General features: G+C 45.8%; 4 protein-coding genes across 8 annotated transcripts in view; 3 read left to right on the forward strand and 1 right to left on the reverse strand.

Annotated features, from left to right (window-relative positions):
• Positions 1 to 6,111: 6,111 nt before the first annotated feature.
• On the forward strand, positions 6,112 to 8,727 carry LOC119456184 (apoptosis-inducing factor 1, mitochondrial). The gene has a single exon (XM_037717808.2). It carries the CDS (start codon positions 6,203 to 6,205, stop codon positions 8,042 to 8,044), a length of 1,842 nt encoding a protein of 613 aa, XP_037573736.1. The 5' UTR covers positions 6,112 to 6,202; the 3' UTR covers positions 8,045 to 8,727.
• Positions 8,728 to 26,840: 18,113 nt separating this feature from the next.
• LOC119456185 (ras-related protein Rab-27A) lies at positions 26,841 to 159,393 on the forward strand. 2 transcript variants are annotated; one of them, XM_037717810.2, is made up of 5 exons: positions 26,841 to 27,008; positions 135,165 to 135,340; positions 151,791 to 151,954; positions 154,086 to 154,472; positions 156,088 to 159,393. In XM_037717810.2, the coding sequence occupies exons 2-4, from the start codon at positions 135,173 to 135,175 to the stop codon at positions 154,456 to 154,458; spliced, it is 705 nt and encodes a 234-aa protein (XP_037573738.1). In that variant the 5' UTR covers positions 26,841 to 27,008; positions 135,165 to 135,172; the 3' UTR covers positions 154,459 to 154,472; positions 156,088 to 159,393. The 2 variants fall into 2 exon arrangements, with proteins under 2 accessions (XP_037573738.1, XP_037573737.1); XM_037717809.2 differs by lacking the exon at positions 26,841 to 27,008 and adding an exon at positions 38,131 to 38,278.
• A 5,591-nt stretch (positions 159,394 to 164,984) lies between these two features.
• Positions 164,985 to 198,010, forward strand: LOC119456186 (major facilitator superfamily domain-containing protein 6-A). 4 transcript variants are annotated; one of them, XM_049669593.1, is made up of 6 exons: positions 164,985 to 165,206; positions 178,612 to 178,756; positions 182,596 to 183,756; positions 185,807 to 186,037; positions 188,137 to 188,295; positions 192,676 to 198,010. In XM_049669593.1, exons 2-6 carry the CDS (start codon positions 178,651 to 178,653, stop codon positions 192,771 to 192,773), a joined length of 1,755 nt encoding a protein of 584 aa, XP_049525550.1. In that variant the 5' UTR covers positions 164,985 to 165,206; positions 178,612 to 178,650; the 3' UTR covers positions 192,774 to 198,010. The 4 variants fall into 4 exon arrangements, with proteins under 4 accessions (XP_049525550.1, XP_049525549.1, XP_037573740.1 ...); XM_049669592.1 differs by lacking the exon at positions 164,985 to 165,206 and adding an exon at positions 170,425 to 170,755 and having other exon boundaries at positions 178,614 to 178,756; XM_037717812.2 differs by lacking the exon at positions 164,985 to 165,206 and adding an exon at positions 170,425 to 170,751.
• Positions 198,011 to 218,986: 20,976 nt separating this feature from the next.
• The window catches only part of LOC119456187 (cytoplasmic polyadenylation element-binding protein 1), a 42,720-nt gene continuing 39,585 nt past the window's right edge, over positions 218,987 to 222,121 (reverse strand). The window contains exons 8-9 of the mRNA XM_049669594.1: positions 220,878 to 220,972; positions 218,987 to 220,553 (exon numbers count right to left, since the gene is read on the reverse strand). Coding sequence (XP_049525551.1) covers positions 220,395 to 220,553; positions 220,878 to 220,972 — 254 coding nt within the window. The 3' untranslated portion in view covers positions 218,987 to 220,394. The remainder of the gene's footprint in view (positions 220,554 to 220,877; positions 220,973 to 222,121) is intronic.

The following is a 222,121-nucleotide window of genomic DNA, read 5'->3' on the forward strand; positions in this document are numbered from 1 at the left end:
ACGCAGGCCCTTTGCGTGGCACATAGGCATTACTGAACTATAATTGAATTTCTCAATGTAAAATGAGTTAGAAAATTCGTAAAGTACAATTTACACACAACCTACAGACACAATAGCATCAGATTGTAATTTGAATATATGAGAAAACGTAATTCTTTAAACAAAACTCACACACAAACCCCTTTATGTTTGCGATGAGTCACTGCTTGTAGCCTTCGCCATACGGTGGTATGAGCCATTGCTCTGCCCTGCACTGCCACCGGAATCGGCTCACCATTGTTTTTTGTCGACGTTACGCCATGAAGAAATCCCGGGATCTTAGCCATAGACAGCTCACTGTAAAAATAAATGAAGCTGGGCAGGCCATGTAATACGTAGGCCAGTGGACCATTAGAGTTACAGAATGAATGCCAAGGAAAGGGAAGCACAGTCGAGGACAGCAGAAAGTTAGGTGGGGTGATTACATGAGGTAATTTGCAGGCTCAAGTTGGAATCAGCTAGGGCAAGGCTGTCACGTTCCACTCTTAAAGGCAAAGCTTAAACATCCTCCAAGTTTTTTTGTCAGAATCTCACAGCAGGAGTCTATCAGCTGGAACTGTGCTGCCAGAGAGACCATTTTAAGATTTCACGGAAATTAAGGCTACTAATTGGGAAACCAGGAACTACGTTTGAGGCCTTTCTGTGATCGAATGAGACTGAAAGCAAAACTCAGTGAGGCCCTTATCACAGAACATCTACACTGGTCAGATATTTTTCTAGCTCCTCAGGCCCACAACTGTGCAATGGAAGACAAAATGAAACTATAGGCTAATGTGTTTCCCTCGACAACAAAGGAGTGAAAGTACAAAACAGCTATAGAAAAACACTGTACAATTTCGTCAACGCATGTGTGCTTTACACTCCATGAAATCAAGGGCTAACTTTGCGCCAGCCAGACCAAGCATAGGGAGAGAAGGCAAGGCGTCCAACTGAACACGTGAAGGAAGGTTTCGCTAACTCTCAGTGAATGCAGACATTACCAGTAATGCCCTTCTGATACCTGCTGAATGTTTTCCTTTGCCCTTGCTGTCACTTTTCATCTGCGAAAGGTTGGATGTTTTATGACAAGCGATGTTATGACGAGCTTGCTGATTGGAGGAACAAACTTCACAAACAGTGCGTACCACTTGACATAAAAAATATGACATTAACAAGACAAAATAATCAATAATCAAAAACATTGACTCGTCATCCCGGACCAGCGAAAGTGAATGTCCCTGCAAAGCTATTTAAAACCACCATTACAACTGCTGAGGAGGGTATGCAATGCTTTATGGCTTTAGAGTAATGGTAGTAATGCCATTTTAGAGTAATGGTAGTAATGGGAATAATGGTAATTTTAAAGCACGCCGCCGCCCATAGCGGTGCTGCAACAACATTGAAATCAGTTGCTAGGCTGGTTATTTTATATGCAAAAGGCTAGGGACATCACTATGCACATCGCAAGCTTCCGCTACCACGGCAGCTTGCGCAGCAGTAATCTTTACCAGGAAACGTATGCAGGGTGCGCTACGTGCTTCGCATTGTTATCAGGAGCACCTTATCTTCAATTATGTGGTTCGGATGCTTGTTTTGAGCTTGTTCTTTATTGAAACATATGCTGTCCTGTATGCGGTATGCGTGACTGCAAAGAATGTCTGCACTATTCGCTTCACTTTGCTGAGTGCTTGTTGCCTCTGCCTTACAGAAGTATGAGCTATTGCATTTTTGCTTGCTTACGGGGGCATGAGCCATTGATGGGTCTCTGCTTGTAGCCTCTGCCTTACGGGGGTCATTGCTCTGCCCTGCACTGCCGCCAGGATCAGCCCACCATTATTTTCTGTCCACATTACACCACGAAGAAATCCCGAGATCCTAGCCATAGGTACGTAGAAGCTTTGCTGAGAAACAAGACAAAATAAAGTGTGGCATGAACATTTATACTTGCGAAGTTACATATCAGTTACATACGATATACATCAATGAAATTGAGGTAGCCCACAAGCCAGTTCCTCCTCTAAAGTACTAATCAATACCAAGAGACGATCCATCTAAGGAAAGAGTGCAAGGTATCACCTACTAGATCCTGTGTGCAGAGGGCAGCACATCTTACGTTGGGAATACCGCAAGCGTCCTCGAAAGGCTGAGCAACAAAAGAACAATGCGAGGAAGCTTGACTGCTTTGACTGCTAGTGAGGTGTGCTCTCCAAACACAGAGAGGTGCAAGACCACTGCACTTCCTCTGGCAATTCCCGAATTGTCGACTTCGAGGCAAACCACTGCAAGCGACATTTTGTGAAATCGTGGGACATTCAGGCAACCCGGAAACATCAACCATTTGGTTGAAGCATTGCCCATTTTATATTACAATAGCCTTTATCATGCCACATGAAGCAAGCACTGCCAAAACCATGACTGCAAGAAATAGCAAGTGGCTTAAAAACGTGCTGTCCCATGCACCACCGGTGTGTCCTTTGAAGAAGGGCTCAAGTTGGTCCGAAATGTTACTGGAGTTCAGTAAATGTTATTGCTTTTTACTCGAAGTTTTAGTAGGTGGTTAAATATTTCTAGTCAGTTTATTTCTTTGCAAGAAGCCAGATTTCTGTCAAACTTCAGGAACAAAAAACAGTGCACACAAAAATGGGGACAGAGGCAGAGGCAACACCACAGTGCTGAGTAGAGACTTGGGCTTGTTAATGCCTATTTTAGGGGGAAAAGCAAAAGCAAAATGAGGATACGAAAATGGGTACAGAGGAAGAGAGGACACCACAGTGCAATGGTGTCATCTCTGCCTCTGTCCCCATTTCGCTGTTTTTAATTGCTTAAATATGCAGTAACAAGCCTAAGTTTCAACTTTGCTGACAAATGTTTATGTTTAGGCAACATTATACTAGATAAATTTTGACTCTGTCTTTCTTCACCCCCCCCCCAATCTTCCTGTCCGCATTTTGTATGCTCAGGGAAACGATGAAACAAAGCTGGTTCGTTTTCCTGAACATTCGCATCTTCACTCGTAGCACTATCATTGATGTAATATTCTCTAAAAACAGCACACAGGCTGCTTAGAGCACTTTCACTTACTCTATTCACACCACAGACTTCAGCTAAGTTTTGCTATTTACTTGAGTTACTGGAGAAAGGTATTTAGAGACCAGAAGCTCACAATTATAATAGATAGCCTACAGTGACATCACAGACGTAGCTCCTCACTGTGACGATCCTGCAACATTGTGGCTAGGGCGACGTCAGTTTAGCATACTTACTGCTACGGGTAACCTGCTTCATTCTCATAGAGATATGGTTGCAATGTTCCTGGCGTCTATGCCAGAGGCACGGCAGTGCCACCACGCAAGATGCCACGGACGCAGGTTCTCGCTGTACTGGTCATTCAGCATGGTGGCTAGGATGACATCAGTGCAAGCCATCTATTAACAGTGACCATGTACACGTGCTGATTAAACATAATGTTAAAGGCCATAATAAAAGACAGTGAACATAGAGGAGGCACATGACCTGCCATTCGATAAACTGCGAGAACACTATTGGGTCATATTTAAAAACTGATTTGTGATGCACTACAGAGTCTTGAGCAGGAAAACAAGGATTTTGTATGCTCTCTACAACTTCTATAGGATGCAGTAGCACACCCGGGATCTCTGCCAGGGGGGGGGTTGAAAGTTTGCCTTAGTTTGCCAATACCATCTAGGCAGCACTAACTTTAATTTCTTCACAGGAATTGTCAAAAAAAGCGCTTATTGCGCAAGTTCGCGAGTGTGCAGACGATTGCATGTCTGACATCTTAGTTGCAATACTCAAAGGCGCAAGGAAATAAAAGGGGTTAAACAAAAGGGGGGGTTAACTCGGCCTTAGGGGGGGGGGGGGGGGTTACCACCCCCGAAACCCCCCGTCGGTGCGCCACTGATAGGATGTTTCCTATTTTTACATGGCAATTGGACACTTCATCCATGTAGTCTTAAGCTCTTTGGCTCCAAGATATTCCGTGATACTGTCTTGCCACATTTTTTAGCTCTATCTTGTTTCCTCCTTTAACAGATACCAATCCTTATTGCTCCAAGGACCATTAAAGGTACGACTTGTGGCAACAGTTGAACGAGGCTGCTTGACAAATCTCGGTTTGTGCACTAAGTTTTGCACACTCAACGACAGGAATGCTCTTCAGTAACTTCACTGGCCAATCTGTTTGAGAAATTAGCCTGAAAAACAATTAAAATTGTGTCATATATCGTTTGCCAAGCATTAAAACACAATATCTGCGGAATTTTTCTCACAGAATTACAGCTGGGGTAATACTAAAAGTGACATGTTCATTACTGAACTGCATCAAAAGCTGAGCTTTCTGAACCTAAAACCGATACTTTTCGATGTTACATAACCTGTAGTTTCTCCACGGAACAAGTCAACTTATGAAAACAGTCAATGAACTTCTTTGTTAGTCAATGAACTTCTTTAAATGGTCAAATTGATCTTTCATTAAGAGAAAGGAAATTTGCTGGAAAACGAATGCAAAGCTGCAAAGTGCATTGGACAGACACTGGGAATCCTGACTCGTATAGCTTCAACTAGTGCTTTGTGTCGGGAGCACAAACGAAAACAGTTTAGGTAACTGAGCGTATCTAAACGCCGCTGGCCTTCATCTGGCATTGATTATGTATTGTTTCCTTCTTTTCTAACTTGTGGCTGATAACTGCTATGGGAAACTGGCCAAGACTCGGGTGGAGGAACTAGAAAGCAAAGGAAGAGAGAAGAAGAAAAAAAAAGAGAAAAAAAGATTCCTTTGCTGGAAGAATGGAGTAAGGAATGGTGGAATCCTTGAAACTCCCTCCATATTCACAAAAACGACATTCACCGAGTTTTACGGTATATCCTGTAATTCAAGAGAACAAATAAACAAACATTACGAGGTCGCACTAGCTGCTTCTCACCTGCCCGCACATTGTTCTTTTCTCCCTCTCCATGGTTCAAATCCTCGCCCTTTGGAATTAAAATGCGGATCTTAAAGGCTAGGTTTTGCTGGTTGAATGCAACGGAAGCGATTGTGGGAGCCGAGAACACCTCAGGGGCAATTATCAGAGCATCCTTGAGTATCAGATCGATGGCGTCTGCCGCGAGCTAAATAAAGCTACCAAGAAATTATGAACAAACATGGTAAGTATGGTTTATTGTAAAATATAAAACAGATGATAAAATTATGGCGGCCATGACGAATTTTTTAGAGTCAAGGCTCCAGCGGTAGTTTCCTCCGAGATGCCTTCAAGCTACAAAAGTAAATCTCAAAGGCTATGCCTAAAGTGCTTTCAAGAGTGCACAAAGCATGAACTTTGAGACAATTTTTTTAGAGCATGACGACGCTGAGGAAGGAATGCGATATGAACGTTACTTATTTTTTGGAACAAACTTTTAGAAGCCAGCAAATGCATGTATCACATACACGAACCAAAACTAGGTGGTATCGATGCTGGTATCCAAATCTACTACTAGCCACTGTACTAGAGTGTACTAGACACACTGTACTACACTGTACCACATCCACGCCTTAGGGAGCCTACATGCAACGCCATTTTAAAAACGGTGTTGCATGTAAAAACGGTGTTGCATGTAGGCCATGTAGGCCATTTTTTACCTCCATGATGTAGCTCCCTATGAAGTTTAAAGGCGCATCTTAAAGACTATGCTTTTGTTAAAGATTATGCTTTTGCTTGAGGAACGCAGCGGAAGCAATTTTGCTAACCAAAAATACGTCATAGACGTCAGGTTTTGGACACCATCTATTCCGCAAGGAACCGCTCCCGCCCTAGTGCGAAATTCGCCAAATCGCTTCAACCGCATGCAGCCATAAATAGCGTGGCCTTTGAGATCTGTATTTTTTCCCCAATAAAGAGGCAGGGAGGGTCGTCATCGCCGGGGCATTTGGATATTATTTATTATATATTCAATTTAATACACAACGCAAATAAAATTTCTTTAATATTGAGCGCTTAATTAGTATATATGAGTGTTTTAGCATTAATGAGCATAATTAAAATAGTAGGGGTATGCCAAGGTCAGCCCGAAATTGAAACACAGTCAAGCAACGCTACCGCTACTTTAAAAACAAGATGGCGGCAACGGTAGGCGCGTGAGTGTGCGAAGCACGCCTTCTGTGTTTTCAGCGTGTCTTACGAAAATGTTGTCGAGGCAGTTCATTTCTGATCCCCGAAAGTATTCGCACATTCTACGAGCACTCGCCGGTGCGCGCACAGCTAGGAACAGCTGTTTGAAGCAGCCAGGTTGCCGACGCTATGGTGGCGGGTCGCACGGCGATGGCAACAAGTCGGTCGTACACAAGCAGATCACAATGGATGATTTACCCGGGTTCATCGGACCATGGCAGGAGAAGTTCGCGGAGACGCAGCAGAGGTTCAACCGGCGACTATTCGTAGGAATCGCGTTTTTTACGAGCACGGCCGTGTACGCCTGGTATTCGGGCGCGCTCGATTATGTCGATGCACCGCCCATGAAAAACCGGGACGACAAGGAGACTGCCGCCACCGCGAAAACGAAATCGTTCGGTCTTGGTGGCGCGAAAGTACAACCAGCGTCGTATACGAAGCTGCCGGAGTCTGTCCCATATCTCCTCGTCGGTGCCGGCACGGCGTCTTTCTCCGCTTTCCGAGCGATCCGCTCCGCCGACCCAACGGCAAAAGTGCTCGTGATCGGTGAAGAGCCTTACAAGCCGTACATGAGGCCGCCGCTCTCGAAGGAACTATGGCTCTCCGAGGACGCGCACAAGACACTCAGCTTCAAGCAGTGGAACGGCCGTGAGCGGAGCATCTTCTTCGAGCACGAGGACTTCTACTGCCGTCCTGACCAGTTAATGGAGCGGGAGACTGGAGGCATCGCGGTCGTAAACAACTGCCGTGTGGCTCGCATCGACTCCGAGGCGCAGAAGGCGATCCTGGAGGACGGCCGCGAGATCCGTTACGGCAAGTGCCTTATCGCCACCGGCGGCCAGCCCAAGAACCTGCCCGTGTTCGAGAAGCCCGAGTTAGCCGGGAAGGTGGTGCTGTACCGCAACGTGGATGACTTCAAGGCGTTGGACGAAGCGTCACGCCGCGCCAAGTCGGTGGTGATCGTTGGCGGAGGCTTCCTGGGCAGTGAACTTGCCTGTGCTCTTGGTAGGCGCGGCACCAAGACGGGTCTCACCGTTTACCAGGTGTTCTCCGAGAAAGGCTGCATGGGCCGCCTGCTCCCAGAGTACCTGTCTCGCTGGACGACGGAGAAGGTGCGCGCCGAAGGTGTTAAGGTGATTAGCAGCACGCGCGTTACCGACGCCCGACCAGGCCCGCGCGGTCAAGTGCTGTTAAAGCTTAGTTCCGGCGAAGAGATCGCCGCCGACCATGTTGTGGTGGCCGCCGGTTTGGAGCCCAGCACTGAGCTGGCGAAGGCGTCGGGCCTCGAGGTCGACGACCGGATCGGAGGATTCAAGGCCAACGCCGAGCTCGAGGCCCGCTCGAACCTATGGGTTGCGGGTGACGCCCTTTCTTTCTACGACACCAAGCTGGGCCGGCGACGCGTCGAGCACCACGACCATGCTGTGGTGACGGGCCGGCTCGCTGGAGAGAACATGACAGGCGCGCGCAAGCCGTACAAGCACCAATCCATGTTCTGGTCGGACTTGGGACCCGACGTGGGCTACGAGGCAATCGGCATCGTCGAGTCGCACCTGCAGACGGTCGGCGTATTTGCGCGCGCTACAGAGGAACAGACACAGGAGGCCGCGGAAGCAGCGCCAGTCGCGAGTCCCGTGAGCGCCAAGCGCGACGACTTGCCCCGGGCGCCGGGCGAGAACGACGATTATGAGAAGGGAGTCCTGTTCTACCTCCGAGACGATGGCGTTGTCGTAGGCATCGTCCTGTGGAATATCTTCAACAGGATGGCGGTGGCGCGCAAGATCATAAATGAGCACAAAGCGTACGAGGACTTCAGTGACCTCGCGAAACTGTTTGACATTTACAGCGAGGATTGAAACCTTGCTGTGCAATCTGGGAGCTCCGGTGTAGTGCCTAGACTGCATACCAGCATGGTGTTCATGCAAGCAGATTTATTATCTAGGTTGTTGTATTCTTTCTCTTTCAAGCAAGAAGTTGTGCAGCATAGGAATGACGTGCAGTGTAGCTATGCTGAGCTTTTGTTGTTTATAGCTTATCGTTTTGCCAATTTAATATTTTGAATTCATTGTACAACCAACGTTGCCGTGCTATATCAGTACTCATAAGCAATTTGGTGGTGTATGATTGTGCGTGAAACTAATTTTGTTGTTTAGTTGTGCACCAATACTATGCAGGCAACATTCCGCACATTTGAAATATCTACTATGGTTTTAGTTTTGTGACCCTTGACCTGCATGAATAGAAAAAATGTGCCACAGTCATGCACTTACCATTACATCTGTTGTGCTTAGCCCGGTGGGAGGCAGAGGGCGTACAAGTCATTGCCAGTCCAAGCCATGATCAGCGAATTGAGGGAACAGAACATTTGCAGAGCTTATCAGTTTTCTTACTTTGGCTAAGTCGCATTTTGTTATACTGTTCTTTCATTTGAGAATTTGGCACACAGACCTGCTTGTATAAGTATGCATTGCTGTACAGTTAAGTTTCAAAGACTACACTGTAGGCACGTTGTGAAAAGTAAATTAAGTACTAAAGATGCTCATCCTCAGCAAATGACCTCAGACCATTCTGGAACAGTCTACATAATGCCACTTTCTGAATATATAATTTGATGAAGTAGTGTATATAACAACATTGTGTATTGTTTTTATTCATCTTTGAAGTATGGTTGCATTATTGACGAACCTCACCCATTTTGTAATTATCCGTCTGACAAAGAATATGGGCAGATCTTGAAGGCAGTTAACTCAGCGTCTTGAAGCGCTAGCTTTCACAAGGGAAGAATGCAAGAAACTGGCCCGTGACCGACATTTCAGAGAGTGACCTTGGCACGAGAGAAGCATGCATGCTATCGTGGCCTAATGGTTGGAACATTGGGCTGCTGTGCTGGAAGATAGGTTCGAACCCACTATCAGTCATGCATTTCATTGTAGAATCATAGGCAAGCTTTATCCACTTTGTTAGTATTTAACAGTAAAATCAAGGTCTGTTGAGCATACAGAAGCACTTCACAGTGTGACTTCGATAAAAGAGTGTGCAAAGTCGCCTCAGATGCGCACACACAGCTGTCGAGACATTACGATCATCACATTGTAGGTACAGGGATGTGCATATTTCACCTAAAATGTTCAAAAAAAGATTTTGCACCTACTGCAGCACTGTCCTTTCTCAAATTTTGACAAAAAAGACTGCATTTTGGAGTCTACGTCGTTCAGTGTAACACTTGGCACTGCTAATTGCCTGGCTTTATTAAGGAAAAAAATTTAAATGTTGCCTTCATTTATGGGTTGCAAGCTGCTGCTGTGACAGCACAAGCAAAAGCTTGTGTTGCCGCCTGCTGACAGCTGCAGAAAGCAGCCGGCCAGGGAGGGTTGCCACATCTTGCCTGCTCCTTTGGAACACGTGACAACCCTCCTTGAGCAGCTGCTTTCTGCAGCTGCCGGCAGGCCATTGCGGCAGCAGTTTACATCCACGTAAACGAAGGCCACTTTACATTTTTGCCTAAAAACCACACAATTAACTGTGCCAAGTGTTACACACTCAACGACGTAGACACCAAAATGCTATCTTTCTGCAAAATTTGAGCAAGAACAATGCAGCGGTAAGCACAAATTTTAATTTTTTTTTTCAGACTTATAAAGGGAAATGCGCACGAGCCTGTATGTTATTGCGCACTTTTAAAGTGTTAGTGGTGACAAGTTCTGGCCTCGTTTTTCACTATTGCATATGGCATGTTGGTCTATGGGTAAATGCAATGAATTCATGCAGCTATACTGAGGATGTTAGCATTGGTAGAGCCCTTTAATAGTGTCTTTTTTTTTCTTGTCGCAAAGCTTTGAGAGAAAGCTCGGTATGCCATCTAAAGTAGCTGCAAGGCCGCGACATGGTGCAACGTAGTTTAGAGGGCATTTAGCCATTGGTAATGACATGGTGCAGCTATAGTGAGGCTGTTAGTATTGGCAGAGTTCTTTGATAGTGCTTTTTGTTCTGGCCACAAGGATTCTATGGGAAAGCTTGGTACGCCAGGCAGAGAGTAGCTGTGGCGTGTTGCGGCGGCATTTAGAGGGCACATAGCCGTCGACTAGGGAGCTACTTTGCATATATATTCCAGCGAAACATGCAACTCTTCTTACTGTAGTGTTGCAGAGGGCAAGAGAGGTGCATTCATGCAAATAGCACAAACTTCACCATTCTTTAAAATAATAATTGCTAGAAGCACAGTAAAGGCATAAAGGTTTTATTAATTTAGTAAACTATAGCACCGGTGTTGTGTTAGAGAATATTTCACTGTCCGCAACGACTGTCTCTGTTAAAGGCCAACTGTAACAAAATTTTGGACTGCATAAGAAGCCTAGTTTAAGATAGTGTAGATGTAGAGAAACCTGCATGAAAAAATTTATATTTAAAATACAACCGGAAGCATCACAATAGGCTTGTAAAAGTGGCAGTTGTTGATACCGAAACTGAAAAAAATGGCACCATTATCGCTCGGGGGGGGGGCATGAGTGATGTATGACTTGGAAGGCGCGGCTCAGAGATAAGCCCTGACCACACAAATTCTTGCTGGTGATTGCACTTCAAAATGTGCAATCTGGATTGCCTACTATCCATTGGTCAAGTTGGTGCAAGACAAAAGCAGTCCGCACCACGCAGCATGGCCATGCACATAGCAAATGTTGCATGTCGTTGTGTACTGTAGATACTGCGGGGTGCTGCGACAAGCCCTCGTTGTCGCGATGGTCGGACAACTGCGTGCTCTGATTGGTCTCTGTAAAGAAAAAGGTATTAATGGATTTTGGTATACTATTATAGGTAAATTGTTTGAGGTGCAGGACATCGTGTTAGGCAGGACCTCAGCCTTGTGAAATGCAGCCATTATTGCACTAGATTTTTTTATACTATCACATACAGTTCATAGGATTTATATGGGACTACGAAGGATGATGAAACAAAACTGTTTATTTGGGCAGACTTTTGCCTCTGAAAACGGCACAACTCAACTTCATTGCGAGTAAACAGCCCTATCATAGAACTGACGAATACAGCTTGCCATTGACCCATATTTATAGTGCCTCGTCAGGTATACAAGATCTTCCAGCAGTCACTGTGAAAATTCTGGAACTTATGTGTGTACATATAATCTTCTAAGAAAGACCTACCTTTGTGTTAGGTGCACCTTGTGCTAACACAGAAGTATAATGACACTGTTACTGGAAAACAGTGTGACAGTTGAACAAACACGGAAAGTATGGGCTGTACATTGGTTTGTCGATTTCATACCTGCTTGAGTGCTCTGTTGCTTTTCGATAATGAACCTACACCAGTTAGGTGGACTGTAGGGGTGTGCAAATATAGCAGTAAAATTTGAGACCTAATTGAATATGAGTGGAATAGTGTAAAACAAAGGAGTCTTCGCAGTAGAAGAGCGGGAAAGGGCAAGTTTATTGCCTGAAGGACAGTAGCAACGTGTCGATACTGGCTATTCGAATCAGTCCAGAAGCGCGCGATCCCGAGTGAGCTGCTTGCGCTGAGCGCGCTAGTCGCCAGTCGTCGTCCTCTTTCTCTAATATTTAACATACTCCGAAGCCTGAGGTGGCGAGTTCTAAAGGGCACAATTTCTGCACAGGTCGGATCATCTGTGATTTTAACTTTACATGCACGGACGTTGCCATCCTTACTTTGGATACAGTCACTTACTACACCAGTCTTCCAGAACATTCTAGGAGCTTTGTCTTCGTGAATAATCACATCGCCTTTACTGATTCTATAAGCTTTTGATGCTTTCCTCAAGTGAATGCTTCGAAGTGTCAGTAGATATTCACGAAGCCATCGCTTCCACAGTTGTTCTATTATTAACTGCCTGTGGACCCACAAACTGAGCAGCTCAGCATTTCTTTCTCCCCGTTCATCCGCCGTTTTAGGATTAGACAGGAGACGGCTACCTAACAAAAAATTAGACGGGGTTAGAATGTCTGGCTCTTCAGGAGAAGAGTAAATGAAAGTTATGGGTTTGGAATTCACAACGGCTTCTGTTTCAGTCAGCAAAGTGCTCAGTTGCTGTAGGTCAACAGACGCCCTTCCCAATGACTTGCGAAGGCACATCTTCACAATCCTAACTAACCGCTCCCAAAAACCACCCCACCAAGGAGCTCTCTCTGCAATAAATTTCCAAGTTATGCCGTGGGTAGAACAATACTGGCTGACTTCGTCTTCCCTCAACAACTGGTGCATGGAAGCTAGCTTGCGTGCAGCTTTCTTAAATGTAGTAGCGTTGTCTGAGTATACTATTCGCGGTGTCCCACGTTTTGCACAAAATCTTTTGAAGGCCATGAGGAAAGCGTTTGTAGTAAGTCCAACCACATGCTCATAACATGCTGCACACGTGAAGAGCACTATGTACACTTTAACGCCACTGCAGTCTTTCACAAAAACTGGCCCTGCAAAGTCAACTCCTGTAACCTAAAAAGGGCGCGAATTTCACACACAATCTTAGGGAAGAGGGGCTGCCGGTGCACTCGCAGCCCTGAGTCGGAAACGAGCACAAATCGCACATTTTCGAAGCACTCTCTTCACTGCTTGTCGCACTCTGGGCACCCAGAACCAGGCGCAAGTTCATTTAAGGTGTCACCGACATTGCCATGGAGCACAGTGTTGTGCGCTTGCAAAATGAGTCGCGTGACCGGGTGGTTGCACGGCAGCAGCACAGGCGTCTTTTCGGTGTATGTGACACTGGCGTTCTGAAGGCGAGTTCTAATCCCCATGACGCCATTTTCTTCTATAAAGGGATGCAGGTCCCTTATAGCTGACGTCTTGTTGAGGTCTTGTCCCACTTCAAGTTGGGCTCTCTCTTTGGCCTAGGTATCTGTCTGCATTTGCTTGAACCAGATGTTCTCAGCTTCTTGAACTTCAGTAGCTGTAAGTGATCCTTCTGTATGCGACGTTGGCGATCGACAGTTGTCCACGAAGCATTTACCCATGCAGTCACTCTTGCCATTCATAACCAGAACTAAATCATTCGGCACTGAAAAGTGGTTCTCTTATCACGCTCACCAGTACAGGAACGTTGTTTGTAACTCGGACGCAACTTGTTTGTCTTCCGGTCCACAATCTTGAACGTCAAATTTCGTTGGCCAACTATTTGCCACACGTAGAAGCCAGTTAGGTCCTTTCCACCACAGCTGGCTATTTCGAAGGTTTGTAAGCGAAAGCCCACACAGCAACAGATCAGCCGGGTTCTGTGTTCCCAGGCAGTGATGCCACTGGTATGGATCTGTTACTTTACGTCTTTCGTTAACTCTGTTATAAACGAATTGCTTCCACTCGGTTGCCGAGCTTTGTATCCAACAAAGCGCTGCAGTTGAGTCGTCCATAGGTGCTCTTCTATTTTCCAGTGCCTCGACTCTAGAGCCTCCCACAAGAACTTTAGGACTCTAAAAGCCAGAAACGCTGCTATCAATTCCAAACGTGGTAACGTGATCCGTTTGATTGGAGCTACTCTACACTTCGAAAATAGAAGCTGAACATCGGACGTTACTGCATTGATCTTCCATTCTCAGATAAGCTACGGCACTATAAGCAATAGAACTGGCATCAGCAAATACGTGAAGCTGAGAGCTTGTAGGTTTGTGAGTGAGTGACTGAAACAACTTTATTGAGACCAGCGGATTGAGGCCTGGGCCGGCCGCGCCAGGGGCGGTAGCGAGACACCGTCTCCCGGCCGCCTCTCGAGCTCGCTGGATGGCCCATAGTTGATCTTGCAGATCTGAGCTGATCAGCGCGGCTTTCCACCGCGCCCCAAGCTGTTCTGGGGAGACTGCATTTTTATCTTGTACATTCGTGTCTAAGTTCCTCAGGCATAACTTCTTCCAACCCTGTGCCGTGCTCCCACAATCTTTGAAAGAGGACTTTCATCCTAACGACGAACGATGATAGCCACCCTAATGGATCGAAAATCCGTGCGGTCGTCTGAAGGACACATCTCTTGGTGTCTTTCTTTTTTTCGAGAACAGAGATTCCATGTTTAGAATAAGTTTGTCAGCAGCTAGTGTACCATAGCAAACCAAGAACTTTCGTAGGAGTCATTGCTGAGACACAGTCCAATCCATCATTGATGTACTGTCTTAGCTTATCATCATTGGTGGACCATTTTTGCAGCTTCATGCCCGCTTTGCTCAGGGTGAGATTCGCTTCATTATATACCGTTTTCGCGGAGCAGTTTGCTCTAGAGGAACGAGATGGAGCTTTCGGCGGCTGCGCCATACGTTGCCTCAGCGAATGCGCACGAATACGAAACCACTACTGCTTCTGCCCTGCTACTGTGTGATCAGCTGTCGGAAATGCAAGTGGGTTGTCGCTAATGCATTGTGCCCAATTCATGCTGCAAAATGTGTAACGATAAAGGAAGACGTGAGCGGTAGTTAGCTGCAAAATAGTGATTTGCATATTAAGGAATGGAATCAACCTGTGTCGCCACTGCTACATAAGGACTGTGTGTTGCCGGCCCTTCGCGATGCACGGCTTTCCTCGAGGATAAAAAAAGATAATTCATCCGCCAGCGCTGTATAGCTAACCTCCAAAGAAAGGGCTTCCAACTCCGCAACGTCGGCACTTAAGAGTGAGTACCGATCGTTACAAAAGGAAGTAACGCCACTTACTGGCATAGTAAGTATCTAGCACGTTATTTACTCACATCTACCCCTACTTGCATGCAAACTTACACCCACCCTATCGTCAACGTATCAATAATAAGTGAATGGGCGCACACTTGAATCAATGTGCCGAAGCATGTGTAACGGCGACTGCACTGACAAGACACGAATGTTGGAAGCTGAACCTTTCGTGACGGTCCACAGAGTAAGCGAGGGACTAGCGATAATACGACTCTGCTAAAGCTACCACAAAATACAGAACATTTACATTCCAAGCTTTGTGCGCCGCAAGAGCAAATCTATCGCAGCAGAGCACAGCCGCGAGCGATTAGACTGAAAATAAGCTATCAAATAGCGACCGCACCGAGGGACTTTACTGAGTCAGAAACATGACAAGCCGCTGCTTGAAAATGTTTGCCAAATAAAGAACGAGCACAGTTATCCTGATTTAATTCATAAGGGGAAAGTTTGGACAGCTTGGAATACATTTCTAGCCCCGCTTTTAGTACAAGCGCCGTATACGCTGCTCGCGCCGTTTGGACAAGGCGTACTGAGCTCTGAAAGCACTTAGATGTCCTCTAAAGCTGTGGCCAAAGCTTCGTGTCGTCCACACAGTCACCGTCTACGATATATACGTCGAAACGGAGGTTTGCTGCGCCGCACCAACGTCACGCGCTTGCATTGTAAACATGGAGGCAGCTGAGGCAAGTAATGGACGCGTCACCACGTGATCAAATATGGCAGCGACCATGGGAGAGCCGGGAAAAGGGTCAATAAAGACGGAAAGCTTCTTTTGAAGAAGGAACTCCTGTGACAAGATCGTCAACGTAGAAATTCTCGGCAAGTTGCATGGCAGTTGATCTCAGCGCAGGATCGATGTGCTTGAAATGATACGGGAGCGTCGCTTTTAAGAGGAATGGACTTGCTGTAGTTCCAAATGGCACTCGTGTCATCCTATACTCCACTATTTTCGGCATGCTTGAACATGTACCAGAAGGGCTGCCACTGTTGCACTGTTCCATTGAAGGGAACCAAGTCGAGCTTCGGAAGTCGAGAAGCACCGACAACCGGTCTTGATGTATCACCGAGGGCACGGTGACCTGAGATCTTACCTGAAGCTGAGGCGTCGTTGGGTGTTGGTAGGCCTCGATCCGCGGTCGTTTGAGACTGAAGCTGTTCGATGTGGTGACAGAGAAGGGACAACGTTGCTGCCGCGTTGTCTTTATAATCCGCGACCGATATGTGGTCTTCGGATGCTTGCTCTTCCGTGAGGTAACCCTCCATCTTTTCGTTGAGCACCCGTAGTTCGTCGTTGCAGTTCTTCAGTCTGTCATGCAGCAGAGTTTGTACACTCTATGAACATGGAATACGTGTAAGGGGAGGAACTCCTCTCCGAAGACTTCTTAGAAGATTCTGGTTGGCATTTTGTTGGTCAGAGACGTCCTTCGCTCAAATCGTCGAAAGCTATAGCAAGATAGCGCCGACGCCGGAGCTAACCCTAAACCTAGGCCTAACGTTTAGCCAAAGTAGAATCTTTTCTCGAGAATGTGGTGGCACCGGCTCTTCCACCGGTCCCATCTATATGCTCTACTCATATCGCCGCTAGCTCTTTAGCCACGCTCCTCATAGGCGTATCCACTGGGGGGGGGGGGGGGGGGGCACTTGTCCTCCCCCCCCCCTCTTTCGAAAGCGGCCACTTTCGGCTATACATGCTGGAAAGTCCAACAAAACTACAGCTGAAGCTAACCTTTCTTAATAGAGTCACCACGTTAGTAATGGTTTTCTTTACTACGTATTCCCGGTTTGGGCAGCGAGTATTGTGCCTCCTCGTGACGCGCTGTAGCAGGCGACGCGCGGGATTCGCCATACACGCTTGCATTGTGCAGAAGTCCTGGCGCTTGACAGTTCCCGCCGTAACAAATTAGCGCCCTAACCATATTCGAAAAAACAAACCAATCGGCTTGATATATTTACCCTCGGGTGAAGGGAGAGGTCCGGATAAAGTATTATTATCAGCCGCGCCCAACGATTGGTGTGCCTTACTGCATGAAATCGTTGGATTATCAAATGCTGGAACTATTGAATTTCCGTCCATAGATAGTCTACGTAGCGTTGCAGCCTAAATATCTTATCACCATCAAAAATCTAAGCAAACCACTTACAGGTCTAACAGCCGAATTTCTTTATGTAATCAAGACTTATCGTATATATGTTCGTGAAAGTGACCTCGGTCGAACGTGCAGAGCCATCTTCTTCTTCTTCTTCTTTCTGAGGTTTTACGTGCCAAAACCAGTTCTGATTATGAGGCACGCCGTAGTGGAGGACTCCGGATTAATTTTGACCACCTGGGGTTCTTTAACGTGCACTACAACGCAAGCACACGGGCGTTTCTGCATTTCGCCTCCATCGAAATGCGGCCGCCGGGGCCGGGAGTGTTAGTTGCTTACGTGCTCGAAAAACCGCTACTGAATACTCGCGAGTTTTTATGCTTTATACCCCAGCTTTTATGCTTTATACACGGCATTTAGTTGTTGATACCGGTATCCCCGGTAAACTATGCGGGGCACGGTGTTTATATTTATTCGAAGTACGAAGCAATGTCCTGAGTGACGAGCGATAAGTGTTTTTTCTATGTAAGTTCATTACAGCTATTGTAGAAAGTTACATATTGAAGTGTTCCAGGGTGCCATACCGCCGCTTTTCCGGACTCCTAAAACAACTGCACGAGATACAGACTTGAAATTCCATGAAAATAAGGAGAACTTTCAGCGCAATGCGTTGCGAAAATTTCACTTTCCTGCTTTAAATGCAAGTGCTGCAGATAATTACTACAGTTGACAGTTGACAAAAACTTTATTGAAAGGTCCTGAGGAAAAATATTGGGGGAGCCGAAGGCACCCCAATCAAGTTGGTGGCTCTGCCCATGACGGAACCGGGAGCTGGTGGCTCTCGGCGACGTCGCGGGCCCTCTGGACGGCCTGTCGTTGATGCGTAAAGTCCGCGCTTTGCAGTAGGGCGTCCCACTTGGACTTGTCGTAAACATCAGAGCCCGCGCTGAACGGGCACAGCCAGAGCATATGATCGAAAGAGCAGTACTCGTGCCCACATTTGGAGCACGATTGCGGGAAGTTGGAATCTATCCGATTGAGCGCTCTGGGGGTGAGGTACGATCTCGTCTGTAAGAGCCTGAGCGTGACAGACTGAGCCCTGTTTAATTTTGGGTGAGGGGGAGGGAATTTCCTCCTGCTCAGTCTGTAGTGGGATGTGATCTCGTTAAAGGTGGTAAGAGGGTCTTTAGGGGAGCAATTCTGAAAGTGAGAGAGCTGGACCGTTAGCCCGGGCGCGGTTCGTGAATTCACGCGCTAGGCAGTGGGCCTGCTCGTTGGGGTTGCAACCCGCTTGATTAACTACTCCTTTAACGTGGGCCGGGAACCAGGCGATGTGGTGACCTCCTGTCTCGTTGTCCGCAGTATTTTGAAGAGATTTGTTTACTAGGCTAGCCGTGTGCTTAGACACTAGGGCGGACGAGAAGGCCCTGACGGCAGTGCGCGAGTCGGAGAAAACAGTCGTTGGACCTTTGGCAGCGTTAAAGGCCAAAGCTATTGTGGTTTCCTCCGCCTCGTTTGCTTGCTTAGTGCAAACGGACGCAGCGCTAATCAGCGTTCTGCGCGCGTCTACGACCGAGATTGCAAACCTGTTTTCGCTGCCGTATTTGGCCGCGTCAACGAAGAGTGCATCTGCCCCGTACGGATTAACTCTTTGAAGGATGGCTTTAGCCCGTGCGATTCTTCGGCCCTCGTTATATACCGGATGAATGTTTCTCGGTACGGGATCGACCGTTATACCTTCCTTGGCTTCTTTGGACAGGGGGTATCTGTTGAGCGGCGGTTGGTTGTATGGATGATATACCTGCTTCGGTAAGGATTTTGTTACCCGGCTTAGTTAACAAAAGCCTGGAGATCTGTGCAGTGAAATGTACCTCGATTAATTCGTCGATAGTATTGTGAACACCAAGCTCCAATAGTTTCTCCGTGCTAGCACATTGTGGCATGCGGAGTAGTCTTTTGATAGCGGACCTAATGAGCGTGTCGAGTTTGTTCCTTTCTGCTTTGCTCCATTTGAGGAAAGGCGCCGTGTAGGTAACTTGACCGTTGAAGAAGGCCTGAAAGACCCTGAGTAGGCTGTCCTCCTTGAGTCCCCCCTTTCTATTGTAACTCTGGCAAGTAGCCCGAGTATATTGTGCGCCAGTGGCGCACCGACGGGGGGGGGGGGGGGGGGTTCGGGGGTTGTAACCCCCCCCCCCCCCTGAGGCCGACTTAACCCCCCTCTTTTGCTTAACCCTTTTTCTTTCCTTGCGCATTTGAGTACTGCAACTAAGATGTAAAACGCGCAATCGTCTGCACACTCACAAAAAGCGCATTCTTTGACAATTTCCCGTGAAGAAATTGAAATTAGCGCTATTTAGATGGTATTGGCAAACTGTCAACACCCCCCTGGCGGAGATCCTGGGTACGCTACTGTTGTGCGCCTGTGCTCCGAGCTTTTTTAGAGCTTCTGCATTACATCCTTTGGTGTTGTTGCGAATTTACCGCTGTCACCACTGTTACGAAAGTCGACGGTCCGAGCGGCCGCGAAGGTTCCATGTATTGTGCCGTGCCAGGTGCCGAGAGGAGGAGTTATCTAGGGAGATTACAAAACTGTTTTATATACACTGTACATGGTATTTTACAAGATGGGCTCCATGATATTGGAGCCGTCTACGTGCTAACATCTTTGCATGTGGTAGCGTTTACATCTCCGAGCGTTCTACATGGTCGAGCGTCTCTACATGGTCAAGCCTCCCTCACAACACTCAAGTCCCCTGTTTTATCCCTTTCGTTTCCCTCTTTCACTCGACGAGGGAATGTAGTTCTGTAGTTCTGAACTGTAGTTCTTTTAGCCAATCAGCATCTTGGATCACGTGGCCATATCCCGCACGTGATGTACGTGTGAGCGTTTCCCGCCGGGCTCCGCCTCCAATCTTGCTAGGTCGCCCCCGAACACAGGCAGCGGTTGACACCTTGGAAACCGAACGTTGATGTCGTTTTCCCGGATTTGCCAGACACTGGCCCCTTTCAAGATTCGTCTCTCCATAGCGGTCAGTTCGCGGAACCAGGGAGAGCGGTGGCTGTCTCGAAAGGGCGCCAGGTTACGTCGCAGTCGGCGCCGGGCCTCGGTGTGGTTCGAGCGGCGCTGGTAATTCACGGAACCGCATCAAAGGGCGACGCCGCCCTTTAGCGACGCATGGGGTAGCCCGGAGACCAACTGCTAATCCCTCAGCCCCAGGTGACAATTCTCGGCCGCGAGAAAGGGGCGCCAGGATGGCGCGTCTGAGTCGGCGCCGGCCTCCTTTGTCCCGAAGGACCACCAGACACAACAGTGTTGATTAAAAGTCGTAAAATTTTGATGGAGTTCACCCTCGGAATGGGGTGTCCTTCTCTAGTCGTAATTTTGACTGGCAGTGTTTCCAGAGGCTCAAGGTTCCTAACGCCTTGCCTAGCCTGCCTGTGGAGTAAGAGTTCGGATTTGCTCGGCGATAGCTTTAGTCCTGTGTCTGCGAGGAACTCCTCCGTCACCTCTATGACCTCCTGTAAGGATTGCTCTGGTTCGGCCACAGATCCCCCCGGAGACCAGATTGTAATGTCGTCCGCATAAATTGCGTGGCCCACTTTTGGGAGTTCTAATTACTAAAATTTAACCCTTGTTTTCCGGTTTGTTCCCGTGCGCCATACGGGATGCGTATAGGTTGTTTATCCGGTGTCCTCGGTGAGCTGAACGAGGCTTCTTGTTTATATCTGGGTAAAGTTAGGGGCATGGTATGGGCAATATATAGGCAATGTTCCAAGTAACTGAGTCAAGTTCGCCTTTTCCAATAGAATAGACGGCTGCGTTGTGATAGTTACAAATACAATTGAGGTCAAATTTTGAGAACATACGGGGAACAATATTCCAAGTTTATGCGTGATGGTAAATGCGTGTTGATCAAATGAAGCTTTAAAAAAACTGTAAGCAAGTGTTCGAAAGTATCACACTGTTGTTAGCTAGGTTTCCCAATGTTCGAAGATAACTGTGTGCTTCAGATATTTTATAATTTGATAGACTAGGCGCATTTTAAGTACAATGTGCCGCGAAGTTCTGGAATTTTGGGTTATTTAGAAGCGTTACGAATAATTATTGAACCGTCATAGTTTTTTTTTCTTTTTAATATATCATGCCTGATATATTGGGTTCGCCTGGTGTTCTCACTGAACTAAAGGAATCAGCTTCATGTTTTGTGACTCTGAGGATGTGTAGGTAAAGTTCAAAATAGATGGTAATTAAGGCGTTCGCAATAAATTACGTATGCAAGCACTCTAGAGTGTTATGTTCCTGTCTAACGAGCGGGGTAGAATTGAGGCCACTGCCCTGACAGAACTATAAGCACCACCAAGACCAAATTTACCGAAAATTAGCGGTACGCTATGAAAACTCTCTTTGTGAAGTTCAAGCGGTTGGATCAAACACGGTCCTTCTAAAAAAAATTCTTATTGAAGTGTTAGAGCGTGTGATATGACGGCTTTCATGCTTCCCATCGTTCCGACATGGCTGTTGGTTACAACAAACTTATATTTCGTGGAAAGGGGAGACGGGTCATGGCAAGTACGATGTGCGACAAAATTTTTACGTTCCTGGTGGAGTTGTAAGCGTTGCAAATAATTACTGAGCCATCGTTTTCTCCCCCTACTTTCATGCATCATAAGGCGTTCCTAGTTGCTTTCAACCTCGGTGAACTAAACAAAACGCTGTTTATATTTGGAGAAAATAAAGGGCGACGTATGGGTACAATGTAAGTAAACTTCAATGACAGAAGACTAATTATCATATCGTAGTAAATTACGCAAGCAAGCGATCTGGAGCTTTATGAATGTGTTTTACGAACACAGCAGAATTTATCCGGCTGCCCTGGGAAAACTGTGAACTCAACAGATATCAAATCTAGCGAAAATTGAGTGGGGGAGAGAGAGGGAGGACATCATGAAATTTTTTGGCGAAGTAAGATGTGTATTGGTGAATTACTGTTTCTTTCTTTTAATTTCCAACAAGAAGTGCTTTGATCAAAGCATTACACGGGGACAATTAAGGTTTCAAACAGAACAGTGATATACGGGTAACTGTTTGAAGTATGCGATGTAATTACAGGAAACTGAAACATTTAGTGCAGCTGTTCGAAAAAAAAAAAAAAAAAAACAGCTGCCCTGGAAATCGGGTTGTAATTCACCAAGTTCGCACACCTCTGCCGTCTCTCTTTTGAGTACATAGAGTAATTTATGTTGATTGTGCTTCGTTCTGTATAACCTCCACAGTACTATTACTTTAACTAGCGATACATTTATGATGCAGACTTGAACACCAAGTAAATTTTTTTGTTTAATTAGACAAATTGTCTGCAACAAATGTGAATTTTATTTTTATTTTTTTGTGTGTGTGCGCTGCACTGCTGCTACTAGGTTGGGCCGGTATTTTGTAGCGATGCGTTGTGCTTTATTCTATACTAGTCTTATCATCCACCGCTCACGGCCGGCTGATCCCGTTGATAACGTGAGCGGACCGTTGCTCTGGCCACTGACCTAGCGCGAAAAGCGCGAAAAGGCATTAGCATCGGAAAGGCATCGCTCAATATACCGGCCTTGGATCAGGGACCTCTGGGCACTCGATGTCATTTGTTCCTGCATCACATATAGATTTTATAGCCTCAAGAAATAAATGCGATTTCAAATAATGTGTCGGGCCTCGATGGTTCACCATGTGTGATTGAGAAATAGATCTATATGTCTGTTAAAAATACCTGACAGATGAATTTCCAGGCCTATTCAGCTATTGTAATAGTAGTTCGAAATGCACACACACACACACACACACACACACACACACACACACACACACACACACACACACACACACACACACACACACACACATCCATATATATATATATATATATATATATATATATATATATATATATATATATATATAGAGAGAGAGAGAGAGAGAGAGAGAGTCAGATTGCCTGCGGTTTTCCCCCCTACTCGAGAAATAGTTGGTACGCCTCTGACGCTCCTTACTCCATCTAGGAGCATTCCGCAGCCCAAACATGATGGCATCGCCCCTTGATACATTTCGTATTTGGCAATGGAACTGCAGAGACTTCTCTAAGAAGAAAGCTCCTCTGCAGCAATATTTCATCATCATCATCATCATCATCATCATCATCATCATCATCATCATCATCATCATCAGCCCATATTTTATGTCCACTGCAGGACTCCAATTACCCCTGTCTTGCGCTAGCGCATTCCAACTTGCGCCTGCAAATTTCCTAACTTCATCATCCCATCTGGTTTTCTGCCGACCTCGACTGCGCTTCCCTTCTCTTGGTATCCATTCTGTAACCCTAATGGTCCACCGGTTATCCATCCTACGCATTACATGGCCTGCCCAGCTCCATTTCTTCCGCTTAATGTCAACTAGAATATCGGCTATCCCCGTTTGTTCTCTGATCCACACCGCTCTCTTCCTGTCTCTTAACGTTAGTCCTAAGATTTTTCGTTCCATCGCTCTTTGTGCGGTCCTTAACTTGTTCTCGAGCTTCTTTGTTAACCTCCAAGTTTCTGCCCCATATGTTAGCACCGGTAGAATGCAATGATTGTACACTTTTCTTTTCAACGATAGTGGTAAGCTCCCAGTCAGGATTTGGTAATGCCTGCCGTATGCACTCCAACCCAATTTTATTCTTCTGTAAATTTCTTTCTCATGATCAGGGTCCCCTGTGAGTAATTGACCTAGATAAACGTACTCCTTTACAGACTCTAGAGGCTGACTGGCGATCCTGAATTCTTGTTCCCTTGCCAGGCTATTGAACATTATCTTTGTCTTCTGCATATTCATCTTCAACCCAATTCTTACACTTTCTCGATTAAGGTCCTCAATCATTTGTTGTAATTCGTCTCTATTGTTGCTGAATAGGACAATGTCATCTGCAAACCGAAGGTTGCTGAGATATTCGCCGTTGATCCTCACTCCTAAGCCTTCCCAATCTAAGAGCTTGAATACTTCTTCTAAGCATGCAGTGAATAGCATTGGAGAGATTGTGTCTCCTTGCCTGACCCCTTTCTTGATAGGTAACTTTCTACTTTTCTTGTGGAGAACCAAGGTAGCTGTGGAATCCTTGTAGATGTTTGCTAAGATATTCACGTATGCCTCCTGTACTCCTTAATTACGCAATGCCTCTATGACTGCTGGTATTTCTACTGAATCAAATGCCTTTTCATAATCTATGAAAGCCATGTAGAGAGGTTGATTGTACTCCGCAGATTTCTCGATTACCTGATTTATGGCATGGATATGATCCATCGTAGAATATCCCTTCCTGAAGCCAGCCTGTTCTCTTGGTTGGCTGAAGTCAAGTGTTGCCCTGATTCTATTGGAAATTATTTTGGTGAATATTTTATACAATACTGAAAGCAAGCTAATGGGTCTATAATTCTTCAGTTCTTTAACGTCTCCCTTCTTATGGATTAGTATAATGTTGGCGTTCTTCCAGCTCTCTGGTACACATGAAGTTGTGAGGCATTGCGTATAAAGGGCCGCAAGCTTTTCAAGCATGATATCTCCTCCATCTTTGATTAAATCTACTGTTATTCCATCTTCTCCAGCAGCTTTCCCCCTGGTCATGTCTTTCAAGGCCCTTCTAACTTCAGCGCTAGTTATAGAGGGAGCCTCTGTATCCGGTTCATCACTATTTTGAATGAAAGTAGCTTGGCTGTTTTGGGCACTGTACAAGTCAGTATAGAATTCTTCCGCTGCTTTTACTATGTCATCGAAATTGCTGATGATATTACCATGTTTATCTTTCAGTGCATACATCTTGCCTTGTCTTATGCCAAGCTTTCTTCTTACTGATTTAATGCTGCGTCCATATTTTACGGCTTCCTCAATCTTTCCCACGTTATAATTTCTAATATCCCTTACTTTTTTCTTGTTGATTAGTTTTGACAGTTCAGCGAATTCTATCTGATCTCTTGAGCTGGACATTTTCATCTTCTGTCGTTTCTTTATTAGGTCCTTTGTTTCTTGGGAGAGCTTACCTACTGGTTGCCTTGGTGCCCTACCTCCCACTTCAATGGCTGCTTCTGAAATCAACCTAGTTACGGTTTCATTCATTACCTCTATGTTCTCTTTATATTCGTAAGTTCGAATCCTACTCCAGTCCACCACATTTTCAGGCATGGAGTGGTGCCTGACACGGGCAAGAAAAAAAAATATATCGCCGAGAGCTTGTGGGGCTATACTAGTGCAGGTGCAACCAAACTAGGAAGGCCCACTAAGCTTCATCAAAGTCACTCCCTCACCAGAACAGGAATTGGCCTCCCTGGTGCAGTATTCGGCCACTACCTCCCTCATGACTCCGACAATTCACCCATGGCCCTCAGTTCCCAGTAGCTGCGGAGCACCTGACCAAGGCGGCGGTCAGACCTGCTACGCGGCAGAGGGTGCTAAGAATCTCTGGGTCAAGACAGGCCGCCAATGGAAACTGAACAGCAATATTTAGGTAGCTGTAAAAAGCGACTTCACGTCATCCTCCCACAGGAAACCCTCTCACCTAGCATCTCCCTAACCGGGTTTCGCCCGGCTGCTACTCAGACTGGGGGTAGGGGGGTTTGCACCTTCTTCCGCAATAAGTTCACTCACATAACTGATGAACTCAATATGACCACTTGCAATATTGAATACGTCAAGATAGAGATTATTCCTGGCCGCATCACCCGATGCAGCTTACATATTCGAAATATTTACAGTAGCCCAAATGATAAGAGAGAGCGATTCAGGCGCTACTTCGTAAAGCCGCGAACCTAGCAGGTTCCAACCCCCGCATTGTTGCCGGGGACTTTACCGTTTCACACCTGGGGCTATATATACGACACCAATAAGGGCAAGGAGCTCTGGCAGAATGCTACGGATCTCGATCTGGCACTGATCACTGATTAACTTTCCTACCAGAATCGGTACGTCCTCGTGTAGCGACTCTACCCCTGATCTCACTTTCGTCAAAAACATTTCCGAAGCTAAATGGAATAACTTAGCTGAGGACTTTGGCAGCGATCATTATATCAATGCGACCCAGTTTCCTGTCAAGCGAAGAAAACAGCGCGAATTCTTTTACACAGATTGGGACAAATTTCGTAAACTCCGGGACTAGAGACCTCTCTCCGACTCCAGGCCCACCCTAGAACAATGGTTGTGCCAGGTTCGGGAGGACGTCAAATGCGCTACTTTAAAGTATGCACCGATCTCCCCGTAGAAAAAAAATGTACAGTCATAAGTGCCCCAGCAGCATATCTGAGCAGATCTACTGATAGCATACTGCTCCAATGATTCGTGCAAATAAGAAAAAAAAGAAAGAAAAACATTTCTAGCAGTTAAGATGTGCACTAAAGTTAACTTAAATGTTTACGAAAAGTGTTCATGAAAAGTGTCTGTCGTACAACCTTTGCCGAAAGGGCACAAGGCAATTATCTGACAAGAAATGCCGTTAGGTGATGAAGGGCTCCTGCCACTTATAAGGACTCCAGCTCCATGTGCTAAGAACAAGGGCTCTACTGTCGGTAGCTCTAGAACCCCGACACGCAACAGACGCCCCGCAAAATACGTAGTCTGCAGAATGGGTTGGTCACCGAGGTGTGGCCTGTAACAAAAGGTGCGCACAATGTGTTGCGTATTGAACAGTGTCGTTAAGCCATCCTGCTGTCTCACTGGAAACACCTGCCCTCGTATCTCACACACCACCAAATCTAGTATGAACGCAAACTCCGCGCCTTCGGGGCGGTGTCGCGCCACTAGGGCTCCGACCTCGCCTCAGATGGCGCCACGCTCGCCCACGGAGGGCTTCGGCCGCGGTCGCTGCGGCGGGCTGATAACGCGCGCGGCGCTGGCGTCGTCGTCACTACCGGTGTGTCTGGCGGCGACCGGTTCGGTTGCGGTGGTGGCGGTGACAGGCTCGGACCCGATCTGCGCGCCCAACTCTCGGAGCACCTGCGGATCCAGCTATAGCGTGGAACAGCAACAGCAGCACCAGCCCTACCAAGCACCCTAGGTAAGAGACCCCCCACCGTCAGCGGGGCGTGGGCCCAGCTCGAAATCCGGGCGCGTGGCCGGAAACGGCGCCGCGTCTGCTGCCAGGTTTTGAGCAGACGAAAGAGGAGTCCTAGCGCCACCGATGCCGCGTAGGCACGGAGCTGTTCGCTTCCTGTGGTGGATGTTTTTTGTTTCGTTCTTCCCGCCTTCCAGATTGGTCGTGCCTTGTGGGGACATACGACCGCACGCTCTCAAACTGTGTACTTATAACGGTCGTACGAGGCGCCCAGTGCTGGAAATTAGCGCACGGGAGCGCGCACTTTGTGGGTATATAATATGCGAGCGAGAGCGCTTTTTTTTTTTTTTTTTTGCGCGCAGCGTACACTATAAGGGAGAGAGAGAAAGAGAGAAGGGGATGTAAAAATGAAATTGCAAGCAGCAGCGGTAAGCTCTCTACGCGCGGCGCGCATTCTATCCAACAGGTGACTCCTCCGAAGGACCAGCTGTGGTTTTTGGAGCAGTGTGACGGGAAAGAAGCGACGATCAAAGAAAACGAAAACATGAGCGTGAAAGTGGAACGAAACGCGCGTCGTCGAGCGTGATTGTAGCGGTTATACTATACATAAGGTACAAGCGTATGTTTTTCTTTTCTTTTCAATTTTTTTTTCTTCCGCGCATGGGGAGTGGGGTGAATTAGGTGTTCTTATAACGAAACGCAAGGCTGAGCTGCTGCCACAGCTCGTCAGGAGCTGGCGGTCGCCTTGTTAAGCTCGACAATGCAACACTCCGTGCAAACGCGTGTTACTTGCTTGGAGTTGCGTATTACGCGTGGGCATGCGCTGTCGCGATGCTTTCGCCCTTAAGCCAGAGCCGCACTAATTAGCGGCCGATGACTCTTTTTGTCTTTATATATATTTCGCCTTGCCGAAGGGCTGTTAGCCGCATCATTTTTTTTCATCTATCTTTCTTTTTTGTCGGATTTTCTACAACGTGGGCTAGGAGACTCCGATTAGACACGCAGCATAGTCGATTGGACACCTTGTGTAATACACAGCGAAACCAGTGTAGCACATGGTGCAGCGCGCTTTATTCTTCCGTTGATTTGGACTTGCTGGTGTACTGCATTTCAATATTTCGTCGCCCTCTGGTCAAGCGATCCTGAATGATGGATCGACTTTCAGAGCGACGTCTTGCATATTTTCTGTCTTAAACGTCGCCGACAAGTACTATGCCGATGATGGCATCGTGAATTTTAAACAAGATTGACGCTGTATCCACTCTTGCATGTTCAGTTTGCATAGAGTACGTAATTTCAGCGCGTATGGTTGAGGGGCAATCGTTTTGTTCAAAGCTAGCTGACGCTTGCTCGCATAAATCAACAAATAAAACAATATGACTCGCGCTGAAACTAAAGCAACTCTCCCGTCGCTGTTTATCAGATATCAAAGATACCTGGCGATGTAGTAATAGCAAAAATTGTTGTCCACTGTTTGAAGACGTTGAACCCCACAATTTGAACTATATCAATCATCGAGCCTACAAGTTAGCGTGGCATTCTTTTTCGGTTTCTATTTTCCTCTTTCCATTCGCCCTTTTCCTTACCCCCAGTGTAGGGTAGCAAACCGGACACTCGTGTGGTTGACCTCCCCGATTTTCCTCTTTTTGCTTTCTCTCTCTCTCACAACCTTCCTGACAATTTATTTCGCTTCCCTAAATTTAAAACACGCTTCAAAAACCAGAATAACATATTAAAAAATATGATATATATATATATATATATATATATATATATATATATATATATATATATCGCAGAAGTATGCAAATCCGAGCAACTCAAGCTGTACGAGGGAGTTCTCGCGTCCTTCGTAAGTTCCATAGTAGGGTCTGATCTGCCACTTCCCGAAATCTACCCAATACTTTTCAAATTATATGCTGTATCCGGTGCAAATGTTTCGCTATATACCGAGTCTTTTCTAACGCTTCGCTGTATCCGAGCACAGAACTTTTATAGTATCCGCTATATCCGATGCATGTTCCTGCATGCCGCACCAATCTCACTCTGTACAATGCGCATGTGCCTCCTCGATACCGACCACGCTGACACACATGCATGGTCGCCGCCCCTAACATAACTAGCTATTGAGATCTATATATTTTCTGACGAGTTTATATATAAGCTTTCCATAGAAAAGCTATAGAATTCCACTTTACGCTTTTGTAAGAAGCCGCACAAAGCTTTTGTAGAGCTTCGCTGTAAAAAAATGACACGCTAATAGTGAAATAAACGAATCGTCCGAGTGCCGATTATTGTGAATGTTCCCTCGCTCTCGGTTACCACGGGAATATCTCTGATCATTCGCCACTGCCGATGTTCCAGCGCGCTTATACGCTGGCACATCGTTCGCTCAGCGCTGAGTGGCATAATGGTTTCCGGCAACGTAAATTGGTTGCCAGAGGTAACCGGTGCGTTTCGAGCGATACAACCAGCAGATCGTCCCCTGAAGCTCCCGCGCGGCCGCTTTCAGGCGTAGGTTAATTTAGCTCGATGCTCTGTCGGTTAATCGTGAAAAGCGACAACATATAGGACAGGAACTATAAACAAACATCCTAGTCGTCGCATGATAACTTGCACGAAACACTTGCGCTAGCGTATGATATATATATATATATATATATATATATATATATATATATATATAGCTGCAGTAACCACAATGATCGAACGTGAAAGCTGTTCACATTCTGGACTGGCGCCCTCTGTACAGGTATGCAGTTAAAACACGATTTTGTCAACTTTCTTGATCTCCGAGAAATGGGGATGTTACGAATTTCTCGATTTCGCGAACGAAGCCCCATTTCCCCGACGATGATGTGCAGGGTTTAATGTACTACACATTTAGGAACGCGATTTCCGAAAATCGATTCGACCGTCGAACTCGGTTTTACGAAAGATTTCCCTGAAAACAGGCAAGATAAATATGAAGTGGCACACACACAAAGGTCACATATACAGGGTGTCCCAGTTATCACGCAGCACGATTTAAAAAAAGAGGAACGGCGTTACGCGAAGCAAACCTAGTGTGTATTGTTTCCAGTACAGTGGAGTTGCTGCCAGTAATTTTTTTCGTTACTGAGATTTAATTAGGTAATTGTAATTAATTATCTAACTCGAGAAGTACTGTCCTAATTATCAGAGTGTCAATGAGAAAGTTGTAGAGCAACATGAAAAACTACCGATACAGCTCTCTGTTACTCAATACGTGCTATACATAAAAGTGTTTTTCCGAACGTGAAAGAAGACCGCAAATGCACGCAAAGTGCCTCGAGCGGCCAGTCGCGCGGCAGTTCTGCGTGTATTCGCGGTCTTCTTTCACACTCGGAAAAACGTCTTTCTTTCTTTCTTTCTTTCTTTCTTTCTTTCTTTCTTTCTTTCTTTCTTTCTTTCTTTCTTTCTTTCTTTCTTTCTTTCTTTCCTTTCTTTCTTTCTTTCTTTCTTTCTTTCTTTCTTTCTTTCTTTCTTTCTTTCTTTCTTTCTTTCTTTCTTTCCTTCTTCCTTTCTTTTGGTGTCCATCTGCTCTGGGCTTGGATATCTTTCCTGACTCCGCATTTTGCGTGCTGGTATCCAGAAGGCTGTGCGTGCGGCTCAACCAGAGAAATTCACTGTCGGTAGCTTTATAGACCATAGGTCCCGGCGAAACATCAGGTTGAATGACTATGCAAGCAAGCCTTACATAAGTGCAGATGTCAGCGCGTCTGCGACAGGAATTCCGGTCCATAGTATATGGTCGTGAAAATATTTGCCAGCGAAGCAGCCGAGGATACGACGATATAGATGTTTCAGCAGATCGACTTTATGTAATTCCTGAAATGAAAGTAACTATATCAAACATTTATTCGTCATTTGTCGTCATTTGTCAATTCGAAGAAAAGGACTCCCCCTCACTCTATTCTACTCCCTCGCACCTCAGATGCTATAATTGGTCACACATTTTCGCCGTGCTTTAGCGCGGCTTGTTATGCCGGGGTTGTCAAAGACCGTGGAGATTTGTAATGCAAAGTGGTTTGTACAAAAGTTGCGGAGTGGAGCCTTCCGTTCCATTCCAACTGCATTCCGAAGAGTGGGGATCTCCGTAATTCCATTCCTTTTTGAACTCCTCAGAATGGTGAGAGTAGGGCCATACCCACTCCTCGAGCGGCCGAGCTGGTCTATTCTATTTCTCGAATTCCAGTAAATGAAACGCTTTCTATATATTATTTTACTACTCGCGATTGCATGCCTAGTGAGAAATGTCTGAGCAATGTAACAAATAATGTTACAGTTTTTCACTCAAGAACAAACACGCTTTGTGGCTTATCTCTTCAGGGCATTGTTGCCTGTGATCTCTCTAATTATTAATCGTTCGAGTAAAGCAAAATACAAATAGTCTTACACCGTGTCACCGTAGTGGGTGAGCGCAATTATTGGAGGAAGAAGCAGGTAAGCAAAATTAATATGGTGGTCTTCGAGGATAATGCTGCTGCAGTAAAATGAGCTCGAATCCAAAGGAATCGCTCAAGTCTGATGCACATTTAATGGCATATTAACGGGCACCATTTTCCAGATCACCTCGCTAACCGCCTGTTATAGCGCCTTCTGGCTAGTCGAGAGTGTGCGAAAAAAAAAAAAAAGAACGTGGCACGATTTCCAAATCAGCGTAGACTCGTGTATAGGGGGCAACAGTTTATCAGGTGGTCGTTTTTTTTTTTTTTTTTTTTTTGCCTACATCCCTTTGTAGTAGGGTCAAGCATGTTCTTGCTAAATAGAATAATTATTGGCAACTCAACTAATGTTAAGCAGTTCCCTAAAACAAAGCAGTTAACTAGCTTAACTCCTTCCCAAAAAGTTAGAGAGTTAACTCTAACTAAAAGTTGCTGTCTTTAAATGCTGTTCAACATTGCAAGGAAGAAATGCTTCCGTCATAAGTGTAAAATTTGTGGAAAGCCGTGTTGTGTTTACTGCAGAAGTAGTCATCAGTGTTTACTGATGTTTACAGTGTTTACAGTGTTTACAGTGTTTACAGATGTTTACAGTGTTTACAGTGTTTACTGCAGAAGAAGTAGATCACTGCAGAAGTAGTCATTCAGTATCATCGTATAATATATCTACCTATAGAGTAGATGCTGAAAGAGTCGTATTGAATAAAAATTTAGGAATATAATGAATTGCTCAAGCCTAGTTTAGTCTAATCGACAAGCTTGCCGGTTTCGTAGTCTCGTTTAATATCAACATTTAGCGCCCCGCAACTGTGGGCCCCTTCTATTGCAACTCCATTCCGGAATCTCGGGCTCCCATTCCATTCTTATTCCATGTGCCAGACTGGTGCTATTATCCCACTTCCATTCCATTTCGGGTGTTTGAAAATGTGGAATGATTCCGGAATCATTGTTGCCACTCCGCGATCCTGGTTTGTACTATACGTCTGTCTCTAAGAATCGACGTTGTAGTTAAGCCGCAATTATTTTATTTCGGAGGCAAAACAATTCAGACCTGCATCGGAGACTCACGAGAGCACAATTTGGCCAGTCACCTCTTGCGCAGACAAGCATGTGCGTGCTAACGGGGGATAGAAGTAGAAGAACCAGTTTTATGCGATAGTCCCCAATGAAATACAATGAGACGTTGAATGCAGACGTATTGTCTATTCATCTATTGTCCTGGAACCTTCTGATGATATTAACAATGGCTATGGACTTGTGTTCGCACAGCCAGCATTAAGGTAGAAGCCTTGAGGTCGTAAACTGAAAAGACGAGAACATTACCACGTCAGCTCAGGCCGTACAAAATCCTTGATTGGTGTGCGCCGAAACGTCAATGCAGACACGTAAGGCACACTCTTAAAGGGCACACTTTACTATGGTTTAGTACTCAAACAATTTTTTTTCCAGGGCAGGGTGAATAAATAAATAAATAAATAATTAAATAAATAAATAAAATCGAGAAGAAAGGAAACCGAGGGGCCCGATTTTTATTAGTCATATCATAAGGAGCTGTTTGTTGGGTCCTGATGATTTGACTATATATATATTATATATATATATATATATATATATATATATATATATATATATATATATATATATAAACTGGATCTGTTCATGGGCCAAGCGTATTTAGACAGATGAACAGTACAACTTCGTGGTTATCTTTCGTTTATTTACCCAACAGTTTCGATTGGTCCACCGACCGACCGACACTGTTGGGTAAGTAAACCAAGGATAGCCGCGAAGTTGAGCTTCTCACCTTTCTATACATATATATTTCGGACGTGCTAGTAGAAAACACAATTATGACCTATAATTCAAAGATCTGCTCTAAACAGTCGCTTGATTCCTGATTTTTATTTTTATTTTTTTTTGCTTGCAGCAAACATAATACAAACATTAGTTTCATCGATCTCGAGTAAGGCGACTTCTCCCCTCCCATGAATTTATCGAGGAGCTCCCAAAGAGGTTTCTCTTAACTTGAACTGCTCGCAGACAGTCTACAGCGCGTCTTTTTTTTTTTTTTTCTAGCCGATCGTTTGTGCTGTTGACCAGGAAGTCGCGGGGTTCGACATCCGGCTGACGACGAACAGTTTCGCTCTCGGGTCGGAGGGATGCGCGACAAGCATGCCCGCAAGGCAGGATTCTGTCTAGAGAGTTCTCGAAAAAAAGCTGTCTCGCAGGTGCCGTTGCCGACAGCTATAAGAGTAATGGTTGTTTGACGTGGTGCGCAATTTCGCAGAGCGGGTATAGACTGTCCTGCTGACGACAGGGACACCGTGGTGTTTGCGCTGATGTCATCAGTCGAACCCCTGGAGTTAATTGAGATCGAGTTAACCAAGGTAACTAGACATTCTTACTTATACACAGCCCACATCTCGCTTGGCGTCGCGAGCATTCGACGTCCTACATTACTATTTCACAGAACCAGGTTCCACTGCACGAGGTAACGTAAATCTCCCCGTTTCGGACAACATATGTATAATGGAGAGATGGAATTCTGAGCTCCGCGTTAGCAGAAGAGGCAAATTGAAAAGTCGGTGTTACATACGCAAGGAGAAACAGATGTGTCATGGATCCAACGAGTCGATAGTGTTAGTAACGGTATCAGTTGAAGATGGCAAGTGTAGGGATGTTCACAGTCACGGCACCCACAAGTGAACGGTGGAGCAATTACCTACTGGCGAGGACATCCGAACTGGCCCAAGGACACGTGATCTATAGGGATTTGACAGCAGCACTCGGTATTGCATTGTGGTCACTCTCCATCAAGAAGTTACCCATCCCATTGCTGCTTAACCTTGGTGGCCTAACAAGGGAACCGCTCTATTCAACGGGAGTCGCATTTCCGAGCAAGAACAGATATTAAACGTTCAGCAGTTCAACAAACTGGGTTAGTTGGTACACGTACATGCTTGTCTTGTGCTTCGTTTTACGTGAAAAACGAAATAAGCGAAGGTACGAAAGCGCTTTCGTACCTTATATATATATATATATATATATATATATATATATATATATATATATATATATATATATATATATATATATATATATATATATAAAGTTTGCGTCGTACCTTTCATTTGGTTCTCCGTGTAAAACGCAGCAGTATGAGACACTAAACATGAACGTACGGCATTGTGTAGTGGCATTATAACTGCCGATAGGAGACGCTGGTACTTTTCACTGCGTTTCATTCAGCTCGTCGTAATACAATGCCAAGACATTCACCCAGCAAGAACCGTAGTGAACGTTCCCTTTCCAGGAGCAATGGGATTCAAAGCGGACGGAAGCATTAACGGGTCAGCGGTCGAGATAAGCATGAAGCGTTTAGAGTATTGGTGGGAAATTGTTAGAGCCGGGGTCGTTAGAGGCGTAGGTATAACTGCAACAATAATAAGGGTAGAGATTTTAAGCAAGAGAGGAGAGATCAAGGAGAGACATGCAAAATGGTAGACTGCAACAGATCTAGTAGAACCTGATTTAGCTCGAGCAGGCTGGGTGACTATTTGTCGCCGCCCCGTTTCGAAGGGGATGCCGATAGAAATCATCATCATCAGCGTGCACTGCGCCACCGCGCACACGAAGTCTGGTCCTTAGACGACGGCATTTCTGCGCGGCCTACGCAAAGGACCGTTTTCGGTAGTGGCGCCTGGAACACAACTCTGGCGTCGTTTGTGCCCGTATGGTGCACCAGGATGTCTGTTCGACTTCCGCTCTCTCGCGCGTTGTGAAGGCCATTCATCACCGGAAGGGACTGCCAGAGTGTGTTTTCCTGCACTCCACGTGGCCCAAATTATCTCCCAACATTATATATATATATATATATATATATATATATATATATATATATATATATATATATATATAAATGAGGTTACCACCATAAACACGACGACCTACTGCAATAGGAACAGCTGTTGTACCAGCACAGTTAGAAAATTAGCTTGTCACGTGATCCAGTCATAGAGCAGCGATGCGTACACGACGGTGAGACAGGAAACGGTTGATCGTGCCCTATTTGCACACAAATTCGACGGAGTTCTTAGGTCGCGTTGCTGCTGCTTGTTTTTAGGAAAGCCAAAGGTGGGAAGTGGCTTGTAAAAAAACGACGTTTCACAATGCTATCACCTCGCTGGTCGAAAGACTTGGGCCTATATTCACAATATAGCTCTTACGCTCGAATTGTTCGTAAGAGCAAGTGCCAGCCAATCATGATGCTGGAGATGCAATTAGGGAAGCGGCGGTCGGCCAATCGCAGAGAACTTTCGAACGGAGAGCTTTGCGAATTCGAATCCTGGAACGAATCTTGGCGGTGATTTGGCATCAACGCTTTGTTTCTAAGCGTCTTAGGATCGTAGTTTCTTCAGATTTCGCGGGTGTGCCATACAACTGTCACGTGATCTTTATCAACGGGGATTGAACTGTAACGACACCTGGTCTGTGCGGGTGCTTTTGTATTAATGGCAAACGGCCAGGTGCGTGCGAAAAACTCGAATTAATTTCATTTATTTATTATTTATTCTCAGCTATTATTTTTAATGAATTAATTATTTTTGATTAATTAATTATTTCTTATTTTTTATTTTTTATTTCTTAGGTCATCCAGAATAAACCAACATTTTATGTGATAGCGAGTGACTCAAGGTAATTTCGTTAGAGACGAATTTTAATTACCTTAGACTTTTTAAAATTATTTCTTACTATGCGATTTAAGAACACATGCTTATTTTTGTGATATATATTTGAAGCAGCAAGAGCTCTATGTTTGGCGAGTTTTCCAGTTGGCGTTGATTAATGGCAAGCAGCACAACAGGTATGACGCCGTGGTGGAAAGGCACGAAGGCGCTTGACGCTTTTTTTTTTTTTTTTTTTGATTCTTTCTGTTCCGGTGTTTACAACGCTGCTTTCCTGTAATACATTTCAAGGCGATGTTTTAAGATAATCAACAGAAGGTGGCGCCTGCCTCTTACTTTTTGGCTCTTTCATGCTCGTTGTCACGATTTATTTAGTTTGAAGTTTGATTTATTTAGTCCGTTATCATTGCCTTACCGCGTTGCATTGATTTGAGACGTCTTCTCACTCACTCACTCACTCACTCACTCACTCACTCACTCACTCACTCACTCACTCACTCACTCACTCACTCACTCACTCACTCACTCACTCACTCACTCACTCACTCACTCACTCACTCACTCACTCACTCACTCACTCACTCACTCACTCACTCACTCACTCCTCACTCACTCACTCACTCACTCACTCACTCACTCACTCACTCACTCACTAAATATTCAAAGTCACTCGGCTAACTTCATGCAGTGCGTACGCTTGCGATGTACAACAATGTCCACGTCAGAGGCTCCACAGAGAGCCTGGCGGTATCCTGTCTCCGATAGCATGCTTCGCCTGCTGGACAAAAGACAGGCACTTTAATTGCCGAGAGCAGATCTCGGGGTGGCCACAACTGTATACGCCGCGTGTTCCCGCGTGACAGAAGCCAAGGGAAAGCGGTCTCGGTAACTATGCGTTGCTCGCGATACGCGCCTATCTAGGTGTTGAGCAATACGCGGGTAGACCGAGCAGCAAGTTTGTGCACTTCCGCTTTTTTCGCCCTCGGTCCTGACAACACACAAACCGCAGTGACGTCGAAAGCTCGGTTTAGAGCTAGGCTGTCCCATTTCTATATACGAGCATTGGAAGCTCGGCATCGACGCCCGGCAGTTTCAGCTGACAGCGTTGTTTTCTTCGTCTTTCTGGCATAATTGGCGTATCCGCCAAATAAGCAAGCTCGGCACACGAATATTTCCGCTGAGAAAAAGCCTGCGGCACACGTCTCTTCAAGCGCTACGACAGGCAATAGATAGATAGATAAATAAATAAATAAATAAATAAATAAATAAATAATAAATAAATACATACATACATACGTACTACATACATACATACATACATACATACATACATACATACATACATACATACATACATACATACATACATACATACATACATACATACATACATACATACATACATACATACATACATACATACATACATACATACATACATACATACATACATACATACATACATACATACATACATACATACATACATACATACATACATACATACATACATACATACATACATACATACATAACAGAACGAGGCAGTGAGATCTCGTATATCCAAGCCGTTTTTCTAGTCCCTCGTGTCCCCTACATCCCAAACAGAACGGCACGTGCCCGTTTCACCTCTCAGTGCTATGCGGTGCCCGCGAGTAGGCAAACACTACGAAAAAAAAAAAAAGATAGAGAGAAAAAAAAAGGATAAATAGTTCCTTCTCGAGAGCGGCGCAGGGATCGAGCCAACAGCTGGACCATCTCCCAGCCGATGCTCTCTGCGGCGCAACCTCCTCCACACACACTCCCCTTTCCGCTTCTTCGCCTCTTGACAGGCCCTGCTATTGCGTTCCATTATCATTATCTCTCGGGCCTATCGAGGGACCGGTGCTCGTGCAGCTGTGTGTATCCGAGGCCGTGCCAAGCCCGCTGTAGAACACGCTCGGACGCCGGCGCAACTTGGACGAAGCCAACCGAAGGAAGAGGAGGAGAAGAACAGAGCGAGAGAAAATTGTGCCTTGGTCGCGCTATGCCCTTCGCCCATCGGAGAACCGCAGCGCATGCCGAGGGAAAAGGTGAACCATCTCCGGCCGAATGCAGTATCAACGGCGCACGTGGGAAGAATCGGGTACGTCTCTTTCGGTATCACTGAAGCGAAACGCGGACTGATCAGTTCCTCGGTTATTGGAGTCTCGCGCCAGGAGATCGAGGAACGGTAGTTCTTCGAGCGCACTGTCTGTGCACTTGAAATGGGCGAAGCGTCTCGTATGATCTCTACCAGTTTCTGTCCGTTTCCAACAACCGGCCACAGCTTGTACGGTTCGGCCGTACTGTTACAACCCGTCTTTCGCTACGCAACATTTTCCAACTGCCTAACCGCGACCAGCGTCGCGTTTTCGTAAATGTAACGCTGAGCGGAATCCTTCGTTGCACAAATCTAAGAACGAACATAGACAGAAAAGAATATTTATAAGAAGAAAGGACTGTACGAAAGGACGCCCTGTGGCGCGTCTGTCTTTGAAGGCTGTTAACGATTTTTCGATTCGGTGGAGCTGGTTTAACGGCCGACGCGTCGCGATGAAACTCATTGAAAGCGGCGTGAGAAATGAAGAGAAGACCGGTCATTTCTCTTCTTTTCAATCAGTGCTTGGGTCGCGAGCGAAGACTGATTATTGTCAAACAGAAGAAGTAGGGTATTCGGGAAAGTGCTTTCTGCAGAGTACCGGAACTCAGACGGAAAGGCGAAGAATCGATGTCCCAGTATCCTGAGCAAACGAAGCATCCAGCATGACCTAATTGAGTAAAGTACGCGCGAGCTTTAACGTCAACGTTGCTGCTTCTATCTATCTATCTATCTATCTATCTATCTATCTATCTATCTATCTATCTATCTATCTATCTATCTATCTATCTATCTATCTATCTATCTATCTATCTATCTATCTATCCATCTATCCATCTATCCATCTATCCATCTATCCATCCATCTATCTATCTATCTATCTATCTATCTATCTATCTATCTATCTATCTATCTATCTATCTATCTATCTATCTATCTATCTATCTATCTATCTATCTATCTATCTATCTATCTATCTATCTATCTATCTATCTATCTATCTATCTATCTATCTATCTATCTACTTTCATTATACTATTCTCTTGCCCCCTTCTTTCTTTTACCATGAATACAGAAAACGGCGCCCCTTCCTCTCCTCAATGACGCTCACTCTCGTCGTTGTCTATTTCCCCTACGGCTTCCATACGCTGGCTTCACCTCGCTGGTACCCTTAATGCGGCAAAGCAAGCCGCCTGCAGAGTTGGTTTTCGTTGTTGCGTGCTTACTTCCTGCGTACCTGAAGTGTTGTTTAGTGAACAAGGCATCGCGTACCACTACCTTCGTTCGCGTTTCAGGTGCTCTCTTACGTTCTCGCAGTGTCTGCGCGAGTTGCCGTTGTTGTTGACTGAGCGGATTAATCTTGAAGAGTCACTGGTTACTTTTTTTTTTCTTTCCGCGCGTTTTATCTCCGAATTGCGTTTCGAAGCGCATTCTAAATGCTCTTCTACTGCGCCGCCGCTTCTCTAGCGCGCCGGAAGCAACGGCATTGTGTCTTGATCTCGCGTCCTGCAAAGCTCGTCAGAGTTCGCCGTTGGCTAATATCGATCGAAATGATGTCTCACGTAGAGCTTCTTCGAGGGTCCTCGATGGCGGATGCTATGCGCGCGTCTTTTGCATGTTTATAGAAACTTAAGAAAACAGAGCGGCTGAGAAGGGAGACCCGAGCTGTGCTACTTGAACTAAGCTCTTCACGTCGGACGAGATTACACCTGGAGGGAAGAAAGCAAATAAGCCGTAGCAAGAACCGTGATAAGGAATGAAAGCTGGATAAATAAACAGAGAATATCGTACACGTGAAGTGCCTAAGCCTGTCAACAATGAAAACGAAATATAAAGGGCATTTGGGAGTTTAGTCGTCGCTTCAACGGGCCTAATATTTCCGCATCTGTGACCTAATAGAATGGCTGAGCCGAGGTTGATCGCATCGTTGCCCTCTCAGTCACGACGTCGTTTCGCAGCTGCCTGGGGACATAGAGCAAAGCAACGACGCATTTAGCACGTGCTCTGTGTCTTTAGGTGTTATCCCTGTAATTCCTGGCGTACTTTACGGGGTCTGCTTCATTTCCAGCTTAAGGCAAGCTCATGAATCGACGCTGTAGAGAACTGTAAAGAATGCACGCGTCGAGGCTTTTCAAGTACGATTTTTTGTTACCACCTGGAATATTCGCTTTGAGTGAAAGTTTAAAAAAATAATGTTAAGTTTAGAGAATGGCGGATAGCGCCTGATACGAGACACATTACAGGGTTTAAGACATAAGTAACACCGTGCAATGCAGTCATTCCAGCTGCTCGCCCCCGCCGATGTGGTTCAGCCGACGTTCTAGCGTTCTCCTGTTGGGCACTATAGGTCGTGGGTTTGAGTTTCGGCCTCTGCGGCTGCATTTCTGCCGAGGGGGAAGAGTGACACTAACAAGTTTGCTTTGTTATGGCTACGCGTCAAGGAGCGCCAGGCGGCGAAAATGAATCGGGAACCCTTAATTGTGGCGTCTTTCGTAACCAACCTGTGTGTTTAAGGCGTAAAACTGCATCTTTGATTTCCCAACCAGTTCAGTTTTGTACGGCAAGACGTTCACTCGGCCAAAATTCCTAGGCATTTTAAGCGTTTCAACATCCTCCCGTCGTTTTTGTTCCTTTGATGATGATGCAAGCTTAGCTCGCACCTTATAACGACGTTGCGGGAAGCGAACTGGGCCTCTAACGCAACTTGCGTAAAGTTTGAAGAAAAACACGGCACCATAAGCGGATGAGGCCAGCGGCATATTGCTAGCAGTCGTGTTTCGCAAGACGGAGTACTCTTGTCTTGCTCTGAGCAAGCTGTTGAGTTATGCAAATCAATCTGAATAAACAATTATGCAAATTTTAACTATCCAATAAAGGACGCAGGCGTTGCTTGAAAAGTTGCCTGCGTTCAGAAAAGCACCCGATGCAGCCTCTTTTACATCAAGCTACCCTTATTCTTTTCTTCGAGGCTCAGAACTGAGTTCGCGAAAAAGAAAAAGAACGGCGTCAGTATATCCGCACGGCCTATATAGCGTGCCTGAAACGAAGTGCTCTCAAGCATGTTTTCAACGAACGAAGCCAGCATGTTTCAATCGATTTCAATCTGCTTTCATCGCCAGCCTATCGCGTATCAGTTGAAAGCGCGCACGCGTTCCATCTTCGAGACGAAGTTGCCGACGTGGGCTTGCCTGGCCGACGCTAAGTGCGGTGTCCTGTCACTCCTTTTCAATAAGTTCGTGGGCTTCGTACTTTGACTACATGCGTGAGGGCGCTTCAATCTAGGCGCGGCAATGCGCAGTGACGTAACCTTTCTTGGGCTTTCTTAAGATTACAGAGGAAAACTCACGTAAGACGTATAGCTCGTTTTGAGGAAGAACGCCGGTTGTTTGTGAAGAAGGAAAGGACAAACGTGCAAACATTTCCACGTTGTGAAGATAAACGCAGCAAGTATCAAGGCGTCGATAGCGGCCGTAATATGTGATTCTTTGAGGGTTGGTACGATATCGAAGCTATAGGCCTAAGAAGAACATGCTACGAGTGTAAGTTATGTGCGACGGAGATTAAGAAGCATTTCAAGATTAAATACTAAAAGCTTTCTTGGTCTACTTGTTCTTCTCTCTCTCTCTCTCTCTCTCTCTCTCTCTCTCTCTCTATATATATATATATATATATATATATATATATAGAGAGAGAGAGAGAGAGAGAGGAGAGAGAGAACCTCTCGTGGTGAGAGGCCGAATTCACTAAGCTTCCTCGTTAGTAATTGACCGGCAACCATTGCTAATATCATGTTCAGCTCCAGGATTGGCTGTAATTTGCTCTTTCGAACCATTCTATCGTAAAAGATTTTTGTGAATATGGTTCCAGATGTTCTTTGAAATGGTTAGATATGGGTGGTGTTCACATCGCACACCCTTGGCGACGGCTCTTTCGGTGAAATTAAAGCTAATCTCGAAAGCTGGGCATTTGTCGTACACCGGTTGCCGCATGCAACCGCTGACGTCGTGGACGCCATTTCTTGCACATTGTCTATTGAGTACGAGCAAAGCGAAGTGAAGCCGCGTGGAGACCCGAATGGCTGCCGCGCAACTTATAGTCGCCCTGTACGGCATTCTGCGTCTAGGTTTGTTCTTTGGCCGCCTCAGCAGTTTTTCGCGTTCGTATATATATATATATATATATATATATATATATATATATATATATATATATATATATATATATATATATATATATACCGCTTACGGGCAACGTTTCACCGCAGAGTCTGTGTACTTTGACAAGCACTCGCTACTTAAGGATGTGCCATTGCACAGGTGTGAAGGAATTACGAGAGTTTCAACACCTAGCACCAAGCGACCCATTCAAACAAGCGAATTCAATCAACCAGCTGACTATTGATTATTAAAAAAAAACCGAAAAAGTTTCTAACCATTTCAAAGCACTGGCGTTTGAGTCCTTGTAGCATAGCCAAAAGCGTAATTAAACAGGCGGTGTACGCGAGTTGAGCTTTCTGGTTCATTATGCTTCCTTACTAAAAGCAAGCGCCTCGCTTCGCTGGACCAAATCTGAGCCGCTTAATCGGCGCTGTCTCTTGCTCGGGCCAAGCGAAGCGCGAAGGATTCTGCGTCTCTCACCCCTTTATCAATTAGGTAGTACGCGATAAAAGATCGATTCTTCGCTAAGTAACGTTGATGACAGTTTAAAAGCAGGAGAGAGTGGGGGGGAGGGGAAATGAGGGGGGGGGGGGTGCGTGCGCGCACATGACACGTTGTTATAATGCTTTGCCCGAGCGCGCTGAAATTTCATTTTGTACGCCCGTCTCGCCGGTGAGTTTCGCAAAACTCCAGTATCGGCTGGAAAAAGTGTTTTCTTGTGCATACATTTGCTTTTTCGCGTAACGTTTCGACGGCTCTGTCTTAAGGTATGCGCTTCGAAAGCGCCCTGATTCCTTCAGCAAATATTGTGCAGGGTGATTTTTTTTTCTTTTTTTTTCTGCACCATGTTAAAAAAGATGCCTATGGCAGATAGCACAATTCTAACCCTTGACATAAATTACTCGATGAGGCTATTACTTCTACGAGAAATCAATATACTTAATTGTACAATTAACACAATTACGGTAATTAACGTATTAATTAATTACTTTACGGCACATATTTCAAGCTACGAATTGTAGCCAGTGATGCAAGGCATACCCACTTGGGACGAATTCTCAGGACTACACCAGTTTATAGATAATAATTTTCAAAGTGTCCGACGAAATGCATTGGCGTTACAGTTACTTTTGCATCTTCAATCTATAAAACAGCGTTTGCTTAAAAAAGGAAGTGGAACAACAGCGCATTTTTGCCGCTAGTTTGACGGCGCATATCTGGAAACCGGTGCCCGCCTCAGAATTCGTTCAAAGTCAATATGCGCCTTGCGTACGTACTAGCTACAATTCGTAGATTACAATATGTGTCGTAGGGTAATTAATTAAGAAGTTAGTTAGCGTAATTATGTTAATTATTCAGTTAAGCATTATGACTTCTCGTTGAAGTAATAATCGTCTCATCGAGTAATATAGATCAAGGGTTAGAATTGTGCTATCTGCCACAGGCAATTTATTTTTTTTTTAAATTTTGGTGCAGCTAAAAAAGAACACCCTATACTGTATATAAACCGCGCTGACTAAAGTGAAAATGCAGAACTTGATATCAAAGTTGCATGCATCTTCAATAACACTGCGACTTGGGCGAGTTGGTAATGCTTCATCTTGAAATAAGACAGCACGCAAAAACGAAGACGGATAAAACAAGCGACACACACCACAGCGCCTGTGGCGTGTGTCCCTTATTCTTTCCGTCCTCGTTTTTTGCGTGATGTTTTATTTCAAGATGAAGCATACATCTCGACATAACGAACAACGCGATAGAGTGCGCAAGATATGCTATTGTATGAACAGGATAGACTCACTGTGTTTTGATGCTACCGTGGCGTTACTGAGCCACAGTGCTGTTCTCTTGCGGGTTTTTACCCCCTGTTTTTTTTCTGTTTTTTTTTAACGTTTTAAGAGGCGGTTTGGTGAAGTTAGGCGATGGGTAGCGGGGTCGCGAAGTAATGGTTTCTGCGTAGTGTATGAACAACCGCGGGCAGTGTAACGCGGTAAGGAGGAGGGTAGGGAGGCTAACGAGCGAAAGGAAAGAAAGGGGAGAGGAGGCAAGCGCGCGTACGCGGGGATGGCGAGGCGCGGTACAGTAGCTGTTGTGCGACGCACGATTTCGCTAGCCTGAGCTTTGGCAAAGGAATGGGCACGCGCCGTGACATTAGGCGATAAGGACGAGCAAGTGCAGCTGGAGCCGTTCTCAACTCTCACAGTCTCGCGTTCCGGGAATCGCTGCAGCGGAAAGTGTCGGGACGAACAGACAAGGTGTGCGCGTCAGCAGAAGGGGCCGCATACGAATGACCGCGCGAAAGATTAACGGATAGCCTGCTGAGCAGAATAATAATAATATGGTGAGAGAGAGAGAGAGAGAGAGAGAGGGGGGGATAGCTTAATAAAAGATCATGATGTCAGCCCTGCTACTGCAATTACATGAAGAGGACAATAACAATTATTTTTAAACGTTATTAGGTTCAATTAAAAAATAAAGTGTATAACAGTGTGCTGACATGCGGCTTTCCCCGCTAAAAATGGTTTGGCCCTTCTCTAAATATATCATCATCAGCCTATATCTATCTCCACTGCAGGACGAATTTGGCGCTGAGCCGTGCTCCCTCAGGGGCTGCAGAAGATAGCGCCAACCTTTCCTTTCCCAAATGAACCACTTAGTAGTGCAGGACGAAGGCCTGTCGAAGGCCGAAGGACGAAGGCCTCTCCCTGTGATCTCCAATTACCCCTGTTTTGCGCTAGCTGATTCCAACTTGCGCCTGCAAATTTCCTAACTTCATCACCCCACCTAGTTTTCTGCCGCCCTCGACTGCGCTTCCCTTCTCTTGGTATCTATTCTGTAAATCCAATGGTCCACCGGTTATCCATCCTACGCATTACATGGCCTACCCAGCTCCATTTTTTCCGCTTAATGTCAACTAGAATATCGGCTATCCCCGTTTGTTCTCTGATCCACACCGCTCTCTTCCCGTCTCTTAACGTCACCCTAACATTGTTCGTTCCATCGCTCTTTGTGCGGTCCTTAACTTGTTCTCGAGCTTCTTTGTTAACCTCCAAGTTTCTACCCCACATGTTAGTACCAGTAGAATGCAATGATTGTACGCTTTTCTTTTCAACGACAGTGGTAAGGTCCCAGTCAGGATTTGGCAATGCCTGCCGTATGCACTCCAACCCAATTTTATTCTTATGTAAATTTTTTTTCTCATGATCAGGATCCCCTGTGAGTAATTGACCTATATATAAACGTACTCCTTTACAGACTCTAGAGGCTGACTGGCCATCCTGAATTCTTGTTCTTTTGCCAGGCTATTGAACATTATCTTTGTCTTCTGACTATTCATCTTCGACCCCACTCTTACACTTTCTTGTTTAAGGTCCTCAATCATTTGCTGTAATTCGTCGCCATTGTTGCTGAATAGGACAATGTCATCTGCAAACCCAAGGTTGCTGAGATATTTGCCGTTGATCCACACTCCTAAGCCTTCCCAGTCTAAGAGCTTGAATACTTCTTCTAAGCATGCAGTGAAAAGCATTCGAGAGATTGTGTCTCCTTGCCTGACCCCTTTCTTGATAGGTAACTTTCTACTTTTCTTGTAGATAACCAAGGTTGATGTGCAATCATTGTAGATATTTGCTAAGGTATTCACGTATGCCTCCTGTACTCCTTGGTTACGCGATGCCTCTACGACATGCTGGTATCTCTACTGAATCAAATGCTTTTTTCCTAATCTATGAAAGCCATATAGAGGGGTTGATTGTACTCCGCAGATTTCTCTATTACCTGATTGATGACACGGATATGATCCTTCGTAGAATATTCCTTCCTGAAGCCATGCCTATTCTCTTGGTTGGCTGAAGTCAAGTGTTGCCCTGATTCTATTGGAAATTATCTTGGAGAATATTTTATACAATACTGAAAGCAAGCTAATAGGTTGCAGAATATATATATATATATATATATATATATATATATATATATATATATATATATATATATATAGTAAGGGTTACATTTCTTTTTTTGCCGAGATACAGGAAGAAATATAGTGCGAACGACGCGGAGAAGAGATGGTTACCGCGTGTAGTTACAGAAAAGTACACTGTCACAGTTTCCCCGCTCGCTAGTTGCACCTCGGAGTGCCTCACTGCATAAACTCCCAGGAGTGTTGTAGTCTCATTAAAAGGGCCCCACACTACATACACTTCCCCGATATGCGCAGTTCGATTAAATTCGCTCTGCAATGCGCGGCAGTATAAGAGCAGTATAGAAGAAATACTGGGCTTGTTGCCGGGATGTGTTGCGGCTGAACCATGCGTTGTTCTTTAAACGTTAGGAGCAGCGGTTTTATCGAGCGCTAAGCAGAGCGCGCGCATAAACAATGTTAGTTAAGGTATGATTCTCGCTATCACTAGTAGTTTAGTCGCACGATACCACGACGAAGGTGCTACGCTCCGTTATTTCGGGCTTGTTTATTGCACCGAAGGACGACGTCGTTAGTGCAGCCTCCAACTGTTGTACGATGCAGGGAGAACGGTGGGCTATGCTTCCTGCTTTCGCCGCAGACGCGGCGCCCACTGTTTCCGACAGGCTTTGCGCACTGTTGTGCGCGTTTTTTTTTGTGTGTGTTTTGTTTTGTTTCCTTGTCTTTCCACGCCTCTTTCCCATTAGCCGCAGCAGCGCTTTAATAACACGTCGCAGTTGCCAACCGCGAACGAAAAAAGTAAAAATAATAAAGGAACCTCGAGAACTGAGTAAACGAAGAAATGAGAAATGCGGCGTTGAATGACGGGTCGAAATAAATACGGAATGAGCGTAACGCCGTATTCTCATTTCGAGCCGTCTTTAGCATTGTTTTTCATTTTATTTTCGATGGCCTTAGTTTCCAACGCTATTATTATTATTATTATTATTATTATTATTATTATTATTATTATTATTATTATTATTATTATTATTATTATTATTATTATTATTATTATTTTATTTTTACTTTGTACTTTGTTGTAGGCGCTCTTTTCTTTTCATAAATGTTATTTATATTAATTTATTTTTAATGGTATTGCCCTACAGTGTTCTTGTTTTTGGTTTTTAATGTATGCGTGTGCCAGCACTCAGACCTTAGGGTTGTTCCTGGGCACGTTAAGTAAACATGATTGATTGATTGATTGATCGAGTTACCACTTTCCTTCATTCCTTATATTTTCTTAGTTTAGGATTGACAGGTACTTGCTGCGTTTCAGGCAGCCGTATTTCTCAGAGACCGCATTGTTCGTTAAATCGATCCATGTTCGCCGGTGTAACGGGTGCGTAGCGCGGCCCAATTTTTAGGCGGTCCTCTTCTCAAAAAATGTGGATTATCGGACCGTGCCACTGCTTTAGAATTCTCAGAAGGCGAAGTAGCATTTCGCTTTGCTAGAGAGAGAGAGAGAGAGAGATGGAGAAAAGTCGAAGACCGGACCAGAATTCCCTGCAGGAATGTGCCCGTGGAAAATCCTATGAGTGTTGCAACGAAAACACGAGAGAATTACGTATGCGCTTAACATATGCATGCAACAAAATTACTGCTGTCACGCTCCTTTCTGGCACGGATTTTAAATGGACGAAAGCAGAGAGATATGTATTTCTTAATGCATGATCGATACTGAAACTGATCGAAACCGTACGAGTCTTACTGCATCAATAATGCATAAACGGCCGCTGCAATTGCTTTGAACTTTGGGCTAAACTGACAAACCTTGTGATCTTCGTTGCTTTGGGCTATTTCCTGGCTCTGTATGTTGCTGAACTCCACACATTTTCTAAAAAGAAAAAGAAAAAAAAAAGAAAAGGAACCTGATTAATGCGGACTACACGGGAATGACCTTGCTGACGCAACAGCAAGAATGGACCTTCAGGACAGCGTACTTAATTGTCCACACTCATTATCAAGGTCAGACTGCAATTCTTTTCTTGCCGAGGCTACCCTAAAAGCGACAGTAAGATATTGGACGCAACAAGAAAATTGCAACCAATGTATTCACAAGTGAAATGAAGGAGTGTGCTGGGCCGGTATTTTGTAGCGATGCCTTTCCGATGCTAATGCCTTTTCGCGCTTTGCGCGCTTGGTCAGTGGTCAGAGCGATGGTCCGCTCACGTTATCAAAGGTATCAGCCGGCCGTGAGCGGTGGATGATAAGACTGTATAGAATAAGGCATAAGGCATCGCTACAAAATACCGGCCCTGGTCTGGGCTGGTTGGTACATCATCGGGACGGGAAGAAACAGCGCTTGGACGGGCCGAAGTGAGTACGACGAACAAGGCGCTGAAATAACAACCACTGGTTTATTGGGAATGCAATATACTATACAATACACACGCTCAGCGCAGATGGCTAGAAAAAAACGCGGTTTTTGCGCCGGGGAGGGAATGAAATCATCACATCACGTGCGTAGTCATAGCAGGCTATCACGCTTTAACAAGTAGTTAATCTCGCAGCTATGCAAAGAAACAGAGGGTACGCTGACGCAGGAGTTTCCGTGCTGTTGAATTCTAAACGCTTCCCAAATCTCGCGTGCCCTTTGCTCTGTATATCTGTACCTAGTATTGTGCAATCTTTAAAGAGAGGCTTGTACGTAGCCGCATTCTTTGTAGTGCTGGCCGAAATGACTGGGTACAGACCCTTTCATTGCACTGAAAGGGTCTGAGCACAAAGGTAAGAGCACAAAAATGCAGCGCGCGGAGTGAAATGCCCGAGACGTGGCATGCAGAAGTTGTTCCCCTACACCTGCACGTTCATTCATTTTGCCTCGGCACCGCGGTATTACGAAGGAAGGGAGGCAGCAGCTAAATGAATTGCCTCTCGCTAAACGACCCTCTCGGTGCAGAGGCCGATAAGCGCACGCTGCTGTAGATATCGCGGTCGTTGGACGTATATAAGCGGTACACACATAGCATAGCCCAGTATATACGCAAAACAACAACCCTCATCTCTCCCTCAGAACTTGTCGATTTCGCTAACTCGTCCGGCAGCACCGCGCGCGCGCGTTTATGCATGGAAGTGGTGGCCGAGAAGAACGAACCCGTAACTTCGCTCTGTTCGTGAATATAGCGTCCAAAAGATAAAGAAAGAAGGAAGAAAGAAACACTGTTATACAGGCGGTCGTTGCGCAGAGTGCGTTCCCGTTGTTGGCGCGCACGCAGCCTCATGCCTTCCCACAAACCAGGCCCCGCCCTACGCGCGTGTTTGCCACGGCGCCGCAACGTGCATCCCTGGGAAGCGCAATTTCTTCGGCGCCGAGTGCGCCGGCCACTCTTCAACCAGCGCGCTTGTTTCGCGCTAATAGTCGCACCGTGGACCGACCGCGCCCCCTTCGGGTGGCTGTGTGTGTGTGTGTGTGTGTGTGTGTGTGTGTGTGTGTGTGTGTGTGTGTGTGCATTCGCGTGGCGCGCTCTGTCGAATGAGTGGCCCGCCGCAGCGACGGCTTCTTCTGCTGCTGCTGCTGCTGCTTTTGTACGCTCAGGCTTACGTAGCAACCTGCTGCTGCGCACAGGCATGGTGCAGCAGGTGCGCGCGAGCTTCGTACAAAACACTGCCCGCCGGGGCACACGCGGCAGGGCGCATTTGGCGTGTTGTGTTGTTTGGCGTGTCTGCGAGTGACACGGGAGTTGTGTGTAGATGGAAACTATGCATTTCAGCAGGAGGCAGGGAGGGGTGAGTGGGGAATGTTTGGCTATGTTAGGTTGGCGGAGGGAGTGGATGAGTTGTGTCACTGGGCGGCCACAAGCTGCCGATCCATGCCCGTCTGCATGCGCGCAACGATAGGGAAACGCCGCGCTTTGTTTCGGCGAATTCGTTGCTCTTGCAAACCCGGTCAGCGTGTTATACTCCTCTGCGCCAGGTTGTAAGCTGCGGCATTCGTATGCCCGGTCGACAGCTTATTGAGGACCTGGGGCGGCTTTGAGTATGCGTGAATGGTAGGCACCTGTTTCCCCTTTCGCGAAGGGGACTCAAAGTAGCCCTGTGCTGTTGTAACACAAAAGCTGCCTCCCAGTAAGCAGCGTTAGGAAACTAATAGAGGCTGGGAGCGCTAGGTTACCTCGGCTCGGTAAACTCACGTTCTGCATTTTCACATCTACTGTCCCTGGCTTTTGGGCGCACCAATATTGTCTGCTGAAAATGATTAAGTTTAGTGAGTGAGTGAGTGAGTGAGTGAGTGAGTGAGTGAGTGAGTGAGTGAGCGAGCGAGCGAGCGAAGCGAGCGAACGAACGAACGAACGAACGAACGAACGAACGAACGAACGAACGAACGAACGAACGAACGAACGAACGAACGAACGAACGAACGAACGAACGAACAAACAAACAAAGAAACAAAGAAACAAAACAAACACAAAAGAGTCGATCGGTCGGTCGGTGAGTGAGTGAGGGAGTCAACATGTGAGCAAGTAAGCGAGCAATTCAGTAAATCACGTAATTGAGCTATCGTACAATGTACGCGCGATTTCGGCGCGCGTTCGTTCCACACTGCAGCCCCCTCCCACTCTGAGCAACCGCGCGAGTGAGGAAAAAAAAATGTGGTTGATCCCTCTTATATAGGAATCGGTATAGAACACGAAAGTGAAACGTGTCTTCACAGAAGTAGTGTAATGTTTATTGCACATTGATATATAATGTATATTGGTGTTTTGTGGCTAAAGCGCCCTTAGGCGTTGATGCACCCACGCTGACGCCTGGTGGCACGTCTCCTCCATCACGACTACCAACGTCGATGACCATGAGCAACCGTCGTGCATATGGAAGCTGCACTACGCTGCACACGCTAGCACAACGCGAAAGACGAAGCACGTAACTGACACACTAATACAACGCGCAAGACAAAGCACGTAACTGAATCGTCACCGAGTCAAATCAGCGCGTACAGCGCGTCGTAATTGCAGCCTCCGCGATCAACTTCAGAAACATTTTCAGAGCTAATTGCGGAGACCACGCTCCGCTGTGCTGAGTACGGTGAACGCCACCTAGGTGGCGTTGGTAGTGCTTCTTGATGCCAGCGTCCCTTCGAATGCTGGCATCGAGGCGTCGTAGTGCTGAGACCACCGAAGCGTTCACTGTCGGTGCGCGTTAGTGTCATAATGCAGTACTTCTCTTTTCTGCTCGTAGGCGGCGGCACCGCCCCGAGCAAGAGCGCGGGTACACGGAGGAGTGTTAGATATATAAGGCGCGTCTGTGTAGCTCTCTGCAAATGCGTTTGTGGCGCAATGGGTTAAACGCTCGGCGATCTATCGTCGCGGACCGAGAGGTCGTGGGTTCGATTTCCAAATTTTGCATGTTTGTGGAACTTTTTCTTCTGGTTTCTTTCTTTGTATTATGTTCGTGTATGTTCGTGTGACGTATTTCCGTGACGGAAATACGTCAGTGAAGTCTTGGTGGACCCCGGCATAAAACACTTTCGTGTTAAAAAGAGGAAATTTGGTGGCTGCTGTATTCGAGCACTTTCCGCGCTCCCGTTGCGATTTTATAGCGGAAGCGTGCACAGCTGCCTATAATTTACTTGTGCTATGATAGTGTGAATTCGTTTTCCAAACAGCTGTGTCTCATTTTTACGCTGGGCTTCCATCTTCCTTTACCTTATACTTTTTTTTTACACACGCCATCTTAAACATTTAACTTTTTAAAGCGAATCTTTATTTGCCTATACTACCCTATGGTGTCGCCTGAGTCGGTCGCTCGGGTCAGTCGCTGGTCGGGTTCTCGCCGAATAAATTCAATCTCACTAGTAAAAAAAGAAAAAAAAAACAGAACAAAAAGGAAGCGCGTTCGGTGGCGGGATTATAACCTCAGCCCGCCAGCGCAGCAGCACGATGCTTTAACCTTTACCCGCAAACGCTTTCTTTTTTTCTTCTTCTTTACGGCTGGTTTTGACAAGATCACGTATATTCATCTCGTGCCAACACCGACTATCTCTTTCAGCCTCGCCACGTGTTGATTATGATGATGATTTCCATTCTATGATACATACCCACAACGGGGGACTGGCCAAGAGAGGTACATTTATTATGTATAAAAGCTGAGAGGTCGGCCTGAATCAAAGTTATGCATCTCAGCATGGGGGAAGGATGATGGGACTAAAGAGAGAGAGAGAGAGGGAGAGCTGTTGAGGATGAGGGTGCTGATGGTGGTGAGTGAACTCGTACAGCGATGACTCTTCAAAGTCTCAAATCTAGACCACTCTCGTGCAAGAATTCGATGAGAGTCCTTTACAACGTCAGGCCGACGAGAATCCGGCCATGGTCCCCACACCGAACCTTTTAAGACAACGGTTGATTGGTAGACTTGAGCAAATGTTCTACCAATGATTGTATTTGCACAGCATATCGCGGGCAAATTCACAAGACGTGTTCTGTTGTCTCGGGTACCTCGCACTCCTGACTGTCTGCACGGCCAATAAAGTGCGGGCGGTACAAAATCGTCGCAACGACAACTATCTATTTGGGATGATCGTCACGGCCACACCGGAAGATCGGCTAAGAAGCGTTTCCGCGTGTTGAACCTGATGACGATTTCCGTAACTATGGCACATACCTACAAAAGGGGATCGGTCGACAAATGTGTCCGCGTCTTGATTACGCGTGGTTTTCATATGTTGGCACATAACCACAACGGGGTATCTGCCATAATATGGCCAAGAAGCGGGCGGTACACGATGATGATGAAGCCTTAATTATTGGCACAAACACACTGTGGCGGGTAGGCCTCGAACTGGGTGGCAATATGATTGAACATTAGAATGAATTAGTTAATAAATAAATTAGTAATAAAAAGCAAAAGAAATTAACAATTGAAGATTAGGAATGAACCGATTATAAAAGAAATAAAGTAGTCTATACTAAGGTAGTCAGCCTTGCCTAGATAGGAATAGTAATATGAACTTAATACATAAATACAGTAAAGGATAGACGTAAAATTGTGTAAGTAAAATTTTGAATAATAATATTAATAATATTATAACTCTGAACTTGTGTTATTACTTCTTGAATTTTCTAAATTTATAATTTATTGAAAGAGAAATAAATAAATCATGCGAAATGGGAAAATATCAATAAGGCAATCTTTTTGTGTCACAGAGAAAATTATAAATGGCTCAGCAAACGTTCCTGTGGCTCTATCCTAATACCGTTGCTCCAAGTGTGAGTATAACAGAACTGCATAAGGGCAGTCCTAGATTTCGAAGTGAAATTTCCAAACATCGTCTTCGATAATTAAAAAAAACCGCCGACACGATAATAAAAATTGATCGATGGATTCAGGCTCATTGCAGAGGCAGCATATATAAAGGGGATGTCGCCAGACCACATTTGTGCAAGTAAAAATTTAGTTGTGGAATACGGCAACGCAGGCTTCTAAATGATAGTTCGAATTACCGCTTAGGACACCACTGTCGGTTCCAAGAACGATTTAGATGTATAAAGTCTGAAGGTTTTGCTAATGAGAAGCTTTTTTTGTCTTCGGTCAAATGAAACTGCCTATATCTTGCTGCAGTGATATGCGCAGTTGCCGGCAGCACATTTATCACCAGACCTTTTAAAGAAGCTCGTGCTAAAGAATCGGCTATTTCATTAAGATGAATGTCTCGGTGGCCTGGTACCCATACTAAATGGACTAACCTTAAGTGGGGCGGAGCTAAGATATAAAACGTGCTCAAAGCTGTCGAATTTGCCGACGCGTTAAGATCGCTGCATACAGAAAGTGAATCTGTGGCGATAACAACTTTTGTGACATGAATGGGGTAACTTTCGCAAAGCTAGAACTATTGCCAGAAGTTCGGTACATATCGTGCCACGAACTAGCTATTGTAGGTGATCGCGACGTGTTGATTATGATTTCCTAGTATGGCCACATACCCACAAGGGGCGACCGGCCAAGAAGTGACCCGGTACATTTAAAATAAATAAGCAGAAATCAAGAAATACAAGCCAATATAAAATGTGTCACATTGCGAGCATGGGTGCGCCAGAAAACATGCGCGCGCCATTTGCCTTTGCATCAAAGACACAGGAATGAAATTGGCAAATTTATAGCACTTTATTAACCGCTTCGCGAAAGCTTCGCTTCACATACATATTTTAACCTGTGTGTTGGATCTGCATATATATATATTCTCCTCTCATTCCTATTATTTCTGAAAGTCTTCTGCGTATCTTCGCGTTAAACAGAGCGGAAAGAAAGCGTTTACGAACGTACTCTTCGCCGTGAAATTATGCAGTTCTCCGTCAACGTTCCCTCTTAGCATCGCTTCCTGGGCGAAACTTGCGCAAAGAGTCCGAAAAATGGGATTTGTTCTCGAGAAAAGCGCCCCCTCGAGGCAAAGCGAGAATTCTCACCGCACGTCTGACGCGCTCCGGAAAGCGGTCGAGAGGAAGCGTATATACACACAAGCCTTGCGACGCTCCGAGCTCAAGAAGGGCCTTGTTATGCGTGTCACTGAGTGCGAAATACAAACGCATGCACAACCCAGAATGCCACTCTGTCGGTATATAGTCGCATTCACCGCGCCACTCTCGTTGCTTTCCCTCCAACGAGCCTCTCGACAGTGCGCGTTCTAGACAGCGCGAGCGCTCGCCGAATGCCCGCGTTACCTGGCCGGGTGCTCCGCGGTCTGTTTTGCCGTCGAAAGAAAAAAAAAAACCCCGCCTTCGTTTACTTGACTTGTTTTTCACGCTTTGCTGTCTGTTTGCTCACTCCGAAATTCCAGAACCCTACCCAAGCAGAAGGGAAGAAGCATGTGCAAGCGGTTCCAAGCGCTCAATATTGGCGCTGCGTGTCGTGTTCAAGGAACACTCGTCTCCCTCGCATGTGTGCGTTTTTCCGTTTGTGAGTGCGCGCTTGTCATACCTCGTATACCTTGTTGTGTGCTTCTGTTTGCCTTTCTGTGCATTGACGTTGATAGCCTGTTCCCTACGCGTCCCGGCCGAGCTGTCATTTTATTAAGAGGAAGATTCGCTGCGTCCCTACAACTGCCGTTTGCGGCACAACCAGCCGCAACTTCTTTTTTCTTTGTATATTTGCCAACCATTTCTCAGTCTTCTCCAACCTCGCATCTTTTACTGGTTTGGTTTAAGTTTCTCTATATTCTTTTTATTTCTCGAGCATGCGTCTCCTCCCCCTTGTTCTGTACCGTCACTGCACCATTTTAGTTTAGATTTTCCCTTTTGAAAACACACACACACATGCGCTGAATTAAGAAAATGTGACAGTCATAAGCATGTACTACAGACACATATACACACATTCAAAAACACGGGTATATACGTGCACAAGCATGTGCAATACACGCATGCAACTCACGCATAAATTCACGCAAAACAGGCACACATGCTGCACAAGTACAGAGAAACACACGCAAGCGCACGCGTACACCTACCGCTTTTCCACATCCCCCCCCCCCCCCCACACACACACACACTTTCTCTTTTCATTTCTTTTTATTTTTTTACAGCGAATCTGTGCAGCTCTACCTCCCAATGGGTATGTCGTATCCGTATGGGCAAACACTCGGGAGGCGCGCGCCTCGTTCGCCGCTGGGTTCCTTGCTGCACCAGCAGATGGCGCCCGCCTCCACGCTTCCGCGGCAGCGGCGGCGCCGGCCGTGCGGGGAAAAAAGAAGAAGGAAGCTCGCTTTCGCGCATAGCGTTCACTGCAAGCGTTTCCCGGTAAAGATTACGGTTGCATAAGCTGCAGTTGCCGGGAAGCGGCAACTGTAGCATACGAAGCAGGGAGTGTCGTAATTGCACTTTCGTATGTAAAAGAAGGACCCGTCTGGCAACTGATTTGTGTTGTGACAGTGCTATGGGAAGGCCGCGTACTGTGAGGACTCCTGAACACCCGCAGCGTGCATACGAGGCGCGACGAATGTGTGGTTAAGTGCATTCTCTTCACTCTGGTCCACTCTTTGTAGGTGCACGAAGTAGCGGCGGCGCAAGCCAAGTCGCAGGCCGTTGAACCATCTTAGGCTAATAATTAGGTAAAGTGGATGTGAATGTCGCCACGTGAATAATTTCAACCTACGTCGCAATGGGTAATCGTTCTAGTTGTCGTTTACAGCTTCTTTGTCCATCCACCTTCACAGCGTGTATTGGAAACGTCCTGAGAGTACGTAGTATTTCCAAAGCATGACGAACACAGCGGGACCGGTTGCGCGGGGCAAACTCGGCCGCTCTAGTGGTGCACCCTATTTGGTGTCGCTCTTCTCCTCGCGTCAGGGAAGAGAAAGCGTATTTCGCTCCCTCCCTCTCTCGCAACCGCAAAACTCATTTTTCTTTTCTCGCTACTCGATCCGGAGCGAAAGCCGTTTGTTTGACTTGAGAAGAAGGAACACACTGGGCTCGATAAGAGGCCCACAAAAGCCCTTCTTCGAGGTTTGCGTAAGCCGCTCCTTTTAGGGCCTCCAGTGCTCAACCTACGCTTTTGGGTACGCTACACTCTTCTTGCTCCTTTCTGCGGAATGCGTGTGCGTGTGCGTGTGTGTGTAGAGGGGGAGGAGGTTTGTTACTTCTCTTCATCCCTTCGTCGCGTCTTCACCGCTTTGCTCTCTTCACGTCAATACCTTCGCCTCGTCCGATGGAATATGATGTGCCTGCCTTGCATGTTCTCAAGGCGCGACGCGCCAGCCCTCTTCTGTCGCTTGCTTAAAATAAACAACGAAGAAAAACCGACACACGCGCCCGCGATAGGAGAGTCGTTTTATTTAAAAGTCAAACAATCTATAGTGAAAGAGTAAACTCACGGCGGAACTGGTTTGATTCAGCCAGCAGCTGTCTTTTATAACTTCGAGAAAAGAAAAAGAAGACGTGAACGCCGGAAGGGTATTAGAGTTTGCTCGCGATGACCACACGAAATAGAGCAGCTTTCTGTCATCCCACCTCAGACATTTTTTTTTTCATCAACTTGAAGGATTGCGAGGTACACAGTAGACACGGTTCCTTGTGGTTGACGGAGTCGTAATCTTTTTTTTGTAATATATGTTCTGTCTATTTAATTACACGAATTTCAGGGAGTTGTCGGCGCTTGTAGGTCCGTAAAGTGTCGCTGGCTGCTCCTCCGCCCACAGCCGGTGCATGCACGGCAAAGATGGGTCAACAGTAGCAATAATCAAGACTTACGGTAATGTTCTGACACGCACGCACCAGTGGGCGAGACCTTTCAGAATGTGGGAAATCCAATAATTTCGAATACTTGGCGAGCGAAGCATCTACGCTGGAGTTTGAGGGAAAGAGTTCGATGCTGGAGATGTTAGTCTAGTGAAATGCCTGGCACGAAATTCCAGATGAGGAGGTTAAAAGACGAAATCGAAAACATAAATTTGAGTAAGTTTTATCAGTTTTGTTTTTATTTATTACAGGAGTTAAGGGGCGCACTGCACATGACCCATCTACAAATGTGAAGTGCAATAAACAATCGCAGATTGTGCGCTTACGTTCCTAACAATGATTGATCCCGCGCGAGGATTTTAAGTGTATCTAGTTAGTTACCGTTCAACATGGTGAACAGAATAGACGCCAGAACAAGTGATACGAGTATAGACAGATGTGCTGTACTGTTCACAGCGCATATGTTCTATTCTATCACTTGTACCGTTGTCTGCGCTGTTCGCCGTATTTGATCGTGTTTACAGATTCTGAATTTTGGGTTGGGTGCTTTTGCAAGCAAATACACCATTTCACATAAAAGTTGTACTACAAACCTTGTTTGAAAACCCACAGATTTAGGGTCACTATGATAGTGAGTGTGAGAGTGTCGCAATAAGTAGTTTTACCTCGGCGATCAGAATCAGCTATTGCTTCGTTTACATTCATTCATTCATTCATTCATTCATTCATTCATTCATTCATTCATTCATTCATTCATTCATTCATTCATTCATTCATTCATTCATTCATTTCTCCCGTCAAACAGCATGGGACGGGCACTAAAAGCCGCAGCAGCTAGTTGACAAAGTTCCCGACTCGCTATTCGACGGCTGTTCAGCAGTTGCGAAGTGCGAACTTTGCTTCTAGATAGCAAATACGTGGAACGTTTATCACAACCAATATGCATACAAGCACGTGGGTATACAATGCGTAGACAAATAAGAAAGCAGTAAAATAAATTGACGCGCGAACAACCCAATTAGAGAAACACTTCAATTCTTGGACAGTGTCTATTTATATCGAAACATTGCCTATTTCTTATATTGCAACTTTCGAAGGGGAAACAGTTGCTCATTGCACGAGCTGGGGTTTGAAGCGCGCCATTTTTCGATGCAGCTTGGCCTGCAACAGGATCAGCATGAGCCCCTTTTCCGCATTAAACTATTTAGTTTCGCCACCGAAGGCATTTGTATCTTCATTTTAGGAATCTGAAGTTGTATCACCAGTCGCGGCTAAACGCTGTGGAAGTCACGAGCGCTTCCTTCGAAATACCGCGTCTTCGCTCGCATAACCCACGCACGCCTCCAGATTCAACTGTCGGGAGCACGGGATAAAGACGACACGCTTAGGCTGAAGCGCACAATCTGTGCACATCAGTGATGACGCGGTCGTTATAACCGCGGCTGCATGTGCCCTACATTTGCATTTTTATTTCATATGCACCCACATGTTTCCGGATGACGGAAAGAAATTACGGAAATAGAAAGATGCGTGCAATTGTGCTCAACACTGAGAAGATGACACTGACGTCAATACATTGTCAAGACTGCGAAGACGACACTCTGACGTGGAGTGACGCGCAGCATGGGGTCATCTATACATTGTCACCATCACACTCCAAGAAAGAAGAGCAATGCAATAGTGCGCTTTAATAGCAATAAACAAATTTCTGGAAGTCAGCAGCATTGTTGGCCGTGCAGGAAAAAAAGAAAGATTTTTGTTTATCGGAGCATTCTTTATTTTCACTGTCAAGGAGTATATGTTATAATATCGTGGTTGGCATCGTTGCTTGAGTGTTTCTTTGTTATGTGATACCGTTACTTAGTACCCTAAGAATGCTAGCGCATTAAAACTAGCAGATCCAGCGCAATGTTAGAACCTAAATGTCGCGAAGCTTGTTCGAGTTAGTCGAGGTAGCAGCATTGGCGGATGACACGAGCACAGCCTCGTCGCAGCTATAGTTCTCAGCTAGCTGCATCACGAAGACAAAGGTGGCGTTATTATGCTTTCAGAAGGAGGAATGTTTATGAAATGTGCCTGCACGGAGAGGTGTGACATTTAAAGCTTCTAAACCTTCTGTGTCTCATACCCATTCTGATGTATTAACCAAGAATGGCTCAGTATACGGCGCATGCTCACTTACATGCCCTATGGCCCATGTTGTTTATCCAGGCTCATACCCAGTGACCCAAGTTGTTGTCTGCTCAGCAAGACAGCACCTGAAAATTAGGGGAAGAGGCAAAGAGAGCTTCGCTTTAAAAGCGAGGCATAACACGATGGTGCCCGTGCGACCAGAATTTACAGGGCGTCCCAACTAACAAGCACCAAGATTTAAAGATATGCAAGTGCCACGTAGCTGAACAGAACCAAGGTAATGTTGTTTGCCGTCGCTTGGAGATACTCAGATTATATTTTCTTGCATTCCGCCTAATTACATAATTAGTCTTAATTAATTAATCACATTCTCCAATATTATAATTAGATTAAAAGTGTCAATGAGAAAAGTGTAGAGCAGCATGACAAACTCCCGATGCAGCTTTCGGTTGCTCAATACGTGCTACGTAAAAGTGTTTTTTTCCGAGCGTGAAAGAAGCCCGCGAATACATTGCAAAGTGCCTCGAGCAGTCGCGCGGCAATTTTGCGTGTATTCTCGGGCTTCTTTCACGCTCGGAAAAAGACTTTTACGTATCACGTATTGAGCAACAGAAAGCTGTATCGGGAGCTTTTCATGCTGCTCTACAATTGTCTCATTTACACTTTTCATCTAAATATAATATTTTAGAATTTGATTAATTAATCAAGACTAATTATGTAATTAGGCGGAATGCAAATATATATATATATATATATATATATATATATATATATATATATATAATCTGAGTATCTCCAAGCTACGGCAAACAACATTACATTGGTTCTGTCCAGCTACGTGGCATTTGCATATTTTTTAATCTTGGTGCACGATAGTTGGGACACTGTATATCAACGTCCCTATATATGCTTTCTGCGCTCTCCATGGCTGTAAGCTATATAGAGAAGTATTAGCCAGCGCTATTCCAATCCCCCTTCCTGTTTGATCTTCCTTCGGTCTCCTGAACAAGCAGCCTCACGGCCACCGCATTCCCTCCCGCCAAGCACTCCCGTCGCCAAACCAGAGCGCTTGCGTGTGAAGCCAGCGCGCGTAACCCAATTACGATCTGGCGCCTCGCTTTTTGCCATCTCCTCTCAAGGAGACTTCCGCAGGAAACAGTCGTGCACTGTTCCTTCCTGCTGCTTGCTGTGCAGCCACTCCCCCCCTCCACTTCTTTTCCTGCGTCTCCGTGTGTGTGTGTGCTGGCCCGAGGCTCTCTGCCTGCGGCGTTCCGCCAGGGTCTGCGCTCTTCTCATCCATCCAGTGTTCCCGGCCGTGGTGTGACGAAGCCACGTGGCGTTTAACCTGCAGTAGAGGAAGCACTTCTTTTTCTCTCTCTCTTTCTCTCTATTGTCTTTTCGGCGCGCGCTTCGTAATTTGGTTGTCCTGCTCTTTTCTCCATCGTCGCGTCATTCACCCTGCGCTTAACGTCCTAGCGGCCTTCCTTTATTATCTGGCTGCCGGAGTCTCCTTCTCGCCTCATATAGCTCGAAGCGTCGTTTGGCGCGCCATTCAGCGCACGTGCGTTCTTGGCAGTCATGAGCGCAGCTCAAGTGCCGAAAACTTGAATGTGTACGCAAACTGCGGAACGTTGCCTCACTAAGACCGCGGTAGTGCTCTTTTTGTCAATTGTAGGGCGTCTCGAAAATTTTTTTCTTTGTCAAAGCTGGTGACATACACACGGCTAACGTGGCCCAGACGGGCGGGAAGTCTGAGGCGTCGCAGTTTGGAAAGCCGTAAGTGGCGCGAAGACGCGTTTTGGTGGCTTAACGTGTCGTCTTTTGCGTTATACCTTATCAGCTCGCCGGCAGTTTTTTTTTTTTTTTTACAGCGAAGCTGTTTGAGACTAGGCTTCTGTGCATTTTTCGTGTGCGTGTGCAACAATGTGGGCCGATCCTGGTGATAGTGCAGGAAGGGTCTAAGCCTAATGGCACATACCCCTGTGGACGGTGGGCTAGCTCCGGGACCTGTAACGCGCCCTTGCACTACCCTGGTCACACTTGCGACCCAAAGGCCGATCCGCGTCGGCCATGTCTACGTTCGCACCACCCTCTCTTTGTCGGCGTTCCAACCGCTTGCGTGCCTAGTTTCCTGCAGCTCTCCCGGGGACGGCGGCACCGTCGTTTTTTTTTTTTTTACAGCGAAGCTGTTTGAGACTAGGCTTCTGTGCATTTTTCGTGTGCGTGTGCAAAAATGTGGGCCGATCCTGGTGATAGTGCAGGAAGGGTCTAAGCCCAATGGCACATACCCCTGTGGACGGTGGGCTAGCTCCGGGACCTGTAACGCCCCCTTGCACTACCCTGGTCACACTTGCGACCCAAAGGCCGATCCGCGTCGGCCATGTCTACGTTCGCACCACCCTCTCTTTGTCGGCGTTCCAACCGCTTGCGTGCCTAGTTTCCTGCAGCTCTCCCGGGACGGCGGCACCGTCGCGCGTGTATATAAGACAAGGTGCCGTTCTCCATTTTGAATTTCACTTCTCTCGTCGTATGAGGAAGCCGCGTGTACTGCGCACTCTCGCCGACGATTGCATTCTCGTCTCTGTTCCTGTTGTCACTCTCTTCGTAGGCACGTTTCTCCTCGGGAGTCCGGACTATACGCGGCCTCCCCATTCTGTGTCACCTCTGTGTCATGTGCAGCTTCGCTGGCCATCCACTTTCACCGAGTGAAATGGATCGTGCATTTTTTTTTCTTGATTTTGGCTAGACGATGTGGTTAGAGCACCCTAGCTCCGCAACCAAACGTGCGACAAGATGACGTGAGTCGGTTTAAAGGTTGTCGCCAGCCTCGGCGGTGCGCTGGCATCGAGGCACCGTATTTCATCGTTGAAAAGGCAGAAAGAGAGAGAGAGAAAGATGGCCATCTCAGTTGTGTGACCTGCGCAAGTTGTCTTGGTGTGCGCAAATGGCTCAAGTACGACAAAGCGTGCTAGCATTGCTTTTCTCGAAGTACAAGTGTAGTACCCGCGAGTACTAGTTCTCAAGAGCTTTCTGCCGAAGATTACTGTTCGCAAAAGCGCATTAAAAAAAAAGGGGGGGGGGGAGGAAAAGAAGAAATAAGAGCCTGCATTTATGTTGGGAGGAGGCATTTCTGTCTGCACACCATGGCAGGCGTTTTTCAGCAATGCTAACAACGACAACAATGAAACAACAACAGCAACCAGTGTTTGTTTCTTTCTGTAGTTTACAATTAAGCGCAACGTTACACGTTGACATATTCTTCTATCCCAACTATCCATTCTTATGCGTTACACGTTGAAACTCTGAAAACCGCTCCAACGCCGTTTTCACCGCGCCAGCATTCGTGCCTTCAAAAGAGAGAGAGAGAGTGAGAGAGAGGTTTAAGCTTGGTACCACCGATTTACCAAAGAATTTACACGAGAATTCTCACCAGGCGCAAGTTCGGTTCCTGGGTATTGAGCGATTCTGGAGTCAAATAATTTCGGCTTAGATCATGTTCTATACCACATTCTCAGCTTAAAATGTGGGCTTCAACGCTGGTAATTAAGTACTACAGATTTGGAAAGGCATTAAGTGTATAACACCGTATATTTTTCTCGTGGCTCCAGCGCAATAACAGCGATTCGGAATTCTATATTAATTTTAAGTTGACAATGCCCTCTATCTGCATAGGTAGAATTTTCAACTATTACTCGATTAAAGGGTGCTTTGAGTAGCCGTGACAGCTTTTGGCGACAGACGACGACCACAGCTGGTTTTCCATCGTCTATAGAAGGATATTCCCGTTGGCTCCTCGTTAATTTCAGCTTTCAAAGAAAGAAAGAAAGAAAGAAAGAAAGAAAGAAAGAAAGAAAGAAAGAAAGAAAGAAAGAAAGAAAGAAAGAAAGAAAGAAAGAAAGAGAGAAAGAAAGAAAGAAAGATGAACAGAAGGAAAAAGCATTCACAAAAAGGGTGGCAGGATGTAAAAGGTGTATTGTGCAATGGGACGCCTAGTGGGTGCTCGATGAATGATGACAGCACATGAGCGAGTAGGAACCTTACCGCATGGTGCTTTCCGATTATAAGGTTGAAGGATGCTCTCCGTGGCGGCACCATTTCAATGTCAGCTTTAAAAAATGTATAGAAAGTCCTGCTAAATCATGTGTTCGCTTTCATACTGGTGTCTCGTTTGCATTATGCGAGTGTAATTAAAGCTCACAATTATCCGGTTCCTGAGTGGTTGTCGTTCTATTATTGACTAGGCAGTCAGGGCGCTGTCAATTAACCACGGGTCGTTATTTAGCGTGAAGCGCAGCTTACGGTGAATTGCTTCTTGTTGCGCAGTTTCGGTGTCCTAGATATGAACAGTTTGTGTTTGTTTTTGTTTTTGCTTAACACTCAAAAGGTTGTAAATGATTCACAGGAGACATGACAAGTGATTGTTCTGCACCCGCTGTGTTAGTTTTTGTCTTTTGTGGCACTGAAAAAAAATGACACGAATATTATGCTGAAATATGCATCCGCCTATAGTTAATTGACACCCACGAAGCCGCTTGCATTAAGTAAGAAGCTGCATGGAATATTCAGTTCAGTTGGTCGGTACAACGTTAGATTACGTAAAACAACGACGGGAACGGCCACACGCCACAAGAAAAGCTCGGAGAGTACGGCTACTAGACAAAGCACATTTTCATGACCGCCACCGGACATATCTTGTAACTATCGCCAACCAATGGTCCAGAAACTTAAGAAGATGACCCAAGGCTATAAAATTAACCGCCCCTTCTTTTCTCGCTATGATAGGCTTCTATAGTTTCTGGGTCATATGCACATGCATATGCTTTGAATTTTTTTTTTCGTCGAAATGTTATTATCCATGAAAAATGGCTCGCACTTTGAGGGAGCACAGTGGGCTTTTAAATTAGCCGCCTGATTGTTCTGTCCGTCGTGTTCATTTTTTTTAATTTTTTCGTTATTATTACTTTTATGCAAGGCAAGGGGGTGGGGGAGGCAGGATTTTTCTCTTTTAAACAAAAGAACAGAAAAAAAAAAGAAACGCCATCTTCATTGTCTCATTTCTTTTTTGCCCATCTGCAACGCAAGGGCGGCCGAAATTAGATTAAATGCGATATCCACCGCCCACGTCCGTGTTTTTCAAGAGTTAACGGGCTATTCTCAATTCAGCGTATGCTTATTTATTTTGAGGTGGCGCAAGTTTCACGTCATCGCCTTGGTCAGAGCTTCAGTGCAATGCCGTGGAATGAAATGTAATAAAGCCGTGGGTGTTGAAAAAATATAAAAGTAAATACTATATTGCACTTGAGAAACAACATGCTGGCGTTTGACCTTAATATCGGCGCGCGTGCTATACAATGTTATACAGAAACGCTGTGGGACTAAGTGGTCCCAGCAGATGTTTCACCGCTCCTACTTCATTTGATGCCGATGGTAATTAACTCCAAAGCTATAGAGCTGCGCTGGTTCTAGCGGTAAATTTTAATTGTCAGATTACTAAAGAGAATTCCAACGCTGCAATAGGTCAGTCACATCTCAGTTTCTTTCTTTCTAAACCGAAACGTTTCTTGCCTCCCTCCCCTTCTTTATCCATTGCGTTACTTCTTCGAGGTAGCAATCGAATAGCTTGTAGCGTTCATTCGCCGGAGCTCCTGCAGTAGAGTAAATAAGTATTCGTGCCATCGCCCGTCGCCGTCCTGGCCGTCAGGATATCCTTGTCGCTGTCCTCGTCGTCGTGTTGCTGCTTTCGTCAAACACACGCTCGCTTCACACGCACACACAATTGATTGTCTTACACGGACAAGTGGCGCCACCTGGTAACACTTTGCGCCATTCCAAACGATGCTATAGATAACCGCTGATACCTGATAAATGCTTCTGATAACCTTCATTCTCACAGTGCATGGCATTTTCATTATTTTTTTTTCTCGCTACTACGGCGCTCTAAGCCGATCCTGACAATTTCATTTCCAGTCTCGAATGCACCCGTTTGTTTCCGCGAGACGTTCTCAAATAATAATAATAATAATAATAATAATAATAATAATAATAATAATAATAATAATAATAATAATAATAATAATAATAATAGTAATAATAATAATAATAATAATAATAATAATAATAATAATAATAATAATAATAATAATAATAATAATAATAATAATTGTTAAGCGCCGGAAGCGCTTTTTTTAAGTGAATGCGAACATACTAGGCAAGAACCTGACCAGCGACCAAGCGACCCAGGCGAAACCATAGAATGGTAGGCGAAGGATGCTTCGCTTTATTAAGGATCCCGTTCCGCCGGCGTGTCTTCAGATACATGAGGTCATTCAGCAATATCGATCTCCTACAATTTATAAACATAGGCGAAACCCTGCGTATGCAGCAATTGGAACGGCACCAATGTTATGCTTTGAAATCCCGAGGAAGCAAAGTACGTTTGTTTACAAGAGCTCTGTTCCGGATTGCGGTGAAGGTGTATCGAACACCTGAAACCTGCATTTTTATTCATTTTAGTTCTCTTACAAGGAGCCTTTGACGCCCTGTGAGTGACAGGCGCTATTCTTCAATTTGCATGTCGATCGCGGGACGGCGTTATGACGATCGCAGATGACACGAGACCAGCGAAGACAGGAAACGGACACCGTAGCAACATTGTATACGTCACTTTGTTTTGTTTCTCTTAAATGTTTTGTTTTTTTTTTACTTCTTCTCCTTTTTCTCCCTTGCCTAAATTTTCTAAAGAAAGCGTCGTAAACAGGATGTCTTAGAAAACACACTTGTACACATGTTGTCTGTCATATTCGCTTTTTTTTTCTTTTTTTTAGCTCCTAAATTTCTTTCTCTAGATGTCCTTTATGACGCAAATGTAGCTCGTCTCATCCTCCATGTTGTTAACCCTACGAGGAAAAACGAATGTGTGCGTATGCAGTCACACTCAGCGCTAGTTGAAAAGGCCAGTCTGTTCGTTCTTTTCGGTGGGCTTGTATCTCCGGCATACTGCATGCTTATGCAAAGCAAAGCACAAAGTAAATAAATAAAATACGTTTTCTTTCTTTCATACATTTTTTGCCGGGGTATTGTGGGACTATACCCAGCACGGCGATTATATTTTGGAATTACTTACCCTATGCACTTAAATCATCATCTTTGCATGCATTCAAATATGAACTTAAAAAATTTCATTTTGTATAACTAGTTGTCCTGTTTAATTTACTTTGTATATAAAGTGTGTACGTCATTTGTTAAGTATATAGGTTCGTACAATTTACATTGATAATGTGCGTAATTTTTTATTTACATGCATGACGCCTTGTATAGAATCGAATGTATTCCTTTCTACTACTACGTTCACTATTTATTTACTTGTAGATTACATAATTTTCTACTGCTGTATCAATTAATCATTTTGTACCAATCTTGTTAACCGAGGGTCCCGCTGCTATCGTTTGACTTTGGGACCGTCGCCTGTATACTACTAACAACCGACTATCTTGAATGAATAACATAAAACCAAGCACACAAGAAATTAAGAAAGGATGTACTTCTCTTTTTCATTCTTTTTCATAATTGAACGCAAGCACATTGTAAGACTCCTTCATACATTGTATCATGCGCTGACATGACAGATGGTTACAGTTAGCGAGTCAAAAGAGAAGGCTGGAAGTTCACGAAGATCGCAGCTATTTGACATTCGAGAAAAAAAAAACAGCATAAGTGAAACGGGGAAACGACAGAGAGCGAGTGTGTGTGCTGCAGGCACGTGACGGTTCCCATTATGTTCGTTCACAGGAGGTCGCAAAGTCACGCAAGAGCACAACAGATGTCAAGGTTAGCATTACAAAACAAGGATGAGCTTCGATATACGCTCCTTTTTTTTTTTTAAGTTGGGCCATATGGAACAATCAGTTACGCCTACGAAAATGGCTGCTATTACTACTTTTGTTCTCAAATATGCAATTTCAAACTCGGTAATCTCGTAACGTTCTTCGTCGCGTATGCAAGATGGAGCCACAAAGTCGGGTCTTGAATTGCCACACAGTGTGTGTGTGTGTGTGTGTGTGTGCGTGTGCGTGTGCGTGTGTGTGTGCGTGTGCGTGTGCGTGTGCGTGTGCGGTGTGTGTGTGTGTGTGTGTGTGTGTGTGTGTGTGTGTGTGTGTGTGTGTGTGTGTGTGTGTGTGTGTGTGTGTGTGTGTGTGTGTGTGTGTGTGTGTGTGTGTGTGTGTGTGTGTGTGTGTGTGTGTGTGTGTTTTTACAACGCAAAGAACGATGCATTCGCGAGCTAGGGTCAAAGTACGAGATCTTGCATCAGAGTACACCGGTATAAGCATGCATGTTCCCGCTTCTTTCCAATTTTTTTTTCTTGCTTCAAAAAGTGTGCAGCCCTCACCTCTTCAACAGTACCCCATAGCCAGCGCATATTTCCTCATAGCACAGTCTTTACAGTTTCCTCAGATGTCACGCAAGTAAACGCATTGCGAAGATTACAAAAAAGAAAGAGAGAGAGAGAAGAGCTGAGAGTTGTTTCGAAGTCGGTCACCGTTGTGAAAAAGTGAGTGAAACTTTCGAAACTTATATTACGTTGACGTCCCTTGAGTAATAGTAGAAATGTCCTATAATTTTTTTCTCGTTTTCCTAAGTCAAATTCTTATCCTAACCACGATCTTAGTCTCCGCGGCTCATCTAGTATTTACACCAGTTGCGGAATGCGGTGGCTCTTCTATACCCGGTACAAGCCTAGACGCCTCCAAGTGTGCGCTCAAGTAGCGTCTGCGCTCTCGCTATAGTGACCGCATAATTGCTGCTTCATGAATATTACTTATGGAGCATACCCGCATACCCAGCGTTGTGAAAGCACCGTGCTATCCATGCATACTTATCAGCCACAGCACGCACGGAGTATTGCTGCTTCGTTAAACGCTTGAAAAGATTAAAAAAAGAAAAGAAAAAACATACAAGAACTTTGTGCTCAGGTTTCGGTCAAAGGCTGTGCGGATACTTAACTCGCCAACAAGCCACTATCGCGAAACTGCCGCGCAGTTCATGAAACACTTGTCCGCAAAAAATAGATGCGCCACACCACACGCGGTCATCGGCGTCTGGGATATTTCGAAACGGTAATAGCCTGTTATGACATGTACTCCTCCGCATTCCGTTTCTATTTTTTTTTTAGTTAATTGCAAGCGCACGGCTCCGAGTTGGTTGTTTGTGCTAAAGGTCAGCTCGATGACGAACGTTAAAGCGGTCGAAATGCACAAGGCCTGCGCCGTCGAGTGCTAACTGCCATTTCAAATCCCCCCCTGTTCATACATTGAGAGGCGAGATTAAAAGCTCAAAAGGTCGCCGAGAATTTTCTGCACGGATTTTGGTAAGAATCGACGGTGTAGGGTGGCACGTCGCCTATAATGACTGCCTCCATCCTTTAATCCTCTCCACCCCCCCCCCCTCTCCCCTCCCACGGATTTAGAAATTTGCGTAACTGCTCAAACCCGTGTTGCATTTCGTCATATGCATTTGATTTTTTTGTGTGTGTGTGTGTTTCTGTCGTTCATCTCAAGAGTGGGCAGAAAGCAGAATGGTGGGGGAGGGGGGGGGGGGGGGGAGGCGTGAATTGGTTGGCGCGTCGCAGCTCACTTAGTTTAATCGTTACTGCGCCCATGGCTGCGCGAACTTTAGCGCTGTTTGCCGTAGAGCTCACACTTTTAGTTTAATGAGGTGTGCTTCTCTTGTTGTTCTCCTTATGCAATTTATTTTAGAATGTTTTCTAGCTTAATACGCTGTTGGCGCGTGGAATAAATGGATTTCTTGGCGTGTGCCGCGTGTGTCCTTGCTCGTAGCCTCGAGCTATACACTTTAGCGCGTGACGCTTTTGTTCGTTTTCATCGTAGCTCGGCGTGCTCAGCAATTAACTTTGATTGCGCAAACTCTTTTAGGCGCTGACGGCAAACGTCGCCGCTATATTTCTATGAACGAATGAAACGGCGCGATCTGATTTTCATGGGCCAGAGCGACGACCTTATATAAGTGGCCTGACATCCGTCTTTCTTTCCATAAATTCTGTTCCTCGCTCCCGTTTTTGCGCAGCCGTCTGACTGCTACTTCAGTCGCACGACGTGTATGATTTATTCATTGGCTCGAGCTCCGATCAGCAGCAAGAAGCGTGAAATATTGCCGGGGCGCACCGGTGAGCAGCTACGCTATAAATGTTGTAAACGTCGCTTCCAAAGGTTAGGAAGATCCAGACTGCATTGCTGGACGCTCCGAGCACGTGATACTCATTGTTGATTAATATTTATTATTATTACTATGATATGAAAACACGCATACAATGTACGGAGAAGGAAATAGGGAAGGAGCAAGCTGACAACTGCCCCCGAGAGGGGCACAAAACCTGCCTATAGCTTACTGCTTAGGAAGGAGGGGATGGAAAAACAAGTTGAAGATAAGGATAAGGGAAGTGAAGAAGCATTAGTGATCGCATGCAGCGGAACCAAACAATCACACCAGAGAAAGCACGCGGAAAAAGGACTGCACAATCGCTGTTTGCTTTGCGATCGACAATTAATAATTACCAACTATAGCTCAAATTAACACACTTGCTATACACATCTAACATCTATTTCGAATCTTTCGGCCACGCAAGTTGGGTGACCCACTCAAGATACTCATGCTTCTCATCTATGTACCCCCCCCCCCCCCTTCCACTTTAGTTCTCTTTTTATCCCCCTTGCAGTGTAGCCAACCGCAACAACCTCTCGTAATCTCCTTGCCTTTCTATGCATTATTTCTCTCCCACTTTTCTCAGTATATATATATATATATATATATATATATATATATATATATATATATATATATATACCGCTCACGGATAAACGATTGCGCTTTTGCGGCTTCATTGGAAATAGTAGGATATATACCTATAGCAGGACTCTGGTGCGAGTTAGTTGGTTCATGATCTTGAAGCAAGCTAAGCTTTAAACATCGCTAAACACCATCTGAAATTTTTATGTGGTTTCCTTTAGCCTATGTCACGTTGCAACATCGCAGCGATTGTATGCCTGTGAACTTTTGTTTGAATTTTTTCTAAAGCTAGGGTATAAATATTGCTTGGACGCTCAAAGTCAGCGCTCGTCTGTGTTACTTCGTGTTGCTCATCTTTCGTCTCCCTTTCTTCGCACTTGTCAAAGTTTGCTTTAGGATATATATATATATATATATATATATATATATATATATATATAGAATTTCCCGCGATGGCATTGTGAATACAAAATAATAAGTAAAAGCTGTCACATAGCTTACATCCATGCCACGTCTTGCTCGCTCCCCTTTCTTCCCTTCGTTCCGGTTAACCCTTTTTAGGCTGCAAAATATAAATAGGTTCCAATTTTTGTGATCCATGTGATTTCGTGGTCGGTCCTTTGATTCCCCAATTTGATGTGTCCTGAAATATACATATATATTTCTTTCTAGAGATTCCGAACAGCCCGTCACGCGCCTTCCCATACGCCGTAAACGCGCATGCCTGTATGTGGTTCACGTTCATAAATCGCGTATTTGCCAGCTTTTGTGTCTGGCTAATAACCATGGTTGCACCGCAGGTGTCGCCGCGGTCAACGTCAACTGAGAATAGCCCAATCACATTTCCCCCTCGGGTATTATACATTCTTATGTACGAAACTGCAGCGAGAGTCGCGGGAACATAGATCGGAACAAGAAACAAAGAAAAAAGAAAGAGATGAAACAAAAAAATTGGCGGTCGAAGCAAAAGACGAAAACCGCCAACTTTCGAGGGTGCTAAGAAGTTCTCGGGGCCAGAGCGTCACGCTCGCTTTCGGTGGCAGGCGAGACCATTAAAACCGAGCCTCCGGCGTTCGGCCTGCTGATGGACGTGGCAAGCGAGCGGGGGGACGCACCATCCCTGAGAGGGAGCGCTCTCTCAATTTGTTGCCGTCCTTTCAGCGAAACGGCGATGAGCACGAAGCAAACGATGGGGATAATAGTAAACGAAATGCATGCCCACAGTGACGGTTGTGCAAGAAGCATCTTTTTCTTTAGAACATAAGCAAACGTAGATTAAAAAAAAAAAAAAGAAGTGCCACCGCTTTAGGTGATGTGCATATGCATGACCCCGGGGGCACGAATGCGTTTTCGGCGCAATTTTCGGTCCTGTGTAAGAGGGAAGAGGGGGATATACCACTGTTCCTTTTCTTTTTCTCTTTTTTCTTCTTTCTTATGCGAGCGCATAGTGAAATGACTGGACTTGTAGAGATGGCAGCGCGCAGGACGACTTATTCCCTGGGCGCTCGTGCCGTTGCTCTGTCCTCTGACCGTGCTTATAGCGTGACCCTGCAGCTCGCTCACGCCAACGTCTCTTTTGTACAGTTACAGCGCATGACACGTTTGCAGTGCTGTATTTCTTGTATATTGTTGTGTATCGTACATACGTAGGTTTATATTTTTATGCATTCGAAAAAAAAAAAAGAGCGCTTTCTGCTTAGCAAGCAGATGCTAACTGCACGCTTAAACTTGTTTGGGGATGGTGTTCTTGTTCTCTTTCGACTTTTCTTAGTGACATTTGAATAATTTGGCACTCTCTTTCCAGACATAAAATAGAAGTAGCCGGCGCCAAAATTTCTGCTTAAAAATAATAAATGAATATTTTCGGAATTATGATAGCGCAGCACGATACTGCTTTTGCACACGTATGCTCAAGTCCTTGCAAAGTTTGCAAGCCTGCCGCATAATTGCGGTCGCGGGCGGCCTATCGAGAGCAGTGACATAGCGATGACCTTTTTGCGAGTGGGAAAGCCGAGAAGTTATCTGAGGGCTGCTATCAATTTCAGGTTCTCTTCGCAGCCTCCTAGTAACCTGTTATTTTTCTCGAGAGAGTGTTCTCACGGTAATCAGTGAAGTGTCGGCGGGGTGCTCTGACACTTAAGACACCCCCTGCTCCCGTGTTTATGCATATCGCCTGGAAGCACGGTACGTCGTTAGGGTCATACACCTACGTCGCATGAAGTCGCCACGATCGTGCAGTTATGGTACACGAAGTATCGACTGACTGGTGAGGGTTAACGTGCCGAAGAAGCACGGGTACTATATCGGAGACGCCGTACATTGGAGAGCTCCGAGTCAAGTTTGGCGGCTTGGTACGTTCTTCAACGTGCACCGAAATGTAGGTACACAAGACCCTTTGTACTCAGCCGCCATCAGGAAAGAGATAAGAGAGGAATGAAAGACGGGAAGGTCAACAAGACGCGCGTCTTGTTTGCTACTCTACGCACGGCGAAGATGATTAAGGGGGTCTAAAAGAAAGAAGAAAGTGAGCACTGAAGGTGCCGCTTCAAACGGAGCTGTACGTCAAGACTACAGAAAGCGAAACTGGGCATTGCTGCAGTTCGTGAAGTCGACACACACGATTGGACTCCATCGGAATGGCCCACTATATGTCCACAGGGGGCACGATGGCTGCACTGTGACACTTCCTTCTGTCGACGAGCTTAAACGGTGTCGCGCACACTATGTTTTGCACGCTGCTACCGCAGCCTTTGCGTTCATGCATGCACTCGCGTGCTTGCGGTCCGTTAGGCGCGTTCGTATTTACCGGGTGTTTCTCCACAAAGTTCGGTAATTAATATCTCGAAACTGGTTTGATCCTGAGAATTCGTTCCAAGTGGATCCGCCTTGCGAACTCCACTGCTAAAATTTGTAAATTGATAATTTACAAATTACCATAAGATAATTAGTTAAAAACCTAATTAGTGATTTTTGTTAATTCGTCGATTATGCATTTTAATATTTTGTGCAAGTGATGTCCGCCTCTTGGAGTAGACCAGCTCATGAACTAGAATTGTGCTATCTGCCACAGGCAATCTTTAAAAATGTTTTGAAAGTGTTCGCTGAAACACCCTGTATATGCGGCGACCTCGAGGCTCTCTGGCATGGCTGCCTGCCTGCCTGCTGCCGAGCAGGATCAAAGCGCTCATGTAAGGTCGAAATGCCGCTGTTTGAACGCCACCTGCACTGCGGATAACCCTCGCACGTGGCAATTTCGCGAGCATGCAACGGGCGAAAGTACCGGAAACGCAATCCACGTACGTCTGTAGAGAAAAAAAAATAGAGAAAAAAAGGGAGAAGAAAAAAAAAGAAACCTACTATATAGCTTTCAAACATCACTGACTGCACGCGCATAAGAGGGCAAACTGGGTACGATGTGACAAAGAAAGTAAAACATACAAACAACAACAAAAACAACGATGACAACGACAATGACATCAAGAACAACGCATTTTTCTTACCATTCTGTTTCTCGACTGCTTTCTCCGTCACATCGCGTCTGCATGCATACACTTATAGCGATACCTGCAGTCTGCGGGTATATTGCAGGGAAGACGATGACCACCTGCGGACAAATAGCAGCATGGCTAGCGCATTGTGCGCGTCAGACGCTTGAGCTTGGACACTGCGCTGCGTCTGGTGAATCGCTCTAGCCGACATGAGCTCTATATTTAATTACCCTGCTTTGCATTTAATTCTGTGTATGTGAGAGTTCGGGTGCCCAGTTTCTGGCCGGCGCTTCTTCGTGAAGTAAACTTCGTTGCGAATCAGTACTGCGTGCTCTATTCGTTCTGCACGTTATTTATATTATGGTTGACTCCGCAAGCTTTCAAGGCGCTGACGGGCGCTGGCTTCGTGGATCTTCGCCAATGGATGCCCGCTGTCACTTCGGGCGGCAAGAAAGTGCTTCGTAAGAAAGGGCAGGTCTTTTCCTGCTAAAAGAAGTGATGGACATGGTTGAAAGGCAGTTGAGCGTCCATTATTTAACCCCAGGGAGAAAGGAATGGCAAGACAAGTCCTGTGGCGTCGGCTCCGCTATAGACGGGCGAACTTCATTCGCGGGAAATGCGTCGCGTGAAACGGTAACGCAGAAAGAAAAAAAAAAGTGGGGGAGAAGGGGGGGGGGGGGGGGGGGAGAAGACGTACTGCACACATGACGAGGGTGTGTCCGCTGCCAGGGTGTGTCTGGTAAAGCAGGCGTGACTGTACCCTTACTACGGCTAAATCCAAGTTGCGCAAAAATGTAAAGCAAAATATATACGTAGACGGTCATTCAAACGAAAGCCTCACGCGTCACCCAAAGGCCCGAAGACAACGGCTCGACGATAACGAGAACGACCGCAGTTCGCACGTCATGCACCCGGGATCCCATACTTGATGAAAACAAAAGTACTTTTTTGTATACTGCCAACTTCGTCTTCTCTCCCTGGCAAGGAAACAAGTTGAGAAAAGCACAGCAAAACTTGAATGAAACGGCTGCTTTCCGTAGCTATACCCTTCGCTTATCTAGATCGCTGCAAATATTGCGCGGCGCCTTTTCGCTAATAATCATGTTGAAACGGCAGCACTAATGTACGCAGACTCCACTTTTACCTCACTCATTTAAGCGTTCTGGTAATCATCTTCCTGATATCTATTTTCTCAAAGCTCATCTTCTGATAGCATCATTTCCCGCTGCTGCTATCGACTATCTTCTGACTCTGTAACAACTCACTGTCACTCTCTCATCGAATCCCCATTCCCCGAAAAATCAAAACAGGGTTTAGTTACGAAATAAAACAAAGGAAGACAGATTAGGATTCCGAAAATCCGCGAGCTAGCGTAGTCAATGATCTGAAGTTTAGACGAAACTGCGTTTCTTTTTTTCTCTGCGAGTTATAAAAAGCTGCAATTGTTTTAAAGACTACTCATTGTTTACACTTGCGTGACTCCTATTACGTACACAGCCCCGAACACGCCCGGTCCCCGAAAAAACTTCCGGAGCCGAATTCACAAAGCTTTTGGTTCGTAAGAGCTGCTTGCCATTGGCCGACTGCCTTCGATGATAACATGTCCATCATCGCCATTGGCTGCCACCTTCTGTTACGAACAGTACTAGTGTAAGAACATTTTCTTGATTACGCGGGCACTGCTATGTTTAAGCCGTGCGCTGCACCTTCAGTCTATGTTTGCCGAGCAAGGTGCCTCGACCGCCGCGAAGTGAAGCGTGGAATCAGTAGAGATTTGCTCGGGGCATCCTCACGGAGTATAAGATGCTGGGAAAACGTGCGCAAAACACCCGGCGGGGCCACGACGGTATATGCAGCTGCACACACGATATATGCCGCGAGAGAACAGCCTCGCGGGCTTTGCGCACTTACCCCGCCGTGGCAGGGAAGACGGCTTCGCCTTGGAAACGAAATGCTCGAAGGGAAAGCATAAAGAAGGGTTCCAGGAACTCCGGCAGTGTGTCTATCATTTTTTTTTTTTTCTTGCGCGAAACACGAATTCTCTGGACCAATAGAAAGAACATTAGAAAGCGTGCGAGATATATCGTAAGCGCGGCTGCTAACGAGCCGTAGCGGATCTGCGAGTGCGCCAAAGGCGCTCGAAATATGCGCCGTTCATATATGGATTGCCGCTCCTTTGCAGAGGGAACCTACGCGAGTTGATGATACTCTGGCCGAAATTACCAGCATCGAAGAAACAGACTTTGGTGAAATGTCTGGGATGGAGAATGGAGTGCACACGGTTTATTAACCAGAGAGAAAATCTTCATTTATTTGTAATGAGGCCGACTGGTCGGAATGAGCCAACTCATCATAGTCTGCCACCTGCGTTATCTAGTCTGCATCTATTAAACTGAGTGAGTAAAAAAATGCAGCGGAACTCGTCCCGCGATCACTGTCAGTGGTAATGCGAATAACATTACCACTGGGAATAAGTCACGTTTAGTTAACACGTGTAGCGGTAATTATGAGACTTTCGATCGTTGGTTCGGCTATATGCAACGTATACTCCGATATTGTCCCACTTTGCTATGGTACTCGCTTGCCAAGGTGGCCCATGAGCATGGAGGCATTACGACGACTATACGACGCCGACGAAGTGACAATGGATTGATATCGATCGAACGACAAAGGCGTATAACAACGGCAGCATGACGACAGTGAGATGTCGTTATTTAAATTACGACGATGGTATAACAACGTCAAGTTTATGACGTCTGTATGACGACGATGGCGTGGCGAGGACAGTGTGACGATAACCGGATGAAGAAGCGGGAATGACGACGATATGTCACAACCAAGACGGCATGACGACATATCTGATTCGCGCTGGAGCACAGAGAATCAGATAGAGTGCCGCAATTATCAAAATCACAGACCTATAGAGTTGACGCCGTTAGTTCGCGCTATAGGCAGGGGTGATTATGAAAGCATTCGGAGACGCCTTTATTTGTCCTGCCTTCCTCCGAATAAACTTTCTCTTTCTCCCGAATAAGAGTGATGATGACGATGATAATGATGATGGGGCTGGCAGTGGACGTGGTAAAGCTCTTGCACATCACGCGCAATTGAAGTGTTTGTGTGTGTGTGTATAATTTTATTCCATGCACTCTTGTTCTGAACGGCTGCTTTCCGTAGCTATACCTTCAATTGGGGCGCCCTGTGTCATACAATGAGCCTGTACAGGGTGTCCCAGATAACGTTAGCGACGCTGTTCAACGCAAAAAAAAAGATTAAAAATATGGTGCAAGATAAGACATTAAGACCTACGGTGTTCGGTTGTCAGAACGCTGACGAACGAACACCATAAGTCTTATAATTGTATCTTTCACCGTGTATTTTAATTTTTTGTTTCGTTGAACAACTCGGCTAACGTTCTATTGGAGTTGCAGTTTCCTACGAATAGTAACAGCTTTCAAGCTTTTTTCTGACCGCGTTCACCACACAACGAGCATTTCGAGACGTCAGAACATTTCTTTCTTACCGTCATTTATATTGTTCAACAGGTGTCATATGTCTCCTGTCTTTTCTTTAAGTTATTGGTTACCTAGCGGCTCCATTTAACGCTTAGTCGGTCTGCTTTCTTGTTCGTTCTCTCAATTATTGATATTTTTCCACTGGAAAGCTGTACAGCTGTATTTTTCGAGTGGAAATATGCGCAGCTGCAATTTTTCAGCGGAAAGTTGAACAGCTGTACCAGACTGTAAGCTACCTCTTCTGAATACTGGTTGCATTGTTTTTACGGCGTAAGCTGTTACGGGCTCATTTCAATAGCCGTTTCGGTTGGTGATGTTGTCCGTCGCAGCTATCGCCAGGAATGCGAAAAGATATACCCAGTTTCCGCCGGGATTGAACCCGGGCCCTCTGCGGCACGCCAGCGCTTGCTCCCTGCTGCGGAAACATGCCCTATATACACGCGTCCTCGCGTGCGAGAAGTAACGCGATGTGAGGTGCGTGCCGCGTAGCGTCGATGCGTGCACACTTTTTATTGCAGTTGTATTAGAGTGTACTAAAACTCTAGTTGTATGTTATTGCACCACGTGGTACGCCATGTAGCAGTTGCATCGTATCGTGCCACTTGTCACGCGATGAGAAATGCGCTCCGCGTAGCGTCTATATGTGCAAAATTTGCATTGCAGTTGCGTTGTAACCCACCAGATGTCACGACATGTAGCAGTTGCATCGGATCGTGCAACGTGTCAAGGGATGTGACACATGTGCGCCGCGTAATCTCGATACCTGTGTTTACTCTTCGGTACACGTGTTGGCGCCTCCTCGCAAGGTACGAACCGCTGCTGAAGAAGCGAATCGTAGAGCTGCGCGCGGCTGCAACCAGGCAGCGTCGGGCTCAGCAGACCGCTGCGCAGAGAGCAGCACAAGCCGCAGCTCGGCGTCGACGCCGGTCCGACATTTCACTTCGTTATCGTGAAAACGGCGCAAAGAGACTTCGCCGCGAAGACCCTCTATAGTGCGTGCTGCCGACAATGGAGGTCATATGGAGCCGCTCCTCTGCAGCTTGCGCTGCGACTTTGCTGCGTGTGCCGCGCAGAACTGCGACTTTCTTTTTTAATTTCATCTCGATGTGTTGAAAATGTGAAACAACGCGCGAAGCCTCGCTGTGATTTTGCGTTGCCCCGAATAACACCGATAACCTTGCTCACGGGCAGGCAAAAAGCCGAATCGCCGCCACCGACAGCAACGAGAAAGAGTGAGGAAAAAAGATAACATCGGCAAGCTGAATGGAACATAGAAGTTTAAGAGGAAATGGACATTGACGAGGATAAACGCGAACAAACTAGGAGCCGACAGGTCAAGGAAGAAACGCGAAAGAAGCGTTGACGCTGCTGCACAGAGTGCAAGAATCTCGCTGGCCCCTAACTAGTGATGCGAAGGGTGTGATGGGACAGAGCACTCCGGTCAGACCGGAAATGAATCGAACGAGGTGGAGGCAGGGCACGTGAAGAAAAACTGAAGAACTGTGAAACAATGGCGGCGTCTGTTTACCCGCGTCGACTCGTCTCGGGTGCCTGTCTTTCCATCGTTAGGCACGGTTAGTGTTTCTTTCACTCTTTCTTCTTAGTTTATTTACTCGTTTCTTTCTACGTCGCTTAATTTCATCTTTCTCGCTGCTTTCTTATTCCTGGTCTCTTCCTTCCTGTTTTAACTTCTGTTTTCTCTCTCCCCCTCTCACTATTTCGTCTCTGAGTTGTTCTTTTCTCTATCTTTTTATACTTATTTATTCATGCTCTGTTGCCTTTTTTTTCCCTTCTTTGTTCTCTTCCTTCCTTCTTTCCTTTATTCTTTCTTTTTTCTCCTGGTTTCTTTTTCTTTCTTTCTTTCTTTCTTTCTTTCTTTCTTTCTTCTTTCTTTCTTTCTTTCTTTCTTTCTTTCCTTCCTTCTATCTTCTCCTTCTTTATTTTTTCTTCATTCCTCACTTCCTTTTTTTGTGTATTACGCGAGAGAACTCCAGACGTTCTCCGCCTTCCAGCGGCTGGAACGCGATGTTCGCCTGTACGAACCACAGCACGGCTTTGTTTTTTCAGCTGCCGCCGGCCCAAAAGATTGCCTCATCCACTTTCCTGGCCCAACGTGCGACGAGTCGACGAAGCACCGCGACCACCTCGCGTCTTCGCGACTTGACAGATACCCGGTACATTTCTTCGAGACTGTAATAGGATTCCCGGCCTTTCGTTTCAGCGCAGCTTAATGAACAAAGGCATTAGCCGGATCGCCCGCTCGCTTATATATAACCGGCACGCGCGCGCTTTACAGTCAGTCTGGCTGCGAGCGTACTTGGAAGAGACACGCGGCTTGCTTTCGTTCATTCTCCGCCCGCATGCCTCGCGCGAGGGAACCGGCAAATCAGACATTGATTGCGTCGGAAGGTTTGCTTCCGATGTCACATTCTTAAAATTAAATCCAATATGAGTGAGACGCCTGTTTAATTCTCGCCGCTTCCGCGGACGACGTTCTTGGGTCTGCTGCGTTGTACAGCGACGTCCGCTGGTGAAGAGAAAGCAGTGTGCTGACATATATAGCCTGAGAGCTACGGAGCGACAGTTATTCGATCCAGGAGATCTGTCTGAATAAAGGGAAAGTGTACATAGGCTTTCGTTCTAAATAATCTTAACCCGAAATCCCAAGTGTAAACAGACTAGCGAGGTTTCGAAGGACGCAGTCAGCGGAAACAAATGTAGAAACTATACCTATAGAAGTGACAGTGCTGTCGTCTCCGCGTACCGCTCTCAGCTATCACTTCTTGTTTCTCGAATTTGGAAGAACCTTGTGCCTTGATGCTCTCTGGGTGAAGCATGACACGCTTCAAAAAATACCTCCATTTGATCGGAGGTATTTTTTTGCCACCAAGTCCGGCAAAGCAACCCTACTGCTTTGCCCAGGATGTGAGCGAATACAAGCTGCTATAGATTGCACCGATGTCGCCGCCGTCACCGTTCCGATTGCGTGATCGAGAAACGTGAAAAAGCAGATTACATGCACGATCGACAAGTACGTCTGCATATCTTGACGCGATTATGCGTTCATTGATCGACAGTCAGCGTCACGCACTTATACGCTCGCATACGCTCCCGCTCGCCGGCCTTTGACGCTCGCCTCGCACCCATGGGTATGCTCTCGAGTGAGTGTGTCAATATGTGGCGCTCATAAATGACGGCACTCATGGACGTTCACGTTCAATTACACTGTTCAGAGTTCATTCGCGTTAACACTCACTCACCACCCGCGGTAAACAAAACTCACCAGCACTTTGCTGCCCTGAAATCAGTTTGGCTGAATGAATTCACGGACAGACTGTCCCGCTTGCGAACGCCTTTTGGCAAGGCGTTCGCGTTCTGTGCAAGTGCACATTGCAAACGCTTACGTGTGTCTCCCCACGCATCGGACAGGCTTCGCTTTAATATCTGAAGAAGAGGTGCGTATTATAGCAATCCCCAGGAATATACGCGCATATATATATATATGCGTCTTTGAGTGTATATATATATACTCAAAGACGCATGCGTCGCCCGTGCCCGAAAAAAAACGAAAAAAAAAGAAGAGAATTATACACTAAAAACACACTCGGTTACGTGAACTGGAGACCTTAACAACATTGCCTATTTGCTTTCTTTGTTCATGTACAGTATCATCTAACGTTCGCGCGTCACAGTGGTATGATACTAAACGTGAAGGCCAATAATTGAACAAGAACTACCGTTCCCTCATTCTGTCCCACGTTCACTAACGAAGTGAAAGTGACAAGCAGACAGCTCGTCCTTATAACAACAAATTCCTCGCCTTCCCGCGACTAATTGCTTTCAGCCGATTGAGTAATCGGACCGAAAGAAGGATCTGAATATTTTTGTTTAATCCTATATACGACAGCCTGACTAAAAGCCACCCTCAGTCCTAACGTTCTTAGCCTTATACATACCTTCGTGACAACGTTTCTTTTCTTTCTTTTTCTTTTTTTTTTTTTTTTTACTGTGTCACTCTCAGCTTCTACGAAATATTTTCACAACGCTGTCTCCCCTGCTGGCGAAGACACTTAAACATTTAACGAGAGCACAATGAGGCGGTGACGTTGGAAGCCACTGCTGCGTCCGCTGTAGACGGTATAGGCTCTGTCTGTCTGTCTGTCTGTCTGTCTGTATATCGGTCTCTCTGCGTGCGTGCGTGCGTGCGCGTGTGTGTGCGCGTGTGTGTGTGTGTGCGTGCGTGCGTGTGCGTGCGTGCGTGTGTGTGTGCGTGTGTGTGTGTGTGTGTGTGTGTGTGTGTGTGTGTGTGTGTGTGTGTGTGTGTGCGTGTGCGTGTGCGTGTGCGTGTGCGTGTGTGTGTGTGTGTGTGTGTGTGTGTGTGTGTGTGTGTGTGTGTGCAGCGAGTGAGGTTCTCTGTGTGTGTCTACAATGAACGACGCGTTTCGTCTACATCGTGTGCCAACGGCCGGCGCCTATCTTTTTTCCTCATTCTCTGTCTATCTCATATGCAGTGTACACGGCGTCTTTGATTTCGCACTGTTTGTACTCGCCATCGATCCACGGCTTCGCAGCGAAGGCAAACAAAACGAGCCGTCGCAACTTGTCAGCGAGTCGTCGTGCTAACAGGATGCGTTGCTCTCTCCCTTCGCACTGTTTGAGTTGTCAAACGAACCTGAAATATATGTAACAAATGAGAAAGAAACGGAATTTTCGCAAGAAAATGTGCAGTTTTGTTCCGTTCCTCGTGTATTCGTTGGTGGGGGGGTCCTTACTGAACGTTTCGACAAGTCGAACCACCACACTGGCTGCCGTTTTTCGCGCTTCCAGACGTGTTTCGAAGGGGTGATATATATATATATATATATATATATATATATATATATATATATATATATATATATATATACTCCGTGTATGCATACGAATAATTCGACGACAGCGTGTTTATGCCTTGGTTTGTGCCCCTTTTATCTTTTTCTAGATGAGTTGAATTAGTACCACGCTCATAAACTTCCTTTCCTTACTTTCTTTATTTTATTTTTGCTTATTCCCACTGCTTGTTCCGAAAATTGCGGTACCTCTCAGGATCATTGTACCATTTCGTAATATCACGCTTTACTGCGTCGTTCTCTTTTATTTTTTTTTCTTGGCCAACTTCTCAACGTGCACTACTTGAAACTGCGTCCCCGCGCATAATGTTCGCGAGGACACCGGGAAAGGTCGGGCTGTTAATATCCAACAAACATGACTGACGCCTTTGTATAAACTTTATTGGTCCATATGCTCCGCATTAGCGCCTGGCTCTTTGCCGACGCAATAGATAAAATAATATTCAAGGCGTCTATTATAGAAACGCAGTACTTATTCTGCCGCCTCTTTCTTCGTATTTTGCGCTTTTTTATCGCTATTGTTTTCTTTACTGTGAGTACGTCTTTCAGACATAGTGTTCTGTTGCCTTTTCTAAAATTTTTTGTGACGAAATTATCTTTGCCTCAGCCATTTCAGCCGTCCAGTGCCGCTGCCATTTTTTTACTATCGTCCAGTTTCGTCAGTTTGCGTTCTTTCGTGTTATGTGACGATCTGTGCAACATGCTGCAAACATTGTTAGGGTATACCGAACCGAACATCTGTTATGGTTAACCTGTCTTTCCTCTCCTACGCCTATTTGTATTTTTCTTTTTTTTTTTCGTGTGGTGTTTCAAACATTTCTTTTGTTATTGTACTCATAAAGGCCCGAAGGCATTACATAAGGCGCGGCTGCAACAAGGTAGTGCAACATATAAGGAAAGACCAGAGGCGCAAGGAATATTCATTAGGAATATGTATGAATAGCGTTTAGCTATTATGCAGGTACGGATGCAAGATCCAATAAAATAGTCTAACAAAGAACGCTGAAAAGAAAAAAAAATGCTGTTCATAAGGCGTGGTAACAGTCTTTTCAATGTAAAAAAAAATATAAAAAAAATTAAAGCCATCAAAAGCCACTACCACGACACGACGGTAGTCTTCGCGTGGCTGTAGCATATACATAGAGACCCGGGCAAGTAAAAAAACCCGCACTATTCAAACAGCTATAGCGACGGATCGCTCTACGCTAGAACTCACGCTATAAGCAGACATCGTCACAACTGAACTAATCACTTTCCCAAACTCGTGAGCGCAGGTCATTTGATGGTCACGTCATCTCTGTTTACTGGTGCACTCTAAATATTACTCACCCATTACCTGACAGGGGTGCAGGCGCTCTTTAGTGACGTCGTATGCTCCGCAAACACGAGACAGGTCGCGGTACAATACGCGGCACTGGTGCTGCTGCGCTGCTCAGGCGCAGGAAAGATTCCAACTCTCGTCTCATGATTGCGCAGTGACTGTTACGCTCACCGCGTCTTTCCTACCCCCCCCCCCCTTCTCCTCTCTCTAGTTCGTCTTTCCCATCCCCCGGTGTAGGGTAGCCAACCAGACGCATTTCTGGTTAACATCCCTGTCTTCTCTCTCTCTCTTTCTGTCGACCACCTCCCCCGCGAAGTTTGGATTGCCGCTTTCGGTAACTGCCCTAACTCCCGTATTCAGAAATCCGCCTTAACTTGAAGCTCATGCTTGGCTTTGTCAAGATAACGCCTGACGTGAATGCGCCCAGAAAAGCAATCGGCACATTAAACGGCCATGTAAAGTAGAGGAGTACCTTACAGACACGGGGCTTGAATGCTCCCCAGAGAAACCAGAGCTTCTCCTTTACAGACCCACCCTCAAGGGCAGGCCGCCCAAGGGGTACATCAAAGAGAGAGAGTACGAAGAGATACACATTCGTACAAAGAATGGCGGGGCCATCCCCATCGTTGAACAAATTAGGATCCTGGGACTCAAAATTGAGTCTAAAGGAACTAACGGTGAAACCCTTAGAAAGCTCGGGACCAAGGTCACTAACGCTATTATGCTGATTAGGAGAATCACGAACAAGTATCAGGGAATGAAAGAGGCTAGCATTGTTAGGCTCATTCAATCTTTTGCGATAAGCCACATCATTTACGTAGCTGCTTGCCCTAACTGGTACAAGGCAGAAAAGAACAAAATCAATACGCTCATAAGGAAAGCTTTTAAGCAGGCCCTATAGGCTTGCCCGACAGCACCAGTACAGAGAGATTAATGCAGCTGGGCATGCATAACACCTTAGAAGAATTGATCGAAGCTCAGCAGATAGCTGAGCTGGAAAGACTCGCCAGCAGCCGGACTGGCAGAAGTATACTCGACAAATTACGAATAAATTACCATAACCAGCAAGGACCGAAGGTTACGTTGACCAGAGAGATCAGGAGCAGGATTAAAATCCCCAATTTACCCAAAAATACGCACCCGGAATTCAATCAGGGCAGGAGAACGAGCAGAGCTGAAACTCTACTCAAAGTCTATGGCAATGATGAGGAAGCGCTGTTCGTGGACGCCGCGGGATATTCAAATCACCTAGCATTTACAGCAGTAGCAATTAATACAAAGCAAGAAAGCGTATGCACGTGTTCAATCAAAACCACTGTCCCTGAAGTTGCGGAGGAAGTTGCCATCGCTCTGGCTATCACTTCTCCCAAATATAGATACATTATTAGCGACTCTCAATCGGCTATACGAAATTTTACCAGAGGACGGATATCAGCTGAAGCTGCAAAAATTTTAAACAGTGAAACCAAACTTATATCATCTGAGGAATGTTACGACAAGGAAATCATCTGGTTTCCAGACCATACAGACTGCGAATCCACCGCCAACCCAAACCTTAACGAGTCTGCCCATCGTGTTGCGCGAGGACTCACTAACCGCGCCCGACTAGGGGGGGCTCTGGCCGAGGAGGAGATGGAACGGATGGATAGGGCTAGACTTTTCTCATTCACTGACATTACCCAATTCTACAGAAAGTCGAGGTGTATATATCCACCTCCTAACCCAAAATGAAACAGGTCTCAGGCGGTTGACTGGAGGCGACTTCAAACCAGAACTTACACGAACCCGGTACATCTTAACCGCATGTTTCCAGATTTATACCCTGAGGCCGAATGTAAGTTAAGTAATGATAGAGTAGCCACCCTAGAACACATACTCTGGGATTGTGAAATAGTTCAGAGGAGAATTGCAGTCCCCCCGGATGAACTAAGGGCGCGGTGGAGAACCGCACTGACTAGCTCTGATCTTCAGGACCAACTTTGGGCCATCCAGCAAGCCCGGGAAGCTACCGAGAGACAGGGTCTCTCTGCTGCCCCCGGCGCGGCCTAGACCAAGGCCATCAATTTGCCGGATCTTTATTAAAGCTGACTCACACACATTAGGCACGTTCACGCGAGGCCGTTATATTCTTCAAGTTAAGGCGTATATTTATGAATGCGTGGGTAAGCGCATGCAAAGTAACATAGTAAGCGTATACAGGGGGTATATAAATAAGGTCATGGAAAAACAAGCTCTGTTTGACGGTGCTTGTACCAATCGTTACACGAGCTCTCTATCTTTCCCCACTCCTTGCATATTACTGTGCTATAAAGCATGCATCGCTATTCATTTGTATAGGCGCGCATTGTGCAGGCAATCCGATTAGCAGGAAAGACAGCCGGTCCTCTATTAGAGTATAGCAGACGCGTTGCAAATGGAAAGCAAGGGTGGTCGCAGGTGGCAGAGGAGGAGCTCGTCTAACTAGATTGGAAAATTCGCGGGTACAAGGACGGGTTCGACTCGCACGAGACAGAGATAACGAGATATCTCTAGAACATTCTTTTGTTCTGACACGGCTTTAATTAGGCTGATATGATTTGGATGATGACACAAGGATGTTGAATTGCCTCAGACGGCTTACGGCATCGCAAACGGCGGACATTCCAATCATCGTGCTGCGTCACAGAGGTGGCTGCGGTGCCTGTCGGTGCGTGTCATCCAAACCAGTGCCATCTAGAAAGATGGGGAATCTCCATATCGGCCGCTTGGAAAGCTTGATAAATTTTTGCCTCCGTTGGCATCGTTTCCAGAGCTGTCATTTTCGCTTCCTCTGTCGTCGTCAGGACGATCCGATAGACTTTCGCAACACACCAGTTGCGCTACTATATAGCTAAATTTCGCCAGGAATAGTCGAAAATAATTGAGCGCTCTGCGCGAATAGAATCGCCTGCGTTTTCTTGCAGTTTGTTCTCATCGTGGGTATATTTTGTGACACGGCCAATTATCTTATTGAAGTTAATGAAGCGGCGTTTCACTTGACTGCGTGTCTACTGATGTCAGTTATATTGTCAGTCAGAATATCGTTAGACGCGCTGAGAAGCAGCCAGATAATCTAGTTTTTCTGCCCATCGGGCGCAGTTAATGTCTTCAAGGCGCGAAAGCGAGCCATTATAATGAAAGCGCCACCTATACGACCCACCATGTTGGTTCAGTGGCTATGGCTTTCCGCTTTTGAACACCAAATAGCCTCGGGTTCGATTCCCGACCGCGGCTGCCGCATTCCGATAGGGGCGGAATGCAAGAACTCTCGTGCACCATGCTCTGACTGCACATGAGAAAAAAAAAACCAGGTGGTCAAAATTATTTATAATTACTGGATGTAGTGATTAGTTTAAGAAATTAGAGGGTAAGGCGCTCATCAGGAGTAACCTACGGTCTCTGGAAGAGGCCCTGCTTTCTCGCAGTGGAAGGTATTAAATTGACGGAAATGACGACTATACACTGTTAAATAATTTACTCCCTAAAAGCAAAAAGGGGTGTAAATCGATCTATAACTCACACACTTATATCCAAAAAGGGTGTAAAGGTGTGAGTTATGACACATTGACACCCTTATTTCTTTCTAATGGTATAAATTATTTTACAGTGTAGCTCGGAGTGACCGTAAGTTGGTTATGGCGCGTAACTTCGTTTACAAGTTTTGACAGTAAGCTGGCGATGGGTCAAGTCGGAAAGAGGTAACGTTTGTGTGCTGCCGTGCCAACGTACTGTGCTAACGAGGTCGACGACGATGCGACGTGCACAAGCGAGCTCGCCTGCGCTGGCGCGTTTAGCGCCTGTTCTCGCTGCAGGAGCGGCGGCGTTACTGCCATCGGCTCTTCATCGATTTCGTGCCCTTGGGGAGAAAGACGGCGTGCGCGCAAGGAAGACCCATCGTGAAGCACACGCGAACAGCGCCCGGCCGTTTCTTCTTTCATTTTTTCTTTCCTTTTTCTTTTTCCTCTGGCCTCTGTCAGGTGTGCGTCGATCGAGGAAGACCGCGCGCGCGCAACGCGGTGCTGGGAGTCGTCGACACTCAGATTCTACTGTTCCCGCTCTGTCGAATTCATGCTGCGCGTGATGCAATGGGGAGGCAGCTTGCGGTAGCGTTTCTAGACCTTGCTGCGCGCGCACACACACAAAAGCGTTCGCAGTGTGCTCAAAGGCGGTCGCAGAGCCCAGTCGTATTTTAGAAGTGCTGCTCTTATCCCTTTGGAAACTTTATGTAGTACTATGTAATACTATGTAATACTATTCTAATTATACAAGGAAATACTATGTAATGCGTTATTCCGCTTGTGCGTGTGCATTTCATTTCGTTGTTTACGGCAATTATGCAATTATATCCCTGCCTGCCAGCTGTCATATGCCCTGTAACCAGGGGTCGCGGACCCAGTCTAGTACCGTAGCTTTCTGGCTGGGCCGCCCAAGTCATGGGAGAAAATAGTCTGAATGTCAAGTTTGATCCCTTTGTTCCCCTTTGTTCCCCTTTCTTCACGCTTTCCCCTCCCCCAGTGTAGGGTAGCAAACAAGGTGTAACCTGGCTGACCTCCCAGCATATTCTCTCTCTCTTAATTTCGCTGCATGAGACGCGTGCTCTTTTTATTTCCCCGCGTTACTTTAGACATGACGGCTTGTTGAACGTCCCCAGATCGAACCGCTAATAGCTTATGTCATAGAGGGTTTTTTTTAATTATTATTATTATATGTTTCCTGGCCGGGTGCGCTTGCAAGGACGTGATCAGTGAGAGGACCTACAAAGAGTGCAAGCTTGGGCTCTGAGAGACGAGCATTGTATCGCCCCTTCTTAGCGAATGTCCGGCGTAAAATGTGCCACCATTTCCCTCGTCGTACCGACAGCTTTCAGAGCACGCCCGAGCTATTATCGTTTCCGACGCGGGCCACTGAAGCCGACACGCGATGATCCTTCCTCGGCAGTCGATTTAACGTGGACATGTGCACACATATACGGTCCACACACACAAACATAAAGAGAGAGGACATAATAAAAAGAGAGAGTTTGGGCGTGCGTGTACGTATGTAATTTTCCTAGCCCTCGCCTGTCGCTGCCGTTTGCGCCATTACCACGCAATAAGATAACGTATCCATATTTTTTTGTGTCTCATTCATATACCACCACGTTTATCTGACACGGAGCCCGAGGCCTCTTAGCTTCCACCTTCAACGATTGTGTGTGTCCTGGAAGAGGCTTACAGGGCGGACCTCGTTCTATATAGGGATAAAGGTGGCCTAACGAACTTTTCGTGATGCCGGTTATGCGCTGCGCTCGATTAGTTAAGCCGGTTCTTAGCTGTCACGCGATCTTCTCTGCCGAGGCTTCGCGTTGCCCGAGCAGCTAGGTATGCACAAAGGCGCTGGATGAACCCTGCCGAAGGAGAATACGACAGTTTTATACGTTTGCTCTGAGTTAATCGCCGCTCCGAACGACGTTATAAAAGGTCCATTTCGTTTGCTGCTGATGTTCTGATCGGCTTGGCTGGTGTACACGCGAGAGCTATACTGTGTACACGCCCGGTACACACACACACACACACACACACACACACACACACACACACACACACACACACACACACACACACACACACACACACACACACACACACACACACACACACACACACACACACACACACACACACACGCGCGCGCGCGCGCGCGCGCGCGCGCGCACATTAGATTTAGGTGCACGTTAAAGAACCCCAGGTGGTCCAAATTTCCGGAGCCCTCCACTACGGCGTGCCTCATAATCAGAACTGGTTTTGGCACGTAAAACCCCAGAATGAAGAAGAAAGACGAAATCGGTGTTTGGCGTTACCCGGTGCTATGTGGTGTTAAATGCACATACACGCAAGCCGAAGGGCAAGCTGTTCAAAGAAAAAAGACGAGAGAGAGAGAAAGAGAGCGGATGCAGCACAACAAGGAAGATTGCAATTAAGAAACTCCACTATAATATAGGTGTATTCTTCCTCCTTCATCCCTGTCGTCCTTTTCTGAAAATCGATTCGTGTCCACTTTAGTGCCGCCGCCATATAGAAAGATAAAAGAACGCGCAGGCCGTGGACCTCGCGCAAATTTCCATCTCGATTCCCCGTTCGGTGTAGAGAACGGAGGTGCGCGCGCGATTCGCGACCCGACGCATGGAAGCCCGGTGGCCGCTCGGCTGTTGGCCCACATATCTGGCGACTCGATCGACCTTGGCTGCCGGCTTCACCGTCACTTCCCGCCTCCCCTTTCACCGAGCCGCTATATTACAGTGCTCGTGGACTCACCGAGGCTGACTCGCTGCATGGCTTGGACGGCCTCATATTAATGAACTCCTCCATGGTCGTCGTCTCCCCGGGAGCGGTAATTTCCTTTCTCTGCTATGGTGGCGGCTCCTCTCTCCTCCTCCTCCTCCCCTCCCCCCCTCCTACCAGGTCGGTTTTTCTGTGCAGAATGACAGCAAGCAGCACAATTCGGAACGGATTCATTTTGAAAAAGCGCGAGAACACGAATACATTAAGCAAGGAAATCCGAGGACGAAGCGTCAGTCTGTGTTTTGTTGCATTTCTGTTACCCGAACACCCGCACTATAAAAAAAAAGTTGTAAAAGTTTATAAAAGACAAGTACGAAAAATTTAGTGACGTACCTTTTCTGATTTATTTTGTTTTCTGTGTCTCACTTTTTCTGTAGCTCCACTAACATTTTATACCGACAAATGTTTCGGTCGTATACAAAAAAAAAAGAAAAGAATCCTTACATATTTCACACCATATTATGCTAGTAACTTTCACTTCCCTGTGAGACTGCAGCTTTCAGGGAAAGAGTCACGTGCTGGAATGTAGTTGTAACAGCCTCATACAAGTACAGATAACTACGCTACGTAGAACATATGAGACGTTACAAGGCACCCGGCACTGCGCGACACATCCAAACGTGAACTGTACAAGCATGAACTATGCCAGAGAAATTCGGACCACTCGCCTCGCGCGTATGATGTGTCTGCCTACTCCTGATTACGTGAGGGGTGAAGCTACACACAAAGTTTAATCAAAGATAGCAAAGAAGTGAACAAAATTCATTTCGCTCGCAGCATTTGCGAAAAATGTTTCACTTTACTCTAAAGGGATAAATTATCTTTAAATCAAGAAATGCACCGCTTTTCAGCGTAAACAGAAAAAAATATACAGGGTGTCCCAGCTACCACGCAGCACGATTTAAAAAAAATAGGAACGGCGTTACGCGAGGCAAACCTAGTGCGTATTGTTTCCAGTACAGTGGAGTAGTCACCAGTAATTTCTTCGTTACTGAGATTTAATTAGGTAATTGTTTTAATTATCTAACTCGAAAAGTATTGTCTTAATTATCAAAGTGTCAATGAGAAAGTTGTAGAGCAACATGAAGAACTCCCGATACAGCTTTCTGTTGCTCAATACGTGCTACATAAATGTGTTTTTCCGAGCGTGAAAGATGCCCACGAATACACGCAAAGTGCCTCGAGTGGTCAGTCGCGTGGCAATTCTGCGTGTATTCGCGGGATCCTTTCACACTCAGAAAAACACATTTATGTAGCACGTATTGAGCAACAGAAAGCTGTATCGGGAGTTTTTCGTGTTGCTCTACAACTTTCTCATTGACACTTTGATAATTAAGACAGTACTTTTCGAGTTAGATAATTAAAACAATTACCTAATTAAATCTCAGTAAGGAAAAAACTACTGGTGACTACTCCACTGTACTGGAAACAATACGCACTAGGTATGCTTCGCGTAACGCCGTTCCTCTTTTTTTTTAAATCGTGCTGCGTGATAGCTGGGACACCCTGTATATAATTTTTAAAATCAAGGGATCTCTGCAGATCCCGTTCAAATAAATTTATCGCAGTTGAAAGTGAAAATGTCCTTTTGTTTCTTTTATTTTTCGCACTTATTTTTTAGGGTGGGCGAAAACCGTAGCTATTGCATTCGTTTCTTTCGCATGAGAAAGGTCAGTAGGCCCCTGTTTTATTTTTCAATTTTTTTTTCACTGAAAGAGAAGTCGGCCAACATCGAAGAGTAATGACAAGAACGTTGATTGGCTGAACCTATTGGTCTCGGTGACGTCAGTCCCCGAAAGTTCGTGCTGACACTAACTCGGGAGAGTGTTGTGATCAAAACGTAAAGAAAATGATGCTTTATATAGAAGCAGGTTCTGGGATTTTTCCGTCTTTCGTTTTCCCTTGCTGCAGAGATAGTACGCACTATGTTTTGTTTCGGAAGAGTCTTGGGGACAAATTGTGAAGGAAGAATGTTACTCTATATAGAAACACCGGGGTTGATGGCGTTCTCTCTTCATCTGATGATTTTTTTAAGCTGTCGTGACGTGCGCAATATATTGTTTGTTATGTTCACGTTGCTGTCAATTCGCGTCAAACTGGAAACAGCGATCACAAACAGCAGTCCCAAATGACGTTCTCGCGTCGCTTTCAGCTCGCGGCCTTTAACGCAGTTTGTTTCTACACTTCGCACAAAGTAAGCGCGAACGAAAAATCTCACCGTCCGAAAGCTTGACGGTGACTTATAAGTGCTCGCGAACAATTACTGCATAGAAAGGGCTAACAGTACCGGTTCCATATATATCGCGGAGTGAAACATCGTGACCGCTAGACGTTGGAACCCGAGAGACGCTGCAGGAGACACAGATCACCAAAAGATTTGCTGAAAACGACAAGGATGACATTATTACACAACTCATGTACAAACCACAGAGCTTACAATGGCCGCGATGTTGGAATAGACGAACCAACTGGGCAGTAAAGTGTCAGAGTGTGTACAGAGCAGGCCGCCCAGCCGCTCACTGGATACGCCCGTCTCGTAGCGCATCGTCGAATGCGAGAGTATACTGCGCGTGTACTTTATTGCCGACGTTGTCGACCTTGTGCGAATGCAGCGATTCAGTGTTCATTTTCGCGATCCATATTCAACAGCATTCTCGCGATCGCGCGCAAGGAGATAACACTGCGATTGGATACGAACGCATGCTAAAGAGACAGCGTCAAAACAAAACAAAAAAAATGGGGGGGGGCACAAGCAGTGACTCGCGTCGTCAACTCTTTCTTGCGTCCTATAGTCTTTCGGAGATGGATTCCATCACACGTCTACGGGCGCTAGTCACTTGGACCGTGGCATCCGACGGTGCGATCTCGGAGCGGTCACGCCTGGACGGAGCTGCAGTTGCCTCAAATCATCGACCCCTTCTTTGGGAAATAAAGCTTTACCACCACCACCACCACCTCAAATCATCGGTTGATGGGGCCGACGTCCGTTACCTTGTCCCCAACGTCGCGCTAAATAGAAGGCCCTCACGTCACGGTCAGGCGAGCAAGTGGTGAATTCTCCGAAACGACCACTCGCTCGCGGTGTTTCTTAATTCCCTCACGAATGCTCCCTCTCAGCAAGCGAGGCTCGAAACTTCCTTTGAGAGCTTCTGTCAGTGGCTGTTTCGTATACCGACCGACCGCGGTCGTAAATCTTAACCCCCCGCTAGCAGCGGTTCTCTAAGAGCCGTTTCTTCCGTCACTGGGCATTGGTGCCCTCTACGGAGACTCGTAAAGTGGTTAGATAGCAGTGTACAGTCGCCGCGTCGTGCACTGATCTAAATCCTGGGGTCCGGAGTAAAAGGAGCCGGCGTGCGCATTGTTCGTACAAGAACCGCGCCGGTGGTTATACTATATAATAGTATACGTTCGCCGCGGAAATAATGGGCTCACGAGCGCCGGAAATTGCCCCAGCCGGGTTGTCCTCCATGCCCCTGCCTCCAGTAGTACATTTTCCTGTCGCCGCTGAGACAAGGGCGCTGACACTATACGCCATATCGACTCAATCAACGCGCGCGCGCGCGCGCGCATTTCGCCAGGGTGTGGGGTGGTCTGTGAATAAAGGTATGTGTCGCTGCATTGTACGCTCGGGTATATATAGATTGTCGCCGCAGCTCAAGTCACGCGAGCAGAATTCGACCCGCTGCAGCGACTCGGGAGTAATGGTCTCTCGCTCACCTGCACGTGCAAGATGTGCAAGATATGCCAGCGTTGGTGTGAGCAATGGAATACTGAGAGAAATTGACACGGGAGATTCGCCAAAGTAGGATCCGGTTCGCTGTCCTAAATGGGGAGTACACAACTGAAAGGCACAGGGGAGGCGGTACAACAAAACGTGAAATATCCGAGCACACGAGGTGTGAGCGTGCAACAGCCTTCATAATGCTATCGTGATATATCATAAGCTGCCGAGATATTTTAAAGAGATGCAACGCGGTATTTGAAGAAAGCAACTTGTCCTGATGATGGTCGGGAAAAGTATCTTCGAATTCTTTTCACCGACTAGGAAGGCTTGCCAAAAAAGAGAAAGAGAAGACAAAAAGCGGTCCACGCGAGTTGCTTCGCTGGTATACGGAACGCCAATCATTGCGAGGGTGATAGTCAGGGTCTGCTACAATGTTATTAATAATTAATAAGCAGTAGCTACATATAGCTGCAGTTTCTGCAAAGTAATAGTGGTTGTGGTGGCATTGCTGATACGAGCGGTTCGTATATATGCCTTCAGAACAAACCATGGCTCAGCGTATATAAACTCGAAAACAACGACGACCATGTAGATTCGCAGTGCACTCCCATACGCACCAAGAGCGCTTATAAATGAAAAAAGAATTCCAAGCCTTAGCCCTTTAGCTGCTGCGTAAAACCCGATTTCTATGCGTCCGCGGACGCGAGAAAGTTGGTGCGCAAGCATGTTTGCCAACGACGTCGCCGTGTTTTCTCAAGGACCCGATCCTCCCGCGGTTCATCGTCGAGCAGCAAACAGTGCGCGTGCCAGAAAGGATCGTGGGCCATATATATTGACTTCATTCTTTCCTCGACTTCGAGGGACTCCGCAAGACGGGGAACTACTCACGTAAGCGCGCGTTCATGCATATATGATCCTTCTATAGCGTCGCTAAAACCGTGCGCCGTTGAAGAAGCTGGAGCGTGCGCGAAGTGCAGTGAGACTTCGAGGCGAGCGCCGGTTGCTCGGGGTTTTTTTTTCTCCTGAAAGTAGGGAATGCGCACCGAAAGTTGGACAGAAACAGGTGGAGACTGAAAAAGTGAAATTCTCTAGAGCGCACCGCCGCGCTATCGCAACGAGCGCAGACGCCTTTCGCACAGCCTTGAGTCATTTACTGCGCGGAGCAGCTTTATAATGGAACGACGGCTACGACCGCATGAAGACAACGACTATAGACAACGACAATGGCCCACGGCGAAGAAGACGGTGGCATCACGACAACGCGGCGACCTTGTCGCTTCCAAAAATTGCCAAGTTTCATTTCCGTATTTCGCTTTAAACGTGAGTTGATCTGTGATGGACAAACCATCTTCCCGCCAGCGTATAATATATTCAGGTCTTTACGAAAATAAAATTAGTGGGGAGTCGATGCTTTTTCACTCTCTGTCTGTTCGTTATTTCCTTAGTATATATGCGCTGTGAACAACATCGTGATTAACTGAAGGTTGCTATGCACTGATTGTATCGACCAGGTCGTGATAGTTTTGTGTCGGTTGTCTGGGATTGCAGTGCTTCAGAATTGACTCTGATCGAAAGATAGAAGCCCCACGTATCGTACCAACTTGATGTAACCTGCAAAAAAATGGTCACCGCAGTGTGGCCAATAGCTCGCGGCACATTCGTAAGAAAAGTTTTCGGAACACAGGCCCTTATTTCGTAACCTGTATGGTTATTACGCTCGTTCTCGTCTTGTATGGGGAGTATAATTAGCCTTGTATTCTTCCAATCGAAATAGAGATGGTGTCCAAATTCTCAACGTCGTCCCAGGCAAAAGAATATATATGTATTGTTACGGGTAACAATATGCTTAGGTTGGATATTACGCGGTCTTTCTCTCTTCGATGAAACATACACCTATTTAGCGTCGGCCGATCTCAATGCCGTTTCTGCCTCCTCTGAGACCTTCATATGTCCGATGAACATCACTTCATAGTCGGCCAAGAGCCGTATCGATTATGCATTTCCTTTTTGTGTGTGTGTGTGTGTTTTCTATTCTAAAGAACGTTCGTGCTGAAAATGTGACTGAACTTCTTCTTTCTGGGGTTTTACGTGCCAAAACCAGTTCTGATTATGAAGCACGCCGTAGTGGAGAGCTCCGGATTAATTTTGACCACCTGGGGTTCTTTAACGTGCACTACAACGCAAGCACACTGGCGTTTTTGCATTTCGCCTCCATCGAAATGCGGCCGCCGGGGCCGGGATTCGATCCCGCGACCTCGTGCTCAGCAGCGCAACGCCTTAGCTGACTGAGCCACCCCGGCGGGTAATGTGGCTGAACTAAACATTATGAACAAGTTACTGGTAAACTGCATCTGACGTGATCGGAGGGGGGGGCATTGCGTAATCTGTCCTATGTTACATGCATTTACACCCGCTTTGTGGCATCGGCGGCTGAGCTTTAAAATCTTTGACATGTAGTTGAGATGTCCGTCTTGAGCAAGATGACAGCACTGTCCGTGGTAGTACATTTCCTCTCCTCGACTTTGAGGATTTCGTGAACGTGATCACGCTGTCAAAGAGACTTTTGCCAACGAATACTTTGCAATTCTTTAATTAACAAATTATCGTAATTGCCGAAACGGCAGCTAATCGCTAACGACAGCAGCGTTCGTTCAACCATACGGTGTATATTAGGCACCAGTTTCATGGCCTTCAGAACGCTGCACCGTTTTGATGAGGCGGGTTACGCTAAAGGCTTGCAGCATCACGAGCGTGCAGGCTGAGCTCGTGTTTACTGTTGTCGCCGCAGGAGCCCTTTTCCGCAGGCGATGCACGTGAACCGCCACTGTCGGGACGTGCGAACAGGCGCGATCTGCGGCGAACGTGCTCGGGAAGACGCTCCCACCTCCCCACGACGGAACACATGCACGACGACCGCACGGGCCAGCCTCGGCGAAGAGCTCTCCCTTCTCTCTCTCTCTCTCTCCCACACACAAACACACGCATGCGCACACAAACACACACTGCGCGTGAGTGCCTGCGTAGTGGCACGTTCTTTTTGGGGAACGATTTTGGCTCCCGTCGGGAAGCGCTTCCCGAAATGCGCAAAAGGGCACCGGAGGTGCGGGCGACTTAATTAAGTGACGGCACCGCCGTGCTGCTATCGGAGGGAGCATGGATGGCCGGAGGGGCATGAAAGACCTTTCTATAGCAAGAAAAGCAGAGCGGTCGTCCGAAAGCGCGTGGCGTGACTCTGTAATCCGCTACTGTGCTCCATGTAGAGGAAATAGAAAGACGGAGGAAAGAAAAGGTTGATGAATGACGATGATGAGATGAAGAATGAAAGATACGCGCGCGCAGGCAGGAAGCTGGGAAGTGTTAGCAAGGAATCACTCGCAAAGCTCTGTGTGCTCTTTTATTTAAACAGGGATCACGGACGCGCGTTCGGTGCCCCCGGTCCCATATTCCCCAAAACTTCCCCATATGTAAGAGCGCTTAAATCCTCATTGGCCGGCGTGCGGGCTTTCGACGTTCATAACAGCGATCGTCTTGATACGAGATAAGACTGCAGTAACAATGGTCAGTGGCGCACTCCGCTTACGTGAGGCGAGCCTTATTGTAAATGCGTACCACGTGTTTTGAAACGATGCATTTTCGTACGCTGATCGCTCAAACGTCGAGCGATATGCTCGCGTGAGCGAACGTATTGAGTAATATTGACCATTGAGAAGTATTGAGTAATATTAAACCTCTAATTTCAATTCATTATCAGCATATCTTAATGGCCAAAGCGCCATCCTACTTTGATTAACGTTCGTTCATTCATTCATTCATTCATTCATTCATTCATTCATTCATTCATTCATTCATTCATTCATTCATTCATTCATTCATTCATTCATTCATTCATTCATTCATTGGAATTTTATGTTACTGGTAGAAGTACTCGAAGCGTGCACTTTCGCCTAGGGCGCCCGCCTTCATCTTGGGCTTAAGTGTTGGGAACCACAACATAGAGCACCAGTCATGGGCTAATTAGAATCCACACAGATGTAATTACGCATAGGACAAAGCAGCACAATACAGCATCTCCAGTGCTGAATAAAATACATGCTGTCCTTCATTTCGGTGAAAGATCGCTGCAAATCTTGATGCCAGCGCTGACAAACGTATCTGCGTTCACTTCAGAGCGCAGCGAGCCTATTCCTAGAGTCAGTTAATAACGAACCGTATCTTGCATGGAAGGGGCGTACCCGCCAAGCAATTTCTCGATGCTGCAGCTGCGCATATAGTACTCCAACGCAGCTGCGGTTCTTCTTCGAAGCGGCTATAAGGCCAAGGCCGCAGCCAACTGCTTTTGGCGGTCGCTCCTGCTCGCTCTCTATAATCCTTCCGCGTTGGTTGAAACTGTCAGCCGTAGGGCGCCTCCATATCACGTCACGAGAGACACTCTGTCATCCGAGGTCATTCAAGCCTTAGTCAGTTTTGAAAGACAATCGCCCGTATCCCCAAACGATCCTCGACTCGAAGCTCTTCCTCCCCTCCACCGAGCTGAGATAAGCGCCGCGCCCTTCGATTGAACTCCGCTTTTCCAGAATTCACGTAGAGTGTCAACGAGTGGCAGTAACGAATTATGCCAAGAGGCGGCGCTGTCATCCACTTTCTTGAGTCGAGGAGAGCGTGAAGGAACGTCCCAGAATACAGGAGATTCGTCTTTCGTAGCGAGTTACCTCCACTTTTCTGCACCGGGTATGTGTGCTTCTAGCTTCTTTTGTGGGCCCATTCCGGAGATAGTGCAGCCTAAAAATGTGGGCCGATTCCGAAGATAGTGCAGTCAAAAAAAAAGTTTAAGCAGTTCGATGATCTCACTGCTCCCCTCACGAGACGGGTGACGCGATAGAGTGCCATGAGTGATTCCGCCCCATTGTCAACCTTCAACTCGCTCAAGGAGACATCAGTCTTTGACTGATGTCAACTATATGTTGAATCGCCTTCCAACTTCTTTTTTCTTGTTTGCTAGCAAAAGTATCAGCACTGTGTTTAACGATAACGTTATTTAAGATAAAGTTCAGATAAAGTGTTCAGATAACGTCATTTCTCCCTATCACCGCCATACTAGTTGACACCTGGGATTCTTTGGGTGACCCCACCCTAAAAGCAGCGATGCTGAATCGAGGCGCACTTGCCAGTAAAGGCTTTACTTGTCAGACTAATCGAGCGTCACCTGGTGCCAAGTGAAAGCTGTGCCTTGCACTTTTAGCTTCTTAGGAAGATGGCACTCATAGTGATAACAATAGCGTAACTGGGAAGCCTAAAAATGAACTAGTTCCAGAATATATTAACTTTCGAATGACTAACTTATGGAAGTTATTATCACGAAATACTAAACCGGAAGAAACGCCGTCGGCTGTTCGACCGCACGCGTGCGAGTTCTTTATTAAAGTGAATGTACCATTTTCATTGCATGCGTGCCCGTTTTCAAGTCACGGCCCCTTGAAGCATCTGACTAAAATGAAATCGGGCTCCTTAAGCAATGCATATATTTTTTCTTCTTTTCTTCTTTTTTTCCCTTCAAGGACAACCGCCAAGGAGCGGGGAGATAAATTCTCAGAATTACTGCGTGCGTAAATCCACAATAATATGGTACTTTGAGAAAAACAGTGCGTGCATTTTATGACCCTTAATTGACAATCAGCATACATCTTTGCCGGCCCGTGTAAGCCCGCAATAATTTTCGCTTCAAGATATTTATTCCGAAATCACGCGCAAACACAGCGAAAGCAAGCAATGAAAGAAAGCGAAATATGAGAAGCCTACTCTCGGGCTTACTTTAAGAAGAAAGAGAAGCCAGAATGAACAGAATAAATTCAAAAACAATTTAGAAGAGCATTATCTGAAACCCGCTGCATGAAGTGACAGGTCATTCTACGACAGAATGCATTTTCTTTTTTTTTTTTTTGTAAGCTGTCGTTTTGTCTCCGTACAATGGGTCCTTAATGGCGAAACCATTTTACCGCCTTGCTGGATCAGGTGGCCCGAAATTTCAGCCGCACCGTTGCGCAATGCGTCTTCACGAAAAGCGCAAGAACAGAAGAATTCGGCTGCGTCTGGAAATTGAATTTGTGCAATCCGCTAGTACTGAAAGGTTTGCTGCCAGAGTTTTCGGTCACAGAAACCTTCATCTGTATTCTCTCTCTCTCTCTCTCTCTTTCTCTCTTTGCGAGAATACTTTTAGAGGTTCAAGTACGGGGTCGATAACGTTGGTATGTGTTGAAGAAGAGCAAGGCCAAGGGATGCGAACATTCTTTTAAAAAATGTCGCAGTTTCGCCCGAAAGGCGAAGCATCAATTGCGATAGCAAATTAGTAGAGAGCTATTCGGAGTAGGGATAGTAGCTTTATCGGCTGCATAAACTTGGACACATTCGCTTACTAACTGAATTAACAAGCGTGGTGTCAGCGCGCACAAGCAAACATGAATAGATCACACTGAATGACCGCAGACAACGACTGTCAAAACGCTGGCAGCAAGCAGCCGCCGCAGCGGGCGTAGATTCGCGCGGTCTATCGCTTCAACGGAAACTGAGCGGCGAATGCACAGCGCATACAAAGGTCAGAGCCGTGTGGAGATAAGAGACGGTGCGGGCGACCGCCACCGCCGGGCAAAGTGCAGAGGAGAAGTTGTTGGCAGAGGAGAAGCTGCCCCCCCCTCCCTCCCTCCCCTCCCTCCCTCCCGCGCTGCCTTCCCGTTTTCTTGCTTTCGCGTGGGGAGATTGAGTGACCAGTTCCCCTTGCGCCCGGTTGCAAGATAAGCATTTGGTGAAGCAGCACAGCGTCGCCCCGCCTCCCTCCCTCTCTCCCATACCCCCACGGCCTTTCGCGCGACGGTCGCGTTTGCTTTCCGCCGGCTCTCCGCGATAGCGCGCGTCCCCCACGCGCTTTCACTCGCGCATACGGCGCGCGGCGACGATTTTATCGTCCTTGTACTTTATACAGAACCTCACGGCGACGGCGACGGCAGAAATCCGGTTGAAGTGTCCATATAATTGCTATCGCCGTTAAATAACGCGCTTACACTCTGCCGATTCCTCATTTTGAAACATGAACGCGTGCGAGCGCGCACAGCGCAACTATATTGCGAACTAAACAGACGCACGATTACGCAGTACTATAGCTCTGACTTGAGCGTGGTCTTTTTCATGATTGACCCAACGTTGGATATTCGCCAATTCACCAGTTCATCATCATCATCATGCAACAACCTATAACTAAATCTACTGCAGCAGAAGGCCTTGTCTTTAGGTGGACCGAAACCAGTAATGCAGTGATGGTGGCGATTACGATAATTATGATCATCATGATGATGATCGCTATTGATAGTGGCCGTTTTCTCTTCTTGCGAAACGCAGTAGAAGCCAAGGAATTGACGAAGCTTTGCTTTAGGAAGTGCTTTTTGACATTGGCAGAATGATATATCCAACATATAGGATTGGCTGAACAGCTCGTATTCAATATTAGATGCCTACTCCATACATCACATGAGAAAGGACACCACGTGGCATTTCAGTGGCTGCCAAGTCATTGCGGCGTCATAGGGAACGGAGACGCCGATAATGCCGCTCGGGCAGCTCTTGAAGACACACAGGAAGATGTCATACCATTTTCACGGTCCGACGCAGCCAGCAGACTTCGAGTGCTTGCACAGGGGATCACGCTCTCTCTATGGTGCACACCAAGCGGCCAGACCAACCGGAGCAATCGTCAATACCACCTGCCCTCTTTGATGCATCTCTGTATGCCAAATGGACTCCGCCGAAGATAGGCCACTCTGCTTTATCGCTTATGGCTAGGGGTGGCATTCACTAAATCTTATTCATTTCTCATTGGAATGGCCGACAACGCTCTTTGCAATGTCTGTCTTTGCGAGGAGACGCTACCTTCCTGAATTCTATGCTACTGTCCTGAATATAATGTTCAGACACAGTCCCTGGCGTCCGTTCTAGCGCACCAATGTCAGTTGAAACGATTCTCACATATCGTCGACAGAAGACATCGCAGTTGAAGGCGATGAAGGGACTACTTAGGTTTTTGAAAGAATCAGGCTCGGACAAGCGGCTGTGACAGTGATGTCATACACCACGCAATAGTGACGGAGACTGTGACTGACGATGTGTGTGCTTTGCTATCTGCTCTCTCTCTCTGTCCTCCCCATCTGTCATTCTCCCCCATCCTGCTCCCATGTTTAGGGTAGCAAACCGGTTGTGCTAAACTGGTTAACCTACCTGCCTTTCCTTCTCCACTCTTTCCTTTCTTCCTTCTCTTACGAACAATTCTAGCGTAAGAGTGTTGGCCCGCCTGTGTTGTGGACACGTGATTTGAGGCACAGGCGCAGTCACTCCAGTGTGCGCATGGGTCTCGAGGCAGTGCGCCGTGGCGGTGGGTTCCCTAATCGCGGCGTGCTGAAGCGTACTAGCGGAGATTTATTATTCGGTTACAGCACTGGCAGGAGTATAATAGACACGCGAACATGAGGGAGGAAGCGCTCCCAATAACGTATCCCAGTAATCCTATTCCAACTAGCCACAACGCAAGCGTTAATTAACTAACGGGGAGTAGTAGCTTGTAGTTCTGTGCCCGATCCACGCTGGCGACGTGATGACTGAGCAAGCGCAGCTTCCATTACGCATCTACAAGTAGATCCCCTGGACAGCACGTTGCTGTATAACGAAATGCACATATCGGGCTAAGATTATTCATTTATTCTATTTTATCCATTCATTTTTATTCTGACAATGCATGACATTTCATGATTGCCATGGCGCTGGGACTAAAGGCAATGAAATGTGCCTGATGGGGCTCCTAGCACCATGATAACACGAAACTGAGCTATAAATACAAAAAAAGTGTAACCATAACATGGCACATGACCAATTTTACACAGTACTTTGGATACAATAAAACACCAAAGAACACGATTTAAGGTGCAGAGAATAAATAAGTTATATTGCCCGGTGTTAAATACCTGCACTTATCTTGAAACGCTAAGTATAGCGCTGGAAAGAAGGAAAGAGATCTAACATCTCCATTATATCTTAATAAAGAATAAGAGAGTCATTGAGAAAAGAGCACGTGACATGGATGCTATAGACATCACGCGCGCTGGGATGGAAGGGTCTGCACGAGCACTCGCCCACGAATTCACGCGAGCCCCTGATTAGCATAAATTAATCTCTCGATATCGCTTGTGAACAATATCTCAAACGGCTTCTAAATATCTCTTAGTATATATACCAAGGAAGAGCCTTCAAGATATGATTGTGGGATTGCAAGATTGATACTTCGAAGAATAGAGACCTTGGTCAACAAATACCGTCGCTCGTACAGAATTTCGTAATCGGTCAGCCCAAGTTCCGCTTAAGTTGCGACACCTTCGAAAGTGAGCAAATATTTGGCTCTCATCAGTTTGAACAAAATCGCGTAAGAGTATATATATTCGAACGTAATGCTAATAACACGTCGCTGACATGTTCGTTGGATTGCACATTACATTTGCATGCTCGCACGACTGGCGCCCGCCGAAAAGCACTGTTTATGGAACATCTCCGGTTACCGCCTTCATCATATTTTCTGCAAACACCGCGAGATCAGCGCATTCATTTCTTGTATTCATATCTAGCCCTCACATATATATATATATAGATTCCTATAAGACTGTAGGAATAATTTGGCCGTTATCTTTGTTTTTATGGCTTACGTCGTCTCGTTCCCTGCTAATTAAAACCTATCTTTGTTATAGCTGCGGATGAATATTCATGTTGCTTGCGCCCAAACTTTACTTAATCCTATCGATATAAGTGGATGAGTGACAACATTATATGTATTTTGTTCTTTTTAATTTGGTTAAGAATTTCGTACAGCCCTAGCGTTCCTATGGCGAGAGGTTTTCAACGTGGTGCCCTGTATATTGGCAGTATATATATATATATATATATATATATATATATATATTTCTTGTTCGAAACTTACGCCATTCTCTAAAAAAATAAAAACGATTGCATTAGGCGATATCGAGAAGCGTGAAATTGGGCTCCAGTCAATCTTCATCACATGGAGGGTTGCAACACCTTAAAATCATTCACCTTGACGCGAAGGTGAGTGATCCGGATTAGCTTGCCTTCCATAATGTGACGGCCGTCGGTTCAGTACATATGACGTCACAAGTCGGAGCGCGAATACGCGTTTTTTTTTTTTTTTTTTAATCAGCGGAGCTGTTTAAGCTCTTCGATGCGCCGCGTAGTGCGAACAAAAACTGCTCCTGGTGATGGCGTCACCGCGCGTTGCCTAGCAACCACCTCGTGGAGCGGCGTTTGCTTCGCCTCCTCTCCGTGCCGTGCACATGTTGCCTTGACATGGGACGTTAAGGAGAGGGAAGGGGAGCAAGCGCGCGGCGCGCACTATGCTAAGGAGGGAGAAAGAGAAAATGAAAGCGAGAGAGAGAACGAGAGAGAAAGAAATTGTAGCAGCACCAACGAGGCAACGTGCAGAGTTGCTGCCGGCGCTGTCCGCGTTTCCCCGAGTTCGCGCCTAACGCGCGTGGTGTTCTTGACTGCAGCAGGCGCCTCTGGCGGCGGCTAGGCAGGTTTCGACCAGCCACGCCCCGGTAAGTGTGGAGGCGCAGCTTGGCCATGACGTCACCGGGGAGATAAAGCTCGGAGCCACCGCGATGGCGGCAGCATTCTCGTTGACTATGTGGCGAGTGCATGTACAGCCGCCCAAATCTTTAACTGGCGTGCGCGAGCGGCGACTTTCTGTGCGCGAGCACCTTAAATTAGGAACAAACTTACAAATGACTATGCTATCTTCATGAGCTTTGTGAGCATAATCAGATAGCATATTCATTTGTGAGTTTGTTCCTAATTGAAGGTGGTGGCGCACAGAAAGTCGCCGCCGCGCACGCTAGTTAAAGATTTGGGCGGCTCTACCATTGACATGGGACGACCAAAGAAGATCCGTACACGCGAAGAAGCCGCTCATCTTGAAGCGCGTCGCGCGGCCAAGCGAGAATCTGCGCCTCGGCGGCGCTAAGTGCCTAGCAGCACTTAGCATTTCCTAGCAAAACTTAGCCAAGCCTAGAAAAACCTGGAAGAAGCTAGGTCAATCACCAGCTCCGCTGTTTACCCCAGCCTTGCACCACTCATGCAAGCGGCCGGCATTTTTTATAATTTTAATAACATTAGGGAACCAAAGAAGGTACTCGAGTCGGTGTATCTGTTCGAGGGTCTGTATATCACTGGATGTAATTAAAGGGAGAATGAGACATCCACCCAATTGTAGCAATTGCTACAAAGCAAACCTATACGGGTTCCTCGAAAGAAAAGCCTCGCAGTTGAAGAAAAATTCGTCCTGGTCCGGGACTCGAACCTGGGACCACCACCTTTCCGGGGCAGCCGCTCTACCATTTGAGCTAACCATGGCGGCTAGAAGATGGCAGGGTGAAGTCGATTCGCTGAACTATTACGTCAAACACTTGCCTTTGCTTCGAGTTGTTGACAAATTCGACTTCGCCCTGCCATCTACTAGCCACCTGATCAGCTCAGATGGTAGAGCGGCAGTGTTTTTTTTTTTTTTTAATACTCGGCTCAAGTTAGCCGAAACACCGTGTATGTTTGCCTGTGAATCGTATAGAAAGTTGTAAGCAGCGTGTTTCTGACTGCTAGATCTGTTTCACTTGAACGTGGAAACAGGAAGGCGGACCTGAATCTCATCTTCAGCGGGCACGTTTTTCTCCTCACCGTTCACTGATAGGCGAATGCGAAAACATGCCCGCAGAAATATGGTATGCGGAAACGCGCACGTTTTTTGAAATTTCATTTCCCCACTGTTTCTGTCAGTGTCGTGTTACCTCCCTTGCAAGTGCTGTATAGGACGCTGTAGACATTCGACGTTCGAGAGTTTCAGACCAACGTACACGTGTTTTCGCTGCCGAGTAACTGTATAGTTGCGACACGTTGTAAAGAACAGCAGAGCTAGCTGCGTTGAAAGCTTTTGATACGCTGTTTTAAGCACACAGAAACGGCAGTGAAAATGTGCGACGCTGTGTCTACATGTTCCGGCCCTTAAACTTCGCAAAGCTATTTCCCTTCTTTGAGCCGTGACGATTAGGGCACCGCTGGAGTAATTCTACGGTATTGCGGCTCCACATGCTGTCGTCACCAATGCGCCCGTTGTGTCGGCTACATCTGAGCGTTGAGGCAATACGGTAACGGTAATGGTACGTGTATGGGCTCAATGGCCCTTAACGTTTCGGCACTAGGCCGCGCGCCGTAAAAATGTCTCAGATAAACGAAAACTGGAACATGGATTGAGCTGTAAAATGGGGCACAATACCCAAGACACCGGAAACAGCAGATCGCGAGTGCTGCAGCGTTTCCGGTTCACGGTAATGCGATCACGGCAGCAGCGAGTCTTCGAAAGGATGAAAAACGAAGCTTCCTATTGCTCTGGTATTTCAGCCGCGCGTTGTCACAGTGGCCGAGACAGAATGAGAAAAACCGGAGCGTATATCTTCGTCAGTGCGTCACGGGTGGGTGAAACGATGTTGCCTTCGAGCGTGGACGACCCGATTCCCGTGTTTCACGTTCCCTGAGCGACGGCGACGCGAACGCGTCCGCGCGCTTCGAGGGCGCTCGTATACCGGCGGGGTCGCGTGCCGAGAGAGGCCCCGGCGCCGCGGGAAGTCGTCGGGAATCATAACGGGACGCCGCGGGAGAGCGGGTGCCGCTCCTCCCTATACAAGCTGCGGGATGCCGCGGCTGGGCAGGGCGGCGTATTCCCCGTCGTAAAAGAAAACGGGGAGAACAGCGTCGACTCTCACTCCGCGTCCCGGTTTCCGAGCCATAAACCGGGCTCTCTTCCGTAAGAGTCCGCCTCTCTCGTAAAAAGGGGGTGAGTCGAGAGGGTAAGGGCAAGACGAGCCGCGGATGCGGTGCCGCTTGTGCAGCAGCTATAGGATGCGGTGAATAGATCCGCTACACCGTAGGGAAGGGAATAGGGACAAAGGGCAGTGGGGATGTGCATAAGAAATCGGGCGCATAGAGAGAGAGAGGATGAATTCTGGTACAGGGATTGACGGGGAAAGATTGGGAATCGCGTTCTCCTCCTGTCATGTGTGGATGATGACGTTACGAAAGCGATAAACCAGCTGTGTGGTATGACGGACTGATCCGAGGGAGGCACAGGTTATCCGGAGAACATTCTTCGAATAACGGCGAATAATATATGCTACCGGGAGAGGCATTGTTCGGGTAGACAAACGAGAGAATGGTGCGAGCACGTTTCCTTGCTTTTTGCTTGCGTGCGCGTGCTCTTTCTCGGCATAATTACAGTCGCAGCAAGGCAGGAAAGTAAATTGGGGAGCTGTTTGGTGGATGCCAGGTCCGGTCACTGCAGGCCACGCTGGGGACTTGGGCATAGACACACACGCGAAACGCGAACGGGAACGATGCCGGCCTTGTTCTCGCGCGTTCCGAAAATAGAAGAGAGAAATGATCCTTTCATGGGGGGGGGGGGGGGGGGGGGGGGGGTGAAAGAATAAAATGACGAGTAATGATGATGATGATCCACAGCACAAATGGCACATACCCACCGTGGGGGATCGGCCAAGAATTGGGCGGTTTGGAGAAAATGGATTTAAATAAAATTAGAAAAAGATAAAAAGAAAGAAAAAAGGAAGATGAATTCTGCTTGGTCTTCTAATTACTTATTATAATTGACTATTTTAGGAAGGCAGTCGATTCGAATTAATGATAAAGTTTTGCATTGCAGTGCAAACATTCTGGTGGCTGTACCCCAATGTGGAAGCTCCAAACGAAAGCAAGACGGTAGCGTTCATACTGAGGCCAAGTTTGTTTACAGGGTCCTCAAGCACCCTTTTCCTTACTGAGGAGAATCGTCGGCAAGCAAGGAGAAAATGATCAATAGTTTCTGGTTCGCCGCACTGTATACACAAAGGAGATGCCGCCAAACCAGCCCTGTGTGTATAGAAATTTAGTGTCGGGATGCGGCAACGTATCCTGGTTAGTGTAATCTCTAATTTTCGTGTTGGGCAGAATTTACGATTCCAAGGGAATAGTAGATGGTGGTAGTCAGAATGCGAAGCCATACTAGAATTATATATCTCATTCATCATTGTTAATCTCCTAAATCTAGCGGCAGTGATATAGGCGGTTGGGGGAACGGCAGGTACTAAAGGACCCCCTAGGGAAGCCTTCGCTAATGAATCTGCACACTCATTCAAAGGCAAACCTTTGTGCCCGGGCACCCAAATTAAGCGAAGTAAACTCAAATGAGACGGAGCTAACAGATGTAACTCTTGCAAAATTTTTGAGTCACTACGCGTTGTAAGCGACGAACATAGAGAGAGTGAGTCGGTGATAATAGCAACTGATGAATGAGAGGGGTTCAACTTCCGTAATGCTAAAACCACAGCTAAGAATTCCGCTGTGTAGATAGGAGTAAAATCTGGAAGTCTAATCGAATAGGACCAATCTAGCGAATGAGAAAAAATTCCTACACCTGCCTTTTCGTGGTTCTGTGATGCATCTGTAGCTATTATAGCATTGGTCTGAATATGACACAAGTGATCATCCAGCATGGCATTGAGAATTCGTGAAGATAAAAGTTTTGCATTATTTGAGTAGATGTTATCAAAAATTATTTCTAGAGAGAGGGTAGCAGACTTTGTAGGAGTTATATTATAGAGCTTAACATTCAACGGCTCGAGTATTGCCTGCGCAAAAACCACCTGTGGCATGTGAAAACGGGGCCAGTGGACATTAAAAAATAAAGTGGGCTGACTTATGAACACTGTCTGGTGTCTTCTGAAAGGCGATTCGTGCAGTCGCAGAAAGGTTTGGACTGTTAGTAGTCTGAATCTAGCCATTAACGATGGCACTCGCGCTTCCAGGTAAAGCACAGCGTTCGATACGAATTTGGGGAGGCCAAGGCAGAGTCGGAGCGCATCCCGTTCTATTAAAACAAGGGGACGAATTTTGTACGCGGCACTTCCAGAGAAAAGAACACACCCAAATTCTAATACTGGCCTGACATACATTTTGTATATCATTAGTAGTGTGTCTCTTCGCATGCCAGACCGATTGTTGCTCAGCCGTCGTAATATTCCGAGAGCACGGCCCCCTTTTTTAGCAATATACTCAATGTGCGGTAGCCAATTGAGTTTATTGTCATAAATCACCCCAAGGTACTTGGTTTGTTCAACTTGGGGGATGACTTTGTTCTGATAACAGAGAGTTAAATACACTGGACTACTTAGCGGAAAGGCCAGCACCGCACTCTTGTTAACGTTCAGAGATAGGCGAATTCCTTCCAGGTATTTTTCAAGTGTGTTGAGATAAGATTGCAATTTTCCGTAAAGAGACTGAATGTCGTCTGCAGAAGCAAAAAATGCAATATCATCTGCGTAGACATATGTGTTTACATCAGCCTGACAAGGTATACCACTTAGTAATATATTGAAAAATAGGGGAGACAAAACGGCCCCTTGAGGTACACCCCTGGTCTGTGTAAACCTTCTAGAGGCGATGCCATTCCTAACACAGAAAAATTCTCTCCCCCTCAAAAACTCGGCTGTCCATCTTATAAAGTAATGTGGGAGATCTAGTGCATTCATTCTATCCAATAATATTGCATGCTCGACACTATCATAAGCTTTGGCGATATCTAGCGTGACCAGTGCAGCACATCTCCCGTGGCGCCGTGCAATATGAATTCGACTTTCTATGTCTGCGTGCGCACACCAGATGGACATGCCTGGTCTAAAACCAATTTGGAAAGGGCTGAGCAGTGCTCTGGTGTTCACGAACTTCATGATTCGGACATTTAGTATTCTTTCGATTAGCTTAACAAGGTTTGACGTTAATCAAATAGGCCGAATGTTCTCCAGTATATATCCACTACCTTGATTTTTGAGTAATAATATTACTTTAGCGAGTTTCCATTGCAATGGGATCCAAGCCTTCTCAATAGAATGATTAACCAGAGCCAATAAGACATCAGGATACTCCTTATACAAAATTTTTATCATTGCGGTGGTAACCCCATCCGGACCTGGGGCAGCAGCGGGCAAACTTACAATCACTGAGGCCAATTCCGGTAATGACACCTCTTCGAAATTGTCCACAGAGCCAAGCAATAAAGGTCGACAAGGGAGACAAGATGAAAAGCGGCTCTCAAGCCCTTTGCCAATTTTTTCCAGTTAAAGAGAAACTGAGACTTCCACCCAAATGTAGCAATTCGCTACTATGGAAACCCAACTGGGTTCCTCGAAAGAAAGCCTCGCAGTTGAAGAAAAATTCGTCCTGGTCCGGGACTCGAACCCGGGACCACCGCCTTTCCGGGGCAGCCGCTCTGAAAGGCGGTGGTCCCGGGTTCGAGTCCCGGACCAGGACGAATTTTTCTTCAACTGCGAGGCTTTCTTTCGAGGAACCCAGTTGGGTTTCCATAGTAGCGAATTGCTACATTTGGGTGGAAGTCTCAGTTTCTCTTTAATTACTTATCTCCACCTAGCGGATTTCCGCTGAACTATTACATCAATTTTTTCCAAGAACTCAGTAATTTCGTTCGGTGTAAGAACAAGTGAATCTGCATTGATTGATGGTTGAATCATCTTCAGTGATCTTAGAAAGCGGAACAATGCCCCTCTGTTGCGTGTTTGGGACAAGAAATCAAAATGTCTGATGTTAAACTCTTCTTTCGCTTTAGAAACTGTACGTTTAAAGGTGGCCGCTATGTATTTGTAATCATTCCAGTTTTTTGGACACTGGTTGTATAGGAGCTTTTTCCACGCAGCTTTCCTCCGCCTAAATTCTCTAGTGCAGTCGTCATTCCACCATTTACTAGGGCTATTGCTTTTACTAGAACAAATTACAAATTCAGATCGTTTTTTAGAATCCTCCAATATCGAACATAAACTATGAGCCTTTTGAATACAACTCATATGTCTCATTGAATTAAACGCTGTTTTCAAACAAGTATTAAAACGAGTATAATTTATAAAACTTCTCTTATGAAGCTCCGGAGAGGTTAGCGGGCCTACCACTTCAAAAACAACAGGTAGGTGGTCACTGTTTGTAGCGCAGTCGATCGTTGACCATGAAGACACAACAATATTTGTTCCAGAGAACGTCAGGTCTAAAACAGAGCGAGACTGTCCTCGGAGAAACGTAACGGCTCCAGTGTTCATGCAGGAAAGCCCATTATCTACTGCCCATTCCCACAGTCGTTTACCACACTGATCCGTTTTGTATCCCCATGATACATGATGCGAATTGAAATCACCAGCTAAGATTATATCTTTTCCGCAATTTGCTATAATTGAATCTAAGGAACTAATGTTCTGGACCCCAACAGGAAAGTAGGAATTTACGACTGTGAAAGGTCTACATCCGGGCAAATTTATTTCTACCGCAAGTATTTCGCTGTCTGGGGCCATTAACGTGAATGCTAACTTTGTTATGTGGCAAAATTTTGTTGAAATAAATATTACAATGCCTCCGCCTCTAGTAGGACGGTCCAAACGAAAACATCGATAATTTCGCAATGAAAAATTTTTTCCTGTATACAACCAAGTTTCTTGTAAAAGTATGATATCCGGACAAAATTTATGTGTGAGATGAAGTAAATCTGTTGAAGCAGCAAGTATAGAACGACAATTCCACTGAAGCACTCTCATCAGCCCTCGGGCGGCGAGAGCACCGCAGTGGCAATTGCTCTCTCCAAAATAGAGTCTGTTAACTCGGCGCCATTAGGGCTTTTCTTGGGTTTAGAATGGGGGCGAGAATTTGAGCCAACATTAATGGGGGACCCGCGACGTTTGGGGGCCCGCGACTCCACATCCATAGTCGATACATCATCCGACTCCAAGTTACTGGGACCAGCCATATTTGATTCCTTGTCCGTACTGACGAGTGGCAGATTGGGCATGTTGAGCTCAGGTACCACATTAGGAAGAGGTACAGAAGTTGCCTGCAGCAGTTGCGTTAATTGTGCGGACACAATTTGCGATATACAGTCAGACACACTTTCAACGAGGCGTTCCATGACCTTAGCCATTGACTTTTCGACCGCGGTTGCAATCGCTTCTGAAATGGTTGAATCCATGGCAGCAGGTTGCCGCGCCACAACACCAGCGTAACCATGGGATCTTTCCTTTACAGCTACAGTAGCCTCTCTGCGGGAGCAACGCCTTTTATCCATTACTTCAAGAATTTGAATTTCTTGTGATCGAGAAGGGCAGTCAGAATTATTAGCCTGATGCGCACCTCCACATAGGCAACACTTCTCCGTTTGAGTTGCGCACTCATTGCCCGGATGTCCCTCACCACAGACGCAGCAACGAGGACTAGACTTGCAGCCACCCGCACTGTGTCCAAAACGCCAACAACTGCGGCATTGTAACGGGCGCGATGCTAGAGGGTCTACACGAAAAATTAGTGGCCAAATTTTTAATTCTGAAGGACATGATGTACCCGCAAACGTGGCAATCACAGATTCTGTCGGTACACGTACGTTATCAGTCACGCGGTTGCACCGATAAATGGCAATAACACCTGCCGCAGAGAGCTCTTCCAGTGTTTCTGACGAACTCAGTCGAGAGTCCACACCACGCACTATTCCCTTCGTGCATGCCAGATGAGGTGGAATGAAAGCGTTCACCTTAATGGAGCCAAACGAGGAACATTTTAGTAGATCTGCTACACATGCCTCATCTGGCGATCTGCAGACGATGCCTCCTCGTCCAAATTGTCGAACGTCTGTGATATGCAGGTAGTGATGAGTCACAGACTTAAGATCCGCCTGAATTGCTTGCGGGTTATTGATTCGAATGGAGCCGCCATTCAAAGGTACCAGCGCCACCGGAATGCTGCTCACTCCACTACGAAAAAAGGCTTCTAGAGGCATTTGATTAGGAGGGACAGAAGCTGACCAGGGGCAGCGCCCCTGGCCAGGCGAGCTATTCGTCATGAGGACGAGCTGACTGTCTCAACCAAAACAGTACAGCCTTCTGTAGCTTATTGCCAAAAATCAAGCTTAAACCGCCCAACACTTAGCCGAGCACCCCACAGCGCTTACGTGACCACCAGATGCTTGCTTGTCTTCCAGCGAGCCTTCGTTCGGATGCGATAACGGCTGTTCTATTCTCTGCCAACTACGCACCGACGAGTAAATGGATTACCTTTCTTCGTCACCGGTTAATCTCGCGTGGCTTTGAAGGAAGAGCCCCTCTGCTGGCTTACAAACGAAAACTAATCTTTCTTTCTAATAGGCTTAATCTTGCGAATATTATTTGCTCGGGGTAAAATTCGTAAATAAAAAATCTATGTACCTGCTTCTAGATAACGAGAAATAGTTTGGTGTGAAAGAAAAGGCAGCGTGGCATCTTCTTTTTTTTTATTACGATTTAATTTTTATGTAACGAGAAAGAAGTTTTGAGGACAGTAAGGTAAGGAGGTTAACCGGGCAAGCATGTGGTTGACTCCCCTGCACAGTGAAAGGGGAAGGAAATAATAGGGATATGGAGAAGGTTGTAGAAGGTTCCCTCACATGCACGTACAAGGGAAATGTGACGTGGTTAGAGGCGATACCAGGTGCCCATTGGGCTTTAGAAAACGTAAAAACGCGTGCAGAGCCTTCAGCGCCGGTGTGTGAATGTATAAACTGCGTATTGCCATGACCGAGAGTCGATAACAGTGCGAAGGCTGGGAAAAAAAAGAGCAATCTGTGCTTTGTCGCTGACTTGTATGTAACAACATCGTTGTGTGCGCATTATCTGTGATACGTATTGAACTTTCTCTTATACAAACCTATATATGTGAAAAAAAGTACGCAAAGCTGTACATGTAATTGTACTACTACCTGTTCAAAAGCCAAGAACTAGCCGGTGCCGTATTTGTGTGGAAACATCTGCTTACGTCACGTTAATAAAAAAATAAAAAGAAAACGATCTGCGAGAGAAGGAATGTTATGGGGTTGGGAGGGAGGAACGCCGACGTGCTTGACTGTATCCTGCTATCGTACGAGGGAGTACGCGGCCTCGCAAGCGTGATAGCTACAGTGTGTATTATACAGCGCCAAAGAGCCAACAAAGGCAGAAGCGGGAGCCTGCGGCACCCGTAATAGAAACGGAGGCCGGAGTATTTGAGTCTGCGGCGGTCTGCTCTAGCTCAGGACGCGGGCCAGATGTAATGGGATGAATTCGGCGCGAACAGAGAGAGTAAGGTAAAACGTACAGCCGGCCGCCGAGGCGCGCGTGTAAGAAGTCGGTGAAGACCTGCAGGCCTGCGGCTGAAAGAAATTGCAATATAATTACGCGCTTCCTTATTCTACGTGGCCTGCACGATGAACACAAAGCGTGTGTGTAAGTGGTTCGTGTGGAAAGGGAAAGGTTGACGCTATCTTCTGCAGCCCCTGAGGGAGCACGGCTCAACGCACCTCTCAGCTTCTTTCTTTCTTCTTTCTTTCTTTCTTTCTTTCTTTCTTTCTTTCTTTCTTTCTTTCTTTCTTTCTTTCTTTCTTTCTTTTCTATCTATCAATTTGGAAAAAAGGAGAATTCAATTTATTTAATAATTTATTTCAGGTACTCTCAATTGCCGAAGCATATATAGGGAGGGGGGGGGGATACAGAGCAATAAGTGTCAAACGGCAAAGTACAAAAAAATGCAAAATCAAGTAACAAAAAAATCACAGCATATCCACGAAGTGAATGATGATGAGTGGGCGAAGCACCGGGAGATCATTCGGGTAAACCACAGCTACGGACGAGAGATAAAGAGAGCGCGCATCGGGAAGCGTATTTCCATTTGCTAGTAGGTACAGCGTTTGACCGCTGGCGCCACGCTGCGCCGCTCGCGCGTACCATGTTTCGAGCCGCCGCCGTTGGAACAGAGGAGGCGTTGACGGAGAAAACGCTGGGCTGGTGGTGACTGAGCCTGCTGTTGGGATCGGTGGTATTATAAACGCATCACTGTTTTGATGATCCAAATATAATCTCACTATCAGGGAGGGAGCAGTCTACATGACTGGAGCAGTATTTTTTTATTTGGGGTGTTGCTACGCTGCGCTCCGCAACACCCCAATGACCGCCGCTTCGCGTCGGCGCCCGGCACCACGGCTGCCGCCGTGGCGCCGGGGTTCAAGCGACCGCACTGGCAAACAGAGAGAGAGAGAAAAAAAATGGCCGCGTATCTGCGTGCTTCGCTGCCAATGTCGTCGAAAGACGATAGCCTTCTGCCGGCGGTCCGTACTACATGAGTGCTTGTCTGATCCGCGGCCACCCGTGATGCTGTTCTCGTACCATTTCCGTCCTGGCATGATAAATGCAATGGAGGTTTGTTTGAACAGATTTCATTTTACCGGATTATCACTGCTCGCATGCCATGTGTTCGTACCTCCACGATATGTCAGCAATGTTTCGGTCGCGTGTGGTATACTGTATAGCATGATAGTTTGCAAAGAACTGTGAATTTGTGAGACATGAATGTATGTTATTGCGTGGAAGGGTCAATGGCTGTGCGCATGTACTACTGGTGCGCCGAAGTAGACGCCTTCCCGTCTCCGGTGACGCCAGGGTGTGAGGCACGATCACGTTCCACAGTGGCACTGGTACCACTGGCACACTGAGTGTCACCATGACATCCCTCGTCGTCCGATGCATTGGCAACCAAGCAGAGCAGAGGTCTGTGTACGCTGAAGTAGGAGGCGTACTTCAGTACTTCCACGTTCTTTAGCCCGCGTTGGAAGACGTGGTCGAGAGCCGTTCCAAACCGGGTTGTAGGCACTTCGCTTTCGCTTGCCAAGCTCCTTGCGCTAGCCGCTCGGCTCGTTGCTCGGACGTTTCCTGGGCACGCTTGAGACGACGAGCGTCGGCACGCCGGCGCTTCTCCGCTGCAATTTGGTCGTCGGTCTTTTCCCTACGTTGTCTGGGCATGTCTTGTAGAGTGGGTTGTATTTCATCAAGCGGCCATTTATGTTTTGCCCAGCCTCAGACAGCGCTTCCTTTATGTTGAATCGGCCGCATCTGGCTGGCATTGATAAAATTGAGGAGGCGGAATCGGCCGCATCTGGCTGGCATTGATAAAATTGAGGAGGCGCTGCGTGAGACATGGACGCCATCTGGCAATACATCGGGAAACATGAGCTTGTGCAGAGGGTTTCCTTCCTCCATGGCAGAGGGCGCTCGTCGGCGCGCAGTCGGGGAAACACGAGCTTGTGCAGAGGGTTCCCTCCCTTCGTGGCAGACGTCGTTCGTCGGCGCGCATAGCATGGCATTTTCAGCGCAGCTTAAGAAACTAGGGTCTTTAGAGTTACGTATCTATGTATTTTCTATTAAAGGAACACACCTCCTAATACTTACCTAGTGATGATGCGCCTCAGATATGCGTAATATTTACTTTTTTATCGATAACGTTCACAAGTATGAACAGCCGTACCAGTTTAAGTAGTGTGGGCGCTAAGCAAGTGGTCCAACTTTGGCCGGGTGGTTGAATCGGTTGACAGACAGACAAACAGAAAGACAGACAGACAGACAGACCAAATTTTCTGCGTTTAAGTTCCCCAAGAAAGACTATCGTCTTTAAAAAAGAAAAGCGTGGTATTAAGAAAAAGAATGTAGCCAGAGTGGGTTCCGAACCCGCGTACACAGGATCCCGAGGCGAGCGCCGTAACCACTCAGCCATACAGCCACGCTTCCAAGGGTTGCATTCGTACAAACCATATGATTGCGTTCGAGCGCCCTCGGTGAACGGAACCACCTAGAAACGCGGTACGCGTGAGCGGCGCAGCGTGGCGCCAGCGGTCAAACGCTGTACCTACTAGCAAATGGAGTGTTGCCATCGGGAACGAGAGAGAAAGAGAGCACGCGTCGGGAACGAACGCCCTTGTGTACCGCAGCGCCCCTAGCTACGGACGAGAAAGAAAGAGAGCGCGTCGGTAACGAGAGAAAGAGAACGCGCGTCGGGAACGAACGCCCTTGTGCACCGCAGCGCACCTAGCTACGGACGAGAGAGAAAAACGCCGGAAGCGTTCTCCGGAAGCCGGAAGCTGGCTTCCGGAAGTGGAAACGGAAGCGGAAGCGGAAGTGGACACGGAAGCGGAAGTCGGCTTCCGGTTATACTATACATATACATATATATGTATATATGCGTATACATACATACATAGCGGTCTCCATGCCAACCAGAGCTACGGACTTACGCCATCTAGTGAACACTTCATAAAACTACAGGTGGCTACATACGGAGGAAGGACAGACCCACGCCCTAAGGAGCTTCGCCCCTAAAAAAAGTTATGCGGGGCTCTGCTATGGCAAACACCAAAGACCAACGGAGCTGGGGAAAGCCTAGTAAAGTAGTGGCAAACCGCACACTTAGTCTAACTTTTGCTGGGCTTCCCTCATCTCCGCTGGTCTCTGGTGTTTGCGATAGCAGAGCCACGCATAATTTCTTTGACATGCCAGTGAAGATTGAGATTGCTAAGATTAGCAATATGTCTTCTAGCAAAGCCACAGTAATTCAGAATTCTGTGTGGTATCGCAATGAATTCAACCGGCCGCGTTCACGAGCCTCCGGATCTTCATTTCTTCACCTGCGCGAACTCTCGGCTTCTCTAAATCTAAACTCGGGACGTTGTCCTCTGCGACGCTTGGTTTCAGCTTCCCTAGCTCTCGCTTCAGTCTCTCGGAAGCAACGAGTGTCCAGTTGTCTGGTCGAAACCTGCCGAGCCGCCGCCAAAGGCATCGGCTGCAGTCACGGACACCGGGCGCGTTCGGCGCGAACGCGGGGAAACGTGGTCGGCGTCGGCAGTAGCTCTACGCGTCCCACTACCACCTTCCTCAATCCTCCTCTCCACCTCGCATCCCCTATGCTGCGCGATGCTATTTTTATACTCTGCTTTCACTCTCTCTCAGCTCTCCCTTTCCCCCAGCTCGGCGAAGCTGCGGACGACGGAATGATGATTATAGCGAGGTTTTAACAGCTCTGTTGTAAAACATGCAAGGTAATATGTGCCAGAAATAACACTAGTAACATAAATTAATCATATTTCATACGAGTGAAACCGCGGTCAAAAAAAGTTGCAGTGGCTTAGCTCGGCTATGCCAGGATATACGTAGCGTTAGCAAAGGTTCAGCTGATTATTCTTAGCTTATTCTTAAGATTATTCTTAAGATAAGATTATTCTTATGAGTCAAGCTTCTCCGTTCTTGTGCGCTGTTGAGCAGCATTTGCGCTCTCCTTCTCCATGGCTATACCACACTGGCAAACGCCAGTCAGAAGCGCAGCGGCTCCAGCGCAGTGTCAGACGGCGACTGCACAGCGAGCGCGCGCCGGCGCCAGTGCGTCTACCACGGCTACGTCGTCACTCCTCTGGAATGCGCAGACCGGCGGCGGTGAGTCGCGCGCGGCGGCGGCGGAGTGCGCGAGAGGTGCCGGCTCCGGTGGCTCCGGTGCGCAAGCCGTGTGACATCACTGATCCTTGCGCATGCGCAGCACGGCTCTTGATGTGCCGCGCGAAACGGGCTTGGCTAGGCCAGTGTAGCTAACGCTACAAAACCAATCGCTCAATTTAATGAGGGTTCGCAAAAACAACCACTATAGAATTTCAAGCGCTCATCTTGGTCCTTTGGAAATGCAGCAGCTCTTTCATATTTGTGGTTTTCGTTGTGCATACAAGTTACCGGTCAAAGATAAATAATTATTTCTGTTTGGTAGCGTTGCCTCTGAGCTAGACCCACTTCAAACGCATGCGAAACGCATAAATGCTCTCAGATGGTCATTTATAGATGAAGTTCGTTGCATTGAATGAAGTTGCTTTTGATGTATGCAGGTATTATATAAGCTTGGAAATATGACTATACTCGCGGACAACTTTCTGTGGCAATGAAGGGGAAGCTATGGAGGCAAAGCGCGCACAAATGAGAGCGCTTCTGAAAAGAGTTCCGCATTTTAATCCTTGTTGGTTTAGGCTGGGGAAGAGAAAACATAAGCAGTTTATTAGCAACAGTTAATTAAGACAGAACACACCAGTGAGAGTAAAAGTTTGCTCATTTGGCGGCTTTTCCCTTCCGCGTCTGGGCAAACGCGAGGCCGTCGCATGTGGAAGCTGCATCGATTCAGCGTCTGTTCTGAGCAACCGCTGCGGGACTACTTGGCGCAGTAACACAAGTGCAACATCCACGCACCTGTACCTTTCCCTTCATTGCCACAGAAAGTTGTCCACGAGTATAGGGCAAATGATTGTCATTAAGGCACAGCGCAAGAACTGAGGCATTAATAGGCTTAGTACCACTTTTGTGCATTGTTCCAGTACTAAGGTGTGAGGCTGAAACTTGGACACCAACAGAGAAGCTTGAGAAGAAGCTGAGTACCGCGAAACGAGCTCTGGAACCAAAAATTATGAGCGTAACGTTAAGAGGCAAGATGCTTTAATTCCACTTGGGATCAAGATAAAGGAATGGAGTCATGAAGTTGGGAAGAGCGTACAATCGCGTAGAGGAGATTACGATCATAGTGAATGCCAAAGGAAAGGAAACGGAGTGGACGACGGCAGTGGATTAAGTGGTGCGATGAGATTATGATTCGCAGGCATGATAAATGATGATGAGATGCGATCGGCTCACGCAAGACACCGCTAATTATAGATCGATTCGAGAGGTCTTCGCCCTGCAGTGAACATAAATTTGGATGATGATCGATACCACTTTTGTGCATTATTAGTATAATTTGGCAGCACACCTACAGTACACGTCATCGTACTGTTCACGTCACCGTGTACGTTATCAGTGGAGAATATGACGCAGTTATCAAATCAAAACATCTTCCTTTGACGATAGGGCATAGCCCCGCCGAGTGTATCATAGTTCCTCACAATTCTCGCAAACATTACCGCCTGCACTCGCTCGCCTGTACGCAATGCCGATCCGTGCCGAACGCAGTACAGTCCTCATCTGTATTCGAAATAACTTCTGTATTCGATAACTGTATTCGAAATAACTCGAAATAACTTCGTCGCCTTCGAAAAGAGAGCCAGAGAAAATAGCCGCGTATTCGTGCGACAATGGCTTCCTTGTCTCGCCTACACACTCTTTCTCTCGCCTGTATCTCGTGCGTATGCAGGAAGATCGCGCGCATAGTGATCTGCATACACCTCCCAGGTCCAGAGCCGCGACTTTCACGGAGCTCATCCCTCGTGGCATGACCCGGGTTTCCCGCTTTGGTGCCAGTGGGCGAAAAAGCGCCGAAACAAGCGCGGACGTGCGAAATAAGAAAACAAAGTAGATTATTGAGGGAAACAAAACTCCAATCTGGTGCTCTCCGCGTAGCGGCGTCGATTCCTAATCCCCTCCTGGGTTTCACGATACTCGACTCCGTCATCCCATCACCATACTGAATGCAACGAGCGCCCCCATTCATTTTGCCCTCGAGTTAGAATCGGCGGCGACGTGTGCATTTCCGGCTCGTCGTCACAAGGATTCCCACTTCGCACCGGAACCATTGGAAATAGTGAGTTAGGGCTCGCCGTGCTTTGGTGAAAGGGCTGAAGATCGGGCGAGTTGGTCACGTTGCATCTTGAATGCGTTCTCTGCGCACACATGTGTAGTGAAAGAGGGCTGCGGAGTGGCAGGGCTCTTTGTACCTGTACCCCTTTCCTAAGTATGTGCGCTCTGTGAACACATTCAACGTACTTTGGGTACCGCATTGCTGCTATATGAGAGAAGCATGTGTTCGTAGTCGGGATACTTGAAGGAGAAGTAAAACAGTGACCTGCGATATAAGGGATTCGCACCGGACTTGTCGCGCTGCCAGTTTTTGTTCTTATGCATATGGAATGGCCCTTCGGCAGCTGAAGTACTATTGATATCGGCGTCACACCCGCTTCCAGGCACCGTCGCTCAGCAAGCTTGGTCAGATGCTAAATGTTTTCGAAGAGTGTAATGAAGTCGATTGCGAAGCGCTCGCAGCTAAAAATGCACCCCATGTATACGGTGCTACGTGTTCAGACTCAATAAAAATGCCAATTACGACGCTACAGGGCCGCTTCTAACTGTATTACGGACCATAAGAACTATGGCCACTTAGTGCAAATCGACATAAAAATATAGATAGTATGAACCAACTAGTACAGCAACAAATATTACCGCTTCCGACTATAACGTGTATAGCGCGTTTTACGTGCTGCGACATGTTTTCTTCATTCAAACACGCCAAAGATCCCGCGCTGGAATTAACTGAATTTGATGGCGCAAAATAATGCTTTCCGTGTGCCTACATGGCGACCTTTCTCCGGGATGTAGCTTCTCGCGGTTTCGTTTCAGACAAAGTTGAGGATGTTGCGTATTACAAAGTGAGGACATTACAGCCAGCAAAACATAGCAGGATATATACTCGCGAGACGTGGGCTCATTCGTCGTGCTCGTACCAAATTGCATTGCGTTATACAGTCATTCATTCATTCTCTTCCCACTTCAACCCCCCACCACGTCTTCTGAAGGTGCTGTCCCACGTGCGAGGTAGGCTACGGAGTTCTTGCGCGGCTGGGATGCAACAGTTGGCCGCCGTCTATCGCGCCACAAATCAACGGCCGCGAGGCTGCAGCCTGCGGACAGGTTGACGGGTGCGCGCGCCGGAAACGAAGCGAGATATCGAAAAAAAACAAAAAGAAAAGACCTCGGACACATACAGCTGGCCTCATGCATCCGGTTAGCGCACGAAAATGTAAGCGGGAAATATAGAGAGCGAAGACCAAGCGGTCCTGCTTCCTCTAGCGATGCTGGCGTGCACCGAGCACAAGAACAGTAAACGCAAACAAATAAGAAAAAAAGAGCACCTGTCCGCGCGCCAGTCTGACAAATAACCCTCGCGCTTCACCGAGCGCTGCGAGCACTACTGCCGCAGAGAGCTGCAGTACGGGTCAAGTGAGAAATAAGCAAAAGTAGAAAAAACACGTGCGACAAACAAGCGCCTACATGGCTCCGCCGCTCGCGTAAAAATCTGCGCCGATCCACACGGGTCACGCCTTTTGGCCTCTATTTCTATCTCTTTTCTCCGCTTATCTCTTACTGGATTCTTGTTAATATATATATATATATATATATATATATATATATATATATATATATATATATATATACATTGTGCAGTTTATATGGAGTTTTAAGGGGGGCTACAATATTCACTTGGCGTGCGTCCTACGCATGGCGTTGAAGCTGTGTTTGCACTATGGGCTAGGCTATCGAAGGAAAACGTCACAGGATCTATATTCCCTGATATTTCTTTTTCGTCAGCCCTACCCAGTTTCCAATTTGTCACATATGAGTGCCACGACCTGTGATGGAATGCGATTTGCTTACCTTCTCTGTCGAGCTGATCGAGCTTTTTTGGCCACGTCCACGCGAATATTTGTTGCCCATGCAGTATATTTGTTGGCACCTTGCTACCGGAAATATTACGCTTCTTTTTTTCCAGCCTTTTTCTTTCTCGTATATAGTTGTTGTTTCTTTCACGCTACGTAAGCCAAGAAATTTGAATGTTATTCGTGCTATTATTGCACGGAAGGAATGTGACATTATAGTTGGGTCCGTTGATTCCTCGCAACGGCAATATCCTGCTTCATTGAAGATGCACGCCTCTCCTCTCCTAACTCATTCTCCGTCAGTCACTCTGCGCATAGCCCTAACTTAATGCACGGCTACCCTTGCGCAAATACAAATGTGAACCGTAGACGTCCATCTTGAGTGCACAACCATTTCCGTTCGAGTGCTTCTTCTACAGTGCGTCCTCGAGATGTTTTAGCGTTATCTGTCGCACGCATAACCAAACGCGCGCACCTTCCAAACACGCTCGCTACTGTTTTACTGAAATGCGTCGTGAGTCCCCCGCGTAGAACTACAAGTGTAAAATTCAGGTGCAAATGCATTGTTTTGCTACCTACCGGCTTGGCACGATGCACCTCAAGCGCATCTATTGTGCAAACAAGCTGACCTTGGTGTTTTGTTTAAAAAGGATTTTCTACCCAGAGAGAGAGAAAAAAGGTTAACGATACGAAATGCAGAGAGAGGTCGGTATACATTCATCTAGCCAGCTGCTCTGCGCTGGGGGAAGGGGTAGAGGGGAAAAAAGAGGGGGGGGAGAAGGGAAATATAGAGGGAAGAAAGAGGAGCATGATGGGTGACGATGACGACCAGAAGGAGAATGTACAACATATAACAAGCAATCAGGTCTAAAGCCTACACTCTAGACCCACATGTGCGTGCGTACGTGCGTGCGTGCGTGCGTGCGTGCGTGCGTGCGTGCGTGCGTGCGTGCGTGCGTGCGTGCGTGCGTGCGTGCGTGCGTGCGTGTGTGAGAGCGAGAGGGACAGCGAGTCGTTTCCTAGCAAATGCTTGGAAACCGCCCGTGTCTGTCTGCATGCATGTGTGTCTCTGCATGCATGCATGCATGCATGCATACATGTGTGCATGTGCGTCTGCATGTGTGTGTGTATGCATGCACGCGTGTCTCTGTGCGTGTGTCTGATGCGAGTCCGGCTGCGAAGCGGCGAGCAGCTGATATATTTCGTTGGAGTGGCGGCGGGCAAGTCTGAAAGGGCGCCCGTGGATCGGAGGAGGTGGAAAAGCGGACCAGAAACCGGGCCAGCGACCGCACTGTATATATAATACAGAGCGAGCGAATTTCTCGGCGTGCGTCCGGCGTTGGCGGAACGTGCATCGATCGAACGTCATATACGAGACGGGAACATATCGCACAAAGACGAAGCTCGAGTGAGCCGATAGCACGAAAGGTGGATGACGGAGGCAGGGGCAACAGTCTTCGAATACAGGGATGCGAAATAGCGAGGTTTTTGTGTCCTTTTTTTTAAATCTTTCATTTCTTTTTGTCGGGACCATATAGAAATCTTTGTTGACGGGCAGCGACAAAGAATGCGTCTGTCTGCCGAGCTCGACGCGATAGTACACTCGACAGAGGATTCAACTTATTCGGACAGAATGAAAAAAAGCGCAGTGAGAAATAGTATGGAGAAATACGCAGCTGCGCACGCAAGGTGGTGATACTAACTGTTAGTTATTTGTTCATTTTTGTGCTGCCTTTGTCTATTTGCTGTTGATTTACTTGTTTTCTTGCCTACTTGTGTCTGTTTCTTTGGTTTGTGTTCGTCATTTCTCCATCTGTCCTTCCGCCGGTCCGTGCGTGTATCTTTCTGTTTGATTGATTGGTTGATTGATTCTTGACGACAGTTATGCAGCCTTGCTCAAAGGTTTCAAAGCTATTGGTGAAATCCCCAGTACGCAAGGAGTCAGTCAAATGTCTATTTTATTCTATGGAGTTTGAGATCTCCGAACTCTTCACAGGAGAAGACCCCCTGCGCGGATAGCGATACATGAAAACTCTTGGCAGAGATGGCCTCGTTTCTACACAGAACATGAATATATGCACGAATGAAAGTATCCAAGTATTCTACAGAGACAAAAGTATGCGACGGAGCCTCGCTGCCCTATCGCGAAGTGGTCAGACGATCTCCCTGTATGCAACGACTCTAGCAATAACCCGATACCTTGTTGACCTCCCGTCTGGTGTTTCTTTGGCGGAGACTAGAGTGTTTTTCGTACATTACACGGCAAATGTTCGCACGACATGAGCAATCTGCAAGTAGAAGGAGAGTCGTGTTGGTTTGCTTGACATTGCACAGAAGCGCAGATTACCCCACCGCGACCGTTTGTCGAAACGGCCGAGGAAGTTTTTGCCCTGCAACTAGCCAAGCAACTTCGCGTTGACAACGCGTGACTGACCAACCAAGAGCCAATCACGCGTCATCGCAAGGGCCAACCAGCGTGATTTCAGCTCTTTATTTTGAAGACGGAACAAGCAAAATAATAAATTACCAAGCCGTGGTCAAGATAAGACTTTAGAAGTGTGTAAGTAGGGGCATGATATCTTGATCTCAAAGGCCGCAGTAAAAAAATTAATCGTGCTTTTTTCTTCTTTTTTTTTATCCGTGAATAGTAGCTATGGGTCTATTTTTGGAAGGGGATATTGGGAATGAAATCACAGTTGAGGATGACAGACAAGAGGCAGCTGTCTGTAGACATAATGGACAATGCCAGTATTCCGGGGGTGCTAACGTCATTTTTGCGACGTATACTATACGAGGAGGAGGAGAGAAAGAGAAGGCAGGAATGTTAACCAGAAATGCGTCTGGTTGGCTACCCTACTCTGGGGGACGGACCTGCCGTGAGAGGCTGCAGCCAGTCCAGGAGCCTCGCTCGAACTTGCCGAGGTCGACAGCCACACCTTGTACGGCCAACGTCACGGACTCGGCCAGACCCCCAAGTCTCCCGTCGCCAGAGCGTAGCTGGAGATGCGACCTTCCTATACTATACTATACTATACTTACTATACTATAGCTCCTTAGTATGAACAAGGAGAACCCTTTTTGTGGATATCTTTAAATTTATATTCCTGATGCACCCTCTTCTCTTCCGAGCTTCAACTTCAGAACTGCCTCTAGGGACTGCTAGCGCGTACCACGCTTCCAATTGATTGGCCGTTGGTACACAGAAACTGCAACTGTCACTTGTCACTCATCCGCAAAGTTGTCTCCCGTCTTCGTGTTCCATGCTCTGTTTCGTCCCATTTCTCTTCAGATTTCTCGCGATTACACACTGCCCTACCACAGTACACCGGAACATGCCTCCTTCGCGCAAGTTACCAGCGCGGCTTCAACAAAAACCACGCCGGAACAACGGGCGGATCAATTTCACCGCCTTCTGCCGTCCTGTCGCGCGGCTGCGATCGAGCTTGCAATGAAGCAATAAGCCGCCGATACAGCACACTGAGATCCATTTCGGGGTGATGACAACGGCGACGCACCGGACGAATGCGCTCGCTAGAGAAACTTGACGACACACAGCCTCATAGAAGACGTGCTCCCGGTCTAATGTCCTCGACAATGCGTCGTCGTTGTAGAGGTCGGGCAACAATAAACTCCTTTCGCGCAGAGAGATGGGTGGAAGGAAGCCAGCGGATGTTGTGCTCGTTGCCCCCTAAAGAAGGAAATTTTATGTGCGCGCATCAAATGGGAGTACACAGAGCCTCGGTCGTTCTCTCCAGTGCACGTCCCATGGGGCCCCTTGGCGTTCATTTGCTGTGGATTGCGCGGTGAAAAGACGTTGCTGCTTTTTAAAGCGAGCAGAGCAGGCAGTCTCTGCGCCGCAGCTCTCGAGATTGCCATATAGAGCTCTGTGGGTTCAAGCGTTAAGTGCCTCCACTTTCAAGCAGTGCTTCGGGCCGTTGTAGTTTGAAGCTTGCTCATCGTTCAACGTTTTCAGATGGTTACTGAATGTATTTAAGGCTCGCGGATGATAGTGCGGCGCGACGTTAAGACGACATAAGTGTGGCACAAGCTTGTGCGTCACAGATCGCATCAGACAGAAATAATAATAATAATAATAATAATAATAATAATAATAATAATAATAATAATAATAATAATAATAATAATAATAATAATAATAATAATAATAATAATAATAATAATAATAATAATAATAATAATAATAATAAAGAAAATTGTTCTTGCACAACAGCTCCTCGTGAATTAGGTCGCTGTTCTCTTTTAAAAACACTTCTTTTCTTTTTTTGCCACAAAACACGACAAATGGAAAGCCCGGTAGCTTGCGGCGTGAAACGCATTGTTTATGTTTCAATTCATCGAATGACACAATTTGCGGGGGAAAGTCGAGAACGGAAGTTCTCTTGGGCCGCAGGCAATACTGCGGCCATCGCTCAGACAAAATGGTCTACGCCAATGTTTTTCAAACTATTGTGTACGGGCCCCCAGGTATTCTCCAGTGAGACGATGCTCAAGCGGATTCACGGAGTCATCTTTGCAGATGCGCCTTTTGACGAGCGTCGTCGATCATCGCCTACCAATGTCCCATGCGGGGGAAAAGTAGTGAAGAGAAAACCGGTGAATAAAATTAACAAGCACTAGGTGCATAACCTGGAAAAGAAAAAAAAGTGAGAGCGAGGACGAAAATAAATCAGGAGATCTCAGTGGTTTCTTCGGATCTGAAAACACTTACAGTGACAGGATCTTGCAGTGGACACCACCATCCTGTTTGTTTTCTTGCTCCTCACAGTGCTATCTTCTCAAAAACTTTTTTTTTGTCATGTGCAAAGCGTCCGACTCGTCTTATGGTAATGCTTGCTGTGCCGTTCGAAGTAGACGTCACAGCTCTCACATAGCCTGCGGGGCGCAAGAAAACCCCACACGAATTACCAAGCGCAAATGTATATACGCGATAGCTGAGAGGCGATAGTGCGTCTGGCTTCCAACTGGACACAGAGTCTCATATTCAGGGGCGGTGATGGGTGAAGTTTGTTTCTCTTCGCCGTAACATTTTGACGCCGGATGCATAGAGAGTGGAACGGAGCTAAAGGGGAACGACGAAAAGTATCTCTCCGGAAGACTACCCCGTACTAGGGATAGGAAAAGGGGCATAGAAGATTAGAGAAAATTAAAAAGAAAAAGTGATAAAGATAAGGGTGAAAACTGTAAGACTTTGCAGGCACAGTCATAGTGTCTACCAAAGTGCCACATCATCATGCACAATACAGACATACGCAACGTCACAGTGCAGAGTGTCGGGCAATCCCGTGTCTCTTTTAGGTAATGCAGTGACGCCTCAACAGCCGCTCGCACTGATGACCGTGTAGGCCAGTGTCACAGACTATTGCTTTCTGTAAGTGGGCGCTCGTCCAGCTGGTATAGTGTGGAGGGGAGCGCTGTCTTCTCTCTCTCTCTCTTTCACCCCCGCCCCACGTGTAGGGTAGCAAACTGGACAAAGTCTGGTTAACCTCCCTGCCTTTTCTTCCTTCCTTCTCTTCTGTGCTCTTTGTTGGTTGAAGCGAGGACCGATGCAGGCCTGCGCTTCACGTAATGGGGTAAATACGCGTATGTGTAACTGTTTTGACTGCAGCCTACGAGCTCGTCCGAAGGACATGGCAGTGAGCGTCGGTTTTTGTTTGTTTGTTTCGGTGTTCAACCACATCGAATGTGCCACATATGTTTCTTTCGTCGCTGCTCCCGTCATCATGAATTCGCGAGGAAGTGCTCGACCGTCGAGCAACCACGTGCTGAATAGTCGCACTTGCGATTCGGAGCGGATAAAACGAAACAACTCGAAGCGTGCAACTCGAAGCGCGAGGCATCGGCGCACGCTCTTCTTCCTGCGCCCGCTTACAGCGGAGTGGCGCCGAGTAATCTCGGGCTTAAGAGCTGCCGCCTGCCGAGACCATCTGCGTGCTCGTGTGCTTTTTTGCTGCATCACGGCGAGTCCACGGGGCATCCCGCAGTGAAGTGCATGCCACGCGCGCGCGCCCACCCGCTGCGGTGGGCGCAAAAAGAACTTCGTCGCCTTCACAGCGCGGACGGAGCGGAGGCTTAGCCCGCCGACGACGCGGCAGTCGACTAATCCGCCGGGATGTATAGAAGAAAGTTTGCGAAAACAAGGAAGAATGTAGCCAATCAGGGAGTGGCCGCGCGGCGGCCGCGATCGGCCGCACTTTAGCAGCACGCTGTTGTGCCTGTTGCGGAGTGCCAACTTTCTTTTGTTTGCTTCCAAGCGAGCATACGAGGGAACTGAAGCAGGCGATGCGTAGGTGCACTTCCAGCCAGAGCTATAGCCATGCATGCTATACGCCTAGTCAAAAAGCTTCGCGCCTGGATGGGGCGTTCGGGCCTTGATGGGGAATTAGGTTTTCTATAAGCGTCGGCTATGCCATTCGTTATTTATTTCCTCTCTTCTTTTTTTTTTAGTTAACGTGAATACGCCTTTCTCTTGTTTCTGGAGATCCCCAGCCGACTACCAGTAAGGGCCTATACCGTAGCTCAAGTCACTTCTGATGCAAATTCGATACGGTTCTCCTCCCTGCCTCACCCCGTAGTCGCTACAGTGGTGACTCGGACGTAGTCCGCTGTAGCAATAACGGGGCGAGGCAGAGGCCAGAACCGTATCGAACGTTTTACTGGGGAATTTGTCTCCTTGCGCGTTCTGCGTCAACTTACGATTTCTTCCTTAAATCAAATGGCAACTGATTGTGCGTTACAATCAGTTGTCATCTGAAAAGAACAAGTTCATCGGTCATGTAGGGTCTAGTTTCACGTACTTTCATCCCAAATCAGGCAAACTCTGCACATTTTTAAATATTTTTTTTATTTTGTGTGTTGCATTTATAGCGTCCCACACTCGCCCGTTTCAGAATTGAGTGAACGCAGGTTCGAAACCACCTGATGCACCTTTGTTTATTTGTTTCCCATTTATAATTATGCTTGTCTTAGCCGCGGCAAAGTTCAGTTTAGCAGTGACAAAGTGCACCTTCAATATGCAGGCTATTTTGCGTTTAATTCAAAGGAAATGAGTGAAGAGGGCTTCGCCCCACGACGTCTCTTGTTGCGGAAAAGCCAGCTCTGACGAGCGCTCTAAGGGCAACGTTGCTCATTCATTCATTTATTGTAAAGTCATGGGTGAAGCATAGACTACGCATTAATAAGTGTTAGGAAAAGTACGACATCGTACTGTTTGATAATAGGCGCGATGTTTAAGTGAGCTATTATAACTAAACGAAGTTAGTACGAACCAATGACCATATGGGGCAATCGTTAAATTCTGTCTCCTTTACCAGATGCCACATAGACCGTAGAGGTGCCATTTTAGCAGTATAATGCGTTTCGTTACTCATACCTGCTTTGTGAAATGATAGTGTATATCTTCAGCTCGCTTTACAGATGTATTCCTTGCTGAAAGTTTTCGATGCGCAGCTATCATCAGATTTCTTAGAATCAAAGGCCTGGTGGGGAAGGCATCTGTTAACGCTTAAGGGGATTTTCCATGCGAAATAACTTAATGAAGAAATTCCGTTTTGAAATTAAACATTTCTTTCACGTAGATCGTCAGAACGTTGCCGCAGTTGTGTGGTAATGTCGAAAGAGTCACACACACGCGCACGCATACGCACGCACGCACGCACGCACACACACACACATACACAAACACTTTCGCGCGCGCGCGAAAGATGTCAATGCCTCCTAGTACCGGTGAATCAGCCAACTTTCCGTAGATATGGAGCAGCTGCGTTTCCCGCACAGTTTGCCATACAGCTTTAACAAAAGAGAGAGAAAATTTAACCTACGCTAAAATTTAACCTATAGAGAGCCTTAGCCGATGTAACGAACAAGAAAAAATTAGCGTAGCTTGCACTGGAGGCGCAATGCTAAAGAGACAGCGGAGCTGATGGGCACCTAGCTAGTCCTGGCTTTTGGGTTAGGCTAAGCACTACCAAGTCATCCCCAGCATTTCGCGAATTTTATTGATTATTGATTAATTATTGATTAGCTAGTGATGGGCTATCGCAAGGTATTGGCCACGTATTTAGGCTAGGCTAAGCACTACCAAGTCATCCCCAGCACTTTCAGGAATTTATTGATAATTGATCGATTATTGATTGGCTATAGATTGGCTATCGCAAGGTATTGCCCACGTATTTGGACTAGGCTAAGCACTACCAAGTCATCCGCAGTATATTTAGGAATTTATTGATTATTGATCGATTATCAATTAGCTATTGATTGGCTATCGATTGGCTATCGATTGGCTATCGATGACTGACTAAGCTTACGTAGTCCCAACCATGCTTAGCTAGACTTAGGCTCTGCTTCGCTAGTTCACAGGCGTATGTGCCATTGAGCTTGGACCCTTGCTGCACTGCCGCCAGGATCGGCCCACACTTTCTGTTTACTCGTCACGGACTTACGGCCGGCTTCAACAGCTCCGCTGTTAAAACAACGCCCATAAGAACAGAGGCACTACACGTAAGTCTATTTTCGCCTTCTGGATTGTCCTTCTTCGACGTTCCTTCGCTACAGGAGTTTTGTGATATCACATACGCTAGCTACCAGCGCGATTTAAGTGGCTCATTCGTAGTTCGCATAGGGACCACTTTAATTTTGCCGTGCTTTGAAATACTCACTTCCACTGAAACGTGGCTGGGATGTGTTTTTGTGTGAAATGTGAAATTTATGAAGTGTTTTCTTCACCTAGGAACTATGCGAACCAAGTACTGCGTAGACGCAGACACAGACTTGTACACGAAGTTCGTACGAGTGTTTACGGCAGACGCAGCAAGAACTTAAGTATGCTTGTTCGTGCATTCGATGACCCTTAAACATAACTGTGCCGTTTTATGTGAGGCGAAGTCATCGTTTCAAAGGCCGCATCTTGCGGTCCATAGGCCTCACTTCTCTCTCCAAGACTATGCGATACTTGTTATATGAAGGTGAAATTTTAACCACAATACCTAAATGTAGGTATTGTTCCTAAGTGTAGGGCAATGGAAGTAAAATCAGGGACGTAATAAGTTTTTGGAATACCTGAATTTTGTTCGGGCATAACAAGAAATGACGGCGGCCGAAAAAAGTCCCTCTACTATTTCCCGGCAAAGTCAATGCTCCCACTGGCCCGTCCTTATCCACAGCTCCGCCAAAAATCGCTACATTTAGGGACATGTCCCTAGGGCAATCCTGCCAGTCTATAAGGTGTTGTGCTCAACCCGAACTTGCCGAATCTAAGCGCGCTTGAGCACGCTAAGTGTGTTTGTACAGTATAGTGAACTAAAAGTGCGAAACTGTCCCGCAACTGGCCAACCATTGACTGATCAGCACGTGCTTGTCTTCCGCTCGTATATACACAATTAACGGTTTACACAATTAACGGTGAAGCCTTTGCTTCGAGTTGTTGACAAATTCGACTTGGCCCTGCCACCTGCTAGCCGCCTGGTTAGCTCAGATGGTAGAGCGGCTGCCCCGGAAAGGCGGTGGTCCCGGGTTCGAGTCCCGCACCAGGACGAATTTTACTTCAACTGCGAGGCTTTTCTTTCGAGGAACCCGTATGGGTTTCCTTTGTAGCAATTGCTACGTTTGGGTGGATGTCTCATTTTCCCTTTATTTACTTCTCTCCACCTTGCGGGTTTCCGCTGAACTATTACGTCATACACAACTAACAGCGGTGAAATCACAGAAGCTTAGGCCAGAAGAAACAGACAGGGCAATAATACGGGCGACCATCGCTGTCCCGTTCAATTTTATAAGAACGCAGCTGGAATTCGTCCGTTGACCCATCTGTACTTATCGTGTGTTTTACGCACTCCATTATTTGTCATGCTGTCAAGGAACATGTCCAGCCCGGCCTTTGTAATATTTGGAGGAAAGTGCGCTGTAATATATGTCATGCCTTGTCCTGTCCGTTTTCGTCTGAACACTTGCGTCTTTTCGCGCTACTCTCAGGTGCAATGTCAAGCAAGGCCCCTGTGTACCGTTGGCTTATTCTACCATGCTCATGTGGTTGTTGTTTTGGTGTTTATAATATCAAGTAAAACGTTCTTTCGCTGCTCACCACGGGACTGTAGGATTGAATCCCGACCGTGGCGACTCCTATTAATGGAAGGAAGTAAACAAGGGGTAAATAATAATGAGCGCATGAACGTTCACGCAGGAGCGTATTAAAGAACTCGAGGAGACTAAGAATATACAAAGTGCTCCACTGCGGCCTCAGTCATAGCCCATGGTTTAACTTTGGAACGCTAAACCTTCAACCATTATTACTGTTGTTACTTGCAAAGACAAAGTCCCGAGTAATGACGGACAGTCGGCGTTAGCCCGCCTACCTTTTCTCCACAACCCTGGGCTTCTGCCTGTGTTCACTACTCAATTACGACGTGCGTTTGTTTGTTTGTTTGTTTGTTTGTTTGTTTGTTTGTTTGTTTGTTTGTTTGTTTGTTTGTTTGTTTGTTTGTTTGTTTGTTTGTTTGTTTGTTTGTTTGTTTGTTTGTTCGTTCGTTCGTTCGTTCGTTCGTTCGTTCGTTCGTTCGTTCGTTCGTTCGTTCGTTCGTTCGTTCGTTCGTTCGTTCGTTCGTTCGTTCGTTCGTTCGTTCGTTCGTTCGTTCGTTCGTTCGTTCGTTCGTTCGTTCGTTCGTTCGTTCGTTCGTTCGTTCGTTCGTTCGTTCGTTCGTTCGTTCGTTCGTTCGTTCGTTCGTTCGTTCGTTCGTTCGTTCGTTCGTTCGTTCGTTCGTTCGTTCGTCCGTTCGTCCGTTCGTCCGTTCGTCCGTCCGTCCGTCCGTCCGTCCGTCCGTCCGTCCGTCCGTTCGTCCGTTCGTCCGTTCGTTCGTTCGTTCGTTCGTTCGTTCGTTCGTTCGTTCGTTCGTTCGTTCGTTCGTTCGTTCGTTCGTTCGTTCGTTCGTTCGTTCGTTCGTTCGTTTGTTTGTTTGTTTGTTTGTTTGTTTGTTTGTTTGTTTGTTTGTTTGTTTGTTTGTTTGTTTGTTTGTTTGTTTGTTGTTTGTTTACAACTTTCACATAACGGCACCACAAGCCCACTTCTGCCGATAGTAAAGGCCAGACCTTAGCCTCCGGTACTTTTACCATGCATGGCCGATCTTTTTTAGATGCATGGTAGCGAGTGGCCGCACCACATTGCCATGAACATGTCAATTCCGTTTACAGAGCACGTGCAACGTTTGCCGTGCGCAGCCGCCACCCCTCCGTTTCCACTTGACAGGTGCTGAAAAGAGGTTGACGTGACTCTGACCGTTCCCGTTAAGACCTGCCACTTGTGCTGATAAAACGATAACAACATAACGTTTTGTCAACTTGTAAGATATTAGCACCCTCTGAGTGACCTCATCTTCCTCTTTTGGCGTCACTCGTCAGGCATTGAATATAATGTCACAGTTTCGCCCTAAGGGCGAAGCAATGAATGCGATAGCAAAACAGCAATGTCATACGAAGTAAGGTGAGCGGCTTTGGTAGCAATATGAATTGTAGTAAACATGAGCTGATTAAGTAAGCAGGTGTGCTGCGGCGTAAGTAGACCGACATGAAGAGAGACTCTATGACCACGAGAAGGCGCGTGTGAAACAGTGGTGTTGATGAGAAGCGCTGCCCGTGGGCAGCGCGTGCGAAGGGACACACCTGTAGCGCTGCACTGCCGATCCGGGCAGCATTGCATGTGTAGCGTGCGTTGGAAAATGTGTCCCGACTATTACTAACTGTGGTGTGAGCGCGCACAAACAAACATGAATAGATCACACTGAATGACTGCAGACAACGACTGTCAAAACGCTGGCAGCAAGCGCATATACGCCGCAGCGGGCGAAGGTATGTGCGGTCTATCGCTTCAACGGAAACTTAGCGGCGTCTGCACAGCGCATAAAGGTCAGAGCCGTGTGGAGATAAGAGACGGTGCGAGCGATCGACGAGCGCGGTTGTTGGCAAAGTAGAAGTGCCCCCCCCCCCCCCCCCCCGCTCCCTCCGGCGCTCGCTTCCCGCTTCCAGGATGCTATACCGGACGATCGCAAGAGCCTGTGTTTGTTCTGTGTTCATTCTTGCCCTGCGTGCTCTACGCTCGAGTATTTATTTATTTAATTTCACAAAACTGCGGGCCCAGGTGTGGGCCCCTGCAGGAGAGACATCAAAGAGTCCATACAACAAGCACTGGCGTAAAACATCAAAACAGTAGTGCATCGCAAATCGTGAAGAATATTAAAAGTTACATCGTGACACAACAATGAGCATCTCGTTAACCGTGACAACAAATGCTCCAGACAAATTGGTAGAACTCTTGGAAGAAATGCAGTAGTAAATTTTTAAAAAAAACGCTGCACATTACGACGTTATTGTGTCAAATGAATCACTGCTCTGAAGCATACATGGTGGCCATGCATTCGAGTCTGTAATAGTTCGAGGGAAGAAAGAGCACTTAAATGTATTAGTTTGTGCTCTAAATGGCCTTATCGATAAGCATGACAATTTCTGTTTAGTCGTGACCTCAGATGTTTGATGTACGAATCAGGGCCTAAGGCGAGATAGTTGTCTTTCAGGAGAAAAAGGAAATTTAATGTTATAATCTTACTATGTAGATGAAGTTCCAAGATGTTATTTTGCTGCATCAGAGAAGTTGGGGAATCAGTCATGCGGTATTTAGAAAAGACGAAGCGGTTGGATTTCCGTCGATTCATTTACAGAGCACAGATGTTTTTCTTATAGTACGTGAGGGTCCCAAATTATGGACGCGTTTTTGAGGGTGGGTCTAATGATCGACGTCTAGGCCAAGAGCTAAGCGGGTGCTGGGGATTGCCAGAGTTTACAGCCTGAGGAAAGCGTAACTTGAGGAATTCTGACGCACATATGCCAGAGACGTGTTTATTCCAACTGAGTTTGTTAGTTCTCGCCACGTCGATGATCGACCTGCTGCCGAGTTGACGGTAAAGGCATTACTGATCTTCTCTCTTTCTGCTCGCCCTGTTGCAGATGTGGAGATGAGCCATGGGCAGGCGAGTGGTGCCGACTACGACTACCTTATCAAGTTCCTGGCGCTGGGCGACTCCGGCGTGGGCAAGACTAGCTTCCTCTACCAGTATACCAACTCGACCTTCAATAGCAAGTTCATCTCCACCGTGGGCATCGACTTCCGCGAGAAGAGAATCGTACGCCCTTACTTTTTTTTTCCAGTCGCCTTAAACTTTTTTTTTTTAACAAAAGAAAATGATTACGCTAGAACCCTCCAATACGTTTAATGGGGCCACAGAAATCAAACGCAGTAGCCGAGAAAACCTGTTAAGCCTGTTTCAGATATTGCGATTCTGCGATGCGAAACGCTCCGACCAGCAACGTAGGCCCTTGTTTCACGTGACCCAACTTCGAGCACCCGCCAACGCAGCGACCGCCACTCTACCAGTAGCGAGCATGCGCTACCACTGAGACTAGAGTTACTGTATGGGCTACCAAATAGCACATACCGTAACTCTATAGCTGAGACATCAACAAGCTTGTACGTCACATCCTGCCACCAGCGCCGTCATCGGTCAGACGCAGTGCCGCTGCGAAAATTTCCAGCGAGCACGAATTCCACAGCACTTTGCAGCATTCCGCGCAGGACCAGTTTCGTCGGCAGCCGTGGCCCGGAATCGCACGTCGTTCGCAATATGTGAAACGGCCTTTACAGCGAACATGCTGAACATGCTGTTAGCGTCAGAGGGGCCGGACTTCAGCGATGCTATAAAGAATAAAACGTATTATGGTTGAACTTATTAGCGAATTTCAGCTGTATTTGCTTTCGGTATAGTAACGGCGCGCAGCGCAGTCTAGCTCGTCACACCAGAATATAACATGCTAGACATACTTTATTTTCTTTTTCCGCGTAGGAAACAGAGTCGGAATCACGAAAACTTGTTACCATAGAATTGTTCGTAAGAAAGAATTTCAGCCAATCCGCATGCAAGACATATTATTATCTAAGGGGGCCGGCCAATGGCAAGGAACACTTACGAAAGAAAAGCTTCGGGAATCTGGCCCCAGATTCGCTGGCAGCACCCACTGACTCATCAATAAACAAACGGGTTATTAATACAGATGGTACGTAGTTGTTTTGGTATAGACAGGCTATACGTATTTGTAAATGAAAGCAGACATGCAAAATTATAGCATAGGTATATAAAAAAAAGACATTCGAGCAAATTTTGGCTCTCGCTCAGCTCGTTTTTCCACTATTTGGCGCTTTGAACAACAATTTTCTGAATGTGCGTTTTTGAAATGTTCCCACCCCACCAAGTACCGGTTCTTTTCCTCCGGCAAACACTGACTAGAACGAAAAAACAAAGAAAAAACAATGGGACTGGCGCTAGATTCATTCCAGTCCACATGCCTACACCAGCGAGCCAAAACGTCAGTTATATTGAACTCGATATAACCCGCGCCACTGTAGTTTGTCGTAACGTTGTTTTGTCTGGACTGAATGAAACGGCACCACCACCGCCGCATCTTCACGGCGTCACGTTTTGAAGCTTGTCTATAGTTGTCCATGTATATATCGCACGCTTTGTATATACGCTCGGGATGCGCCGTATGCCATATATGACGCCCGTGCGCGTGTTTGTATGCTGTACATACGGAACGACATGCGTGCTTTCTTCTTACTTTCCGCGAGAAGAGATAGAAGGGGAGCACAAATTGAGTCAAATGGAAACTGTTTTATTCAGGAAGCTGACGCGGCAGTCGCCCGCATAAAATATTTCGGCCGTTATTTGGGAGCCAAAGCGTTTGTTTTCGTTCCCCGAAGTGGAGATATGCCGGGGGCGATGGTGTCAGGAGGCCGCAGCCGTGGCGCTCAGTTGATGTGCGTTAGTGGTAGTCGCATTGGCTGCGACAGAGTGAGAGTTCGAAACGCTGGTTTTTTTTTTCTTTTTTTTTTGTAACGTGATAACGTTAAGGGCCCCGTGTGGCAAAAAAATCTGGCGTTGGCGTCGGCGTCCGGGGCTGAGAAAATCATCCCGAACCAGCCCGACCACGCAGGCCCTCCGCGTGGCGCAGGGGCGTTAGTGAACTAATTGAATTTCTCAAAGTAAAATGCGTCAGAAAAATTGTAAAGTACGACTTAACCACAACCTACAGGCGTGGTAGCGTCGGATTGTAATTTGAGTATACGAGAAAGCATAATTATGCTAGACGGAAACTCAAACACAAACACCCTTTTCAGCATTTCTACCATTCATACAGTGGCGCGCCCCGGTCTGTTCCTTACAGTAACATAATCCAGCTGACGCTCGCCTCCTCAGCACCGGCACGCGGAGGCGAAGGTGGAGAAAAAAGAAAGCTACAGTTGCCGGGAAACCTGACCAGCAGTCTGGGATCTTTCAGTGTTATCGCGTTCCACTCTTAAAGACGTTAAGCTTCCTCCAATTTTTTTCTATTGCGAACGCACATCGAGTAACTCAATTTCTTAAGTAATTCGTGCATAATGCGCGCGCACACACATATATTTTTACGCTTCCGCATTACAGCACATGCTCTATATATAGCTACATTCCCTCACCTCTCACTTCATCTTCGTTCTCTACCTATCCTCGCATGCAGTGTTCTCGTTACTCTTTTCACTTTTACCCAGCAGTAATACATGCATACATATGACCGTCTGCCATTAAAAGATTTATCCGAGAGGAAGCGGAGCTTGCGGCGTCCTTGTTGTTGCCTTCGTATTCAGCTAAAAGAGAACGCAGAACTATACGGCACAAAGCCAGACAGTCCTGTCATGTGTGCCTCGTATATATAGGCTACAGCATCAGCACGTGTTCCGAGAAGCTGTTCTTTCCCCTCTCACTTTCCGATACACTGAAGTATTAGCATCCTCGGAGTCATGCATAATCGAGAGCCTCAACGGGCCGTGCGCACATAAATACGCTCAGCGCTCGTCGCGAAGCGTGTCAGGCTTCCGCGCAATCGGCTTAACCTTTCACTCACGACGAAGAAACGAAATATGTGCCTCGCGTGTCTCTCGTTAGAATTGCACACCGAGACAGAGCGGACTTTGCTTTTCCTTTTTTCCCCTTTTTTTCCTTTTTTTTCGCGGCTTGGGGTTCACGCGGTAAAGACCTGCATAATTGGATTATGAAAATTTGAAGCCCCTCTGCCAATCGGGTATAAAAATTTGACCGGAGGATGGATATACAGAAAGGTCAAAGGGAAAAAGACGATGCGAGAGTGTCCAAGAATGGTACACGAAGCATGGTGTTAGCGCAGCGCGTCGTTTTGACATAGATTATCTGAAGAAGGGGCTTCCTGGGACGCATGCCAGCGGGTTAAATCTACATTTATTATCTGAATGTCTAGTCCAATATTGTGCACCAACGCAAACGAGTGTTTTGTTCCGTGTCGGCACCGTAAACTCTCAAATTGGTTAATTGATCGTATCAGAAAGATTGAAAACTATCTGTAGGAGCGCAGTCAATGCGTTGTATATGGGTCATAGAAACAAGTGTCATTAATTAACGTACGGTTATTTCTCAGTTAACATAACGGACGGTGCATCCTAACTATTAGCACCAACTGAAAACGCTTCCACAGTCTCTCTATCTCTTCTCATTTTGTCACTATTGCGCGCAAGAAAAAAAGCGCTGCGAATATGATAATAAAGACACCTGCATATAAAAATCTGTGGAGAAACAAGTATAAGTACATGCGCTTACGTTAAATGCATTTACAAGCCTACGAGACTACAAACCTCGCAAAGCAAACACTGTCTTGAAAACCTAAACCCCCTGTGACGGATTATCGGTCTCTTAACATACGTTTCTGCATGGTGATGGCAATCTGGGGCAGAATTCATTACGCTTTTCACTCGTAAGCGCTCTTCGCCATATGTCACCTGCCTCCATTATGTTCAATATGTCCAGCAACGCGATTGGCTGGCATCTAGTCCTGAGAACAGCTCTATATAGCGTAAGAGCTCTTTTTGGGAATGAGGGCCCTGTTCCTAGAAGTTTTTCTATGCGCATCGAGCACTTAAGTCCTAGTGGCGATCGGCAGATCCTGGTTTCGGTGGTCGCAATCTCCTGATTCTCGTGCTGGAACCGTCCTCGCCTATAGAGCAGAAGCGTGCAACCAGAATAATGGCAGTGTAATATATAATATGCCCCAATGTGTAACACTTTTTCACATAACATTGTAAACATGCAAGCAACGCTTGCTATTAGGCAAAACTTTCCGAATGGTCGGCATGATAGTGAGATAGTGGAATCAAGAATGCTTCGTTTTGCTCGTACGTTTAAAATACCGATTCTAATTATTCGTGACGCAGTGAGCAATCTTTGTGTCGCCAGTTAACGTGTTCTCGAAGATTCGACATCTTTCTCAAGCGCTGAACGCAACGCGCATATCGGCATTCTTTGTAGAATTGTTTTGCAGCAGGTTCTTTAAGACTTCGAGGAAGTCAACTACAACAGCAAGAAGCCAGGGAAACTTGTTTCGTCACCTGAAATAACCCGAGGCAATAATCCGGCAATATAGAACATGACACCTGTCGGGTCGTTTTCTCCGCAGCGAATAACAATTTTGCAAATGAGTTTTGCCAGAAGCAGCACAAGAAATTGCAGGTACATGGGATCTGTGCGCAAGGCGAGTTTCTTAAGTTTGAACTCATCTAATGTCGTATGCCCTCTGAAATGAGTAGAGTAGAAAAGTATTTTATTTTCCTTTCTTTCTTGGTGAACGCGGGCAAACAACGTATAAACGAGCTCAAATTTCACCTGTACACGTGGGCACGCGTACAGGGCACCACGAAAAGAGCCGCCGCGGACGTCGCTGAGCAAACCTACACAGTCCAATTGTGTAGGCCCGCACTAAAGCAATGGAACGCACCCTCCGCGCCAAGACGTGGATACCTAGTCACTATCGCTGCACCCAGAATGCCGTTTGCCATGCAGCAAGGACTGTTTTAACTTACGATGTCTCACCATGACTCCGAAGACTTCCTCCGTTCCGCCAGTTACTTACATCGTACACGCTTCCCGACTGAAGCCTTATAATTCGAACACCGATTCAATATGCTAAAAGGCACCGAGACTGTGCTTGCGCCACCGGGAGTTAATGTTACGTAGTAGTTTGTGCCGAGATAAGACATTGTGAGAAGAGGAAGATCATGCGACGCTGGCATCGATCAGTAGTGTATCGCTCCGCCCTGCGTTATAGGGCTACGTATACCCTCGCTGTATACATGTATATAGTCTTTGTAAATATTCTGCACCGTAATACCTTGCTTTGATTGAATAAAAGCTCTATGCAAAGAACGCCCGAAATTGGGATGTTTTCAGGCTTTTCTCTCTAAAGGTATTCTAAAGGTTAGGTTCCTCATGCGGGGAGTAAAGCAAGGACGCACAATACAGTCCCGGAATTTTCAACGGCAGATACAGCCATCGAGAACACGCTGGAAATTCGAACCAGGCAATGCAACCGCAAATGCGAACCAGTCAATGCAACCGCCGCCCGCGGATCGAACACAGCATAGGGGAGAGAGAGAGAGAGAGAGAGAGTGTGTGTGTGTGTGTGTGTGTGTGTGTGTGTGTGTGTGTGTGTGTGTGTGTGTGTGTGTGTGTGTGTGTGTGTGTGTGTGTGTGTGTGTGTGTGTGTGTGTGTGTGTGTGTGTGTGTGTGTGTGTGTGTGTGTGTGTGTGTGTGTGTGTGTGTGTGTGTGTGTGTGTGTGTGTGTGTGTGTGTGTGTGTGTCGAGAAAAAGTGTAACGCTGTAACTCTGTCGTTGTCCCTCCTCTCCGCAATTAATTTGTTAGATAGATAGATAGATAGATAGATAGATAGATAGATAGATAGATAGATAGATAGATAGATAGATAGATTTAGTTAGTTAGTTAGTTAGTTAGTTAGTTAGTTAGTTAGTTAGTTAGTTAGTTAGTTAGTTAGTTAGTTAGTTAGTTAGTTAGTTAGTTAGTTAGTTAGTTAGTTAGTTAGTTAGTTAGTTAGTTAGTTGCTCTAAGGTTGTATGTGCACGAATCAACGTCATGTAGTGGTTGCATGGAGAAACGCTACCAAAACAGTACCACGTGACAAAGAGCATTTATGACTTTTAAAAGAAGAATGTGTTCCTTTAATGCGGACATTTGTTATGCATTCCACGGAGAAAGTCATGATAACTGAATTGCATCTCTTTAAAACAAGCTGCCTGCACTCTTCCCTTCCTGTACTTAAACTTCCAAAAGTCGTCCGACGGTTTGTACAAATGGCACTGAAATATTTTCTCTTCTTCTTTATTTCTTTTTTTTTTTTGTTTCTTGAGCGAATTATTTCTTGATTTACACTATATTTACACCGTCACTGGCAGGTGAGCAAAGCCAGTCAAATCTTTTGTTGTCGAGACAATTTGTAGTCCGTATAGAACCGGAATCTGCGGAGGTTCCCTTGTTTTGTCGCGCCACAAACCGTTTTTGTTGTTGTTGCTGGTGTTGTTTTGGGAGATCCAGACGCAGCGCAAAAATTGCCTTCTTATTTGTCACCCAGACTGAAACTATGTGAGACTGGAAACAGAAAAAAAAAAAAAACGAAAGTAAAGCTGATACGCCTTACTGAGGCAGGACCCATGCATCCGATATTATTTCTTTTATTTATTTTTTTCTTGTATTTCTTTATGCGTTTGTTTTTATATATTAGTTCATTTTTCACCCTAATTATCTGGCGCAGCATGACAGGTATTTTTAGGCAAGCAAGATCTGGAGCATCTATTAAATAAGGTCTTTTTTTTTTTCTTCCTTTCTATCTCTACACCTCTGACCGTCGAATGGCGTGTGGTAAACTTATTTATTTATTTATTTATTTATTTATTTATTTATTTATTTATTTATTTATTTATTTATTTATTTATTTATTTATTTATTTATTTATTTTTCGAGTGCCCCTTTATTACATGCGAGATGGGCTAGCTTGTTTAACGAAAAAAAAAAAAAGATGTCCTTTTTTGCACCTGCTAGAATTTGAAGCGTAAGATCTATAACTTAGTTTGTGACCGGTACGATTCAGTTTGTACTGGCATTAGAGACCCCTCGTAGTGAACTTACGGTCAGGCGACGGGAGTCTTATTAAAGCAAATTCACTGCAAGCCTTAACTCAGCACACGGGATTGCTTCAAAACTGAAGGAACCGTTTATTATGCAATAATAATAATAATAATAATAATAATAATAATAATAATAATAATAATAATAATAATAATAATGATGATGATGATGATGATGATGATGATGATGATGATGATGATGATGATGATGATGATGATGGTGGTGGTGGTGGTGGTGGTGGTGGTGGTGGTGGTGGTGGTGGTGGTGGTGGTGGTGGTGGTGGTGGTGGTGGTGATGATGATGATGATGAGGATGATGATGATGGTGATGATGATGATGATGATGAAACCAATAATCCGCGCTCTTATTTGTCCAATGCACTTTCAAGCCATGGAAGGAAAGCCTGCAAGCCAAACTGTAGCTAAAGCGACGGAAGCTGATTTGATCTTCCGGGCAAGCGATTTTTCTCGGACTGAAGCCCCCTCACAGGGCGAGACGCTGGAGCTGCGCGTTTGGCAGGAATGGGCTGCTGTATAACAAGGTTCGCTTGACGACGAGCAAAGATAGCGTTACACTAGGTTAACCCCGCCTGGCAGTAAACACTTCGACCAATGAACCATCCAATCAAGGCTATAGGCCGTTCGAAAGCTTTATAAGCAAGACGTTCAATACAAAAGGGTTTAAGGGAAACGGTCCAAAAAAAAAAAAAGTGATCTGCACTATGTTAGTAATGTCAGCGCCATGCTGGACCCAGGTTAGGCCTGAGGAGAGAGAGGTTGACATTGATACACTTAGACGAGTCAGCAAGAACAATAGAACAATGGCGACTGCTTTAAAACACATTATAGCGGTAAGGTAGAGGATTAGGGAGGTCGCGAGAGTTGGTTAAGAACGAAAAAATATTGGGCTAGTTCATTTTTCAGTTCTAAATAGAGCGCTCGTCCTTGTCTATTTCGTGCTTGTGTTTGTGTAAATTTTTGCGCCAACTCCCCCTAGCTAGAATGCATTAGGTAAGTAATCATAAAAAAGCATAATTTAGCAATAACGCAGAATGGGTGGCCTGTTATCTATTATAAGAAAGAACAGTCATGACGCGGCACTCCTAAGGAGTACGCCTTGTCATCAATTTCGCACATGGGCGTAATGACTGAAATTTACTCTGATATAAGCTGAGGTGCAAAAGCTTGAGTAACAAGCGCGTGTGAGGAACCTTTCCAAATGTATTTACAAGGTAAAGAGCGCCAGTCGGAGTGTTGAAATCAGGATTTAATTGTGAGCTGTGCAGAAACATATCAAGCAGGCTTTGACGAAAGTGACCTTTTCAAAGTACGGGTACATGTGTTTGGGTTTCAAAATGAAAAAAAAAAGTAGTTTAAGCTGGATTAAAAAAGTAAGCAATGCTACTCAACAGTCCACAATGGTCCTTCGTGGTTTTATAACAGACGTTATAGCTAAGAATATAGGTCAATAGCTATCTTGGACAGCAGTGATCAGGCTTCTTATAGCAGCTGGAACGTTTATGCGAGCTTACAAATGCGCCAGCTGGAATAGGAGATATCAAGTATTGCAGTACGAGTGCTGGAGGTTTAATCAATAGTATTATACCCAATAATCAGCCAAATGCTCATTGGATTGAAACTTTTGAGCTCCAAGAGGCCCCGAAACCAACCTGTTTGGTGCAGCGTAACTACACATCACAGTTCCTTTGGTAGCAAACAACTTACACAGGCAGCGAGGATGTGATTTAAAACTGACGCATGACCAGCGCGGTCACTTCTTGTTTCAGAAGCCACCTGAGGGCAACTTCATCAATCATTTCGAAACGTGCACTCGCTTCGTTCTCTGCGTAACCACCATTGTACCTACTCTGTACCATACTGCGCGCATACAAGGCACGCAAACAACTCGTTAACTACGTGCGGAACTATACAGTACCAAAGCGGAGGGCTTGCGAATACGAACACCTGCGTCAACGCGGGCGTCCAGGTCGTGTTGCAATGGACTAAACTTGTGATCCAAGCCTCCTTATACGGTCTGCGCTAAATTGGGTGCAGTGGGAATCTGATTTCGCAAGTTTTCTGGGACGAGACGGGTTCTAAGAGCTCCACGGACCCGCGCACGCAAAGTGATGCGGCCGTTGCACCTTTCCTCGCTCGCTCCTCCGCCGTCATTTGGGAGCCTGAACTCTAGCTTAGCCTGCGCTCCCGCGTAGATTATGTTTAATTGGACACTGCGCTCAAACTTACACCATGATGCACTGGAACTAAGGTGCTTTGCCGGCTCGTTTGGAAGCGCTTTCTGATTAGTTCAATGCAGACGCGCAGCCCCATAGCACAAGTTTTACTTTTACTTGAAAAAAGGGAATGGCATAACTAGGAATGTTCGGTAACAGTGACCGACGCGTAGGCTGTTTCTCTATGTAGGTCGCTGCGTGTGCTATCACTGACAAATGAAGTATACTCCCAGGAACTGTGTGAACGCGGACTTTAAAAAATACGCAGATTCGAGGCGAAGTTGAAATCTGAGTGATTGGAAGCTTTTTTTTAAGTTACGTAGTTATGTAGCAGCAGTAGCGGATGACACAAACACAGCCTCGTCTCCTGTTGCTGTTAACTGTTATAGCTGTCGTGAGAACGGGGATGATGTGTGATGCTCGTCGAGGGGAAAATGCTGATGAGAGGTGTATGAGCGCGGAGAAGCACGACGCATGCGCAGGTACATCTATAGGGCTTCTTCAAACCTTGTGTCACATTTGCACATGCATAACCACTCTGGGAGATTGGCCGAGAATGGGCGCATGCCTGCAGTGACGCAATTTGTCTATTCGGGCACACTCGGTGGCACGTGCACAATGACCCTGGTTGTTTTCTACTCGACAAGACAGCGTCCGTCAAGTGGGAAGCAGAGACAAAGAAAGTTTCGGTTTAAGACATGAGTTTTGTACAAATTATGGGGTTTTGCGTTCCGAAACCACGATCTGATATGAGGCACGCTGTAGTGGGGGACTCCGGAATAATTTGGGCCACCTGGGGTTCTTCAATGTGCAGCTAAATCTAAGTACACGGGTGTTTTTGCATTTCGCCCCCATTGAAATGCGGCCGCCAGGGCCGGGATTTGATCCCTCGACCTCGTGCTTAGCAGCCCCACACCATAGCCGCTAAGTAACCATGGCGGGTACGTGAGTATTATTGTCGGGGGAGCTGCGCTTAATGTACTTCATCGTTATTTATGAGAAAAGGTCATCGTGCGTCGATTATGTGAACAACGAACTATATACTTCCGTGCTCCAAACTTCATTAGGTAAGTCTTCCTCGCATTCGCGTCTGACGTAACGGTCCCGTTCGCGTCGTGCACCGTGCGTATACAAGCACGATATATCGAACATCCGCACTGAGCGGACCTCCTCCGCATGCACCGTTGACAGAAAAACGCACGGCGTCGACCCAGCGAACGTTTTTACGCCACCAAGATGCCCTCCGTGCATCCCCGTCGGTCCGGATGGGACTATTGATTTCTCTCCGGCGCCAGAATCAGCGGCGAACTTCTCCCTGTGGCGCCCGATTTCTACGGCCTGCCAGCGACGTGCCGTAATCGAGAATTGTTGCGCGCCGCCCGTCCAAACCTGCCCCGGGGTACCCGTGAATTCTGCCGGAGAGCGCCTCGCTCTCTGCAGCGCGTACTCGTCGTTTCCCGATCTCCACTACACAACGGGGTGCGGTTTTCTCGTTCCGTATACACTAATTTGGCTTCGGGATAAACTTCCGTGGACCCTGTTTCGTGACGATTGCTTCCGGTTGTTAAAAAACTGGGAGCTCGAGATAATACGATCATTTTCATAGCCCGTGCTTCATACCAGCAGTGGACATCAGAACACCAAAATTTGTGCGATTATTAGGAAAAGTTAATTAACTACTATAGCTAATGTTTTAAATACTAAATCTATGGGTGTATTGTAAATTCAGGATTGAAGTCAGCCGCTGTTTAAAGCGTAATCTTTTGATATGAAATATGCGCCTAACACAAGTTTCATGAAATAGAAACCCAAATTGCGCAGTGAAATGCACTGCTGTTACATTTAACAATTTTCTGTACAGCAGTTTTCCACACTGTGGAAACATTGTGAGTTGTGTATATTCCTTCCACTCCATCAAAACTTACTTCGTGTAGCCCTTTCCTATCAATAGCAATATATAGATTCGACATGGCACACCGTTACCTTGGACTCGCTTGTATTACAGGCGAAGCAGTTTCGTTACTGTCTTTCATATGGTGGAAAGTGTCTGTTGAGAAATAAAGAACTTATTGCCAATGAACATGAGCATGGTTTGATCGCTACAGAAATGTTGGTAGGGACGCTACAGTTACGTTTTGTTGCTTTTCAGGGAAATTACAGAAAAAAATATTGCACAAGAAGCATAGACGTTAGCTCACAATGTTGTTGTTGTTGTTGTTGTTGTTGTTGTTGTTGTTGTTGTTGTTGTTGTTGTTGTTGTTGTTGTTGTTGTTGTTGTTGTTGTTGTTGTTGTTGTTGTTGTTGTTGTTGTTGTTGTTGTTGTTGTTGTTGTTGTTGTTGTTGTTGTTGTTGTTGTTGTTGTCTCGTACCCACGAGGGGGATTAGCCACACAGGATGAATTGAAACATACACCCAACAACGTACAAAAGGGGTAAAGGCGAACAATCTCAATGAAGCGTCTGGCAACTAACTCCTAACACAGATTTTGAGAGGGCCTATACATAAACTAAATAAATAAAAAATAAAGAGAAATCTAACTACAAAAATAAACATAAAATAGCATGTCCCAAGGTCGGTACCCTAGCAGCGTAACCTTCCGGATGCTTCAATAAATTTGTGTACAGCAGTGGTCATCGAACCCTGGCTTGTGCCTAGTTGACAGGCCACAAAAGACAAAATGTGTGGTGTTGTAAGTGCCAAACCCAGACTACTACTTGAAAATATGAGAAACATTCTACGGAGGAAGGAGAAGCGGTGGCAAGAAAGAAAGAAATGGTCAATAGTTTCTGGTTCATTACAAAAGGAACAGAGGTCAGTGATGGATAAACCAGAACTATGAACATAAAAATTTAGGCGGGGAACTCTACAGCGGAAGTTTGTCAACGTCACCTCACATTGGCGTGAAAGGCATTTGCTCGTGTTCCACCGAAATCTTAGATGTACGAAAATCGTCTGAGGAAAGTATGGATGATTCACTGCAATTCAGCAATAAAAGGCGCTTAAATCTAGCTCTTGTTATAAAAGAGAAATCAGGAAGAACATTTATGACCGTACCATTTAGTGATGACGATGCGAGCGAGTCAGGTTATTCATTTAAAGAGATTCCACTATGTCCGGGGATCCAGACAAAGTGGACTTCAGATAAATTGTCCTGGGGCAAGAGTCGAAAATATACTCAGCAGGTGTGACTGATTATTAGAAGTTAAATGTGTACACACCAAAAGCGCACCTGTAACCACTATTACTTTAGAATTCTGTTGACCCAATTTTCGGATGGCCAGAATAATTGCCAGAAATCCTGCAAGAAATATTGGAGTGTAATCAGCGAGATGGAGAGCAAAAGGTCAGTTGAGCTGATTCGAAAAGATGCCAAAACCGGCCTCCTCTAAATTTTGTGATGCATCCGTATAAATAACCAAGTGAGACGGAAATTGACCAAGATGATCTTGAAGGAGACCTTCAAGTATGCGCGTAGGAAGCAGTTTTGCGTGTTTTAGAAAAATATTATCAAAAGTATGTTTTACCTTGAAAGAATTAAATTTTGGAGAAATCAGGCTCGATAGACGAACTTGAAGCTTTGATAACAGCGACTGAAGAAAAATAACTTGTGGCTCTCAGTAACGCCGCCAACCTGTTCTGAAAAATGATTCGGGAGAATTGATGAAAACGGGTTGAAAATGGGAGAGGGGCACATCGTAAAGCTTCAGGAAAGTCAGTACAGTCACTTGCTTAAATCCGGATTCAAATAGAATAATTCCAGACTCCAGATAAAGCACATTGTTAGCCACAAAACTTGGCAGCCCGAGACAAAGACGCAGCGCGTGCCTTTCCAGTAGTATTAAAGGTCTTGTTCACCCAGGTACAGGCAAGCTTCAACCCGTTCGCTTCATTTTCGTCAGTTCTGTTATCGCGCTGTATTTTCAAGCAGAAAGTATTTCAAACTACACTCAGCTGTCCATCTTGGCTGGTATCTCGCGAACAGAACCATTGAAAAGGCGCGAGAATATAGAGTCGGAAAAAAAAAAGTTTGCTGAAAGTATCGACAATGGTTGTCAGTGTAAGCAAATAGCCGAACGCTGCTATCGAAAGCTGTTCGATATACATATCTTAAAGGAATGGTATGCTCGAAAGTGTGTATATTTGTTGCAGTCAGGACTATTAGGTAGCGTTCCTAGTTTCGTTGCATCATTCCGTAACCAGCAAATCTGTAGTGGTGCGGAGTGGTTACACGCCAAACGCCGACGTTACGCAGGCATGCCCAGAACGTTGCCTATTGTTATGCCTTCGCATTGTCGCCCATTGGCTGTTTTCACAACATCCGCAATATCCCTGGATGTTTAATGAAATCTGACAACATATTTGCTACATTTACCCTCAAAAATCCCGTATCTAGAACTCATAAGTTTGTGAGAACTATGTTCGTTTCTAAGCGTTCCTTTTTTTTTTCTTTTTTTTTAAGATCTATTTACTATTGGCGTTCGACAACAAACGTGCCCCGGAACTAGCTTTCACGCGAGCGAGCGCCCTTTGCATTCGGCGCCCTTTGTATCGGCGGTAAAAGTCCAACCACCGACCACGAAATCGGGCGAAAGAACCAAAGAAAGCTATTCGCTTTAAAAACGAGCATCGATCATCGAAGGATTATTGTCAAGTCAAGCGATAGCTTCTCAGTGGACCTGCTGAGATCTATTGGGTGCTGTGATGTTGCAGTGCGTCCAAGACTGGCGTTCGTTACAAACCACATTAAAACCCTTACGAGGACACACGTTGTGTGCACGGATATCAGGATATGCCCACCAGGTGTCACTACCTTTGGATTACGTCTCCAGTATCGGCTGAGTTTATTGTTTAGACGTTTGTTTACAACATCCACAAAAACAAAGCGAAAGTTAATGTTTGTACATCATTTCATACACATATAATTATAATTATATGGGCAAACTATTAAAAAAACACTATGCAGGCAAGTGCATCAAGGACAATCCATATACGAGTAGCAAGGAGATAACCTCCCAAGGTTCGACAGCTCAACTGTTTGTTCGCCTTTTCTCTGAAGGTTTGCCCTTGTAACCATGTATACGGATTGCGCCCTGGCCGGCCCTCTGGTGGCGCCCGACTTTTGAAACATTTTTAATCCAGAATATTTCTGTTTATAATGCGCTTGGAACATACGAGATTCATTACAGTCACCGCTCCGCCGTATTATTGCGCACCGAAGGCCAACGTTCATGCATATTTTTAAGGAAAATTACTGCGCTCTGTAGTTTGGTAATACTACCATACATCACATGCTTACTTAGGCTAGGCACGTGTCTTGCTTTCTATCTTTCCCGCACATTTATCGCTGCTTCACGCTACTCTCACACGAGCCCGTTTAGTCTCCACGGGGCGCTAGCTGCATTGCAGCGCGAACAAAAGGCGGCAAATATAATGTTCGCTCTGCCGTAAAAAAATAAAAAATAAAAAAATGCGATACGCCATCGCGCAGGCAACGCACCACTGGGCTCCCTCTTTGTGCTTCGCTCTTTAATGCAGACACCGCCACTCACCTCTTAACTGCAGATGTCGTCTCTCTGTATATAGGCTAACAAAAGCTGCCCTTACAAAGATGAATTGAGACAGTCTGCAGGCAGTCTATAGGTCTCTTGTTGACCGTTTCGCCTCCTTGTAGTCTTCTACTTTCGGCCATATAAAGTTCATATGCACCCTACGGATAAGAGTTGTTAAAATACACTAAATAGAAACACTATATATCGGTCAGGACTCTTGTGATGTCCAATGAGGTTTTCCTAAATTAATTATTAATTATCATTTCAAAGCTCTATTTGTGGTAATGTTACGCTAAGGAACTGATTATTAGTTAGTAAATTGAAAATCCGAGTTCCGTTTTTTGTTTGTTTTTTTTTTTTTAATATCGCACCGAAACTCCAGCATTGGTACGTCAGTCTTGCGTCACATTTCAAAGCACATTCTCGTATTTTGGCCATTTTGGATCAGTAAATGTTCGCTAAAAACATTCTTCGGTATTTCTAGAATACACTGTAGTCATGCTTTACTGACAATGAAGTTTGCTGGTTCTGAACAGAGGCCATCCAAATCTATAGAGGATCTAACGCTGAGCTGGTGCGCAGAACTTCAAGGTGACGTCGCCAACCCCGCATTTCGTTGTTGCTCCTCTTGCGCCTTACCAAGCTTCTAATGGCTTCTTTTTTTAAGTGCGAAGCACTTTAGGGTCCTGGGCTGTCGGCGTCCGTCGCGCGTGATCTGTCGTGATCACGCTAAAAGACAAATGCTCAAAACAAGTGCACAATTGATCAAAACCGGTTCAAAATAAACTGTGTGTGTGTGTGTGTGTGTGTGTGTGTGTGTGTGTGTGTGTGTGTGTGTGTGTGTGTGTGTGTGTGTGTGTGTGTGTGTGTGTGTGTGTGTGCGTGCGTGCGTGCGTGCGTGCGTGCGTGCGTGCGTGCGTGCGTGCGTGCGTGCGTGTGCGTGTGCGTGTGCGTGTGTGTGTGTGTGTGTGTGTGTGTGTGTGTGTGTGTGTGTGTGTGTGTGTGTGTGTACATCTTTCTATTACGTAGGGTCCCGTGACAGTCATGTCGAGCACAAAATTCTGGTGGTACATTGCATTACACAACATACCTTTACTGTTGCACAAATGCACAATACAGCTTGTACAACGTTCTAGGCATGCACGAACATTCGAAACTTTCGAATTACTAAACCGTGATCATTCACCCCTCCGAAAATTCCTGGACTTGCGAAAAAACTGCGTATTAGGCTCTATCTGTGGGGTTTTATTAAGAAAGGTTTCAAAATGCCCAATATCATGAAAGAAACTTGCTAACCTTATTAATACTGGTACCTGAACACTGCTTTAGAATAATGGTGGATAATAGCTGTTAATTATTTGAAAACTATTCCAAAGGTAACTTATTCCGCCTTTACTTCTGTGCCCTTACTTTGGTGTAGTTGTGTGACTGGATCTTAAGACTGACTTTGTTTCACCTATTCATGTGGTTTGACTTTAAATTATATGTCTGGGTTGAGTTTGAGGTTTTAGGTTTTAGGTTAGAGTGTATCTTTGTGATGTTTTTATACCTTTGGCCTTCACTATTTGCATTAAAAGGAGTAGCCGTCAGCAATTGAAAAGGCCAACCATCTCCTAAACATCAAATATTTTTATTCACAATTTTTATATATTTTATTTGATTCGTGTTGAATTCGCTCTCACAAGTCGCTATTCGCACACTTCATATATGCGACGACGTTCTCAACGTCCGTGTTCTTCTATGCCACCGCTTCTCTCGCAGACGTACCGTTCTCCCGAGGGCGGCGGCCGCAGCCAGCGCATCTACCTGCAGCTGTGGGACACGGCGGGCCAGGAGAAGTTCCGCAGCCTGACCACGGCCTTCTTTCGAGATGCCATGGGCTTCCTCGTGCTCTTCGACCTCACTAGCGAACAGTCCTTTCTCAGGTGGGTGTACGCACACAAGGCCCGTGGCTTGCGTCTGCAAATTTCCTCATTTCCAGGCGCGAGAATATCCCAACGAGTATATACCCCAGGCTGAACCTACGAGGGATTGAACCGGTCCGGAACGGTTCCCTCATTTCTGATTGGGTTCGGTTCCGAGGGGACGGAAGAAATATCGGTTTGATTAGCTTCCGGTTCAGATGAAAAGAACGGTTCATCTGCGGTTTGCAGATCAGTTCCGGTTCATTTCCACGCCCTGCATAGCAGAGTTCTACACGATTCTTTGTTTTAGGAAGCCAGTATCATAAGGCCAACATCGCAGCAGTGCCGCGAGTGTTATAAACAAAGTTCGGAATCGCTATATTCTACCATATGGCACGTTGACAGTGGGACTAACATTGCGAATAATTTCCATTTGTATTTATGACCCATGCTCCTTTCGTTTTTTTTTTCGTTTTTTTTTTTCTTTTTTTGTTTTCTCAGAAGCTTCGCGAATCATGCTCGTTGGAGGTCTATGTGCAGTTTCTTCCGTTACACTCACACTTTTGGAACTCGAGTCCCGCTGAAAAAATAAAGCAGTTGTTAGTTTGCGCCCCAGTCGTTTGTCTGTGCATTTCTTTTGTGTGTAAAGCACTTAAAACACAAGCCTAGCTAGTTTGTTGTGTATCTCGCCTTTAGGTTGAAATGATCAGGCACGACACGTATGATGCGCTCAATCAGCGGGCTAAAATTAGCTAATGCCGGTTCCTCATAGGCTTTCTGAATAGTTTCGAATCAATTTATTACTGGCTTGGCATTCGACACATAATTTAATGTTAGATTCTTACTGTAACTGCAGTGCATACAAAAACCGCAAAGGTGCGCACGGACGCTGTCGCTTGTGCAATACAACGCTCGATGTTCACAACACAATGCCTCTGGGCGCAATGATTGATGAAGGCCGTTTGTCATGCCGGTTCTCAGCTTAAACGAATGCTGCCTTTTGCTGTCGCGTGTTAAGGAATTGCGCCCGGAACTTTTTCATAGCGCTCATATTGGTAAAACCGAACAAGATAATTTTTTTTTTCACCTCGAACACGAGGATTGTTGCATAACGTCCAAAAACCACTTAAATTTCAACAGATATTCGTGAGAGGAGTACAATCGTCATACACCAGTCAATAGCACGAAGCTACAAAGCAAGCCAATACCGGTTTCTCATGAAAGAGAGCTTCGCAGTGGAAGAGAAATCCTTCCTGGTCCCGGAATAGAACCCGGGACCGACGCATTTCTGGGATGGACGCTCTACCCTATCACTTGACCAGGAGAAATCTTTCTTCATGAGAGGGGGGGGGGGGGGGGGGCATGTCAATCAATTGACAGTATAGCACGAACCTATAAAGGTTTCCCAGAAACGATGTCCGCGGAACTGATTTGCCATAGTCCCCAGCTCTGTACGGTCACGGCCGCTCAGGTGTGCGTTTTGATCGAGCGGCTGTGGTATAATTCACGTATTGTTCCCTCCCTATCTGACGGCATTCCGTTAAATATTGTCAAGGGCGGCGATTCTGTGGTCAGTGCTTAGACGATGACGGAGCTATCTGGTGCGCTCGCGCTAGGCCTACCACTGCTGCAGCGTTGTGTGCCTTGCCTTGTAAACACGACCTCTGTATTGTATAACTAAGTCCCCACACCGACTTCAACACTACCTTCTAACGACATCAATAATCGCCATCTTCCAGCTTCTGATTCCTCGCCTTCCTCGTGCATCTATGGAGCTTAGCTTGCAGCGGAGTTACTCATGATTTATTTATTTATTTCACGTGCGTCCCCACGTGGGAGACCTAAGGCCCCGTCGGCAAAAGCTCTGCTGGACTATCAATAAAGTTGTTACCAACCAACTGTTAATCCCTTATGGGATTTTAACAGAAAGGGCATGTACAAATGGTATAGTACTTGCGAACAAAAAAAGGCAAATATAAATGCATTATATAATCACAAACTGCACGAGACAGTTAAGTACGGCGCTTTTGTACTGAGAGAGGAAGAAAGAAACGTTTATTGTTGAAAGAGTACTGATGTTTTTTTTTTTTTTTCTTTTTTTTTAGCAGCTCTGTATGAGTGAGTCACGTGTCGCTCTCTTCTCTTCGGACAGCATCCGTTCGTGGCTCGAGCAGTTGCGCACGCACGCGTACTGCGAGAACCCGGATGTGGTGCTCTGCGGAAACAAGGCGGACCTGGAGGAAGGACGCGCCGTGACCGAGGAGCGGGCGAGGGCCGAGGCCGCCAAGCATGGCTTCCCTTACTTCGAGACGAGCGCGGCCACGGGCCACAACGTGGGACGCGCCGTGGACGCGCTGCTCGAGCTGGTCATGCGCCGCATACAGCAGACCGTGGACCGCGGCGGAGGGGGCCAGGCGTTGCCGCACCATGCGGGCCCAAGGTCTCCGCTCAGTGACGGAGACCCGCTACGGAGGGCCCCCGGCGAGGACCCGCTGCCGCCCACCCACAATGGCTGCACCTGCTAGTGTTAGGCTGCACGGTGAGCCCCGAGCGAAGGGCAGCACCCGCACGCTTTGTTTCACGCTGTGTCGTACATGTACGGTCTTTGTCAAAAGATTCGAACCCACTCTGCTAGCGACAGGATTTGTTGCCAGGAGCCGTTGCAGCACTAATTGTAGCTCACAGCCGTCCGAAAACCTAGGCTCATATTCACAGAACTTCTCTTATGTAAGTGGTCATCCACGATTTGCCATCGTCTCATTATCACGCCGGTCACTATCATTAGTGGCATATTACTGCGACAGGGTGGTCAATTCTCTTCTGGCGAGGGAGTGTCTTTTCATCACTCAATGAGCCTTCCTAATGTTGTTGCACATGGGCTAGCACAGTCGTGCTGTTAGTGCTACCGTGAGTGTAGTTCCATTAGCTCTCTGCAGATCCTTTATTAATGCGATTAGCATTCTTTGACTACTTCAGCCGTTTTGAGCCTATCTATCTATCTATCTATCTATCTATCTATCTATCTATCTATCTATCTATCTATCTATCTATCTATCTATCTATCTATCTACTTACGCCGACCCAGTGGCCCAAAGTTGTCTACCAGCTTGGGCCATTAGGTCGTGATGCTCGTGGTTGTAATGCTGTCATGGCCGTTCCATTGTCGTCATTCCAGCTTCGTCATCCGACTCTCGTCATGTCACGTCATCGTCGTCACGCCTTCTACCTGGACCCAGTGACCCTAGATGTCTAATAGCTTGGGCCACTAGGTATGTACTCATGGTCGTGATGCCGTCGTCGTGATTGCGTTGTCGCCATCCAGTCGTCATCATGCATTCGTTCTGATATCGTCCTCGTAATGCCGTCGGGATCGTTCGATCGTCGTCATTCTAACTTCGTCATCTGACTCTCGTCATGCAAGTCATCATCACGCCATTGTCGTCATACAGTCGTTGTCGAACCCTTGTCATCATGTTGTCGTCGCCACGTTGTCATTTTGCCGTTGTTATCACTTCAATAACGTCATCTCATTGTCGTCATGCCTTCTTCGTGATATCACCTAAGTCGTTCCATCGACGTCATTCCTTCTTCGTCATTCTATCGTAATTATGCTGTCGTCATGCAATCGTGATTATGCCGTGGTTATCATAGCATTGCCATCATTGCGTCGTCAACAGACAGCCGCTATCACGCATTCGTTGTCATACCGTCGTAGTCATTGTCATCGTGGTTGCGACATAGTCGTCCTTCTACCTTAGTCATCCGATTGTCATCATACCATCGTCGCGTCATCTTCGTTATACAGTCGTCATGATCAGGTTGTCTTCATGTCGCCGTCTTGACGCTGTTCTTCGTTATGTCATCGTCATCATTTAAGAATCTTCAGTGTCCCGTTCTGATCTCGCCGAAAACCTCCGAGCCACCCTCAGAGGCACTGGCAACAGTCACCAATGCCGCGCGCGTTCGGTGCGAACGTGGGCAAAACGCCGACGGCGTCGACAACAGTTCTGCGCGTTGCTGGTGCTGCTGCATGTTCAATTGCTCAAATGCTGCATGTTCATGAACCATCAATTGCGATAGCAATTGATGCTTCGCCATCAACCTGCCCCAACTTGCTCTTCGCCTAACACACCTTGTCACTCTTTCACCCGCAGGGACGATGCCCAGAGACAAGAGGCCATCCCCTCCTCCTGCCGCCAAGCCCCAAAAACCCTTCTGGTGTCCGGCAGCGTCGATACCACCCGAACCCCACCTGGAGGAGGCGCCTTCCTCCTCCCCGCGTCGCATCTCTCTCCAGCTCGTGCAATTTGTGTCTGGCGAAATCCCGAGAGACTCTCACAGTTCGCCGGTGTGGTTGGCTGTGCGCCGCGCAGCGTTATGGTTTATACTGGCCAATTGCAGGGAGTGTCGAGCTTTCTGGACCAAGCTTTACCGGTGTTTTTATTTGTTACGAGAAAAGGGCCGTGGTCTTCTAGTCCTCCCCTCCCCCCACCCCACCTTTTTTTTTTTTTCTTGTCGCATGTTCTTTCCACTCGTTTACCTTGCTTGAGTGAATATGTATTTGTTTCTTTAACCTGGTAAGGACAGCTTACCAGATATGTCTGATATTAGAGCCGGCGTCCCTTCCAACTCGTTGCAAAGAAAGATCTAAACATTCTCGTGCATTCACGAAGGCAAGACAAGAAGCTGTGCTTTTTTTTTTTTTCTTTCCACACCGTGAAATCATGGCGCGAGGTTCAAAGATGGGACCACGCGGTGTTGTTTTAACTTTTTAAACTAGTTTTGTTGACAATATCCCAACTTCTGTGACATTTCGGCCACCGATAGCCTGCTAAATGTGGTGCACCACCTCGTGCAGCAAGAGTTATCGCTGTCGTTTGAGCTGACTGTTGAATCGAGCACGTGTTCATATGTGTACTATTGGTTGGTCAGCACACTGCCTAGACATGTTTCTGCGTTAAGTTGGTCTGCGGGAGGCGACGCAGGTGTTGCGTGTTGCAGCTTTGTAGCTGATACCGAGGCGTATTCTCTCTTTTTATTTCTTTTTTTTTTTCCTGAATGCACCCATATACAGGCGCAAGGATTCATAGAGTAAAAACGCAAGGAAGTTAACCGCACTACGAGACAGATGGTCTGGAATTGACACGTTCAGTGGATTAAGCGTTTGGCGCTGCGACGGATTTGCCAACTGTGGAAACAGAATTCTAAGTCCTCTAAGCTAATGGTCAAACTGCAATGATATACTGCAGCAGTGTCTGAGAAACCAATTCGACTGACTACCCACGTGCCATCCGTCTTGAATTTTACTTGCACTCCCTTCTTAAACAGCCATTAGCTGTGGTGTCAAGTGACCTTCATTCACCAACTGCGACGTCTCCCATTAGCCTAGGGTGGCATATGCTTGAAGAGACCATACACTCTACCCTTCAGAACGCTGGTATGGTTGTATTTCCCTTTTGTTCTATACGTGAAATACGAGGAAGAAGATTGGAAACGGAATTTTGTCGTTTACCAAGGCTACGCAGTGCCGTCACTATAGTCAGAGAGCTATTGTTTCAAAACTGTTTGTATCCAGCGCGCGGTGTCGCTATGGGATGTCACACTGCACACGTTGTTATTGCCCTTCAGCTTTTGTTTTGTTCCGTGTCGTGTTGCTGCCAACAGGATTCGGAAGGCGCACTGGTCCACCGCACGATCTCAAAGCCACATCTTGGGCTCTCTGTGTCGGATTCGGTTTTCACGCATCGCCACCACATTTTTCGTGGCGGTAGCGTCGGCGCCACGAGAACGGATTCCACGAAAACGCTATTCAGCGCATCGACGATGTCCACTCAGAAGGACACCGCACAGAGCGCCGCATATGACCGCGTGCCGGATAGTTTACATCGTTGAAATGGTTAGCCTGCACAAATGCTGACAATCCACCGCGTTAAGCAGAATAAAACAAAACCAATGCTAGTCACCTATGCCAACTGTTAAGCTATTTTGTAAAGTAATTACCTCAGCCCAGAAGAGTGGCAAGTTTTATAAATGCATTTATGATAGTGTTACTGCTGCGATCGTTGCGTATAGTTTTGCGAGACCAAAGTCAAATGAGTTCGCAGTTACCGTCGTGAGTAAGACGCTTCTGATAAATATTAACGCCCTATATTGAGCCTTTGGCAGTTCCGGGTGAGTTTAAAAACGTTTTTCGGCGGAATATTCTGGTGAAAGAGAAACTATTAACAGGCCACCGCCTTGAGCTATCGCGAGCAAATGAAGACGAATTTCCTTGCCAAAAGACACTATTCTCAATCATTATACCAAGACACTTCCTGTAGTTGTGAATCACCTCGTTCTGTGTTTCACGCCTTGAACCTGTGTGCCTGCTCACCCATCTTGATATATATTTTTTCCAAATTCGTGCACTCGCCTTGCAAAATCTCGCTTTGCAAAATCTCGCCTTGCAGAACCTCGCCTTGTGAAACCTTGCAAAACTGGAATTGACGTCTCGGCAGGGCATGTTGCTAGTTATGTGAGCATTCCAATGAAATCTTCGAACACTGTAGTAATGTGTCTTCCCATATACACCTTATTTTCTTGCACGAAACTAGAAAACATCCCATCCGCAAGATGAGGAACGCTTGCGCTTTGCTTTCGTGTTCCGTGTTCGTCATTCAATTAATTAACTTAAATTACTGGAAATCATGCTAGCAACCATGAGGTATACGATATTGGGTATCACAATTCAGACGATATTGGCTTCTGGGTCTACGAGCTTCCTGGTGATTAGATCGCCCGCTGCACTGTCACCGCCAACGCGAAATTCTTCTACCGAGATTCCAGCGAATCAGAACACGCACGGCAACTTGACGATTTGCGCGACTAACTTTGTGGCATAACACAATGCCTACGCAAGTCACCGCGAGCAATGGAGGCCTGAGACAGGACGAGCTTTCCTCACATGACAGCAATATGCCCCGCCATGCGGCACGCGATTTCACGGCGGCCCGATTCCACCGTTGCACTCTACAATCCTAACTGCGCGCGCGCACCTATAGCGCTTTTTTTTTTTCTTCCCGGTGTCAAAAAAAAAAACCCTGCGTGCCTCAAGTCGTTCCGACAGTGTGGCGCCTGTAAGTGCAGCCAGTGGTGTGACGTCATGCGATACGCGGTCTCCTATGTCTGCCCGCGTGATTAAAGAAAAAAAAAAAGGCGAACTGCGCAGGTCGTCGTCATCGTTGGTGTGTTTCTGTGTACTACATGCCGAAGTGCACGAAAAGTCGCGTGACGGGAGCGGCGCCTGTCGCCGACCCGATCACAGCTTTTCATGGCGTACGTTGCAGACACAAGCAGCTCGAAGCGTTCACTTTGGCGCCAAGGTTACGAGTAAACCTTCTGCCCGAAGAAGCTGTAAGCGGCGCGTCGAGAAGACTTTCTGTTATACTTGTTGAGTGTGAATAAAAATGAATTGCAAAAGATGAAGCATTGCAGCTGCGTGAAGCATTGGCATGGGCCACAAATCTTTCCAAGTTGGAAAGGTTAGCGTGCTCGCTACACTAAGGAACGTGTGAAGGTGTTGTTGTACGCTTGCATTTTAAAGGTAACCGAAGCACTTTACCTTAAGTAATGGTAACAGGCGCGCAGACTCGGCCGTTCTTGCCATTTCTCATTGGGCCTCAAGGTAACATCCATTTTATTAAAATTTACAGTGGTAATGCACATTATTCTTCAGCGTCAAACGCAATGTCATACATGCCGTAACGTGACACCTGGTGACACTGTAATTCTATATAATTTGCTACTGTAAGTTTTACTGTGGTTGATTTCAATTTTATGTCTGACGAACATATTCAGAAGGTTCAAAGTCAGGGAAATGTTACCTTTATTTAAGGCAGAGTGCTGTTTACATTTAGCATACGAAAATGGCTCACGTTTATAGAAGGCAGCGTGTTTAGTCTGTTTCGCGTACATGCATTCCTTCCCATTTCTGGTGGGACGGAGTTTAAACAGTGTAAAGGCCCGAGGCACGTGGCGTTTCATGGTCACGTGCCTGCGTAACTACAACGCTAGATCGATGACGTCAGACCAAGATTATGAACAGCACTTCAACAGTCTACATTGTTGACCGTGTGTTCCGTTGTTTTGTTTTTTACTGAACAGACACGTCCAATGATACACACAGCCGAGAAAAAGAAAGGTATAAAGAAGTCGCATTTTTATAACGAGGCGTCATGTGCTTGTTCGCGACTCGAATGTTTGCGCATATACTTAAGACATTAATCAATCAATCAATCAAAGGAACGTTTATTTCTGCATGAGAAACATGGACTTAATGAAGAAAAGTTTCAAACTGCAGCTTAACAAGGCTCCGCGGCCCTTTGTGGAGTACGACAGCAACTGAGCTGTGGTACATTTCTAAGCATCACATGGGCCGGAAGCAACAAGATATGCTAAGAAATGCATGTACTACAAAAATAAATTTCTCACAAATTGTACACTTGTCAAACAAAAAATCCGGCAGATCCCACGCCATGTGGGAATTGATCTTATGCGAAGCAGTGTGCAGGGGAGCCTACCAAGTTAAAGAAACGACCTTGAGAGCCCCAAGATGTAGGCGGCTCTTTCATGACCTACATGACACACATGTCATGACATTCTTGTCATAAGTCCTCAGAAGTCCCTTTAGCTACACCTAAGAGACCTTAAGGTAAAAGCCTTAGTCATGCTCATGACTATGACTTTGACCATCAACCTTTAGCCTTTTCCTTCACTTGGTACCACATCCGAACACATTCGATTGATTTTTGAGTGTTAATCTTTTTTCGCTGAGTCATCCTCATTCTTGCTCAGTCATAGTCATGACTATGACTTCTACCATCATCCTTTAGTGTTTCCTTCACTTAGTACCCACGTCAGAACCCATTTCAGTGGCTTTTGAGTGTTAATCTTTTTCGCTGGGTTATTGTCATGACCTACATGACACGCATGGCATGACATTTATGTCATGACCTATCACTTATGTTCGTCATACACTCCTGTCATGCTATGCCAATTTTGATACCTACCAAATCAATGAAACGACCATGAGAGCACCAAGACGTAGGCGGCTGTTTCATGGCCTACATGACACGCGTGTCATGACATTCATGTCATGACATATCATTTATGTTCGTCATATACTCTTGTCATAGTATGCCAATTTTGGTACATACGAAGTTAACAAAAAGAACATGAGAGCACGGAGACGTAGGCGGCTAGATAGATAGATAGATAGATAGATAGATAGATAGATAGATAGATAGATAGATAGATAGATAGATAGATAGATAGATAGATAGATAGATAGATAGATAGATAGATAGATAGATAGATAGATAGATAGATAGATAGATAGATAGATAGATAGATAGATAGATAGATAGATAGATAGATAGATACTGTCAATGTAGCAAATGTGCACCAAGAAATGCTTCGCATTTAAAAAGAAGGGGTGTCTAATACGATAATTAAAGTAAAAGCGCGAAAAAAGGTACGGGCACGACTGAATGCCACAAGCACTCAGTCTTGACCATGTTTTTAAATGCGAAGCATTTCTTGGCGATCTATCTATCTATCTATCTATCTATCTATCTATCTATCTATCTATCTATCTATCCGCCTACGTCTTCGTGCTCTCATGGTCGTTTTGTTAACTTGGTATGTACCAAAATTGGCATACTATGACAAGAGTGTATGACGAACATAAATGATATGGCATGACATGAATGTCATGACATGCGCGTCATGTAGGTCATGACAATAACCTAGCGAAAAAGATTAACACTCAAAAGCCACTAAAATGGGTTCTGACGTGGGTACTAAGGGAAGGAAACATTGAAGGATGATGGTAGAAGTCATAGTCATGACCATGACTGAGCAAAATGAGAATGACTCAGCGAAAAAAAATTAACACTCAAGAACAACTGAAATGGCTTCGGACGTGGGTACTAAGTGAAGGAAACACTAAAGGATGATGGTAGAAGTCATAGACATGGCCATGACTGAGCAAGAATGAGAATGACTCAGCGAAAAAAGATTAACACTCAAAAACCAATCGCATGTGTTCGGATGTGGTACTAAGTGAAAGAAAAATTAAGGCTAAAGGTTGATGGTCAAAGTCATAGTCATGAACATGACTAAGGCTTTCGCCTTAAGGTCTCTTAGGTGTAGCTAAAGGGACCTCTGAGGACTCATTACAGGAATGTCATGAGATGCGTGTCATGTAGGTCATGAACGAGCTGCCTACGTCTTGGCGCTCTCATAGTCGTTTCGTTAACTTGGTAGGTACCAAAATTAGCGTAGCATGACAGGTGTTTATGACGAATATAAGTGGTAGGTCATGACATAAATGTAATGACATGCGTGTCATGACCATGACCCAGCGAAAACGATTAACACTTAAGAACCACTGAAGTGGTTTCGGACGTGGGTACTAAGTAAAGGAAACACTAAACGATGGCGATAGAAGTCATAGTCATTAGCATAACTCAGCAAAAACGTCAATGACTCAGCAAAAAACGATTAACACTCAGAAGCCAATGAAATGAGTTCTGATGCGGGTGCTAAGTGAAGGAAACACTAAAGAATGATGGTAGAAGTCATAGTCATGACCATGACTGAGCAAAAATGACAATGACTTAGCGAAAAAAGATTACTCACTCAAAAACCTCTGAAATGGGTTCGGACTGTGGGTACTAAGTGAAGAAAACACTAAAGGATGGGGGTAGAAGTCATAGTCATGAGCATGACTAAGGCTTTCGCCTTAAGGTCTCTTAGGTGTAGCTAAATGGACTTCTGAGGACTCATGAAAAGAATGTCATGACGTGCTTGTCATGTTTGAAGTTTATTCAAAATATATACATTTGTTACATTCGTTTTGCATTGTGATTGGACAATCAGAGGTCCCAAAGTAAAAACTGTCAGGGGGACCTCCTAACAAAAATTAAACAGAGGATTAGTTCATTGGTCAGCAAACAGTGGTGAAATTGCAGCAAAATATAGAAGTGTGCGAAAAAAAAAAGAGAGCAGAAAAAAAAAGAAAAAAAAGAGAGTAGGGCAATATAAGTAATAATGAGAATTTGCTTCAAACAAAGAAATCTAAAGAAAACAATAAAGTCACAAATCGTTTAACAATTCGATTTTAAGACGTTTACAAAATGAGTGCATTGTGCATGATTTCAAGTCAAAAGGTAGCTTGTTCCACAGAGTTACACATGAAAATCTTGTCGTCATTCGACCATAGTTTGTGCGTATTTTGGGTAAAAGTAGATTAAGGTTAGTTGAAAACCTTGTGTTGTTAGTATTTACAAGAGTGACATCAGAAAAACTAGAAATGTATAATTCATGATTTAAAACACAAAACATGATTATAAGAATTTTGTGGCTAACAAGTTTACGCAGAGGCAAAATATTCAGACTGCGAAAAATGGGGGCTGATGGTGATAAAAATGGGTTGAAAGTGATAAGTCTTAAAGCTTGCTTTTGTAAGCGTTCAAGATGACCTATATGCGACCAATACGTATTTCCCCATGATGATAGGCAGTACGACAGATGGCTATGAATAAATGCGTAATATAAGGAAAGAAGGATTTCGGTTGAAAAGTAAGGCCGTGTTTTGATAATCACATGAATACCGAAAGACACTTTTTGAGTTAAGGACTGAGCATGCTCACTGAATTTCAAATGTTTATCTAATATTACACCAAGAAATTTTGTGGAAGCAGATGTATGAATGAAGTGTCCATCAAGTGTCACCGCTAATGAAGAGATGTTCGGCAATAACTGTGGGGAATGAAACACCATAAAATTAGTCTTCGATGGATTGATACGTAATGCCTTCGATTCACACCATGAAAGAACGTTATTTAAGTCGATGTTTAGTGAATGTTGTAGTATGAATGGGTCCTTATGTGTGGTAAAAATTGTAGTGTCATCAGCATAGAGAAGAGCATTAGTGTGTTTCAAACGAAGTGGTAAATCATTTATAAATAACAAAAACAGGAGGGGTCCCAGGATCGATCCCTGGGGAACGCCAACGTTAGTGATTTTTGGAGATGAGAATGAATCATTTATTTGAACAACTTGCATCCGGTTAGTAAGATAGCTTTTAATCAGCTGTAAGGGGGGTCCAGATATGCCGTAACAGTCAAGTTTATGAAAGAGAATGTTGTGATTAATTGTATCAAAGGCCTTAGTAAAATCAATGAACACAGCTCCAAAAAGTAGGCCTTCATCAATTGCCAATTTAACTCTGTCAGTGAAAGTAATTAGTGCAACCTCTGTTGAAAAACCTGGACGGAAGCCAAATTGGTCATCAGATAATAAGTCAAATTTGGATAAGTATTTCATTCACGGCTCTTTCATGTAGGTCATGAAAGAGCCGCCTACGTCTTGGTGCTCTCAAAGTCGTTTCATTAACTTGGTAGGCGCACACTGCTTCGCATAAGATCGATTACCACAGGGTGTGGGATCTGCCAGTTTTTCTTTTTTTTTTTGTAATTGAGAATCGCTTTTACAAGGCGCCTTGCTGATAGTATCGCCTGTAAAACGTAAATTCGGAGATATTGTTGCGGCCTTCTAATTTAGTCATCCGCAAGCCATCCATATAAGCGTGTTCCTCGTTCAGGCATTTCTATATTTCAACGATTTATATTCATTGTTATTTTCTTTTCTTAGTATAGTACGAGTAATCGTCGTGTGCGGGTCACCAATAACATAGAAACATAATGGCAAGAATTAGGCACGTTTTTGTTCGTCATAAGGCCTCACTCGTTGATTTTCAGCAAGAATGCACGCCTGCAAGGAAGTTACATTGCGTGCAGCGGCTGACATGGGCGACAGAATGTGACACACCGCAGCTGCTGGCGTGCTCTCGCCGGCGAAAGGAAACGTAAACACGCCGGGCTGGTGTCTGTCACGTGACTTGCGGAATGGAGCAATATGGACGCTGAGTTGATTTTGGCAGCGTATATGGACCTTTTGGAATGAGAGTGGGGAAACCTCGTGAGTTGGTCTATACTTTCGTTCACAGCGAGACCTGTGGCATTTCTGCCGGTCGAATTCCCCGCACGACACGTTTGTAAACTGCGGCTGTGCTGCAACGCGTGCTTTTCGGCAGGCATTGTGCGCACGTCTGGCGTGACTGAGGAGTTGCGGCAGGGCCTTCAGGAGCAACCCAGACAAACATACGCCGATATTCGTATAGCCATCAAGCATCAACTATTTTTCAGGTCGCGACGGATGCATTACACAAGTAAGTTGATTAGCTACGCACAGTGCTGGCAACTAAAGGGGAAATGCCTTATATCTAGGGAGTTTAAGCCTTTTTAGGGGGAAAGGAGGAAACTGTCAAATCTAGGAAAAATGCTCGCTAAGATACGTTGGAACAGTGGAACTGCTGACGTGAATGCTGCTTTTAGTTCAGTCAATACAAGTTGTCTTCACATTGACACGCGGTGTGTGACTTTTAATCGTATACTGCAGCACACTGAAACGCATCTCGCCAAGTAAACGATAGTGTGCGGATGCTCTATAGGCTTTTTAACGAAGTACTAATATGCTGCGATTTCGTCGTTCCTGCCTTTCGCTGTGCTGTCGATGTATGTGCACTGTGAATGAAATAAGTCCAGTGACTTCATTATATGAATATTTTCTAATGAGCTTATAATTAAGTTTAAATAAACGATGTACTTTATTTTCATAATAAAAACAATATGTATTTACAGAAATTATATTGGCAAACTGGTTAACAACCAAATTTTGCACAAATCTAGAGAAAACGGGAATTCTTTTACCAGAGATATATGAAAAAACTGGCTTCGGAGGAAATCTAATCAATGAAAATAGCATGTAATGACGGAGGGTAGTGCGCCGTCAACCTCTTAAAAGCGATTTTATGTGCTTCTTCAAGCCGCGGCGTTGCTTAGTAGAATGTAAGAAACGACCTCTATGGAATGGTTAGCGCAGAAAAGTCATTTCTATATTTTTTTTACGCGTTCGCGACGAATTCCACGCTAAAATTGTTTTTCAAGGATTGTGGGACGAACGCTCTTAAGGCTCTAGGTTGCTAAAAAAGAAACAGGAATGTGCTTTTTACAGATGTTCAGGATTGGATACCATCTATAGCTTGCCGAGTCAGCCTGTGTTGTCATCACGTCACTTCCGATCGCTACTCAAGAGCACCTGCATGATCGCGTATTTAATGGATGCTCCGGCATCCGCATGAAAGCTCATTACGGTTCAGCTCAGAAGTTTAACGATACGCCAGAACACGTCGAGACCCACGCGTGTTCCTGCAGTCGGAAATGTTACAGCTAGGTGCGTCCATAATAAGGACACACTAAGGGGAGGGTACCGACTATTTTGAGCCTTCAGCGAAATTTTTATATTAGGTGGGAAGATGTCTCTGTAGAAAGGAGTCAACCTTAATTTTGTGAAACATAGCACGGATTTCTTTTTCAAAAATATTGTTTTACTAAAGGTAGAAAAGAGCGTTTTAACGACTAGCACATTTTGCAAATTCGAAGGCATATCCACGGCCGTGGCCTATCAATCTAAAATTAACGCATTGTACTCCGCCAATTTTTTTTCCCGTAAATCTGCACCACTAGCGACCGACATTGACCATCGCGATGTTAAATGTATGACACCCACAGTAAGTTCTCAAAAAATTTCCGAAACTTTAGTATTTGAGCAACTACCTCTGACTGACCCCGAAATCAGGGTTCTTTTTCGTGCCACTTAATTAGCTCAGGCGATGAAGTTGAAAATATTTGTGACAAATTTTCAATAGGTTTCTCGCATACTAAAAAAAGAAGTTTGCAGCTACACCACGTATTTATTTGGTTATAAAATACCGAAAATGTCAAAATTACAGAAATAACGAAAATTGCTACATTTTAGACACGTTATAAAATAATCATGCCGATTTTTTTAATTATGTAATACCCACCCATGAGTGATGCATCTATTACTGCAAAAATATGTTGCATTATTCTAATCTATGTGAGAAACTTAAGCCTACTTTAAAAGCCCCGTATGGTCATCCCAACGATGCGTCTTGTTATAGTAATAAAATAAGGATCACACACATATTGAATTCTGACTTCATTACTTCCGTTGCAGTAAAAAAGAGTGACTCATGTTGTGTCTTTCTTGCTTCTTTTTATGCATGAAATGAGTTGTGCTTGAGTTTTCAGGGCTCCCGCATCCGTATATATAGCGAGCAAGCGAGAGCACGTACAGCAAGTTTTTAAAGAATACTGGGGCGAACCTATTTGTGGCATTGATCTCCAATTATATCTGTTTTGTGAAGTGCTTCCCCGGGTACATGAACGATGCACCAGCCTAGTGGGAAAGCGCGATGACGCCACTGCAGCGGATGAGCCAGCTGGGATGGCTAAAAAGAGGCAAAAAAAAAAAAAGACACAACCTGAGTCACACTTCTTTAGTACAACAAAAATAAAGAACTCAGAATTCAATATGAGTGTGTACGCAAAGAGTATAAGGTGGTATGGGGTGACATTAAGCTTAGAGAAGCTCGTGGGAGGAGAACAACAAAATGAATCGGAACGTAGGGAGCGAAGCGCAGTGTGCGTGCGTAGCACGTAAATCAAAATGAATGCGTGGAATGGAGATTCAGTTTCCGAATATGACTTTTTGTACATGCGCCCCCTTCTTCTCTGCCCTTGCGCCCGCTGGACTACTCGCATCCTCTTTATTTTGACATCGCCCTTCTCACTTACTTTGCGCCACACTACTCCCGACACCTGGACGGGCTATCTCCTGGACCGACACCTCCGACACTCCGACACCTGGACGTGCTAGCGCCTAGCCGTGCTATCTCAAGGTCTCTCGCTGCGCGTTCCGGCCGTTAGTTGCAACTGCCGGCCGTCGCGACGACTAGCTATCCCTTTTATGCTGAGGAAGTCAAAGCCCATAGACGCAGGTACCTGAAATGACTAGAACTGCACCCTTTGTTGACTTTGACCGACAAGCCGCGATAGTTTTGCACGGGCAACTCGCCCGCGGATGTGATGCTGCACGAAGCGTCTCCTCTCCTGCATCCTAGTGAAAGAAAAGGGTGTAGGCCACAGAGGTGCATCTCGTCGCAAGAAGCAGGTCAGGAACGAGACGGCACGTGAGACGACACTGGAACACTGTACACAGCGAACCAACAAGGGCCCTGTTCTGATCGCCGAAACCCACATTTGCATGTAAGATGGCTTGAGTTGCGCATTTATGACCCAGTTCAATCATATATGAGCAACATTATCTCAGTAACCTTCGTCGGGGATTCACCTAATCATCACCTAATCATCACCTAATCATGATCCTGGCAGGCCACCAGAAATTTCCTTCGAGCGGTGGGCTGGCGGAGTCAGTAGAACGGATATACGTGTTTGTCTTGTGACCCTCGCCGCCATGTCAGTGTCGCCGGCGAACTTCCGTTTTGCGCGCGTCTGTGCGCGGCCGTCCAGCTCGTCTGGAATCTGGAGTAGCATATGTGCCTGGCCTGCGGATTGGCTGACCTCTTCAGCGTTCGTTAAAGAGCAGCATTCCTCTCTAGGTCCTCGCTAATACGAAGGCAGTTAAATGAGAAAGTTAAAACGTCATCGCACTGTCTTTCGGTCATTTCGACTACGGAATGCATTTCGTCCAGGCGCATCAACATCCTCCTCGCCAAAGACGCTTGTGATCAGCTTTGCACATTGCGAACGGCTGGCATACACCGGCGTCTTCATCACTACACTGACGTACAAGGGCCGTAGATCGATCACCATCATTTGCGTCTTGGAAGAGGTGACTCCCGCGCTTGCACATATGCTTATCATGTTTAGTTAACATCCATCGTCGTATTAATGGCCTTCTCCGTAGCCTTCGTTATTTGTCATGCATCACGCGCATTGCTCTGACTAATATCCGAGTACACGGTATCAAACGATGACGCACAGCTTCTTAACCACGTCATCAATGTACGCATTTCTTTTTTCGTAAGAATTGCTTGCGTCCTGTCTAGTAGTTGGTCAATCCGGTAACCTCAGAACATTTGTGAAATGTCACATCAGCTCCGACGAACAGCCTCTCGTTCAGCCTTTTTGGAGTCAAGAAAACTGAAGCGGCATCTGGACAGCGTGCGGTGCCCAAAGTGTACACGCAGTATAGGTTGGCACTAATTAAGCGTGGTTGTCTCAACTACAGCATGCACGATAAACATTTGGATGTCGTTCTGGCATAGTCCTCGCGCGCCGACTGACACGCACTAAATACGTCTGTTGTTTTCCTCTGCCTCGGTTCAATTTACTCGTCCCTAAACTTCCCAATTCGCCAGCTACAATTACGCTGCAGTTGCCACATGTAATCCAATGGAAAGTCACAGTGAATTGCAGTAAAAGTTTATAAAAATCCGCCAGAAGTTCCGTTCACCAAGCCGGCAACCGACCGAATTTCGTTCCCAATCGAACACGAATCGCTTTCCCCAAAGAATAGAATTTTTCGAAAAATTTTTTGAAGGTGCTATTCGAAGGAGACCGCTGAAAACGGCGATAATAGGCCATACGATCGAAGATAACGGCACGACAACGGCACGACGTTCGTGCACATCTGACTGCAACCGTAGGTGACATTATACCGAAACAGTCCAGCACGCTCTTGTGTACTTCTGTTGTCTTCCGACTTATTCTTCTCCCATGAAGACCCTATGGTTAGAGCTTTCGGTTACAGCAGGGAAAGTCCCATTAACAGTTGCCAGAGCAAAAAGCAAGGTCACAGTGAGAAACGTTGACAGGATTGCCCCTCTAAGCATCTAGCTGGTGTACGTGTAAAAATTCAACAATCAACACTGTAGCTGGTTCGATTAAAATAGTACCGACGCGTTTTCTAATGTTACTTAACTTCGCCACTCGCTTCTCGCACGCAAAAGGATGACACTTAGCAAGTATTCATGTTGGATAACATTTATAAGATACATTATTTGATGCTAAAGTTGGTCCCAAAATTCCGGACCTGGTATTATAGACATCTACATTATCGTGACGTCAAAACAGATCGAAATTTTCTTACATTGTTTAGCAGTGATGATCACGCTCATAAAAAAAATTACAAAAGCGTGTTTTTATTTTTTCTGTCTGCGTCACGTGGAACAGCCGCAGCGATCGCAGGAACGGAGCCGATGTATTGTGACATCATCACGGACCCACCATCTGGGTACCAAAACTGAAACTAGTTTGTCGAAGCAGCTACAATATTTATATTATAGGACTATATTTAGCTTCGAACATATTTCAGTTTGGTTTGTTCCGATTCAAGTGTTTTCCGAAGGTCTTAGGCCGGCATCGAAGGCGCCAACGAGACTGGTGCGAGCCGTCGCGATTAGGCATCTCTGTGTCCTGTCGTCACCTCGCGCTTTCGAGGCGACCGCGGTGCGCGCATCGCACAAGACGTACGCAGCTGCGAGTCAGGTTCCCCAGCAGTGTTTACGTTCCCGGGAAGCTGCAGAGATGCGTGGTGCCCTTTGTTCGGCGGAGGCAGACACGCGAAGAGACATCGCGCCACGCGGCTCAGTTACACCGGTTGCGTAAATAGCGCGCGCGACTGCACGTACGGCCATATCACCTGCAGACAGTGCCAGGGGAAGGAGCAAGGTTTAGGCCAGATACGTCCTATACCACATATCCCATCCTACTCCTCCCGCCGACAGAAACCCAACGCTCGGTTTTTCGTGAACGAGACGCAAAAAAAAAAAAAAAAGGAAAAAGATCCAAGCGCGGGACTGAAATTCTCGGCTCTCCACAGTACAGGTGAGTGAGATATTGTTTGCTGCTGTTATAAAATCATAACTGTGTAATGGGAATATTTGATGATTATCAGAGCGTGTTATGAGTGCACTGTACAAGGAGGGAACCGGGGTTTATCACGCCGCCAGGTCAGTGTCAGCACCTCTCTCTATATTATTTTACACGTGGGTGACCCACAAAGATTGTGTCAGAATAAGTACTTGAGCAGGTGCCACTCGCGAGGCCATTCGGCTTGCCTGATGCTCGCGGGTGTCGGCGAAGTTGTATAAGGTTCCCAAGAAATGTAATAAGTTCGATGCCGTTTGCTCTTATCCTTCCTCACTTTTCGCCATGCATGAGGGACCGAACTCACGAAGCTTTTCTTTCGTAAGAACTCCTCATCATTTGCGACAAATAGGAAAGTGTTTCGCGTTTACTTTTGTCCCGTCTCTTGCGCTGTTATATGAAAGTTCATCGTGGGCCAACAAGCCCGTGTTAGCATACTGTGGAAACTTGAAGTGCTGCCTGCTCGGCCGAACCAAGAGACGAATAATATGGCCAACTGACACACGTTGTCACTGTGCCCATTTTCCGGCTGCATACAATATTATCGAGTGTTTATGACGTCACTGTGGTGCAGCGGGTCACTTTGCCAGGTAAGTTGTGACACCAGTCTTTGATACAGCCTTCTTAGTTGGCCTCATCACTGGCCTAAGCTTCCTGAGTTTCCCACCTCATTGATCTTTGAGTCTTTAATTGGCGGTCCCTCGATTTCCGCCACCTAAATTTTCGCTCCTAGAAAAATAAGCCGTCACACATCCGCTGTGCAACGGAAGTTGCGAGGACCAAAGTTACGCTAGGCACCGGCAGTTGAGGATGTAGAGCACACCGTAAAATTGTTTACACCTTTAAAAGTGAATAAGGGTGTAATTTTGTATATTACCCCCCTCCTGCACCACGAGAGGGTGTAAGGACAAGAGTTATCGACCGATATTACACCCTTATTCACTTTTAAGGATGTAAATTGGTCAACAAAACTCCTTATACCCAAAAGGGCGTAAGGTCCTGATTTGTAGACCGATTTACATTCGTATTTATTTTAAAAGTGCAAATCTGTCTATAACTCCCACTCTTACACCCAGAAAGGGTGTATGGGCGTGAGTTAATTCTCGACTGGTTTACACCCTTACTCACTTTTAAGGGCGTGATTTATTGCACAGTGCACGATCTACGCAGAGAAGACAAGAACGCATGACGAAGGTGGGCACAAGTTCGTGGTCAACAGCGGGCCTTGCCACACGCCCAAACACGCACTTGTGGATGTTCTGCACGCCCCCATGGGTCGGCGAAATAAACAGAACTAACTAGGGCTTAATGTCAAAATATACCTTTTGCATATGGCTCACTCAGACTCAACTAAATCAGACTACACCGAACTCACAAATTCAAGCTAAGAATTCAACACTAAATGACGATGGCCAGAGTGCCTATAGCCTTCAAGGTTGCTGAATGCCCAGCAGTATTGCAATATAAACTCAACATTGAACGGTATACTCGTATTCCGTTTTAATTGCGGAGTATTTATTTATTTATTTATTTATTTATTTATTTATTTATTTATTTATTTATTTATTTATTTATTTATTTATTTATTTATTTATTTATTTATTTATTTATTTATTTATTTATTTATTTATTTATTTGTATTACCCTCAGAGCGTGGAATGTACTGAAAAACGCACGATACAGACTTTGTTCTGATAATGCAATGTTAGCTAAAACGATGACAAAGTATCACTTCAAGCCGGAACAATAAGCAAGTCAAGCAGTTAAGCGAAAACAACATAAATACAAACTTGGTTAGTTTCACAGTTATACACTTGCGTTTAACTTATTGTGAAAGCGGGAATAATGAATAGTCGACGTGACTGATCCCGGAAGATGGTTCCAGTCTTGTGAGGTGCGGGCTATAAATGATTGATAACACATTGATAACCTTTTGTGCATGATCGAAACGAGGTGAAATGTATGATGGACGGAGAATAAGGTCATTGTGCAGGGCGGGCATTGCTCATACCAGGTACTTAGCGGTAGGTGGCTTCCTTTCTCGCCTCGTTTCGGGTCTATTCAATAGAAACAAATGCGTGCGCTATTGTGGGATTACACCGGGGGCCCCCAATGCCAAGCCTAATGATGCTGGCTAGTGAGCTGCTTGCAATGTGTTTCGCATAACTTCAATTTCCACACTGCGTGGGATCTGCGTAATTTGTTTTTCGCTTCCTTTGCCTGTTGGTGGCAGCACTTTCGGCTCTGGCGATTAGTTTTCGCTCAAGGCTACGTCGACATTAGATAGAGAAGTTCGCTATTTTCGAGGCATACATGCAACTTATAATATGCGATCGCGGACTAATTTGGTAGACATTTTATGCACGAGAATTAATGTATGCAACCACGAAGAAGTTGAGCATAAATAATCTACAGTCAATATTTCACAGTTGCGACGCTGTTTTGAAGGCGCGCCTGTGCCCGCGTAGCTTCCCAAAAAGGCATTCGTCATAGCTTGCTTCTCCGCAATAAGCCTCATTGTGCGGAGAAGCTTACTTAAGTCATTCGAATGGATGCATGGAGCGGGTAGAAAGAAGTTTATCGCTCTCTTTTCTTGGGATTGCGCAATCTTCGAAGTGACCATTGCAATAAACAGCCGTTGGTGCGTTCTGCTATGGATGAGACACTGAACCTAGAGCGTATACAAGGCGACACCGTGTAGCGTTTGGTTATCAGAACTGCACACCTCAACTTGGGCTTTCAACTGAACCGAAGATCCTGCCGGCCATACAGGCCAACTTACTTATCAACCGTGTCCGGCTTACTTACTTACTGTCCTGACCGACAGGCAAGCTAAGCATGCGGACTCGGTCGCTCTATGGGCAGCGATGTATAGAGCGTTGGCACGCCACTGCGAATGCGAATGTCATTTCGATTGATACAGCACGTACTACTGCGCTACCAATTCAGTACAACTTTACTGTGAAACAAAGTAGATATTAGAGTGTTGGCAATGCGCATACGCCAGCCAAAAGCGATAACCGACAGTGCCTCCAGTGCTTATATATGGCAAACTGCGGTAGCCTTCTCCTTACTCGATGAATGGATATGCACACGCAGCTGGATGGATGGAAGATGAGGTTGACAATTGCGTACTGCATTGAAGTGACTAAAAGATACCTCTGTTCACATTATATGCGAACGGAATGGGTAATCGCGGAGAAAGGAGCAAGAATGAAGTACACAAATTAGAAAATAATGTAACACATGTAGATATAGTGATCTGCATTGATACGCAGCGATTTGTAACATTGCGAAATTTGAGTTTTTTGATTGAGTGATTTTTTTACATAACAGTTGGATTCAGTAGAAGTCAGAAGTCAGAAGTGGTTTTATTTGGGCATTGAATGAATTACAAATTATGTGTATACAGAAGGAGGTCCCAAAATGGAAACTCTGGCGATTCGCCTGTGAACCGAAATCTCCGGTTAAAGTGGTAGGTTCGTTAAATGGTCAGTTAAATGGCTGGAACGTCCGCCTCTTGGAAAGTGCGAAAATAAACAGCAATATTTGTTTTATCGGATCATATAAGGGCTATTTTCACAGTGAAGTTGTTTACCTCTAGCCCCCGTATGCATCCCCCGCATGCGTTCCCGGGGGCGGCGGCTTACGTCCGTATCGGGCACCGGCGCGTGGACAGGAATGGAGACTGGTAGGGGGAGACGGGGAATGAGTGTGGCGACGGCGCCTGTGCACGTGGTCTGCGCTTCTGTGATTATAACGTCACGCGCGTCGCAGGTACTGGCGCGGATGCAGCAGCGGTCGCGGCAGATGAATCGGAGGTGCGGTGAACGCGGCGGCGCTTGTGACGGCGTAGTGTGGTGCCGTATGAAAAAAAAAATGTATCATTTCATAATGTATGCAGCCCATGTACGCAACCTAAACAGCTTCGCTGGTAATCCGTCCCCATATGAATGTTGCGGCCCCACGAATTTTCTAAAAGTAAAGAAAGTTGAGTGGACGAGAAAGAACACTTCTTTCCGTTCGCTCATTCTTTTCCTGCTGCGTATGCTGTTCGAGCTACTCCGCTGTGCAGCTCAATATCTTGCACTCTCAGGCGTACGCATATCTTTCGCTTTCCATCATGCTGTTCCACCATGCTATCGCTTTCCATCATTCAGGCGACGGCTGCGTATGACGCGGCTGAGCGAGCCTTATCTAAAAGTGATCTGCGATGAGTACAGAGTCTTGGTGCACCGAGGGCTCATAGCTTCGTGTGCGCTGCAAATGTGCGCTGTGTTCTCGCGCTTAGTTCGCGTTGAAGCAAGATGCATGACGAAGGTCAGTTCGCTCGCTCCTGCTGCCGCTCTTCCTCACGCCAGCGTTTTGACAGCGAGTGTCCGCGCACATTGAATGAGATGTGTTTCTGTTTGCCTGTGCGCACGTGACGTCATGTTTGTTAATTTAGTTAGTAAGCGAATGTTTACCAGTTCATACGGCCGATAAAACTACTATCCTTACTTCGTATAGCTGTCTACTGATTTGCTATCGCAATCGCTGCTTCGCTTATCGGGTGAAACTGCGACTTTTTTACGCTGGCGTGAGTAAAAAAAGTATAAGGTAAAGGAGCATAGGAGCCCAGCGTAAAAATGAGACGCAGCTGTTTGTAAAACAAATTCACAGTATCATAGAACAAGTAAAATCGGTGCTTCCCCTGTCCGCCGAAACTGTGACATTTCTTCAGCTGCACCAAATTTTTAAAAATTGCTTGTAGCAGATAGCACAATTCTAACCCTTGAGCTATATTACTCGATGAGTTGACCATTACTGCTACGATAAGTCAGAATGCCCAATTAAATAATTGACATAATTACACTCATGAAGTTTTAAAAATTAAATTATTAAATTATGGGGTTTTACGTGCCAAAACCAGTTTGATTATGAGGCACGCCGCAGGGAGGGACTCCGGAAGTTAGGACCACCTGGGGTTCTTTAACGTGCACCTAAATCTAAGTACGCGGGTGTTTTCGCATTTCGCCCCCAGCGAAATGCGGCCGCCGTGGCCAAATTATTTTAAGGCACATATTTCTATCTGCTAATTGTAGCTAGTGAGCTTAGAACGAATTCTGAAGATAGCACCGGTCAAACTTGGGGTAAAAATGCACTGTAGATCGACTTACTTTTTAAAGAAAACGCCGTTTTATGCATTGAAGCACAAAAGTAACTGGAACACCAATGCATTTCAAAATGCTTGAAAATTATTATCTAGAAACTGGTTTAGTTCTGAGAATTCATTCCAATTGGATACGCCCTGCAAACTCACCAGCTACAACTCGTAAATTTATGTGTGTGCTGTAAGGTAATTATGAGTGAATGAGTGCAATTATGTTAATTATTTAAATAAGCATTTTGATTTCTTGTATAATGGCCGCCTCACCAACTAATATAGCTCAAGGGTTAGAATTGTGCTATCCGCGATATACATTTTTATTTGGTTCAGCTAAAAAAAAAAAAAGGGGGGGGGGGGGGGGGCACCTGGTATATGCCCTTGCCTGAGCACTAAAATCCGATGTACTAGATTCCTTTCAGCAACAAATCTAGACAAACTGCAGCTAAATACAGCGCGAATGCACTGCGCACGAAGACAACATCTCTATTCATATAATGCAGCACGTAGTCTGAATACGCACCATCCGTGAGTATAATAACTTTATCTTCTTAAAAGATTAGCTCACCTTCCTCTGTTACACATGGTCACACCAGCACCTCGCTGCCGTCCCTGCAGCGAACCTTCACTGCCGTCGCCACATATACAAATTGGCACCACGCGTTTGCAACGCCAGCCTATTTGTCTGTCGTCTGCTGCCTACACTTATCCAAATTGCGGTGTAGAAAGTGTAGTTTTCATGTTACACTTCTGCTATAAAAATTCCATCCTGTAGACAGACGGAGCTACACTTTTTCTACACCGATTAAAAAAATAATAATAAAAAAAATAGCGACACCGCGTAGCAGACGACAAGTGCTCGTAGCATTGCCTCAGAGATGGCCCGCGCGGCACTGCTACGACCATCTTTGAGGGATAAAAAAAAGAAAAGAAAAAGAAAACACAGCGCAACCAGTTATTGCGTAACACGATTCTTCCAAAACTCACAATAACTTGTTGTTACGGGTGCCAGCGCGGTTTTCAAGCGCACGTCAGCTTCAAACAGAAACAGAAACTGTTTTTGTTATCATCATCATTTTTATTAATCTCTTTATTCGGAAGGAGCGCCCGTCGTCCGCTAATACGCTAGGTCGCCGTTTGCTTCGTTTCTCCGTCTCGTCCGCACGTGTACTTTTGTCGTGGCTCATATTTCGCGCAACCTTGGCGGTTTTGTGAGGAAAGCTTCATGAGACAACAGCCAAGCAACAGCCGCCGCGTTATACGAGTACAGTAACGCGTCGCAAGAAGTTTTTTTCGGGTAAGGCCGCTTTGCCGCGAGCAACAAACTCGAGTGTTTATTGCTTAATTGTGTTTTTAAACGAAAGTTGCTTTCAGGTGTGATTAGTGCTTCTTTCAGCGTACTTACAAATGGTCTTGTGTGTATGCTTCAACCATAAAAATAGCGGTCCTATCGATATGCTCTTTACATGCTAAACAGCTTGCCTACTTCTGCATTACTTATTCAGTGCCAATCTTCGGTCGAGGTTTCTTAATTCAATGCATCCGCACTTTGTCATCAGTTGCACATTATATATGCAAATGAAACAAAATAAAATCAGGTAGGTAAAGACTTAGTACTGTTTTTTAACGCCGTTGATAATAAACAAGCGTTAATTTACATTCTTAATAGTTCCACAAGATTGCCGAGAGAACTGCGACGGCTGTTCTTACTGTCACGTTTGTGCCCTCAGATGTTGTCTAACGCTACTCCACTTTGTATAAAGAGGAGAACTATGTGAAGGGACGCAGTCAAGCGTTTAATTTTATTGGTTTAATTGGCCGTTACCGCTATCCTCCATTTGTCTTAATAAGTACTGGTTAGAACTATGCCAGTAGGAAGAAAAAAGTGGTCGGACACATGAGCCTTTTCTGAATGGTCATCGTGGTACACTATGAGCTAGCTGGGCTGCGCTACTTGCTTCCTAAAGCAAGCAATTTATCCCCTTCAGGTGCCAATTAATCCTGTCAATTGACAACTTAGTCTCGTAGCATTTCTTCTACCTTTGGGAATGTGAGAACAGTACAGCTTAAAAACAAATTAGGAATGTTCAATTCTCCAGTGAGCTTTGTCATGTTTAAGAATGTAGACTCCATGTGAGAACTCTTTACAGATACATAAGATATTAGAATATCACCTATTTCATGTCTAGCATATTTGAAAAGCACCTATCCAGACACTTAAAATATGTACCTGATGTGAAACACTGTGAAAACAATAAAGAAGTGAACCTACTACATGAAGACAAACTGACATCGAAAACAAACACCCAGCCATGTACCTTCCAACTCATTTTACTAAAACAGTTTACACTTATTATTCGAACTCGCAGCACATGTCCAATCACAAGTGTTCCAAGATGTTTGTGACGCATTTTAGATATTATAATTTTAATCAGTGCATTTGATTTTGATGCTGCACTATCTTCGCGTGCACAGTTGTTCACATATTGCCTGAAGTGGTTACATTATTTGTCTTTGTGTGCCTCTGAGGACAGCCTTGCATGAGGTCCAGTTCAATTTTGTTACCAAGTGCTTACTCTTAATAAATTTTGTTTATGGTATCCTGGAACCACATGGGTAATTGTTCTGTGCGTAATTACACTGCTCATCTTGCTTATCCCTCCTACTTGTAGAGGCTGCTATTAAAGGCAGGTTTCTTGCCCACGTTTGCAATGGGCATCGAATCTGAAGAGTCAAAGTCCACGACTCCACGTGCATTCTACCGTTGGAACGGAGGCCTCCTGTTTGCCAAGGCGAACTTCTTCTTCCTTTATGGATGTAAGTGTCACAGCTGATGATAACGCTGTCTTATCTCCCACTGTCAACATATCAGAATCCCACTCTCAAAGTGGAAGGTGAACGGGGTTTCTTATGATTGCCAATGGTGGGGTGATAGGGGGGGGGGGGGGGGAGCATTTTCTATTTTCTTTTTTTTTTATGATTGTCTATTCGCACATGCTTTCATTGCTGCATTAGTGACCGAATGAAAAATGCTTGATCTCACTGTTTGTAGAAGCCACATGCTTCATGCAATATAGTATATACCGCGTGCACGAGATATTTGAGAACACAATGTTGGCTTCAGGTGAAGAAGAATATCTCCAGCAAAAATAAACATATTTTCAACAAACTTTGGGAAATACTTCTCTTACGGTTTATTTCCACAATTACTCAATGAATCCACCATTCGCAGCAATAACCGATTCAATTCAGCTTCTGAAATGGCTGCATGCATGGATCAGGTGGTCCTTATAGATGTTCACCCAGGAGTGGATGGCTGACAACTTCTACGACCACTTCACTCACAACTTTTGGCCTCCTAGTTCTCCAGATTTAAATCCACTCGACTACTATGTCTGGGGCATCGTTGAGACAGAGGCCAACAAACAGCCACATAATACAAAAGACTCGCTAAAGGCCGCCATTGAGTCAGCAATGGCGGCCTTTAGCGAGTCTTTTGTATTATGTGGCTGTTTGTTGGCCTCTGTCTCAACGATGCCCCAGACATAGTAGTCGAGTGGATTTAAATCTGGAGAACTAGGAGGCCAAAAGTTGTGAGTGAAGTGGTTTTAGAAGTTGTCAGCCATCCACTCCTGCGTGACGCAGGCGGCGTGGGCGGGAGTCGAATTTTGCTGAAAGACATAAGGTCTTCCTTTCGAAGCAGTCTCTATCCAGGGCTTTACAACGGTGGCAAGCACCTCCACGTACGCGGCAGCATTAACATGGAGTCCTGCAAAAAAGTGTGGCAGCAACGCATCACCCTCGTTGATGACGACGGCTAACACCATCACAGATGACGAAAATATTGTGTGCATCACTGTAGGCACCTCATCAGCGCTTGCGCAAAGCCACCTGTCATTACGGCAATTAACTTTGTGGTCTTGTTCAAAGTTCTTTTCCTCTGAAAGAAAAAAAACAGTGCATTCCAGGCTACACAGGTCTATTCAGCTTGCTTAGCAAGCGCTTTGATCAGAGCAGATGATTCTCCCGAGTTTTATCGGACATGAATTGCCCCCTCCTCATGACATATAAATGGTACCTCAAGTCCTCAAGTGCACAGAAAGCCTGACAGTCGACTCTGCGACTTGGAGCTCCTTTGCAATGGCTCGCATTGACTTCCCTGGGTCGTCACTCACGATGACTTGCAGCCGCAGGAGCAAATCAGGGGTTCTGACGACGTCTGACCACTGACTGTGTTTTTTCCTTTTCGCCACAGATGCACGTCACCACCAGGGGGGCTATTCTGTAAGAGTCCAATTAGTGGACTGTCCATTTCAGCTGTCGCTGATTGGCTGCTGCTTGACGTGCCAGCCAGTCTCCTTCCTGCACGTGAAGCAGCAGCCAATCAGCGACAGTCGAAATGGACAGTCCACTAAGTAGACTCTTGCAGAATACCACCCCAGAACGCATCAGTTCTATCCGCACCTTGTAAACGAAAGACTTCGCTACGTTCAGAAAGGTGGCAATTTCCAAGTCACTGTGGTGAGCGGCTAGGGCAGCGAGGACTGCAAGGCGTTTCATCTCCTGCGTCAACCTGTACGCTTCCATCTTTGAACAAACTGTGCAGTATGAATGATAAGAGGTCAACCAACAAGAAGCTGCACGACTAGATAGATATGATGAGCCTGCTGGTGTCTATGGCAATATGGAATAGTTTTCTCAAATACCTTGTGCACCCGGTAGATAGACTTCTGTTGTCTTATTACCTTGCTTACCTTGTCACTTGTCTTTCTAATTGTTGGCAAAGTTTATTGCAAAATAATAAACAGTCTTTGCTCTTAGTATAAAGAGGTCCAGTGTTCTTGAATCATTGGAATGTAGTGAAGAATTTTGTTCCCATAGCATGAAGCTAAAGTTTGTTACGGATATTATAATTTCATAATGATACCAAAAGCCTTATGTCATGCATGAAATGTTACTGGGGGCATTTTTTTATGTCATTTCATGGACAAAAGCATAGCTGCTATGGTGCTATACTGCTACCATCTTCTTCTTCTTTCTGGGGTTGTATGTGCCAAAACCAGTTCTGATTATGAGGCACGCCGTAGTAGAGGGCTCCAGATTGATTTTAACATGCACTACAACATAAGCACATGGGCAATATTTGCATTTCGCCTCCATCGAAATGCGGCCGCCGCGGCCAGGATGCTATACCTCATGCTATACTGCTACTATAAGTTTGCCAATATAATAGCTCAAATGAGCCATTGCTCGTCGCGAAAACGTTTTTCAAACAGGGTGGTAGGTGTTTGCAAAACTTTATTAGGTACAGTTGTAGCACATATGTGTAATATGTTTATAGTTATCAGGCTTAGGTTGGTTTTGCAGGGAATGTAACCAAAATGTTACTACATACTTTTTTTCTTCACAACGGGATCAAAACCAAAATATAGAAATTACTTTAGTGCACTTCTTTATAGCTGCTATGTTGTTCATCCATAGGTCACTTAGTGGTCTGAATTGTAAAACTGTGAAATTAAACCTATGTTCTAGGAGTCTGCCACTTTATTGAATAATTTATGCTGAAATTATAGAGCCTAACTTGGTGGTACACATTGTGGTATCCACCTCCTTTTATTGCATCACAAATTGAAACTTTTGAACTTAAGGATGAATTTTAGATGCCAATTTAATGTGCACCATTAAACAGTAGCAGCCATACTTTTCCATTCATTCCGAAGTTCTAACATTTAAACATCTGAGGTTTACAGTATATCCAAAACAGTACGCTGTTCCATCTTCTTCACTTGTTCTTTGCTTTAGTTGTGTGATACTACAGTGCTACAATGCTGTGTATTCCAATCTCCAGTGAAAAAGATTGAGGGAGCACAAATTTTTTTGTTTATTGAAGGATATATTGTTTATAACTTTATATTGCTTCAGTGTATCCATGGGATTTTACAATCACTACCAACTCTTCTATATTTTTCTTGCACATAAAAGAAACAACTGAACACACGTAAAAAAAAAAACACACTAAAAACAACTAACAGTTTTCAGGTATTGTACTATATTGGTACAAATGTAGAATGGATTTATTTACAGTGAAAATGGTAGAGAAGACATGGGATGGTCTGAAACAGCCGATCACCACGCTGCTCGTGCTGCTTCTTCTTCCTTTTCTATGCTTCTCCAGTGTAGCGCTACATTTTCCTCCGGGGCAGGCAAAGCTCACCAAACGAGTCAGAGTGCGCATTGTATTCCTTATGTAGTATGTATGAATATGTATTTCTTTCATTTCTCGGGGCATTGGAACTTAAGGCGTGCCATAGAAACTCCCGTAAACGGCCTGTCGTCATCTTCGCTGTTGCAGGATGCACAGCCCACATATTTTTGACAGAGAGCGTACATTCTGTATGTTTTGGGCCTGCTGTATATAGGAAATATTAACACATAATAAACTACTTGAGCAGCTTTGTCACATACTGTGGCTCAGGTGGGCGTTATAGCCGCCACAACGGAGCTTATGGACTCGTGTAAAATGAAAATTATTCTTGCGGGTGCTAAAGTTCAGTCATTCTAGAGAACATGTAAGGCTCACATTTATACCTACTTTATCTGGCATTTTCATAAAGCTAAACTTTGATATGCTTTTCTTCTACTTTCTTGTTTTTCAGCATCTGCTATAATTCTTCCTGCCCTGTCAGTGTACGGGCACGAACTGGGACTCAATGCTGCCTCCGTGGGTGTGGTGTTGACTGTGGTTCCTTTCGTTGTGTTCCTCGTTCGACCACTCATTGCAAGCATCTCAGACAGACTACAGAAGATTACACTGGTGCTTGTCGCCATCATTGTGTTTGAAGCCATTTCCCTTTTGCTCATCAGTTCGGTGCCTCCTTTGAAAACTTCGAGTGAGCAAGATGCCGGACTGAGCTTACAGCTGAACTTAACTACCTCAAATGCCACGGGTTCACTGTTGGGAATTGAGAGCGAATCTTGCGTGGCCGACCACTTTAAGAACTCAAGTGTTCACTGTTTCCTTACATGCCCTTGCCAAAGAGGCAACCACACTTCAGGTGATAATGCAAGTGAGCCATGTAGACTGCATCGCAACGTAGGTCTACAGCCTGTGCCTGCAAAACTGCCCAGTGAGTTTTATCTTGTCAACAATGAAAGTGAGTCACTGCAGAGTGCAGGTTTCGACCTCGAGGAAACTGTTGTGATGTGTAGTGCAAACTGTTCAGTAGATCTCTCATCATGCCAAGAGAAAGCTGCAGACTCTGCCGCCACCTCCGAAGACATGCACTCACTGCAGTTTTGGCTCTTCCTTCTGCTCACATGTCTCATCCGTATCGCCATCTCAAGTGCTTTCTCACTGTCCGACACTGCCTGCTTCCAGCAGCTCGGCGACAAACCACAGGACTATGGCCTACAGCGGCTCTGGGGTACCATCGGCTGGGGCATCATGGCACCCCTGAGTGGATTGCTTATTGACTTTGTCAATGCTCGGCTCGGCTACAAAAGCTTTGTGCCCGGCTTTTACATGGCGGTAGGGCTGATGGCGATACAGTGCGTGGTTGGCTTCAATTGGTGGCTGGGGCCTTCTAAGTCCAACCAGAGCATCCTCCGTAACGTCGGTAGCCTGCTCAGGAAGCCGAGGCACCTGTGCTTCCTCCTGGACATCTTTGTGGTGGGAAGCTGCAGCAGCATCCACTGGTACTACATCTACTGGTACCTCCAGGACTTGCATGCCAGCAAGCTGCTCATGGGGCTTACCCTAGCGACGCAGAGCTTCTTAGGGGACCTTCCATTCATGTTCCTCTCGGGCTGGCTCATAAGTAAGTATGCATCACCAAACATTTCATCCGCAATGTGAGAGGTGTGGGCAGGAGAATGATAGAAAACACAAGTGCTGGCTACCAACTGAATGTCCTTGTTGCATTGCTGCAGAAAATAACAATATAACCTTAAGCTGCTAGTCAGCACATTTGTGTGTTAGCGTATGTGTGTGTTTCTTTTTGTTCTCTGTGTCTGTGCTGTTTTCTTTTATGGTGCCTCAACAAACTGTTTGCTGTGCACCCATTGCACCTAGCCTTCAGTTTGTTTGTCAATAAATAGACCCAGTTTACACCTAGCTACAGTTCGTCTTAAATGAATCATCTCTGTATTTCTAAAATGCTCAAAGTATCGTAGGTGGTTGAGCAGTTCTCCATTCAGAATGTTAAGAATACCACAGTCTTTTGCCTTTTTTTTTTTAGCAATAAACCCGTTTTTTCTTATGAGGATGTCAGACAAACTTCTTTTTAACTGTGAGAGTGTAGCATTCTCACTTGTTTTTCCTCTACAATTTTTGTTATATTTCACCTAGCATATGAGGTCTGTAATATAATAAGTAGCTGTGGCATCACTTCTACCATCAGTTAATGGAGGGTTAATGAACACTTGGTTTTTGCATTTTTAGACTTACAAAACTAAGAAAACAGCTGAACCACTAGAGTAGTTAACACTGTGCATATAAAATTATTCGTACACATTTCAGAGCAGTACGTTCACACTGCAGCAAACTGGTGTGACCTGAGCTTGTTAAACGAAACAAATGCTAAGTTACTTACATTTTTTCAAATGCTAATGGTATGTCCACAATATTGTTTGAGAGGCACAGCATTTTGAAATGAGCTTTTGTAGTGCAGGGGGAAGATGGTGGCAAGGGAAAATTAGACTCAAGACTGTAATGCAGACACCCCTGATGCAGTAATATAAGGATAAACTCAGCAAGTTTAGCCTTATCACGTATACAATTTGAAGCATGTTAGTAGAAACATTGAAGGTCCTTTATTGTGCAGCAAGTAGTGATTAATGCCAACTGCAATGAAATTTTAGGCCATATATGTGAAAAGCCTGGATTCGGATAGTGCAGATAAAAAACAGCCTACGTGCAAAATATTGTGTTTGAAGAACGAGTGGATGCATGACAAGAGGCTCACAGGAATTAGCATTTTTTATATTTGAACCAGTATTTTTATATTTGCACCATTACCGCTCACTTGAAGTGATGCATGACTCAGATTGCACGAATCCTGAGCATTACCTCCGAAATTAGGCACCATCTACAGCTGCCCATGATGCACTGAAGAATCCCAGGCTAGCCAAGCGGGCACGTCCTTGGTTAACGTCCCAATCTTTCCCTCTTCATTTCTCTCTCTCTAGAGGAAACGTGCTGGGACTTGCATCATAGCTGCTAGCCACCAGGTAGTTACGTCGTCTGCTTGGACGCTATTAAAAGGCTGCTAATGAGAATATTAAACAACTACAAAGCCCTGCAGCTTCGCCAAGATTGTTTAAGTAATATATACTACTAATTTGTTATCAATTTAGCCAAAGTGAAATTTCATTGCAGTTCTATACAGATGCTTAACCTGGCAAATGTCAGTTGCAAAAAAAATTTTGTTTTTTCTGGTATGTGTATTACACATTATGGTATGCTATACTTCGAATGTGTATTCTCATCTGCAAGGGTAAGCAGTCTCTATCTCTCCTTTAAAACTCCACTCCTGGCACACACACGCACACACACAAAGAAAAAAGCTGTTATTTGCTTTCAGGGTGTTCTCGGGAATAGGGGTGTCACCATAACTGATAAATGGGAGGAATAAAAGAGCAATAAGCAACAGTACAATCAACAGTGAAACTCCTAAATTTTTGCACTTAGTGTTACGGTTTGTACTTGGGAGTTCGGTGTAGGTAATGCGGGAAACTGCAGCCTCTCGAGTCCAATAGTCTCTTCAGTCCTGCAGACCCATGAAGGCCATGAGTGCATGGAAGCTTGCCAGGAATATGGTAGCGCAAGATGTTTCCTGCGTAATCAGGTGCGATACATATCTGTTTCAGGCAAGCTGCAACACATCAATGTGGTGCGGCTGGCCTTCCTGGGCTTCTTCTTGAAGTTCCTGGGCTACTCGTTCTTGCGGGACCCCTGGTGGGCCATTGCCATTGAGCTACTGCAGGGCCCCACGTACGGCTCATTCTACGTGGCCATGACCTCGTACGCACGCAGCATCTCCGTGCCCGGCACAGAGGCCACCTTCCTCAGCATCATCCAGGGGGTCTTTGACTGCTTGGGTGAGGCTCAGAATACATTACTTTTCCCAAATGTCACATCACGATGGCAGATTGTGCGTCATACTTGAAGCATAGACCCTCTCTTTCCTGCAGATAGGCCCTTTCTCTAATTGTTAAGCCAGCTCTGGGCAGGCCGTGTACTTAGTATAGAGAGAGCATTGAAATGGATTTTAATCATCTGTGACATAATAAATTTATTTTCTAAACACAAGATGTACATACTCGTACATAGAACTGAGGGTGACAGCAAGTGTTTGGTTTAGTGCGGGCACTTTAACAGTGCCGCTGCACTGAGTGTCATGCAGTCAAAGTAACGCTGTCTAGAATGGAGCTACAGCCATGCTTTCCCTCCGCCGTCGCTCTGTCCTTTCCTGCAAGGCAGTTTGCCAAGTTATTGGCAGTGGCCATGTCCTAAATTAGCAGGGGTACTAAATTAGTTATATGCTTTAATATAGGGACATAATAAGGTGTTAAATTAGTTATAGAACACTTTTATGAGGTGCATCTTAAGATGTTGGCATGACTTCCACAATGAAATCATATGCCGCGGCAAAGCACTGGCATGCGGAAGTCAGACATTGTTTTTGAACAATGGCCCCCTCTTGCTATTTGGTCAAAAGTGCATTGTGGGGAAGTGCACTTGCAAGTTAGGAAAAGGGTCTGTTGTAACCTGTTATTTACCTTGGTCATATATAATTACTGTGTTGTATAATGTTAGTTCTAGGGCCCCCCAGCCTCTGCCAGATGTATACATGCAGTGAGAACCTAGCCAAGCGGATAGTCACTTTTATTCTTAACCCCTCCATCAAAGTTGGATTGGTGGAAATAAATCGTTATTATAAGATGTACAGTCAGCATCAAAAGCATTATGGGGCATGGGTTCTGAGAAAAAAAAACTACAATACTGTAAAATCATACAACACTACATTATTAGCATGTACCAGTACAGAGTAGAAACCTAAATACCAGGTTGCGTGCCCAGTTTTCTGAAACATTTAGTAAGCATTCAGCTTTTTCTTAGATTCTGTGTCCCACAATGCTCTGATGCCAATAGTAGTACCTCAGCTGAAACTTTTTATGAAATTGTACAAATTCTTCTTGTTTTGTTTTATTAGCATAATGCTTGTTTTTAGCTATTTGCATATGTGTGTGAGTTACCACATGTTGTATTGCTGAGGTGCAAAATACACCCATAGAAGAATGTGCACTGCATGCTACTATTTCCTTTTATTGATGTAGTAGAAGTGAAAAAGTGAAGTTTTTATTTCGTGCAGGTAAATAAATATGTTACCTGCCGTGGTTGCTTAGTGGTCATGGTGTTGGGCTGCTAAGCACGAGGTCGCGGGATCAAATCCCGGCCACGGCAGCCGCATTTCGATGGGGGCAAAATGTGAAAACGCGCATGTACTTAGATTTAGGTGCACGTTAAAGAACCCCAGGTGGTCCAAATTATTCCAGTCCCCCACTACAGCGTGTCTCATAATCAGGTCGTGGTTTTGGCACGTGAAACCCCTTATTTAATTTTAAATAAATGTCGCTGGACACAATGTGTGACAAGGAATTGCTTGAGGAACAGCTCTCCCTCTCTCTTCTAGTGCCTTCCAGTAGATGCTGAATTATTCGCAGTTAAGAAATTCTGGCCCGGAAATCGCCGAAGAGTGTTAATAAAACACAACGAACACTTGGGTCGAGGGACAGCACTGTCATATATCTTCTGAAAGCAAGCTAGGCTGGCATAATGTAATGATTTCTTTTACTCAATCTAGTTATTTTCAAATCACCCACCACTAATTAATAATAATTAATCAGCGAAGCGCCACTCAGACCACTTTCAAAGTGCAAAAAGGAAAATGGTTGGAATAGGATCAGTATGTTATACCAGCCCTTGGTTGTGTGTGGAGTTGAAGAATGGTTCTAGAATGCTATGTAGATTAGTCTTCCCTAGAACACCCAGTATGTCAAACATACATACTAAGAAAATGGTGAAAATGAAACGTAGCCACATTACATGAAATTTTGTTGACTATGCTTTACCTTTTGTTATTAGTACACTGATAGCACTTCATTGAGACACCCCTTTTCCGTGCCGTTGTTTTTAGGCATAGCAGCTGGATCTTGTTTGGGTGGCCTGGGTTTAAGCTACTTCGGTGCCAGGAAGACCTACTTCATTGCGAGTTTTGTGCCTCTGGTGTGGCTGGTGCTGACAATTCTGATTGGTCACCTCATCACACGCTGTAGCAGCAGTGAGCAGGACAAGGGTGAGCTTTTTCCTCCGGAATATGAATGCAGTGTTTGAAGCATTGAATATTTAGGTGCTGGCTTAGCAACCTATGATTTGACATGCTTGCCCAAAAATCGCTGGTACCAGCTGATGTCTGCTTACTTATTGTTACTGGAAGTTGTAAAGACTGCATTTATCATCAAACCCCAATAAGAAGTACTTCCACACGATAATTTCTGTAAATTGAGGTTTCTGTGTTCTTTCTGTACAAAAAAAACTATAAAAGCTTCTGGAACACTTCTAATGCCTAAAGCCCTTTCAGTAAGCATTTGAAGTTTATGGACCATATGTGGTAAAGTTAGATTACATAAAACTAAATACAAAAATATGTTGCTAAGTGAAGTCACTGTAGTGGGACTTCTCATATTATGAATGTGAAGTGTTGTGGGCAGGTGAATACAGAAGAAAAAAAGTACAGTCAAATTTTGGTATGATGAGCACCAAGATGACAAACTAAATAAAAAATATTTGCCATTAGTATCGGCATGCAATTAATATAGTATGCTTATGAATATTGGCTATAATTATGAAGGTATTTATGTGTTAGGTGCTACTTCGTTATAACAAGGTTCAACAGTAGTGGAACACTGAGAGAATAATGAGAACAGCAACCCAGACGTCACAGTTTGACAAGACCATAAAAAAGAAGATATATATGCACTCCCATGAGAACCAACGCTTACTTTGAGGCATCGCCCTGAGGGGTTAAATGTGTTTGTACCAGGGCAGCTGTGCATATGTATAGCTATGCATATACAGAAAGGACCTGACAGGCAGAAAGCACAGTTGCGAGTCGTATAACGTGGTATTCTAAAGCATTCAAATTTCTCAGTTATGCGTTCTGGCCGTTGTTTTGTGTGTTATGTGTAAAACAGGAGAATACACAGGTGCAATTGAGAGTGAGCAAAGCTTTGTAACTGCTGGTGGCCTAGCACCTTAACCCGACATCAGGCACTGCCATGCACATGATCACTAGAAACCAATGCTATACCTTTGTTTTGCTTGTTCACAATGCTGTGATGAAATCTTGTGCTTGTACTGCTGACATGCGAAGCCACTGTGTGCACCATAGTGACTGCTAACAGCAACAAAACATACTTGCCGGCATGATTAAAACAAACAAGAGGGGGAAAAAAAGTGCTTTTTTGTGCCTGTAGAGGTATAAAGGTACAGTAAGGCACCTTTCCCAGTACTGGAGGGTGGATAGTGGGACAAGGGGATAGTACACGGGGATTGGTAGGGCAGGTTTATATGCCATGCATACACCTCCGCTCTAACCATACAAAAGTGGGTGTGTAAAGAGGATGACATAGATAGGCTCTAAATAAATGTTACATTGGTCAGTCACAAGACAGTCCCTTTGATTCTCAAAGTAATGCATTAGATGCTCAAAAGACTTGCATGTGGCCTTCAATCTGATCTTCATCTTCAGCCTATATTTATGTCCACTGCAGGATGAAGGCCTCTCCCTGCGATCTCCAATTACCCCTGTCTTACGCTAGCTGATTCCAACTTGCATCCCATCTGATCTTACATTAACCTTAATAAAAGCATTGATTTCAATGATATTTATCACCCAAGCAAAGCATCACTTGACTCAGCTTCCACCAAGTGAATTGGATCTTCATAATCTTTAATTTTCGCTATATTATCAAATGCCTTTTTCTTTTGATGCTAGCCTGCCAATAATGAAGTTTCATTTTTTTGTCATTTATCTAAAAAAAGAAAAAACTTATTTCTTATGTCTGTGCTACCTGTTTTTTGGTGAATCCCCCAGATTGGGTATTTGCCGGTACCGCTCAAGGGTCTAGTACGGTACACTTCCGTTACTTCGACTGTCGATTAATTTGATTTTTCGGTTAATTTGATCCCAGCCAAAAGTCCCTGCCAGTGCCCATGCATTTCTATGGGGCCAAACTTATGTTATTTTGATCCTAAAATTTGCCTTCACTGGACAATTCGAATTTGTCCAGTCAGCACGCACACGCCTGATCCTTATGGTGACCCCAATAGGGGCCCCTTTAGTGGCAGTGTCTGTCTCGGTGGAGCTTAGGGGACGGCGAATGCATTGAACACACGTCATCTCCCATTGAAAACAATTTTCGGCCTGCCCTAGCAAGATTTCCAATAAATAACCATAGCCCACAATGTCTGATTGCGGTATTTACCTGATTCCGACATGTGCCTTTTATTGCGTTAGCATTCTTTGGGTACTTCACACACTTCCCAGGAGCTATCTCTCTATCTGTCTGTCTTTGTTTGTATCTAACTGTTTTCCCGCGTACCTGGGTCACTGGGTAGTCGGTGATGGAATAGGTAGCACATCATGCAGCTGTGGTGAGGTAACAGGGTTCGAAACCAACCATGGGACCAATTTGGGTTACTCAGTATCTGGCCATGTGTACACACGTGCCACCTTTCAACAAGCCTCTTTCACGCCAATATGGGTCACTGTAGATGCGGCACTGGGTAGGCACCTCTGTTCGAAGAAACTCTTTGACACCGACTTGGAACACTTGGCATGTGCCACTCGGTCTGTGCTTGTCTTCGATTAACCTCTTTGATGCCAGCTTGGGTGACTGGTTGTGTGCCGCTCTTTGATGAATGTCTTTGACACCAGCTTGGCTAACTAAGTATGGGCCACAGGGGATGTGCCGCTCTACAATGACGGATAAGATCCCTTAAATTTCTCCGATGCTGATCGGAATTGAACCAACGTCACAAGAGTTCCTCAAGGACTGCAACCCGACACATTAACAGCAACCCGACGCATTAGCAGGCCGCGGCAGAAATGCACTGGTTATGTGCCGCTTTTCAGTCAACACCTTTCACACCAATGCTTTAGCGAAATGCACCATGAATGCACTAAGTATGTGCTGCTCTTCAATAAATATCTCGCCGACTTGGGTTACTGAGTATGTGCCACTGACTGTGCCGCAAGCGAAGGAGCAATTCTTAGCGTTCGCAGGCACAAACGCGCCACGCTTCTCATCTCGGAGGCCATTTACGGCAGTGCTACTAGATGACACAGCGTGTCCAGAAAGAAGCGCGAGAGAGGAGTCTGTTTGCTACATCAAATGTTTCGCAGGAGACATGCATTTCGAAGGCCACATGCAGGCTTCGCGTTGGCACCGTTAGATTACACCAAATGTTATTAGCGAAGCACGAAAGAGGAGTCCCACTGCAGTACATGCCTCACATATGCTTCGTTTCGACAGTGGCAATACGTTGTGTCACTACATTGATTCAATGCTAATGCATTACCGTCAACAGCCATCATGAGATGGGTTCTGCTGCAATTCGCTCTGTTTTTTTTTTTTTTTCGCCCAGTAAAGTTGGGCCAGAAATTGTCTGCACGGTGCAGTCAGCCACAGTACCAAAACCCCCTTCACAGCATTTGTATGCTTTACCGCACAACACGAATTGCGACGAAGCTGACTTTTAAAAAAACTGTGCGGTGAAGCTGATTTTAGAAAATCTTAGACAAAATTTTTTGCCACAAGCAGACAAGAACAGAAGAGAGACGTGAACTCCATGGCATGCATCATAGTGTTCAAATCTCCCTTCCATCCTTGTCTGCTTGCACTGAAAAATTTTATCCAAGTTCAAATGCCAATATGCCCAACACGCCGCAGTGTTTAGGAAACCTGTTGCTGTTGAGACCCTTGCCCACTCTTGCTAAAAGTCGGGTGCTCTAAATTTATATTTCTAATTTTTATAGGAGCTTTAATGTCATCTCTACATTAGGTAGTTTTCTGCTTAGGACACATAAAATGGGCACGTGTTTGATTTGCAGGCATGTTAAAATTGGGAAAATACTGCCAAAATCGGCAGTGTGTTCTAGCGTTTTTGCTGCATCTTGTTTGATTCGGCCAGCTGGTTAATTCGATCGATATCATCGGTTCCGTCAGGGTTGAATTAACGGTTGAATTAACAGAAGTCGACTCTATCTACTCTACTCCAGTGTTCACTGTGTCTGTGATGTGTACCTGCTAGGAGTTACACAAGCCTCACCTGGTTTTCTAGTTCAGCTTATACATGCTAAATTGCAGTACGTCATGGACTTTGTATTTTCATGTTAACCATTCCTGAATGGGGCTGTTGATGCCAGTTACTTTGACATTCTCATGAATTTTATTTTTTGGCTATAGTTTTTTCCTCAGTGTCATACTTTCTCTTGCATGTGTAACTGATGATTGGTACCTTTATTGTATACTTGAGCACATCTTCGTTTTATCCCTATTCTTTTTCTTAAATGTTGTGCAATCTGTTCTCATGTAACCCCACTTGGTCTATTTAACTGCAGCATGTTCTAAATAAGTAAAATCACTTTTTTTTTTCTTTTTTTCTCTTGCAGGGGTTGTTGAAGTGCCCATGGAATCTGCCCAGCCTTTTATGTCTAGCAAAAGCAACAGAAAAGACTACTCGGATCAGCAGGCCGCAGAACAGCTTTGAACAAGGTAGCGGTGCAATAGCTCGGAAGAGCAAGCTGCTCGATCTCACACAGTGTGCTGGTACCACGAGCTGTGTCACACTGTTAGCACCATTCTACATTGCAAATCGTGTCATACCAAGCCGAGCTTCAAGCGAGGCTTTCACTGTCTGTTTCCAATTCCATTGCTTGTTACGTTGTTACGTTAATTCCATTGCTTGTTACAATGCAGGAAGCCAGTGGCTCAACGTTGGCCTGCTAGATGAGCATGTTGCTGCTGCAACCACATGCTGAAATGTTTCTTTATAGCCACGAATAGTGCTTTATACATTACATATATATATAATTTTTTTTTCCCTGTATAACTCGTGCTGAGAAGTCATGTTTTATTTCTTGCACTGATGGAAGCGTTGCTGTTAAGGGGATACTAAAGAAAAATATTAAGTTGAGTTAATGCGATAGCTTATCTCTGTTTTATCGTTTTCTGGGCGCCAATAAAGGACTTAGTTGCGTAGAAAACTTTCAACGAATGTCCTGCTGCCGCTCCTCAATTTGAATCGCCCGCACCGATACTGAGGCCACTACATAATCTCCACCTCTCCACCTCCGCCGCTATCTGTGAATCAGCCACTCCTCTCTCAAATCACATTGGCAGCATTTCTAGAACCGCCCGCCTCCGGCCTCAGCTCCAACTTCCAGCTAGCGGTCTGTCGCAGTTGCCCAGTGCCCTGACGTCGCACAACGCATCACACGAAAGAAGTAACATACTCCACGAGATGTGGCGCCACTCTGATTTTTCATTTTCATAATTTTTCTCACTCACAAGAGCTTTGTTCTCACTACGAGTTACGAATTTGTTATTACAGAAGCTTAATGTTTCAATCTAGCTCGATTTAATATTTCCCTTTAGTGTGCCTTTAAGTAAGCAGTTTAAGAAGCTCTATATGCTCTATCTACTATGGTGAAGTGGATGTCAGCCGTGTGCCACAAAATGCCTTCCGCAAGGAGTTGTGCCGAGTGCCAGTAGCAAATTGAATTATGTGACATACTGTGAAGTATTATACCTAGCATTGAACAAATTGCACATTTCATTTGTGAGAAGCTGGTGTGCCCAATGAGAACAAGTGACACATTTTGGGTTGGGAAATTTGTGTTCCTCAGAGATTCTGTGTAATGCTGATGAGCAATACAACTTGATACTCCCACATTAACAATGATACAATAGTGTCAATTTGCTCTTTACTGCCCCTCAAAGCAAACACACCTTATTTGCAAGGACATAACATGAACATGCATATATAAAGAAAGTAGGAAATTTTGATAAACTTGAAAATAAAATGTGAGAATTACGAATATTTCAATTGTAAGGTGAATTAAAGATGCGTAAGAGTTGTGCCGATATTCTAGTTGACATTAAAGGGATACGGACACAAAAGTTGACGAGTGGTTTTTTGCATCAGAACAAACATTGAACTGTTGAAAATGATGAATACAACAAGCTGCTTTTAAAAAAGAACGAGAAACAAAGAAACGAGAAACAACGCCTAAAGCCTGACGCTGTGTCATCGGTCTTCTCACGAAAACGCAAAGCAGAAATGATCAGCGGCGCGTTTGAAGAGAGGAGGCAAAAAGATGTCAGTACTGTTTTTGTTCACTTGCAGCCTTCTTGTGCAATGTGAGGGCGAGGCTGGGGCGAGATGCCCGAGGCTGGGCACAAAGGCAGTAATGTCTTTTAAAATGTTGGCAAAGCATAGTAATACAATAAGCCTAGCGCGCGCGAGCACGACTCACAAGATCAGTCCTACATGGCAGCGGGGCAGACACACACACAGCTCAGCTTCTCCACAGGCTAAAAGCGGAAAAAACTGGGGAAAACACCAGACAGGTGTTTCCATCTGTCGGGTGGCTGGCGAAGTGGACGTGAGAGTCTCGGAGGTACCTCACAGTAGTTGCTCACGCCAACGGCATAAACTACTATATGTGTGCGCTCTTGAAAAAGCAAGTTTACAGAGGAAGTGACAAATAATTCTTGCACAAGTGTCCGGTGCAAAGCGAAATCTTCGCGCTACGGTTCGCGAAAACCTGACCGGCACTTCCATGGCTGCCTGCTCTTCTTCATCGCTTGACGCGGAAGGCTTTTAACCGTAAGCGGTAATATGTCTTGCCAAGTTGGAATGGTCCTCGTCTTCAGACGTGTACTCATCGCTAGTAGAGGCACCAGAACTCGAATCCATGCTTGCGATGGCGGCGTCGGCGCGCTTCCAATGACTGCAGCCAGCCGGCCGGCTATCCGATGAGGGTGTCGTGACGCCATGCCTTCCAACTCCCGCGGGTTGGGCGGCGAGGCGTGCGCTCTCAAAAACGCCAAAAATAACGCCATCGGTTCAAAAATTAGCTAAGTGACTACTTCTTTTCGGTCTAATCACACACTGAGGATTCAATTTCACCATTTTCGTAAAATTTTCAGATTTTGTGTCCGTATCCCTTTAAGCGGAAGAAATAGAGCTGGGCAGGCCATGTGATGCGTAGGATGGATAACCGGTAGACCATTAGAGTTACAGAATGAATACCAAGAGAAGGGAAGTGCAGTCAAGGACAGCAGAAAACTAGGTAGGGTGATGAAGTTCGGAAATTTGCAGGCACAAGTTGGAATCAGCTAGCGCAAGGCAGGGTAAATTGGAGATCACAGGGAGAGGCCTTTGTCCTGCGGTGGACATAAATAGGCAGATGATGATGAAGAGTTGTGCTTGTGTTGTCTGGTTGTGTCCAATTCTTTAATGTAATTCCTAAGTACAGCCAAACCTCATTATAATGAAATCACATCTGATGAAAAAAAATTTTGGAGGATGCTTAAGCTTCGCCTTAACAGTAGAACGCGGTAGCGTTATCGGGACCCGTTCGCATACAGCGAGTAGGTTTCATTCACTGCAACACTGAACGTGGGAAAGCCAGCTTGCAAAGACCAAGCTTACACCGATCCCCTTAAAGTCAGCTTCACTTTTAAACTGAAATGCATTGCTGGAAAGACGTTTTTCCAGGGGCAATATAAGTGGTCTTATATTAAAATGTGAAGGCCCTGGCACCTTTTTTCATTATTTTATTAATTGTTTGCTATTGCCCCGACGCGCGCAGGTCTGGTAAAAATGCTGGAAAAAAAGATTTGTGTTTGAGTTTCCTCATAGAAGAATTAGGTTTTCTCGTACATTCAAATTACAATCTGATGCCAATTGGTAAGCAATCAGACGGTGAATCCGACGCCGAACGGTAAAGTAGTACTTTACCATTTTTCTGACGGATTTCACTGTGAAAAATTCAATTTTTGGTCACCAAAACCTTGCACAATGTGGAGGGCCTGCGCGCGATCGATGTGGTTGAATGATTTTCTCCACCACCCTCGATCACACGCCGGTTGCCGAGACGCCGTATTTTCTGCGACATGGGGCCCTAAACGCTATCGTGTTAAAATATTTTCGTTATATTCAATATTCGTGATATAGCATATATTCATTACTTTCTTGATGTCACTGAGAAATGTTTGATTTACTTCATTATATCCAATAATTGTATTCGTGTTTGTTGTATCAAAGTTCAAATTTCGACATAGATGCATATTCTAAGCACGACTGTATGTGGGCTTGAGATAGAATGCCTTAGCAATTCACAGTTCAAAATCCAGTACAACAGTACTTGTTTGAGCAAGGCCACCTGTATTTGTGCACTGGGCTCACATGATTGCTTAGCTTGTCAGGGTTATTGTGATCATTAGGGCAAAGCTACAATGTTCTAACAAGAGTGTGACACACTGCTCCAGGGGTCAGGGGGTCAGATGTATTCGCTTGCCAAGCAAGTTGAATCTGCAAAGACAAGACCAGGTCTTTGAATCACTTTGCAGTATTGCCCCCTTTTCCTGCTGCACGTCCACTTCTTTGCAAGCACACTGCCCAACCAAACATGTGCTTGTACTTTTGTTATATGTCCAGAGGTTGGCTACTACACAAAGCTCAGTCACGGTGGCTGGGCTGGCTCCATGGACGGTGCTTGTTTCAAAATACTGCATGCACACGCACACATGTACACAGTATGTGCGACATTTCCTTCTATGTCAACAGAGATGTGTGATGCATTAGAAAACTGCTAGCCATTTGCCAAGTTTATCCGTGAAATTGTTCCCGACACGTGACACGCAGAGCAAAACACTTGCATTTAACTGCGTTTCTTTAAATAAACTCAGTATCACCTTTCTTGTTTTTACTGTATGCATATGCTTTTGATGGACATTTCTTTGATGTGCTGTACCATAAGTTTGGCCATAAAGGAACTGTTATCATGTTCAATTCACGAACAAAAAGAAATATGTGTCTAGTTCATACTTTCTAAATAATGTTTTAGTGCAATGTGTTGATTTCATCAACGCATTGCACAAAAACATTAGTCAAACATTAGTCAAATACCTGGGCGTCACTTTAACTGCGGCATTGGACTAGACATCCCACATGGACATAACAAGCGCTAAAGCGTGTCGCCTTTTGCACCTTTTCCAAAGGAACTTCAAGTATGCACGCAAAGCTTTGAAGGAAACTTTGTATCTTACTAATATTAGGCCGGTGTTAAAATACGCATGTGCAGCATGGAACCCCTTCACAAGAGTTCTTGAAGATAAGTTAGAGCGTGTTCAGAAAAGGGCTGCAAGGTTCGTAACGGGCATCTACGACTACGAAATTAGAGGTTTACAAATCAGGGAAAATCTGGGGTGGAAGTTGCTGTCCACATGCAGAAAAATAATCAGGTTAAAGCTTTTACCAACATTAACGGCAGTAACACAGGAATCGACAAGAACATATATTTAAAACAACCTCATTATCAGTCTGAGAGACACGATAATTCCAAGAAATTAAGGCCCTATCAAAGTTGTATTAATGTATTTAAGTTTTCATTCTTTCCGCAAACAATTGCAAAATGGAATTTGCTCCCGGATGAGATAGTGTCTGCACCTAATTTTTCATCTGCCATAGAGAACTTGAATCTGTTTTAGACAATACTTCCAGTGTACCGTTTTATGCATTGTGTAACAAATTTTATAATCTGATGTTTTTGTACTGGATGTGTTGTCTTCCTCTCTAATTACGATGATTGTATTTTTGTGCCATAACTGACATAATGTTTTTTGCGAAGTTCCATATTTGGCCTTTATCTTTGTAATTAACCCCCCTACAATTATATAATGCCCATCTCGGGCGCTGTAGGTATTTGTAATAAATAACAAATGTGTAACAAAAAGAGTGATAGATGGTGCCAGTAGCCTGTACGTTGGCAGACATGTTCCTAACAGTGCACCAGATGTTCACTAGGTGGCAGCATTGCGCAGGCACGGAAACACTGGCACAGGAACAGTGTAAAAATGGCTGCCCCACTAGCAACTTGCGCCACGGAGGAACAGAGTTCTGTTATTCGGTTTCTGCATAGTGAAAGTGCGAAGCCTATCGAAATTCATCGCAGAATGAAGGTCCACTGTGGTGATGCATTTGTGTCACGTCAGCAGGTCTACGAATGGAGTCACAAATTTCCAAATGGTGCAGATGTCCATGGACCATGCTCATCGTCCGGGTCAGGCACACAGCCATCAGCAAAGGCAGTTATGCTATGTATTCGAGGGACCATAGTTATGCTGACCCTCTTTTGGGACGAAAAAAGGTGGCATCTTGAAGCACTACACATCGCGAGGGACCACTATATCATTAGTGCATCATACTCTGACCTCCTGAAATGTCATCGTCGGTCTGCAATCAAATCAAAATGCCTTGGATTGCTGTCTGCTGGTGTTCTGTTGCAACATGACAATGCACGGCCCCAATCTTCCCGTGCAACAGTTGCAACAATAACAGACCTGAAGTTTGAGTGTCTTCTGCATCCACCATGTTCACCAGACTTTTCCTCGAGCGAGTTCCATATGCTCGAATCACTGAAAAAAGCCTTGGGTGGCAAGAATTTTCGTTCTGATGAAGTACGCCATGTAGTGCACGAGTGGTTGTACACACTCCTAAAGAAATTATTTTCTGCGGGAATACGGGCACTTTGTAAACGCTGGCAAACTTGCATTGAGTGTGGGGGGTATTAATTTGCAAAGTAATATAGCTTTGTGCCACGTATGTACAATAAATATCTTTTTTTTTTACTTTTGCAGTTTTCATTTGACTGACCCTCGTATATATACAATAACCACATAACACAGTGGTTACCTTAAAGCCAAGAGTTCAGTTGAGTGCTCTACAAATAGTCCAGAATGGCGTTTGTTGCTGTTTTTGCTTGCAAACTTGCACCCGAAATATCAGCTTCCAATAATGTTTGCCTGTCGATGCCTGCCAGCAAACAGGTCGGCTTCTGGTGCTCTTGTACGTAGGTAGGGCATTTGCAGAACATGTGCTGCACAGTTTGAGGCACCTGGCAATACAGTTGAACCTTGATATAATGAATATGAATACAATGAATTATTGAATATAACAAAGTAAATATTATCTTGCTCATACAAATGTCTAATGAATGTTTGCTTTTAATGAATGTCAGATATAATGAAAGCATTTCCGTCTTGTATGCAACTTCATACTCATAACGAGGTTCAACTGTATTCACAGTCCATGCTAAATTCACAGCCGATGAGATGTGCATAGTGCTGCGTGAAGGTGATGTCAAAGCAAATTCAAAGAAGCATGCTTGCTTGACTTCACTTTAGCTGGAAAGGCCTTTCATGATCCATTTTTTCGTAGTGCCTCTAATGATGGTGTGGTTGAGCTTAGTGAGCTATTGTGCTGTCTCATATGGGCAAAGTAAACGGAGTTTGCATCTATTCATAAATATGTCATACATACTTTAGTGATTTCAGAAAAAGCTGCTCTTTATTTAGCATGGGCTAGCTCATTTTCAGCCAAGCTGCACTGTCCAGGCACTCACTGGAATGTAATGGAGTGACCATTTAACTGCACGAGGTCAAGAATTTGTGTAACATTTAGAGCCACAATATAATACAGGCCTCTTCTCATGGAAGATACAATGGCTTGCAAGGCCAATTTTTCATCAGAGAGCACAGTCTATTTACAGGTTGTTTGGCAGGAGACAAAATAAAAAATGTACTGTAATTATTTCTGCAGATTTTGAAGTCTATGTGGGGTTCAATTTAAACTGGGATGAGAGGTACCTAGTTGTGGGACCACAAAGGCAGCTGCTGAGATGCATAAAGTGACAGGTCCATCTGTGTATGCGTATAGAGAGCCAACATACAGTACAGACAAATGGGACAAGGTGAGGTGCCTCAGGCTGGCAGAGGGAATGCATGACTGTTTTGCAATACCAGGTATTTGAAGTTAGGATAATGGTCTAAGCATTGTCCAAAGAGGCGTTTGTTGAGTAGTTGGTAACAGGGAAGTGTGAAAGAATAACATTCCAATCAGACTTGCATACATTACAGAAAAAAGTAACCAATTACAATTACTTCTTTCAAAAATGTAATTACAGTAACCAATTACTGCCCCACGAAAGTAATTGAGCAATTAGTAAAAAATAATTGATCACTTTAACATAATTTTCTCCCTATTTTATGAATGCTGCACAAGTACAGTAAGTAAAATGAGCTGACCTAGCTCTTTCAATGTGTCCTCTGCAGCACTTCACACGTTTACCTTGTGGGGAGCACACGCACCTTCACGAAGAATTGCTTTTCAAAATGTTCTTTGATAATATTTCCTCGTTTTCTTGTGAAGACATCTGCAATGACACTGAAAATTCGCTCATTGTGCGTGCTTGAGGGAAGGGCTGTGTATTAACACACTAATATTTTGCTCGTAAAATTTTCGTTACTCAATGCTACACTGCTCAGATCTGGGTCCTGTATGAAGCGAAGCGCTTCATTGTTGCTGGGACTAGGATAAGGTACTCCTGATAGGGCCAGTGAGAATCTGAAAAATCAGCCGTAGGTGATTCCCCTGCTTCAACGTTCGAAGTGGCCATCGCTATATCCTCCTAAGATGCAGTCTGAATTTGTTGACCAACATCTCATCAACCTTCTCCCGGTGTGCTTTACTCGTGAGCCATTTAGACTTCAACATTTGCGTTCTTTGAAAAGGTGAGCAAATCTGTAATGTAATTTAATATATTGCTACATTATTCAGCTATAAAATAATGTTTGTGTGTTACAGTTGCAAAAATAGATGTACTGAGAGCCACGTATACCAAGTGTTTTTTTTTTTTAATTTTTAATTTTATTTTTCACCGTTAGCAGAGTTTTTAGAAATCACCCGTGGCATGTAGCACAGTTCTGCTTCTTGAGATAGAATACTGTCAGAGGTGGATAATTATCACCCGTGGCATGTAGCACAGTTCTACTTCTTGAGATAGAATACTCTCAGAGGTGGATAATCTTTGCTGGAGAAATCAAAATTAATATTTCACTAGTGAACAAATTTTTATAAAAACTTAAGTAATTACTTCACGGCACATATTGCAAATTATAAATTGTAGCTGGGACTTCGAAAGTAATGTTCATTTGAAACAAATTCTGACATTCTGTGGCAAAATGCATTGGTGTATGTTCGAATAACTTTTGAGCTTCAATGCATAAAAAGCAGTTTTCTTGAAGTGAAACAACAGTGCACTTTTACCGCAATTTTGACTGTGGATATTACTCAAATGTTATTAAATTCGTTCCAAATGGAGTAGCCTTGTGAAATCAGTGGCTTCAATTCTTGTACTGCAATGTATGCCCTAAAGTAAATAGTTACAAGGTTGATTAGGGAAATTTGGTTAATTAGTAAATTACAAATTTTGATTTTAGCCTAAGTAATGTCCTTCTTTGAGTAATTCAGATTAATAAGATTTGGGCTAAGTGCCACAGGCAGTGTTTTAAAAATTCTGTTAATGTTAAAATAAGACACCCGGATGTCAAGCAGATAGAAACATGTGTTTAATGGCCGAGAACTTCAATCTATATTAGAGAGGTCATAGATTGTACTAAGCGAAGGAAAATTGAGCAGCAGCTCTTGCCGCCTGTGAAGGCCGCTTAAAGTACTTCCAGGAGAGATGATGATGATATATGGATTTTATTGGCGCAAGGGCCAGGGATGGCCAAAGAGCGCCAAGAAAGGTAGTATGAAGCGGTCTATGAAGTGGTAAATGGCAGATGGCGATTGCACATGGGCTGTATAGAGGCCTAAAACATACGCTGTAAATGGCGTAATATATATAGACACTAAAATAATGAGAATGACAAGTGATATGGGCTATGATCATAAAACATATTCTATGTATGGATAACACAATAAATTGTGGCAAGCCAATAATGGCACAGCTGCCTCACCAGAGCCCTTGAACGCAAGGGCCCAGAGGCCTGTGCCTTACAGCACTACTATCGCAGCTGCACCCTCTATAGAGAGGGGCGTGCTACGAATCTCTTGGGCTAATAACGTGCAACACAACATCGTTTAAAAAATTGAGCACCGCTTTAGACCCAAAGACTGGTGCTGCGCCAAGAAACAGTGCGGGATGAAGGGGGATACGCTGCTGGTAAGCTTGAGGAAAATGCTTTTTCCGTTCAGGTTCTGCTTCCCGACACTCCGCCAAGACGTGGAGGACGGTCAGCCTCTCGCCACATCTACCACAGCTGAGAGGTTCAGCACCAGTTAAAAGATAAGATTGGGTACCATAGGTGTGCCCTATTCCCAGTCGGCAAAAGAGCACATCACATCGTCGTGACTTTGATAGTGGCAACCAATTCCCTAACTGGGGTTTGATTGCGTGCAGCTTATTCAAGGTTTCGGCATCCCACAAGTGTTGTCAATGGCTCCTGAGCTTTTTACGAAGGAATGGCTTCAGGTCTGTGGCTGGGACTGCTATGGAGAAACTGCTAGCTTTCGTTACCATGGCTTTAGCCATTTCATCTACTAGCGCATCTCCCTTGATGCCTCTGTGCCCAGGCACCCAGCATAATACAACATGTTGGTTAGACATGTAGGTTCTGCATAACAGTGCGTAAAGGTCGTTGATTATAGGATTTTTATGTTTCTGTAGTGATTTTAAAGCTTTCACTACACTTAAGGAGTCTGTGAATATAATGGCTTTTGTAAGATTTGTTTTTCTAATATGTTTCACAGCCGCCATTACTGCGTAAGCTTCTGCAGTAAACATGCTGGTTTCCCGGTGCAGGACGCCAGATTCTGAAAATGATGGAGCAGCAGCTGCATATAAGACGCCAGAGTGTGACTTCGATGCGTCTGTGTAGAATTGTGGACAAGAGTACTTCCACTGGAGCTCAAAGAAGTAAATACGAATGTGTACTTCTGAAGCGTGTTTAGTGATTGCTTCAAATGACAAGTCACACACTATCTCCTGCCACAACCATGGCGAAAGCGGTTTTGCCTGGAGCTATTATTTCATGTGTAGGGAGCGGAATACGCATCTCCTCACTCAATTTCCTTACATGTGAGAAGAGGTTTATTGGCGGTGTCCGTCAAGGATGCTACGAGTTTCAAGAACGGTGAGGCAGCGTGGAGCACCGTCTCCAAAAACACCAGCGACCAACAGCGAAAGCAGAGCGGGCCGAGCGTTGGCGATGCCGCTGGACGGAGGCGCGTCTTCTTCTTCACAATCGCCCCCGCAGAAAAAGAGCCATCCTGGCGACCTAAGTTGTTGTTGGCAGAGGGTCATAGTAGGGCTTGAGACGCGCCACGTGGACGAGATCACGTCCACGCCGGCGCAGGTCGTCAGATGGAGAAAGTGGCTCAATGAGAAAATTCACCGGGGACGTTCGCTCCAAGACGCGGTAATGCCCTTCGTACTTTGGAATGAGTTTTGAGGAAAGGCCAGGAGTTTGGCAAGGAACAGCCAGCCATACAAGAGACCCTGGGGCATACGTGGGACTGGGCAGTGAGTCGGCGCATCCTTCCTTCTGGCGCTGTTCTTGTGACATAAAGATGCGCGCGAGCTGGCGGCACTCTTCGGCTTGTCGGGCAGCTTCGTACACAGGTGGGCACTCGGAAGCGTCAGGACGGTATGGAAGGAGAGTGTTGATGGTATGCAATGGCTCCCATCCATATATGAGGAAGAAAGGTGAAAATCCTGTTGTAGCTTGTATCGCGGTGTTGTATGCGAACGTTACAAACGGAAGTACGCAGTTCCAGTTGCCATGATCAGATGCCACGTACATCGCGAGCATATAACCGAGAGTGTGGTTAAACCGTTCCGTGAGCCCGTTAGTCTGCGGATGGTAAGCCGTGCTCGTGCGATGAATAATGTGGCATTCTGAAAGCAGAGCTTTGACGACCTCAGAGAGGAAGGCGCGACCTCTATCACTGAGAAGTTCTCGAGGTGCGCCATGTTGAAGGACGAAGCAATGCAGGACGAAAGAGGCTATATCCCGCGCTGTAGCATTCGGTAGAGCAGCAGTTTCGGCATAGCGTGTCAAATGGTCCACAGCAACTATGATCCACCGATTGCCATCCGGTGTCATGGGAAGCGGGCCGTAGAGGTCAATGCCTACGCGATCGAAGAGTTTGGCAGGGCACGGAAGCGGCTGCAAGGCGCCAGACGCACGTAAAGGTGCTAACTTGCGACGTTGACAGTCAGGGCAGCACTGAACAAACTTTCGTACAAAAGTGTACATTCCCCGCCAGTAGTAGCGATGGCTTAGACTGTTCATAAGTCTTAAATACTCCGGCATGGTCACATTGCAGATCGTCGTGAAAAGAGGCACAGATTTGGGATCTTAAGCTGCGGGGAATGACTAGTAGCCATATATGGCCTTCGGGAGCGTAGTTGCGTCGGTGAAGCAGCTGATCACGAATGGCGAAATGAACAGCTTGGCGTCGGAGGGATCGGGATACAGGAGTCGTCGATGATCCAGAAAGATAGGCGAAAAGAGAAGCGATCCACGGGTCACGGCGTTGTTCGGTGCCAATGGAGTCTAGGTCAAGAGATGACAGAGGGTGAGCGCAAGTGGTTCCGCAGGCCGAGTCGGGAGGTAGAGGTGAACGGGACAGGGCATCTGCATCAGTGTGCTTGCGACCACAGCGGTAGACGACGTGAATATTGTACTCCTGGATTCTAAGTGCTAAGCGGCCAGATGGATATTTCAACGTGGCGAGCCAACAAAGGGCTTGGTGATCCGTTACCAGATCAAATGGGCGGCCGTATAAGTATGGGCGGAACTTGCCAAGCGCCCATACCAGAGCCAAGCACTCTTTTTCAGTTACGCTGTAATTGGCCTCTGCTTTTGTCAGCGTACGACTCGCATAGGCGACCACGTATTCGGAGTAGCCGGGCTTGCGCTGCGCGAGGACGGCGCCAAGACTGACCCCGCTGGAGTTTGTATGCACCTCAGTTGCAGCTGTCGGGTCGAAATGGCGAAGAATAGGTGGAGAGGTAAGAAGACGCCGCAGTGTAGCAAACGTGGCGTCGCATGCAGGAGACCAGGAGGAGAGGTTCGCACCACCGCGTAAAAGCTGGGTCAAGGGCGACATTATCGATGCGAAATTGCGGACAAAGCGCCGGAAATATGAGCACAGGCCCACAAAACTGCATAGTTCTTTGACATTAGTTGGCTTTGGGAACTGAGCAACTCAACGAGGTTTCGAGGGGTCCGGTAGAATGCCTTGCTTGGACACGGTGTGGCCTAAGATGGTCAGCTCCCACGCGGCGAAGTGGCACTTCTTGAGGTTCAGTTGCAGGCCAGCGTTGGAGAGACACGTTAAAACATGTCGAAGGCAAAGTAGGTGGGTCGGAAAGTCAGGCGAGAAAACCACGACATCGTCGAGGTAACAAAGACACATAGACCACTTGAGGCCACGCAGCGTATTGTCCATGAGTCGTTCAAACGTGGCAGGCACGTTGCAAAGTCCAAAGGGCATCACGTTGAACTCGTATAGGCCATCAGGTGTAATAAACACCGTTTTCTGGCGATCGGCTTCAGCCATTGGAACCTGCCAGTAGCCAGAACGCAAGTCTAGAGACGAAAAGAATTCTGCGCCCTGAAGGCTGTCAAGGGCGTCGTCGATGCGCGGCAAAGGATAGATAGATGTCCTTGCGTGTGACCTTATTCAATCGACGGTAGTCAACGCAAAAGCGGATAGACCCATCCTTCTTGCGAACGAGAATGACAGGAGATGCCCAGGGACTGTGAGATGGTTGGATAACGCCACGGCGTAGCATATCGTCGACTTGGTCGTTGATGATGCGACGCTCGTCGGCAGGAGACGCGGTACGGTCGTTGACACAGCGGCTGGTGCAAGCCGGTGTGAATGTAGTACTGCACTTCCGACGTTCGGCCCAATTTCGGCTGAGACACATCGAAGGAATCTCTGAAGTGGTGTAGAAGCTGAAGAAGCTCGGAGCGTTCGGCAGGGGTTAGTGTAGTGGCGATAGAACCGGAAAACATGTCACTCGACGACTCATCATGCGTTGAAAGGGCAAGGAGTTCGTGCGAGTCAAGATGGAAAGAGTCGTCTGGCACGGTAACAAAGCAGGAAGAGTCAAGCTGTTCCACGCGGCCGAGACATTCGCCGACAAGCAACATAACCGACGCAGAAAGCGGATTGTACACAAGAATATTGCTGATGCCGGCGGCGATGTCAAGCGTTGCAAAAGGCAGTGGAACGGCTTTGCGACTCATAAAGATGTCAGATGGTGTAAAGAAGACCGTCGCATCGATGACGGCATCGCAGACGACTGGGACAAGAGCAAAAGAGCCAGGTGGAATGTCGGTGTTCTTACGCACAACCAGTTTAGGCGGCTGATCAAGAGCGTCGTGGGATGGTGCGTCACACAGCGGCGAAATTTCAACTTCAGCTCGTGCGCAGTCGATGACGGCATTATGACGGGACAAGAAGTCCCACCCCAGGATGACGTCATGTGAGCAGGCAGGAAGAACAATAAACTCGACAATGTACAAAACGCCTTGTAAAAGCACACGGGCAGTACAGGCTGCGAGAGGTGTCACGTGCTGCGCGCTTGCCGTGTGAAGCGTCAGTCCAGACAGCGGCGTGGTCACCTTGCGCAGCGAACGGCAGAGTTTGGCGGCTATAACAGAAACGGTGGCGCCGGTGTCCACAAGCGCAAAAGTAGAAATACCTTCGACAGATATTGCGACCATGTTAGCAGGAGAAGAGCGAGGACTTGGGCAGTTCGAAGATGGCGCAGTTCTTGCCTCGCGAACTGCGGCGCTTAGTAGTCCTGGTCGGAGGATGCGGGTCGGTGACGCATTGGGGAGAGTGATCGTCGACGAGGAGATGGGGATCGGCGCGACAGAAATTCAGGGAGGTCAGAAGAAATGTAGCGCTGGGAGGGACCCGGGGCTGATTGGCACGTGGGCTGATCACCATACTGGAACGGCCGGGCAGCGGCGTCAGGAGTTGGAAGGCGACGGCAGAAATAGCGAGCGACGTGTCCAGGCATGCAGCAGGCGTAACAGATGGGACGATTGTCAGGCGTCTGCCGTGGATTGCTGTCTCTCGGCCCGGCCCAAGAAGCAGTAGGAGCAGCGGGTGGTGCAGACTGTTGCAGGATCGAGAAAGGCGGCTGGGGATGCCTACGCACTACCTGCGCATAGGTAGGAGGCACGGCAACAGGCTGCACTGTCTGCGCATACGTAAGAGGCGTGGCAACAGGCTGCGCTGCCTGCTCATACGTAAGAGGTGCGGCGACAGGCGGCACTGTCTGCGTATAGGGAAGAGGCGCAGCTACAGGTGGCTGGTGGTGAGCGACGGGAACAGCTTGTGTGACCTCTTCGGTAATGACAGAACGAAGTGTCGAAGGCAGACGACAGGACGGCTCCTGAGTGAAGGGGACCAAGGAAAGTTGACGGGCAACCTCCTCGCGCACAAAGTCCTGAATCTGCTGAAGCAGTGGAGAGTGGTCGGAAACGGTAACCAGACTCGCTAGCGAGTCGGCGGTAGACAGAGGCTGCCGAGTCAGGGTGCGTTGCTTCTTCAGCTCTTCGTAGCTCTGGCATAACGTGACTACTTCAGAAACTGTGCGCGGATTCCTGGCCAAAAGCATCTGGAATGCGCCGTCATCGATGCCTTTGAGGATGTGCTGAACTTTATCAGCTTCGGGCATGGCGGCGTTGACACGTTTACAAAGGTCGACGACGTCTTCAATGTAACTAGTGAAATTTTCATCAGTCTGCTGTGCACGGGCTCGCAAGCGCTGTTCAGCGCGTAGTTTGCGCACAGCAGGTCGACCAAACACTTGAGTGAAAGACGTCTTGAAAGTTGACCATGTCGGGATGTCGACTTCGTGGTTATGAAACCAGAGTTGGGCAACGCCAGTAAGATAAAATTAGACGTTGGTGAACTTCGCGGCGTCGCCCACTTGTTATGCGTGCTCACCCGTTCATACGACGTAAACCAGTCCTCCACGTTCGTTTCATCTATACCGCTGAAGACCTTCGGATCATGTTGCCGAGGAACCCCGGTGCAGATGACGGGCTGGGGCGCAGGCGCCGGCGGGTTGGTGTTGTCGGTCATGATGGGCAGAAGTGTTCGGGTTCAAAGCTCCAGGGTGCAAGCGGCGGGGGAAATCCAGCAACCTCCACCAATTGAGAAGAGGTTTATTGGCGGTGTCCGTCAAGGACGCTACGAGTTCCAAAAACGGCGAGGCAGTGTGGAGCACCGTCTCCAAAACACCAGCGACCAACAGCGCGAGCAGAGCGGGCCGAGCGTTGGCGATGCCGCTGGACGGAGGCGCGTCTTCTTCGTCACACACGCAATGAAAAGGGCTGTCTCACCGAAGGTCGGTTGCGAAAAAGTGTACTAGATGTTGTATCGTTTATCGTTGAATAGCATGGATGTTCACAGTTCGAGCTTACTTTCAGAAAGTATAAGAAACTAGAGTATGTCCTCTGCAGATCAAGAGACCACGCATCTGATTCTACATAGAGGCTCTGTATGGGACTTGTTCTGAAGGCACCGGTCGCGAGGCGGATACCTAGATGGTGCACAGGATCTAGCATCTTCAGAGCGCTGGGTGAAACAGATTGGTAGACTACAGCACCAGTAGTCTAAACGCGAGCATATAAGGCTTTTGTGCAGAGGCATGAGGCACTTCCTGTCACTACCCCACGTTGTGTGCGGCAGGATTTTAAGGATATTTAGCGTTCTTAGGCATTTACTTTTAATGTGCTTTATGTGAGAAATAAAGGTAAGCTTTGAGTCTAGTATGATACCTAAGAATTTGTGTTCTGCATTCACAGGAATGCGTTCTCCATGGAGTTCAATAATGGGCTCTGGGACCAGGCATCTTTTTCGTGTAAACAGGACACAGGAGCTCTTTTGGGGATTGAGCTTAAATCCATTCTCATTAGCCCACTTAGAGAGTTTGTTCAGGCCTAGCTGAACTTGTCGCTCACAGATGGACAGGTTACATGACTTGAATCCTATCTGCACGTCATCAACATATGCACAATAAAATAAACTTTGCGGAATACAGGAGCGCAATGAATTCATTTTAACAATAAAAAGGGTGCAACTAAGGACGCCACCCTGAGGCACTCCAGTTTTCTGCACAAATTGCCTAGATAAAATGTTTCCAATTCTAACACGGAATGTCCGGTTAGAAAGGTAGCTTTCAATTAAGCTAAACATGTTTCCACGGATTCCCATTTCGGAAAGGTCTCTAAATATTCCGTAACGCCAGGTAGTGTCGTATGCTTTTTCCATATCGAGGAATACTGATAGAAAGAATTGTTTATGAATGAAGGCATCACGAATAATGCCCTCAATGCGTACGAGATGGTCAGTCGTTGACAGGCCTTCCTCAAAGCCACACTGGCACGCATCAATCAGTTTGTTCGATTCCAGAAAATGTAGAAGACGGCGATTAACCATCTTTTTTAAAAGCTTGCAAAGGCATGTCGTAAGCGCTATTGGACGGTAGCTCGTTACCGAGGAGGGATCTTTACCCTGCTTCAGAACTGGAATAACAACAGCTTCTTTCCATGCAGCTGGAAGGTACCCGGCAGTAAAAATTTTATTAAAAAAAGTACTAGGAGTGTCCTTAATGTGTCTGTGTGGGGATTTTTAATCAGGTCATACATGATTCTGTCAGCCCCTGGGGCAGAGCTTTTACACACGTTCAAAGAAGCTCTTAACTCAGCGATACTAAAAGGAAGGTTATAAGCGTTATTCTGTGTGCACTTACGGTCGAGTGCCTTGCATTCAGCTATCTGTTTGTGTATACGAAATGATTCGGAGTACTGGGTCGAGCAAGACACACGCTCAAAGTGTTCACCGAGAGTGTTCGCCTGGTCCTCCAAGCCAGTTCCCTTGTTCATTGACAAGCGGTAATGGATGAGTTTCCTGCCCCTTTAGCCTTCTAAGGTCGTTCCATACTTTAGACTCTTGTGTATAAGATGTTATGCCAGACAGAAACCTCTCCCAGCTAGCCCTTCTTGCCTGTCGCCGCGTCCAGTTTAAATTCTATGAGATCTTCCGCAGTCGGGTAGCGACGCAGTACACCCCACACTTTGTTCTGTTTCTTTCTTGCCAGTCTGCACTCCTCATTCCACCAGGGGACCCATCTTTTACATGAGAGACCTTTTGTTTGTGGAATGAATTTTTTGGCTGCGTCGATTATAAAACCAGTAAAATACGCTACTGCGTCGTCAATACTAAAATCGTTGATAAAATCTTGTGTTAAGTAAGTTGAATCTTTGAAACTTTTCCAATCAGCCGATGGTATTTTCCAACGGGGGGGGCGTGGGGTGGGCTGTCATGTTCCTGTATTAAGTTAAGCATTACAGGAAAGTGTTTGCTCCCAAATGGGTTCTTGATAACATTCCAGTCTACGTAAGGAAGGAGGTTCGCAGTGCCAATCGCTAAATCTATAGAAGAATATGTATTGTTGTGGATATTGTAATAGGTAGGCTCTTTTTTTTTATTAAAGAGGCACACACCAGATGTTACCAAAAAGTTTTCAATAAGTCGACCCCTGGCATCACACTGGGAGTCTCCCCACAAAGTACTGTGAGCGTTAAAATCACCGGTTATAATATAGGGCTCCGGGAGCTGGTCAGTCAGCTTGTAGAAATCTGTTTTGCTAAGTTGGTAATGAGGCGGTATGTAAATGCAACAGATTGTTACTAATTTGTTAAGGAGAATTGCTCGCACAGACACCGCCTCAAGGGGCGTCTGAAGAGAAAGGTTCTGACAAGCAACAGACTTATCTACAATTATTGCTACTCCACTGGATGGGGTAACGGCGTCGTGACGGTCCCTCCAGAAGATAGCATATTGTCTGAGGAAGCTTGTTTGTTGGGGTTTTAAATGCATTTCCTGAACACACAGCACTTTTGGCTTATATTTATGGAGGAGTTCTGTGATATCGTTGAGATTATGGAGAAGTCCTCTCACATTCCATTGTAGGATTTGTGTGTCCATTTGAATAGTGTTTTATGCTGTATGTTCAAGAATGCAATGTTGGCTCACGGGCCTTTTCCAGGCGCCGTGACACGAGATTTTTCTTTTTTGGAATGGTAGATAGAATCGTGCTGCTCCTTAGGCGCTGGCTGCGCCCTCACGCTTGGTGTTGTGTCCATGTCCTCTTGCGAGGCGCTGGACACGCGCTCTTGTGGGCGCTGTGTTTGCTTTGAAAGCCTCGCCTCAAAAGACGAGACCTTGGTGCCCACCAGCCCGGAGGTTGATGGGCCCTTCTTAGATGGCGGAGCAGCACTGGCTGCACCCGCCGAGGGGGCGGATGACGTCACTGCCGGCTCACTACGCATGTGCCAGACAGCCGCCGGGGGCCGTTGTGGCGCTGCCCCCTGGCGCGCCGCTTCGGCAAAGCTGCTCTTCGGCAGGTACGATACCCGCCTCCGTGCCTCCTTGAAAGTTATATTTTCCTTCACTTTAATTGTCACTATTTCTTTTTCTTTTTTCCTGGATGGGCACGTGCTCCTCCGTCACAGTTCACACAATGTAGAGAGCTTTCACAAGACTCAGAGGAGTGTTCATGACCACTGCATTTCGCACAAGTATAGCGGCCTCAGCAGTTCTGGGAACTATGGCTGAATCGCTGGCATTTGAAACATCGAAGAGGATTTGGCACTTCTGACCTAACACGAAGCTTGATGTACCCGGCCTCAATGGACTCGGGCAGAACAGTTGAGTTGAAAGTACGTATTAGATGCTTGGTCTGGAGTTCTTTGCCATCTCGCCTCATTTTAATCCGTTTAACATTGATGACATTCTGGTCACTGAAACCCTCCAGGAGTTCAGCCTCACTCAGCTGCAACAGATCATCATCATCTGAAATAACGCCACGGGTGGTATTCATGGTTCGGTGTGGAGTTACTGTTAATTGGGCATCTCCAAATGACACTAGATTGAGCAGTTTCTCGTATTGTTTGAGATCACGGAGTTCCAAGAGGAGATCCCCGCTTGCCATCCTAGATGCTTTATAGCCTGGTCCAAAAATATCAGTCAAAGACTTTGAGACAAGGAATGGCGAAATTGTACATACTGATTTGTCTGACTTTTCCGAGTGAATGACGTGAAATCGGGGGAAATTCTGCGCTTGGCGTCCAAAAAACTGGAAGACATCTTCGGTGCGCCCTCTTTTCTGACAACAATCAGGGAGTCGGGGGAATTGTTCAGCCATAAGTACAGAATTTTTTGGCAGCGACACCAGCCACCCACCATGGAGCCCAACGAGGGGACGCTGCAGGACCTGGAAAAGACAGGTCCTGCAAAACGCCAGCTGTACGCCACTACTATAACCAAATACATATAACCAAGGGTGGTTACAACACACAAGGTTAACCCTCGCCGCCAGGAATGTTGGAAGTAAATGGAAGAGAAAAGAAGACAGGAAAGATTAAAGGTGAGCGAGAAAGACGAAGATTCAAGAGGACAGGAAAAGGCGACTGCCGATTTCCCCCGGGTGGGTCAGTCCGGGGGTGCCGTCTACGTGAAGCCGAGGCCGAAGAGGTGTGTTGCTTCCGCTGGGGGGCCATAAAGGTCCGAACACCCGGCATCGGCTCAACCCCCAGGATCCCCTTTTCTCCGGACACAGCTAAGCCGCGCACGGCTACACGCAGGAGGGTCAAACCCCCATGTGCTCGGGTCCGTGGTGTCGCAAACCACCAAACGCCTGCTTACACAGACGCCCCTGCGGGGTTCCAGGAGAGAGAGAGAAAGTTATTATAGGAAAGATAACTGAGATGTCGAACTTCCAAGAGAGGGGTACAAATCTGCTAGCCTGCCATGTTCACATGATCAAGGCGTAGCTACAGTACGCAGATTGTGGGAAGTAGGTAACACATATATGTACATGTTTTCATCCCTGTGGACACTTTAGTTCCCACTAAATTTAAGTGTTCAAAGCTGCATCATATGTTATAGCTTGTTTCATCAAAAATGTAACTGGTTACTTGTAATTGTTTACTGAAAGAAGTAATCAAATTATGGTGATCGTTACCGAGTAAACAAAGTAATCAATAAATTACAAAATTACTAAAGAACATGATTGATTATTACAAGTAGATAATTACGTGTAATTTGTTATGTACAAGTCTGATTCCATTGAAAAGCGTGATTGAGCTCTTGAGTAGGTACAGTCTGGGCAGGTTGGCAGGAGGGAAGACTGATAGCATACATGTCAAGCACAAAGGTTTCAACAAGATCATTTATTGGGCAAGTTGGTAATTCATCATCTTGAAAAAAAGCAGTGCTCATGGACGCTACCACAAGAAAGGAAGGCATAAGACAGACAGACTTGCAGCTGAAACTTTTATTGAAGAAACACAAATAATACTATGTAAAGGTACCCATAGGCATCGCATGATAGCAGCGTCATGCAAAACCATAGAGTAAAAACATTTCACCTATCTAAGACAAACACACACAGAAACCTGTGAATGTCAGGACAGCGTGCTAATGTCGCTGAAGCAAGCAACTCTACATGTGAAAGTGCAAAAGGTACCTGTTTTAACAGGTCGTCATTTGAACCCTGCATGTGCCCTGCATGCAGCAACATGCAGTTTTAGTGTTCCTGCATAACGGCAAACATAACACTGCATGGTTACATTGCTGCACATTATACGAGTGCAAATTGTGTTTTAATCAATGCTTGTGTTCCATTAAATTCATATTAATAATTTATTATCTTCCTGACAACTCCCTTATATGTGCGTGCCCACAAGGTCACGGCAACAGATACACAATGCGAGTCCTACCTACTACAAAGAAAGAGGGGTGCTTCACTTTGCACTTTTGCTTGCTATGTGTCCTATGTAGTATAAGATAATGCCCTGTGTAATGAGATTTAATTAAACATTTATCAGTCCAGTCTAGCAGCAGCTAGCAGCAGAGCGAACAGCCCGAGCTCTCTGGTAAACACAGAATGGGTCGTCATCGTCTTCAAGCTCCTACCGAAAACATGAAGTGCATCTGCTTTATTACATTGGCCCCGGGTGTGAAACGGAGCCATCCTGGCGACTCAGGGAGCAGACAAGATGAGGGGGTCGTAATACGGCTTGAGCCGGTTAACATGCACTGTCTTGCGACCCCGACAACGAAGGTCCGGCGAGGTGGGACGGGCTCAACGATATAGTTCACAGGTGACGAGGCATCGATGATCCTGTACGGACCGTGGTATCATGCAAGCAGTTTAGAAGAAAGACCAGGAGTGTGAGGCGATATCCACAGCCAAACAAGGGAACTGGCACGGAAGGTAGGCGTGGCCTGATGACTGTCATGTCTTGTCTTATGATGCCCTTGATCCTCGCTGGTCAGCGAATGAGCCAGCTGGCGGCAATCTTCGGTGTATCGGGCGAGTTCTGAAATTGTAGTGCACTCAGAGGCATCAGGTCGGTAGGGCAGGATAGTATATCCAGTGGACACAAAGGCTCACGTCCGTATAAGAGAAAAAAAAGATTAAGAACCGGAAGTGGCTTGTGTCGCGCTGTTATAGGCGAACGTAACGAATGGGAGTACGGTGTCCCAATTGGTTTGGTCGGACAAGACGTATATCCTCAGCATGTCGCCGAGTGTTCGTTTGAAGCGCTCCGTGAGACAGTTCGTTTGGGGGTGATACGCGGACGATTTCCGGTGAATGATCTGGCACTTGCAAAAGAGGGATTGTACCACTTCTGACAAGAAGACAAGACCCCTATTGCTGAGTAGCTCTCTAGGAGCACCATGGCGAAGGATGAAGTTGCAAAGAATGAACATCGTAACGTCGTGCACGGTCGTGACGGGGAAAGCCGCAGTCTCGGCGTAGCGTGTCAGGTGACCAACACCAACAATAATCCAGCGGTTTCCACAACCGCTGTATGGGAGCGGGCCATAGAGGTCGATGCCTACGCGGTCGAACAGTCGAGCAGGACACGGTAGCGGCTGTAGTGGGCCAGTAGGGCACAGTGGAGTTTTGCTTTGTTGAAAGACGTTTGCATGATCAAACATACTGCTGGACAAACTGATACATTCCACACCAGTAATATCGTTGACGCAGCCTTGTGAAGGTTTTTAGGACGCCGGCGTGGGTGCTTTAAGGGTCGGCATGGAGACATGCGCAGATATTTGGGCAGATATTGAATTTTTTCACAAATTAGGCACTGAAAAACAAGATGCATATACATATTGTATATGCATGCACACATTAAACCTCACAGTATAGCAGAGTTCAACTCAAAAGCTACAAAAGCATGCGCCTTTGATTGACCTTTTGTCCTGTTGTCAAAAAATGAATCGCCACGACGAAAAAAAAAGAAAAAAAAAACTAAGTTCCTATTGCAGGTATTCCCAGAGATTTCAGTTGTTTAACTGCAGTAGGCAATCAGACTTGAGCACGGTTTCCATTGTTTGAGCGCGCCATGTTTGTGTTTCAGACGCAGTCGTCAATTAAGTGTGATGACAGGTTCTTTAATGATTTCAGACGGTTCTCTGTGGCGGAGCCTCCGAGAACCCAATTGAGGACTAGTTCGCAGAGGATGGGAGGCGGTGAAACGACAAAAAGACGTGGCGTCCGATCGTCTCACGTACCACAATGTTGATGAGATCGGCGGATGAGCGGGCGACCAGATCGAATAACCAGAGCGCGGACGTAGCTCCGGCAGCACGGGCAGATGGCGGTGGCGTTCTGGCCCATAGAGTTTCTCACTATAACTTTTATAGTGTGAAACTCTTATGTTCTGGCCAATTTAAGGCAACATGTGCACGGCACGGAGAGGAGGCGAAGCACACGCCGCTCCGCGAGGTGGTTGCTAGGCAACGCGCGGTGACGTCATCGTTCAGCGAGGTTCAGCAAGCTCACACAAACTCCGAACCGGACAAGCGCAAGCTTGAAGAAGCATTCCGGAGCGAAGAACTCGCTCCCCAACTCTGGGCCGTCCAGCAGGTCCACGACGCCGCCAGGAAACTCAACCTCCCGGTTCCGTCGTGGGAGACACCCGCTCCATGAGAGCCCCAAAGCTCTCGTGGCCTGCAGGACCTTGAATAAAGTTGATCTCCTTCCTTCCTTCCTTCAGCGAGCCAAGGTGTCTGAGAGGTAAAAACCTTCCGACTGATACTCTGTGGTGCTGGCTGGAGTTCAAGTCGATCCACGTCACTGCGAATTTTTTCACGACTCGCTTCTGGCCTCAGCTGGCGAGTCTGGTTTGCTGTTCAGACAAACTGACGTAAACATCTGTCTGACCATCACCTGCTTACGCTTCCCTTCCCAGCCATTACCACACCTGAATTCCCAAAGCCCCCCACATAAGCCGAAGTGCTTACTATCTAATAAAGATGTCATTAATTAATTCATTTCTTTTTCATGGCAGACGCCGGCGTTTACTTCATACGGTCATGTTCCAATGCTTCGCCCTTCGGAAGGAACTGTACTTTTTCTTTTAATTTTCTTATATATTTTTCTGCTCGTGTGTGTGTGTTCTTGAGTGCGTTTATTTTGGCTAGCCACGCTCTCCCATCGCCTGCTCTTCACGCTTGGCAACCCAAATCTAAAGGAGACAGCCCAATCAACATCAATATCAACGTCATCTCGCTGTTTTTGTTTTGTTCGCATGTGCGTTTGTTTACGATGAGTTTGCGGTTGTTTCGCTCAAAATTCCCACCAGAATGGTAAGCCAAGTCTTGATCGTTGTAGACATGCTTGTTCAGCACGCAGCAAGCGTGCTCCCTGTTCACGTGGCCTCACCGATGGACCAAGTGACCAAGTATAATATTTGCGCGCCTTGCGAACGCGAACTGTCATGTCCGGCATGCACCATTTCTAGCTTTTCATATGCGTAAATATGAGTGCTGTTTCGTTTGAAGTATTTCCAATAAGAACCCTAGAACACCGTGAATACTTGGGATTATATAGCCCGCTAGTGACGGAAAGAAGAGAGCAGCATAAAAGAAGTAGTCTTTGAATTTCGTGCGTCTAACTCGTCGAATCACGGAATGACCTGTGACGCAATACCTATGTGGGTGTACCGCTACGAAACGCACGTGCCTGAGCACTGATGCTGTCGGTGATGCGCTGACCCACTCGCCCTTTTCTCTGTCGGATGTTATTTTACATCATGCATCCTCCTTATCAGACTTCAAGCATGCGCACTGATCGGATGACCTTGCAAGCCTAACTGCATCGAAGAGATCGCTGATGCTGGAGCAGCGAGCACGTTTGCTTGTCTCGTAAGCAGCGTGCATTCACTCTTGTAATTGAGAACCATAAACGAGTATAACAACTTTCTTGAGGAGCCAGGGTCTCAAGAAAGTAACTATTAATTTCATCTTCAATTCTTTTCGCCTTTTATCATTGGCTCGGATCTTGCCTTTCTTTCCTATGGTATACTCCATTTCCTACCGCTGAGACCGGCCACACGGGGCGAAACACGAGAAAACAGTGAGAAAAAAAAAATAAATGAGCAATACAAAATACAGGCGCCGACTTTAAATATAATGAATCATTTGAGACTCTGGGAGACAAAGAACGAGCCGATTTTTAAAAATCGACATCCGAGTCTTGGCACTTATTTCATCCGCCCCACTTGAGTAAACAACGAAATTGAATATAATAACGGCGCTCGACAATGACCCGCACTCACTGTGGGCCACGAACCAGTCGGCCGTAAGGGACGGATGATCGAAATTCTATCTCCGTCGCTTCCTCCTGCTGCTTGCTTCTGTCAATTCAAGTTTATTACATATATTAGAAATGATATAGTTGCGCATATACAGGAGGAGGTCCCAAGCTTTTAATCACTGTTGGCAGGACCTCCTGCACAAGTAGAATGAGTAAGACTACAAATTAAAGGCGTTATTATGACAAGGTAAAGGGAAGAAACCAATGACCGTATACGCAACCACGCCCCGTTTTGAAACTGCATTTATGCCTCCAACAGCGCGACAGCATTGTCAGCTGTGGCACGAGTTTTCAGATCGGAATGCCAGGGCTGCTGATGTACTGGGATGTGCATGTTTGGCTGCTATGAAGATGGCTCTAGCATGAACTTGTCTCTGTCCTTTGGCAGCTGCAGAAAGCAGCCATTCAGGGCGAGTTGCCGCCTGTTGCAGAGGTGCGGGCAGCACGCAGAAATTTGGACCCCAAAGGGTCCAAGTTTTGCCACGTGTACTGGCAAGGCAGTGTAGTTAGCATGGGAAACAGCGCCTTCCGATGCTTGCCATGGTGGTGTTTTCCAACAGTGAGCTTCACCATAGGATGTGTGCAAACTCTGTAGACTAAGAGGATAGCTACATTGCGAAAATTGCCTCTGGCACTTTAATATTAATTTGTTGCAGGCACTGCAGGGCACATTTTTCATTATGCATTGGGTTTAACTTTCAATTTTCAGACCAAGCTGGTAGCATTCATGGCACAGTGCTTCTCCGGCTGTAATGATATGGCCAAAATACAGGCTGGAAATTTGTGCAGCATGAAACAAGTGGGTGCACGCACACACACACACACACACACACACACCATCCAGATGAAAGACACAAGCAACATGCTGGCTGTTGCTGCACCACAACCACGTGCCAATTGCACTACCTTCCATTACAGAGTTTGTAACACTACAAATTTCAGATTTAATTGACATTAGTTTACTTCAACCAGTTTTCTAGCAAGGTCAAATTAGTGAAGTCTGGCACATCTCCAAAGCTTAATTGCACCCTTCACTTGGTACACTTTAGCTGTGTGCAGTGCTGCTATTAATAGCACCCTCCTTACTTGGAGCACTTGCAAAATTCACTAGCAATGTGATCAAGCAGAGACAAGATTCATATGCAGGAATTTATTTTTCTTAGGATTACAGAAAAAAATGAAACATTGGTCTCGATGTTCCCAATGCACGAAAAACTTCAAAAATTTGCAGATCCCAAACTTCCATGCAAAAGGAGATGGCTTCAAGACCTCCTATTGCACTTAAGAAATTTGGTCCATGATCCATTCCGTAGTCAAATCCGTACAGAGCTACCGGTGTTTCTCACTAAATAGAAAAAAATACCTCAACCTTCAAGCACCCTATTTGCCCAACAACAGCTGAGCCATTAAAACTTTGCACCTGGAAATATTTAAGGCATTCACAGGAACTGTTCATAACAGCGTAGAAATGCAGTTAGACTACAATGACATGATGTCTGTATTTGTTTCTTACATAAAGAAGGAACAGTTTCAAATGTTTAAAAATAGAAAAAAAAAGGCTTGACTAGTAGAATGTGCTAACGGTGGAGGATGTCGTACAAAAAAGGGCACGTATGTAGAAATATTTTAAGAGCAGAGCCGGGGGGTGGTATTAAAATGGTCTTAAGAAAACTACAAAAGGCAGCACCGGATTTTAAATCCTTGCCCATGTATGCCATCTGTACAGGTAAAACTAATAAATATACCCCCGAAGAACTCTAGTAAGGAAAAAATCACGTTGGTATCGCAGCACTTTGTGGACTACAGGGCTTTGAGAATAGATAGCCCCTGTAAAATAAAAACACTTGTTCGAGCAGAAAAAAACATACACAAGACGTGCTGGAGTAGGTAAACAACCTCCACAAGAGCATAATAAAGGACTAGCAATTGAAAAAGGCACACGAGCAACGACGAACATCCACCCTGCCAGTGCATATCAGCCTCTCCTGAGGCAAAATATTTTTTTTTTCTATGTTAGTACTCCGTACTAGTAATGGGCAATACAGAAAGGGAAACCATCCGCAGACACGAAGAAAAAAAGGCACAGCAGCAGCAGGGAGGATGGACGTGTGGGACACTTATCCCTGTTTCTTGCACAAACAATAGGTATAGCACTTTTTTTTTTAGTTATTTAACAAAGAGAAGGAAAAACAATCTAACAACCACGCATAACAACCAGTGCACACGGCATAGAAAACATGAGAAAAAAAAAAGTTCCCCTATCTCTCTCTCCAGTCATCTTCGGTGGAGAGAGGAAAAAGGTGGGATGGCAACAAAAAGGTAACACAGCAAGGTTAAAACAGAGCGCGAAAGAAGAAAGAGTAACAGTAGGAGAAATATGTGCACGAACACAACAGGGGTTAAAACAAACATGGGGGCGGGATTGCGCTGAATAAGAAAGAAATGCTCGAGCAAGGAGTCTGCTTCCTAAAAAAAAGGGCTGCTTGGGGTATAAGTTGGCTGGTGGAGGGATGTGGCTCAGCGTGTGTTGGCTTTGTTGCGCATCAGAGGCTTGTGGTTGCGCATTCCGTCAACATTGTGGTGCCAATTCCAGCAGGTGCGGCAAAAGTAGCGGAAGCAGACCATGTCGCGGCAGAAGATTGGGCCCGGCTGCTTGTTGCACGAAGAGCACATGGAGTCCTCCAGGTAGGATCCACTTGCACCTGCATGCAATACGAAACTGTACTTGTGCACCTCTACAGCCATATTTGCCAATTCCCCGGACATCACAGTGTGCTACAGAAAATAATTTTTAGAGAACATGCCAGCAGTTTACCGTTTTGTATTGCACTTTCGTTCCAATGAAAAGCGCTATGAAACCTCAGTGGAATTCTGTAATTTCAGAGGCCGCATAGTACACCTATATTGAAACTGCAGTCTTCTGAAAACTTTAGTTTCCATTACTTTGAAGGGAGTTCTGGCCTGTCTGCGCGAAAAGATTTCCATTATAGAAATCTTGGATTATCAGTAAATGCTAGTATACGCACCTTTTTTGAAAATCGAGGAGTCTTAATCTCCACAAATGATGCAGCCACAGCCTTCAGGTAGCTCTTCTGGTTGTTGAATGTCACCCTGCCAGACCCTGTATTGATGAAAAAGAAAATGATATGGCAGTAGGAAGGTACCGGACAACCAGTACAGGTAGCTGGAGTGTGTGCAGTTTTAACTGTGCACAAAGCAGATTCTGTACACGTAACTATACTACAGTCAGTTCTGTTTATTTGACCTTGACAGGAGTGACGAAAATGAACGATTTAACCAGCGGGCCAAATTAAACAAGATGAAAACGTCATCCGCTTATTCATTTGGCAGTATTTCACCGGATTCAACACGCCCCAGAAACAAATGCGCGCCCGCTTTCTATGTGTCCAAAGCAGAAAACTAACTTGAGGTAATTAAAGCTCCCAAACAAAGAAATTATGGCATCAGCTTTCACTGCCACAGCGTACAAACTCCTAGATGACCTCCAATCGGGAGACAGTAAAATGCGGTGCAAGATTTTTTAGCAAGAAAAATGAACAAGCGTCTAAAATGCGGTTGCACAGTGGTTTCCGAAAGTCAGCTTCGCCACACGGTATTTTAAATCAGCTTGCGCATACAGCTATGTTATGTGACAAAGCATACAAACAGTTTGTATTGCTCAATTTTCTTTGAAAGAAAAAAATGAACATGTTAAAATGGAGTAGATGCTGTAATCAAACATTACGAGCGTTGCTTATGGCTTAAAGATCTTCCTAGGGCAGGTCGCAAATAGCCATTTTCGATGAGAGATTGAATTGTGTTAGATGCATTCACTGTCCCCGAAGCTTTGCCGAGACAGACGCTGCCAGTAAGGGGGTCGCTATTGATGTCACCATAGGTCAGGCATGTGGCATGCTGATGGTCAAGTTCAAGTTGTCCGGCGCAGACCAATTTTATGATCGAATATATGAAAGTTTGGGCACAGAAAGGCATGGGCACTGGCTGGGACCGTCGACGAAATTGAATTAACCGAAAAATCACATTAACCGCAGTCAAATTAATGAAAGTCCGCTGTACATACAAATCCGCACCGGATAGTCAGCCTGCCATTCATCCACAAATGCCCATAGAAAGGATAAACCATGGATAAAGATCCTATGCAGTTTTGAAATGGATGCTCATGGCCGCAAGAAATATCAGTTGGTAGCATACTATAACAAGGTGGTTGGCACTGTCATCCGAAAGCACTTGAGCTTTTTTTTTAAATTAA

Source organism: Dermacentor silvarum, chromosome 6 (assembly GCF_013339745.2).
Source record: "Dermacentor silvarum isolate Dsil-2018 chromosome 6, BIME_Dsil_1.4, whole genome shotgun sequence".
In the NCBI taxonomy this organism is placed as follows: Eukaryota; Metazoa; Arthropoda; class Arachnida; order Ixodida; family Ixodidae; genus Dermacentor; species Dermacentor silvarum.

Excerpts from the sequence above, each read along its gene's own strand:
- LOC119456184 (XM_037717808.2), top strand. The coding sequence starts at position 6,203 with ATGTTGTCGAGGCAGTTCATTTCTGATCCCCGAAAGTATTCGCACATT.
- LOC119456185 (XM_037717809.2), top strand. The coding sequence starts at position 38,245 with ATGCAGTATCAACGGCGCACGTGGGAAGAATCGG. Across the intron at positions 38,279-135,164 it reads GCGCACGTGGGAAGAATCGG|ATGTGGAGATGAGCCATGGG; the intron begins GTACGTCTCTTT and ends GCCCTGTTGCAG. Across the intron at positions 151,955-154,085 it reads AGCGAACAGTCCTTTCTCAG|CATCCGTTCGTGGCTCGAGC; the intron begins GTGGGTGTACGC and ends CTCTTCGGACAG.
- LOC119456186 (XM_049669593.1), top strand. The coding sequence starts at position 178,651 with ATGGGCATCGAATCTGAAGAGTCAAAGTCCACGACTCCACGTGCATTC. Across the intron at positions 183,757-185,806 it reads CCTCTCGGGCTGGCTCATAA|GCAAGCTGCAACACATCAAT; the intron begins GTAAGTATGCAT and ends TATCTGTTTCAG. Across the intron at positions 186,038-188,136 it reads GGGGGTCTTTGACTGCTTGG|GCATAGCAGCTGGATCTTGT; the intron begins GTGAGGCTCAGA and ends CGTTGTTTTTAG.